This window comes from Rhinoderma darwinii, chromosome 1, assembly GCF_050947455.1.
Source record: "Rhinoderma darwinii isolate aRhiDar2 chromosome 1, aRhiDar2.hap1, whole genome shotgun sequence".
NCBI lineage: Eukaryota > Metazoa > Chordata > Amphibia > Anura > Rhinodermatidae > Rhinoderma > Rhinoderma darwinii.
Window position 1 is genome coordinate 304,521,752 of NC_134687.1, and position 242,741 is coordinate 304,764,492.

At 45.1% G+C, this 242,741-nt stretch overlaps 1 protein-coding gene and 1 long non-coding RNA gene across 2 annotated transcripts; one reads left to right on the top strand and one right to left on the bottom strand.

The window, feature by feature from the left end:
- Positions 1-32,350: 32,350 nt before the first annotated feature.
- On the top strand, positions 32,351-45,854 carry LOC142741826 (uncharacterized). The gene is made up of 4 exons (XR_012881249.1): positions 32,351-32,435; positions 40,314-40,415; positions 43,394-43,539; positions 45,207-45,854. It is a non-coding gene; the product is annotated as an uncharacterized LOC142741826 (long non-coding RNA).
- A 63,573-nt stretch (positions 45,855-109,427) lies between these two features.
- On the bottom strand, positions 109,428-209,851 carry CERS1 (ceramide synthase 1). The gene is made up of 7 exons (XM_075825464.1): positions 209,058-209,851; positions 182,678-182,837; positions 180,348-180,528; positions 169,503-169,664; positions 169,268-169,415; positions 139,746-139,894; positions 109,428-113,928 (listed from the first exon to the last, which is right to left on the bottom strand). The coding sequence occupies exons 1-7, from the start codon at positions 209,310-209,312 to the stop codon at positions 113,886-113,888; spliced, it is 1,098 nt and encodes a 365-aa protein (XP_075681579.1). The 5' UTR covers positions 209,313-209,851; the 3' UTR covers positions 109,428-113,885.
- Positions 209,852-242,741: the final 32,890 nt, after the last annotated feature.

Sequence of the window (242,741 nt, forward strand, 5' to 3'; positions counted from 1 at the left end):
GATTGCATTGTGGATGAAGCTTTGACTGATTATATAGTTTTGCCATCCACCAGGCCGTCCGATTGTATCGGGCCGGGGATCCCTCTTCAACCATGTAGCAATCTTTTTGGATTGAATATTAAGGTCATTTGCTATAAATACTAGATCTTTTGTTCAAGATACTACTGATTTCCTAAATAAGCTTAAGACCATAGAAGGCAGTGGTAAGATCATTTTAGCTTCTCTAGAAATAGCCTACCTGTATACATCGATAGAGCATGACAAGGGTCTATCAGCGGTTACCCAGGCTCTGGCCAGCTCGGACATGTCCCCGGGGCGTACACACCTGATCCTGGAACTGTTGGAGTTTGTCCTCAGGAACAACTATTTTGTTTTTGGAGGCAACTTCTATTTACAGCTCCGCGGCACAGACATGGGGTCCAATGTGGCCCCCACATATGCTAACATCTACATGGCTGCATTTGAGGACAGGTTTGTGTACGCCTCCAAATACTGTAGACATGTCCGATGCTGGCTAAGGTACATCGATGATGTGTTCCTAATATGGCAAGGCACACTGGACGAGTTAAATTTGTTCCATCAGGAATTAAATAGCAAGTACGTTGAGTTACAATTTAAACTATGTTGGTCTGAAAATAACATCCAATTTTTGGATAAAAACAATTTACAGAGAAGGAGACAGACTAAGATCAGATCTCTACGTGAAGGCAACAGACAAAAATAGTATGTTGCACTACCAAAGCAGCCACCCAAGAAAGATGGTTGATCCTCTACTAATAGTGGATGCGAGATTAGACACGATGTGTAAGAAGTTCTTGGACAGAGGATATCCCACTAGATTAGTTTCTGAACACAGACATAAAGTTAGAAATCTGAATCGGGATACACTTCTTGTTAGAAGGGATAAAGAGAAAGAGACAAACACAGACAGAATACCATTTGTTTCCACTTGTTTCCACATATGGTCCTATGAGTGGACAATTTGCACAAGTCATCAGAAAGAATTGGTCGTTGATCAGAAGAGGCTGTCCCAACATATCGTCTTTTGATCAACCGCCAATAATGTCTTATCGACATTAGAAAAAATCTTAGCGATTCCCTAGTGCGTTCAGATATAGGGGGATCTAAAGGCCTTGTACAGACATACCTTAATACGCCTAAAAAAGGTGATTTTCCCTGTTTGGGGTGCTCCTGTTTCGGTAACCTTCTTAAAGGTTCCAATTTCTCAAATACATTCACAGGTAGAAAATTCAATATACGCTGCAGGTTTACTTGTGCCACTAGTTTTGTAGTTTATATGATTACTTGCCCATGTGGGGAGAGATTGCATAAATAAAACACGAGCATACCATACGGAGAAAACAGATATACCTGTCAGCGGCTAAACATTTTATAGAATCTAAACACTCAATTAATCAATTTAGATTTAGAGTGATCGATCACGTACCGGTTTTGCGTAGAGGAGGGGAGAGACCAAGACTTTTGAAAGAAAAGGAATTAAAATGGATATACCAGTTAGACAGTTTGCAGCCCAAGGGTCTCAATATGGAATATGCCTTAGACACCTGTACTTAGATCCAATTCTTGCTGCATAAACTCTTTAGTTTCTTAATGGGTACAAAACACTCACTAATTATGCTTTTATTAATTTTTATTTGTAGACATTTCACGCATGCTTGAGGATGTCGGGATGCTGCTCCACTTTGACCCAACTGCTCAAGAAGCATATATTGACCTATCTCAACACGGACAATAGTGCTTCAACTAAAATAAAAATATTATGGACATCATATGGCGCCACTAGAATCCTTTTGATCTACTAGTCCGCTTTCAATAATAATTTTATTTATATATACATCCCAAAACAACAAAGATAGATGTCCTATATGATGACTATGGTAAGATGAGATCTATTTAAAAACATGTACGAGTGAATATTTAGTCGTTCTATAAACAATAAATTTGTATGCTGATACCAGGATGGTTCTCTTGCACATTCCACTCGATGGTGATCTATGATCGCCATCTAGTGGTTGAAAGTGTGCTACTATAAGTTGCTTGCAACATAGTTATAACTATTTCATTTCCTATTAATAAATATATTTTGATCTCTCTTTTAAGCTATCTATTTGAAACACACTAGTTTCAATAACAGTAGGGTTTGATATGTATATTCCATTTCCTTTAATGGACTAACTGACATTATAGTCTGTTTATTTCTAACTCTATGTATAAATGAAGTGCCTGTTCGCTATGGAATAGCCTACCGCAGGAGCTGGTCACAGCAGGGACAGTAGATGGCTTTAAAAAAGGCTTAGATAATTTCCTAGAACAAAAATATATTAGCTCCTATGGGTAGAAATTTTTTACTTCCCCTTTCCCATACCTTGGTTGAACTTGATGGACATGTGTCTTTTTTCAACCGTACAAACTATGTAACTATGTAACTATGTAAGCTATTAGATGACCATCACTGGATGATGTTTTTATTTTATTTTATTGCTGCGTGAGATGATCATAGTGTATAGCTCCATAAGTTTTTGGAGTCCAGCGATTGGTGGACGGGGCTGCTAGACGACCGAATGCTGATACCACGAGTCTTCCTGTTGCACAGGCGCAGTCATATAGAAAGGGCTCTAGCCAGTAGTCAAGATGGCCGCCGTACCTGCGCAATAGAGTAAAGAGAAGTCTATTGACCTCTATCGGATAGCGCATGCGCAGTAGTTAATTGTGAGCGTGAAGACAGATGGGCGGTTTGGAGTGCAGCAGCGACATCCTACAGCATGGACTATGTAAGTACACAATGTTTTGCACTTGATTTACGTTGAATATGCGATATGTATTACTCTTATTATTCACACGTGTTCTGAAGGAGTGTCTGCAATACTATCTTATGATTGGATGTACTCACCTATGGGTGGTATATTTATAGCCCACATTTTTCATATGTATTTTTGCTTGAGAAAGGCTCCTGCGGAGTCGAAACTTAGCTTTATTGATATACTTGGGATGTGTTAATAAACACAATTATATTTTTGCCATATTGATGCTGTCCTCAAGTTTTGTATACTAGTTATCTGTCTGGATGGGATTTCTGGACATGGAATTTGCATCTCTTTCTCAAAATTGAAGTGGAAAGTATCTGAACAAGTGAGTGCTGTGGAATATTTTTTACAATTGAATATGCAGTGGCCTATGTCACCCAAAGACTTCCATGTTAAAAAACCATATACCGGACACAGTATGCATTTTTTGAAGGATCTTGTTGTATGGAATAGAGTTACTTACGTATACCAGCCTGACGAAGGCCAAAAGGACATTATGAATGCCTCCGTCAGGCTAATAAGCCCTATGGACACGTTTAGCATGTTCGTCGGGAGCATTCCTGGCGTATACACTAAACGTAGGGCAAAAACATTATGTGAACAAGACCTTAGGCAGTAGTTGGCAAGTCAGGTAGATTCAGATGTGGTTCCAGTGGTAAGGCATAAATGTAGTCAGGAAGCCAAGGGTTGGGAAACAGTAGTCAAGCAGAGCTGGGTAGGCGGTATAGTAGTGGTAGTTAGGAGAGTTGTCTTATGAGCCAAGGTTCTGTAACGCTGATTTAGCAAAGGCTGGTATGCGGTACAGCAGCAGTAGTGAGGAGGATAGCCAGACAAGCCGAAGTTCAATAGCGGTGATGTAACATAGCCAGGTATTCGGTTTAGAGGGGAGAAGAAAGAGAAGTCAAATAAGCCAGGTCAAACAGAAGTCAAATCACCATAAAGGAAAACATTGGATAAAATAGCCTTTCTAGGGAAAGTAACCTTATAACTGGCAAAGAGGCCAGTGTAACTGGAGTTTAAAGAGGCTCTGTTTGGAGATATTTATTAAAACATAAATCGTTGTGAAGGATGATTTATTTGCTTATATTCTCTGTATGAAATTACATTGTGAATTATCAAGCAGGATGCCGAATTACTAAGATATGTATTATGTGAAAGTGATGATAATGTTTAAATGATTTAGTTTCGTGCAGCAGCCATCTTGTCTGGAGTTCCCATCTTGGTTCTTTTGTAGTGAATAGAAAAGTCATTGTTCCTTTAATACAAGTAATGTTGATTTCGTATGTTTTATCTTTGACCTTGGTTCCCATGCGAAGATGGACAGGGAGTAAGAAGGGAGGGTGGCAAGTATGTGTGAGGGAAGGTCTCCCCCATCTCCACGAGAATATTCTGTGCAAGAGAGAGATAAGACACTTGTAAACCTAATGTGTGAAGAATTATAATGATGTATCTGGGATGTATTTTATTGTATGCTTTTTACTGAATAACAAATATTGTTACATTGTCTCTGATTGGTTTACCTCAAGCCTACACCCCTTCTGAATTTCAGTTTAACAGTTTGAGTTTGGTAATAAATCCTTCAGAGGAGCATTTTGAACATTTCAGCGTGTCTGTGTGTTTTCTTCTCCTCTCTCGATATATATCGGTGAAATATCCTAATTAGGATACTGACTAATGGAGTCTGGCCTTGAGAGTCTGTTGGGACTCTTATAAATTTCAGTCTAATATATTTTGAGCAATGGATTTCCACGACATCGTATATACAGATCCCATTTAAATATCTCTCTTTAAAAAGTCTAGAATATCATAAATCCCACTCGAATTTCCAGTTGTGGAGCAGGTCCGGGATAGATACTATAGATTCTATTGTAATTCTATTTTTAGGTCATTTGAGGACCTAAGCTGTGAAGCCACTTTACCAAAGGTGGCATTCTATCAATACTTGCAAATTCGTCATGCTCTTCAAAAGTGTCCTCAGCAGCAGGTTGTAAGCACATCATCTCCAATTCAAAGTTTTATATTGGGCTATAAAAACCATATGAGGGGGATGTCCACTGCATATAAAGCATTGTTGAGGTTGGGGAATGTGGATGAGAAATTGCCATATAGGCACAAATGGGATCATGATTTGAATATTCTGACAGCTGTGACTCAGTGGAGAAGAGCTTGCGACTGGCTGATGCGTTCCTCTCGTTGTGTGAATCACTTAGAACAAGTAAAAAAAATACTTTTGCGTTGGCATCTTTACCCTTCTCGATTGGTTAATGTTATTCCGGGATATTCAAGTCTCTGTTGGAGACAATGTGGGCAAGTAGGTACACTGGAGCATATGTGGTGGTGCTGCCCAATAGTCAAAGTGTTCTGGGAGGCTACTTTTCAGATTATTTCCTTGGTGGCTGGTTATGAATGATGTTCCTCCAGCCTCAGATATGGCCTAATTGAATATCAGGGTAGCAGAGATGTCTCCAGACCACCGCTGGCCTGCGGTGAATATTTTAACATCAGAGCGAAAGTCTGTGGCTTCACATTGGAAATCTTAGGTTAACTCACATATGCATCACGAGTTTGCATTAGCCTCTAATCTATCACTATTGGTTGCACTTAAACGTCATTGGCACGCTTGGCTAAAAAGCTTGCTGGCTCTTCTCCCCAGAGAATATAATAGAATATGATAAAGACATGGGTGCTTCCTATTGGAAAACAGGACGACTCAAGTAGGGTTTTTACTTGACCGATTATCACTATCTGCTGTTTAAAATGTTATTACAGATTTTATGTGATGGCTGACATGTTATGTTTACTATGTTTATTATGTTTGTATGTCAGTATGTTACTGTCACTTTGTGTGTAAATGTCCTGTGCTTGTTACTTGAAAAGAATAAAAAAAATCTACATTAAAAAAGAAAGGGGCTCTGTCACCAGATTATAAATGCCTTATCTCCTACATAATCTGATCGGCGCTGTAATGTAGACAACAGCAGTGGTTTTTATTTTGAAAAACTATCAATTTTGAGCAAGTTATGCACAATTTTAGATTTATGCCAATTAGTTTCTTAATGACCAACTGGGCGTGTTTTTCCTTTTTACCAACTGGGCATTGTGAAGAGAAGTGTATGACGCTGACCAATCAGCGTCATACACTTCTCTCCATTCATTTTTAGCAGTACTCTCAACACAGTGTGATCTCGCGAGATCACGCTGTGCAGTCACATACTCCCACATTAACTTTAATTAAGTGTCTCGGAAGTGAATAGACATCACCTCCAGCCAGGATGCAATGTCTTTTCACACTCCCGACAATTCGGTAAAGTTTCTGTGAATGACAGCACGGCGTGATCTCGCGAGATCACACTGTGCTGTGTAAGTCAGTCCCCAATAAACTTTACCGAGGTGTCGGGAGTGTAAATAGACATCGCGTCCTGACTCTCAAGACACATCGGTAAAGTTTATGTGGGAGTATGTGACTGCAGAGCGTATTCTCGCGAGATCACGCTGTGTTGCGAGTACTGCTAAAAGTGAATGGAGAGAAGTGTATGACGCTGATTGGTCAGCGTCATACACTTCGCTTTACAATGCCCAGTTGGTAAAAAAGTTAAAAAAAAGCCCAGTTGTCTATTAAGAAACTAATTAGCATAAATCTAAAATTGTGCATAACTTGCTCAAAATTGATTGTTTTTCAAAATAAAAACCACTGTTGTTATCTACATTACAGCGCCGATCACATTATGTAGGAGGTAGGTCACTTATAATCTGGTTACAGAGCCTCTTTAAATATTAAGCCCTGCTTCTCTAAGGCACATAATCCATAAATACTGCGTTTTTTCCGCAACGTATTAAGTTGCGGAAAATCTGCAGCACAAGGCCACGTTCAGACGTGGCGGAATTGCTGTTGAATTCTGCTGCGGACAGTCTGCAGCCGTTTTTTACATTTGTTTCTTTACATTTTCAGGAAACTTATCTAAGACGTTGGGGAAAATAACTGCGGAAATTAGGCTGCGGTGCAGAATTTCCCCTCTGCAGCATGCACATTATGTTGCGGAGAAGCAGCGGAATTTCACTACGGATATCAGCCTTTGCAATGCAAAAACTGAAATCTGTGGCAAGTCCGCTGTGATAGCTGCAACGTCTGAACTACCTGTCAAATATGCAAATGTTGGTGCAGATTTGTTGCGTAATTGCCCCGAATCTGCACCAACATTTGCAGAGGAAACAGTGAACGTGGCCTAATACAGTAGCAGCAGAGTGTATATGTTTTGAATTCAATGGCGAGGTAAAACCCGCAACAAATAGCAGATGTTGCGATTTTTTTGCTACGATTCTGCCGCAAAAAGCGCAACTCAGGAAAAACAAACAAATCTTATACTTACCCAGTGCTTCTTCGTCCAGGCCAGCCTCCTGGGATGACGTTTCATCCCATGTGACCACTGCAGCCAATCACAGGTTACATCGTTTGCATAGGATGAAACATCATCCCAGGGCTGCAGAACGTCAGGACGTCTGAAGGGATTTTGGTGCGGTTTTTCAGCCGGAATTTTCTGTGGGCGACAGGGCGGATATACTGTGTAGCTTTGCGCAGCATATCCCCCCTGTGTGAACTTACCCTTATGGTGGCCATGTGCATCTTCCCTACCCTTGACACAACAACACACTCTATGTTCTCCCATAGCAGCACATTTCCTTATTCCCACACCAAAACTTTGTTTTTTCTGCCTGTGCCATCGCAGCTGGCAGGACAGTGATTGATTTTAAGACCTTCAGATAACTGGGATATCGGCTGTTTAACCCCTTAAATGCTGTGGTCAATAGTGACTGCGGCATCTAAGGGATGTAAACAAAAGGAGAGGACTCCCTTTTTCCTCTGATCATGGGGTTAGCAGTTAAATATGGCAGAAGGGCCTGTCAGGAATGTTGAAGTGGTCATACACATTAGATGCATGCCCGCTGAAACCGCGGATTTCGGCGGGACGGCGGTTCATCTAATGTGTATAGTGGGGTCCCAACTGTCCCCTGACGGCATATGTCAGGGGCGAGAAGGGTCAGACTTGTTGGATTCCAACATGCCCGAACCTATTGTTTGCAAGGAGATAAGCAGCGGCTTTACTGTTTCTTCCTATTGAAAATGCCAAGAATGCATGTGTATGGGCGCGAGGAAAAGCTGTCAGTCAAACGAGCATTCAAAATGGACGGCCAGCTTTATATGCAGATCAGGGCCAGTGTTAGGGGGGGCAAACTCGGCAATTGCCCAGGGCCCCCATCCTCTCAGGGCCCCCTGCCCGTGTCTGCTATGGGGCCCGCGCTGCACGGCCCATAACATTTACGGGCCGGGCGGCACGGCCCCCTGAGGCCCCGGTGCTAGCAACAGCCACATTCACTTGTATCTGCGTCCTCAGGATGCAGATACAAATGAATATTATAGGCTGCAGGCCACATTAGGCATGCAGCCTATAAGGCGCTGGGAAGAATCCCTGCGCAAGCTGGCGTGATGTCATCACTGCATCTCGCTGGTCTGCGCATGCGTCCCCCCGGAGGTAGTTTAGCGCTCCATCCATCACGAGAACGGGACAAGGTAAGTACAACATTTTTAATTTTTTGGGGTGGGGCTGTGTGGCAATTTACAGGGGGAGCGCTGTGTAGCACTATATACAAAGGGGGATTGCTGTGTAGCACTATATACAAGGGGGGGAGCTGTGTAGCACTATATACAAGGAGGGGTTCTGTGTGGCCCTATATACAAGGGAGAGGGGGCTGTGTAGCACTATATACAAGGGGGGGTTCCATGTGGCACTAAATACAAGGGGGTGCTGTGTGGCACTAAATAGAAGGGGGGGTGCTGTGTGGCACTATATACAGGGGGGCTGTGTAGCACTATATACAAGGGGGTTCTGTGTGGCATTATTTACAAGGGAGGGGGGCTGTGTAGCACTATATGCAAGGGGGACGCTGTGTAGCACTATATACAAGGGGGAGTTCTGTGTGGCACTGTATACAAGGGGGGGTTCTGTGTGGCACTGTATACAAGGGGGGGTTCTGTGTGGCACTATTTACAAGGGAGGGGGGCTGTGTAGCACTATATACAAGGGAGGGTGGCTGTGTAGCACTATATACAAGGGAGGGGGGCTGTGTAGCACTATATACAAGGGAGGGGGCTGTGTAGCACTATATACAAGAGAGGGGGCTGAGTAGCACTATATACAAGGAAGGGGCGCTTTGTGGCATTATATACAAGGGAGGGGCACTGTGTGGCACTATATACAATGGGGGGGGGTCAGTATGGAATAGTCATAATTCCTATAGTATGGAATAGTCATAATATGTGGCGAACATGTTATAAGAAAACCGATAATTTGGAATCATCAAAATACCTAGTTACAAACAAAAGTCTTTTCAAAGGACAAACAAAACAGCAACATAAAAAGGGGGTGGGGGGGGGGGGGAGGAAAATCCATGTCTATGTGCCTAAGCAGTTAAAGGCTATTGAGCCAAGGGGTAGATGATCCCTTGAAGTGTTAGAACTCTTGTTAATAATCCAAGGACTCTGTACTCTGAGGAATTGTTTGACCTTGTTCTGGTCCTGGGAAATGAGCTCTTCCATTCTGCAGGTGTCTACGAAAGTATCCGACCATTCTGTTAATGTCAGGGTTTGGAAAGTTTTCTAGTGACGTGGAATAAATAGGCGAGCAGCTTGTTGAAAGAACTGTAGCAGTCCCATCTTCCGTCATTAGAGGATAAATGATAGAATAGATAGAAGAGCCATTGCTGAGGACCAGTTGAGGTCAGAAGAGTACACTTTATTAAACAGATTGTTGATGGCCGACCAGAAAAGGGCAATTTTTTCACAGTTCCGCCTGATGTGTGTATGCTAACCTCTCATTTTCCCACACCTCCAGTTTAGGGCGGAACACTGAGGGTAAAAGTCGTCGAGTAAGGACGGTGTACTATACCATCTTGTGAAAATGTTGTCATTTTTCTACTGTAATTTACAAGAGATGGAAGACTTGTGAACTAGGACAAATGCCTTAGTCCAGTCCTCAGGAGAGAAGGTTTGCTGCAATTCGGCTTCCCAAGCGGACACAAATGGGCACGTCCCACACTCGTCTGCAGTAGCAGTCCATACAGCAATGACACCAGATGAGTTGGTGGAGAAGTTTGTGTTAATCTACTCTCAAGGAGTGTTAGGTCCCTAAAAAAGGATGAACGCGGAGATAGGATGGTCAGGAAATTGGACAGCTGGGCATGCATGAGACATGCACCCTTGGGCAGGTCACTCATGAACAAGGTCAAAGGGCGTATAACACCAGACTAAACAAAGTTCCTATTGTGAGGAGCATCTCCATCAGAGAGGCCAAAAATGTTTGAGTGCTTCATTTCCTCTGGGGAATAAGTGAGCCTAGTCTGGAAGATAATCCCAAGGGAAATAATTTTCTGTCCAAAAACCTCAGGATCATAGAATTAACTGGAAAATAAAATAACACTGAAGGTCTATGAATGGGATTAAGCCATAAGAGTGAGGTCTGGCTTTATTGTAGGGCTACTCTCTCTAGGCCCACCCACTGTATGTTAGCGCCATGGTGAAACCAGTTTAGTATATAGGAGAGTAAGGCCACCTTAAAGTATGAGAAAATGCCATGTAAGATATAGCCTGAAAAGTCCACTTGAAGGTAAAGGAGCCATTCAAATGTGACACTGTTGCAGAGGGAATATTTATATTGAGCAGCTCAGATTTATGTAAATTTATCTTATAATTACTGAAATTGCCAAAAGTTGTAATTCGGAAAAGATGCATGGGAAACTTATTTCTGAGTTGGATATGTATTTTTAAAGATCGTCGGAATAAACGGCTAACTTATGTGACGACTTACCCACTGTCACCCCATTCAATGCAATAGCTCAAGGATGTCTGGCCAGACATTCCACCACAAAGATTTAAAGAGGCTCTGTCACCAGATTTTGCAACCCCTATCTGCTATTGCAGCAGATAGGCGCTGCAATGTAGATTACAGTAACGTTTTTATTTTAAAAAAACGAGCATTTTTGGCCAAGTTATGACCATTTTTGTATTTATGCAAATGAGGCTTGCAAAAGTCCAAGTGGGCGTGTATTATGTGCGTACATCGGGGTGTTTTTACTACTTTTACTAGCTGGGCGTTCTGACGAGAAGTATCATCCACTTCTCTTCAGAACGCTCCCAGCTTCTGGCAGTGTAGACACAGAGCGTGTTCTCGAGAGATCACGCTGTGACGTCACTCACAGGTCCTGCATCGTGTCGGACGAGCGAGGACACATCGGCACCAGAGGCTACAGTTGATTCTGCAGCAGCATCGGCGTTTGCAGGTAAGTCGATGTAGCTACTTACCTGCAAACGCTGATGCTGCTGCAGAATCAACTGTAGCTTCTGGTGCCGATGTGGCCGACACGATGCAGGACATGGGGCAGGAAGTGAGTGACATCACAGCGTGATCTCTCGAGAACACGGCTGTGTCTGCACTGCCAGAAGCTGGGCGTTCTGATGAGAAGTGGATGATACTTCTCGTCAGAACGCCCAGCTAGTAAAAGTAGTAAAAACGCCCCGATGTACGCACATAATACACGCCCACTTGGACTTTTACTTTAAACACGCCCACTTGGACTTTTGCAAGCCTCATTTTCATTCATAACTTGGCCAAAAATGCTAGTTTTTTAAAAATAAAAACGTTACTGTAATCTACATTGCAGCGCCTATCTGCTGCAATAGCAGATAGGGGTTGCAAAATCTGGTGACAGAGCCTCTTTAATGTAAGGGAGACAGTGGGCAACCTTGCCTAGCACCGTTTTTAATTGCCAGGGGAAATGTGTAAGGTGCCAGTATGCAGGCAATCAAGATTTTTCTGAAACCTGCATTCTCCAAAACTAGTAGCAGGAAGTCCCACTGCACCCTATGAAACAATTTTTCAACGTCCAGCGAGAGGAATGTACCAAAAAATATATATATATAAACCCACAAAGATTACACCCTGGAAAGTAAAAAGCAAAATATCACGCAGCAACATCCGCAAAAAAAAACAAAAACTTTATTGTTCTCAGAATGTGGCAAGGCAAAAATGGAAAAATACACTGCGTCCTTAAGAATAACATAAGGCGTGTCCTTAAGGGGTTAAATAAAGTTTAATACAGTTATCTAAAACAAAAACACTCTAGTAAAAGAAATAAAATGTATTTTTTCTCCATTGAAATTGCTTTTATTGAACAAAAGTTCTGAAACATAAAAAAACTCTACATTTTTACTATCACAGTAAAAGTTACGACCCGTAGAATAAAGTTAAAATATTACTCATTCGGATTGGTATATGACTCGATTATCTGGTGGGTGTGACTAATGGCCGTGACTAGTGGACGTGACTTTCTTTCAAGAAATTCTACATACAAATAAACGAACAAAAACTTCTGCACTAGTTTGGCTGACAGCTACTATGGTGGCCAGTATCTCTCTTTGGTTATCCGGTTCTTTACGGGCAGCTGATGTCTCACTTTATCCCTAGGACTAGGCAATATGTGCTGACCACTACTGGTAGCGTAAAAACCAGCGTAGATCGTGCCACACTCAGTGCCCCTTGTAGATGGTGCTCCACACTGCCCCCAATAGATAGTGCCACACACTGCTCCCTGTATATATTGCCAGACACTGCTCCATGTAGAAATTGCCACACACTGCTTCCTGTAGATTATGCTACAGTGCCCCCTGTAGATAATACCACAGTGCCCCCTGTAGATAATACCACAGTGCCCCCTGTAGATAATACCACAGTGCCCCCTGTAGATAATACCACAGTGCCCCCTGTAGATAATACCACAGTGCCCCCTGTAGATAGTGCCACGCAGCCCCCTGTAGATAGTGCCATGCAGCCCCCTGTATATAGTGCCACGCAGCCCCCCTGCAGATAGTGCCATGCAGCCCCCCTGTACATGATGCCACACAGCCCCCCTGTAGATGATGCCACACAGCCCCCCTGTGGATGATGCCACACAGCCCTCCTGTAGATGATGCCACACACACCTCCCTGTAGATAGTACCACCCCACCCCCCTACCCTGTAGATAGAGCCACTGTGGCTCCCTCTAGGAGGGGAATCCCCAGCCAGACCATTACCGTTGCTCTGGTCGGAGATTCCGCTGCAGTGAACAGTGAAGTCAGGGGCTCCGTCTATGAGCGGAATCCCCGGCCAGGCCTTCAGCAACGCTTTGGCCGGGAATTCTGGCGCTCCAGGAGGAGCCCCTGAAATCACTGTCCATATATGGACAGTGACATCAGGGGATCCCTCTAGAAGCGGAATCCCTGGCCAGAGCGCCAGCAATGCTCTGGCCTGGAATTCCGCTGCAGGAGGTGCCCCTGACATCACTGCCCTTATATGGACAGTGAAGTCAGGTGCTCTGTCTATGAGTAGAATCCCCAGCCAGGCCGTCAGCAACGCTTTGACCGGGGATACCAGCGCTCCATTCGGAGTGAATGGCAGAGCAGGAAGCGGATAGTTTCCTACTCTGCCATAGTATTCAATTGAATTCATAGATACAATTGAATGTAGCACTTGCCTGGACTGTCTCTGTAAATTCGTGACAGTCCTCGCAAATTCGGGACTGCGGCAAGTATGATTTCACTGAAACTCACAATGTAGTAAATAGTTTTCAGTAAGTGGTAAAAGGGACTCAGCGTGCAGCAGGGCCCCAAAGCTCCAACAGACCCAATGATGATTGAGCTCTGGTCGCAGTAGTATCCCCTCCATGCCCCAGTAATCACAGATTGACAGAAATCCAGCCCTGATGGCAGATTTATAAATGTCATATGTATGTCTTATGATAGGCAGGCAGCAGGGGCATGGATTTCTGCAAGTTTCATTCAGATGAATTTCTGCAACAAAATCTGCCACATTTGAATCCATCCTTAAGCCATGGAACATAACCTGAAGAAAGATTGTCCTGGAAGGAGTGTGGGTCCTCATAGCAGCTCAGCATGGTTTGGGAGCACTGAGGACAGCCCGTCCTGACTCCTGAGTAACAGCCAGGGCCGCACCTACCATGAGGCGAGTTGAGCCTCTGGCTTCAGGCGGCACACTGCAGGGTCTCAGAGGGGACGGCATTACATAGCTGCTGGCCGACGTTTCCACCACTTATTAGCAGCTGCAAGATGTGCTGCCTCCTTAAGAGAACATCCCTCCTGTGCCACCTTAATAACGCCCCCCTGACTTCCCCCGCTTCTCTCCACTCTCCTGTCCCTATTGTAATATGATCCTGCTCAGTGTCGGGAGGCAGAGGGCGGCGAGCAGCACGTGTCTGCACTGCACTGCTGCCGGCATGGAGAGGCTGAGGGGAAATCCTGCCATGGACTCACCACCTCTTCCTGATTTTCTCTGGCGTCTCCCTGCACATTGAGAGAAGATCCAGCAGCCTGCACAAAAGGTAAGAGTAATGTGTAGTGTGTACTGTATGTGTAATGTATGTGTATATATATATATATATATATATATATATATATATATATATGTGAGGATGTCATGTCTGTACTGTGTGTAGCGTGTACTGTATGTGTAATGTATGTGTGTATATATATATATGTGAGGATGTCATGTCTGTACTGTATGTGTAGCGTGTACTGTATGTGTAATGTATGTGTGTGTGTATATATATATATATATATATATATATATATATGTGAGGATGTAATGTCTGTACTGTATGTGTAGCGTGTACTGTATGTGTAATGTATGTGTGTGTATATATATATATATATATGTGAGGATGTAATGTCTGTACTGTATGTGTAGCGGTACTGTATGTGTAATGTATGTACTGTATGTGTGTCTAGTGTATATATATATATATATATATATATATATATATATATATATATATATATATATATATATACACGAGTATGTAATGTACGTACTGAATGTGTGTGTGTGTGTGTGTATATATATATATATATATTTGTGTATGTATCAGTGTGTATGTACGTACGTACGTACGTACGTACGTGCGTACAGTATGACCTCATGCACATGACCTTTTTTTCTCAGCTGTAATTTATCCGCATATTTGCGGATAAATTGCGGATCCATTAATTTCTATGGCCCTATGCACACGACCGTGGTTTACACTGATCCGTATGGGGGCTGCAAATCCGGACCGCAAAAACTCAAGACAAGTAATTTTACGGTCCGGATTTGCCAATAATGGTGAATTGTTGTGGATCCGTGAATCCTAATGACACACCAATGCACAACTAACCAGTGCGGTCGTGTGCATGAGGCCATAGTGTGTGTGTGTGTGTGTGTGTGTGTGTGTGTGTGTAACATATGTATGTATGTATGTACGTACGTATATGTGCGTGTGTGCGCTATATATATATATATATATACACATACACACACACACACACACACACACACATATACGTAGATACATACATACATACGTTACACACACACACACACACACACACGAAAGCCAATAAGAAACGAAGCGGCACAATGCTCACCTGAGCACTTTTGTGATTTAGTTTTAGCGATCGGGGAGTGCTAAGTGCTCAGACCCCCAATGATCAAAACTTCTGAAATATTACTATGACATGTCAAAGGTTTTATTTAAAGTTTAATTACACTTTAAGGGTCAGTTCACAAAGTTTTTTTTTGACGCGGAAACCGCGTCGAAAAACGCGCCAAAAAACGGTCGAAATTGATTTCAATGGGAGGCGGAGGCGTATTTCGCAGCGTTTTTGCCCGTTGCTCTCAATAGGCACGAGCGAAAAGTGCGGCAAACGGCGTGCAGGCAGATCAAAATCTGCCTCAAAATTCCAAACGGAATTTTGAGGTAGAATTTTCTGCCTGCAAAAAACTCCCTAAGGAAAGTTTTTTTTAGTTTTTTTGTGTTTTAAGTTATGAGTCTATTTTTTCTAACTATTTTAATGTTCCCTAATGTAACTGTATTTATTCATATATTTGTACTAATAAAGATGGGGCAGCCATCTTTATTAGCACCTGTGTACGTGTTTCTACATGACACATACACAGGTGCTATATGGTGCACCCAGGGCATAGGGTCGGCTCCCATCCTTACTTTCCTATCTCCTACTGGAGCCATTTTAGCTTTGAACTGTGCTCTGTGGCATGTACGGTTCACAGGGACCCACAGCGACCCTCGCTTCTAGGGGGAAGACGGGCGCCATTTTATCTAAGAGCGACAGCCACTGCAGTCATCGAAGGAGTTGTCTGTCAATTGAAATTAATTGCCAGGCCCTGCCTGCTGTGAATGCAGGACCGCCCGTCAATTCATTTGAATTGCCACCTCCTCCTGCCCCACACCCTTACCTAACACTTCACTGTGACTGCTAGTAACCCCGGTCACGTAGCTAATACAGGGACTCTTCTGTCACTTTAGGAGTCCATGCATTAGCATTTTCTGGTGCACGGGACCTCTCAGATGCGTCAGAATTATTAATAACGATTAATATTTCTACCGGATCTCTAGTTCCTGTGCGCCACAATAGGAAGTACAGTTCATTGACCTCTAGTTTCTATTGCAGCGCAGGGGAGGAGACAGAAGACTGCAGTAGGTGAGTAGAAGTATTATTATTTTTCATACTGGTTATGTTTTGTTTTGCAGGTTCCACTGGACCATTTGGACAACGTCGTAGATTCGTTGGATTACTTTGATGATCTACATTTTTTTTAATAAAATGGTGAGAGGGTTATGTGAGGGAGTTTTTATTTCAATTAAAAAAATAGTATGTCTTTTTTTTAATACTTTATTACTGTCTTTGTAATAGCCGCTGTATGACAGCATCCATTACTAAGGCTGGGGCTTAGTGTTAACCAGAAAAAGGCTAGCACCTACCTCCCATTATGACCCCAGTACCCACTGCTATCAGGGGTACCAGGAAGAGCCAGGTACGATCCAGGACCCAACCATCTGAAGGGATGACAGTGCCCGGCCGTCGCTTCATATGTTCAGGTATTGGATAGTACCCGGCTCTTCCCGGTACCCCTGGCGGCGTTGGGTACCGGGGTAATAATGGGAGGTTGGTGCTAGCCTTTTTACTGGTTAACAGTAAGCCCCAGTGTTAAGGATCTGCCAGGCACAGCTTCTGTAGCCACGCCCATAGGTAATCAGTCTGCACCTGCTTCTATGTCTGTTGGACTGACTCCATCTTCCACCACTCAGGATGGCAGGCTTAGGAGTGGGAGAGCCTATCACAGCCTGGCCAGACGGAGCTAGCTCCCACCCTCTGTCTATTTATACCTGCCTTTCCTGTTCCTCCTTGCTTGTGACTCTTCTCGTTTTGTTTCCTGGCCCTGCTGCAGCTTACTGACTACTCTCCTGCTCTGCGTTTGGTACCTCGTACACTCCTGGTTTGACTCGGCTTGTTCACTACTCTCCTGCTCTGCGTTTGGTACCTCGTACACTCCTGGATTGACTCGGCTCGTTCAACACTCTTGTTGCTCACAGTGTTGCCGTGGACAACTGCCCCTTTTCCCTTGCTTCTGTGTACCCTTGTCTGTTTGTCTGTCGTGCACTTATTGAGCGTAGGGACCGTCGCCCAGTTGTACCCCGTCGCCTAGGGCGTGTCGTTGCAAGAAGGCAGGGACTGAGTGGCGGGTAGATTAGGGCTCACTTGTCTGTTTCCTTACCCCCATCATTACATAATCACAAGCCCATATACCTACTCTACCCTGGTCCCTCACACTACTATGGACCCCCTTGAGACCCTGGTTCAGCAAATGCAGGGTCTCTCCCTACAGGTCTAGGCCCTGGCTCAGAGGGTCAACCAGCCTGATGCTACCATGGTAGTGCCCCTCACCTCACCTCTTGAACCCCACCTCAAGTTGCCTGACCGGTTCTCTGGGTACCGGAAGACTTTTTTCTCCTTTCGGGAGAGTTGTAGGCTCTATTTTCGTTTAAAGCCCCACTCCTCAGGTTCTGAGAGCCAGCGGGTGGGTATAATTATGTCCCAGCTCCAGGAAGGGCCCCAAGAATGGGCCTTCTCCTTGGCTCCTGACGCCCCTGAACTTTCCTCCGTTGATCTTTTCTTTTCTGCTCTCGGACTCATTTATGACGAGACTGACAGGACTGCCTTTGCCGAGAGTCAGCTGGTGACCTTACGTCAGGGTAAGAGATCTGTTGAGGAGTATTGCTCTGACATTAGGAAGTGGTGCGTAGCTTCTCGGTGGAATGACCCTGCCTTAAGGTGCCAGTTTAGGTTGGGTCTGTCGAACGCCCTGAAAGACCTGCTAGTTAGCTATCCCTCTTCTGACTCCCTAGACCAGGTTATGGCTTTAGCGGTACGACTTGACCGACGTCTCAGGGAACGACAACGTGAACGTTTTTGTGTTTTCTCCTCTGACTCCCCCATGATGCCTCCCGAGGTTCCGTTGCTTCGTTCTTCCACGGAAGACTCGGAGGTACCTATGCAACTCAGGGCCTCCGTGTCCCCCCAACAACATAGAGAGTTCCGCAGGAAGAATGGTCTCTGCTTCTATTGTGGGGATGACAAGCATCAAGTGAACACCTGTCCTAGGCGTAAGAATAAGCAGCCGGAAAACTTCCGCACCTAAGTGATCATCAGGGAGGTCACTTGGGCGCACAGGTATTTCCCGTAAATATGAAACGTAATAAAATCTTGCTTCCCTTTCAGGTCTATTTTGGTGGTAGGTCTGCCTTTGTGGATTCAGGGTCGTCTGCTAATATCATGTCTGTGGAATTTGCTATGTCTCTAGCTATGCCTTTGATTGATTTGCCTAAACCTGTCCCGGTAGTGGCTATCGACTCCACTCCTCTTGCTAATGGTTATTTTACACAGCATACCCCTGTTTTTGAACTCCTTGTTGGCTCCATGCATTTGGAGCAGTGCTCAGTACTGTTGATGCAGGGATTATCGTCCGATTTGGTTTTAGGCCTTCCCTGGTTGCAGTTGCATAATCCCACGTTTGACTGGAATACTGGGGATCTTACCAAATGGGGTAATGAATGCTTGACGTCATGTTTTTCTGTTAATTCTATTTCTCCCCCTGAGGAGGTGAACACGCTACCTGAGTTTGTTCAGGACTTCGCTGATGTTTTCTCTAAGGAGGCCTCCGAAGTGTTACCTCCTCATAGAGAATACGATTGCGCTATCGATTTGGTACCAGGAGCTAAGCTCCCTAAGGGTAGGATATTTAATCTTTCTTGTCCCGAACGTGAAGCCCTGAGAGAGTATATCCAGGAATGCCTACATTCACCCCTCTACTTCTCCGGTAGGTGCTGGCTTCTTCTTCGTAGGGAAGAAGGATGGTGGTCTTAGGCCATGCATTGACTACCGTAACTTGAATAAGGTCACTGTAAGAAAACAGTATCCCCTTCCTTTGATTCCTGATCTCTTTAATCAGGTTCAGGGGGCCCAATGGTTCTCTAAGTTTGATCTACGGGGGAAGTATAACCTTATCCGCATCAAAGAGGGGGATGAGTGGAAGACTGCGTTTAACACGCCCGAAGGTCATTTCGAATACCTCGTCATGCCCTTTGGGTTGTGTAATGCTCCCGCGGTCTTCCAGAATTTCATAAATGAGATTTTAAGAGATTACCTGGGGGTATTTCTTGTAGTGTACCTTGATAACATACTTGTGTTTTCCAAGGACTGGTCCTCCCACATTGAGCATGTCAGCAAGGTGCTCCCAGGTCCTTCGGGAAAACAAACTTTTTGCGAAGACCGAAAAATGTGTGTTTGGGGTGCAGGAGATACCATTTTTGGGTCAAATCCTCACTCCTCATGAATTCCGCATGGAGCCCGCCAAGGTCCAGGCTGTGGCGGAATGGGTCCAACCTGCCTCCCTGAAGGCGTTACAGTGCTTCTTGGGGTTCGCTAATTATTATAGGAGATTTATTGCTAACTTCTCGGTCATCGCTAAGCCTCTTACGGACCTCACTCGCAAGGGTGCTGATCTCCTCCGCTGGCCTCCTGAGGCTGTCCAGGCTTTTGAGGTCCTTAAGAAGTGCTTTATCTCGGCCCCGGTGTTGGTTCAGCCCAACCAAATGGAGCCATTTATCGTGGAGGTTGACGCATCCGAGGTGGGAGTGGGGGCTGTCTTGTCCCAGGGTACCAGGTCCCTCACCCATCTCCGTCCCTGTGCCTACTTCTCCAGGAAGTTTTCGCCCACTGAGAGTAACTATGATATTGGCAACCGCAAACTCTTAGCCACTAAATGGGCATTTGAAGAATGGCGCCACTTCCTGGAGGGGGCTAGGCACCAGGTAACAGTCCTTACCGACCACAAGAATCTGGTTTTCCTAGAATCTGCCCGGAGGCTAAACCCTAGACAAGCTCGATGGGCGTTATTTTTTACCAGATTCAATTTTTTGGTTACCTATAGGGCCGGGTCTAAAAATATTAAGGCTGATGCACTGTCGCGTAGCTTCATGGCCAGCCCTCCTTCGGAGGAAGATCCTGCTTGTATTTTGCCTCCAGGTATAATCATTTCCCTTATTGATTCTGATTTAGTCTCTGAAATTGCTGCTGATCAAGGTTCAGATCCCGGGAACCTTCCTGAGAACAAGCTGTTTGTTCCCCTGCAATTCCGGCTAAGGGTACTTAGGGAAAATCATGACTCCGCACTATCTGGTCATCCAGGCATCCTGGGTACCAAGCACCTCATTGCCAGAAACTATTGGTAGCGTGGGTTGCCTAAAGACGTTAAGGCCTACGTCGCCGCTTGTGAGGTTTGTGCTAGGTCCAAGACTCCCAGGTCCCGACCAGCGGGCTTACTACGTTCTTTGCCCATTCCCCAGAGACCTTGGACCCATATCTCCATGGATTTTATCACCGATTTGCCTCCATCTCAAGGCAAGTCGGTGGTGTGGGTTGTAGTAGACCGCTTCAGTAAGAGGTGCCACTTTGTGCCCCTCAAAAAACTACCCAATGCTAAGACGTTAGCTACCTTGTTTGTCAAACACATCCTGCGTCTCCATGGGGTCCCTGTCAATATTGTTTCTGATAGAGGGGTACAATTTGTTTCTTTGTTTTGGAGAGCCTTCTGTAATAAGTTGGAGATTGATCTGTCCTTCTCCTCTGCCTTCCATCCTGAAACTAATGGCCAAACCGAGAGGACTGTCTCTAGAACAATATTTAAGGTGTTTTATCTCTGACTGTCAATATGATTGGGTCTCATTCATTCCCCTCGCCGAATTTTCCCTGAATAACCGGGTCAGTACCTCGTCAGGGGTCTCCCCCTTTTTCTGTAATTTTGGGTTTAATCCACGGTTCTCCTCCGTTTCACCTGGTAGTTCCAACAATCCCGAGGTAGAGGTCGTTCATCGGAAACTGTGCACAGTTTGGGCCCAGGTTCAGAAGAACCTAGAGGCGTCCCAGAGCATACAAAAAACTCAGGCAGATAGAAGACGTTCTGCTAACCCCTTGTTTATGGTCGGGGATCTGGTGTGGCTATCGTCAAAGAACTTGCGCCTTAAAGTCCCGTCCAAGAAGTTTGCTCCCCGGTTTATAGGGCCGTACAAGATCATTGAAGTCCTCAATCCTGTCTCCTTCCGACTGGAGTTGCCCCCATCTTTTCGAGTACACGACGTGTTTCATGCCTCCCTCCTTAAACGCTGCTCCCCGTCCTTGGCTCCCTTGAGGAAACCTCCTGTCCCCGTTCGCACCCCTGAGGGGGTAGAATTCGAGGTGGCCAAGATTATGGACAGCAAGATGGTCCAAGGCTCCCTCCAGTACCTGGTCCATTGGAGAGGATACGGGCCTGAGGAGAGGACTTGGGTACCCGCCCGGGATGTTCATGCTGGGGTATTGGTCAGGAGGTTCCACCTTCGTTTCACCCATAAACCAGGTCCATCTAGAAAGGGTCCGGTGGCCCCTCATAAAAGGGGGGTACTGTGAAGGATCTGCCAGGCACAGCTTCTGTATCCACGCCCATAGGTAATCAGTCTGCACCTGCTTCTATGTCTGTGAGACTGACTCCATCTTCCACCACTCAGGATGGCAGGCTTAGGAGTGGGAGAGCCTATCACAGCCTGGCCAGACGGAGCTAGCTCCCGCCCTCTGTCTATTTATACCTGTGTTTCCTGTTCCTCCTTGCTTGTGACTCTTCTCGTTTTGTTTCCTGGTCCTGCTGCAGCTTCTTGAACCATTTGACCCTGCTTCATATTAACCCTGGCTTACTGACTACTCTCCTGCTCTGCGTTTGGTACCTCGTACACTCCTGGTTTGACTCGGCTTGTTCACTACTCTCCTGCTCTGCGTTTGGTATCTCGTACACTCCTGGATTGACTCGGCTCGTTCACCACTCTTGTTGCTCACAGTGTTGCCGTGGACAACTGCCCCTTTTCCCTTGCTTCTGTGTACCCTTGTCTGTTTGTCTGTCGTGCACTTATTGAGCGTAGGGACCGTCGCACAGTTGTACCCTGTCGCCTAGGGTAGGTCGTTGCAAGTAGGCAGGGACTGAGTGGCGGGTAGATTAGGGCTCACTTGTCTGTTTCCTTACCCCCATCATTACACCCAGCCTTAGTAATGGATGCTGTCAATCACATAGCGTCCATTACACTGGCGGTAATAATGTATTAAAAAAACACATAGACATAGACATAAACATTTTTTAATTGAAATAAAATCTCCCTCACACAACCCGATTTCACCATTTTATTTAAAAAAACAAAAAAACAAAAACATAGATCATCAAAGTAGTCAAATAAATCTACGGCGTAGTCCAAACGGTCCATTGGAACCAACTGGGAAAAAAAAAAAAAAGTATGCACTTTCCTTCTCCCCTGCAATGCACTAGAATCTAGAGGTAAAAAAAATAAAATCATTCAGACTCTGCTACCTGTCAACTGAAAAGTTTTTCGCCAGAGGGAATTTTTTTTCCACATGGCAGAATACCAGGTCCCAGGCTCGGGTGAAGCTTTCTTTTACTCCACCATTGGGAAACATGTTTTTCCTCTGGTGGAAGATTTTTCCATTGACATGTAGCAGTTCTATAGCGGTGGTGTTAGGGAGGACAAACTCAGCAATTGCACAATGCCCCCAAAATGGGCCGCTACTCTTGGGAAAGTGCTGTGTGCTTGCCTCCAGGCTAAAATGTGACAGACAGCCCTGGACCATTGGCTCCCTGCCCCACCGTTTTCTCTCGTAGACCACAGCCTGGTTTAAGCCTGCGGTCTAAAACAGCCCAAGAGCACGCTATTGACATCAGCGCCCTAGCGCGATTACGTCACTGCATCATGCCATCCGTGCTGAACTCAGCAGAAAGTCAGAACGTCCGGCTGTGATTACTTGGATAGATTTGTGGGGGGGGGGGGCGCCTTTCTATAGTTCGCCTCAGGCAGCAAAGGGGCTAGGTTCACCCCTGGTAACAGCTATGCCATTCTAGTGATTGGTGGGGTTCTCAAAACCCAGAGGTCACCAATATTATTATCCCCTTTCACACCTCCCAGCTTAAAAGAATGCGTAAAGATTAAAATTTCCATCCTAAAATCTAACACTTTGTGCAGTTTAAATTCATAATTTATCTTGATCAGGCTCCAAATCCCTTGCTTCTCTTCACACAGCAATTCTGGATGCCTGAAGCAACTACTAGGGTGAATTTATGAGATTTGAATCAATATAACTTCTATAGAACTCAAAGGGAACTTTATTAATCATTATGAAGTGAATTGCCCTTGGTGGTGTCTATTGGTAGACAAAATTAAATTTTTTACTCTTCTTCCCATCTGCTTCTAACCCTATTTGTCTGGGCCTCACTACCCCTTGTAACATAGTTGCCAACATTTGAAATTTTTTTTACTTAGGGTGTTGCTTATCTGGTAGGTGTGTCTTATGGGTTCGTGGTTTATCTGGTGTGTGTGGCTAATGGGGCGTGGCTTTCTTCCCAGAATTTCTCCATACAAATAAACAAATGAAAATTTCTAACAAGTTGTTGTTTGGCTGACAACTACTATGGTGGCCAGTATATCTCTCTGGTTAGCTGGTTATATACAGGCAGATGAGGTCTCACTTTATGACTAGGGTAAGGCGATATGCGCTGACCATTACTGGTAGGTTAAAAACCAGCTGTAATGACAGGATAGGGAGACAGACAGGTGAGCCCTAATCTACCCGCCACTCAGTCCCTGCCTACTTGCACAGCCCATCCTAGGCGACGGCGTACAACTGGGCGACGGTCCCTACGCTCAATAAGTGCACGACAGACAAACAAGACAAGAGAACACAAAAGCAAAGGAAAGTGGGGCAGTTGCTTACGGCAACACCGTGAGCAACAGAGTAATGGACGAGCCGAGTCAAACCAGGAGAATACGTGGTAACAAATGCAGAGCAGGAGAATAGTAAGTCAAATCAGGGTCAATATGAAGCAGAGGTCAATAGTAACAGCAGGAACAGCAGAGCCAGGAAACAGGAGAATCACAGGCAAAGGACAAGCAGCAAATGAAGGTATAAGTGGACCAAGGGCGGGAGCTAGAACCGTCTGGCCAGGCTGCGATAGGCGCTCCCTCTCCTCAGCCTACCAGCCTGAGTGGTAGCAGATCGAGTCACTCTAGCAGACCTAGGAACAGATGCAGGCTGATTAACCACGGGTGTCGACACAGAAGCTGTGTCAGGCAAATCCTTCACAGTACCCCCTTTTATGAGGGGCCACTGGACCCTTCCTAGGTGGACCTGGCTTGTTGGGGAACCGAAGATGGAACTTCCTGAGTAATAACCCGGCGTGAACATCCCGGCCGGGTACCCAAGTCCACTCCTCAGGCCCGTATCCTCTCCAATGGACCAGGTACTGGAGAGAGCCTTGGACCATCCTGCTGTCCGCAAACTTGGCCACCTCGAATTCTACCCCTTCAGGGGTAAGAACAGGGACCGGAGGTTTCCTCGAGGTAGCCAAGGACGGGGAGCAGCGTTTCAGGAGGGAGGCATGGAACACGTTGTGTATTTGAAAAGACGAGGGTAACTCCAGCCGGAAGGAGACAGGGTTAATGACCTCAATGACCTTGTACGGCCCTGTATACCGGGGAGCACATTTTTTGGACGGAACCTTAAGGCGCAAATTTTTTGAAGACAGCCACACCCGATCCCCGACCACAAACAAGGGGTTAGCAGAACGCCTTTTATCTGCCTGAGTCTTTTGTATGCTCTGGGGTGCCTCAAGGTTCTTCTGAACCTGGGCCCAGACTGTGCACAGTTCCCGATGAACGACATCTACCTCGGGATTGTTGGAACACCAGGTGAAATGGAGGAGAACCGTGGATTAAATCCAAAATTACAGAAAAAGGGGGAGACTCCTGACGAGTTACTAACCCGGTTATTGAGGGAAAATTCGGCGAGGGGAATAAAGGAGACCCAATCATCTTGGCAGTCAGAGATAAAACACGCTTGTTCTAGAGACTGATTAGTCCTCTCGGTTTGGCCATTAGTTTCAGGATGGAAGGCCGAGGAGAAGGACAGATCAATCTCCCATTCAGCCACAGCCTGAACCTTGGCAGGGTCCATGCGGAATGCATGAGGAGTGAGGATTTGACCCAAAAATGGTATCGGGACAAGAGAGATTAAATATCCTACCTTTAGGGAGCTTAGCTCCTGGTACCAAATCGATAGTGCAATCGTACTCTCTATGAGGAGGTAACTCTTCGGAAGCTTTTTTAGAAAAAACATCAGCGAAATCCTGAATAAACTCAGGTAGAGTGTTCACCTCCTCAGCGAGAGAAACCAAATTAATGGAAAAACAGGACGTCATGCATTCATTACCCCATTTAGTAAGATCCCTGGTATTCCAGTTAAATGTGGGATTATGCATCTGCAACCAAGGAAGGCCTAAAACCAAATCGGATGATAATCCCTGCATCACCAACATCGAACACTGCTCCGAATGAATGGAGCCCACAATGAGTTAAAAAACTGGGGTATGCTGCGTAAAATAACCATTAGCAAGTGGGGTGGAGTCGATACCCACTACCGGGACAGGTTTAGGCAACTCAATCAAAGGCATGGCTAGAGACATAGCAAATTCCACAGACATAATATTAGCAGAAGACCCTGAATCCACGAAGGCACTGCCGGTGGCAGACCTACCGTAAAAGGAGACCTGAAAGGGAAGCAAGATCTTATTAGGTTTCATGTATACGGGAAATACCTGTGCGCCCAAGCGACCTCCCCGATGGTCACTTAGGCGTGGAAGTTTTCCGGCTGCTTATTCTTACGTCTAGGACAGTCGTTCACTTGATGCTTGCCATCCCCACAGTAGAAGCAGAGACCATTCTTCCTGTGGAACTCTCTACGTTGTTGGGGAGACATGGAGGCCCCGAGTTGCATTGGTTCATCGGAGTTTTCCGTGGAAGAACGAGGCAACGGAGCCTCGGGGCCCATCATAGGGGAGCCAGAGGAGAATGCACCAAAACTTTCAAGTCGTCGTTCCCTGAGATGTCGGTGAAGACGTACCGCTAAAGCCATAACCTGATCTAGAGAGTCAGAAGAGGGATAACTAACTAACAGGTCTTTCAGAGCGTTCGACAGACCCAATCTAAACTGGCACCTCAAGGCAGGGTCATTCCACCGAGAAGCTACACACCACTTCCTAAAGTCAGAACAGTACTCCTCAACGGGTCTCTTACCCTTACCTCAATCCTGTTAGATATCAGGGGTCACATGATGTATGGATAGGGGTCACATCAGGGCCGGCCTGAGGTTGGATGGACTCTCTAATGCTGCCCCCTACACAAACCAAAAATGAACCACATATATAGACACGCTGGAACATACTGTTGTCACGAAGGGTCTGTCGACCCACAGGGCCGTACCGCTTTGGAGGTAAGGCAGCTGGCCAACAGGGCGCAGGTGAAAGTCTATAGTTTGCATAGGTACCTGTAGCAGCTCAGACAGCAGCAGAGCAGGCTCAGCTAGGACTAGGCAGTAGGTAGACGTCAGGCGAGGTGAAGCAGGTCAGACGTGGAATACAGCACGACACGACTTTGGCACAGCACAGTGCTCGACCAGGATGCTATGGAATGCAAGGAACAGGAACAGGAACTGGAACAGGTACAGGTACAGAAAACACACTAGGAGGCCATCACATAGAAAACTAGGAAACATCAAAAAGGCTCAGGCATAGAAGCAGGGGGCTGGACCCCTCTTATAGTCCAGGGTACTCATGGGTCAAAGTTCATCAAGAAGTCCGGTGAACGCACGCTCATGCCCGCTCTTAAAGGGACAGTGCACCCTACGGGATCCGGCTGAGGTGAGTGGAAGCGAGTGCTGGCGTGTCCTGAGGAGGAGGCTGGGGCCAGCGCTTGCCGACTCGTGGCTGCGGCTGTCAGGAGGGGATTGGAGCTGACAGCCCGCAGCCACGGACATTACAACTGTACATACTTAAAGACAGGTATTTAGACATACAGGCAAATATACATACACACATCTGGTATATATACATACAGGTAAATATATATAAAGATGTACAGATACATATACACACGCATCGGGAGATAAATACACAGACAGGGACATATATAAATACATAAAAGGCACATATATACCCACACAGGCACATATATATACCCGGTACAGATAATGTCGTAGATTTCATGTGCAGCCCTATGTAACACCACAGATAACCCACAGTAATAACTGAGTACAGATAATGTAGTAGATGTTGCCTGCAAACCTATGTAACACCACAGATAACACAGTGATAACTCTCCGAGTACAGATAATTTCATAGATGATAACTATATACACAGGCACACATAAACACACACACACACACACACACACACACACACACACACAGGCATATATATAAGGGCTGCAGTGTATATAAGGGGCAGCAGGGTATATAGGGGGCAGCAGGGTATATAAGGGGCAGCAGGGTATATAGGGGGCAGCAGGATAGATAGGGGGCAGCAGGATATATAGGGGTCAGCAGGGTATATAAGGGCAGCAGGGTATATAGGGGCAGCAGGGTATATAGGAGGCAGCACAGATATCTTTGTTTTATCTGTTCTACTTTAATATTGAACACACTTTTACAAAGAGACACACACACACACACACTAACATATACACATACAAACACAGAGACACATACTGTATACACAGACACAGACTGTATACACACACACACACACACACATATACACAAAATGCTACATATACACACACACAGAAATACACAGAGACACACAGACACTCACCATCTCTCCACAGGATCACAGGCTTCGTGCAGGATGGGCTACAGGCGGAGCTTCCTCCTCTGCTCCTCGGCTCTTATTTACTCCGTGTGTGTAAACAAGAACAGAGCACAGAGTAGAAGCAGAGCCCAGTGGCGCCCCCAACATGCTTGAAGGAGGCAGCGCCCTTTGCACTCGCAGTACTCGCACACCCCTATGGCCGGCCCTGGGTCACATGATGTATGGGTGGGGATCAATTGATGTATTGGTGGGGGTCACATGTTTATCCCTATTTAGTCAGCCCATGGATGCATTACACAGGACAAATCTGTGGGGTATGCTAGTGAGACTACTGCACTAATATAAGAACGGTATGTGAGCAGAATTTTAAATACATGTATATTAGAAAACTGTATGAATTTTTATTCTATGAAAAAAAACAGCCGACACAACAGAATACTCATTTACTTCTTAGAAAACTAAATGGGCCTAAATGCCATTTTTGAAAGTAATACTACTATTTATATGTACTAGATTTCTGGAGATGGGTTTTAATCCAACATTGCAAGAGAATAAGTTTAAAAAAGCAAATAAAGCGCAAAATCATTATAATATCTTTTATTTGCCTAAATGCAAATGCACTGGAAATACTACACATTCAATTCCAAATCAAAACAATAACCAAATGTATCCAGTTTGTGTTAATCCTTTACGGAAAGTAAATAAAAAGGAATATTCGTCTGCTCAAAAAAATAGCAGTGCCAGCATTTTTCTTTAAAAACTCAAAAATGTTATGTATAAACTGAAAAAATGTTTCAGATTTCACTTTACTGAACTAATATTTAGTGGCATAACCATTGTTTCTGAGAACCGCTTGACATCTATGTTGCATGGAGTTGACCAACTTCTGGCACCTCTGAACAGGTATTCCAGTCCAGGAAGATTGGACGACATTCCACAGTTCTCTATGGGATTGAGGTCAGGGGATTGGACAGGACACTCTATTACCTCAATCCTGTTTGTCTGTAACAAAGATGATGTTCGCTTACTGGTTTGTTTTGGGTCATTGTCATGTTGAAACACCCATTTCAAGGGAATTTCTTCTTTGGCATAGGGCAACATGATCTCCTCAAGTATTTTAATATATTCAAACTGATTCCTCGTATGCGATAAATAGGCCCAACACCATAGTATGAGAAACATCCCCATATCTTGATTTTGCAGCACCACGCCTTACTGTCTTCACATTGTACTGTGGCTTGAAATCAGTGCTCGGGGGCAATGGCGGATTATAATATGGGCGAACCGCACACAATCTTAAAAAACTATGCAGCGCTGCTAGCTTCCAACTGAAGCAGGACGCAGATTCAGTTGGGTTGAATGCTGGAGCCTCGCTCCAGCATTCACTCTGCCGTGAGCGGCTCGGTGCAGGCTGGCGCGATGTAGTGACATCATCGCGCCTGTCTGCACGGAGTCACTCACGGGACAGTGCAGAGGAGGAAAAGCATCCCCCACCGTCGTGGGAACCGGGATAGGTAAGTAATTATGTTTTTTTTATTTATTAGGTACGCACATATGGAGGCATTATACTGTGTCACATCTATGGGGCATTATACTGCGTCACATCTATGGGACATTATACTGTGTCACAGCTATGGGGCATTATACTGTGTCACATCTATGGGGCATTATACTGTGTCACATCTATGGGGCATTATACTGCGTCACAGCTATGGGGCATTATACTGTGTCACAGCTATGGAGGCATTATACTGTGTCACAGCTATGGAGGCATTATACTGTGTCACAGCTATGGGGACATTATACTGTGTCACATCTATGGGGCATTATACTGTGTCACATCTATGGGGCATTATACTGTGTCACATCTATGGGGGCATTATACTGTGTTGCGGCTATGGAGGCATTATACTGTGTGGAGGCAGCTATGAGGGACATTATACTGTGTTGCGGCTATGGAGGCATTATACTGTGTAGAGGCAGTTATGGAGGCATTATACTGTGTAGAGGCAGCAGTGGCGGATTATCATATAGGCGTTTCGGGCGGCCGCCCGGGGCCCGAGGCTCCCAGGGGGCCCATGGCAGCCCGAACCGCACATAATCTCCTAAATCTATTCAGCGCGCTAGCGCTGCTAACTGCCGAAGATGAGGAGGAGCAGGGAATTGGCCGGGAAAGGGGTAGGACACGCCTCCCTGACAAGTGCGGGCCGCCGCCATTGAGTAACAGAACAGCGACGGACGGCTGTTCTGTTACTCCAAAGCAGCAAGAGAAGAGCCGGGCGGGCGGTCACCGGCGCTGAGGTCAGTACAGGCTTATCCTCCTGCCCAATTGGTTCCCGACCGCTGGCTGTATTTTTACCGCCAGCGGTCAGGGACGGGTCCTTAAAACCCGAGCCATAGACTTTCTACGGCTCGGGTTTTAACTTGCTGCCCGCGCGATCGGGCAGCTGAATGTCGGGTCTCCGGCTGTGAGTGACTGCCGGGGACCCTGAGGAGAGGATAGAAGCAGCTTTCGCTGTTTCCAATTGAAACAAACTATCTCTTGCAATATTTTGAATCTTGTTCTTGTGTGTCAACAATAGTGATTTGGGGTAACCCCTTTGTAAAAAATTCCTAGTCATGATATCTAAGGATATGTCCAAATCTTCTTGTTTGTCAGTATTTCGCTTAGCCCTGATCATTTGGCTATATGGTAAAGATTTGACCATATTCTTTGGATGACAACTGTCAAACCTTAATAAAGTATTACGATCAGTCTAATTACAGTACGGGACAATTGTCCTGCAGCGAGGCAGGGACTCCTAGCATCGTACATAAGTATGATGCTAGGAGCCCGGCTCCCTGCACTGTGTTCGGTCCGGTACTTGCGGCCGAAATACGTCCGTCAAATACGGACGTAATTAGTGTGTGTGCACATACCCTGAGAGGGCTGATTTCCCCTGTAACTGGGGCTGCTGTGCAGCTCCAGTTACAGTGGAAAAACATGGTGTAAAACAAAGAAAAAAAATATATAAAGTTCCCCAAAGGTCTTTTTTGACCTTTGAGGGACAGACCATAGTAATAAAAAATAGTAAAGTGCAAAAAAAAATTAAATAATAAATACACATAAAATACCCACCCCAAAAAAAAAACGTTCCCCCCCCGCCAATGATTGTTGTAACGCTAGCGCTGACCCAATTACCCTAATATAGACATGTAATATATTAAAATTTACGGTAGACAATGACGATTACAAATAAAAGGTCTATTTTAGGGTAAAACGATGTTATTACCAAAAAAAAATAGCTGAAACGTAAAAAAGCTTATTTTTTTACTATTATTTTCAAACTTTATGAATACAAATTCTAAAATAGCAAAAAAGGTGTGTATAAAAACGCTAAAAAAACGAAACCTGCATTGTCTACGGAAAAAACGTCGCAAAAATCACGTCGGTTTTATTTTTTTTAAATAAAAATGTGTGGGGCAACTTTGTAATTACGTTTTATTAAAAAATATTTTCACTTTTTGAGATATAGCTGCTTTGTATCCTGTATCCGTCAGGTCAGCAGGACTGACGGGATCAGTGAAACGGGCCCTGCGCTAAATTATAATCTTAGATGTGGTAGATTTAAGGTGGATCCTGCGTGTCACTGATACGTCTTCTTTGGTCCTGAGATATATTAATAAAGTACTTGTATATAAATATTATCTTAAATGAATTATTTCTAGTCTCCTTTCTAGTTTTAGGTGATGTTGAGATATTACTGCATTATTTATATTATGAAGATATAATGTCGTTTAATATGGTACTATTGGTCCGTTACACGTGAGTGGTTATCGGGATATCCTGTGCACGTGAAAACGCTGCCAGTGGGTTCTGAAATGCTTGGGAATAAGGTCGCTCTGAACACGTAACTGTGGACAGGGGTCTTTGTACCCACGTGTGGATCTACAAACTGCCACCATAAAGATGAAAAATGTTTTAAACGCTACTCTTTATTACCTTATGATATCTCCATTACCACTAGTAGGAGCACTTAGTTGCATATTACTTATATGCTTTTTTTGTATCTTGGACCTTTTTAGGCTGTATCTAGCTTTGTTGTTTAAATATAGTTATATACGATAATGCTACTTGTCTCTGTGATCAAGGATCTGTGCATTGGTTGCTCGGCAACCTAAGATACTGCCGTTCACGATAATGCCACTTGTCTCTGTGATCAAGGATTTGTGCATTGGTTGCTCGGCAACCTAAGATACTGCCGTTCACATGACCTTAGCAGTGGAACGCACTGGAACGCAATACATCATCATTGCGCTCCTTATGCGTCCTGCTGCTTAGCAACTACTTACTTCCGTCTCTGGGCAGTACATCCTGATTGCCACGAGTGATACAGCTGAATAATACGCTGTATTTCCAAGGTTCTATATACCAATGATACTCCTGAAGTTTTGATTGGTGAGTGGACATATGACGATATATTTCAACACTTCTGTTTGCATAAATGATTATGGCTTAATCAGTTGTTTTTAACGAGGGTTATATTAATTATTTTGATTCACGTCACTGTATATGCACTAGTACACTTTATGTATCATTTTACTGTTTATTTTTGATACCTTAAACTATTTATTATACATGTTTTCATACACTTAGCACTGTAACTCATGATAATGAGATCAATTAAGTTAAATGGGTTCTACCCTATATATGTTTTGAGTATTAGATGTGTCACTAGGCTTGAGAAAGATCCTATTGTAGGATTGAAACGTTGCTGTTACATTTGGATTGAATAAACCACCATTTTTTCAACTTGGAGTGCCGCAAAGTTTCTCTTTTTTCTATATCTGACATTACGTCCGAGGATCGGGACGTTTTTTGCTGGCACCCGATTCATACTTATTCTGTGAGTGCTGCTGTTTTCTCTTTTTTATATATATATATATATATATATATATATATATATAATTATAATATAAAGTTTTTAAATGTGTACATAACCTTGTGGCACTATATACAAGGGGGAGCGCTGTGAGGCACTATATACAAGGGGGAGCGCTGTGAGGCACTATATACAAGGGGGAGCGCTGTGAGGCACTATATACAAGAGTGAGCGCTGTGAGGTACTATATACAAGGGGGAGCGCTGTGAGGCACTATATACAAGGGGGAGCGCTGTGAGGCGCTATATACAAGGGGGAGCGCTGTGTGGCACTATATACAAGGGGGAGCGCTGTGTGGCACTATATACAAGGGGGAGCGCTGTGTGGCACTATATACAAGGGGGAGCGCTGTGAGGCACTATATACAAGGGGGAGCGCTGTGTGGCACTATATACAAGGGGGAGCGCTGTGTGGCACTATATATAAGGGGGGCTGTGTAGTGCTATCCACAGTGGTATGTGTGTGGCGCTCTTTATAGGGGGGGCTTTTTGGTGCTATTTACAAGAGGGGGAGGGCTGTGGGGCGCTCTCTACAGGGGGGCTGTATGGCACTATAGGGGGCTGTGTGTAACGCTCTCTACGAGGGGGATGTGTGATATATAGAGGGGGCTGTGTATGGCGATATCTATGGGGGTGTGTAATATCTACAGGGGCTGTGTGTGGCACTATGTACAGGGGGCTGTGTGTATGTGGTGTTTTACAGTGTGTGGTATTATATTCAGGCACGCAGTGTTTGGTGCTATTATATTTAGGGGTACGGTATTTGGCACCATGATAACTTTATTTTAGTTTATAGGTGTGGAAATGTTGGAAAAGTGAGGAGACGTCTGAGTGGCAAATTCTGCAGAAATGAGTCATGGCCGGGAGAAGTCGTCATGAGCGCTGGACCGGATGGAGAAGAAAAGAGGAAAAAAACTACTAGAATCTGAGACGTCGTCACCTGTGAGTCACTAGATTTATAGAGAATCTGTCACCTTTCCTGACATGTTTATTATAGGAAATCCTTGTATTTCACAAAAAGTCTTTCTGCAGTCCAGGACTGATAGACAATTCCCCTTGTCAGGAGGTTGTGTCCCTGCACAGTGTGATACTGTCAGTATGTAGGGACACCACGCTGTGACAAGGGAAATTGTAACACTGTTAATGCTTGCCCAAAAAGGTAGTGTTAAAAATAGTTACTGCGCGGCAGGGCGGCGGTGAGGAAGGGGGGCCCAAGTTTGGGTAACAGCCCAGGGCCCATGGTCTACTTAATCCGCCACTGAGAGGCAGTTATGGAGGCATTATACTGTGTAGAGGCAGCTATGGAGGCATTATACTGTTTCGCAGCTATGGAGGCATTATACTGTGTCGCAGCTATGAGGGACATTATACTGTGTGGAGGCAGTTATGGAGGCATTATATTGTGTAGAGGCAGCTATGGGGGCATTATACTGTGTTGCGGCTATGGAGACATTATACTGTGTCGCAGCTATGGAGGCATTATGCTGTGTGGAGACAGCTATGGAGGCAGTATACTGTGTCTCAGCTATGGGGATATTATACTGTGCCGCAGCTATGGAGGCATTATACTGTGTAGCAGCTATTGGCGCATTATACTGTGTCGAAGCTATGGGGCATTATACTGTGTCGCAGCTATGGGGATATTATACTGTGTCGCAGCTATGGAGGCATTATACTGTGTAGCAGCTATTGCCGCATTATACTGTGTCGCAGCTATGGGGATATTATACTGTGTAGCAGCTATAGAGGCATTATACTGTGTCGCAGCTATGGAGGCATTATACTGTGTCACATCTATGGGGCATTATACTGTGTCGCAGCTATGGAGGGCATTATACTGTGTCGCAGCTATGGAGGCATTATACTGTGTAGAGGCAGCTATGAAGGGCATTATACTGTGGGGGCAGCTATGGGTGGCAATATACTGTGGGGGCAGCTACGGGGGACATTATACTGAACAATTACAAGAGCTGCAGCTCCAAGGGGGGAGACGCTGTGTAGCACAATATACAAGGGGGGATTGTTGTATAGCACTATATAGAAGGGAGCGCTGTGTATCACTATATCTAAGGGGGATTGCTGTGTAGCACTATATACAAGAGGGGGAGGGCTATGTGATGCTATTTACAGAGGGGGAGGACTGTGTAGCGCTATTTACAGGGGGCCGTGTTTTGTTTGACACAATTATATTCAGGGGCGCAGTCTATGGTGCTATAATATTTAGGGGCACAGTGTTTGTACTATTTTAGTCAGGGGCGCAGTGTTTGGTGCTATTATATTTAGGGGCAAAGTGTGTGGCACCATGATAATATCTTTGTTTATAGGTGTGGAAATGTTGGAAAAGTGAGGAGCCAAAGACATCTGAGTGGCAAATTCTGCAGAAATGGGTCATGTCCGGGAAAAGTCGTCATGAAGTCTGGACTGGATGGAGAAGAGGAAAAAAACTACGTCGTCACCTGTGAGTCACTAGATTTATAGACAATCTGTCATCTCTACTGACATGTTTATTATAGGAAATCCTTGTATTTCACAAAGTCTTTGTGCAGTCCAAGACTGATAGACAAATAAGTGTTACTATTCCCCTTGTCAGGAGAATGTGTCCCTACACGGTGCGATACGGTCAGCGATGGTTGGAGACTGTCAGTATGTGGGGACACAGCCTTTTGGCAAGGGGAGTAGTAACACCCATTTGTTAATGTCTGGACAAAAAGGAAGTGTTAACAATAGTTACAGGGCGGCGGTGGAGAAGGGGGGCCCAACTATGGGTAACAGCCCAGGGCCTATGGTCTACTTAATCCGCCACTGCTCGGGGGTCGTCTGATATACTGTCTGCGACTACTGGACCCAAAAAGAACAATTGTGCTTTCATCAGTCCACAAAAATGTTGTGCCATTTCTCTTTGGGCCAGTCAATGTGTTCCTTGGCAAATTTTAACCTATTCAGGACATGTCTTTTTTTTAACAACGGGGCTTTGCGGGGACTTCTTGCTTGTAACTTGGCTTCACGTAATCGTCTTCTGATTGTCGCAGTACTCACTGGTAAATTCAGATCTTCTGTGATCTTTCTGGAGGTGATCAATGGCTGAGCCTTTGCCATTTTGGCTATTCTTCGATCCATTCGAACAGTAGTTCCTCGCTTCCTTCCATGTCTTTAAGGTTTTGGTTGCCACTTCAAGGCATTTGAGAGAATTTTAGCTGAGCGGCCCATAATTTGCTTCTTTTCTCTATGTTTTTCCCTCTCCAATCAAATTTTTAAGCAAAGTACATTTTTCATCAGAACAATGTCTGGAACGACCCATTTTCCACAGTATTTCAGGAGGAAATGCACTATAACCAACATGTGGAACATTTGCCACCCTCCTACCTTAAATAAGGGCCAAATTTAGACCGGTTATTCCACAGAATGAATGACTTCACCAATTTAACTCCTCAATGCTATTATTTTGAACAAGCCCCTTTAAATTAATGATTCAGTTACTCAGAATGAGCGGCATGCAGGTACTAATTCTTGGCTCTGTTTTTTTACTACACCTACAAATAAATTATTTGCTATTTAGAAATATCACTTCTACCAACAACATTGAGTTATCAGGTTAATGATGATGGACTGCTATTTTTGTTGACACTACTGTACAGGGCTGCCATTAGGGCAGTACTGGCAGTATTGCCGTCAGGGCCCAGCCATAAATTTGAAAAAAGTGTGGCCCGCTTTCCACTGGTTGAATTCATTTGGTCACAGCAGTGGGGCCCTTATGATTTCACTTTGGTGAAAGGAACAGGTCCCATCACAGAGCAGGGGCCACTCTTTACACCAAAGTAAAACCTTAAGGGCCCGCTATTCACATAGTGCCCGCCCCTTCTCCTCCTCCATAGCGGCGTGACCGCGTGTGGGGAGGAGACGAGGGGAGACTTTATGAGGGCAGCAGGAAGTTTGAGTCCAGTGGAGGCGTCATGCAGCAGAAGACTTCTGACACAGTGAGTATGTGATGTCTGTGTCAGGCTGCTGCTGCCCGGAGCCTCCTCACATTATATCCCCCCAATAAAAAGCATTGTCTGTACTATATCCTCTCAGCACTGCTTCATAGTCTTGCATCACTAGTAGCAGTTATTACGTTGGCTCTTATCTCCTGTTTTGTGCAACCAGAGGGAGAAGACAGGTTTATTGTCCTGTTACACAGCACAGGAGATAAGAGCCTACGTTGCTAGTGATACAATGCGGTGCTTCAGTGTCCAGAAGATATCATACAGACCTGGGTAAGATGTTTGCTTTCTGTGGGGTGGGTATTGGGGTTAGATGACAATGAAGGCAGGGAGATGTTATTGGATGCGTAGGAAAAAGATGGTGTAGTGGGATGGAGAAAATAATGGGGGGTGGATGACACTGAAGGAGGCATTATACTAAGGGGTGATAACTGGGGGAAAAGAGAGGATATCTGAAGGGAGGGGAGAAATTATACATGGGGAGGGGTAGAGGAAGGAGAGAGGATACCTGGGGGAGGGGGAGAGATCTTGAAGGGGTTGTCCACTTTCTGAAAATCAATGACCTATCCCCCGGATAGGTCATCAGTATATGATCGGTGCGTGTCCGACATCCGGACCCCACATTGATCCACAACTCCGGCTGCCTCCCTGCACCGGATGTTTGGAACGGGATTCAGTAGTTGGAGCCTGAAGCAGATGGCTCCGAACACTGCATAGCGGGCTTTCGGCAGAACTGCAGCTCTGCTCCTATTCACTTGAATAGGAGCAGAGCTGCTATACTGCAGCTCGGCCGCTATTCATTAACTGGAGCCATCTGCTTCCGGCAACATCGTCCGTCGCCCGGAGGCAGCCGGAGTGCCGGATAGGTGCGGGGTCCGGGTGTCAGACACGTACCGATCATATACTGATGACCTATACGGTGGATAGGTCATCAGTTTTCAGAAAGTGGAAAACCCCTTTAAATGCTATGTACACATCTGAAAAGGTTTTTGCTTTTTTATTTTAATAAAAATTTATTAGTGTGTGTTATGAGACTTTGTAAATACTTTTTATGAAAAATTATTTTAACTTTTTGAGATACAGCTGCTTTGTATCCTGTAGACAGAACAGCTGTATCTTTTGCTAAGACCTGAATACGTCAGTCCCGCGGACCTGACTGGTTCAGTGTCGGCTGGTTTTGTGTGTCTCTGAGATCAACCTGTTATCGATCATATCTAAGTTATGAACAGAGACATGCAAGACCCGCTGAGACTGAACCCGTCAGGTCCGCGGGACTGATGGATTCAGGTCTCAGCAAAAGATACAGTTGTTCTGTATACAGGATACAAAGCAGCTGTATCTCAAGAAGTAAAAATAATTTTTAATAAAAAGTGTTTACAAAGTAGCACCAAACAAAAACCACATTCAAAGGTTTACATAGCCTTTAAACCTGAGGTGGGTAGTGCGATAATACCTAAGGGGGTGGAGAAAATATGATCCATATAATTTTTGTACTGTAAACTTATATTTTATGACCCGGCCTCCCTCCCCACACAGCCCAGGCAAGTTCTTTTACCTTAACAAAGCCCCTGTCACCTACTGTGTGCCACCTGCCCCCCCCCACAAAGCCCCTGTCACCTACTGTGTGCCACCTGCCCCCCACAAAGCCCCTGTCACCTACTGTGTGTCACCTGCCCCCCCTTACAAAGCCCCTGCTAAGGTGACTCCTCAATGCCCTCTCACCTACAGAGCCCCTTAATCTGTGTGCCCCCTGCTCATGCCACATAGTGTCTACTTGTCTACTCCCTGCCACATGGCATCTCTCTCTTGCTACAGCCTTCTTCCCCTTACAGAGGCCATGTTACCTCGCACCTCCCTGCCTCCACCACATAGGCACCTACTGTCACTCCTCGCTTACCATAGAGACCTAATCCCATGTAGTTATAAAGAGGCACCCATAGAAAATTGGACATCTCCCACACAGAGCCTCAGCAGATAATCCCCACCAATATATGTCTTGTTATCAAATCCCATATCCACTAGATCAGGGGCCGCATGCGCTAGTATCGGCTCTGTTCCGAGACTCTGGAATTCCCTGACATCGCTGTCCACATATGAACAGCTATGTCTGGGGCTTCCCCAGAGCCGGAGTCCCGTGCATAGCGCTAGTACAGGCTCTGCTCCGGGACTCTGTGGAATTCCCTAATATCGCTGTCCATATATGGACCGTGTGTCAGAGTCTTCCCCAGAGCGGAGTCCCGGGCAGAGCGCTAGTATCGGCTCTGCTCCGGGACTCTGTGGAATTCCCTGACATCGCTGTCCATGTTTGGACACACGATGTCTGGAGCTTCCCCAGAGCCGGAGTCCCGGGCAGAGCGCTAGGATAGGTTCTGCTCCGGGACTCTGGAATTCCCTGACATCGCTGTCCATATATAAACAGTGTGTCAGGGTCTTCCCCAGAGCAGGAGTTCCAGGCAGAGCGCTAGTATGGGCTCTGCTCCGGGACTCTGGAATTCCCTGACATCGCTGTCCATATATGGACAGTGTGTCAGGGTCTTCCCCAGAGCGGAGACCCGGGCAGAGCGCTAGTATCGGCTCTGCTCCGGGACTCTGTGGAATTCCCTGACATCGGTGTCCATGTTTGGACACACGATGTCTGGGGCTTCCCCAGAGCCGGAGTCCCGGGCAGAGCGCTAGTATAGGCTCTGCTCTGGGACTCTGGGGCAGCCTCTGACATCGCTGTCCATACATCAACAATGATGTCAGGGGCTTCCCCAGAGCAGGAGTCCCAGTGATGTCAGGAGCACAGCTGGAGTCTCAGGAAGAGCCTACTAGCGCTCTGCCTGGGACTCCAGCTCTGATGTTGCCTCTGACATCTCTGTGCATAAATGGACAGTGATGTCAAGAGCAGAGCTGGAATCCCAGGGAGAGTGCTAGAAGTGGCTCTGCTCCGGGACCCCAGCTCTGGGCAAGCCCCTGACATCACTGTGGCAGCATCCACAGAGGGCACTGCGGCAGCATCCACAGAGGGCACTGCGGCAGCATCCACAGAGGGCACTGCGGCAGCATCCACAGAGGGCACTGCGGCAGCATCCACCGAGGGCACTGCGGCGCTATTATTATAGTAATATAGTGTTATAATAGTTCAAATAACTAATTGATTAACAATCATTTTGTATTGTATCAAATTTGAAAGTAATGCGGCCCGACCACTTCACATTTTTTCTATATGTGGGCCACTTACCCGGCCGAGTTTGAGACCCCTGCACTAGATAGACCATAAAAGCCTGAATGCTAAAATGTGGTGGCAGGTAGGGCTCTGGTGGAAAGGTGTCTGAATTACTTAAGAGGTCTGAATTTTTTTTTCTTGTTTGGGGTCTGCAATTATTTAGAGGTCTGGTGTCTGAATTAATTTTGCCGTGTGGTGTCTACACAGATGACGTGTGTGCTGTATGAGAAGGGAAGGTGAAAAACTTCATCCAGGCATGCTGCGGCAGTGGGAGATCTTGGGGACTGCAGCAGCCTGAACTACATTTTGGTGAGTGACTGTGTTGTGTACAGGCAGCATCTTCAGTGCAATAATTTTTGTTTATGTTGCCCCCCTGCAACCAGATTTTCTGCACACACTGCTTCCATTTTTGCCCTCCACAGAGTCCTTGTCTCTCCCCTGTCCCTCCACAGAGTCCCTGTCTCTTCCCTGTCCCTCCACAGAGTCCCTATCAGGTTGTGTCTCCCCCCTTGCTACTTTCACACCCATGCCACTTTCTGTTTTCCCAGAAATCCCCACCACCTTCCCCCACCGAGCCACATAGTTTTACCACCTTGCCCCCTGATACTCACCAGCTGTCTTTGCCCTGCCCCTCCAAAGTGACCCTACTAGTTACACTGCTGCCCTCCCACCCCTTTACTTTGCACCTGCCCCAATAGTGAGGGGGGGGCCAAGACTCCTTGGCTGTATGGGGCCCATACATTTCTGAAGGCGGCCCTGCTCAGTGGCGGATTATCATATGGGCGATTCGGGCGGCCGCCCGGTGCCCGAGGCTCCCAGGGGGCCCATGGCAGCCCGAACCGCACATCATCTTGCTAACTAACGAAGATGAGGAGGGGAGGAGCAGGGAATTGGCCGGGAAAGGGTTAGGACACGCCTCCCTGACAAGTGCGGGCCGCCGCCATTGAGTAACAGAACAGCGACGGACGGCTGTTCTGTTACTCCGAATCTGCAAGACAAGAGCCGGGCGATCGGTCACCGCGCTGAGGTCAGTACAGCAGGCTTATCCTCCTGCCCAACTGGTTCCTGACCGCTGGCTGTATTTTTACGGCCAGCGGTCAGGGACGGGTCCTTAAAACCCGAGCCATAGACTTTCTACGGCTCGGGTTTTAACTTGCTGCCCGCGTGATCGGGCAGCTGAATGTCGGGTCTCCGGCTGTCAGTGACTGCCGGGGACCCTGAGGAGAAGACAGAAGCAGCTTTCGCCGCTTCTGTCTTCTCCGATGTCTTCTTACACAGCGTTCAATGAACGCTGTGTATAGGAATAGAGACAGCAGCAGCGGCGCTGTCTCTATTCCTCCCGGTGATCATGTGACTGGTCACATGATCGCCGGGTGCCGTTACTGACAGGCTGCTGCTGGGTCTAACTAGACCCAGCACAGCCCTATTAGTGACAATCGTCACTATGAGAGGGCTGATTTCCCCTGTAACTGGGGCTGCTGTGCAGCTCCAGTTACAGTGGAAAAACATGGTGTAAAAGAAAGAAAAAATATATATAAAGTTCCCCAAAGGTCTTTTTTGACCTTTGAGGAACAGACCACAGTAATAAAGAAATAGGAAAGTAAAGTGCAAAAAAAAATGAAATAATAAATACACATAAAATACCCACCCCAATAAAAACCGTTCCCCCCCGCCAATCATTGTTGTAACGCTAGCGCTGACCCAATTACCCTAATATAGACATGTAATATATTAAAATTTACGGTAAACAATGACGATTACAAATAAAAGGTCTATTTTAGGGTAAAACTATGTTATTACCAAAAAAAATAGCTGAAACGTAAAAAAGCTTATTTTTTTACTATTATTTTCAAACTTTATGAATACAAATTCTAAAATAGCAAAAAAAGTGTATATAAAAAAGATAAAAAAAAAGAAACCTGCATTGTCTACGGAAAAAACGTTGCAAAAATCACGTCGTTTTTTTTTATTTTTTATAAAAATGTGTGTTTGGTGCAACTTTGTAATTACGTTTTATTAAAAAATATTTTGACTTTTTGAGATACAGCTGCTTTGTATCCTGTATCCGTCAGGTCAGCAGGACTGACGGGATCAGTGAAACGGGCCCTGCGCTAAATTATAATCTTAGATGTGATAGATTTGAGGTGGATCCTGCGTGTCACTGATCCTGTCAGTCCTGCTGACCTGACGGATACAGGATACAAAGCAGCTGTATCTCAAAAAGTCAAAATATTTTTTAATAAAACGTAATTACAAAGTTGCACCAAACACACATTTTTATAAAAAATAAATAAAAACGACGTGATTTTTGCGACGTTTTTTCCGTAGACAATGCAGGTTTCGTTTTTTATCGTTTTTATACACACCTTTTTTTCTATTTTACAATTTTTATTCATAAAGTTTGAAAATAATAGTAAAAAAATAAGCTTTTTTACGTTTCAGCTATTTTTTTTGGTAATAACATAGTTTTACCCTAAAATAGACCTTTATTTGTAATCGTCATTGTTTACCGTAAATTTTAATATATTACATGTTTATATTAGGGTAATTGGGTAATATATATATATATATATATATATATATATATATATATATAAAATTATGATATAAAGTTTTTAAATGTGTACATAACCTTGTGGCACTATATACAAGGGGGAGCGCTGTGTGCCACTATATACAAGGGGGAGCGCTGTGTGCCACTATATACAAGGGGGAGCGCTGTGTGCCACTATATACAAGGGGGAGCGCTGTGTGCCACTATATACAAGGGGGAGCGCTGTGTGGCACTATATACAAGGGGGAGCGCTGTGTGCCACTATATACAAGGGGGAGCGCTGTGTGGCACTATATACAAGGGGAGAGCTGTGTGGCACTATATACAAGGGGGAGCGCTGTGTTGCACTATATACAAGGGGGGGCTGTGTAGTGCTATCCACAGTGGTATGTGTGTGGCGCTCTTTATAGGGGGGGCTTTTTGGTGCTATTTACAAGAGGGGGAGGGCTGTGTGGCGCTCTCTACAGGGGGCTGTATGGCACTATCTATATGGGGCTGTGTGTAACGCTCTCTACGGGGAGGATGTGTGATATATAGAGGGGGCTGTGTATGGCGATATCTATGGGGGTGTGTAATATCTACAGGGGCTGTGTGTGGCACTATGTACAGGGGGCTGTGTGTATGTGGTGTTTTACAGTGTGTGGTATTATTATATTCAGGCACGCAGTGTTTGGTGCTATTATATTTAGGGGCACAGTATTTGGCACCATGATAACTTTATTTTCGTTTATAGGTGTGGAAATGTTGGAAAAGTGAGGAGACGTCTGAGTGGCAAATTCTGCAGAAATGAGTCATGGCCGGGAGAAGTCGTCATGAGCGCTGGACCGGATGGAGAAGAAAAGAGGAAAAAAACTACTAGAATCTGAGACGTCGTCACCTGTGAGTCACTAGATTTATAGAGAATCTGTCACCTCTCCTGACATGTTTATTATAGGAATCCTTGTATTTCACAAAAAGTCTTTCTGCAGTCCAGGACTGATAGACAATTCCCCTTGTCGGGAGGTTGTGTCCCTGCACAGTGTGATACTCTCAGTATGTAGGGACACAGCCCTGTGACAAGGGAAATCGTAACACTGTTAATGCTTGCCCAAAAAAGTAGTGTTAAAAATAGTTACGGCGCGGCAGGGCGGCGGTGAGGAAGGGGGGCCCAAGTTTGGGTAACAGCCCAGGGCCCATGGTCTACTTAATCCGCCACTGGCCCTGCTACTGTAGTATGTGATAACGTAACTCTCAAATCTGCTATTGCAGTTAGATAGTATTCCTCAACATACATTTACAGCTATTGTTTCTCTGGAGTGTTACTAATAGATACATGCATTATTAAATATGACACAATTAATACTTAATATCCTTATTGCATAATCTGCCATGCAAGTCATGTTTTATGCTACTCTTGACTCATAAGCCTTTACTGGAATTGCTGAATTCCACTGTTAAATTAAGTATTATTTGTTTTCTGTCCTGTGTACTGTGACATGAGCCTAAAATGAGATGGTCTATATCAGTACATTTCAACACATCAAACGATTAAAAATAAAATCACCAAACACAAGAAATTATCTTGGATGAAGAAATGATCCAAAGGTCAAATATTTAGCCTACAAAATGATATTGGTTGAAGTATTGGGAAGTATACAAAGGTCAAATATTTAGCCTACAAAAATAATAAGCAATTTACCACAAAACCGTAAAAGGATGCTCTTCTTTTGTGTTATTGCTGATGGTGGAGTTCAAGAGGTAGACTTTACAGATAATGTTGGATGGGATCAGCCGAATTGATTGTCAATTTAATGTCTATGTGGACTATGGGACTGCCTCTCAACATTCCTTGTTGGAGGATAGAAGGAGCAGGAATATTGTACAGTATGTTAATAAGCCTTTGTTCCCCAGGGAAATAAGCGATTCCAGTAGTGTCTGGGAGCATGGTATACCCCTCTTCCTGTTCACATAAAGATACATGCTCTGCTGATAGAAAATGCATGTATAAGGGGGAGTTGGGGGACACAGCTGTAAAAGTTATCTTATGTGTATGGCCAACATTATCATCCTCTTTTTCTTTAAACGCTAAACACATACTACCATTTCCTGAGAACCTCTTTCTATTTTTAAAGACGCACTCCGGTTTGTTTTTTTCTATCATCAAGTTCCTATCATATATATATATATATATATATGTGTATATAGAGATATATATATATATGTGTGTATATAGAGATATATATATATATATATATGTATGTATATAGAAATATATATGTATATAGAGATATATATGTATGTATGTATATGTGTATATATATATATATATATATATATATATATTTGGGCTCTGCCTGCCACCACATTGGATTTGAAATGAAAAAACTGAGATGCAATTGAAGTGTAGACTTTCAGGTTTAATTCAAGGGGTTGAACAAAAATATCCTGTGAAATGTTTAGGATTTGCAACCATTTTTCTGCAATGCCTCCTCATTTCAGAGGCTCAAAAGTAATTAGACAAATTAATATTACCATAAATAAAATGTTTTTTTTTTATTACTTTGTAGAGAATCCTTTGCAGGCAATGACTGCCTGAAGTCTGGAACCCATGGACATCACCAATCCATGCATGCCCATGCCATCACACTGCCTCCACAATGTTTTACAGAGGATTTGGTGTGCTATGGATCATGAACCGTTCCAAGCCTTCTCCATGCTTTCTTCCTCCTATCATTCTGTAACGTCCGTGGTCGCAGACGCCTATCATCCTGCAGACATCTTCCACCCCAGAGATGCCAGCACATGCGGCCGTCCTGTCCTGCAGTGACCACTAGGGTGCGCGCTCGAGCTCATTCCCGGTCTACATGGGCCAGAGCACGCACATGTTTTAGATTGACTGATTGCTCCCATGATCACCCTGGACTATAAGAAGGGCCCTGCCCCTTCCTTCATTGCCTGTGCATTGTTGTGTTACCCGTGTTAGTCTTTGCAAACGCTTCCTTAGTGTCTTCCAGTTCCCAGTGATCCTGTACCTGTATCCTGTATCTCGTGCTACCTTGTTCCTGTGCCTTAAAGAGTTGGAGTCGTGTTGCACCACCGGTCTGTCTGCTGTGTTACACCACGCCTGGTGTCTGCTGCCAAGGTCCCATCTGAGCCTAGTAATCGCTACTGTCTGAACCACCACAGCTGCCCTTGCTTGAACTATAGACTTTACTTGGTACTCTGTATTGGCCAACTGCTATACCACTACGGCGGTACGGCCCAGTGGGTCCACATACCCACAGATCGTGACACATTCTGGTACAGGTTGATCTTAGTTTAATCTGTCCAACGAATGCTGTTCCAGAACTGGTCTGGCTTCTTTAGATGTTGTTTGGCAAAGTCTAATCTGGCCTTACTATTTTTGAGGCGGATTAATGGTTTACACCTTGGGGTGAACCCTCTGTATTTGCTCTCATGAAGTCTCTGTACTGTAGACTTAGATACTGATACACCTACTTCCAGGAGAGTGTTCTTCACTTGGGTATATAAAAAAGTGCGCATATATATATATATATATATATATATATATATTTTTTTTTTTATTTTTTTTTAATTTATTTATACTCAATGAGTATTACCTTATTTAGTTATTCCTTCCTATCTGAATACTTATCTTTAGGCCTCACTCTAACCTGATAAAATCTACAGCAGTTAAAGGTGTTTTCCAGCCACTACAAATTGATGGCCTATCCACAGGATAGGCCATCAACAGCTGATAGGTCGGGGTCCCAAAAATTTTTGGGACCCCGCCGATCAGCTGTTTTGAAGGGGCTGCTGCGCTCATACGAGCTCTGCTTCCCCTTAATTTCTTCTTGCTCACTGTGAGTTGTCGAAAACGCATTTACAGGCATTGCAGTGTTTTCTCCCATTCACTTTCAATGGGAGAAAAGGCTGCAATACCAGTGAATCGCCGCTACATGCATACCTCCCAACCGTCCCTGATTCAGCGGGACAGTCCCGGATTCTGGGCGGTGTCCCGCTGTCCCTGGCGGCCGGGGGTATGTCCTGCTGTCAAACTAATTCTGAAACAGGGAACCCTCAGCTCCCTGATTTAGAATTTGTTCATAGCGGAGGAGCAGAGGGAGCTCCTCCCCTCGCCGAGTACTCCCCGGGCACATTGCTACTTTAAGCGCTGTGCTTGGGGAAGCCCTTGACAGTACAGTCCACTACTACTGTTTGGCAGGTGTTGGTTATGATAGCTTCTATAGTGTAGTGGTTAGCTTGATTTCCTTACAGCTGGAAAGTCACTGGTTCAAAACCCAACTGGGTTTATTTTTTTTAAATATTATTAATATCTTAATTGTATTAGGTTAAGTTCACACTAGCATTAATATACATTTACCTCTCTTCCGTCAGAGGAAGAGAGGATTGATACATTAAACGGAAAGCAATGGTTAGATTAGAATTACCATTGAATTTAATGGTAATTCATTTGTATCAGTTGCTTTCCGTTTGTCTCCGTTAGCTAGGTTTCCGTTCTTTTGAACGGAAATAAAAGTACTGCAGACTGCACTTTTGTTTCCTTTAAAAAAACGGAAATCTAGTGAACGGAGACAAACGGAAAGCAACTGATACAAAGGAATTACTATTGAAATCAATGGTAATTCTAACGGAACCGTTGCATTCCGTTTAATGTATCGATCCTCTCTTCCTCTGATGGAAGAGAGCTAAACGTATAGAAACGCTAGTGTGAAAAAAGACTTACTTTAATCGTTTTTTTATTCAACTTCAGTTGTGCCCAGGGGCGTAACTAGGAAAGACTGGGCCCCGTAGCAAACTTTTGACTGGGGCCCTCCCTCCCCTGGGTGTCACACAACCCCCCCCCTTGTAGATAGTGCCTTTTTTACAGCCCCCCCTGTAGAAAACGCCATACAGTCCCCCCTGTAGATAACGCCATACAGCCCCCCCTGTAGACTGTATGGCGTTATCTACAGAGGGGGACTGTATGGCATTATCTACAGGGGGGGCTGTATTGCGTTATCTACAGAGGGGGACTGTATGGCGTTATCTACAGGGGGGACTGTATGGCATTATCTACAGGGGGGGACTGTATGGTGCTAACGCCATACAGCCCCCACTGTAGAGAACGCCATACAGCCCCCCCTGTAGGGAACGCCATACAGCCCCCCCTGTAGGGAACACCATACAGCGCCCCCCCCCGGCAGGGAATGCCATACAGCGCCCCCCCCCCCGGCAGGGAACGCCATACAGTGCCCCCCCTGTAGGGAACGCCATACAGCCCCCCCCCCCAAAAAAATGCGACCTATAGTTTGACCTACAAATAACATGCATCCCCTATCCACAGGACAGGGGATACATGTGTGATCGCTGGCAGAAATAGGGAGAACGGGGGACCGAAAGTCCCCTGAAGTTCTCCATGACTAACCTCTGACTTCCGGCGTCTGTGTCGGCAGCTCAATAAAAATGAAAGGAGCACTGGTCACGCATGCGCACAAGCGCGACCGGCGCTTCATTCATTTCTACGGAGCTGCCGGCACAGAACCCGGAAGTCTGAGGTTTGTGATGGAGAACTTCAGGGGACTTTCAGTCCCCCGTTCTCCCTATCAATGCCAGCGATCACACATGTATCCACTGTCCTGTGGATAGGGGATACATGTCTTTTGTTTAATTGCAGAGCGGGGAGATACCTCCCTGCTCTGCCATAATGTTCAGGGGGGTCTGTAGGGAACGCCATACAGCCCCCCTGTAGGGAACGCCATACAGCCCCCCCTGTAGGGAACGCTATACAGCCCCCCCTGTAGGGAATGCCATTCAGCGTCCCCAAATCCCCCAAAAAATGCGACCTACAGTGTGAAAAGACATGCATCCCCTATCCACAGTATAGGGGATACATATGTGATCGCTGGCAGCGATAGGGAGAACGGGGGACCGAAAGTCCCCCGAAGTTCTCCATGACTAACCTCTGACTTCCGGCGTCTGTGCAGCTCAATGAAAATGAAAGGAGCGCTAGTCACGCATGCGCACAAGCGTGACCGGCGCTCCATTCATTTCTACGGAGCTGCCGGCACAGAACCCGGAAGTCTGAGGTTTGTGATGGAGAACTTCAGGGGACTTTCAGTCCCCCGTTCTCCCTATCAATGCCAGCGATCACACATGTATCCACTGTCCTGTGGATAGGGGATACATGTCTTTTGTTTAATTGCAGAGCGGGGAGATACCTCCCTGCTCTGCCATAGTGTTCAGTGGCGTCGCGCTGTAGCAGCCATAGCGGCTGTGAGCGGAGCCTCCGGCCATGGTGTGGGCCCGTTCCGGCGGGCGACACGGGCCCCCTCATGCCGCGGGCCCCGTAGCAGTCGCTACCGCTGCTGCGGCGGTAGTTACGCTACTGGTTGTGACCGTACTCTTCTATTTACTATCCCACTCGTGTGATCACTTATAAAAGGTGTTAGTTATGCTCTTTATTATAACTGAGGCCCCATGCACACGTTCGTGCCCGTAATCACAATCTGTGATTAAGGGCACGGCCGGCCACGGACGGATGCGGACAGTCATCCGCATTTGCGGACCGTGTTCCCATTATAAAGTATAGGACCATGGCCCATAAAATAAAATAATAGGACATGTCCTATTTTTTTACGGAAGGTTTCTACGGCCATAGAAATGAATGGGTCAGTAAATACGGACGAAATCTACGGTCGTGTGCATGGGGCCTTACTCTTGATTTTGTAATGTGTCCGTAAAACTTTTGGTCTGTCCGTGATTTTTAGCTCAGTTGTCCAGAAAGAGTCTCTGCTCTGAGCTAATTCTGAAGCAGGGAGCTGATAGTTTTCAGAATTAGTGGCTACTCCTTGAGTGGAATCCCCGTTGCCGATGATCTTGTCAGGTCCGTATTTCAGGGTATCTTCCTTTCCCCTGTTATTTCACACCGAATAACCACCTCTGTAAATTGAAAGCTGAAATCATGCCTGGAAAGAAGTACACCACACAGACAAATGTTGGTAGACATATTTCCCTCCATCAGACAAGAGGAGTACTGCCCTTTATTCAGGACAAAGAAACACACAGAGAAAAGACACATGCCCCTCCCTAGAGATGTGGGACTTGCTTAAGTCCCATTGGCTCCTCAGCTGTAAGTTCTACTGTACATTCTTCTGCACACTCCTCTTTGCATTCCAGGGGGCGGTGTCTTCCCTAGGCGTGTTATGCTTGCTCTTTGTGCTCCATGAATCCAATCTCTTTGTGTAATATACTGAATATATATATATATATATATATATATGTAAGGATAATATTTTTCAAACAATATACATGGTAATGATCCCTGACAGTCCCCCCTAAAAATATTATTACTCTATCCCTGAGTCTTGCCTATCAACCTACCACTGACCACTCGAACCAGGCGGGTAGGGGTTTTGGATTTCTTCACCAGCTTGAGACAAGCTACTCCTTATAAGTAACCCCCCTTTGTACCTGGACTTCCAAGGTTTCGGAGTGGTCCTAACTTTCCCTATTCTCCTTAGGATACAGGATGGTTGTCTTGGTATAATCTACAAGCCGCTGCTGGTTGTAATATATATATATATAATTAATCCAGTCTACATTTTTGTTAATGGTAATAATTGTCGCACTGTCACTGTCCTAATGGGACTTCTACCCCTGCAGATATGACAGGTCATGGGCAGCACAGTGACCTTCACCTCACACCTTCACAAACTCCTCAGATTGTAATTTGCAGCACCGTGGCATATTTACACACATTATAATTATAAACCTCAGACATTATAAACAATAGGGCCTCAACTAATAACATAATGCTATCACCAATCTCATGCTATCACCCTCAGGGTTTTCGGGTCCCATCAGTTCATTGCCAGTCCTGTACATCATCGTCCCCTTCTTCTCCTGTCTTCTGCTCTTCACTGACTGTCACCCTCAGGGTAACCCACACAATTGTGGAGTCAGACTACGTTGGTGTCCAGTGGGGGAGTTATTATTACCCCCTCCTAGCCACTTACTTATCAAAACACTTGATACTGCTGACTGATTCACTAAGGTCTTTGGTCTTTACTTTGATCTTTGCTGATGTCATCAGGACTTGGTTTGGTCCTTCTCATCTGTCCGACACCATCTCCTTTAGTTTACGTCACCAAGCTGTACATAGCACCTCATGCTGTGAGCTTGGGGTGAGATCCCACGTAGGCGGATTAGTGGAGTTGTATTGTGACTATCACAAACCCTCCGCATCTGTACTCTTCCTCTGGCAAGTTACTTGTCTGGGCGGCTGCTTAGAATTGTGACACTGCCGTCAGTTCATGATAAACGCGTTATACTGGCTCAGGCTGCACCTGCCGCATCTCAGTGATGGAGTTCATCGTGTTAAAAGTCTTTTAGTTCATATTTACTGGCACTTGCTGGGGACCCCCAACCCTTGTCAATTGTTAAAATAAATACTAATCTGGTGATAACATCATCCGCATACACTATAAACGTTGTTCTAAGTACATACAATAATGTCAGGCCCTTAAATTACATCCAACACATTTATATAAGGAAAAAACTTCTCTGTTACAATGGACAGGGCACCTAGAATATGTGTGATTACTGGGTACATTTCATTTGCACTTGGTGATACTCTTTCAGCAGGATTTGTACCTTGATCTCAGCTGATTGCCTAGAACATCTCCACCTCACAGAAATATACACAGATTCCACATGTTTATCTGACAAGTATCTTAAACCAATTTTTCTTACTCTAATCTGGTTCGTTCTACCTGGGAAGGCCTCTCAAGGTCGGTTCTCTTCGTGGGAGGCGGGTATGATAAGGTTGGCACCGGTTTGCAGGGACTGTTCTGTAGGCAAATCAAACAGCTCTAACAGAATTTAGCAGCAACAGCTGTAAAACCTGGGATATACCAATTAGATCTTACCACGTCGATCCTTGCAGTCTTGGGGCATATGTGAGGTCATACACCATCAATACAAGTGCTATCAAGAATGCATTGGGCGCTACCGGTTTACCTTCCTTTATCCGTCCACATTCTGTCAGAATATGGTTCTCACGCCTTCCGCTCCCAGTTGGACTCTTCCTGTGAAGAACAAGCTTTTCATCACATAATCAGTAATTGATCTTAATCAGATAATTAACTTGAAGAAAAACATTAACAATAACAGATTTATGTTAAACGTTCACACTGGTCAGTAACTAAAACTGATACCTACAAACTGATTCCTCTTTTCTTTATATATATCTATACATACACATATACACTGCACAGAATTCTCTGCTCTAAAATTTCCCTTTCACAACAAAAACAAAAATAAACAAATAAAAATGTTTTCGAATGGGAATATTCCGCTTTTGTACCTTTTATCTGACACATCCAATAGTCCAATGCTGAGGCTGGTCTAGAACTCTACATAAAACTTAACCTCAGTATTTAATATTCCCACAACACTTCTTAAATACAGTTATTAAACAAACTAACTTTGGGATAACACTGTTCCCCTGTCACTTACACACAACGTCTGCAGTGAGGAAGATACCGGCCGGGCTTCAGGCCTCCCTGAGAACAGGTCTACCACACACGAGCACATTGTCATACACTTCTACCTCGGGTAGTTGTATGTTCTGCAGTCACTGGGACGGGTAATCTGGCCGGGCTGCACTTTTCACAGGTACCTTTGCAGTTTTACCTATGTCATGCCGTGCGCACATCATGCCGGCTGCTACAAACCTAGTGGTGGCATTATTGTATCCAGGGACAAGCCAATTTACTGACACCTGGCCACACATACTGTTGTTGTCAGTTCTGTCTTCTCTCGCTCTCTCAATTGGCTTACCCGATGATCCAATAAAGTTCCTAATACCAATGGGTCCATAATTGTGGGCGATGCCAAAACGTACCTAGAGTCAGTGTAAATGTCGGCCGTCTTACCTTTTGCCAGGTTACAGCCTCAGCGAGCACCTCCAGCTCTGCTCCTTGACGTCGGTTAATTCTCTTCTGCACGCCTCGTCATCACACCCATATTCCACAGTGAAGGCTGTCCCAGTTGGTCAGTTCCTGAGGATGAAGCGGATCTGCTCATCCGATGAGAAATTTGAAGATCAGTCACGAGACCTTAAAGATAGATTCCGCGAAAGGGGCTATAGCCAGAGAATCATCAAACAAGGATATAACCGGGCGAAAAAAACGGAACGTAGGCAACTTTTACATTCGGCAGAAAGAAATAAGAACAGTGTGGCCAATAATAAAATTAGATTTATCTCAACTTATAACAATCAGTGGCAGGTTATGAGATCAATATTAGAAAAACATTGGCCTATCTTAAATACAGAACCTGCCCTAGCGACTGCCTTACCAGTCAAACCCCAGATGACCGCTCGAAGGAGCAAAAACCTTAAAGACATTTTGGTAAAAAGTCATTATGTACCGATAAAACCTAATCCCTTCTCGACACGAGGCCCTATTCAGGGGTGTTATCCATGTGGCGACTGCGTTGCTTGTGCCAATATATCACGTACAACAACTTTTGATTCTGTCAACGGACGTCGGTTTAAAATTTTGCATTACATTTCATGTAGCTCTACTCATGTCATTTATTATGCAAAATGCGGATGCTCCAAGATCTATGTTGGGCTCACTTCTAGGCAACTCAGAATTCGGATCCGAGAACATGTTAGGGACATAATGGCCACCAAAGAAATTGACGATATGTCTCTATTAAAGACCATCCCCAAACATTTTAAAATACACCATGGATGCGACCCTAAAACTTTCTTGGCCTGTGGGATAGACATTGTACATTGTGGTGTCAGAGGGGGTAACGCAAAGAAGATCCTAGAACAAAAAGAGTGCAGATGGATCACCACGTTGGGCACTTTGACTCCGTCTGGGCTCAATGAACAACTGAGTTTTTCTGCCTTTTTATAATATCTCATTTTCCCATTGCATTTTTTAAGTAATTTTTTATTTAGAGAGGCCCTAAAAGGTGTGTTCTGTCCGTTGTATGATAATAACTTTTGCTATTTGCTGTTTTGAATTTAGTAATTGAATGATGCCTGCAGGATCTAATGTTCTGGATGTCCTGGAACCATGATATTCTGATGAATATTTGTTTAACCAACTACTTTGGAGATCGAAGAAGGGAGATTTTTCAGTAGTCATGTTTTCGTCATGTCTTTAGATAATACTTTGATTTTTTTGTGTATTGTATACAGGTTCTTCTATATAAATAAATGTATTCCTCATGTGTCCAAATGTACTGTGACCATCTATCAAAGTAGCAACACTTTTATGTTAACACTTATTTACGTCATTATTTCTGATATGTATTATTGAATACTTTTCAATACTGAGTAATTTACTATTGTGTATCTATTACTTTTTTGTTATTATTATTTCTGTTCTATTCAGTCACTTTTTAATATTATTGTTAATTTCAATAATTCTTATACACCGTATATCCAATCACTTATATATATTGAATTTAATGTATAATGTATAAATTTCACTCATCACTGTGTATTCAGTTATTTATTTACTGATTTATGCACTTATTTACGCTTCTCACATTTATTTATTTATTTATTTATGAATTTAGTATTATTTTTCTTTTTTCACCTTTTAACATAGGGATGCTTTTTTCTCCCCATCCCTTCATACTTCAGACTGTTTATCATTTTTTTGTTCATTTTTTATTTTTATAACATGCTTTATTTATGTGACATATAATTCCTATTCAACTCTTGGTTGATTATGTTATATTATTTTCTTAATTTTCTTTGTAGACACACCTGATGGTCTCTGATAGAAGACAGGGGAAACTATATCGATACACATACAAAGACACTTACACTCAGATCACTCCTTTCCTTGGGGTAGCGCCTGCCATGTGAATGCCGAGTGTCCGTCTCTGTCTCCCTTCGTCTGTTCACTGGCGCGGCGCATGCGCTGTTTCCATGGAGACGCGTCTTTGGCGACGCGCAGGCGCGGCGCCAGTGTGACGACGGGGGATGGAGGTCTCGTGACCTCGAGCACTTCCTGACATGCGCCGGAGACCTAGGAAACGGACGCACCAGAACATACTTGCGGGCATCAGCTGGGACTATTTATACGGACTAGACAGACAACATTTTACACCCCCTGAGGAAGCGACACAAGCGAAACGCGCGTCGGGGTGCCTCAAACGTTAGGTGGATCAGTCTATTCCCATAAACTTCATGGGTAAGCGATTATTTACTCATTTCCCTGGTATTTGCCAGGTGGACTGTTTACATACCGGGTTTTTTTCAGGTTATACCTTTTTCTTGTCTTCTACCCGGGACCAGGCAATAGGTGGGGTTAAATACAACTCCTTGTGGCATATATTTGTATGCTGCTAACCTGATACACATTTGCTAGTTCATTGTTGGAATTAGGAAGTGCCGTTTCAGGGTACCAGCACTGTCTGTATGAAACATTACTTTGCCTTTTTTCCTTCATTGTACAGTTAGTAGAATTCTCTGCCTGTAGTATTTATAGCATACCTGTGTAGAAGGTCTAGATTTCGATCTATCCATTTACCTTTCAATTTTTAATACCTCGTTGTGTATTTGTGTTTTTATAATGGAATTTTTGATGTAACAATAAAGGTATATTTATTTCTCTGTACATTTATGGCTTAAGACTCCTGTTTCTCATAGTTTTCAAGGTTATTCTTGGAGTTTCGCTATTTATAGTGACGTTTTTTGGAGGTGTTGTGACTACCACGTTGTGGGTGACACCTAGCCAAAGCACCATACCTGCGAGACATTTTGGTTGTTAGTTGTATGTTCTGCAGTCACTGGGACGGGTAATCTGGCCGGGCTGCACTTTTCACAGGTACCTTTGCAGTTTTACCTATGTCATGCCGTGCGCACATCATGCCGGCTGCTACAAACCTAGTGGTGGCATTATTGTATCCAGGGACAAGCCAATTTACTGACACCTGGCCACACATACTGTTGTTGTCAGTTCTGTCTTCTCTCGCTCTCTCAATTGGCTTACCCGATGATCCAATAAAGTTCCTACTACCAATGGGTCCATAATTGTGGGCGATGCCAAAACGTACCTAGAGTCAGTGTAAATGTCGGCCGTCTTACCTTTTGCCAGGTTACAGCCTCAGCGAGCACCTCCAGCTCTGCTCCTTGAGATGAACAAGAAGGTGAGAATGGTTTCTGGGTAATTTACCTGGTGTCTCGTATCCTGTCTTGTACATACTGTATGAAGTATTTCTACATTACAAATTTACATTAAAAACCCATGTTACATATAGATAGAACATTTCAAAGGGGTGGCGTCTTCATCTTCTAAAATAAAACCAAATGTTATACACTTCTCCACACTCATCTGATAATCCAGAACACTTTGAGAATCTCACTTTTATCAGGTTCTGCAAATACTTGATTAATACAAAAACAAATAAAAATAAAAAATTCCTAAAAACTTTACATCAAATTAACAATGTCCAGACAATTTTTTTGTTTTGCCTTCTCCCCCCTCTAAATCTGTAAAGACTCATCTGTGAGTGACGTCACCTCCTGTGTAAATTTGCTGGAGGGGGATGGTCTCTTACACAATACCTCATATTGGGTGGAGACTACAGCACAGCATACCCAGTGCCATATTTACTGTTCTGGAAAGATCTGGAACCATCTACACAGAAAAACCTCAAAATTTAGGTTACTCTCATACACATTTAATCTGGATTACTCATTGGGGTCTCATACACATTTTTTAGATCTCCTGAAACCAAATTAATTAATTCAAAACAAACCAAAATTGTACCTGATCAGTTCCTTCACCATTCCCCCCTTTGTGGACTCTGCGAAAGTAATGTAGCAGAGTTCAAAACGACATCTCAACATAACAAAGTCGGGCGCTAGTTTAACCCCCTGTAATGTACAACAGCCTGAAACAAAAATGACTTTTTCCTGACAAATACATTTTATATTTACAATGACATAACTCATGTGTGAAATCAAAAACAAAACAATTGTAATTAGTTATTCAATAAAACAGAAATTATTATATCTGATAACATTAATTACTGCAAACCAATAAACTATACATAAAAATAGGGAACGGTGGGGGCACATACATTTTCAAAACCCCGTGTCTCACAGTATCTATAGTTTAATACATCTGAATTAACATCAAAACACATGAATTCTGATCACATCATAACACATCAATATCGTAACTTTTATAAACAACAGCGCATGCGCAAAGTTAAGAAATTTATTTCGGTTCCTAGACATTATTGATATATATATTTCTCTATAAGCAGTGCATATTGAAATCCTTTGTCTGCAGACTGCACCCAGTCAGCCCCTCCTCCTCCTCCGAAACACAGCATACTACAGGGGGGAGGGGGGGGGGGTCACACACTCACTTCTCACAGCTTCTAGCCTCACAATCTTAACACTTTCAATGCCGGCAAAACAACGTACGTATCTGCAATCATTCATCATTGTATAGGAATCCCCGGCCAGAGTCGGCAACAGGGATTCGCTCGAGGAGTATCCACTGACGTCACTGTCCATATATGGACAGTAACACCAGGGCTCAATCTCAATGGCACTGTCTACAGGGTGCGGCTAACGCTATCTACAGGGGGTGGCACTATCAACATGGGAACTGTGGCACTATGTAGGGGCACTATCTACATGGGCACTGTGGCACTATCGAGAAGGCACTGGCACTTTATATATGGGCACTGGCATTAGGGGCAGCTTTGGAGGTATTATACTGTATAAGGGCAGCTAGGGGCGCATTATACTGTATGGAACAGCTCTGGAGGCATTTACTGTATGGGGAGGCTATTGGGGCATTATACTGTAGGGGGGCTTTAAGCTGTATTGGGCAGCTATAGGGCTTTATACTGTATGGGGCAGTTATGGGGCATTATACTGTATGGGGCAGCTATGGGGGCATTATACTGTATGGGGGCATATGTATGGGCATTTTACTGTATGGTGCAGCTATGGGGTCATTATGCTGCATGGGGCAGCTATGGGGCATTATGCTGTATGGTGGAATTTGTTTGGGCATTATACTGCATGGAGGCTTCTGTGTGGGCATTATACAGCATGGGAGAATCTATGCGGGCATTATGCTGTATGGGGGCATTTGTTTTGGCCTTTTACTGTATGGGGGCATTATACTGTATGGTGGCAGCAAGAGGGAAATATACTGTGGCACTACCTACATGGGCACTGTGTCACTATCTACAAGGGCACTGGAACTAGGGGCAGCTAAGGGGACATTATACTGTATGGGGCAGCTATGGGGGCATTATGCTGTATGGGGAAGCTATGGGGGCATTATGCTGTATGGGGAAATTTGTTTGGCCATTATACTGCATGGGGGCATCTGTATGGGCTTTATACTGCATGGGAGAATATGTGAGGGCATTATACTGTATGGAGCCATCTGTGTTGGCTTTATACTGTATGGGTGCATCTATGGGGCATTATACTGTATGGTGGCAGCTATTGGGGCATTATACTGTATGGTGGCAGCTAAAGGGCATTATACTGTGTAGGGGCAGCTATTTTGTATTATACTGTGTGGGAGGCACTATGGGAGCATGATACTGTGTGAGCTGAATCGGGTGTGTGTATGGGCGGGGATTGGGTGGGATTAGAGGCATGGCTTAAAAAAAAAAATTGTCCTTCTTTTTGATACTTGAAAGTTGGGAGGTATGTAAATGTGTGTCGACGACGACAGTGAGCAAGGAGAAGAAATGAAGGGGACGTACGAGTGCTGCGGCCCCTACAAAACAGCTGATCGACCGGATCCCGAAAGTCGGACCCCGACCCATCAGCTATTGATGGCCTATCAATTTTTACTGGCTGCAAAACCCCTTTAATGTAGATAAGCGTCAGCCTCTTCACTTCCTAATTTATGTACTGTACCAAGCAGGTTCTCGACAGAGGTGATACTGAAACTTATGTCACTAACTACTGATGTGCAGGCACATAACTATCATGCAGTTATAATGAAGGTGGCTGTCATGTTGCGGGGTGTCGACCCACTGGGCCGTACCGCGTAGCGGGATGGCAGCTGGCCAAACAGGTAAGTACAGAGTTCAAATCAGTGGCGTAACTACCGCTGTAGCAGCCGTAGCGGCTGCTACGGGGCCCGCGGCATAAGGGGGCCCGTGTCGCCCGCCAGCATGGCCGGAGGCTCCGCTAGCAGCCGCTATGGCTGCTACAGCGCGACGCCACTGAACACTACGACAGAGCAGGGAGGTATCTCCCCGCTCTGCCATTAAACAAAAGACATGTATCCCCTATCCACAGGATATGCACAGGACAGGGGATACATGTGTGATCGCTGGCATTGATAGGGAGAACGGGGGACTGAAAGTCCCCTGAAGTTCTCCATCACAAACCTCAGACTTCCGGGTTCTGTGCCGGCAGCTCCGTAGAAATGAATTGAGCGCCGGTCACGCTTGTGCGCATGCGTGACCAGCGCTCCTTTCATTTTCATTGAGCTGCACAGACGCCGGAAGTCAGAGGTTAGTCATGGAGAACTTCGGGGGACTTTCGGTCCCCCGTTCTCCCTATCGCTGCCAGCGATCACATATGTATCCCCTATACTGTGGATAGGGGATGCATGTCTTTTCACACTGTAGGTCGCATTTTTTGGGGGGTTTGGGGACCCTGAATGGCATTCCCTACAGGGGGGGCTGTATAGCGTTCCCTACAGGGGGGGCTGTATGGCGTTCCCTACAGGGGGGCTGTATGGCGTTCCCTACAGACCCCCCTGTAGGGAACGCCATACAGACCCCCTGTAGATAACACCATACAGACCCCCTGTAGATAACGCCATACAGACCCCTGTAGATAACGCCATACAGACCCCTCTGTACATAACGCCATACAGAACACCCCCCTGTAGGTAACGCCATACAGTCCCCCCTGTAGATAACGCCATACAGCCCCCTCTGTAGATAACGCCATACAGCCCCCTCTGTAGATAGCGCCATACAGCCCCCCCTGTAGATAACGCCATACAGCCCCCTTTGTAGATATCTACAGGGGAGGGGGGCCCCAGTCAAAAGTTTGCTATGGGGCCCAGTCTTTCCTAGTTACGCCCCTGGTTCAAATAGTTCAGCGAGGGTACCTGAGGCAATCGTAGGCAGTAACGAGGTAGGCATGTCCAGTACCAGGCGGCGGGAAGACGTCAGGTGAGGCGTAGCAAATCAAGCGTAGACACAGCACAGCACGGCAACAGCACAGCACGGCACTAGAACTGGGTAGCACGGAAACAGGATACGGGATACAGGAACAAGGTACACTGGGAAACTGGAAGACACTGGGGGACCCTAAGCACGACAAACTTTGGGTAACAAACAATGCTCTGGCAAAGAGCAAGAGGGCAGAGCCCTTTTTATAGCCCAGGGCATCCTGGGCTAGATTGCAGACTTCCTGCAAAAATGCACGCACTGGCCCTTTAAGACCGTGCACGCGTGGACGCTCGCGCCCGCCGCAGACACTCAAAGTCCGGAAATGAGTGCCGGCGCCTCACAGGAGGATGAGGTAAGATGTCCATGGCCACGGCCGTCGGGGATTAAGGCAGAACGACGGACCGTGGCCATAGACGTTACAGTATCCCCCCTCCTACGCCCACCTCTTCTTGGGACCAGAGCGGGAGAGAAACTTCCTCACGAGGACAGGAGCATCAATGTTCTCCTCTGGCTCCCAAGACCTCTCTTCTGTGCCGAACCCCTTCCAATCCACCAAATAAAATGTCCTTCCTCCCACCTTCTTGGTAGCCAGAATCTCTTTTACTTTGAAAGTCCCCGATGAGTTGCCAGGGACCACTGTAGAACTAGGAGTCCTGGAGTAGCGGTTCAGGACCACGAGTTTCAGCAGGGAGACGTGGAAGGAGTTAGGAATCCTGAGGGTAGGGGGGAGCCGCAGCTTGTAGGATACCGGGTTGATCCGTAGCAGGATTTCGAAGGGTCCGAGGAACCTAGGAGCAAATTTGCACGACGGCACCTTCAGCCGGATATTCCTAGAAGACAACCAGACCTTAGTCCCTGGAAGGAACTGCGGAGGCGCCTGTCTTCTTGTATCTGGATTTTTCTTCATGCGGTCCACCGCCAACAGGATAGAAGATTGGGTCTGTTGCCAAATCTGTAGAAAGTCCCTGAAGGTCGAGTCGACTGCAGGAACCTGGGACATAGTACAAACAGGAAGAGGTATATGAGGATGCTGACCGTAGACCACGAAGAATGGACTGGAAGTGGTCGACTCACTGGTGTGGTTGTTATAGGAGAACTCTGCCCACGGGAGCAACTGCACCCAATCATCATGGCGCCTGGAAACATGACGTAGATAGTTCTCCATGATCTGGTTAACTCTCTCGACTTGCCCATTGGACTGGGGATGATAGGCCGAAGAGAAGTCCAATCTTACACCGAGGAGGCCGCAGAGTGCTCTCCAAAACTTTGAGGTGAACTGGACCCCTCGGTCCGAGACAATATGCAGGGGCAAGCCGTGCAGACGGAAGATGTGCTGTATGAAGAGGTCAGCCAATCGCATAGCAGACGGCAGACCGATCAAGGGAATGAAGTGAGCCATCTTGGAAAATCGATCCACCACCACCCAGATCACACTGCAACTCGCAGAAGAAGGAAGATCCGTGACAAAGTCCATAGCGACATGTTGCCAGGGGGCAACGTGCACAGGCAGTGGTTGGAGCAAACCAGCAGGTCTGGAGTGAGCAACTTTATTTGCTGCGTATACCGTGCATGAAGAGACAAAGTCCATAATGTCTTTGGGTAGCGTGGGCCACCAGAACTGACGGGTGATTAGATCTTGGGTCTTACGAGCACCCGCGTGACCTGCCAGCTTAGAACTGTGACCCCAGCGAAGAATTCTTCCTCGGTCCGCCAGACGCACAAAAGTCCTACCCGGAGGAATGTCTCTAACTTGCAGGGGATTCACAGAGAAGATGCAGGATGGGTCAATAATATTCTGTGGAGATTCCATGGCGTCCTCGGTTTCAATAGATCTAGACAAGGCGTCGGCCCTCACATTCTTGTCGGTAGTGGAGTTCGCACCGGAACCGAGCAAAGAACAACGACCACCTGGCTTGACGAGGATTCAACCGCTGGGCTGTCTGTAGGTAGGTCAAATTCTTGTGATCCGTGAACATCAGGATAGGATGAACCGCGCCCTCCAGTACATGTCTCCACTCCTGCAGAGCCAGCTTGATGGCCAGTAAGTCCCGGTCCCCAATCAAGTAGTTGCACTCTGCGGAAGAAAACAACTTAGAGTAGTAACCACGTACCACAGCCTTGCTTTTCGATCTTCTCTGGAACAACAGTGCACCAGAACCAACCAAGGAAGCGTCCACCTCTAACGAAAACTGTAGGGATACATCAGGATTTTGCAGAATGGAGGCAGACGTGAAGGCTTTTTTTAAGGATTCAAATGCGGCTTCAGCCTCCGGAGTCCACATCTTGGGATTCATACCCTTCTTAGTGAGGGTGGAGATAGGAGCAGTCAGTGATGAGAAGTTGGGGATGAACAGTCGGTAGAAGTTGGCGAATCCTAGGAAGCGTTCTATGGCCCTTAAGCCTTGGGGGCGTGGCCACTCCAGGACAGCCTTTATCTTCTGGGGGTCCATCTTGAGGCCCTGATCGGAGATAATATAGCCCAGGAAGGATAGAGACTTCTTCTCAAATACACACTTCTCCAACTTTGCATAAAGGTGATTCTCTCTTAGACGGAGCAACACCTTGCGGACATGACTTTGATGAGTTCCTGGATCTGGGTAAAAAATCAAAATGTCATCGAGATACACCACAGCACAAACATAAAGGAGATCACGAAAAATGTCATTGACAAATTCTTGAAATACTGCGGGGGCGTTACACAAGCCGAAGGGCATAACTAAGTATTCGTAGTGCCCATCACGAGTATTAAAGGCAGTCTTCCATTCGTCACCTCGATGAATACGAATCAGATTGTAGGCCCCTCGCAGGTCCAGTTTAGAAAAAATGTTCGCCCCCGTAAGCGATCAAACAGTTCAGAAATCAAAGGCAGAGGGTACCTGTTCTTCACTGTGATCTGGTTTAGGCCCCGGTAGTCAATGCAAAGTCGTAGCGATCCATCTTTCTTTTTAACAAAGAAGAACCCCGCTCCGGCCGGGGATGAGGATTCACGAATGAAACCCCTCTCCAAGTTCTCCTTAATGTTGGCTGACATGGATTGGGTCTCTGGCAAGGAGAGAGGGTACACCACGAGGAGGAGACGATTCAGGAACCAGGTCGATAGGACAGTCATATGCCCGGTGTGGCGGCAAGGTCTCAGCCTCCTTTTTGTTGAAGATATCGCAGAACATGGAGAAACAAGAAGGCAACCCTGTCAAAGACTGAAGAGGAGCAGACTGTGGCGACTGGATATGGCCCAGACAGCGGTCAAGACACTTCGGACCCCACTGGAGGACCTCTCCAGAGTTCCAATCCAGGACAGGGGTGTGCAAACGAAGCCAAGGCAAACCTAGCAACACGGGGTTGACGGCCTTCGACAGGACAAACAGGGAGATGAGTTCAGCATGAAGGGCTCCCACTTGGAGTCTCAACAGCTTGGTTATGGACACAACTGGGTCAGGCAATGGCAGTCCATCCACCGAGGCAACGATCAACGGCCTTTCAAGCGGGATAGTAGGCAACTGAAGGAGATCCACAAGGTCCTGGCAGATGTAGTTGGCTGCAGAGCCGGAGTCCAGATAGGCAGAGACCTGATGGGACCTCTCGCCAGCAATGATGGTTACAGGAATGAATAGTTTGGAAGAGAGTTCTTGATTCAATGTGTTGACACCCAGGGTTGTCTCTCCAACAAAAACTAGGCGCTGGGGTTTTTTGGCCTGTGAGGACACAGACGCACAACATGGCCAGCGAGGCCGCAATATAAGCAAAGTCCAGAGGTACGCCTGCGCTGTTTCTCCTGGACCGATAATTTTAGTCTGTCTACTTGCATCAGGACCTCGGGCAAAGCAATAGAAGCAGGCAAGAGGGGTTGCTGGAAGTTGGGCGCCAGTCTAGGGCGCCGACGCTCCTGACGAACCTCGTGAGATCTCTCCCTCAGCCTTATGTCTACCCGAGTGGCAAGCAGAATCAAGTCGTCCAAGGCAGAAGGCAGATCTCGAGCAGCCAGTTCATCCTTGATCTCGTGCGACAGGCCATGCCAATAGGCTGCCACGAAGGCCTCATTGTTCCAGGATAGCTCTCCTGCCAGAGTCTGGAACTGGATCGTATACTCACCCACAGAGGTGTCCTCTTGGGGAAGGTTGAAGATGGCAGTGGCTAACGATGAGACTCGCCCAGGCTCTCAAAAACAATTCTGAATATTCGCACGAACTCCTGGAAATCTTGGGTCTCGGGTCCCTGACGTTCCCAGATAGGATTAGCCCATGCCAGGGCCTTGCCAGTCAGGAGGGATATGATGAATGCGATCTTGGCTCCGTCCAACGAAAATGCTCGAGAGTGCAAGGTAAAATGAATGTGACATTGGTTCAGAAACCCCCGACAAGCACTGGCGTCTCCATCGAACCGAGAGGGCAATGGCAGCGAGAACCAAGGATCTGGACAGGAACTGCCAAGAGGAGTAACAGGAGGATTGGCTTGAAGCACTTGCATAGAAGCAGGAAGAGAAGCAACTAGCGTCCCTAGCTGCTGCGCCAAAGAGTGCTCTGCCACAAGGAGCTGATCCTGCCTAGCTCGGAGATCCAGCAGGTCCGCCTGCATGGCTTGGAAGGGTACCAAGCCCTTGAATTGACCAGCGGAGTCCATGGCCAGAGCGTACTGTCACGATGCAGGGTGTTGACCCACTGGGCCGTACCGCGTAGCGGGATGGCAGCTGGCCAAACAGGTAATTACAGAGTTCAAATAGTTCAGCGAGGGTACCTGAGGCAATCGTAGGCAGTAACGAGGCAGGCATGTCCAGGACCAGGCGGCGGGAAGATTTCAGGTGAGGCGTAGCAAATCAAGCGTAGACTGTAGCACAGCACGGCAACAGCACAGCACGGCACTAGAACTGGGTAGCACGGAAACAGGATACGGGATACAGGAACAAGGTACACTGGGAAACTGGAAGACCCTGGGAGACCATAAGCACGACAAACTTTGGGTAACATACAACGCACTGGCAAAGAGCAAGAGGGCAGAGCCCTTTTTATAGCCCAGGGCATCCTTGGCTATATTGCAGACTTCCTGCAAAAATGCGCGCACTGGCCCTTTAAGACCGTGCACGCGCAGGCGCTCGCACCCGCCGGAGACACTCGAAGTCTGGAAGTGAGTGCCGGCGCCTTACATGAGGACGACGCTGCAAGCAGGTAAGATGTAAATGGCCACGGCCGTCGGGGATTAAGGCAAAACGACGGACCGTGGCCACAGAATTTACAGTGGCAGCTCAGCCTCCCGACTTATAACTTTGTGATAGTTATGTATCTGCTCATCAGTAGTTGGTAACATAAGTTTCTGTACCACTTCTGTGGAGAATTTGTTTGGTACAGTCCATAAATCAGGAAGTGAAGAGGCTGACTCTCAATTACATTAAGGCTATGTTCACACGGAGTATTTTGGGGGAGGAATATCTGCCTCAAAATTCCGTTTGGAACTTTGAGGCAGATATTCCTCTCCCTGCACGCCGATTTTCGCGGCAATTATCGCGCCGTTTTCCGCCCGCGGCCATTGAGCGCCGCGGGCATAAAACAGCGAGAAATACGCTTTCTCCTGCCTCCCATTGAAGTCAATGGGAGGTCAGAGGCGGAAGCGCCCGAAGATAGGGCATGTCGCTTCTTTTTCCCGCGAGGCAGTTTTACTGCTCGCGGGAAAAAGACGCCGACGCCTCCCATTGAAATCAATGGGAGGCGTTCTCGGGCCGTTTCTGCCGAGTTTTGCGACGCGGTTTCCACGTCAAAAAACTCGGCAAAATACCCCGTGTGAACATAGCCTAACTTCTGTCGTGTTTTATCAGGTCAGAATGAGGTCACATGACACAACTAAAGAGATGAATTCAGATAGAAAGGAAAACTAAATAAGGTAATACTAGCTGAGTATATTGGGAAGTAAAAAAAGCTGGAGTGCTTTTTTAAAGGTTAGGCCCCCTGGAGCGACAATGTAATCGCTCAATTTGGGTAAGGTCTCATGGAGAGGCATTGATGCGACCACGATGCAGCAAACCCTGTTTGGTACCGCGGTCAAATTTTGCGTTAATGAATTGTTAAAACATCTGTTTACCTGCAAAATCGTGCAGCGATAATGGGTTTAATCCTTAACCCCTTCCCGACATGCGCCATATATATACGGCGCTGTCGGGAGGTGCTTCCCGAATAGGTAGTGTGCAACGGGAAACGGTCATCGGTGCTAATTGCACCATGACAAAGTAAAGATGGATGCTGTCCCTAACAGCAGGCCATCTCTACTAGTCGCCCAGGGTGCCGTTTCGGCCCTCCCGCATCGGCGATCGCTGCTATTGGTCAGTCAATTTTGACCGCCCAATAACAGCCATTTTTTGTTAAAACTGTGCCCTGGAGTCACAGGGCACAGTTAGACAGTGGTGATTGGTGCTGTCTAAGACAACACCCATCACCACCAACGTCACCTAGGGAGGTGGCAGTGATGCCACCTCTAGGAGTGCTCTGATTTGTCGGTCTGTAATGATCAACCAATCAGAGCACCGGCGGGTGTTTTGAACACCGAGACTGCTGTCCATGCCGCCATTCCAGTTTGAGGCAGCGTGTAGAGCGGTTGAGATACTATCTGTGCGGTCTTGATGGGATTTGTAGTGCCGATCACTACAGTGTCTAAAAACTGAGATTTTGCAGCTTCTGTCTGATCACCATCTGTCTTATTTTTTTTCTTCTTGTGATCAGACTTTATTTGGCCCTTTCCCTGTCCTTGGGCCTGTCCTTTTCCCTGTCCCAATCCACCCTCTCCCTTTCTCACCCCACCCCCTCCCTGTCCGAGTCCTGTGCCCACTGAGCACTGATCAGTGACCACCATCACTGATCAGCATCTGTGCTCAATTTTTGGCGCAGGATTTTTAAAAAAAAATTTGCACCGACTCCCTGTGTGCGCCCTGCGGCCACGAAGTGCTGGTTTGTGGCTGCCATCACTGATCAGCTTCCATGGGGTTTTTTTTTCGCAGGTTCTTTCTTTGTACCTTTTTTCACCCACACCAATTACCTGTGTGTCCTACGACCGCTGAGCGCTGATCAGTGACCGCCATCACTGATCGGCATTTGTGCTCAACTTTTGGTCCAGGAATTTTTTATTTTTTTCATTTTTTTCCATCTACCTGTGTACACCATGCGGCCACAGACTGCTGATTAGTTATCAGCATCTGTAGTAATTTGTTGACGCAGGGGTTTTTTCGGTCCTTTTTTTACCCGCACCTTTCCATAGTGGGCGTTTTGCGCTGCGTGCTGATCAGTGACGCACATCACTGATCAGCATATTTTCTGGCGCATGTTTTTTTTTTCTACACTATAAAATGTAAAATATAATAGTAGTTCGGTGTAGCTAGTAGGTAGGGAGTTAGGGTAGCATACGCCACCGTTAGAAACGTTAATTTAGTTTTAGATCTGGATAGATATATCCAGCTATTTTTTTCCGCATTTTTAGTAGATATTTACCGTGGTTCAGTTAGACTACAGGTTTTTTTTAGTAATAGATTCTTATCTTCTAATTTCTGTTCACTATACACGTGTAAAAACACTACACAATGTCACGGAGCGGGTTAGTGGACCCACTAGGCCGTACCGCCGCAGCGGTGAGGCAGCTGGCCAAACAACAGGACACCCCAGAAATACAATGTCCCGCACAAGGGTACCTGAATAGTCCAGATGGTGGCCGAAGCTCTGGCACAGATGAGATGGGTGCAGCAGATGGCGCCAAACGTGGCGGATGACACAGGAGCCGCAAGTTGCGCCAGACGTGGCGGATTCCTCCGGACGTGGCAGTTAACACAGGACGTGGCGGATTCCTCCGAACGTGGCAGATGACACAGGACGTGGCGGATTCCTCCAGACGTGGCAGCTGACACAGGACGTGGCGGATTCCTCCGGACGTGGCAGATGACACAGGACGTGGCAGATTCCTCTGGACGTGGCAGATGACACAGGATGTGGCACGACTTGATACTAGGGCAAAGCACGGGAAACAGGAACGGGGAACAAGGTACGGGTAACAACAGGAACGGGAAACACTAAGGGACCATTTGCAAGACAGACTGGGAAAACTAACAACGCTCAGGCATCGAACTAGGGGGCTGGACCCCTCTTATAGCCCAGGGTACTCACGGGTCAATGGTCGTTCAAGATGTAAATCAAAATGTCTCAATCGTCCAGAAGGATGTTCTCAGTCGAGGAGGCATACGCCATCATTGCCTCTGACACGGATTCGGCCAGCGAGGGAGACGAGGAATATGCCCCACTCCTTTTAGTTCCCTCCTCTTCCTCCTCCTCCAGTGATGAGGAACCCCCCCCCCAAAGGCGATCCAGGATAGCAGCTGAGGCAACCCCAATGATTGATCCCGTGTGGACTCCACTCCCCGAAAATTATGACCCTCAAATTCCTGATTTTATAGGCAGCTCAGGAATTCTGTTTGAGTGTAAAGGATCTGCCAGACATAGCTTCTGTGTCGACGCCCGTGGTTAATCAGTCTGCACCTGCTCCTAGGTCTGATGGAGTGACTCGATCTGCTACCACTCAGGCTGGTAGGCTCAGGAGTGGGAGAACCTATCACAGCCTGGCCAAATGGAGTTAGCTCCCGCCCTCGGTCTATTTATACCTTCATTTCCTGCTTGTCTGTGCCTGTGATTCTTTCCTGTTTCCTAGCTCTGCTGCTCCTGCTATTATTATTAACCTTGCTTCATTTTGACCCTGGCTTTACTGACTACGCTCATGCTCTACGTTTGGTACCTCGTACACTCCTGGTTTGACTCGGCTCGTTCACTACTCCTGTTGCTCACGGTGTTGCCGTGGGCAACTGCCCCATTTCCCTTAGCTTCTGTGTACCCTTGTCTGTTTGTCTGTCGTACACATATTGAGCATGGGGACCGTCGCCCAGTTGTACGCCGTCGTCTAGGACGGGCCGTGCAAGTAGGCAGGGACTGAGTGGCGGGTAGATTAGAGCTCACCCGTCTGTCTCCCTACCCCGTCATTACATAATCACAGGCCCATATACCTTTTCTACCCTGGTCCCTGACACTACTATGGACCCCCTTGAGACCCTGGCTCAGCAAATGCAGGGCCTCTCCCTACAGGTCCAAGCCCTGGCTCAGAGGGGCAACCAGAGTGATGCTACCCTGGTAGTGCCCCCCACCTCACCTCTTGAACCCCACCTCAAGTTGCCTGACCGGTTCTCAGGGGACCGGAAGACTTTTTTCTCCTTTCGGGAGAGTTGTAGGCTCTATTTCCGTCTAAGGCCCCACTCCTCAGGTTCTGAGAGCCAGCGATTGGTTATAATTATGTATGGCTCCAGGACGGGCCCCAAGAATGGGCCTTCTCCTTGGCTCCTGATGCCCCTGAACTTTCCTCTGTTGATCTTTTTTTTCTGCTCTCGGGCTCATATATGACAAGACTGACAAGACTGCCTTTGCCGAGAGTCAGCTGGTGACCTTACGTCAGGATAAGAGACCCGTTGAGGAGTACTGTTCTGACTTTAGGAAGTGGTGTGTAGCTTCTCGGTGGAATGACCCTGCCTTGAGGTGCCAATTTAGAGTGGGTCTGTCGAACGCCCTGAAAGACCTGTTTGTTAGCTATCCCTCTTCAGACTCTCTAGATCAGGTTATGGCTTTAGCGGTACGTCTTGACCGACCTCTCAGGTAACGACAACTTGAACATTTTTGTGCTTTCTGCTCTGGCTCCCCATGATGGCTCCCGAGGTTCCGTTGCTTCGTTCTTCCACGGAAAACTCGGATGAACCAATGCAACTCGTGGCCTCCATGTCTTCCCAACAATGTAGAGAGCTCCGCAGGAAGAATGGTCTCTGCTTCTACTGTGGGGATGACAAGCATCAAGTGAACAACTATCCTAGGCATAAGAATAAGCAGCCGGAAGAACTTCCGCGCCTAAGTGACCATCGGGGAGGTCACTTGGGCGCACAGGTATTTCCCGTAAATATGAAACCTAATAATCTGGCTTCCCTTTCAGGTCTCTTTTGAGGGTAGGTCTGCTACCGGCAGTGCCTTCGTGGATTCAGGGTCTTCTGCTAATATTATGTCTGTGGAATTTGCTATGTCTCTAGCTATGCCATTGATTGATTTGCCTAAACCTGTCCCGGTAGTGGTTATTGACTCAACTCCACTTGCTAATGGTTATTTTACGCCGCATACCCCTGTATTTGAACTCATTGTTGGCTCCATGCATTTGGTGCAGTGCTCTGTACTGGTGATGCAGGGATTATCGTCCGATTTGGTTTTAGGCCTTCCCTGGTTGCAGATGCATAATCCCATGTTTAACTGGAGTACTGGGGATCTTACTAAATGGGGTAATGAATGCATGACGTCCTGTTTTTCTGTTAATTTAATTTCTCTCCCTGAGGAGGTGAACACTCTACCTGTGTTTATTCAGGATTTCGCTGATGTTTTTTCTAAAAAGGCCTCCGAAGTGTTACCTCTTCATAGAGAATACGATTGCGCTATCGATTTGGTACCAGGAGCTAAGCTCCCTAAGGGTAGGATATTTAATCTCTCTTGTCCCGAACGTGAAGCCATGAGAGAGTATATCCAGGAATGCCTGGCCAAGGGTTACATTCGCCCCTCTACTTCTCCGGTAGGTGCTGGCTTCTTCTTCGTAGGGAAGAAGGATGGTGGTCTTAGGCCATGCATCGATTACCGAAACTTGAATAAGGTCACTGTAAGGCACCAGTATCCCCTTCCTTTGATTCCTGATCTCTTCAATCAGGTTCAGGAGGCCCAATGGTTCTCTAAGTTTGATCTTCGGGGGGCTTATAACCTTATCCGCATCAGAGAGGGGGATGAGTGGAAGACTGCGTTTAACACGCCCGAAGGTCATTTCGAATACCTCGTCATGCCCTTTGGGTTGTGTAATGCTCCCGCGGTCTTCCAGAATTTCATAAATGAGATTTTAAGAGACTACCTGGGGGTATTTCTTGTAGTGTACCTTGATGACATACTTGTGTTTTCCAAGGACTGGTCCTCCCACATTGAGCATGTCAGGAAGGTGCTCCAGGCCCTTCGGGAAAACATTCTCTTTGCTAAAACCGAAAAATGTGTTTGGGGTGCAGGAGATACCATTTTTGGGTCAAATCCTCACTCCTAATGAATTCCGCATGGACCCTGCCAAGGTTCAGGCTGTGGCTGAATGGGTCCAACCTGCCTCCCTGAAGGCATTACAGTGCTTCCTGGGGTTTGCTAATTATTACAGGAGATTTATTGCTAACTTCTCGGTCATCGCTAAGCCTCTTACGGATCTTACTCGCAAAGGTGCTGATCTCCTCCACTGGCCTCCGGAGGCGGTCCAGGCTTTTGAGATCCTTAAGAAGTGCTTTATCTCTGCCCCAGTGCTGATTCAGCCTAACCAAATGGAGCCATTCATCGTGGAGGTTGACGCCTCCGAGGTGGGAGTGGGTGCGGTCTTGTCCCAGGGTACCAGGTCCCTCACCCATCTCCGCCCCTATGCCTAATTCTCCAGGAAGTTCTCGCCCACTGAGAGTAACTATGACATTGGCAACCGCAAACTCTTAGCCATTAAATGGGCATTTGAAGAATGGCGCCACTTCCTGGAGGGGGCTAGGCACCAGGTAACGGTCCTTACCGACCACAAGAATCTGGTTTTCCTAGAATCTGCCCGGAGGCTAAACCCGAGACAAGCTTGATGGGCGTTGTTTTTTTACTAGATTCAACTTTTTGGTCACCTATAGGGCTGGGTCTAAAAATATTGAAGCTGATGCACTGTCGCGTAGCTTCATGGCCAGCCCTCCTTCGGAGGAAGATCCTGCTTGTGTTTTGCCCCCAGGTATAATAATTTCCTCTGTTGATTCTGACTTAGTCTCCGAAATTGCGGCTGATCAAGGTTCAGCTCCCGGGAACCTTCCTGAGAACAAGCTGTTTGTTCCCCTGCAATTCCGGCTAAGGGTACTCAGGGAAAATCATGACTCTGCACTATCTGGCCGCCCCGGCATCCTGGGTACCAAGCACCTCATTGCCAGAAACTATTGGTGGCCTGGGTTGCCTAAAGACGTTAAGGCCTATGTCGCCGCTTGTGAAATTTGTGCTAGGTCCAAGACTCCCAGGTCCCGACCAGTGGGCTTACTATGTTCTTTGCCCATTCCCCAGAGACCTTGGACCCATATCCTCATGGATTTTATCACCGATCTGCCTCCATCTCAAGGCAAGTCAGTGGTGTGGGTTGTAGTAGACCGCTTCCGTAAGATGTGCCACTTTGTGCCCCTCAAGAAACTACCCAATGCCAAGACGTTAGCTACCTTGTTTGTCAAACACATCCTGCATCTCCATGGGGTTCCTGTCAATATTGTTTCTGACAGAGGGGTACAATTTGTTTCATTGTTTTGGAAGAGATTGATCTGTCCTTCTCCTCGGCCTTCCATCCTGAAACTAATGGCCAAACCGAGAGGACTAATCTGTCTCTAGAACAATATTTAAGGTGTTTTATGTCTGACTGTCAATATGATTGGGTCTCCTTCATTTCCCTCGCCGAATTTTCCCTTAATAACCGGGTCAGTAACTCGTCAGGGGTCTCCCCCTTTTTCTGTAATTTTGGGTTTAATCCACGGTTCTCTTCCGTTTCACCTGGTGGTTCCAACAATCCCAAGGTAGATGTCGTTCATCGGAAACTGTGCACAGTCTGGGCCCAGGTTCAGAAGAACCGAGAGGCGTCCCAGAGCATACAAAAGACTCAGGCAGATAGAAGACGTTCTGCTAACCCCTTGTTTGTGGTCGGGGATCTAGTGTGGCTGTCTCCAAAAAATTTGCTCCCCGGTATATAGGGCCGTACAAGGTCATTGAGGTCCTTAACCCTGTCTCCTTCCGACTGGAGTTACCCCCGTCTTTTTGAATACTCGACGTGTTTCATGCCTCCCTTCTGAAACACTGCTCCCCGTCCTTGGCTACCTCGAGGAAACCTCCGGTCCCTGTTCTTACCCCTGAAGGGGTAGAATTCGAGGTGGCCAAAATTGTGGACAGCAGGATGGTACAAGGCTCCCTCCAGTACCTGGTCCATTGGAGCGGATACGGGCCCGAGGAGAGGACTTGTGTACCCGCCCGGGATGTTCACGCTGGGGTATTGCTCAGAAGGTTCCATCTTCGGTTCCCCAATAAGCCAGGTCCACCTAGAAAGGGTCGAGTGGCCCCTCATAAAAGGGGCGGTACTGTAAAGGATCTGCCAGACACAGCTTCTGTGTCGACGCCCGTGGTTAATCAGTCTGCACCTGCTCCTAGGTCTGATAGAGTGACTCGATCTGCTACCACTCAGGCTGGTAGGCTCAGGAGTGGGAGAACCTATCACAGCCTGGCCAGACGGAGCTATCTCCCGCCCTCGGTCTATTTATACCTTCATTTCCTGCTTGTCTGTGCCTGTGATTCTTTCCTGTTTCCTGGCTCTGCTGCTCCTGCTATTATTATTGACCTTGCTTCATTTTGACCCTGGCTTTACTGACTACGCTCCTGCTCTGCGTTTGGTACCTCGTACACTCCTGGTTTGACTCGGCTCGTTCACTACTCCTGTTGCTCACAGTGTTGCCGTGGGCAACTGCCCCATTTCCTTTAGCTTCTGTGTACCCTTGTCTGTTTGTCTGTTGTACACATATTGAGCGTAGGGACCGTCGCCCAGTTGTACGCCGTCGCCTAGGACGGGCCGTGCAAGTAGGCAGGGACTGAGTGGCGGGTAGATTAGGGCTCACCTGTCTGTCTCCCTACCCCGTCATTACATTGAGACTGAAGGCTTCACAGAAATTGACTTTTTCAAAGACTTTTTCTCTAAGGAGTTTGTTAATTTAATGGTGGCCCAGACGAATCTGTACTCCCAACAATTTTTAACCCAAAGCCCCACTTCATTATTTGTTAGGTGGACCCCAGAAGATGCAGCGGAGATGATGACATTTTGGTTCCTTGTGCTGCATATGGGACGAGTGAGGAAGCCAGAGATTAGGCAATACTGGAGTGCGGATATGTTTACAACAGCCCAATTTACCGCATGGCCATGACCCGGTCTCGCTTTGAAGCGATTTTAAAATTCTTGAATTATAGTGATAATGCACAGTGCTCGCCCCAGGACGACCCCACATTTGACCATCTATTTAAAATCAGGCAACTCATTGATCATTTCTGCACCAAATTTTCACAAGTGTACACCCCCGATAAACATATTTCCATAGACGAGTCCCTTGTTCATTTTAAGGGGAGGCTTAATTTCCGCCAATACCTGCCCAGTAAGAGGGCAAGGTATGGAATGAAATTGTACAAACTGTGTGAGAGTACATCTGGGTATACACACAGGTTTAGGGTTTACTCAGGGAAGGACTATTATTGAACCCCAAGAATGCCCCCCCCCCATCCTGGGAGTTAGTGTGAAAATAGTGTGAGATTTAATACACCCATTGCTGGACAAGGGTTATCACCTTTACGTAGATAACTTCTATACCAGCATCCCAGTATTTAGGTGCCTTTCTGCCAGAAGTACTGTAGCATGCGGTACTGTGCGTAAAAATCAGAGAGGCCTCCCTAAAACACTGCTTAGCCAAAGCCTCAGAAGGGCTGAGAGCAGGGAACTATGCAGCGAGAACATGCTGTTCGTCAAATATAAGGACAAGAGGGATGTCCTTATATTGACCACAATTGATGGCAGCGGCAGCACACCTGTCCCTGAACGAGGTACCACCACAGTGACCCAGAAGCCAAATTGCATCCTGGGCTACAATAAGTATATGGTTGATCTCTCTGATCAAGTACTGAAGCCTTAGGCTGAGTTCACACGACCTATTTTCTTTTCAACAAGTTTTATTGAGTTTTACAACAAAGTAAGGAAATATATTGCATGAACACAAAAAAAAAAAAAGGAGGGGAGATACACAATATATAATATAGCGCAACTGATACAGCAATGCACTAGACAGTATGTCAAACAGTCAGGGCGGTAATGATAAGAGCATGTAAAAAGAGGCAACAAAATTGAGAAGTGGAAAGAGGGAATGGAGAGAGGGGAACAGAAAGACAGGGAAAGGTAAAGGTGTGGTCGGCCAGAGATCTAGAGAAAAATAATTAGCAAATTGTCAAAAGGAGGTGATCATGGCACCAGGTAGGTGAGAGTAGACGTAATTGATCCAGGGCTGCCAAAGCAACTCGAATCTGGCAATCCTAACCAATAAAATACTTGTGAGTTTTTCGTTTACAAATATTTGGTCCATTCTAGTTTTGACACCTGCAAAAATTACAGACTGCTTTTTCCAGGAGTGGGCAATAGTCATTTTGGCAGCCAATAGGATGTAAGAGAACAATTGAAATTGTGCATGCGTTAGTTCAGAGGGTTTGAGGTGTAGGAGAGCTAACTTAGGGTCTTTATGTAAAATTATACCAAACAGACTCTGAGCGAGACCAAAGACTCTGCTCCAGAATCTAACGAGTTTAGGACAGGACCACCATATGTCGAGCATGTCACCAGGCGTGGGGCATCCCCTAAAGCATGAAGCAGGGTAAGAGGGAAATGCATGTGCAATTCGGCTGGGGACCAAGTACCACCGCATCATGACTTTATATGCGGATTCTAAGATATTCGTATTGATAGAGCAATGTGAAACTGTGCTCCAGATACTACGCCACTCAGCCAGTTCCAGCGTCATCCCCAAGTCCCGGTGCCATCGGTCCACATATGTATGAGGGGTAGGGGATGGATTGTTGAGGAGCCATTTGTATAAGAGGGATATAATCCCTCTCGAGGTTGGACAGGTGCTGCAGATTCTCTCGAACTGTGAGCAAGAGTCAGATGTATCCCTGTTGTTAAGAAGAGAAGTAATCCAGTTTTTAAGTTGTAGATATCTGAATATCTCGCCACTGGGGATCTGCTTAGAGGTCTGGAGTTCACAGAACGAGAGAATCCGAGAGTGAGTGGGCGTGAGGAGTTGGTGAACTCTAAGTATGTCATTCGACCACCAACATTTAAAGGCATAATAGTTGTCTGCGCCAGGAGAGAACAAAGGGTTGTGCCATATAGAAATAAGGGGAAGATGTGGAGAAATCAATCTACTGGAATATTTGATAGAGTCCCAGACCGTTAAAATGTGTGTAAGAGAAGGGGAGAGATGGGTAGGACGTAAGGATGGGGGCATCCAGGGCAGAGATTGTATCGGGGTGGGCGACACCTCCAGAACATCCAGGTACACCCATAGAGGCATATTTACCGAAACGTGTAATTTAGGCAAGGATGCTATCATGGCTGCTTGATAATATTTAGAGATATTAGGAACACCCAATCCCCCGTCTGTTTTCAGCGAGCAGAGAGTGGACCTGGATATTCTAGGACGTGCGCCACGCCAGATAAACGAGGATATACGGTTCTGAAGGAGACGTAACATGTGCGGTGGGACTTTTATCGGCAGGGTTTGAAATAGGTAAAGAAGCCTGGGAAGGATGGTCATTTTAACCGCAGAAATCCGTCCAACCCAAGAGAGATAAGTGTGTTGCCATGATGTCAGAGAAGAGGTGAGGGAGCGGATCAGGGAGGGATAATTGGCAGAATATAGCTGAGCATATGAGGGGGTCAGGTGAATACCCAGATAATTTAATGAGTGTCTGGCCCATTGAAAAGGAAAATGGCTACGTATGGAGTGCAGGACTTGTTGGGAGAGATTAATATTTAATGCGATTGATTTTGTAGGGTTAATTGCTAGCCCAGAAATTGAGGCAAAATCGGATAAAGTTTTCATTAGGTTGGGAAGGGAAACCGTAGGTTGGGAGAGCATTAGTAGCATGTCATCAGCAAAAAGGGACATTTTATGTTGCATGCCCGCCACTTCCAACCCTTTGATGTTCTGATTTTGGCGTATCATCATAGCCAAGGGCTCAAGAGCCCAAATAAATAGAATGGGAGATAGCGGACATCCTTGTCTAGTGCCCCGTTCAATAGGAAAAGGAGCAGACTGATAACCAGAATAGCAAACTTTGGCTGTAGGGTTGGAATAGAGGGCATGCACCCAGGACATAAAGTGACGCTGGAAGCCCCACTTTCCCCAGGTCAAAATCCATGTACGACCAGGATATTGTGTCGAAGGCTTTTTGAATATCGAGCGAGAGAAGCATTGAGGCCACATTTCTCCTACGAGCTACATGAATCAGAGATATAACTCTCTTGGTACAATCACTTGTCTGTCTGCCTGGGACAAAGCCAGCCTGGTCCCCATGGATAATAACGTCAAGGAAGCAGTTAATCCTAGTCGCCATAATCTTGGCCAGGATTTTAATATCTGTGTTCAAGAGTGATATTGGTCTGTAGTTGGTAATTTGGAGAGAGTCTTTTTGCGGTTTGGGGATCATAGCGATATGAGCATGAAGGGTCGATGGGAGAGGGGTTGTACCAGTTCTGAGGGCATTAAAGAGTTGGGTTAAATACAGGACCAGTAGTGGGGAGAGTTTTTTATAATATAAAGGAGAAAAACCGTCAGGTTTCAACTCCTTGATAGCCGCCTGAACCTCTGCTTCGGATATCTCAGCCTCCAAGGCTTCAAGGTTGGAAGGAGTGATATCCGGAAAAGTCAGGTCTGCAAATAAGCCTTCAGCCCTCAAGGAGTCAAATAATGGGGGGGGGAGGAGTATAAGTTGGAGAGGAAATTTTGAAATAGGGAAGTGATTTTATTGGGGTCCGCTGTAACATTACCTGTGGAAGTTCGTAATCTAATAGGCTCCCTTGGCGACACAGGGACCCTCAATTGACGGGCCAGGAGTTTACCCGGTTTATTACTTTGCGAGTAATATCGCTGTTTGGACCATCTGAGTTTGCGTTCTACCTGCTCCGTCAATAGAAGGTCCAGTTCCAACCTAGTAGCATCTACCGAGGTTTTATTAGCGATCGAGGGGTTCTGTTTCCAAGTATGTTCCTTTTGTTCTATATAAATCCGCGATTTTTCGTTCTCTATTTTTCTTTTTAAATGAGCCTAGTCGAATGAGGGCTCCCCGCAATGTGGCTTTATGCGCCTCCCACAATATAATCGGGGAGGACGTGGAACCCACTTTCAGGTCAAAATAGTCCTTTACCGCCGCTTCCACTTGCGCGAAAGTATCTTTAGAGGACAAAAGGGAGTCATTCAGACGCCAGTTAAAGGAGAGCCCCCGTGGGACTAGGGAAGAAAAGGAAACTTCCACTGGGTTATGATCAGACCAAGGTGTGCTTAATATCTTAGCTGAGGAGCATATTGGTAAAGATCTTTGAGATGTAAATATGTGGTCAATACGGCTAAACGAGGAATGAGGGCAGGAATAGAAAGTAAAGTCTTTTGTGGTGGGGTGGAGTTCACGCCAGAGATCTTGAAGGTCATATAGGTGCAACATATCCCTGAACTCAGAGGAAGATGTGTGGGATGTGGATGGATTGGGGGTCGGGGATTTATCCACTGAAGGATTGATTACCAGATTCGAGTCACCCATAACCACCAGAAGACCCCGTCGGTTAGCGTCGACCAGCTTAAATAGGTGGGAAAAAAACCCTGTTTGAAAGTCATTAGGACCATAATAACCTACTAAGGTCACTTCTCCATCAAATAGTGTGCCAACTAAAATCACATAGCGTCCAGTGGGATCAATAATTTCCGTGTTGCAAATAAAAGGGAGATTCTTTCTGAAGGCAATAACTACTCCTCGCCGTTTTTCGTGAGCGTATGCGCCATAAAAAATGGGGAAGTGCGCGCTTAGATATTGTGGTTTAGACGTGGCAGAAAATCTAGTTTCCTGGAGGCAAACTATATCGGCATGGCTAGCTTTGTAGAAATGAAAAGCCTTCGAGCGTTTATGTGGGGAGTTGAAACCCTGGGCATTGTGAGAGATTATTTTCAAAGCAGGAGGGGCCATGAGAGTGGTTTAATGATCCGACGAAGAGTTCTGACCGACAGGGGGAGAAGGAGAGAGGGGAAGGTAAGAAAGGGGAGGGAGAGACAGACTAAATAAAAAGGGATATAGAAAAAACTATGCACATAGACATCGAGAAGTGGAAAATGCCCAAAACACGGCATAGAGAATTGGATAGCAGTACGGGTAATACTACTTGTAGAACCAGGGGGTCGCCAGCACCTGGGCACAAAGGTGTGGTAACAACATTTTGTTGGGGTGAACTCAAAAATGTAGCAGAGGTAAAGTAAGGGGAATAAAACGTAAGTATATTGACAGCAAATGTAAAGCAGAGTTAACCGATCCTACACAAAATGGAACGGCGGCAGGCTTGGTGTGCCCCATTACTTGTATACAAAAAACAAAGACAGTGTTGTGAAGCGGCATATTAAAGCACAGTGTATAAAACAACATCTCGAGCCGGGAAACAGCACGCCCGACACCCGCCACCCCCAATGAGAGGCAGGGGGCACCCGGCAGGCCGGTCCACGGCCCGAGAGAAGTATGCCGCAACACCCGGCTGCAATACAGAATAGGAGGCAGTTGAAATGTATGTCCAGCAGGCCATGCATGCAGTGCCGCCATGAGGTAAGGCAAAACATGCATAGCAGGCTAGACCAAAAATCCATAAATGTGTAAGTGGAAAATGAGTGCGGGCAATGCCAGAAATACTTTGTATGTAGTGAACAGCATAGAAATCAAACACAACAAGACAAAACGTTCAATGAGTTTAACTGCCCGTTGCAGAGATCAGACCCCATCATAGGCAGACCATTGCAAGTGAGGCAGAGTAACAATCCAAGGTTAATGGAAACAAAAAGGTGGTCGGTCAGACCACTACACAGGAGGATTCCAAGCAAAAAGTACTCATCCATCAGGCGGGGTCGTCACGAACATCGGGTATGGCACCAGATCTCCCAGGTGGTCTGCGTGGAGGAACTTTCTCCCAGATGGGGCGAAGGGGAGGTCTGTCGCGGCGCACCTGAGACAGTTGACTCGGTCTGTCAGCCTCCACAGGTAAAAGTTGCAGGGTGACCAAAAGTTGCTTGAGGTCGTCGGCTGAGTTGGCGGCGTAGAACTTATTATCCACAGAAAATTGGAGTTTGAAAGGGTATCCCCAGTGGTATCTAATCTGACGATGTTGTAAGACGGCCAGCAGGGGTTTCATGTTCCGCCGCTTTTGGATGGTGATCGGGGAAAGATCGGCGAAGATTTGGTATTTGTGACCCTGGAACAGCAGGGATGAAGCAGCTCTGGCTTTTTGAGACAGGGTTTCTTTAGTAGCATAATAGGTAAGTTTCACCACTAAATCACGTGGCCTACCATCTTGACGTTTGGGACCGAGCGATCTGTGGACACGATCCATCTCCAATCTGTCTATAGGGAGGCCTGGCACCAATTCCTGGAACAGGGCAGTAACCGAGGAGTTAAGATCTTTGTAGGTTTCAGGTAAACCTCTAATTCGAAGATTTCCCCGCCGCGCACGGTTTTCAAAATCCTCTAGTCGGAGCATAGTGGAATCCAATTCTGCCCTCAGGGAATCGAATTCAGCATCGTGCGCATTTAAGACTTCTATGGTGTCATCCATTTTAGTCTCCAGGACATTTGTCCGGGCTCCCAGCTCCCGTATCTCCCGAGTAAGATCCCTGGACAGCTTAGAAGCTGTAAGTTGTAGTTCCTGCTGTAGAAGCTGCTTAAATTTTAGAAGCAGGGAGGCATCTCTGGTAGTGAATTGTGGATCGGGTTGCTGGGACCCGTCCTCTTGCGAGTCTGCAATGAGCTCGGGTGAGGCCCGTATCTCATCCTCGGAGACTGCCGACATGGCGGGAGAAGTTGCGCTCTCAGGCGTGGGGGCAGGGACGGAGGACTCCGGCGGTTTTAAGTCCTTTCGCCCCACTAAATTCTTCCGGACCATGAACAAACTGAGCAGGGGGTCGTCTGGGGGAGAAAGTGGGGTGTGATAGCGAGATAGTTCACCTCAAAAGTTAGCGTCTGATAGCTGTTGTGCCCAGGAGTCGCGGAGCTACCTCAGCATGCGGCCATCTTGGTTAGCAGCTCGCGAGCGCCCCCCACACGACCTATTTTCAGCCATAATGGAGGCGTTTTATGCCACGAATTACGCCTGAAAACACGGCTCCAATACGTCGGCAAATATCTGCCCATTCATTTCAATGGGTTTGCCGATGTACCGTGCCGACGACATGTCATTTTACGCGTCGCTGTCAAAAGACAGCGCGTAAAATAACAGCCTCGTCAAAGAAGTGCAGGACACTTCTTGGGACGTAATTGGAGCCGTTTTTCATTGAATCCAATGAAGAACAGCTCCAAATTACGTCCGTAATGGACGCCCCGCCAAACGCGAGTACGAGCAATTACGTCTGAAATTCAGGAGCTGTTTTCTCCTGAAAACAGCTCCGTAATTTCAGACGTAAATGCAGTTATCGTGTGCACATACCCTAATAGTGCCCTACGGAAAACAAGGACATGGTACAAAAAGCTGGCCGTGCATATTATACAGGTGGCATTGTATAATGTTTATGTAATGGCGGAAGGAGGTGAAGGGAACAAGTGAGCCCTAATCTACCCACCGCCCTGTCCCTGCCTACTTGCAACGACCCGCCCTAGGCGACGGGGTACAACTGGGCGGCGGTCCCTACGCTGTCTAAGTGCAAGGGGGTACAAACAGGGAACACGCAAGGGAATACAGTAGCCCACGGAACGCCGCGAGGAAACGGAGAGGGAAAGAGCCAGTCAGGATCAGGAAGTAGTGGAGTATACAAACGGGAGCACGGAGCAGAAGCAAGCCAGGGGCAGAGCAACGCAGGATAAACGGAACTGAAGCAAGGCAGAAGCACGGCAGAAGCAGGCTGGAGCAAGGCAGCAGTGGGGCCAGGAATCCAAGAGAATAACAAGCAAGGAGGAAGAGAAAACGGCAGGTATAAATGGACAGGGGGCGGAGCTAACTCTGACTGACCAGGCCGCGATAGGCTCTCCCACTCCTGAGCCTGCCACCCTGATTGGTGGGAGCAGGTGTCAGTCTCAGAGGTCTGGCCTCAGGTGTCGACTGATTAATCCTGGGAGTATACCCAGACATAGTGCCTGGCAGATCCTTTACAGTACTCCCCCCTTTATGAGGGGCCACCGGACCCTTACTAAGAGGACCCGGTTTAGTGGGGAAGAGAAGGTGGAACCTCCTGATCAATACCCCAGCGTGAACATCTCGAGCAGGAACCCAAGTCCTCTCCTCCGGCCCGTATCCTCTCCAATGGACCAGGTACTGGAGGGAGCCCTGGATCATCCTACTGTCCACAATCTTGGCCACCTCGAATTCCACCCCCTCAGGGGTGAGAACGGGAACAGGAGGTTTCCTCGAGGGGGACCAGGACAGGGAGCAGCGTTTCAGGAGGGAGGCATGGAAGACGTCGTGTATACGAAAGGATGGGGGCAGCTCCAGACGGAAGGATACAGGGTTGAGGACTTCAATGACCTTATAAGGTCCAATAAATCGGGGAGCAAACTTCCTGGACGGGACCTTAAGGCGCAAGTTCCTCGACGACAACCACACAAGATCCCCGACGACAAACCGGGGGTTAGCAGAACGTCTACAATCAGCCTGAATCTTTTGTACGCTCTGGGACGCCTCTAGGTTCTTCTGAACCTGGGCCCAGACTGTGCACAGTTCCCGATGAACGTCCTCTACCTCGGGATTATTGGAACCACCAGGGGAAACGGAGGAGAACCTAGGATTAAACCCGAAATTACAGAAAAACGGGGAGACCCCTGACGAGTTACTGACCCGGTTATTCAGGGAAAATTCGGCGAGGGGAAGGAATGAGACCCAATCAAATTGACAGTCAGAAATGAAACACCTTAAATATTGTTCTAGGGATTGGTTAGTCCTTTCCGTTTGGCCATTAGTTTCGGGATGGAAGGCGGAGGAGAAGGACAGATCAATCTCCAATTTTTTACAAAAAGCTCTCCAAAATAAGGAAACAAATTGTACCCCTCTGTCCGAAACGATATTGACTGGGGCCCCATGGAGACGCAAAATGTGTTTCACAAACAAAGAAGCTAACGTCTTGGCGTTAGGTAGTTTCTTAAGGGGCACAAAGTGGCACATCTTGCTGAAGCGGTCTACTACCACCCACACCACCGACTTGCCCTGAGATGGAGGCAAATCGGTGATAAAATCCATGGAGATATGGGTCCAAGGTCTCTGGGGAATGGGCAAGGAACGTAGTAAGCCCGCAGGTCGGGACCTAGGGGTCTTGGACCTAGCACAGACCTCACAAGCGGCGACGTAAGCCCTAACGTCTTTAGGCAACCCAGGCCACCAATAGTTTCTGGTAATGAGGAGTTTGGTACCCAAGATGCCAGGATGACCAGATAGAGCGGAGTCATGGTTTTCCCTGAGCACCCTTAGCCGGTATTGCAGGGGGACAAACAGTTTGTCCCCAGGGAGGTTCCCGGGAGCTGAACCTTGATCAGCCGCGATGTCAGAGGCTAAGTCAGAATCAGTGGCAGAAACAATTATACCAGGGGGTAAAATACAAGCAGGATCCTTCTCAGAAGGAGGATTAGCCATGAAACTACGTGACAGTGCATCAGCCTTAATATTTTTGGACCCAGCCCTATAGGTAACCAAGAAATTAAATCTGGTAAAGAATAGTGCCCAACGAGCTTGTCTAGGATTAAGCCTCCGGGCAGATTCTAGGAAAACCAGATTCTTGTGGTCAGTAAGGACCGTTACCTGGTGTCTGGCCCCCTCCAAGAAGTGACGCCACTCTTCAAAAGCCCATTTAATGGCTAAAAGTTCGCGGTTGCCAATATCATAGTTACACTCCGTGGACGAAAACTTCCTAGAGAAGTAAGCACAGGGGCGGAGATGGGTGAGGGAGCTGGTACCCTGGGACAAGACGGCACCCACTCCCACCTCGGACGCGTCAACCTCCACAATAAATGGCTCCCTTTGGTTGGGCTGAACCAGCACGGGGGCCGAGATAAAGCACTTCTTGAGGGTCTCAAAAGCCTGGACGGCCTCAGGGGGCCAATGGAGGACATCAGCACCCTTGCGAGTGAGGTCCGTAAGAGGCTTAGCGACGACCGAGAAGTTGGCAATAAATCTCCTGTAATAGTTAGCGAATCCCAAAAAACACTGTAGCGCCTTCAGGGAGGCAGGTTGGACCCATTCCGCCACAGCCTGAACCTTGGCAGGGTCCATGCGGAATTCATGAGGAGTGAGGATTTGACCTAAAAATTGTATTTCCTGTACCCCAAACACACATTTTTCGGTCTTCGCAAACAGATTATTTTCCCGAAGGACCTGGAGGACCTTCCTGACATGCTCCACGTGCGAGGACCAGTCCTTGGAAAACACCAGTATGTCATCAAGGTACACTACAAGAAAATTACCCAGGTAATCTCTCAGGATTTCATTAATAAAATTCTGGAAGACGGCAGGGGCATTACACAACCCAAAGGGCATGACTAGGTATTCGAAATGACCTTCGGGCGTGTTGAACGCAGTTTTCCACTCATCCCCCTCTTTGATGCGGATAAGGTTATACGCCCCCCGTAGATCGAACTTAGAGAACCATTGGGCCCCCTGAACCTGATTAAAAAGATCCGGAATCAAAGGCAGGGGATACTGGTTCCTTACTGTGACCTTATTCAAGTTCCGATAATCAATGCACGGCCTAAGACCACCATCCTTCTTCCCCACGAAGAAGAAGCCAGCACCTACAGGAGAAGTCGAGGGGCGAATGAAACCCTTGGCCAGGCATTCTTGGATATACTCCCTCATAGCTTTACGTTCAGGACATGAAAGATTAAATATCCTCCCCTTAGGAAGCTTGGCATCAGGCACCAAATCGATGGCGCAATCGTAATCTCTATGAGGGGGCAACACCTCGGAGGCCTCCTTAGAAAACACATCAGCGAAGTCCTGAACAAACTCAGGAAGCGTGTTTACCTCCTCCCGGGGAGAAATAGAGTTAACCGAAAGACATGACATCAGGCATTCACTACCCCATTTGGTGAGATCCCCAGTATTCCAATCAAACGTGGGATTATGCAGCTGCAACCAGGGAAGACCTAATACCAGATCGGACGATAATCCCTGCATCACCAGTACAGAGCACTGCTCCAAATGCATGGAGCCAACACGGAGTTCAAAAACAGGAGTATGCTGAGTAAAATAACCATTAGCAAGAGGAGTGGAGTCGATACCCACTACGGGGATAGGATAAGGTAAATCAATAAAAGGCATCTCTAGAGACATAGCAAATTCCACAGACATGATATTAGCAGATGAGCCCGAATCCACGAAGGCACTGCCAGTGGCAGACCGGCCAGCAAACGAGACCTGAAAGGGAAGCAAAATCTTATTGCGTTTAGTATTAACGGGAAATACCTGTGCGCCCAAGTGACCTCCCCGATGATCACTTAGGCGCGGAAGTTTTCCGGCTGCTTATTCTTGCGCCTGGGACAGGTGTTCAGTAGATGCTTGTCGTCCCCACAATAGAAGCAGAGACCATTCTTCCTGCAAAACTCTCTACGTTGTCGAGGGGACATGGAAGCCCCGAGTTGCATAGGTACCTCCGAGTCCTCCGTGGAAGAGCGAGGAGACGGGACCTCGGGGGGAATCGCAGGGCAGTCAGAGGGGAAAACATTGAAACGTTCAAGCTGACGTTCCCTGAGACGTCGGTCAAGTCGTACTGCTAGGGCCATAATCTGGTCTAGGGAGTCAGAAGAGGGGTAGCTAACCAGCAGATCCTTCAGGGCGTCAGATAATCCTAACCTAAACTGGCACTTTAGGGCCGGGTCGTTCCACCGGGAAGCTACGCACCACTTTCTAAAATCAGCACAGTATTCCTCAACAGGTCTCCTACCCTGACGTAAGGTCACCAGCTGACTCTCGGCTAAGGCAGTCCTGTCAGTCTCGTCGTAAATGAGACCGAGGGCAGAGAAAAACCGATCAACGGAGGAAAGTTCAGGGGCGTCAGGAGCCAAGGAGAAGGCCCACTCTTGGGGCCCTTCCTGGAGTCGGGATATAATGATACCCACCCGCTGGTTCTCGGAACCTGAGGAGTGAGGTCTTAGGCGGAAATAAAGTCTGCAACTCTCCCGGAAGGAGAGAAAAGTCTTACGGTCCCCTGAGAACCGGTCAGGTAACTGGAGGTTGGGTTCTAAAGGTGAGGTGAGGGGTACTACAAAGGCAGCGTCAGACTGATTGACCCTCTGAGCCAGGGCCTGGACCTGTAGGGAGAGGCCCTGCATCTGCTGGGTTAGGGTCTCAAGGGGGTCCATTATAGCGTCAGCGTAGAAGAAATGGTAGACTAGGTAAGGGCTTGTTATTATGTAATGGCGGAAGGAGGTGAAGGGAACAAGTGAGCCCTAATCTACCCACCGCCCTGTCCCTGCCTACTTGCAACGACCCGCCCTAGGCGACGGGGTACAACTGGGCGGCGGTCCCTACGCTGTCTAAGTGCAAGGGGGTACAAACAGGGAACACGCAAGGGAATACAGTAGCCCACGGAACGCCGCGAGGAAACGGAGAGGGAAAGAGCCAGTCAGGATCAGGAAGTAGTGGAGTATACAAACGGGAGCACGGAGCAGAAGCAAGCCAGGGGCAGAGCAACGCAGGATAAACGGAACTGAAGCAAGGCAGAAGCACGGCAGAAGCAGGCTGGAGCAAGGCAGCAGTGGGGCCAGGAATCCAAGAGAATAACAAGCAAGGAGGAAGAGAAAACGGCAGGTATAAATGGACAGGGGGCGGAGCTAACTCTGACTGACCAGGCCGCGATAGGCTCTCCCACTCCTGAGCCTGCCACCCTGATTGGTGGGAGCAGGTGTCAGTCTCAGAGGTCTGGCCTCAGGTGTCGACTGATTAATCCTGGGAGTATACCCAGACATAGTGCCTGGCAGATCCTTTACAGTTTACGTGCTAACTCGATGTGCAGGCCGGACAGGGACATTCCTTAACTTTCAAGAGGTGGTGATCAAGGCACTTCTATTTGGGAACCAGGCAGGGGAGGGCCCAAGCACATCAGCCGGTAGCGATAGTCCACGTATTATACCAGGGCAACAATTCCCCAATGAAGTGCCACAAATTGCAAAGACGGGAAGGACACAAAAAAGGTGCAGAATGTGTTCCAAAAGGGGAATTAGAAAAGACAATGTTTACCACTGTGAAACCTGCCCCGAAAAACCAGGCCTGTGTATCATGGATTGCTTCAAAGAGTACCATACATCCATAAATAAGTAATTTCATGCTTCATTAACCCCTTTATTATTCCAAAAGCAACATTGCGTCCACACACATATCCAGCTAAATCCTAGTTCCAAAAGTCAAATAGCGCTTCTGAGCCCTGTCGTGCGTCCAAACAGCCGTTTATGACCACATGTGGGGTATTGTTTTACTCGGGAGAAATTGCTTTACAAATGTTGTGGAGCTTTTTCTCCTTTAGTCCTCGTGGAAATGAGAAAAAAATAAGCTAAACCTACATTTTCTTTGAAAAAATGTAGATTTTCATTTTCACGGCCTATTTCCAATAATTTCTGCAAAAAACCTGTGGGGTCAAAATGCTCACTATACCCCTAGATAATTTCCTCAAGGGGTGTAGTTTCCAAAATTAGGTCACATGTGGGGGGTTTCCACTGTTTTGGTCCCTCAGGGCTTTGCAAATGCGATATGGCCTCCGCAAACTATTCCTGCTAAATTTGTGCTCCAAAAGCCAAATGGCGCTCTTTCCCTTGTAAGCCCTGCCGTGTGTCCAAACAGTTGTTTATGACCACATGTGGGGTATTGTTTTACTTGGGAGAAATTGCTTTACAAATGTTGTGGAGCTTATTCTCCTTTAGTCCTCGTGGAAATGAGAAAAAATAAGCTAAACCTACATTTTCTTTGAAAAAATTTAGATTTTCATTTTCACTGCCTAATTCCAATAATTTCTGCAAAAAACCTGTGGGGTCAAAATGCTTACTATACCCCTAGATAATTTCCTCAAGGGGTGTAGTTTCCAAAATAGGGTCACTTGTGGGGGATTTCCACTGTTTTGGCACCGCAAGAGCCCTGCAAACCTGGCAAGGTGCCTAAAATATTTTCTAATAAAAACGTAGGCCCCAAAATCCACTAGGTGCACCTTTGCTTCTGAGGCCTGTGCTTCAGTCCATAAGCACACTAGGGCCACATGTGGGATATTTCCTAAAACTGCAGAATCCATGCAATAAAAAGTTGCATTTATCTGGTAAAACCTTCTGTGTTACAAAAAAAAAAATGGATTAAATGAATTTCAGCAAAAAAAAAATGACATTTGTAACTTTCACCTCTACTTTGCTTTAATTCCTGTGAAACGTCTAAAGGGTTAATAAACTTTCTGAATGCTGTTTTGAATACTTTAAGGGGTGCAGTTTTTAAAATTGGATGACTTGTAGGGGTTTGTATTGTGTAGGCCCCTCACAACCACTTCAAAACTGTACTGGTCCCTGTAAAAATAGCCTTTTGAAATTTTCTTAAAAATGTGAGAAATTGCTGCTAAAGTTCTAAGCCTTGTAACGTCCTAGAAAAATAAAAGGATGTTCAAAAAATGATGCCAATCTAAAGTAGACATATGGGGGATGTTAATTACCAACAATTTTGTGTGATATAACTGCCTGTCTTACAAGCAGATGCATTAAAATTTATAAAAATGCTAATTTTTGCAATTTTTCACTAAATTTTGGTGTTTTTCACAATTAAATACTGAATGTATCGACCAAATTTTACCACTATCTTAAAGTCCAATGTGTCATGAGAAAATATTCTCAGAATCGGTTGGATAGGTAAAAGTATTCCCACGTTATTACCACATAAAGTGAAACATGACAGATTTGAAAAATGAGGCTCTGTCAGGAAGGTCAAAAGTGGCCAAAGAGGGAAGGGGTTAATGACTGCACGATTAAACAGCAGTTTTATCCAAAACAATGTGCAGCCTTCAATAAGCAACTTAACAGCCGTGCCAAACAGCATGCCGGCGTCGCTGTCGACTGCATCGTGGCCCCGCCAGTATACAGCTCCATGGGATCTTACCCAAAGAGAGAGTTTACATTTGGTGAGCATCTACTTACATTTTCAGGAGTTGCATTTAAAGCAATATCTATATATTTGGGAATTGTATGTACAGCATTGCTTAAGATTTACCTTTTAGCCAAATTGCTCATTTTACAATCAATTGACTTGATAGGGGAAAACAGGCAAAAAAAGAAAAGGTTGTGACTTCTGGTTCATGTTTTACCGCCCTCTTAATTTGGTGTGTACACAAAAGAATGCATGAAAACCTAATGGAAACCACAAAAGTCTGGATTTGACAGCAATGAACCGAGGTTATATCAAGGACTTTTTTTTAAATAGGGTACTTCCTGGAAGTGATGGAGGACAAAGATGAAATGTGTTTCCTGCATGCTAGCGTGGATAATTTTTGGGCATTTACTACTCTATGACATTATGAATAGAACCTTATTGTATTAATAGTACAAGTGGTCATCACTGATTTAACAATAGTATGGAATGAATCAAGCAGTTGCAACAACGCAGGCAGCAGACAAATAATAGATTGTTAAGGGGGTTTTATATACAGCTAAGGGCGTGTTCACATTTTTGTTGGAGGTTCAGAGTCTCCGTTACACCTTCCGTCAGATATGATGGACACCAAAATTTAACTTAAATCCATGTTTCCATCAGACAATTGTGGCATCCGACATATGACAAATCCGCCGTGGTTTCCATTATAAAAATATATATAGAATGTAGGGAAGGGACAGTGGGAAAGTCATGTGGTTGAATAAAATATAAAAGAAATAAAAAAGTTTTATTGATAATTATATAATAATTTAAAAAAGCAATGTTAGATGAATGATTATCAGTGCCGATGTCCGCTCACTCAGCACTGGAGACAGATTAATGTCTTATAATAATCATACTCTGTATATGTAAATAAATATTGGATGCCTGTAACTGATGTGTGACAAATTCTTAATGTCCTCGGTAGGTAAATCCTGACCACCTCTGATTGTACTAGACAATGAGGTCAGGTAAAAATTGTTGCATAACCCGTCAAAGATAGCAAACACGGCGTGATCGTGAGTAACGTCGTGTAGAATCAAATGTGCATAGGGAGTAACAACTTAGTGAGCTGTAACTGACTGAGTGTATTCTCAGTGCAGCTCAGTACGGCTCCTATTGCTCTTCTACCGTTGATCACATCCCGCTGTGCGATGAACAGAGAATGAATGGCCACTCAGGCCATGTGCAGCTCTAATAAGGAAAGTGATGGTATGTGCTGGACTCTATCAGATATTCTGCCACTAACTGATATTATAGTGAATACATGCTGAATAGCCAATATACAGAGTATGAATTAGAACGTTAACATTGCTTAAAATATTATTAGAAACCCGACACGCTTCGCCGGCATTTCCGGCTCCTTCTATAGCGTTTACGCAGCGGAAATGCAGTAAAAACCCCTGGAAATCCGCAGGTGCACATATACTTTGCTATAACCAATGTTTAACACTACATACGCATGTAAAACCGCAGCGGAAAAACGCAGCGTTTCCACAGCATTATGAGCAGAAAAAAACGCACTATTTTGTGCAGATTTTTGTCACAATTTTACCAGTGTTTTTCTAGAGATTCTGCTGCAGATATTCTGTTGCTTCCTATTACTACTGCCTTAGCAATGGCGACTGTCTGATAGTGTCCATTACTAAGGCGGGGCTTAGTGTTAGCCAGTGAAGATGATACTAACCCTCTATTATTACCCGGATACCCACCGCCACCAGGGGTGCTGGGTACAATCCAGTACCCGACCATCTGAAGTGATGGTCAGGCTCTGGGGCGGCTGCAGGCTGATATTATTAGCTTGGGAACGCCCCAAAAACAGTGGCCCTTCCCACCCTGATAATGTTAGGCGCAGTCTAGCATTACCAGGATGGGAAGGCCCGTTGTTTTTGGGCTTTCCCGGCCTAATAGTACCAGCCTGTGGCCGCCCCAGTGCCCGACCATCACTTCAGATGGTCCGGTACTGGATTGTACCAGGCTCTTCCCGGCACCCCTGTTGGTGGTGGGTACCGGGGTAATACTGGAGGGGTTAATGTTAGCCTAGTCATCGGCTAACACTATGCTCCGCCTTAGCAATGGACGCTGTCCATCAGACTGCCACCATTACAAAGGCAGTAGGAATGAAGTTAAAAAAAGACACCAACACAGAAAAAATATTTTATTGAAATAAAAACCCCCACACAACCCTTGTTAACCATTTTATTGAAAATAAAAATGCTATCATCGAAGTAGTCCTCGAATTCGAAGTAGTCCAATGACTGAACCAGTAAAAAAAAAACACAAAAAAACATTAGTATCACTAATAACTAAAAAAGCAAAACCATTATTATACTTACCTTCCTGGGTATGTGACAGTAAACTAAACAGTGACAGCTCTAAGCTATAATTGATTATTTTACATCACGTGGCCCACCTTTAAAAGTAGGACAATGTGCTTGTCACGTTGGGTACGTGGACCCACTGGTCCATACCGCTTTAACGGTATGGCAGCTGGCCAACACGACATAGGTCACGGTCTATAGTTCGTATAGGTGTACCTGTCTTAGCTCAGACAGTAGCAAACCAGGCTCGGCTGGGACTAGACAGCAGGCAGGCACCAGGCGTGGTGTAGCAGGACAGGCGTGGTACTCAGCGCAGCACAACTCCAAATCAATACGGCACTTGGACCAGGATAGCACGGGATACAGGTTACAGGTAGCAGGAACGGGAAGCACTGGAAACTGGAAAACCCTTAGGAGACCATTTGCAAAGACAGACTAGGGGAACAACAAACAAAGCTCAGGCAATGCAGGGAGGGGAAGAGCCCTTCTTATAGTCCAGGGTGATCTGGGAGCAATCAGCTCAATCTCACACATGTGTGCACTCTGGCTCCTTAAGGCTGGACTGACCTCGCAAGCGCACCCTAGTGGTGGCTGCGAAACAGGACGGCCGCATGTGCAGACATCTCTGGAGGGTAGGGCGTCAACAGGATGGAAGGAGTTGGTGGTCAGCGACCTTGGCCGTTACAGTACTACTGTGACCGGCGGGGGATAATTTGCTCCGGTCGGGAAGGGGGGCCGCTGACAGAGTATGTTTTTTTCCAAAAAATAATAAACTGTGACCTAATCAATAATAGGGGAAATGGGCTCCAGTGTTCATGTGGGGGCAGGGGAGGAAATGTTAACAGCGTAGCACTGAGCATTTCTTTTAGGGTCAGTTCACACATTGCGTAAACACTGCAGATTTTCCACAACGGATTTAATTGCAAAAAATCGACAGCATAATACAGTAGCAGCAAAGTGGATGAGATTTGAACAAATCTCATCCAAATTCTGCATAAAAACAACCACTGAAAAAAACTTTCAAAAATTGACCTGCGGTGTGTTTTTTTAATCCGCAAGCATATCAATTTATGCTGCAGGATCGCTGGTTTTCTGTTGCAGGTTTTTTCCATTGAATTCATTGGGGTGGTAAAACAGCACATCAATCTGCCTTATCGGGGGCATCAGCACTTAAAGTGCCTATGGCAGCACCAAATACGGCCCTGGGCGCAACAACATCAAAGTAAGGGGAATCCCTAAAGATGTACTGTCTTCAGAACTACCTACCTTTCTGAAGCGCTTATTTCTGGCTTTAGTCCCATCTCTCTCGGAGCTTGATCTAACCATAGACCGTGCTCACAGACTTCCAAAATCTAGATTGACTCTGGAAAAAGGCTCCAAGAGATACTCTAACTAGAGTACATTTTTACCATGTGATTGACCTCATAATGTTTGAAGCTCGTAAAAAGGGAACTCTTCCGTCACCATTTGACTTGATCTCCCTGTTTCCAGATTTATCAGCGGCCACTCTGCAGGCACGCAGAGACTTCCTTTCAGTGACAAGATCATTACGAGATCATAACATTAAATACAAATGGGTTTTCCCCACTCAATCTCTCATCATGGCTCTTCATCTATCACCTTATCTGTGGAAGAAGGTCTGGAACTTCTTAAACGATGGAACATCTCGCCTGCTGATGGCCCTCTTCCTCCGAGTAAACCCAGACACCCTATGCCCATTTCAGAGGAATAGAAGACAGTGGCCCTCTCAGGCTCTACTACTTAAGGACTTTTATTACAATAATTCATGTTAGATTCACTCATTCTCAAATATGTTTTATAGAGCTCCTAAAGGAACTTATTTTTCCTTCCTCCCCTGGAGACTATGGTGCGAAATATGCACCATGTGTTACTAGATACTTTATTGTTTACAGTTGTTCTACTGTTTAATATGTTCTTACTCATGTATTATATTTGCTTCTCTATACTAATTCACGATGGTACTAATAGTTGCTTCATGCTTCATTGAATGTTAGAGGGCTTAACAGCCCCTTTAAACACAGCATGCTTTGGGGGAAGGCTAAGGCACTAAAATGTGATGTTTTATTAATCCAAGAAACATACTTCCATAAACACAAAACTCCTTTATTCAACAATAAGGTTTTTCCCCATATTTATATGGCTTCTTGTACGGTTAAACGTACGGGTGTTTTAATCGCTGTAAGGAACTCCGTAGCCTTCGGATTTCCTGAACTTATAGAGGACCCTCATGGCAAATATGTGGGATTGGTATGTGATATTAATAATATTACATATACTTTTTTCAATGTATACTTCCCGAATAAACGCCACTGTAAAATCCATTTTACCCAAGATCACATGGAAAAGCAAAGGTCTTCTAATTATTGGAGGGGACTTCAATACAATACTTGACCCAGAACTTGACTCCTCTACTCTAAGAAGACATACTGGTGCTTTGGCGTCCTCTATAGCTGATGAGAGTTTCTATGATATATGGAGATGCCAAAACGGTAGTGAAAGGGACTACACATTTTTTTCCTCCCCTTGTAATTCTTACTCAAGTATCTGTTTTTTCCTCCTAAACAAATTAGCCCTATTACAATCTAGTACCTCGTATATAGGCACTATCATTTGGTCTGACCATGCCCCCATACTTATTACGTTACACAAACAATTCTCCTCCACATCCCCCTCTCAGTGGAAATTAAATGACACTATTCTCAGCCACCCCGATCACACCACTAAAATACGTACTGAACGCACTTCATATTTTTCTGATAATAAACTCTCTGTTGATAGCCCCCCATGTATTCTGGAATGCTCATAAATCTTATATGCGTGCCATTCTAATTCAATCCTGTGCTCAGGTGAAGGAAAAACGTACTAAAGAGACTCAAGACTTGCCTTCAACTATCCATATTTTGGAAAAACGGAACATAATGGCCCCTTTATTATCTTGTTTTACGTGCTGTTAGATTAAAACTACAAGCATTACTTGCCTCACAACATGATTTTCACTATAAACGTTTTCAAATGCAATTTTATGTTAACAATAATAAAGCAGGGCTTTTCTAGCTAAGCAAATTAAGCACTCTTCTCCTAACTCACGCATAGCATTTGTATAGGACAATCGGGGTAACAAGATAACTGATCCATGTCTTATAGCTGATCAATTTAGAGCTTACCGTAGCTCCTTGTATAATCTTCAAGATGACTCAACTATACGTAAACCTTCAGTAGGGGACATTGCCCGTTTTTTAGAAGAAATTAATCTCCCGAGTATCTGTCCTTCTCAACTACATTCCATCTCTGCCCCTATAAACAAACAAGAAGTAGAGAAAGCCATTGCTACCTTAAAATCGTATAAATCATTGGGACCTGACGGTTTCACAAATCTGTACTTGAAACATTTTTCTGATATTATTTCCCCATAATTAATGGAATATTTTAATAAAGCTGCTGTGGATGGCAATTTCCCACCTGAAATGGTATCGGCCACTATAGTTACCCCTCCGGAACCTGGAAAAGATTCCACGTCCCCAGCAAATTTCAGGCCAATTTCACTTCTCAACGCAGACCTTAAAATCTAACCATTTTACCAAAACTAGTTAATCCCGATCAAGTGGTCATTTGTGTCTGGTCGGCAATCCTCCGATGGTACACGTTGATTTATTAATTTAATTCAGTCAGTGGAGCTCTCTCGAACGCCTTCTTTGCTTTTAGCCTTGATTCTAGCCTTGGTTTGACAGGGTAAACTTGGGGTACTTATCCGCAATCTTAGACAAATATGGATTCCACGGCATGATAAAATCTGCTATACTTGCACTATATTCAAATCCTTCTGCTGGGGTATTAACGTCTTGGTTCTTTTCTGACAAATTTCAAATAACCAATGCTACCCGTCAGTGTTGTCCCCTCTCACCCATTATGTTTGCTTTGGTTATGGAACCTTTTGCAGAACATATTAGATCTAGTCGTAACATACATGCCATTCTGATTGGTAGCTCATCGCATGTCATAGGTCTGTACGCTGATGATGTGATTCTTTCTATAACAAATCCAGTTACTTCCCTGCAAGAGGTGCAACACACTATTGATAGTTTTGACAGTGTTTCCTATAATATATATATACATTAATTTGTTTTTCTCTAAGCACCAGAGAATTTTAACAGACTTCATATGGGCGGGACGTAAACCCAGAATTCGCTTCTCTACTATGATCCGTGGACCAGAGGTGGTATGGGGATACCTGATTTTAAGAAATACTACATGGCAGCTATTTTGAACCAGACTAAAGCTTAGTGGAGTTTGACTTAGGATGTTCCCTGATTTCACTATTAAGCCCAACTAAACCTCCATTACATAACCGCTGCCACAAATTACTTCGCTTAGCAGCCACCACTAAAGTTTGGCCGCTTCTCCATACTTGCAGTCCCACTCTTGAATTAACTAAATTAGGTAAATTACCTACGGAACTGGGTACCTTCAGGTTTAAATAAAGTTGGGCAGCTATTTTCAGATTCTTCATTACCCACATATGAATTTATTTCCCATACATACCCACTCCATGCGAAGGATTTTTATAAATTCTTGCAGATCCGACATGCCTTCCACCCTTCCTCGAGAGATTTAAAGATTTTTTCGACCTAACATTTTACAGTTTTACTCATCATTAATTCCCTCTTTACGAGTTATCTCTTTATTTTATAAAAAGTTCATTTATCCATGCACGGTATCCAAACCTTCTTACGTTCTTAAATGGGAACATGATTTGCAAATATCTATATCCTTGGAAGATTGGTATCGTGCCATTAGAGAAGTAAAGAAAATATCGAAGGAAACCGCTTTCAAACTTATCCTCTGTTGGTATCTAACTCCCGCTCATATAGTAAAACTAAACCCGAGTTACCCTACGCCAATTTTGGAGAGGCTGCAGTTCTATTGGTACTTATATGCATGTCTGGTGGGATTGTCCATTGGTTAGTTCCTTTTGGCAGGCCATAACCGATTTATTTAAAGAGACTCTGTCACCACATTATAAGTGCCCTATCTACTATATAAGGAGATGGGCGCTGTAATGTAGGTGACAGTAATGCTTTTTATTTAAAAAAACGATCTTTTTTCACAAAGTTAGGAGCGATTTAAGTTTATGCTAATGAGCTTTCTTAATGCCCAAGTGGGCGTACTTTTACTTTCGACCAAGTGGGCATTGTACAGAGGAGTGCATGACGCTGACCAATCGGCATCATGCACTCCTCTCCATTCATTTACACTGCACTAGCGATATAGATATATCGCTATGTGCAGCCTCATACACAAACCCTAACATTACTACAGTGTCCTGATAATGAATACACATGAAATCCAGCCTGGACGTCATGTGTACTCAGAATCCTGACGCTTCTGACTCTTTTTTGTGAGATTCCAGCAACGGATACGAAATCTCGCGAGATCACGGAGCTAAACGAGATTTGGTTTCACTTGCCGGAATCTCACAAAAAAAGATTCAGAAGTGTCAGGATTCTGAGTACACATGACGTCCAGGCTGGATGGTCATGTGTATTCATTATCAGGACACTGTAGTAATGTTAGGGCTTGTGTATGAGGCTGCACATAGCGATATATCTATATCGCTAGTGCAGTGTAAATGAATGGAGAGGAGTGCATGATGCTGATTGGTCAGCGTCATACACTCCTCTGTACAACGCCCACTTGGTCGAAAGTAAAAGTACGCCCACTTGGGCATTAAGAAAGCTCATTAGCATAAACTTAAATCGCTCCTAACTTTGTGAAAAAATATCGTTTTTTTAAATAAAAAGCATTACTGTCACCTACATTACAGCGCCCATCTCCTTATGTAGGAGATAGGGCACTTATAATGTGGTGACAGAGTCTCTTTAAAGAAGTTACTGTCACAGCGCGGGGTGGGGACCCACTGGACTGTACTGCGTAGCGGGATAGCAGCTGGCCAAACAGGTACAATACAAAGTCTATAGTCCAGGAAGGGTACCTGAGGCAATGTAGACAGTAGCGGTGATTCAGGCTGAAGATGAGGCTCCGGCAGTAGATAGACACCCGGCGGGGTGTGACACAGCAGATGCAGCGGAAGACACAACTCGACTTCAAATCTAGATGGCACAGAGGCATGGTAGCACGGGATACAGGGTACAGGCAGCAGGAACGGATAACACTGGGAACTGGAAAACACTAGGAGACCATTTGCAAGACAAACTTTAGGTACACAACAACGCTCAGGCAATAATCAAGAGGGCAGAGCCCTTTTTATAGTCCAGCAGCATTCTGGACTGATTGCAGATTTCCTTTAAGGCCGTGCACGCGCGGGGGAAGTGAGTGCCGGCGTCTCTCAGGAGAGAGATGCCGCCGAGAACTCACATGTCCATCGCCGCGGCCGTCAGAGGGTCAGTCAGAACGACGGGCCGCAGCCATAGATGTTACAGTATCCCCCCTCTTACACACCCTCTTATTGGGGCCAGAGCGGGAGAGAAACTTCTTCACGAGGACAGGAGCATCGATGTTCTCCTCTGGCTCCCAAGACCTCTCTTCTGGACCAAATACCCTCCAATCCACCAAATAAAACGTCCTTCCTCCCACTTTCTTGGTGGCCAGGATCTCCCTTACTTTGAAAGTCCCTGACGAGCCGCCAGGAGCCACTGCGGAACTAGGAGTCCTGGAGTAGCGGTTCAGGACCACAGGCTTCAGCAGGGAGACATGGAAGGAGTTAGGGATCTTGAGGGTAGGAGGCAGCCAAAGCTTGTAAGACACAGGGTTAATTTGCAGCAGAATCTCGAAGGGTCCGAGGAACCTGGGAGCAAATTTGCAGGACGACACCCTCAGCCGGATATTCCTGGAAGACAGCCAGACCTTCATACCTGGAAGAAACTGAGGAGGCTCTCGTCGGAGATGGTCGGAGGGATCCATCTTTTTTCTTGACAAAGAAAAACCCGGCTTCGGCCGGGGATGAGGATTTACAGATGAAGCCCCTTTCCAAATTCTCCTTAATGTAGGCCGACATAGACTGGGTTTCAGGTAAGGAGAGAGGGTATACTCTACCGCAAGGAGGTGATGAATCAGAAACCAAGTCGAGAGGACAATCATATGCTCGATGTGGTGGCAACGTCTCTGCTCCTTCTTGTCGAAGACATCTGAGAACAGAGAGTAACAAGGAGGCAACCCTGCCAATGACTGATGCAAAGGAGACTGGGGCAGATGGATATGCCCCATACAGCGGTTGAGACACTTAGGACCTCACTGGAGAACTTCTCCGGAGTTCCAATCCAGGAGTGGGGCGTGTAGACGGAGCCAAGGCAAACCCAGCAACACGGCATTGGGCAGGACAAACAGCGAGATGAGCTCAGAGTTAAGGGCTCCCACTTGAAGCCTCAGAGGCTTGGTCACGGACAAGATTGGATCAGGCAGCGGCAGTCCATCTACCGAGGCAATGATCAAAGGCCTTTCCAGCCGAACAGTAGGCAAATGAAGCAGGTCTACAAGGTCTTGGCAGATGAAACTGGCTGCAGAGCCAGAGTCCAGATAGGCAGAGACCGGATGGGGCCTCTCGCCTGCGACGATGGTCACAGGAATGAACAGTTTGGAGGAGAGACCTCTATTAAATGCTGTATCGCCCAGGGTTGTCTCCCCAACCAATCCTAGGCGTTGTTTTTTTTTAGCTTCTGGGGACACAGACGCACGACATGGCCAGCGAGGCCGCAATATAGGCAGAGTCTAGAGGTGCGCCTGCGCTTCTTCTCCTGGACTGACAGTTTAAGCCGGTCCACCTGCATAGGGATCTCGGGTGGAGCAGTAGAAGAAGGCAAGAGGGGTTGCTGGAAGTTGGGCGCCAGTCTAGGAGGCCGTCTCTCTTGTCGAACTTCTTGAGATCTTTCCTTGAGCCTTATGTCCACTCGAGTAGCAAGTAGAATCAGGTTGTCCAAGGTAGATGGTAGATCCCGGGCAGCAAGTTCGCCCTTGATCTCGGGTGATAGGCCATGCCAGAAGGAAGCTACCAATGCCTCGTTGTTGCAGGACAATTCTCCTGCCAGGGTCTGGAACTGGATGGTGTACTCGCCCACTGAGGCGTCCCCCTGGCGAAGGTTCAGCAGAGCAGTGGCTGCCAACGAGACACGTCCAGCCTCCTCGAACATTGTACGAAATAACTGCACGAACCCCTGGAAGTCTTGGGTCTCAGGTCCCTGTCTTTCCCAGATTGGGTTCGCCCACGCCAGGGTCTTGCCGGCAAGTAAGGAGATAATGAAGGCAATCCTGGCTCCGTCTGAAGGAAATGCTCTGGCGTGCAGGGTGAAGTGGATATGACACTGGTTAAGAAATCCCCTGCACGCGCTTGCATCTCCATGGAAACGAGGTGGCAGTGGCAGCGAGAACCGAGGATCAGAACTGGAGCTGCCAGGAGGTGTAGCAAGAGGTTCAATCGCAGGAACTTGAACAGGAGCAGAGAAAGAAGCAGCTAGCGCCCCAAGCTGCTGTGCCATGGAATCTACTGCCACAAGAAGTTGATCCTGTCGTGCTTGCAGATCCTGCAGGTCAGCCTGCATGGCTTGAGAAGGTGACAGGCCCTAGAATTGAGCAGCACGGTCCATGGCCTGAGCGTACTGTCACGGCGCGGTCCAATCCAGTCAAGTTTCTCCCTGGGGCTTCACCTCCTCCCTCGAGGACAGATATATCCTCTCTCTCTCTGCCTTAGACCCAAGCCATGTCGGCACATGTCAAGAAGAACCTTGAGAGGGGGTTCATTAGAAAGTCAACTTCTCCTGCTGGAGCCGTTTTCTTTTTTGTCGAGAAAAAAAGATGGATTCCTTCAGCCTTGTGATCGATTATTGTGGTTTGATCCAAATCACTGTCAAGAACAAGTACCCCTTACCGCTGATCTCTAAACTATTCGACAGAATATGTGGGGCCAAGATTTTTACAAAGCTGGATCTACGCGGGGCTTATAACTTGATTCGTAGGTGACAAGTGGAAAACCACATTCAACGCCAGAGATGGTCACTACAAATATCTTGTGATGCCCTTTGTACTGAGTAATGCTCCAGCTGTTTCAGGAATTTGTGAAAAACATATTCCAGGATCTACTGTATGTCTGTGTGGTGGTGTATCTCGACGATATCTTGATCTATTTACCAGATCTGACTACTCACCGGAAGCATGTTCGCCAAGTCCTGTCGCAGTTAAGGGGAAATGATCTCTACGCCAAATTAGAAAAGTGTGCACTCGAAAATAAATCCTTGCCCTTTCTGAGGTATATCGTTTTTGATCATGGACTCCAGATCGATCCGGAAAAACTAAAACCCATCTTAGATTGGCCTTGTCCTCAAGGTCTTCATGCCATACAAAGATTTTTGGGCTTTGCAAATTTCTATCGCCCGTTCATCCCAAACTTCTCATTACTTACCGTTCCTATCTCTGCTCTTTCCAAAAAGGGGTGCTAAAGATTGAACCCCTGAAGTAGAATCTGCATTCACTAATCTCAAGTGGGCCTTCACTTCTGCCTCTGTTCTTCACCATTCTGATGTTTCTCGAAAGTTCTCGTTGGAGGTTGACGCCTCTTCCATTGGTGCCGGAGGACTTCTGTTTTAAAAAAAAAAACTCCAAGGGTAAAGCTGTCTCTTGTGGCTTCTTCTCAAAACTCTTCTCCGCAGCAGAAAGGAACTATTCCATTGGAGACCCTGAGCTACGTGCCATCGAATTGGCCTTAGAAGTGTGGAGGCATTTGCTAGAGGATTGTGCTCACCCAATTGTTACCTACACTGATCACTAGAATCTCACTTATTTACAGTATGCACAACGTCTGAATCCACGTGAAGCTAGATGGTCACTTCTTTTTGTCAGATTCAAATTCCAACTCCATTTCCGTCCTGCTGACAAAAATGTCAAGGCTCATGCACTGTCTTGTTAGTTTGAGACAGATGACCTAGAAGAGGATCCTTAACATATTAATGACTCTTCGTATATTATTCCTGTTAACCCTCTACAGATCAAAGACATTTGCCCTGGGAAAAATTTTTGGTCACCCAATTTACAGGAAGGAAATTCTTGTCTGGGGTCATAACTCCAAGTTGGCAGGCCATTCGTAAGACTCGGGACTTCATCTCTCGCTACTATTGGTGGCCCACGTTGCCCAAAGATGTTATGGACTATATCACCGCTTGTACCAAGTGTGCTCAAAATAAAATTTTGATGCAGGGGGGTACTGTAATGCTGGCAGCGGGCACCGCATCGGACAGCGGTCCCCGCCACCGGGTTTCGTACCTTCCTCAGCGGCCTCTGCCACCACAAGCCTGTCGACGTACTGTCATCGGCGGTTTATGGCCGCCGGATTCCTAGTGCGCGTGCCTCATAAAGTGCCAGTGCGCGCAAAATTAAAAATTTACCCAACCATCCCAGCTGCTTCCAGGGACTACTTAAGGCACCTTCAGCATCTTTCAAGTGCCTGAGCAATGTTGTACTAACTTTTAGCCTGTGAAGGTTCCTGTATCCGGAGTCCTGTGTCCGTGACCAGTCCTGTATCCTGCATCCTGTATCCGTGACCAGTCTGGTATCCTGTGCTCTGTGGCCTGCTTCCAGTAACCCGGCACCAGCCTGCTTCCAGTAATCCGGCACCAGCCTGCTTCCAGTAATCCGGCACTAGCCTGTATCCACTACCTGCTATCTGACTGTGCCCAGCTGCCACCAAGGTACCATCTACCAGTGACTTTATTACACCTGTCTGGCCAGCAGCTAATCCTTTGTGGTGGAGTAGCCCTGTGGTTACACAACCCCATTGGACGTTACATAAATGTACCATGAAACAAGAATCATACAGCTACGTCGAGCAAAAAACGTAAAAAGTTATGAGTGCAGAATGCAAAGTGGAAAAAAATAATTGTTCTGTCCTTAAGGTCAAAATTGGCTGTGTCCCTAATGGGTTAAGCCCAATGTCGCCATTATGTGAGGGAAATGATGGGGTCACTTATTAATGTGAGGCACATGGTGTTATGAATTTTGAACCTCCATGTACCTCACATTAATAGTAATTAACCCCATCATGTACCTCACACGTTCACCCTATTATGACTGAGGTACATGATTGGGTTTATTACTATTAATATGATACATATAGAGGTTCAAAATTCATAACACCATGTGCCTCACAACAGAAAATGGAAGGACTTTTTTTGTGCGTTTTTTTCTTTATTGTTGGCAAAGTATCGTTTTGGTATAGAAATTCACAATACTACAGGAAGTATCGGTATCGAAGTTCAAATTCTGGTATCCTAACAACCCTACATACTCTATACTTGTCAACCAAAGGTGGGGTAGACAGCTGGCCCAGGGCCAAGATGAGGGGTATGGAGAGTAGGCAACCACATGGGGTGCCATTAAAGGGGGGTGACATTTAAAGATTGAAAAAAAACAACGCTCTGCCTTTCAATTTATTTGTACAGCCAAATGGATACTGTCACCGAGTGGCTAATAATGCTCTAGGTGTAATGATCCAGACATAAAATTTGCTTAGCTTAGTCATATGTGCAAATTACTGGCTGAATCAGTGCAGATAGTTGTCAGCTAAATGATTGTCTACCATGGTGAACTTCAGGGACCGAGAGTAGAGAAATTCTGAAACCCCAGCCTGTCCCTCTCCTGCTTTCACACATGGACCTACATACATATAACAAAAAAATTGATCATCCAGAAACTCGGCTTACGCATTTCAAACACCAAACACATTTTCAATCATAGTCTCCCTACATATACCTTGAACTGTCCCTAAATAGAGTGTCAAAGTCATTTTAGAAATTAGTGAATTATATACCTTTTTAATTGCTTAATATATATTTTACATTGGTAAACTAGCTGTGTCGATGAGGCTGGTTAAAAAGTAACTACCATTCTAATGCACCAGTAGTATTCTGGCAATGTGGTTATGACATGTTGCGTAGTACCTGGGTATTTTTTAATTTTTGCATCAATTTGTAGCTATTTGGAGCTAATATGTTGTTATTGTATCAAGTATATACATTTAATAAATAAATGAATAGAAGCATTAAATAAAGGAGCGTGTGGTGTATTGCAATACATTTACAGAGCATTTCCTCCAAGTCTCTACACTGTTTTTTCTCAGTCAAGGTTGGTCCTATCCTCTTTGCTATTGGGTGTTGAAGTCATAGGCACTGCAATATTAGCAAACAAGGTGGGGGAAAACCGGCACAAGTGTTATGAAAAGGGGATGTGGAGAGAAAGCAAATGTTGGCATTACCCAGCACTATAATTACCCAGCTCTGCCATTTACTCCTCCTGGAGCGGAATCCCTGACCAGAGCGTTGCCGACACTCTGGCCGGGGATTCTGTTCATAGAGGGAGACCCTGACATTACTGTCCATATATGGACAGTGAAGTCAGGGGTTCTCCAGCCGAATAACCGGCCACAGCGCTGATGATGCTCTAGCCGGGGATTTCGCACCTAGAGGTAAAGGGATTCTGCACCTCCAGGAGAGGAATCCCCAGCTAGTGCGTCGGCAACTCTCTATGTACAAAGGGGGTGTGTGGCACTATCTACAGGGAGGTGAGTTTGGCACTAGCTACAAGGGGGTGTGTGGCACTAGCTACAAGGGTGTATGTGGCACTATCTACAAGAGGGTGTATGGCAGTATCTATCTATCCATCTATAACTATATTGTAAAAAATGTAGAAATGTAAAAAAACAATTACACCTCATTGATTGGAAGAGAAAGCAAACATGGCGAGGGAGAAGGAGATGTCGGGAAAGAAGTTGGGGGGACAAACTGGATCTTTGCCCCGGGTGCAGGAGAACCTATCGTCGCCTCTGTCTTACCTGTCCCTGGAGTTCAGGTGCACGATGTCCATTGAATGTTCCTACTGTATAACAAACACAATTCTTGAAAACCGTGAGGAATTAATACAGAAAGTATACTGGAATATTATTTTACTTTTAATTATACAAAAAAATAACATTAATTTTCTGCACCTGGACAACCCCTTTAATTACTCTGAGGAAATCTGTATGGGATGAAACTCATCAGCCAATTAGCAACCAACTATACAAACGGACAAGAGTGACGTAAGAGTGTTGTCTACCCTAGTAAAATGCTTGCCGCTTAGACCCAGCAACAAACTAAAGCAGGGTAGCAACTCCTCTACAACCCCCTAAATGGAATACTAAACTAGATGAGCCAAACGGGGCCCGAGAGAAAACTTTGAATATAAAAAGATAAGTTGCAATATATTTGCTATAAAGTGGTCATTGATACACACTGTATACAAAATGGTGTATTGCCATATTCACCATCCGGAAATTGTTCTTGCTTTATCTGAGGTGGACTCATCACGTCTAATAAATAATGGCAGCAACCATTTTATTATGCAAACCTTAGTTTGATGCAATTGCTCCTAGGAGAACTACTTATGACCTAGTGTCGGGCCTCTTGAGATCATCCAACCTTGTAAAAGAGGATAAGACTCTAGAGATGGACTTTTTCCTATAGGAGTTTATTGCTATCATTATTACAAAAAAGCAACCATAACTTTTTGCATCTTATGAATTGATAATGTATATTTATGTTTGCGCAGAGTTGTCCAGATAGGAAATGCTAGTTTTGCATTTTGCTATATTCTAAGAGATAACCTGTGTTACGTCTATGGCCGTAGCCCTTCGTTCTGACTTACCCTCCGAAGGACGCGGCCATGGTCACGTGAGCTCTCTGCGGCGTCTCCCTCCTGTGAGACGCCGGCATTCACTTCCTGGATCTGAGACCGTCTCTCGAAGGGCGCGCGTGCACGGCCTTAAAGGGCCAGTGCACGCATAATTGCAGGAAGTCTGCAATCCGTCCAGAATGCTGCTGGACTATAAAACGGACTCTGCCCTCTTGATCTTCATCTGAGCGTTGTTGTGTACCTACAGTTTGTCTTGCAAATGGTCTCCTAGTGTTTTCCAGTTCCCAGTTTTACCCGTTCCTGCTGCTTGTACCCTGTATCCCGTGCTACTGTGCCGTCTAGAGTTGAAGTTGAGTTGTGTCTTCCGCTGCATCTACTGTGTCACACCCCACCGGGTGCCCGTCTACTGCCGGAGCCTTATCCTCAGCCTGAATCACCACTACTGTCTACATTGCCTCAGGTACCCTTTCTGGACTATAGACTTTGTACTGTACCTGTTTGGCCAGCTGCTATCCCGCTACGCGGTACGGCCCAGTGGGTCCACACCACGCGCCGTGACAACCTGGTCATGGAAATTAGATGTCTTTTAGTGTAATTATGAACTATTGTTCTATTGTGACATAAGAGGGCAATTGCATTGGAATTAATGTTGTTTTGTTTTTTTATAGATTAACTAATACATTTGTATACATTTTCTAACTCTGAGTGCTGAGTATATCCTAGAAATCCTTTCTTTTTTCTATTTTTGCTTTTGGAAATGTTCTATTTGTGTATATTCCTGGATAGGAGTTTTCAGATTTCAGCAACTTAAAATCAGTTCTATTCATCTGAATTAAGTTGTTTCTGAATGAGGCATATGGATTTCTGCACGCCCCATACAGAATAGTTTAGTCGCTCAAATTTCTGTAAAAAATCTTGACACAAGATCTTGACACAACAACAAAAAGTTGACGCAGCGTAAATACTGCTGAATTTCCGTCTGGTATGTCAGTTCAGAAATTCTGCAGCATTTTCGCACGACATGAAAACGAGAATTGTCAATTGCATTGACATGAAAAGGAGAATTCGCACCACTGGTCAGTTTTCGCAAGTCTTTTCTGCTAAATTTTTCACAGTGTGTGGATAAGATTTGTTCAAATATCACTTGCTTTGTTGCTACTGAAATAACCTGCCAAATTTCTGCAGGGAGATTCCGCAGTATTTTTCACTACATGTTCACTTAACCTATGTGTTCCCTTCCAATGGTTTTACATGAGGTTACACCCATTAGTATCTATAATGGGTGTCCACTTTAGGGCATGACCACACGTGGCGGATTTCCTCCGCAACTGTCCGCATCAATGCCGCACAGAATCTGCGTTGCAGATTCTGCTGCGGATCTGCACAAAATGTGCAGTAAATTGATGCGGACTAGCTGCTGCGGACTGCGGTAAAAGTACTTCCCTTCTCCCTATCAGTGCAGGATAGAGAGAAGGGACAGCACTTTCCCTTGTGAAATTCAAAGAAATTCATAATTACCGGCCGTTGTCTTGGTGACGCGTCCCTCCCTCGGCATCCAGCCCGACCTCCCTGGATGACGCGGCAGTCCATGTGACCGCTGCAGCCTGTTATTAGCCTGTTATTGGCCTGTGATTGGCTGCAGCCGTCACTTAGACTGAAACGTCATCCTGGGAGGCCGGACTGGAGACAGAAGCAGGGAGTTCTCGGTAAATATGAACTTCTATTTTTTTAAAGGTTGCTGTATATTGGGATCGGTAGTCACTGTCCCGGGTGCAGAAACAGTTACTGCCGATCGCTTAACTCTTTCAGCACCCTGGACAGTGACTATTTACTGACGTCTCCTAGCAACGCTCCCGTCATTACGGGAGCCCCATTGACTTCCTCAGTCTGGCTGTAGACCTAGAAATACATAGGTCCAGCCAGAATGAAGAAATGTCAAGTTAAAAAAGCAAAACGCATCCGCAGCACACATAACATGTGCATGACAGCTGCGGACTTCATTGCGGAAATTAGAATCTCCATTGAAGTCAATGGAGAAATTCCGCCATGAGTCCGCCACTGCTCCGCAACAGACAGAGCATGCTGCGGACACCAAATACCGCTCCGCAGCCTACGCTCCGCAGCGGAATTTTACGCATCGTCTAAACGAACACTGCTAAATTAAAGTGGAAGTCAATGGACAAAAGGCTCCGCTGCGGATTAACGCTGCGGAGTGTCCGCAGCGGAATTTAAGTGAAATTCCGCCACGTGTGAACCCAGCCTTATAGTGAAACTCAATTTTTCATTTTAAAAGATATCTGGACAGACAGCTTTATAATGCAAGAATGCCATGAATATGATGTCTAAATAGTCAAGCTTTTTACACACAATTTATTTAGCGTTTTTAAACACTCAAGCGCTTTTCATGTTTTTTTTCTGTTGCGTTCTAAAAGTAAAAGGCCAGTGAGCCCTAAAATGCTGCAATCCAAAATGCAGTGTATGTAGGCTCTCTCATATTTTACTATAGGCATTAACCCCTTCCCGCTCCTTGACGTAATATTCCGTCATGCTGAGCGTGTTGTTCACGCTCAGTGAGGTAATATTATGTCATGGGGAAAATACAGCACAAGTTTCCCTCCAACGTGTTCATGAGCTGTGATAACTGCTGTTTCTGACAGCAGACTATCACAGCTCAATGTGACCGATCTAGGTGGACCCCGCCGATTAACCCTTTAGAAGCCGCGTTCTATAGCAATCGTGGCTTCTAAGGAGTTAGAACACCATCGACGGCCCCGCAATGTGATCGTGGGCTGCCGATGGTTACTATGGCAACCGGAGGCCTAACAATGGCCCCCGGGTCTGCCATCTAAGGAAGCCTAGTAGGTACTATGCATGTAGTGCAGTGTATTAGAATAGCGATCATGGCTTCATGCCTTCAAGTCCCCTAGTGGGACAAAAAAAAGTAGTAGAAAAATAACATTTTCAAAGTAATAAAAGTAAAAATCGCCCTTTTTCCCTTATCAAGTACCTTATTATTAAAAAATGTTTTAAATAAATAAACTATATATAATTAGTATCGCCATGTCCGTAACGGCCTGAACTATAAAAGTGTTTTGTTATTTATTTATGTAGTTTGTTATTTATTACAGTGAACGCCGTAATTTTTTTAGATAAAAAACCACCAGTCTGGAAAGGGTCACTTCACCTCCCAAAAAATTGAATGAAAAGAGATCAAAAAGTTGAATGTACCCAAAAATGGTACTAATCAAAGCTACAGTTTGTTCCGCATAAAACAAGCCCTCACACAGTTTTCTTTATGGAAGAATAAAAACGTTATGGCTCTTAGAGTATGGCATCATAAAAAGTAAATGATTAAAAAATATATATATACATATTTTATTGTGCAAACGCCATAAATCATAAAAAAAGATATACATTTTTTATCGCGGTAATCGTATCGACCCGCACAATAAAGTACATAGGTCATTTATAGGGCACGGTGAACGCTGTAAAAAAAATGAATAAAAACCTGTAGTAGAATTGCTGTTTTCTAGTCAAAACGCTTTTTAAAAAACTTTAATAAAAACTGATCAAAAAGTCGCATGTACCCCAAATTGGTACCATTGAAAACTAAAGATTGTCTCACAAAAAACAAGCCCTCACACATCTCAGGTGGAAAAAATATGGCAACGCAAAAGGTGCACAATGTGTTCCAAAACAGGATAAGATCTGGCACCATTTATCAGTGCGACACTGGCCACATATCTGCGGATTATTATTTATTTACCGATTTATGTTATCCTCTTAATATTCCCTGATGTACTCCGCACAGCTTTCATATACCCTGATGTACTCCCCCCAGCTTACATGTACCCTGATGTACTCCACACAGCTTACATATACCCTAATGTACTCCGCACAGCTTACATATGCCCCCACAGTATAAACTGAAACACCAGTAAAACCCCAAACAAAACTACTACCAAGCAAAATCTGCGCTCCAAAAGCCAAGTGGTGCTCCCTCCCTTCTGAGCGCTACAGCATGCCCAAACAGCAGTTTACGTTCACGTATATGACATTGCCATACCAGGGACAACCCGTTTAACAGTTTATGAGATATTTGTCTTTAGTGGCACAAGCTGCGCACAACATATTGTGCACTAAAATGGCATATCAGTGGAAAATCCACTGGCAATTATTTTCTATTAAAAAATACCTTTTGGGTCAAACTACACACTGCACCCCTTAATAAATGCATTAAGTGGTGTAGTTTCAAAAATGGGGTCACTTCTGGTGGTTTTCCATTTTTCTGATACCTCTAGGGCTTTGAAAATGCAAGGTTACACCCGAAAATGAATCAAGCAAAATTTGGACTCCAGAGAACACATAGCGCTCCTTCCCTTCTGAGCCCTCTCAAGGGCCCAAACTCAAGTTTATCACCACAAATGGGGTATTGCCTCACTCAGGAGAAATTGTGCAACTAAATAGGGTATTTTATTCCTTTGGAAAATAAAAAAATGTAAGCAAAAACTACATAAAAAAACATATTTTTTTTATTTCACAGCCTAATTAAAACAAGTTCTGTGAAAAAACTGTGGGGTTAAAATGGTCACAACACACATAAATGAATTCCTTGAGGGGTGCAGTTTGCAAAATGGGTTCTTTTTGGGGTTGTTTTCTATGCTTTGGCACTTCTTTAAACCTTGCATGGTTCCTAAAATTTATTCTAATATAAAAAAGGCCCCAAAATCCACTAGGTGCTCCATTGTTTCTGAGGCCTGTGTTTTAGCCCAGTAGAACTCTTGGGCCACATGTGGGACATTTCTAAAAACTGCAGAATCTGGGCAATAAATATTGAGTTGTGTTTATCCGGTAAAACCTTCTGTGTTGCAGAAAAAAAAATTGATTAAAATTGAATTTCTGCGAGAAAAATGAGATTTGAAAATTTAATTTGTACTTTGCTTTAATTCCTGTAAAACGCCTAAAGGGTTAAGAAACTTTCTAAGTGCTGTTTTGAATACTTTGGGGGGTCCAGTTTTTGAAATGGTATTTTATGGGGGTTACTAATATATAGGCCCCTCAAAGTCCCACTTCAGAACTTAAATTTGTACCTAAAAAAAACTTGTGAAATTTACTTGAAAATATGAGAAATTGCTGCTTATGTTCTAAGCCTTGTAACATCCTAGAAAAATAAAAGAATGTTCAAAAAACTATACCAACTTAAAGTAGAAATAATTTTTTCACATTTTCGGTAAATTTTCCTATTTTTCACAAATTTTTTACAGCTTGCCTTGCTGGAATCTCACAGAAAAGATTCAGAAGTGTCAGGATTCTGAATAAACATCACGTCCAGGCTGGTAGTGATGTATATTCATTATCAGGACACTGCAGTAATGTTAGTGTTTGTGTATGTAGCTGCACATAACGATATAACTATATCGCTAGTGTAGTGTAAATGAATGGAGAGAAGTGCATGACGCTGATTGGTCAGCGTCATACACTCTGTACAATGCCCACTTGGTCTAAAGTAAAAACACGCCCACTTGGGCATTAAGAAACTCATTAGCATAAAGCTAAAAATCGCTCATAAAGTGGTTTCAAATAGATCGTTTTTCTAAATAAAAAGCATTACTGTCACCTACATTATAGTGCCGATCTCCTTATATAGGAGATATGACACTTATAATGTGGTGACAGAGCCTCTTTAAGGGGTTAAAGTAACATCTGGCTGTAGTGTCTTTGGGCCTACGGAAAAACACTCCACAAAAAAAGCCACAAAAGGTGCCACCAGCTTTATTATTAAATTAATGTTTTATGCTTCTGGCACGGCCTAATGGGCATACAATCATGGAAGTCCTTTGTTAGGCCACCACCTGCCATGGAAACCAATCTGTGGCCATCATGTTGGGTGGCAGGGGTAGCCCTCTCCCTCTGCCAAACCACTTAAATGCCACCGCCGCTATTAACCGTGGCACTGCCATCAGTGCTCCTGCGGTGACCACACGGGTACAGCTTCTGTGCCCCCTTGATTATGTTGGAATGCGGGAAAGGGACCCTGTACCATGTACGTGAATATACATTAAGGGGGAGATTAGATGAAGCAGAGAGAGACAGTGCTAAAAAAACAAAACAGTCTTGTTACATTTACGTCTCAAGATAAGCGGGTTTCGTTTATTTTGCTCTCAGGATAATATTGGTATTTTTTATATTGCAATTTTCTGTTTGGTTCTTTTCTTAAGGCTGGATTCACACACAGCGTTTTGCTGCGTTTCTCAGAGTTTTGGTGTGTTTTAAACAGCGTTTTTTTTTTTGGGTGCTCAGATATTACATTAAAGTCCATACAGTGATGTGAAAAAGTTTTTGCCCTTTCCCAATTTCTACTATTTTGGCATATTTTTCATACTTGAATGGTTTAGATCACCAAACTACTTTTATTATTAGACAAAGATAACCCAAGTAAACACAAAATGCTGTTTTTAAATGATGATTTCAGTATTAAAAAAAACAAACAAATGCTGTTCAGCCCTAGCTGGCCCTATGTGAAAAAGTAATTGCCACTTTAGCTACTAAATCAACCAGTTAACAAAATGCAATTGACAATTGGGCTTAATTTCACTAGCCACACCCAGGCAATATTACTGCCAGACCAGTTGAATCTAACCACCACTTAAATTGAACCTGTCTGGTAATGTAAAGCAGGCTAGGAGGTATCAAAAAGCAGCACATGATGCCACATTCTAAAGAGATTTAAATACTGATGCCAAACAACGTCATTAAAATCTACCAGTCTGGAAAGGATTACAAAGCCATTTCTAATGCTCTGGGACTCCAGTGAACCACAAATGGAGAAAACTTGAAACAGCAGTGAAATTTCCCAGGTGTGGCTGGCATGCCAAAATTTCACCAAGAGCACATCGACTACTCATTCAAGAGGTCACAAAAGAAACCAGATGAACATCTAAAGAACCTCAGGCCTCATTTGCCTCAGTTAAGGTATATGTACATGATTCCACAATAAGAACGACACTGGGAATTAAACATCATCAATGGGAGAGTTGCAAGGCACAAACCACTGCTGACCAAAAGGAACATAAAGGCTTGTCTCGAATTCCCCAAAAACATCTAGATGACCCCCAAGACTCTTGGGATAAAACTCTGTGGACTGATAAGTCAAAGGTGGAACTTTTTAGAAGACATGGGTCTCCTTACATTTAGTTTAAAGCTAACAACGTATTCTACCATGAGAACGTCATACTAACAGTCAAGCATGGTGGTGGTAGTGTGATGGTCTGGGGCTGCTTTATTTCTGCAGGACCTGGAGGACTTGTCATAATTGATGGAACCTCAAATTCCTGAAGGATGATGTCTACCCGACAGTTTGTGACCTAAAGCTCAAGCGCAGTTGGGTTATGCAGCAGGACAATAAACCAGAGCACACAAGCAAGTCCATCTCGAAATGTCTCAAAAGAAACAAAATTATGGTCTTGGAGAGTCCTGACTTAATTCTTGTGAAAAGACCTTAAATGGGCACTTCATGCTCGAAAACCATCCAATGTAGCCGAAATAAAACAATTCTGTAAAGAAGAGTGGGCCAGAATGCCTCCACAGCGATGTAAAAGACTCATCACAAGTTATCGCAAACATTTAATTGTAGTTGCTACTGCCAAGGGTGCCACAACCAGTTATTGGGTTTAGGTGGGCAAATACTTTTTTTTACAAGGGTTATATCGTTTTTGAATAAATCTTTATCCTCCAAAAAGGGGATGATCATTTGAATACTGCATGTTGGATAATCTGAAACATTTAAATGTGACAAATTAGAAAAATTGGAGAAATTGGGTACGGGGCAAATACTTTTTCATAGCATAAAATGCACTGCACACACTGCATTTTGCTTTGTAGCGTTTTGTGGCATTTTTGTGGTCAGTGGGTTTTTTCAAAGTGCAGTATACTCTGGGTGTAGCCTTTTTCCTGGCATTTTTGGCCCATAGGCTTCTCTTTAGGACTTGAAAAACGCCAGGAAAAAAAAAGCATGTACAAAATTACACAAAACAAAAAACCGCACCAAAAAACTATACAAAAAAAACTCCAGAAAAAAAAATGCTGTTACATTTTAATAAATGCTGGCGTTTTGGAGGAAGCCTAATATTAACTGGATGTAAATTGTAAATATGTTTAATATTTTCCCCATGGTATTTAAAAGTATATTTGATTTGATATGTTTATATTTTTGACGGTATGTTCACACGCAGTGTTTTCAGGTGTATTTCGGGGCGTTTACGCCTCGAAAACCGCCTGAAAAAACGGAAGCTGAACGCCTACAAAAATCTGCCCATTGAAATCAAGGATAAAAACAGCATTTAGTTCATATGGGGCGTCTTTTTACACCGCTGTTTTAAAAAAACGGAGCATAAAAAGACACTCCGTAGAAAGAAGTAGCCTGTCACTTCTTGAGGGTTTTTTTTGGAGCTGATTTTCCATTGAACACTATGAAAAAGCCTCAAAAAACTCCTCAAAAACGCCTGAAAATCAGAGGCTGCTCTCTCTGAAAAAAAGCTCCGTATTTTCAGAAGTTTTTTGCTAAGCGTGTGAACATACCCTTACACTCAAGATGGCTCAATCCCTATTGTATGTGAACGTGGCCCACAAACTAAAAACATACTTATTTGTTACTGAGTAGATGTCATGCCACATTGTCAGACCTTATATAACATACATAAAAATGGTCATAGTCACGGGTATAAAATTCACAGAACACTTGTTCTTTTAGCTTTTGTTATATTTAAGAAATGTTTGAACATTGTTAGATTCAGCATCAACGGTACCTTTTAAAACAATAAGTAGGTGTTAATCATCAATAATACATTAAATACTTGAGGTTTTGAGGTGAGTTATGTTGAGGCTCTGATAATACAGTAGTTAAATTAAAAAAGAAACAAAAAAAAATCAGTTTATTATAACACATTGCTGACAATACAAGGCAGGGTGACCCTTCCCTGGACGGAAAAAGACCACAGCACATGGGACGGAACTGCACCGACGTTATACTCTCTTTTCCTTTACATATCCGTTTGACATGTATTGCCTGGATAAAAGAGGATAAAACAGCGTGTTACTATGTTAGACATAAAAGACCAAGGATTCTAAGACATGTAAAAATATTACTCGAAAGTCACCAAGAATTTATCAGATGGAAGCTCAGATAACTATATATATATATATATATATATATATATATATATATATATATTTTTTTTTTTATTGCATACCTAACTTTCTGTTCTGTTGCTGACAGCTCTGACCATGTACAGTCATGTCTGCTGTGGTTAATATTTGTTTTATATAATAAAGATGAAATCATACATGTCTGGGTTTTAGGCAGCAAACTGTGCAGTCATTCACAGCGTGATCTCGTGAGATCACGCTGTGCTGTGATTAAGTCCCACAGAAACTTTACCGAAGTGTCGGGAGTGTGAATAGACATCGCATCCTGGCTGAAAGCGATGTCTATTCACTCTCAAGACACTTCGATAAAGTTAATGTGGGTTTATGTGACAGCACAGCGTGCTCTTGAGAAAAATTACAGCTAAAAATTAATGGAGAGAAGTGTATGACGCTGATTGGTCAGCGTCATACACTTCTCTTTACAACGCCCACTTGGTAAAAAGGTAAAAAATGCACAGTTGTCTATTAAGAAACTAATTAGCATAAATCTAAAATGATCGTTTTTCAAAATAAAAACCACTGTTGTTATCTACATTACAGCGCCGATCAGATTATGTAAGAAATCGGGCACTTATAATCTGGTGACAGAGCCTATTTAATGCCCCAAGCGAGGTGTAAAGCCTCCCCCCCCCCCCGCATTGTACTGAGTTCATGACATGCATGGGGCTCTTGATACAGCCTTTTGATGATTCTAAGGGCTTATTCAGACGACCTGGAAAGATGGCCGTGTGATGGCCGTTTTTTTAACAACCGTCACACGGCGGCATGTATTTCTATGGGGCTACTCACACAGCCGTTTTTTTAACAGACGGTGTGAACGACCCGGGATAGAATAGGACATGTCCTATTTTTGTCAGTTTTCCCAGATCCCTCAATAGACTCAAGTTTATGAGGGATCCGTGAAAACGGGCTCCGCATGGGTACAAATCATCCGTGAAAAACTGAAATTTCTCACGGCCAATTTGACACTTGGTCGTGTGTATATAGCCTAATACAGTCTATTGAGTTGTATTATTAATAAGATAAGTTCTATCAGGTCATTATAATTTCCTTTACCATTTTCTTTGACATGGCTTACCCCTATTGAAAACAAAATAGCTCACATAAGGCAGTTGCAATGCAATTTGGACATACATATTTTTTTAACCAAAATCGTAGGATCCACAAAAAAGTGAAACGTTTTCTATCGATATAGCCATATGAGGGCTTGTCTTTTGCGGGCAAGTTGTAGCTTTTTACGGTACCGTTTATTGTACCATATAATGTAGTGCGAAACTGGAAAAAATTTCTTTGTGGAGTGGAATGGGAAAAAAACTGATTCCACCATGTTTTTTGGGTTTCGTTTTTACGGTGATCACCGTGCGGTAAAAATGACATGTTAACCTTATTCTGCGGGTCAATACAATTACGGCGATACTAAGTTTATATCCTTTTTTTTAGGTTTACTACTATTACAGGGAAAAAAATGTAAAATAAAATTTGTGTTTTGTCGCCATATTCTGAGAGCCATAACTTTTTCAGTCGAGAGGTATGAGGGCTTATTTTTTTGCGGGGCGAGCTGTAGTTTATACTGGTACCATTTTAGTGTGCATGAGACTTTTTGATCAATTTTTATTCCATTTTTTGTAGGAGATGAAGTGACCAAAAAAAGTGATTCTGGCGCTTTAATAGTTTTTTTTTACGGCGTTCACCATGCGGGTTAAATAATGTTATATTGTAATAGTTCAGAATTTTACAGATGCGACGATACCAATTATGTTAATTTTTTTTTCTTTACATTTTGCTTGGGGGAAAATGGATAAAGGTTGTTTTTTTTAACTTTTAATATATATATATTTTTATATATTAAATTAACTTTATTTAACTGTATTTAACTTTTTTTTACTAGTCCCTCAAGGGGACTTGAACCAGGGATCTTTTGGATTGATTGCATGATATACTGCGATATTAATGCATTGCAGTATATCGTCACAGGAGTACACAGATGCAAGACCTGAGGGCCTTCATCAGGCCCACAGGCTGCTATGCCACCGGCATGTCACAGGGGGCTGTTTATAACCACTTAGATGCCACGGTCGCTTTTGACCACAGCATCTAATTGGTTAAACGGGTGGTATCCCGCTCGTTACACCGAAGTGTCGGCTGTTACACACAGCCGAAACGCTTGTTTTATGGAGTGGGCTCAGCCCGTGAGCCCGCTAAATACTCCCCCACCCGACCTGCGCCGTGTATATATATATATGTATATATCTAATGGATGTAGGGAAGCGGTTAAACTACTCCACTTGCATGGGGGAAATACTCCACAACAGAAAAATATTGCATTAGTCAAAATTGGCGCGGAGACATACATACTGGGACAGATTTACTAATATTGTCTTTTAGGCCTCATTTACACGAGCGTGTGCGTTTTGCGCGCGCAAAAAAACGCTGCGTTTTGCGTGCGCAAAAGGCAATTGACAGCTCCGTGTGTCATCCGTGTATGATGCGCGGCTGCGTGATTTTCGCGCAGCCGCCATCATAGAGATGAGGTAGTCGACGCCCGTCACTGTCCAAGGTGCTGAAAGAGCTAACTGATCGGCAGTAACTCTTTCAGCACCCTCGACAGTGAATGCCGATCACAATATACACCAACCTGTGAATAAAAAAAGACGTTCACACTTACCATGAACTGCCTGCTTCCTCCAGTCCGGTCTCCCGGCCGTTGCCTTGGTGACGCGTCCCTCTCTTGTCATCCGGCCCCACCTCCCAGGATGACGCGGCAGGCCATGAGACCGCTGCAGCCTGTGATTGGCTGCAGCCTGTGCTTGGCCTGTGATTGGCTGCAGCTGTCACTTGGCCTGAATTGTCATCCCGGGAGGTCGGACTGGAGGAAGGAGCCGGGACTTATCGGTAAGTCAGAACTTCTGTTTTTTTTTACACGTATATGTATATTGTGATCGAAAGTCACTGTCCATGGTGCTGAAACAGTTTAAGTCTTTGAGCACCGTGGGCAATGACTGTCTCCTGACGTCGCGTACCCGAACATTTTTTGCCGGGTTCGGTTAAAACGAGTTCGGCCGAACCCGGTGAAGTTCGGTGCGCTCATCTCTAATTTGACACTCCGTTTGGATGTTTGTAACCAGAAAAGCACGTGGTGCTTTTCTGTTTACATTCATCCTTTTGACAGCTCTTGCGTGATTTTCGCGCATGCAACGCAGGACCGTCAGTGTGGCATGCGTTGTTTTCACGCACCCATTGAAGTCAATGGGTGCGTGTTGCGTGAAAAACGCAAGAATATAGAACATGTCGTGAGTTTTACGCAACGCACTCACGCAGCGCAAAATTCACGCATCGTCTAAACAGCCCCATAGACTATTATAGGTGCGTACGACACGCGTGAAAAGCACGCGCGTCGCACGCGCGTATAATACGCTCGTGTAAATGAGGCCTTAGACAGAGTAAACTTAGTCAAGGCAGTCAGAAAATGCACCAAATTGATCAAAGTGGTGCATGCTGCATGATAAATTTGACGCATCTTGCTAGATACTTTTTTCTTCCTTATACCACCTATTGGTTGGCTTAGTTTACGCCATGTTTTTTTTGGTGCACAGAGTCACATTTTAGGACATGGCACATTTTGAATAGTAAATCTGCCCCAACTTGTTTCATGTACTCTATATTGGCAATCAAACAACAAAATCATTCACTGAGATACAGGACATAGATGGCAGCAGTACCATACAAGGGTATCATATCAATATGACAGGTAGGCAGTGGCGTAACTACCGCCGTAGCAGCAGTAGCGGCTGCTACGGGGCCCGCGGCATGAGGGGGCCCGTGTCGCCCGCCGGCACGGGCCCCCACCATGGCCGGAGGCTCCGCTAGCAGCCGCTAAGGCTGCTACAGCGGGACGCCACTGAACACTACAGCAGAGCAGGGAGGTATCTCCCCGCTCTGCCATTAACTGGTTCCCAACCGCTGGCTGTATTTTTACGGCCAGCGGTCAGGGTCCTTAAAACCCGAGCCATAGACTTTCTACGGCTCGGGTTTTAACTTGCTGCCCGCGCGATCGGGCAGCTGAATGTCGGGTCTCCGGCTGTCAGTGACTGCCGGGGACCCTGAGGAGAAGATAGAAGCAGCTTTCGCTGCTTCTGTCTTCTCTGATCACTTGTACACAGCACTGAATGCGCGCTGTGTACAGGAATAGAGACAGCAGCAGCGGCGCTGTCTCTATTCCTCCCGGTGATCATGTGACTGGTCACATGATCGCCGGGTGCCGTTAGTGGCAGATGGCTGCTGTCTTACTAGACCCAGCACAGCCCTATTAGTGACAATCGTCACTATGAGAGGGCTGATTTCCCCTGTAACTGGGGCTGCTGTGCAGCTCCAGTTACAGTGGAAAAACATGGTGTAAAAGAAAGAAAAAAAATATATAAAGTTCCCCAAAGGTCTTCTTTGACCTTTGAGGGACAGACCATAGTAAAAAAAAACTAATAAAGTAATGTGCAAAAAAAATGTAAATAATAAATACACATAAAATACCCACCCCAAAAAAACGTTCCCCCCCGCCAATCATTGTTGTAACGCTAGCGCTGACCCAATTACCCTAATATAGACATGTAATATATAAAAATTTACGGTAGACAATGGCGATCACAAATAAAAGGTATATTTTAGGGTAAAACTATGTTATTACCAAAAAAAAAATAGCTGAAATGTAAAAAAGCTTATTTTTTTTATATTATTTTCAAACTTTATGAATAAAAATTCTAAAATAGCAAAAAAGGTGTGTATAAAAACGATAAAAAAAGAAACCGGCATTGTCTACGGAAAAAACGTCGCAAAAATCACGTCGTTAGCCCAACAAATAAAAAAGTTAGAGCCATTTAACTAACACGTGCTAAAAAGGGCTAAACGGTGTCTGGTCCTGAAGGCACAAAATAGAGCAAAAGACATGTATCCCCCCCCCCCCCCTCTCCACAGGACATGTATCCCCTATCCACAGGACATGTATCCCCTATCCACAGGACATGTATCCCCTCTCCACAGGACATGTATCCCCTATCCACAGGACATGTATCCCCTCTCCACAGGACATGTATCCCCTCTCAACAGGACATGTATCCCCTCTCCACAGGACATGTATCCCCTCTCCACAGGATCTCCACAGGACAGGGGATACATGTGTGATCGTTGGCAGCGATAGGGAGAACGGGGGCTGAAAGTCCCCTGAAGTTCTCCATCACAAACCTCGGACTTCCGGGGTCTGTGTCGGCAGCTCCGTAGAAATGAATGGAGCGCCGGTCGTGCTTGTACGCATGCGTGACCAGCGCTCCTTTCATTTTTATTGAGCTGCGCAGACGCCGGAAGTCAGAGGTTTGTCATGGAGAAGTTCAGGGGACTTTCAGTCCCCCGTTCTCCTTATCGCTGCCAGCGATCACTCATGTATCCCCTATCCTGTGGAGATCCTGTGGAGAGGGGATACATGTATTTTGTAGGACACACTGTAGGTCGCATTTTTTTGGGAGGGGGGACGCTGTATGGCGTTCCCTACAGGGGGAGGTGGCTGCATGGCGTTCCCTACAGGGGGGGGGAGCTGTATGGCGTTCCCTACAGGGGGGGGGGCTGAATGGCATTATCTACAGGGGGGCTGTATGGCGTTATCTACAGGGGGCTGTATGGCGTTATCTACAGGGGGCTGTATGGCGTTATCTACAGGGGGGCTGTATGGCGTTATCTACAGGGGGGCTGTATGGCGTTATCTACAGGGGGGCTGTATGGTGTTCTCTACAGGGGGATGTATGGCGCTATCTACAGAGGGGGGCTGTATGGCGATATCTACAGGGGGGGGCTGTAAAAAATGCACTATCTAAAAGGGGGGGGGTTGTGTGACACCCAGGGGAGGGGGGGCCCCAGTCAAAAGTTTGCTATGGGGCCCAGTCTTTCCTAGTTACGCCCCTGCAGGTAGGTATTGGATCACTTTGTCCACACAAATCTGGAAGCAAAACAAAAACCTGGTATACTTATTTGCAGAGTACCAGCAATAAGAAATATATTGGCCAAGTGTAGAAAAGAGAACAAACTAACATCAAGAAGTTATATAAGTATGGTGTTCTATTTGTGCGCCCCATATTAATATCGGCACCAATTTTTTAAGGAAATGTCTTTGTTTTATTTTTTAAATCTTCCCTGGGGCTGGGCATATTGGAGACACACACTTTCTTTGTGTATTGCCAGTATATACAGTAAAGCACGGTGTGTGTGCTTTATGGCAGCTGAAATTAATGGAAGTGAATTGACAGAAATGTCATAAATTATTACAGTCTCCGGGAAGTGATGGAATACATCGCGAGATCATGCTGTGACGTCACTTCCTCCCGTAGGTCGTTCACCGGAGTGACGGAAGAGTGAACAGACATCGCTTCCAGCCGTGCCATGACGTTTATCCGAATCTGCAGAGAAGTGTATGACGCTGATTGGTCAGCGTCATACACTTTTCTCTACAACGCCCACTTGGTGAAAAGTAAAAAAACCGCCAATTTGGGCATTATCAATACATTTGCATAAATCTTAAAATGTTCATAACAAAAAAAACAGTAGTTATCTACTTTAACCCCTTAATGACCGGGCATGTTTGTACCTTAATGACCAAGCCAGATATGTCTGACTTTATCAGAGAATAACTCTGTGAAAGTTTTGAATATCCAAGTAATTCTGAAATTGTTTTTTCGTCACATGTTGTACTTTATTTTAGTGGTAAAAGTAGACTGATACAATTTGCGGAAATTAATTAAAAAATAGAAAAATGGAAGAAATTTTGTAAAAATTAAAATTTTTCCCTGTTTTTAACTGCAATATGTCACATATGTACACACATACTGTACAATTTTTAAAATTAAATATATATTTCTATCTCTTTACTCTATTTTGGCAGCACTTTTGAAAAAATAAAATAAATTTTCAGCAATTTAGAGCACTTACAAATTTTGAAGTACATTTTGTTTTCCTGCGCCAAGCCAGGTTTTCAGAGGCTCATAGGTCTCAGAGTGATGGAAACCCCCACAAATGACCCCATTTAGAAAGCTAGACCCCTTAAGGTATTTACCTAGGGGTATAGTAAGTATTTTGACCCCCCTGTTTTTTGTTAAATTTAAAGAGGCTCTGTCACCAGATTTTGCAACCCCTATCTGCTATTGCAGCAGATAGGCGCTGCAATGTAGATTACAGTAACGTTTTTATTTTTAAAAAACGAACATTTTTGGCCAAGTTATGACCATATTTGTATTTATGCAAATGAGGCTTGCAAAAGTCCAAGTGGGCGTGTATTATGTGCGTACATCGGGGCGTTTTTACTACTTTTACTAGCTGGGCGTTCTGACGAGAAGTATCATCCACTTCTCTTCAGAACGCCCAGCTTCTGGCAGTGCAGATCTGTGACGTCACTCACAGGTCTTGCATCGTGTCGGCCACATCGCCACAAGAGGCTACAGTTGATTCTGCAGCAGCATCGGCGTTTGCAGGTAAGTCGATGTAGCTACTTACCTGCAAACGCTGATGCTGCTGCAGAATCAACTGTAGCCTCTGGTGCCGATGTGGCCGACACGATGCAGGACCTGTGAGTGACGTCACAGATCTGCACTGCCAGAAGCTGGGCGTTCTGAAGAGAAGTGGATGATACTTCTCGTCAGAACGCCCAGCTAGTAAAAGTAGTAAAAACGCCCCGATGTACGCACATAATACACGCCCACTTGGACTTTTACTTTAAACACGCCCACTTGGACTTTTGCAAGCCTCATTTGCATAAATACAAAAATGGTCATAACTTGGCCAAAAATGCTCGTTTTTTTAAAATAAAAACGTTACTGTAATCTACATTCTAGCGCCTATCTGCTGCAATAGCAGATAGGGGTTGCAAAATCTGGTGACAGAGCCTCTTTAATACATAGCAGGTGAAAAAAAAATAATTTCACTTTTTTTCATAAAGGTATCAGTTTGAAGACCAATTTCTTTGTAAAGCGACCATGAGAATGAAGAAACACACCACAAAATCTATCACCCTCTTTCTCCTGTTTTCAAAAATACCCACATTGTGGCCCTAATGCGCTGCCTGGACACACAGCAGGACCCAAAAGGAAGGGAGCACCCGGAGGCTTTCAGGACTCCTATTTTGCTTGAAAATCTTTTAGGCCCCACTGTACATTTGGAGAGGCTTTGAGCTGCCAGAACGATAGAAACTCCCCATAAATGACCCCATTTAGAAAACTAGACCCCATAAGGTATTTATTTAGGGGTATAGTAAGTATTTTGACCCCCCAGTTCTTTGCTAAATTTAATGCATATCAGGTGAAAAAAAAAATAATTTCACTTTTTTCATAAAAGTATTAGTTTGAAGACCGATTTCTTTGTAAAGCAAACATGAAAATGAAGAAACACACCACAAAATCTATCACCCTCTTTCTCCTGTTTTCAAAAATACGCACATTGTGGCCCTAATGCATTGTTTGGACACACGGCAGGGCCCCAAAGGAAGGGAGCACCCGGAGGCTTTCAGGACTCATATTTTGCTTGAAAATGTTTTAGGCCCTACTGTACATTTGGAGAAGCTTTGAGCTGCCAGAACGATAGAAACTCCCCATAAACGACCCCATTTCGAAAACTAGACCCCTTAAGGTATTTATCTAGGGGTATAGTTAGCATTTTGACCACACAGGTTATTCGCTAAATATATTGGAATTAGTCTGTAAAAATTAAAATGTACTGTTTTTCAGAAAAAACATAGAAATTTTTATTATTTATAAGGAATAACGAAGAAAATGCAACCCAACATTTGTAAAGCAATGTCTCCCGATTACGACAATACCCCATATTTGGTAATAAACTGCTGTTTGGACTCACAGCAGGGCTCAGAAGGGAAGGAGCGCCATTTGGATTTATGATTTTGCTGGAATGGTTTTCGGTGCCATGTCGCATTTGCAATGCACTGGAGGGACCAAAACAGTGGAAACCCACGAAAAGTGACCCCATTTTGGAAAAACCTTCAAGGAATTTTTCTAGGGGTATAGTGAGCATTTACACCGCACGGGTCTTTTGCAGAGTTTATTAGAATTAGGGCGAGAAAATTAATATCAAAATTTTTCCCACTAAAATGTTGCATTTTATTATTTTCACAAGGGATTAAGGAGGAAAAAAACAACCATTTTTTATAAAGCAATTTCTCCCGAGTACGGAAATACCCCACATGTGGTCATACGTTTTTTCATTAGTAATGAATTAACCCTTTCAGGACTGATCCATTTTTTGCTTTCATATTTTAGATTTTCACTCCCCGCTTTCCAAGAGCCATAACTTTTTTATTTTTCCATCAATAGAGTGGTGTGAGGGCTTATTTCTTGCGGGAGGAGCTGCAGTTTTTATTGGTACCATTTTTTGGAACATAAAAAGTGATTCAAAAGTTGTATTACATTTTTTTTTTAGAGCGAAGGTGACAAAAAAAAAACTGCGATTTTGGCGGTTTCAATTATTACATTTTTTTAAGGTGTGCACTGTGCAAATTAAATAATGGTATATTGTAATAGTTTGGACTTTTACGGACGTAGCGATACCAATTTTGTTCATTTTTTTTACATTACTTTAGAAGAAAAATGCGAAAAGGTGTTGTTTTTTTTAACTTTAAAAAAAATAAATTCTCACTACTAATAACTATAATTTTTCTACACATTTTATTAATCAATCCCCTTAGGGGACTTGATCCAGCGATCATTGGATCACTGGTACAATACACTGAAATACTAATGTATTGCAGTATATTGTTATTCTTATAGGCTTCTGTAACAGAGCGATCGCTGTACCTGTCCGTTAGTCCCGGTTGTCAGCTGTAATACACAGCCGACACCCGCAGCGTATGGAGCGGGCTCAGCACGTGAGCCGGCTCCATACATCAACCGCCGCACCATGACGGGCAATTAAGTCATAGTGCGCAAAGGGGTTAGTGCACAGCGCTATTGCAATTTTCCACTGATATGCCATTTTAGTGCATAATATGTTGTGCCCAGTTTGTGCCACAGAAGACAAATACCTCATAAAACCTTAAGCAGGTTCTTTCGGGTATGGCGACGCCATATATGTGGGCGCAAACTGCTGCTTGGGCACACTGTAGGGATCAGAAGGGAGGGACGCCATTTTGCTTTTGGAGCGCAGATTTTGCTTGGCAGTAGTTTTGTTTGGGGTTTTGCTGGTATTTCAGTTTATAATTTGGGGGTATGTGTAATCTGTGCGGAGTACATCAGGGCATAATAAGAGGGTACAATAATGCGGTAAATAAATAATATTTCATAGATGTGTGGCTGGTGTCGCACTGATAAATGGCGCCCGATCTTATCCGCTTTTGGACACTCTGCACATTTTGCATCGCTATATTCTGAAAGCCAGAAATTTTTTATGTGAGGGCTTGTTTGTTGCGAGACAATCTGTAGTTTTCATTGGTACCATTTTGGGGTACGTGCGATTTTTTTTGATCACTTTTTATTACATTTTTTTGCAATCCTAAGCAAAAAACAGGAATTCTGACACCGTTTTTTACGTTTTCTTTTTGCGGCGTTCACCATGCACTATAAATGATATTTTTACTTTATTCTGCGGGTTGGTACGATTACGGCGATACCATATGTATATAGGTTTGGTCCTTTTTTTTAGCGTTTGCACAATAAAATGACTTATTTATAAAAATAAAAAAAAATCTGTGTCACCGTATTCTGAGAGCCATAATTTTTTTATTTTTTAGTCAAATAAGCTATGTAAGGGCTTGTTTTTTGCGGGACGGATAGAAGTTTTTATTGGTACTATTTTTGGGTACATGCGACTTTTTGATCACTTTTTATTCTTTATTTAGGGAGCGGTGGTGACCAAAAAAATTGTGATTCTGTCGTAGTTTTTTATTGATTTTTTTTGGGGTGTTCATCGTGCGGGAAAAATAACATTATAGTTTTATAGTTGGGGTCGTTACGAACGCAATGATACAAAATATGTGTACTTTTTTAACGTGTTCATTTTTTTTCTATAATAAAAGTCTTATTATAGGAGAAAAAAGCATTTTGTGTTTATATCACTTCTAACTTTTATTTTTACACTTTTTAAAAAAAAAATGTATTACTTTTTTTTTACTTTTTTCACTTGTCCCACTAGGGGACACTTAGTCTTGCAGCTTTGATCGCTGCTAGAGTACATTACACTACACACGTAGTGTAATTTACTCCAACTGTCACTCTGATAGGAAGGCTTGGAGGACCGGCCGGAGGCTGCTCCTCCGAGGCTTCCGTACATGGCAACCCGGAGGTCATTATCTGACCTCCGATTGCCACGACAAGCATCGGTAGCCCCCACGATCACTTCGTGGGGGCTGCCTATGTGCTTCAAACCACTTAAATGCGGCGACGGCAATCCGTCGCCGCACTTAAGGGGTTATTTGCCGAAAGCAGCGGCGATGGTCCGTTGTCCGGCGAGACTGATATGTCAGCTGTCTAGGACAGCTGTCAGTGCGCGCCTGTCACTCTGTGTTTACACAGAGTGACTGTTTTAAATACTGACGAAAATGAACGTCCTGGGGCAGGAACTAGCAGCCAACCAGGACGTTCATTTTCGTCCTTGGTCGTGAAAGGGTTAAAGCGCCTATTAGATTAGGTAGGAGATAAGGCAGTTATAAACAGGTGACAGTGTCACTTTAAGGTCCTTTTACACCGGCCGATAATCAATGATCGGCGCTCGTTTGCGCCTGTCACACGGAGCTATGGATGGGAACGAGCGGTCGTTACTATCGCTCGTCCCCATACATTATTATAATGTCGGCAGCGCGTCTCCCTGTTTACACAGGGAGATAATGCTACACAGTGGGGCTGTGTGGCATTATCTACAGGAGGGCTGTGTGGCATCATCTACAGGAGGGCTGTGTGGCATCATCTACAGGGGGGATGTGTGGCATCATCTACAGGAGGAATGTGTGCCATCTACAGGGGGCTGTGTGGCACGATCTACAGAGGGGTGTGTGACACTATCTACAGGGAGCTGTGTGGCATCATCTACAGTGGGGCTGTGTGACATTATCTACAGGGGGGCTGTGTGGCACTACCTACAGGGGGCTGTGCGGCACTATCTAAAAAGCGGATGTGTGACACAATCTACAGAGGCAGGGGTGAACCTAGCCCCTCTGCTGCATGAGGCGAACTATAAAAAGACGCCCCCCCAAATCTATCCGAGTTTTTGTCACTACTAGCTTTACACAACAAACGCGCAATACATACATTTTTTTAAATAGGAAAAAATTTATACATATTTGTTAAAGTGCTGTTTAATGTATAGAAAAGATTTAAAGAATTCTACTTACTGTATTACTTTAGTATCATAGATCAGCAACGCAGCATTATCACTGAAAATGGTTTAACACATCTTCTATGCCCCCTTTTTATTACCTAATTGACTTATGATTTTTAACTGAGTTCAGTGGCCCGGCGTGGACGGCATGATGCAGTGACGTCATCGTGCCGGGCAGATCACGTCATTAGCGTGCTCCCAATCTCTTGTAGGCCTCAGGCCTAAACCAGGCTGTGGCCTACAAGAGCAAACGGCGGAGCAGGGAGCCAATGGCCAGAGGTTGGCTGGCAAATTTTAGTCTGGGGGCAAGCACGCAGCCCTGTCCCAAGAGTAGCGGCCCATTCTGGGGGCACGGGGCAATTGGCGAGTTTGTCCCTCTAACACCGCTACGGAAGAACTCTGCTGTCAACAGAAAAATCATCCGTCAGGAGGAAAATTGATGGCGGAGTGCAAGAAAGCCTCACCTGGGAATTAGACTTTCTTGTACTCCGCCAGGGGGATACATTTTTCCCTCTGGCGGATGACTTTTCAGTTGATAGGTAGCAGAGTTACATGAAGGGGAATTATTTTTCCTTGACCTCTAGTTTCTATTGTGGCAAATGTAAGTTTTTTTAAATTTTTATACTGTTAACTTTTTTTTTGGTAGGTTCCGCTGGACCGTTTGGACTATGTTGTAGATTCATTGGACTACTTCGATGATTTACTTTTAAAAAAAACAAAAAAAAATGGTGAAAGAGGGTTGCATGGGGGAGTTTTGATTTCAATATTTTTTTCTTTTATTATGTCTATTTTTTTTAATACTTTATTATGGCCTTAGTAATGGCTGCTGTCTGATTGACAGCGTTCAATTACTAAGGCTGGGGCTTAGCATTAGCCAGTAACAAGGCTATCACTAACCCCTATTATTGCCCCGGTTCCAACTGCCGCCAGGGATACCAGGAATAGCCGAGTACGATCAAGTTCCTGACCATCTGAAACGACGGTTAGGCAGCGGGGCGGCTGCAGGCTGGTATTATCAGGCTGGGAAGGGCCAAAAACCATGGCCCTTCCCACCCTGGTAATGCTAAGCTGCTGCTGCTTTATTGTATCTGGCTAGTTATGAAAAATAGGGGGAACCCATGTCATTTTTAAAAAAATAAATAATTGAAAAAAAATTGCGTGAGATCCCCTCCATTTTTCATAACCAGCCAGATACAATAAAGCAGCAGCAGCCTAGCATTACCAGGGTGGGAAGAGCCACGGTTTTTGGCCCTTCCTAGGCTGATAGTACCAGCCTGCGGCCACCCCAGTACCCTTCACTTCAGATGGTCGGGTACTGGATCGTACCCGACTCTTCCTGGTACTCCTTGTGGCGGTTGGTACCGGGGTAATAATAGGGAGTTAGTGCTAGCCTTTTTACTGGCTAACACTAAGCCCCTTATTTAAAAACAGAGACATAAAAAATTTATTTTATTGAAATAACTCTTCCACACAATACACTTTAACCATTTTATTAAAAAAAAAAGAAAAAAAGCTTAAATCAGCGAAGTAGTCCAACGAATCTACGACGTAGTCCAAATGGTCCAGCGTAACCTGCAAAGCAAGAAATTAGCAGCATGAAAAATAAAAATAAAGATGGCTGTCCCCACAGAAGTACAAACATATGAATAAATAGTTACTTTAGGGAACATATTAAAATAATTAGAAAAAATAGGCCCATAAAGTAAAACATATAAAATAAAAAAATGAAACAATTATAACACCTTTCCTTTAGGCCCCATGCACACGACAGTAAAAACGCCCGTAATTATGGGCCCATAGACTTCTATTGGCCACAGGTACCTTCCCGTTTGCTTACAGGAAGGTGCCCGGGCCATTGAAAAATATAGATCATATCCTATTTCAGGCCGTAATTACGGCACGGGCAGGCCCATAGAAGTCTATGGGGCTCCTGTAATTACGGGTGGCTACGTGTATGCACCCGTAATTACGGGAGCGTTGCTAGGTGACGTCAGGGGATCGTCACTGTCCAGGGTGCTGAAAGAGTTAAACGATTAGTGCAGGATAGAGAGAAGGGGCTGCACTGATCGGCAGTAACTGTTTCAGCAGCCTCGACAATGACTACCGCTGGACAGTGAGTAAAAACCTGCAACAAATAAAAGATCATACTTATCCAGAACTCCCTGCTTCTTCCTCCAGTCCGGCCTCCTGGGATAACGTTTCATCCCATGTGACCGCTGCAGCCAATCACAGGCTGCTGCGGTCATATTGACTGTTGCGTCATCCAGGAAGGTCGGACTGGATGTCAAAAGAGGTATGCATCACCAAGACAACGGCCGGGGTACGTATGAACTTCTTTTTCTTTCTATCGCTGCGTTCCACTGCGGAAACTCTGCCCAAAAGGGCTGCCCCTTCTCTCTATCCAGCACTGGTAGAAAGAAGAGGCTGCCGATAAGAGCAGGATAGAGAGAAGAGGCTGGCGATCAGTGCTGGATAGAGAGAAGGGGCTGCCCCTTCTCTCTATCCAGCACTGATCAGCAGCCTCTTCTCTCTATTAGTGCTAGATAGAGATAAGGGGCAGCACCTTCTCTCTACCCAGCACTGATCAGCAGCCTCTTCTCTCTATCAGTGCTGGATAGAGAGAAGGGGCTGCCGATTAGTGCAGTGCAATATAGCAGAGAAAACGGGTCCGTAAATACGGGTGGAATATGGGTGGAATACGGGTGACAAAGGACCCGTATTTACGCCAGTATTTACGGGAGGGAAAAAATACGGTCGTGTGCATGGGGCCTTAAAGAGAACCTTTCACCTGCCCATACGTGTGCAGCATTTAATAGGCAGGGCTGTACAAACTCTGGGGCACTTTAAATTTTTTTCCTATCCTCCTTAGTTATTTAGATATCGGTGCCGGAATATTTGGCGACCGATATTTAAATAACCCCCTGAACTGTCAATGAGGAGGTAATTGGCCAGGGGGCGTGTTACTATGGCTGTGACACTGTCCAATCAGCTATGGACAGTGTCACAGCAAGAGCTGGAGAGAGGTGAGCGTGTGCACAGCTCCGCCACCACTACAAAACAGAAGAGGAGAGGAAAAGTGTGAATTCTTCTTCTGTTCCATGGCATCGGAGCTGTGCGCGCACGCACGCTCTCACTCTCTACAGACAAGGACGACAAGACTGATCTCTCGCGAGAGATCACACAGTCTTGTACTTGCCTGCCGAGAGCTGAAGAGTCAGAGCGTGCGCGCGCACATGCTCTCCCCTCTCCAGCTCTTCCTGTTGACACTGTCCGTAGCTGATTGGACAGTGTCACCGCGATGTTACACCCCCCCTTGCCAATTACCACCCCATTGACAGTTCATGGGGTTATTTAAATATCGGGCGCCAAATATTACGGCACCGATATGTAAATAAGGAAAGAGGGTAGGATTTTTTTTTTAAAGTGCCCCAGAGTTTCTGCAGCCCTGACAATTACACGCTGCACTCAAATGCGCATCTATGGGCAGGTGAAAGGTTCTCTTTGAAGTGTATCAACTTTTTTTAAAACTTTTGACATGTCAGAAGTTTTGATCAGTGGGGTCCGAATACTTGGGACCCCACACTAGTCAGTCGCTAAAACGAAGCAGCAGAAGTGCTCGGGTGAGCGGTGTGCCGCTTCAATTCTGTTTGGCTTTCCTTGGAGCAGTGTACAGGCTCAATAGAAAGTCTATTAGTCTGTACACTTCTCACTCGGCTGAAAGTCTATCATAAATGAAGCGGCACAGCGATCACCTGAGCACTACTGCAGCTTAGTTTCAGAGATCGGTGGGGGTCTCAGTGCTCGGTCCCCCACCGATGAAAACTTCTGACATGTCATTATGACATGATAAAAGTTTAGTTATAGTTGAAAGGCTATTTACACCTTTAAAAACGTATTATGTATATATATATATATATATATATATATATATATATATATAGATATCTATCAATGCGATTGGTGCAAGTTTTAATTACTTTTTATTGAAAATTATTGTTACTTTTTGAGATACAGCTTTGTGTCCTGTATACAGAGAAGCTGTATATAGCGCTGAGACCTGAATCCATTATGTCGCCTATTATCGATCACATCTAAGTTATGAACTTAGATGTGATCGGTAACAGCTCGATCCTGCAGGACCCGCTGACACTGAATCAGTCCATCCCGCTGACCTGACGGATACAGGATTCAGCGCTATATACAGCTGCTTTGTATACAGCATGCAAAGCAGCTGTATCTCAAAAAGTAAAAATAATTTTTCATAAAAAGTTATTAGAAAGTTGCACCAATCACACTGAAACCCCCCCTTGCAGTATAAGAACTACTGAGGGTGCTATTGGGGGATTATACTGCAAGGAGGGTGCTGAATAATCCCCCCATAGAGCCCTTACTAATTACTATACTGAAAGGTGGGGGCCTGGACATCTAACTGACTGCTAAGGGCTCTAAGGGGGCGGATTCCCCTTAGAGTCCTCAGCAGTCAGTCAGACGCTCAGACCCCGCTAACCTTGCAGTATGGTAGCTACTGAAGACTCTATGGGGAAGATCATTCCCCCCTATAGAGCCGTCGCCTGTCAGTAAGATGCTCAGACCGCCCCTTGTAGAATCCCCCGCCCTTCAGCGTCGTCCAATCACTTTTGAATTAGCGGGGGCAGGTTTATGGGAAAGGATTATACTGCGCTCAGCTTCCTGCCCCTACTAATTTAAAAGGGGTCGGCCAACACTGGGGGTCGGGAGTATACTGCAAGGGGGGGTCTGGGCGTTTTACTGACCGCAGAGGGCTCTATAGGGGGGAATTATACTCACTAGTTACTATACTGCAAGGTTAGGGGGTCTGAGCATCTGACTGACTGCTCTAAAGGGGGGACAGAATCCCCCCCTATAGAGCCCTCTGCAGTAAGTCAGACGCTCAGACCACCCCCCCCATCCTTCCATTATAGCGATGTGAAGGCTCTATGGGGTGGATTATTCCACCCCCATAGAGCCCTTGGCTGACAGTAAAGTTTCCAGACCCCCCTTGCAGTATACTCCTGGTTCCCAGGCCCAGCAGCTTCGGCCGACCGGGTTAAGGCAGAAACATACCTCGTACGTCTCGTCACTTCTCCTCTTCGCTCGACCGCTCCTCCTGCAGACCTGCTCCTCTCTGGCAGCGTGTGCTGCGTACAGAGTCAGAGAGGAGGAGGAGGAGTGTTACAGACGTGCCCATCATGCGGCACGTCTACTAAATCTGCATGCCCCCTCCCCCCGGTCCAGTCCGTCCCTGACTGAAAATGCCGCCCCTCATTTTCGGGTAGGTGGCGCTGCCTGAGGCTGTCGGCTTACCTCGCCTCATGGCAGGTGCGGCACTGTACAGAGGGCACAGTGGCACTATCTACAGGGGGGACATGTGGCATTATCTACAGGGGGCCATGTGGCACTGTCTACAGGGGGGCCATGTGGCACACTATCTACAAGGGCCACTGTGGCATTATCTACAGGAAGACGTGCGTGGCAATATCTACAAGGAGCAGCGTGTGGTACTATCTACTGGGGGCAGTGTGGAAAACCATCTACAAGGGGCACTGAGTGTAGAACTAGCTACTCTAGTTTTTACTCTACCAGTAGTGGTCAATACATATTGCCTTACCCTAGTGATAAAGTGAGACAACACCTGCCTGTAAACAACCAGATAACCAGAGAGAGATACTGGCCACCATAGTAATTGTCAGCCAAACTAGTGCAGACATTTTTGTTCATTATTTGTATGCAGAAATTCTGTAAAGCCACGCCCAACTAGCCACCAGATAAGCCACACCCACCAGATAAGCTCTGTTCCCCATAACACACACCCACCAAAGACGCCACACCCTAAGTGTCCCTGGAAATAAATTTCAAATGTTGGCAACTATGATAGGGTATATTGTTACTCTACTGCCCTATATTTACCTCCAGTAATACACTAAAGCTGTTATTAACTCGCCCACCCTCTAATGATAATGAGAAAATGGTACAGCCCACAGATTATTCCATAGAAATGCATCCATAGGATAACTGAATGGACTAAAGATGGCAGCAGTCATGTGACCACTGGCTTTCAGGTAACCCTGTCCAGGTATGTAATAGATTATTGAGGAGCAGAAGTTATAAATTATTTCTACCTCCACCAGCATCTCATCATGTCTGTCAGTGTCTGTGAGGAGCAGCTCCTACATTCTTCTCCCTGTGTCCTCTGTGTGTTGTGTTTTTTTTATTTATTTAACTTTATTAACAATATGACATTACCCAGCGACAGGCAGCCATTTTAAAAATCATCTAGAGACCGTAAATGCAGGCAACGGTAAAGTAGTTGTTCATCATTAGTCCGCCATTAGTCCCATTGACTCAGCCCATGGATGTGTCCTCTATTTTGCCCTAACTCATATATGCCAAGTAACCCTGTTGCTGACTGAATGTTAGGGGTGACATGATATGTATGTGTGTGTTTGTGAGGGGGGGGGGGAGCCACATGATTGACGCCACGTTTAGTCATATTCAGTTAGCCTGTGGATGCATTACATAGGACTAATCTGTGGCCTATACCATTGCACTGTGACAGGGGCCTCATGCATTATAAGAAAGGTATGTGAGCAGAATTTCTAATACATATACTGTATATTAGAAAACTGTAAGATTTCCTATCTTACAAATAAATATATTTTTTTATAAAAACTGGACAACCCCTTTAATTATTTTAATATATACATTTTGCTTTATGTTTTTTTTAGATGCACAAACACACACATAAACAAAGTGGCCTATCTGTCCATTGACTCTATACTATGGCCTCATGCACACGTCCGCAATTCACAGACCGTGCACACATTGATTTCAATGAGCCCAGACCGCAAATCCGGACCGTATAATGACTTGTCCCGGCCAATGCACGGACTGTGGAAACCACGGTCGTGTGCATGGGCCCAAAGAAGTGAATGGGTCCGCAATTCATCCGCATTTTTGCAGACGCAAAAACACGTTCATGTGCATGAGGCCTACGCTGTCAATTCTGCCTAGATGAAATTAGGGTTTATGGAATATCTGCAGGGTGAAGTGCTCTTGCTCAATATTGGGCAAGACTGTACAAGCCCTGTGCATGGAGCCTGTACAGTAGTGTACGGAGCTTTAGCACAGAGTTATACAGCTTCTGGGAACTGCTTTACAGGCTGTAACATCTATGGCCGCGGACCGTCGTTCTGACTTACCCTCTGACGGCCGCGGCCATGGACGAGTGAGTTCTCGGTGGCATCTCCCTCCTGAGAGACGCTGACACTCACTTCCTGGTTCGTATACGGTCTCCTGCAGGGCACACGCGCCCGCGCGTGCACGGCCTTACAAGGGCCAGTGCGCGAACAGTTGCTGGACTATAAAAGGGGCTCTGCCCTCTTGATCATTGCCTGAGCATTGTTGTTACCTAAAGTTTGTCATTGCAAATGGTCTTCTAGTGTTTTCCAGTTCCCACTGTTACCCGTTCCTGCCCCCTGTACCCTGTATCCCGTGCCTCTGTGCCGTCAAGAGTTGGAGTCGTGTTGTGTCTTCCGTTGAATCTATTGTGTCGCACCACGCCGGGTGTCTATCTACTGTCGGAGCCTCATCTTAGCCTGAATCCACCGCTACTGTCTACATTGCCTCAGGTAACCTTTCTGGACTATAGACATTGCATTGTACCTGTTTGGCCAGCTGCTATCCCGCTACACGGTACGGCCCAGTGGGTCCACACCCCGAGCCGCGACAGTACGCTCAGGCCAATTCACCCCGCTGGCCAATTCAAGGGCCTGTCACCCTTCCAAGCCATGCAGGCAGACCTGCGAGCACGGCAGGATCAACTTCTTGTGGCAGTAGACTCTATCGCACAGCAGCTAGGGGCGCTAGCTGCTTCCGTCTCTGTTCTTGTTCCAGCCTCTCCGACTGATCCTCCTGCTACACCTCCTGGCAGTTCCGGTTCTGAACCTCAGTTCTCGCTGCCACTGCCACCTCATTTCCATGGAGACGCTAGCATGTGCAGGGGATTTCTTAACCAGTGTCATATCCACTGCACCCTGCACACCAGACCATTTCCTTCAGATGGAGCCAGGATCGCCTTCATTATTTTGTTACTTGCCGGCAAGGCCCTGGCATGGGGGAACCCAATCTGGGGACAGGGACCCGAGACTTCCAGGTGTTCGTGCGGTTATTCCGCACTGTGTTCGAGGAGCCTGGATGAGTCTCGTCAGCAGCTACTGCTATGCTGAACCACCGCCAGGACGCCTCCGTGGGCAAGTACACCATCCAGTTCCTGGCAGGAGAGTTGTCCTGGAACAACGAGGCGTTAGTAGCTTCCTTGTGGCATGGCCTATCATCCGAGATCAAAGACGAACTTGCTGCCCGGGATCTACCACCTACCTTGGACGACCTAATTCTACTTGCCACCCTAGTGGACATGAGGCTCACAGAAAGATCCCAGGAGGAGGTTGGACAAGAGAGAAGGCTTCCTAGACTGGCCCCCAACTTCCAGCAACCCCTCTTGCCTTCATCTACTGCTCCACCCGAGGTCCCGATGCAAATGGATCGGCTTAAACTGACTGTCCTGGAGAAATAGCGCAGGTGCACTTCTGGACTCTGTCTATATTGCGGCCTTGCTGGCCATGTCGTGCGTTTGTGTCCCCAGAAGCCAAAAAACTCCAACGCCTAGGATTGGTTGGAGAAACAACCCTGGGCGACACAGCATTTGATAGAGAACTCTCCTCCAAGCTGTTCATCCCTGTGACTTTGCCTACCTGGACTCTGGCTATGCAGCCAATTTCATACACCAAGACCTTGTGGATCTTCTTCACTTGCCCACTACCCTTCTGTAGAAGCCATTGACCGTTGCCCTGGTAGATGGACTGCCGCTGCCCGACCCAATATTGTCTGTGACCAAACCGCTGAGGCTTCAAGTGGGAGCCCTTCACTCTGAGCTCATCTCCCTGTTTGTCCTGTCCAAGGCCGTCAACCCCATGCTGCTGGGTTTGCCTTGGCTCCGTCTACACGCCCCAGCCCTGGATAGGAACTCCAGAGAGGTTCTCCAGTGGGGCCCCAAGTGTCTCAACCGCTGTCTGGGGCATATCCATCTGCCTCAGTCTCCTCTGCATCAGTCATTGGCTGGGTTGCCTCCTTGTTACTCTCAGTTCTCAGATGTCTTCGACAAGAAGGAGGCAGCAACGTTGCCACCACATCGAGCGTATGATTGTTCTATTGACTTGGTTCCTGATTCGTCCCCTCCTCGCGTTTCTCCTTACCTGAAACCCAGTCACTGTCTGCCTATATTAAGGAGAATCTAGAGAGGAGCTTCATACATACACGGCCGGAGCGGGTCTTTCTTTGGCGAGAAAAAAGACGGATCCCTCCGACCCTGCATTAACTATCGGGGCCTCAACCAGATCACGGTGAAGAACAGGTACCCATTGCCTTTGATTTCGGAACTGTTTAATCGCATATGGGGGGGGGGCAAATTTTTTTTCTAAGCTAGACCTGCAGGGGGCCTGTAATCTAATCCGGATTCATCAGGGTGACAAGTGGAAGACTGCATTTAATACACGTGATGAGCACTACGAATACCTGGTTATGCCCTTCGGCCTGTGTAATGCCCCCATGGTTTTTCAAGAATTCGTCAATGACATTTTTCATGATCTCCTCTATGTCTCTGTTGTGGTGTATCTCGATGACATTTTGATTTTTTCCCCAGATCCAGTAACTCATCAGAGACATGTCTGCCAGGTTTTGCTTAGATTAAGGGAGAATCACCTATATGCCAAGCTGGAGAAGTGAAAGTCTCTACCCTTCCTGGGCTATATCATCTCCGATCAGGGCCTCAAAATGAATCCTGAGAAGATAAAGGCTGTCCTGGAATGGCCACGCCCTCAAGGCTTAAGGGCCATAAAGCGCTTCCTGGGATTCGCCAACTTCTACCGGCTGTTCATTCTCATCTTCTACTCATTGACAGCTCCCATCTCTACCCTCACCAAAAAGGGCATAAATGCCAAGGTGTGGTCTCCAGAAGCAGAGGCTGCGTTCAAGAGCTTAAAGAAGGCCTTCACGTCAGCCTCAATTCTTCATCATCCTGATGTGTCCCTACAGTTTTCTTTGGAGGTGGACTGCTGGTGCTGGCCCACTTTTGTTCCAGAGAGGATCCAAAGGCAAGACTGTGGTATGTGGCTACTACTCTAAGTCTTTTTGTCCCGCAGAGCGCAACTACTCGATTGGGGATCGGGCGTTACTGGCCATCAAGCTGAACCTGCAGGAGTGGAGACACCTACTAGAAGGCACAGCTCATCCTATCGTGGTCTTCACGGACCACAAGAACCTGACCTATCTTCAGACGCTTCAACAGCTGAATCCTCGTCAAGCCAGGTGGTCGCTGTTCTTCACTCGGTTCCAGTTTGAGCTCCACTACCGACAAAAATGTGAGGTCCGATGCCTTGTCTAGGTCGTTTGAGACAGAGGACACTGTGGAGTCCCCACAGAATATTATTGACCCTTCCTGCATCTTCTCTGTCAACCCTCTGCAAGTGAAAGATATTCCTCCGGGAAGGACTTTTGTACGTCTAGCAGACAGAGGAAGAATCCTTCGCTGGGGACACAGTTCCAAGCTGGCAGGACACGCGGGTGCCCGTAAGACCCGAGACCTAATTGCCGTTAGTTCTGGTGGCCCACACTGCCCAAAGAAGTCATGGACTTTGTCTCCTCCTGTACAGTGTGCGCAGCAAATAAAGTTGCCCACTCCAAACAAGCTGGTCTGCTCCAACCACTGCCTGTGCCTGATGCCCCCTGGCGACATATTGCAATGGACTTTGTCACAGATCTGCCTCTCTCTGCTGGATGCAGTGTGGTGTGGGTGGTGGTAGATCGATTTTCCAAGACGGCTCATTTTGTTCCACTGACTGGTCTGCCTTCTACTTCCCGACTGGCCAATCTCTTCATTCAACACATCTTCCGTCTGCACGGCTTGCCTCTGCACATTGACTCGGATAGAGGGGTCCAGTTCACATCAAAGTTCTGGAGAGCACTCTGCGGTCTCCTCGGCCTACCATCCCCAGTCCAATGGTCAAGTCGAGAGGGTTAACCAGCTTATGGAGAACTATCTGCGGCACTTTAACTCTGGGCAGCATGATGACTGGGTGCAGCTGCTTCCTTGGGCTGAGTTCTCTTATAATAACCATACTAGTGAGTCCACCACCTCCAGTCCGTTCTTCATTGTTTACGACCAACATCCACGAGTACCTCTTCCTGTCTCCACTATGTCCCAGGTGCCTGCAGCTGACTCTACTTTCAGGGACTTTCTGAAGATAAGGCAGCAGACCCGATCTTCTATTCTGCTGGCGGTTGACCGCATGAAGAAAAAGGCAGTCACTAGAAGACGAGAACCTCCCCAATTTCTTCCAGGTACTAAGGTCTGGCTGTCTTCCAGGAATATTCGGCTGAGGGTGCCATCTTGCAAGTTAGTTTGCCCCCAGGTTCCTCGGACCCTTCGAGATTCTGCTGCAAATTAATCCCGTCTCTTACAAGCTTCGGCTGCCTCCTATCCTCAAGATCCCAAACTCCTTCCATGTCTTCTTGCTGAAGCCTGTGGTCCTGAACCGCTACTCTAGGACTCCTAGTTCAGCAGTGGCTCCTGGCGAATCGTCAGGTATTTTCGAGGTGAGGGAGATCCTGGCCACCAAGAAAGTAGGAGGAAAGACGTTTCATTTGATGGATTGGAGGGGATTTTGTCCAGAGGAGAGGTCTTGGGAGCCAGAGGAGAACATCGATGCTCCTGTCCTCGTGAAGAAGTTTCTCTCCCGCTCTGGCCCCAAGAAGAGGGGGCGTAAGAGGGGAGATACTGGCCTATGGCCGCGGACCGTCGTTCTGACTTACCCTCTGACGGCCGCGGCCATGGATGAGTAAGTTCTCGGCGGCATCTCCCTCCTGAGAGACACCGGCATTCACTTCCTGGTTCGGACACTGTCTCCCGCAGGGCAGGCCTTAAAGGCCCAGTGCACGCACAGTTGCAGAATATCTGAAATTAGGCCAGAATGCTGCTGGACTATAAAAGAGGCTCTGCCCTCTTGATCATTGCCTGAGCGTTGTTGTGTTACCTAAAGTTTGTCATTGCAAATGTTCTCCTAGTGTTTTCCAGTTCCCAGTGTTACCCGTTCCTGCTGCCTGTACCCTGTATCCCGTGCCTCTGTGCCGTCAAGAGTTGGAGTCGTGTTGTGTCTTCCATTGCATCTGTTGTGTCACACCCCGCCGGGTGTCTGTCTGCTGTCGGAGCCTCATCTTAGCCTGAATCCAGCGCTACTGTCTACATTGCCTCAGGTACCCTTTCTGGACTATAGACATTGCATTGTACCTGTTTGGCTAGCTGCTATCCCACTACGCGGTACGGCCCGGTGGGTCCACACCCCACGCCGGGACCCCGGCTCTGTCTGACTCCATGTGTACAGATATATTCTTACCTAGAAGCAATGCTTCTGGGTAAGAATACCTCTGTATATACAGAGTCCAATGGAGCATGCCACGATTTTTGTTTCTGTCGGATTCGGAAAGAAAAATGCATCTGTATGAAACAAATCTTCACTTGGTAAATCAAGACACAATGGTGAAGCTGATTACTCATAATCAGGCCTGTATTTCTGCGGTCCGATCCCTTCCCCCCCGTTTTCAGCTCTCCAAGTTAGCCGCCATCGTCTCAGTCTTCACCATGGAGAGCTTCTCCGGAAGTCTGAGACACACCTCAACCCCCTCCGCTTGACCAGCGCCGATTATGCCGGCCCCTTTGTTCGGTGCTGTGTTCAGCAGTGCCAACGTCATCAGCGCTCATCCATCGGAGGGAGTGTATCTCAGAATTCCAGAGAAGCTCTCTATAGTGAAGTCTACCAGACCGCAGGAACAATGGCCTGATCATTCAGGATCGGGCCAGCATGTAAATTCACTATACATTTCCAATGTATAGTAGCAAAACATTTCTGGGACTGAAGGGTCGCTTTAATCGTCTGCAGTTTATTATTGGTCTACTGAACTTGCTCTACCTCTTGTAAAGTTTGTTTATAATGGGGGCTTCAATTAAAAGGTGTTGTCTGCCTTAAATAGATTCACAAAGAAGTGATATACAGACATTGATATACAGACATTGCTATACAATCTTCAGTTTACCTAGATCAATAAATATTAAAATTGAAAGGCCTCTGTATTGTATAGTCAACACAAGATGTACAATGTGAGACAAATACAAAAATTGATAATATTGTTTTTTCTTTTTTGTAAAAAGAATATAGCTCCATCATCATATTTGCCAGCCTATCGGGGAATGTCCTTTGTTCTTACGTGTTATTCATGGTATCCTTGTGCCTTGTAGATGTTTTGCTGTGATCCTGGACGCCCATTTTCTGATCTTCAGAAATATCATATTCTCGGACATCATTAACTTCTTTAACCTGACCCGTTAGCACTTTTACAACGAACATTACAATGTACTGAGAGAAAAGAACAGAAATACCGATAAGTGGAAAGCAATATTTATTCTAGTAGGCTGCAAGCAAAGCCGGTTTAAGACACATACATAATTAATCTCGTTCGATTTATAATCTGAAGTTGCTGATAAACATAATGGGCATGCTTAACCCTTTCCAGCCATTTTTCGAATTTTCACTTAAGTTTTTTCCTCCCCACATTCCTAAAGCCATAACTTTTTTATTTTTCCATCAATATTGGCGCTTCTTTTTTGCAGGACGAGTTGTAGATTTTCACTGCACCATTTGTTGTACCATATAACGTAGTGGGAAACTGGGAAAAAATATTTGTGGGGTGAAATAGGAAAAAAACTGTTATTCCTCAATCTTTTGGGGGGTTTTGTTTTCACTGCGTTCACCGTGCGGTAAGAACGGCATGTTAACTTTATCCTGCGGGTCATACAATTATGGTGATACCAAATTATTATAGTTTTTTTAATGTTTCACAAATTTTACAAGGAAAAAACTGGTTGTTAAAAATAAAATGTTAGTTTTGTCGCCATATTCTGAGAGCCATAACTTTTTTATTTTTCTGTTGATTGAGCGGTATGAGGGCTTATTTTTTTGCGGGGCAAGCTGTTGTTTCTAGTGGTACCGTTTTGTGGTACATGAGACTTTTTTTTATTCCATATATTTTTATTGAGAATATGCAAAGAAATATAAACAAGTCAGGCAATTTATACATTTCGGCTCGCAGGCCTGCTGTAAATTTACTCATATACACTACCGTTCAAAAGTTTGGGGTCACCCAGACAACTTTGTGTTTTCCATGAAAACTCACACTTATATTTATCAAATGAGTTGCAAAATGACTAGAAAATATAGTCAAGACATTGACAAGGTTAGAAATAATGATTTTTATTTGAATTAATAATTTTCTCCTTCAAACTTTGTTTTTGTCAAAGAATGCTCCATTTGCAGCAATTACAGCATTGCAGACCTTTGGCATTCTAGCTGTTAATTTGCTGAGGTAATCGGGAGAAATTTCACCCCATGCTTCCAGAAGGCCCTCCCACAAGTTGGATTGGCTTGATGGGCACTTCTTGCGTACCATACGGTCAAGCTGCTCCCACAACAGCTCTATGGGGTTGAGATCTGGTGACTGCGCTGGCCACTCCATTACAGATAGAATACCAGCTGCCTGCTTCTTCCCTAAATATTTCTTGCATAATTTGGAGGTGTGCTTTGGGTCATTGTCCTGTTGTAGGATGAAATTGGCTCCAATCAAGCGTTGTCCACAGGGTATGGCATGGCGTTGCAAAATGGAGTGATAGGCTTTCTTAGTCAAAATCCCTTTTACCTTGTACAAATCTCCCACTTTACCAGCACCAAAGCAACCCCAGACCATCACATTACCTCCACCATGCTTGACAGATGGCATCAGGCACTCTTCCAGCATCTTTTCAGTTGTTCTGCGTCTCACAAATGTTCTTCTGTGTGATCCAAACACCTCAAACTTCGAATCGTCTGTCCATAACACTTTTTTCCAATCTTCCTCTTTCCAATGTCTGTGTGCTTTTGCCCATATTAATATTTTCCTTTAATTAGCCAGTCTCAGATATGGCTTTTTCTTTGCCACTCTGCCCTGAAGGCCAGCATCCCGGAGTCGCCTCTTCACTGTAGACGTTGACACTGGCGTTTTGCGGGTACTATTTAATGAAGCTGCCAGTTCAGGACCTGTGAGGCGTCTATTTCTCAAACTAGAGACTCTAATGTACTTGTCTTGTTGCTCAGTTGTGTAGCGGGGCCTCCCACTTCTCTTTCTACTCTGGTTAGAGCCTGTGTGTGCTGTCCTCTGAAGGGAGTAGTACACACCATTGTAGGAAATCTTCAGTTTCTTGGCAATTTCTTGCATGGAATAGCCTACATTTCTAAGAACAAGAATAGACTGTCGAGTTTCACATGAAAGCTCTCTTTTTCTAGCCATTTTGAGAGTTTAATCGAACCCACAAATGTAATGCTCCAGATTCTCAACTAGCTCAAAGGAAAGTCAGTTTTATAGCTCCTCTAAACAGCAAAACTGTTAACAGCGGTGCTAACATAATTGCACAAGGGTTTTCAAGTGTTTTCTAATCATCCATTAGCCTTCTAACACAGTTAGCAAACACAATGTACCATTAGAACACTGGAGTGATGGTTGCTGGAAATGGGCCTCTATACACCTATGTAGATATTGCATTAAAAACCAGACGTTTGCAGCTAGAATAGTCATTTAGCACATTAACAATGTATAGAGTGTATTTCTGATTAATTTAATATTATCTTCATTGAAAAAAACTGTGCTTTTCTTTCAAAAAAAAGGAAATTTCTAAGTGACCCTAAACTTTTGAACGGTAGTGTATATAGGTAAAGCAATTATATCAGACCTAGCCAAGTAGCACAATAAACAAATGTAACAGTCTGAACAGGCTACGAGTTTATGTAAAAAAAGGCACCCGCTTGGTTATGTCTTTCTTCCGTTAATCCTCAGACACATTCCCCAAAAGCATTGAAGAAACATCAACAACAACAATAACAAAAACAGGTGACTGTCTCTAGACTCTTAGAAAAGTAGTTGGAAGTACAAGGTTGCTCTGCAGTGGTATGTGAGGTATTAATATTAGCTCTACCTTAAAGGGGGGGGGGAGAGCAAGGGATGACCGTATAATGAGCTTTTGGCAAAGTCTATCCAATTCTGCCACGTTTTTAATAATTTAACATGAGTTCCACTCTCCCAGCCAGCCAACTCCTCCATTCTAAAAATCTGTCTAATCTTATCCAACCATTGAGATATGGAAGGCGGGGTCGTCGATTTCCAGTTCAGAGGAATGAGTAGTTTAGCTGCTGTCAGCAGATGGGTTACTAATGAATGTTTAGCTGGCCGAACTGAGGAATTATGTATCACTCTTGAGCTGGTGGTGTTGTGGCTACCTAATTCCATCTTACATATTACATTTATATGTCTCGTGACCTCAGACCAAAATGTCTTTAGGACTGAACAGTGATACCATATATGTGAGATAGTCCCTACCTCCGATCTACATCTCCAGCATAGCTCATCCACGGTAAACCGCCATTTATAGAGTAGTTGGGGGGGTCTTATACTATCTCGTAAGGATCTTGTAGGAGTTCTCTTGTATCTTAACACATCGAGAGAATCCGTGTGAGTTGGACAAAATACTAGAAACTTCCGCAGGGGTAAAAGTGGTGGAAAGCTCCTTTTCCCATGCCAACAAATATCTAGGCTTGAGCAGAGCAGCTAACTACAGGATAGTGTAGATTTTAGAGATAAGGCCCTTGGGAAGTTTAGGAAATAACAAATAATGTTCTAGCCAATTAATATCCCGCAGGGGTTGTGTATATTTCGTACAAAATTTTTTACACACCAAATTAAATGCAAGTTCATGTATGAATGAGAGGGAGGTAGACTCTAGCGGAGTCAATAAGCCAGCCAGCTTCGGCAGGTCCGAGACATTTCTTAAAGTAGGATAAAGCGTTGTATGCAAAAAGGCTGGGAGAACACTAAGTGGCATAAGTGGAGATGGCCCCCTATCAGCTATTGGTTTGTGGAACAAGTTCTGCCACACCTCCACAGTGCCTTTTATTGTATGACTGGAATGGACGCCCTTAAGTAGTACATCAGACCAAAGGTGTATAACCCCCTCATCTCCAAGAATGTGTCGCTCAATGTGTACATGTGGCCACTTAGTCTACTGTATATGTACCAAGTTCAACCATCTTGCTAAATGATTAGCTCTATAATATGCCTGAACATCTGGCAATCCGCATCCCCCCTGCAATCTACCTATTTCGTAATTGAGCATATGCAATTTTAGGGTGAGCAGAGTTCCATATAAACTTCGAAAATAAGCGGTGAATTTGGACGAAATATGATTGCGGAATCCATATAGGAATGGTCTGCATCACATATAAAATTTGTGGCATTATATAACATTTTAGTATATTTTTCCTCCCCATCCAAGAGACATACAGGATTTTTAAACCTGAGAGATGCAAGCTAATTTTCTTGATTAACGTTTTATAGTTATATTCGAACAGCTTAGTAGGGTCTGGGCAGATGCGGACACCCAGGTACGTTATGTCAGTAGAGTTCCAGACAAAAGGTGCAGACAATTTAAGTTTGTGAATTACTGGTTTTGGCATCGTGATATTTAAAGCCACCGATTTGGCTAGATTGATCTTAAAGTTTGAAACTTTTCCAAAATCATCAAGTATCGCGAGAATCTCCGGAAAAGCTTGAAGGGGGTTTGATATAAATAAAAGTAAATCATCGGCAAATGCAGCCGTTGAGTGAGTAACCTCCCCTATCTTAAGGCCATGAATCTCTTTGGATTGTATACATTTCTGAATTAGGGGTTCTATTGTGAGCACAAAGAGAGATGGAGATAACGGGCAGCCCTGTCTCGTACCATTTTGAATATTAAAAGATGGGGAAAGGGTGCCATTTATTCTAATCCTAGCAGATGGCTTATTATAAAGCGTGAAGATGGCTTTAATAAAGGCGGGAGGAAAACCATATCTAACCAGGGCCGCTGCCATAAAGTCCCACGCCACCCGATCGAATGCCTTCTCTGCGTCAGTGCTGAGCAGCACTAGCGGAAGTCTTTTTCTTTTGGCCCAAGATATGACAATAATCACTCTAGTCGTGTTAAACTTCCCTTCTCTGTGAGGGACAAATCCTGTCTGTTCCGGATTTATCAGTTTGGGAAGCAATAAATTTATACGATGTGCCAGTAGATTTGCCCACCATTTAACATCTGTATTCAGAAGGGAGATGGGCCTATAACTCACACACACCATAGGGTCCTTGCCATCCTTTGGGATGACTGTTATATGGGCGTCAAGCATTTGTTTGGAAAGGGTGTCTCCCGCTAAAAGTGAATTGCTAAGTTTCACAAAATGTGGCAACAAAGTTGCGGCAATTTTTTTGTAGTAGAGTATAGGGAACCCATCCGGGCCAGGGCTTTTGCCACTAGGTATGGAGGACAATACTTCCTTCATCTCTTGTTCCGTAAAAGGGGACATTAATTCCGCCAAATCATCTTCTTCTAACTTGGGTAAGGAAATGGAATCAAGGAAAGCGGCGATAGGACCCACACGACCCTCTAGTATGGAAGATGGATCATTAAACCGTATATTATAGAGAGAGGAATAAAATCTATGGAATTCCATTGCAATATTCTCTGTGGAGGAGACCACTTCTCCCTTATCTGTTTTCATTTTGGCAATAAAGGATTTTTCTTTTTGTTTTTTGATAAGGCTCGACATAATTTTGGACCCCTTATCTCCATGGGCATAGTATTTAAATTTGCATCGCTGGAGTGCCCTAGCAGCTTTAACATTCAGGAGATCCTTAAAGAGGTTCTGTCACCAGATTCTCAAATCCCTATCGCCTATTGCATGTGATCGGCGCTGCAATGTAGATAACAGTAACGTTCATTTTTGGCCAAGTTATGAGCTATTTTATATATATATATGCAAATGAGCTTTGAAATGGACAACTGGGCGTGTTTTTTTTCGTATGTCCAACTGGGCGTGTATTGTGTTTTTAACTGCGCGTGTTTACGTGTATGACGCTGACCAATCAGTGACCAGTCAGAGTCAGACACTCCTCTCCATTCATTTACACAGCAGCATCGTTCTTACTAGAACGATGTGCAGCCACATACACAAGTGTCCTGATAATGAATACACATGAAATCCAGCCTGGACGTCATGTGTATTCAGAATCCTGACACTTCTGAATCTTTTCTGTGTGATTTCCAGCAAGGGAAACGAAATCTCGTTTACCTCGTAATCTCGCGAGATTACGCGTGGCTTGCTGTAATCTCACAGAAAAGATTCAGAAGTGTCAAGATTCTGAATACACATGACGTCCAGGCTGGATTTCATGTGTATTTATTATCAGGACACTTGTGTATGTGGCTGCACATCGTTCTAGTAAGAACACTATGTGCTTTGTAAATGAATGTAGAGGAGTGTCTGACGCTGACTGGTCACTGATTGGTCAGCGTCATACACGTAAACACGCCCAGTTAAAAATACAATACACACCCCGTTGGACATACGAAAAAAAAACACGCCCAGTTGTCCATTTCAAAGCTCATTTGCACATATATAAAATAGCTCATAACTTGGCCAAAAATGAACGTTTTTAAAAAAAAAAACACGTTACTATTATCAACATTGCAGCGCCGATCACATGCAATAGGAGATAGGGATTTGAGAATCTGGTGACAGAGCCTCTTTAAGATCATTTCTCAATTTCGCAAGTTCAATTTGAGAATGCGGTATAGAAGATTGCTTTCTGATAGTTTCTAAAGCTGAAATTTTATTCAAAAGGGAATTCACTCGGGCCTCTCTATCTTTTTTGACCCTAGAGCCCAAAGCAATAAACTCGCCTCTGATGCAGGCCTTATGGGCCTCCCATATTATTGGCAAAGGGGTCTCCGGAATGTCATTGAAGCGAAAATACCCCTGGAGTTTGCTCTGGATTGTCTAAATATGTTCTGGGGAACCCAGTAGTGTCTCATTTAGTGACCAGGATGGTGTTTTTCTGGGGAGAGAGGAAATGGCTAAGGACATGGAAATCAGCACGTGATCAGATATCAAGATAGCCCCTATGTCAGAAGCATTGACTTCGCCTAGGTGTCTGCCAGATATATAGATGCGATCTAATCTGTGCTATGTCTTGTGTACTGGAGAATAATATGTGAAGTCCTTTGTGTCAGGATGGGCTGCTCTCCATACGTCAACCAGCGAAAGATCTCCTAGCGCCCTCTTTATTATCCTAATCGCCCTGTTAGACATAGCCCGTGTTTTAGAAGTAGTGTCAAGGTTACGCTCTAATATACAATTAAAATCTCCTCCAAGCACTAGCACTCCATCCTGAAAGGTTTGTAGTTTATGCAAAGTACGAGTCAACCATTTATCTTGGTTTCTATTAGGTGCATAAATGTTAGCTAGAGTAACTATTGTGTTTCCTATTGTCCCTTTAACAAATACATATGTAGCAGCAGGATCAATTTGTTGAGCTAACAAAGTAAAGGGAACAGATCTACCAATAGCTATACTAACACCTCTCGAGGCAGAAGAGTGCGTGCTATGAAACCACTTTAAGAAGGAAGTGTGCGATAATGAGGGAGTGTGTGAGCGTCTAAAATGGGTTTCCTGCAGGAAAAGTATATCCGAGCGGGCTTTCCTAGCAATAGCGAACATTTGGCTGCGTTTTTAAGGAGTGTTAAGTCCTCTCGCATTCATCGATACAATATGTACCTCAGCCATAGTTACCGGTGTACACTGGGTTAGGGATAAGGGGAAGTTACTCAAGAGTCGTCACCACAACCTCTAACTTATAACCAATTGCATAATAAATATAAACATTGCAACAATTGCAGTACTTATCGCATTGAAATCGGACTACAAGGTCTGAGAGTACCTTAATCCAAACTCCCATCTGGGGTAGTAAAATAGCCCTTAAAACAAATAGATACAGCAGAATGTACATATACATTAGAGAAAAACACATCCAACTCATACTTAAGGAAGGAGAAGAAACGCACTTTATGTTAATAGCAAAATAACTGGTAGTACCATTATGATTTATCTCACAAAAGGATACATAGACTTCCAGCTGAAAATCTGTAACAATCAATCAGAGGCCCTTCACTACTAAAAAGAATTTCGGCAAGCCATTTCACCTCATATAAGCCTCTCTTAAATATCCAGAGAAGCCACAAATGTCACGTCTCCATGTTTCAGATGGGATCTCTTCTTGGAGACTTAGCCTTGGTTTGTAGAGACCAGACATCTGGAGGCGGTAGATCCGGATACAGAGTTTGAAGATGAACAGGTAGCCACGAGGGGATATCCATTGGAGGAATACGGAGCACAGTCCAGAGCTTATGCAAATCCGCAGGTTGTCTAACCACAAAAGGTTTACCGTTATTTACCATCGATATTCCAAAAGGGTACAACCATCTGTAGGGAATGCGACGATCTCTAAGAAAATCTGTGAGAGGATTTAAGATGCGTCGTTTGGTTAGTGTACTAGCTGCCACGTCTTGAAAAAACAGGACCTTACAACTATCGTAGTAAACTCCCTGCGAATCCCTGGCCTTTTGCAGAACTGCAGCCGTGTCCACAAAGCTAAGGAGCCCACGGACCACATCTCTGGGCGGCTCCTCTGGAGCAGGTTTAGGTCTGAGCGCTCTATGTATACGTTCGATAACAATCTGAGAGGCCCGATCCGCCCCCAGAAGATCCGAAAAAATCTGAATGGCCGCTTCCCTCAATGCCTCCGGTGCAACTGTCTTCGGCACTCCTCTAAGCCGAATGTTCTTCCTCCTGTTGCGATTCTCTTGATCCTCCAACTGAAGAACTGCTTGATTTAAGTGTTCTTGTTGGGAGATAACATTCTGCTGTGCCACTGTGCTGTGAGACAATAAAGCAGTTTGAACGTTTTCCAGCTCATCCACTCAGAGTTTTTTACATGGCGTTTTTACGTGGCAGTTTTGAAAAACGTCCGCAGAAAAATACAGCGACGAAAAAGAAGTGCATGTCACTTCTTAAGCCGTTTTTGGGGCCGTTTTTCATAGACTCTATAGAAAGACAGCTCCAAAAACGGCTGGTAAAAACGCAGCGAAAAACACGACTTTGAATAAAAAACGGCTGAAAATCAGGAGCTGTTTTCCCTTGAAAACAGCTCCGTATTTTGAGACGTTTTTTATTTTGTGCGTGCACATACCCTTAAAAACACTAGTGTTTTTGTAAAGTTCTTTTTAAACTACAGGCGCTTTTGACGCGTTTTCGTCATTTTTTTGCACGCCCTTGGCGTGTTTTTTTGCCGCGCAATCAGAACGCCCATTGACTATAGAAATTAGGTGCGATTTTGGCGCATTTTCTGCGCATTTTACGTGCAAAATAACTTTTTTTACGCGACACATCTTTAACCCCTTCCCGAAATTTGCCGTATGGGTACGCCATGGAAAGCTAGTGCTTCCTGCAATTTGCCGTATCCATACGCCAAATGCTTGGCACCAGCTTAGAAGCGGAGCCGGTGCCATCATCGCCGGATCTCAGCGGTATCTTACTGCTGACATCCGGCTGTAATGGCGGGGACAGAAATTTGCTTAGATCCCCGCCATTAACCCCTTCAATGCAGTGTTCAAACGCGATCGCTACATTTAAGGTGTTAAATGAAATTGCCGGTGTTCTGGTGGCTGCAATGGCAACCGGAGGCCTAATACTGGCCTCCCGGTCTTCTTAGCACGGAAGCCGGTCAAGTTCCGCCCGGTGGCGGAGCCTGATCGGCTTCCGTAGCCACCGGCAAGATGGCGCCGGCTCAGGAGCTGATCCGGCGTCATCAGCGGTGGAAGTCAGCTGTATGTTACAGCTGACATCCACCTGTAACGGATGGAAACTGAGCTAGCTCCGATCCCTGCCATTAACCCCTTCGATGCAGCAATCGAAAGCGATCACTGCATCTCAGCGGTTGCTAGCAGATCGCCAGCCCTGACAGGCAATCAGGACTGGCGACTGCCGCTATGGCAACAAGAGACACAATGGCTCAAAAAAAAAGTTAACAAAAAAAAAGTTTGAAAAAAATAAAAGTTTCAAGTAATAAAATAAAACACAATCGCCCTTTTTCTCTTATCAAGTCGTTTATTATTGAAAAATAATAATAAACCATACGTATTTGGTATCGCCGCGACCGTAACGACCTGAGGTATCAAAATATTATATTATTTATAACACGCGGTGAATAGCGTAAAAAAAAACTTTAAAAATGATACCAGAGTTTCTGTTTTTTGGTCACTTTGCCCTACAAATATTGGAATAAAAAGTGATCAAAAAGTCGCACGTATCCAAAAATGGTACCTATAAAAACTATAGCTCGTCTCGCAAAAAACAAGCCCTCATTCAGCTCCATCGACAAAAAAGTTAAAAAGTTATGGTTCTCACAACTTGGCGACAGAAAAAATACATTCTTTTTACAAAAGTAATTTTATTCTGCAAAAAGTTGTAAAACATAAAAAAGTGCTATAAAATATGTATCGCCGGAATCGTACTGACCCGCAGAATAAAGTTAACATGTGATTTATAACGTGTGATGAACGCTGTATAAAAAAACTAAGATAAAATGTGACCTAAAAAAACTAAAAAATCTATGCCAGAATTGCGTTTTTTTTGTTTACCTGGCCTCCCAAAAAATAGGATAAAAGGTCACATGTACCCCAAAATGGTACCAATAATAACTACAGCTCGTCCCGCAAAAAAACAGCCCTCATACCACTTCGTCTATGAAAAAATAAAATTAGTTATGGCTCCAATAAGTCAGGAAGTAAAAAATATGCAGTTGTGCAGCCCGAGGGGAACATTTCTTCTGTTTCAAGAGGCGATTTATCAAGGACCTAAAATTAGGGAACCAGGAAGGGGAGGGCCCAAACATATCTGCTGGAAGCGACGGTGCCCGTATTATACAGGACAACAGTTTCCCAGCAAAATTACCCAAACTGCAAAGGTGCGGAGTGTGGACCAAAAGGGGCATAAGAAAGAACGCCATATATCAGTGCAACACCGGCCTGTGCAGAAGGGATTGCTTCACAGCGTAACACACATCTATGGATCATTTTATAGCTTTTTTACCCCATTATTATACCACCTGACTATGCCCCTGATGTACTCTGCCCAGCTTACATATGCCCCCACATTATAAACTGAAACACCAGCAATACTCAAACAAATCTACTACCAAGCAAAATCCGCTCTCCAAAAGCCAAATGGCGCTCCCTCTGCTCTGAACCCTACTCTGTGCCCAAACAGCAGTTTCCTTCCACATATATGGCATCGTCATACCCGGGAGAACCCTTTTGACAATTTTTGGGGGTGTCTCCAGTGGCATAAGCTGGGCATGACATATTTGCCATTGAAATGGCATATCTAGAGAAAAGTATAATTTGCACCATCCGCAGCGCATTCATTTATGGAAAAGACCTGTGGGGTGACAATGCTCACTCTACCCCTTAATAAATGCCTTGAGGGGTGTAGTTTCCAAATGGGGTCACTTCTCAGGGGTTTCTTTTTATTATTTCACATCAGAGCCCTCCAATTGTGAACCAATACTTTGTAAATCGCCAAATTAGGCCTCGATTTTACATGGTACGCTTTCACTCCTGAGCCTAGTCGAATGTCCAGGCAAAGGATTAGGGCCACATGTAGGGTGATTCTAAAACCGGGAAACACAGCATAATTATAAGAGAGCGGTCTTGTTATGGTGGCACAAGCTGGGCACCACATATTGGCATATCTATGGAAAAAAATCAAATTTTCACTCTGCAACATCGAGTGCACACTAATTTCTACAAAACACCTGCAGGGTTAACATGCTTACTACACCCCTAGGTAAATGCATTGAGGGGTGTAGTTTCCAAAATGGGGTCACTTCTGGGGGGTTTCCACTGTTTTGATCCCACAGGCGCCCAGAAACCAATCCAGCAAAATCTGCACTCCAAATGGCACTCCTTCCCTTCTGAGCCCTGCCGTGTGCCCAAACAGCAGTTTATGACCACATATGGGGTATTGCCGTACTCGGGAGAAATTGCTTTACAAATGTTGGGGTGTTTTTATTTTCACTGCCCAATTCTGATTCTATAAAACATCTGTGGGGTCAAAATGCTTACTACACCCCTAGATGAATTCCTCAATTGGTGTAGTTTCCTAAATGGAAACACTTTTGGGCGTTTTCATTGTTTTGTCCCCTCAGGGGCTTTGCAAATGCGACATGGCCTCCACAAACCATTCCTGCTAAATGTGATCTCCAAAAGCCAAATAGCGCTCTTTCCCTTCTAAGCCCTGCCTTGTGTCCAAACAGCTGTTTATTACAACATGTGGGTTATTGTTTTAATCGGGAGAAATTGCTTTACAAATTTTGCAGTGCTTTTTCTCCTTCAGTCCTTGTGGAAATGAGAAAAAAATTACCTAAACCTACATTTTCTTTAAAAAAATTTAGATTGTAATTTTCAGGGCCTACTTCCAATAATTTCTGAAAAAAACGCTCTCTATACCCCTAGATAATTTCCTCAATGGGTGTCATTTCCAAAATGGGGTCACTTGTGGGGGGGTTTCCGCTGTTTTCTCCCCTCAGGGGCTGTGCAAATGTGACATGGCCTCTGCAAACCATTCCTGCTAAATGTGAACTCCAAAAGCCAAATGGCGCTCCATCCCTTTTAAGCCCTGCTGTATGACCAAACAGCCGTTTATGACTACATGTGGGGTATTCTTTTTACTCGGGAGAAATTGCTTTACAAATTTTGCAGTGCTTTTTCTCCTTTAGTTCTTGTGGAAATGAGAAAAAAAATCGCTAAACCTACATTTTCTTTGAAAAAATGTAGATTTTAATTTTCACGGCCTACTTCCAATAATTTCTTTAAAAAACCTACAGAACCTGGGCAATTAATATTGAGTTGCATTTCTCTGGTAAAACCTTCTGTGTTATAAAAAAAATTGGATTAAAAATTTATTTCTGCAAAAAAATATGACATTTGTAAATTTCACCTCTACATTGCTTTAATTCCTGTGAAACGTCTAAAGGGTTAAGAAATTTTCTAAACGCTGTTTTAAATACTTTGAGGGGTGAAGTTTTAAAAATGGGGTGACTTTTTGGGGGTTTCTAATATATAAGGCCCTCAAATCCACTTCACAACTGAAATTTCGTTAAATTTTGCTGTTTTTCACAATTAAATATTGAACATATCGAGCAAATTTTGCCAGTAACATAAAGTCCAATGTGTCACGAGAACACAGTCTCAGAATCGCTTGGATAGGTAAAAGCATTCCGAAGTTATTACCACATAAAGTAAAACATGTCAGATTTGAAAAATTAGGCTCTGTCAGGAAGGTCAAAAGTGGCCAAAGAGGGAAGGGGTTAAACAAAATGGGTCGTATGCACTAACGGCGTGCTATACCATTGATGTCAATGGGATGCTTAAACCAAGCATTTTTTATGCTTTTTTCAGTGTGACAAATGCACAAACAAAAGCACCAAATGCCGACAATACTTAACAATGATAAATGAAGTGGGGGGCACCAAAGGGCAATTCTGCACAGGGCACCCTGAAGCCTAAGGCCGGCCCTGAATATAGTTACCCCTGGCAGTCACTATTTATATGAGTAGCGTGTACACTGCTCACATGTCTGAACCCCACTTGTCAGGAAAATTGGAGTCCCTTGATCCTATCCAGCCGAGAAGAGATATAGAGGTGCCACACATTAATGTGATTCTCTCCGTTGAAGTCTAAGGGAGTCCCTGGCCTCATTGTACTTGTGTTTCCTATAGACTTTAGTGTAGAGGGGCTACAAGCATATAAAGCTTCAGCTATACAGTGATGTGAAACCGCTTTTGCCCCTCCCCAATTTCTATTTATCCATAGTTATCACACTTCAATGTTTCAGATATACTTTTGATATTAGACAAAGATAACCCAAGTAAACAAAATGCTGTTTTTAAATGAAGATTTCATTTTTTTGAAGGGAAGGAAAAATGCTTTTCAGTCCTACCTGGCCCTATGTGAAAAAGTAATTGCCCCCTTAGCTACTAAATAAGGTCCCATGCACACGACCGTAGATAATCACGGTCCGTAATTATGGACCCATTAACTTCTATGGCCGACGGACACCTTCCCGTAAATTTACGGGAAGGTGTCCAGGCCGTAGGAACCTTCCGTACAAAATTAGGACATGTCCTATTTTTTTTATTTTACGGACCATGCTCCCATACTTTATAATGGAAGCACAGCCCGCAAATGCGGACGGATGTTTGCGGCCGCCCATGCCCGTAATCATGGACCGTGATTATGGGCACGGTCTTGTGCATGGGGCCTCAACTAGTTAACCAAATTCAATTAACAATTGGGTTCAATTTTACTAGCCACACCCAGGCAATATTACTGCCAGACCTGTTGAATCTAAACATCACTAAAATAGAACCTGTCTGGCAATGTGAAACAGACTAGAAGGTCGGAAAAAGCAGATGATGCCATGTTCTAAAGAGATTCATATATAGCTGCAAACAAAGTCATTGAAATCTACCAGTCTGGAAAGGGTTACAAAGCCATTGCTAAGGCTCTGGAAATCCAGTGAATCACAGTGAAGGTCATTATCCACAAATGGAGAAAACTTGGAACAGTGCTGAACTATTCCAGGAGTGGCATGACTACCAAAATTTCATTAAAAGACTAATCCAGGAGATGAGAAAAGAATCAAGACAAACATCTAAAGAACCTCAGGCCTCACTTGCCTCAGTTAAGGTTAATGTACTCCATTCTGCAATTTGAAAGACACCTGGCAAAAATGGCATCCATTGGGGAGATGCAAGGCGCAAACCACTGCTGACCAAACAGAACACAAAGGCTCGTCTCATATTTGCCAAAAAACATCAAGATGACCCCCAAGACTTTTGGGATAATAATATGTGGACTGATGAGTCAAAGGTGGAACTTTTTAGAAGACATGGGTCTCATTACATCTGGTGTAAAGCTAACACCATATTCTACCATGAGAACGTCATACTAACAGTCAAATATGGAGGTGGTAGTGTGATGGTCTGATGCTGCTTTGTTTCTGCAGGACCTGGAGGACTTGTCATAATTGATGGAACCATGAATTCTGCTCCCTACCAGAAAATCCTGAAGGAGAATGTCCGCCTGCCAGTTCGTGACCTAAAGCTCAAGCGCAGTTGGATTATGCAGCAGGACAATGATCCGAAGCACCTAAGCAAGTCCACCTCTAAATGGCTCAGAAGACCCAAAATTAAGGTTTTGGAGTGGCCGAGTCAAAGTCCTGACTTGAAACCCATTGAGATGCTGAGTGGACAGTTAATGCTAGCAAAACACTACAATGTAGTTGTGACACCCATGGCCACGGACCGTCTGGATTACTCACCCCTCGATGGACGCAGCCATGGATCAGTGAGAGCTGGCCCGCATCTCCTCCTCAGGAGACGCCAGTGCTCACTTCCGCTTCACTTTGCTTTGTCCCGTAGGAATTTAATTATATGTCTAATTAGCCCATAATCACCCGGGACTATAAGAAGGGCCCTGCCTCTTTCTTCATTGCCTGAGTATTGTGTTTACCCGTGTTAGTCTTTGCAAATCGTCCCTTAGTGTTTTCCAGTTCCCAGTGTTCCCGTACCTGCTACCTGTATCCCGCGGTACCTTGTTTCTATGCCATAGATAGTTGGAGTCTGGTGTCTGCCTGCTGCCAAGGTCCCATCCGAGCCTACCATCGCTACTGTCTGTATTACCACAGGTACCTTTATTCGAACTGTAGACATTGACTTGGTATCCTGTTGGCCAGCTGCTATCCCGCTATGGCGGTACGGCCCAGTGGGTCCACATACCCACAGATCGTGACAGTAGTCAAGTTAAAACAATTCTGCAAAATTCCTCCATTGCGATGTAAAAGACTCATCGTAAGTTATTGCAAACATTTGAGTACAGTTGTTACTGCCAAGGGTGCCACAACCAGTTATTAGATTTGGGAGGCAATTGCTTTTTCACATGGGCGATATAGGTTTTAAATAAATGTTCATCCTCACAAAATGTAATGATCATTTAAAAACTTCATTTTGTGTTTACTCGTGTTGTCTTATATAAAAATGAGTTGGATCATCTGAAACATTTAAATGTGACAAATTAAAAAAACTATAAGAAATCGTGTGAAGGGCAAATTCTTTTCACAGCTTTGTACATAGTTGAAATAGGAAGTCAGGTGGGACCCGTCTGCGTCCTGATGGGAACGGGTTTTCACCCACCCACCTACCTAGTAAGTATGGCCTTTTTTGTGGTTTTGATGATATCTATGTCCCATTTTTTCTGTTTGTGTTTTTAAATTAGGAACGAAAAGTTCTGGTTAGGGACTCGCAAGGCACTGGGGACCCTTGACGTTGGGTTGCGAGCTTTGCGTATTTTGGCCAAAATAACAACTAATACCCCATGTTTCATGGATATTTCTTACTACGTATACTACACTTTTTTTTCAGGACGCAGCCGGGTCTTATATGCTGGGAGGGCATGATGTGCTGGCGTTTGGTTTGGAATGCAGAGCAGCCCGCTTTAGCTAACACTAGTGGCGTTACAAATAGGCTGTTATTCGGCAAGATACGCCATGCCTGACGACCAGCACATTATCCCTCCACGTATTACACATAGTACTGACACCCCATGTACTATTCACAGCACTGACCCCTATTCATCACATTTATTTATTTATTTATTTATTTTTATTACATTATTACACAGTTCTGACACTTTCATACATACATATTTATTTTTTACCATCCATTCACACCCTAGCACTACACTGACACTCATTTATCGCACACCTTTGAGCACTTAGTTCGCCACTCCCCTCAAGACCAGTGGGAGGGGCTATCACTATTTAATGCACACACCTTCTGCAGCATTTTTTGACCCGTCTGCGTCCTGATGGGAACGGGTTTTCACCCACCCACCTACCTAGTAAGTATGGCCTTTTTTGTGGTTTTGATGATATCTATGTCCCATTTTTTCTGTTTGTGTTATATAAAAATGAGTTGGATCATCTGAAACATTTAAATGTGACAAATTAAAAAAACTATAAGAAATCGTGTGAAGGGCAAATTCTTTTCACAGCTTTGTACATAGTTGAAATAGGAAGTCAGGTGGGGTCTGGGTCCCAGAGGTGGCAAAGCCTCCACCAACTTTAATTTGGCCCTGCACTTATGGAAGATTATGCATTTACATTAAACATATTTATGATCATTTCTATCATTTGATTTGCTATACTGCTGTAAAAATCAATTAAAAAATATATATAGTATAACTGTGTCTATATAGCTGCTGTTCAGTATTCATAGGTATCCAAAAGGTAGCCAAGTTTAGCAAATTTGTTACCTTAACACCTTCCCGACCGCCCACTGTCTTTTGACGTCAGGCGGTGCGGATGCTTAATCTACAGAGACGTCTTTTGGCGTCGCTGCAGTTCAGGCTGATGAGCGCTCGTGTGAGCACTCATCCTCTAAGCAGGAGCTGTTACTAACAGCTCCTGATCTTAGAGCAGCCTCCTGAACACAGCTGGGGTCGGCAAACATTCGGACCCCAGCTGTGTAACCCTTTGATTACCGCGGTCCGTGACCGCGGCATGATCAAAGGGAATTTCCCTCTTTGATCGCATCACCGGGATTCCAGTGATGCGATCAAACAATGGGGAATCCCTCTGTAGTCAGCCCTGGGGATCTACAAAGGACCCCAGGGCTGTCTGTTCCGTGTGCCTGCTGTTCGGGCACACTATGTGCTGCCCGATCAGCAGCCTGTGTCATAGTGACACAGTGTAATGTATTAGCGTACAGAAGTATGCTAATACATTACAAGTAAAAAATAAAGTTACAAATAAAGTTATCCCTTGATGGGATTAAAAAAAAAAAAAAGTAACAAAACAAATAAATAAATAAAAAAAGTGCCAAAAAGAGTCTTTATTTTGCATTAAATACATTTTATTGCCCCTACACTAAATAAAAACAAAAAACCTACGCATATTAGGTATCTACACGACCGTAATAACCTGAAGAATTAATCTAATGGGTTATTTAGCGTGAAACGTGAACGGGATAAAAAATAAACAAAAAAAACGCTTTTTCCTATATTCACGCCGTAAAAATTTTTTTTTTACCCCCAAACTGTGGGAAAAATAAAATACTATTTCTCTCGCATAAAACAAGGCCTTATACAGCCACGTCAATGAAAAAATAAAAAAGTTATGGCTGCTGAAACGCAGAGAGGCAAAAACAGAAAAATTTAGCTGGTCATTAAGGTCTTTTCAGGCCCGGTCATTAAGGGGTTAAACTGTTCAGGATAAAAACTTTGCAAATACGCAAAGCAAAATTTGGTACTATAAGAGCTTAGAAAGTACCAGTTTATCAGAAAATATTCATCTTACAGTTCAGACGTCTGTGCACTACCATAAGGCCACATACCAGATTCAGAATTCAATGCTTGCAGCCAAATAACAGACTGGGCATTGTTTATGTAGGATGTACAGAAAAAACCACTATGAATCACAGTATTGTTGCAAGTATTTTCAGTTCCAGTGAGTTCATGTAACATCTGCATTCTTATTCATATGCATTCTTGTGTTTTGTTAATGGTCTACTAAAGCAGCGTGGATGTGGGGTTACTGGTGCTTAAGGATTTGTCTTACGTTGTGGCTAGATGTTATCTCCTGCAAGTCGCACAATCATCATATTCCATAAAAATGTTACATTTGTGAGAAATCAACAGAATTGTGCACAACAAGCATTTTAATTCTGCTGACTATTTGTAGATAAAAAAAGTTGTGTGGATAAAATTGCACGAAAGCTGCTGCCAAGTGACTAGAGTCAAACTCCTCAGGAGACGCCAGCGCTCGCTTCCACTCACCGCAGCCAGATCCCGTAGGGTGCGAGCGCACCGGACTTTGATGAAACATAAGGCCGTGAGTACACTGGACTATAAGAGGGGTCCAGCCCCCTGCTTCGATGCCTGAGCGTTGTTGTTGTTTCCCTAGTTTGTCTATGCAATGGTCTCCTAGTGTGTTCCTGTTCCCTGCATTCCGTACTATCCTGGTCGAGTACTGTGCTGAGCCACGAGTGGTGCCGTGCTGTATTCCATGCCTGACCTGCTTCACCACGCCTGACGTCTACCTGCTGCCTAGTCCCAGCCGAGCTTGCCTTGCTACTGTCCGAGCTGCCACAGGTACCCTATACAAACTATAGACATTGCCCTGCGCCCTGTTGGCCAGCTGCCATACCGCCAAGGCGTTACGGCCCAGTGGGTCCACAGACCCTACGTGACAGTACGCTCAGGCCATGGACCCCGCTGGTCGATTCAAGACCATGACGACGTCAAAAGAGATGCAGGCAGATATGCTAGACCTCCGGTCTCGACAGGACCAACTCCTCCAGGCGTTGAACATTCTTGCACGTCGGCAGGAGGCACAAGCTGCCATTCCTCCTACTACACCTCCTGGCAGTGTTGATCCTCAGACTACACCTCTTGGCAGTGTTGACCCGCGTTTTTCTTTTACCACTTCCTGACCGCTATGATGGAGACGCAAGTACATGTCGTGGATGTTTGAATCAGTATCATTTTCGTCTGATGGCGCAAGGGTCGCTTTCATCATCTCTCTCCTCACTGGCAAGGCTCTTGCATGGGCGAACCCTATCTAGGAGAGATAAGGACCTGAGACCCGTGACTTCCAAGGCTTCCTCTGGACTTTTCATATGGTGTTTGAGGAGCCTGGACGGGTCTCATCTGCAGCGGCTTCTTTGATTAACCTACGCCAAGGAGACACCTCCGTGAGTGAGTACGCCATTCACTTCCTCACCCTGGCGGGAGAGCTGTTATGGAACAATGAGGCCCTGGTGGCTGCATTCTGGCATGGACTGGCTCCTAAAATTAAGGACGAACTTGCCGCTCGAGAACTACCTACGTAGATCCAAATTGAACAAGACACGTACCTCGTGACTGCTGACATAGAATCCCTATATACCAGCATTAAACATCATGATGGTCTGGGGGCGGTCCGCTTCTTCCTGAGGACCAGTAACTGGGATGGCCAAATATGTGACCTGATTATGGATTTGTTACAGTTTATTCTGAGCCACAACTTTTTTGTGTTTAAAGATCATTTTTATTTACAGAAACAGGGTACAGCGATGGGGGCGGCGTGTGCTCCGTCCTATGCGAACCTGTTTCTCGGATTTTGGGAGAGGCAGGTTTTTCATGGGGACGGAGCTTGCGCCGCTGACCATGTGCTCCTCTGGACACGTTACATCGACGACATTTTCTTTATTTGGCAAGGATTGGAGTCTGGGCTGGTGAATTTCATGCAGCATTTGAACGACAATCCGTTTAATATTAAGCTAACGTATAAGCCTCATTCACATCGAGTGGAATTTCTAGACATACAAATATTCACCGACACTCTGGGCTTCCTACATACAGACGTGTTTCGTAAGACCACATCGGTTAATGCCCTGCTGCATGCTTCATCAGCCCACACTCCTTCCACCATTAAAGCCATCCCAGTCGGTCAGTTCCTCAGGATGAAGCGGATCTGTTCCTCAGATACTCTGTTTGAGCAACAGTCAATTGATCTCAGTAATAGATTTAGAGAAAGAGGATATAGCAAAAGTTAAAAAAACTAGGCTACAGGAGAGCAAGATCTACTCCCCGTATTGACCTCTTCAAATCAAAATCACGAGCTGCTGGCAATCCAAATGTACGGTTTATATCAACCTTTAATGGGCAATGGGATGCAATGAGGACCATCCTGACTAGACATTGGCCCATTTTAAAATCTGAACCACAGTTGGCACAGGGTTTATCAGCCAGACCTTTAATGACAGCAAGAAGATCAAGAAACCTCAAGGATCTTCTTGTTTCTAGTCACTATATACCCCAACAATCTAGTCCATTTGGGTCGCGAGGACCTAGGAAAGGGTGCTTCCCATGTGGAGACTGCAAATCCTGTGCTAACATTTGCCGTGCAACTCATTTCTCTACGGTTGACGGAAAAAGACAGTTTCAAATTAGGGAATATATCTCGTGTAGCACCACTTATGTGGTGTACTACGCGACGTGCGGATGTCCCAAAGTCTATGTGGGACTTACCTCCAGAGAACTGCGGGTTCGCACGGGGGAACACGTACGTGACATCATGGGGGCAAGAGAAATTGTTGACATCACACAATTAAAAACACTGCCGAGACACTTTAACCCCTTCAGGACTGAGCCTGTTTTGGCCTTCAGGACGAAGCCGATTTTTCAAATCTGACATGTGTCACTTTATGTGGTAATAACTCCGGAATGCTTTTACCTATCCAAGCGATTCTGAGATTGTTTTCTCGTGACATATTGTACTTTATGTTAGTGAAAAAATTTGGTTGGTAAATTCAATATTTATTTGTAAAAAACACCAAGATTTGGAGAAAATTTGCAAAAATTAGCATTTTTCTCAATTTAAATGTATCTGCTTGTAAAACAGATAGTAATACCACACAAAATAGTTACTAGTTAACATCACCCATATGTCTACTTTATGTTGGCGTCGTTTTTTGAACATTCTTTTTTTTTTTTAGGACGTTACAAGGCTTAGATCTTTAGCAGCGATTTCTCATATTTTCAAGAAAATTTCAAAAGGCGATTTTTACAAGGACCAATTCAGTTCTGAAGTGGCATTGAGGGCCTTATATATTAGAAAGTCCCCATAAATCACCCCATTTTGAAAACTGCACCCCTCAAAGTATTCAAAACAGCATTCAGAAAGTGTATTAACCCTTTAGGCGTTTCACAGGAATTAAAGCAAAGTAGAGGTGAAAGTTACAAATTTCATTTTTTTTTTACAAAATTCATTTGTAATACATTTTTTTCTATACCACAGGAGGTTTTACCCGAGAAATGTAACTTATTATTTATTGCCCAGTTTCTGCAGTTTTTAGAAATACCCCACATGTGGCCCTAGTGCGGTCATGAACTGAAACACCGGCCTCAGAAGCAAAGGAGCACCTAGTGGATTTTGGGGCCTCCTTTTTTTTAGCATATATTTTAGGTACCATGTCAGGTTTGAAGAGGTCTTGTGGGGCCAAAACAATAAAGACCCCCAAAAGTGACCTCATTTTGGAAACTACACCCCTCAGGGAATTTATCTAGGGGTATAATTAGCATTTTGAACCCACAGTTTTTTTGCTAAATTTATTTGAATTAGTTTGTGAAGGTGAAAATCTACTTTTTTTCTGAAAAAACGTAGAAATTTGTAATTTTTTCAAGGAATAAAAGAGAAAAAACACCCCAACATATGTAAAGCAATTTCTCCTGATTATAGCAATACCCCATATGTGGTAATAAACTGCTGTTTGGACCCACAGCAGGACTCAGAAGGGAAGGAGCACCATTTGGATTTTGAAATTCTGATTTTGCTGGTATAGTTTTCAGTGCCATGTCGCGTTTGAATTGCACTGGAGGGAACAAAATAGTGGAAACCCCCGGAAAGTGACCCCATTTTGGAAACTACACTCATCAAGGAATTTTTCTAGGGGTAAAGTTAGCATTTTGACCCCACGGTTGTTTTGCTGAATTCATTGGAATTATTCTGTAAAGGTAAAAATCTACTTTTTTTCTGAAAAAAGGTAGCCATTTTTAATTTTTACAAGTAATAAAGGCGAAAAAGCACCCCAACATTTGTAAAACCATTTCTCCCGATTACGTAAATACGCCATATGTGGTAATAAAGTGCTGTTTGGACCCACAGCGGGGCTTAGAAGGCAAGGAGCGCTATTTGGCTTTTGGAGCTCAAATTTAGCTGAAATGGTTTTTGGGTGCCATGTCGCATTTGCAAAGCCCCTGAGAGGCCAAAACAGTGGAAACCCCCCAAAAGTGGAAATTACACCACTTAAAGAATCTATCTAGGGATATAGTGGGAATTTAGACCCCACAAGTCTTTTGCAGGATTTATTAGAATTGGGCCATGAAAAATTAATATCAACATTTCTTCCACTAAAATGTTGCATTTTTTTCAATTTTACAAAGGATAAAGGGGGTAAAAGCTGCCCAACATTTGTAAAGCAATTTCTCCCGAGTACGGCAATACCGCACATGTGGTCATAAATGGTTTTTCATTAGAAAGTAATTAACCCTTTCTGGACTGATCCATTTTTTTCTTTTCCTTTTTAGTTTTTTCCTCCCCGCGTTCCAAGAGCCACAACTTTTTTATTTTTCAGTCAATAGAGCGGTATGAGGGCTTATTTATTGAGGGACAAGCGGTCGTTTTTATTGGTACCATTTTTTGGTACATACAACTTTTTGAGCACTTTTTATTACATTTTTAGCTAGAGCCAAGGTGACCAAAAAAACAGCGATTTTGCAGTTTTAAATTCTTTATTTTTCACGTGAGACGCTCCATACATCACCCCCCACACTACGACATGCTATGTCGTGGTGCGCGAAGGGGTTAATGCGCAGCGCATGGTGCGGAGTGAAAATTACAATTTTCCACTTATATGCCATTTTAGTGCACTACATGTTATGCCCAGTTTGTGCCACTGAAGACAAATACCTCATAAAATATTAACCGGGTTCTCCCGGGTATGGCGATGCCATATCTGTGGACGTAAACTGGTGTTTGGGCACGCTGCAGGGCTCAGAAGGGAGGGACGCCATTTGGCTTTTGGGGCGCAGATGTAGCTTGGTAGTTGTTCTGTTTGGGGTTTTACTGGTGTTTCAGTTTGTAATGTGGGGGCATATGTTATCTGTGCGGGGTACATCAGGGTACATGTTATCTGTGCGGAGTACATCAGGGTATATGTTATCTGTGCGGGGTACATCAGGGTATAATAAGAGGGTATAATAATGCAGTAAATAAATAATAATCCGCAGATATGTGGCCGGTGTCGCACTGATAAATGGCGCCCGATCTTATCTGCTTTTGGACACTCTGCACATTTTGCATCGCCATATTCTGGGAGCCAGAACTTTTTTATTTTTTCTCCACCGGAGCTGTGTGAGGGTTTATTCTTTGCGGGACAATCTGTAGGTTTTCATTGGTACCATTTTGGGGTACCAGAAATTTTTTGGATCACGTTTTATTCCATTTTTTGGCAAGCAAGGTGACCAAAAACCATCAATTCTGACAATGTTTTTTATTCTTTTTTTTATGGCCTTCACCCTGGGCTATAAATGACCATTTTACTTTATTCTGCGGGTCGGTACGATTACGGCGATACCAGATGTATATAATTTTTTTATGTTTTGCAGCGTTTGTGTAATAAAATCCCTTATTTATAAAATAAATAAATTTTTGTGTCACCGTATTCTGAGAGCGATAACGTTTTTAGTTTTCAGTCAAAAAAGCGCTGTAAGGGCTTGTTTTTTGCGGGACGGGATGTAGTTTGTATTGGTACCATTTTGGCGTACGTGCGACTTTTTGATCACTTTTTATTGTATATTTTGGGAGGGTTGGTAACCAAAAAATTGTGATTCGGGCACTGTTTTTTGTTTATTTTTTTTGCGGTGTTCACCGTGCGGAAAAAATTATATTACAGTTTTATAGTTGGGGTCGTTACGAACGCGGCGATACCAAATATGTGTACTTTTTTTAACGTGTTAATTTTTTTCCTATAATAAAAGACTTATTATAGGAAAAAAAGCATTCTTTGTTTATGTCACTTCTAACTTTTATTTTTACACTTTTTAAAAACATTTTTATTATCTTTTTTTTACTTTTTTTACTTGTCCCACTAGGGGACAGTTAGACTTGCAGCTCTGATCGCTGCTGGAACACATTACACTACACACGTAGTGTAATGTGTTCTAACTGTCATTGTGACGTAACCGTCACACTGACAGGAAGCAGAGGAGGAACGGCCGGAGGCTGATCCTCCGAGGCTTCCGTACATGGCAACCCGGAGGTCATTGTCTGGCCTCTGGTTGCCATGATAAGGATCGCCAGCCCCCGCAAATACATGTGGGGGGCTGCCGATCCGCTGTAAACCTCTTCGATGTGGTGATCGCAATCGACCACCGCATCGAAGGGGTTAATTGCCGATTTCAGCGGCGACAGGCCGCTGATCGGCAACGGGGAGAGCAGGGCTGACACCCTGCACAGTTAACCGCCGCTGCGGTGTAGCGCCGCGCGGCGGTTAACTGTTAAAGCTCGGACGTAACTGTACGCCCAGGTGCGCGAAGTTACTGCTCACCTGGACGTACAGTTACGTCCAGGTGCGGGAAGGGGTTAAAACATACCACGATTGTAACCCCAGAACATTATCAATACGGGGAATTGAGAAGGTCCATTGTGGCATCAGAGGGGGCAACATGAAGAAGACACTTGCACAGAAAGAGTGCAAGTGGATCGTCCTACTGGGGTCAATGAAACCCGAGGGACTGAACGAAACATTAAGTTTTGCCCCGTTCCTGTAAAATCTACTGCTGAGTCTGTTTATTTGTTATTAATTATGTTTTTTGTATTATAGATATGATGTTTTAGATATCCTTCTACTTGTCCCATATGTCTGGTTCTCGTGTGTGGTGCAAATATGATGCGATTCATCTGAACTTCCAGGAGAAGACAAGATTAAGAAAACGAGGATGTCTTTTGATTTCTCTGTTTTTAAGTATTGCTATGTAATGATGTGATATTATATGCAGATGGCGCTATTGTGCCGTAATACTTCGGTATAATATAGCCCTCCTCTGAGTGGGTTACTATGACAACTACCCTTAATATAGTAGAGTGAGGATGTAGCATATTCCCCGACTAATGTATTCGGGAACAATGCCGACCTAGTGCATCTGTGGATGTATATTTAATTATTTATTTTAGTATTCATATATTATCAATTGGGGGGATAGAATCCCGTAACTTTCCATATTATAGTAGATTTCTTGATAGAGAGTACTATATCTTTGTTTATGACCTTGATATCGAATCAGGGCTTATTTATAATATTATTATTTGCTTGTGTTCTTTATGATACCACCATATGTACACATTTTTATGTACCTTAATGGTTTATCCCTAATTTATGTCCAACGCAATACTTAGTATGTGCGTTAGCATATCATACACATATTATTTTTCACTTTTTATTTATTTATTTAGTATTTATTATCTATTTTTTGTGTTCACTTAATGCTTGCTTTATTGTATAAATACACTTGTGTATCACGTATACTTTGTATTCATGTATCAGTTGTCCAGTTTTACTGTGTATATTCACATATGCCATCGATGCCTATTTTTTGAAATGACCCTATAATTACATCATTGCGTTAATAGAATTTTCAAAATATGATGAATATCTTATGCTCTAATCTTGGGATCTAAATTTCCTCATCTTTTGAATCCACTTACCTCCGCGATGACGTGCGCTTGCTCGGTGATGCGGCCTGCGGCGACGCCTGCCCCCTTCAGCCTCGATACATGCACTGCGCATGTCCGGAACTCCCGTAACGCGTCGGGAATCCGGATGTGCGCTCCAGCATGCGGGGCTGGATGTGGGGCATGCCTCGCTTCCGGTCGCGTCATCGGACGAGCGCCGATTCCCGTCTCGGCGCTAATGTGGATTCACATCATTCCACACACACACACACACTATAAAAGGACCACACACATTATGGGCTTGATGTACCCCCTGAGGAAGCGACTGAAAACAGCGAAACGCGCGTTGGGGTCTTTCTGTGGACCATCCAGCACGGACGTATTTTGATACTCTCATTTTGAATGGGTAAGACTGCATTTTATAACTGCTCACCGTTTATTTACTGATTCTCCCTATGTGACTCCCTTGTGACCTGGTAATATCCACTGTATTTATATATAACTGAGAGGACGCTGTGGATCATCAGTATATAATCCACTTTGAGATATTTTACATATTTAACTGTGTGGGTAGCATATATGGTTTTGCCCTATATACCATTTCATCACGTAATACTGTCCTGTGCTGTATGATGTACCACGGTATTAGTACTAGAGTCTTCTTATGAAGTGTTTTTAATTGTATGTTATTTTCTAAAAATAAAAATTGATATATTCTTATATACTTAGACGTTATGCTCTAGCTTCTTTCTTCGGTATGGTTCAATAATCATGGAGCAGTCTATCTGATACATTATGGGGGGAAGTTGGTCTCTTAAACTTTACCTAGACTGTAACCAATATACGCTTGGAGTCTATGTATCTATCTCCAAGCAGCATGATGACTGGGTGCAGCTGCTTCCGTGGGCTGAGTTCTCATATAATAATCACACCAGCGAGTCCACAAGGAATACACCGTTCTTCATTGTCTATGGCCAACACCCACAAATTCCTCTTCCGATGCCCGATACTTCCGAGGTACCAGCGGCTGACTCCGCTTTTAGAGACTTCCTGCAGATCTGGCAGCAGACTTGATCCTCCATCCTAATGGCAGTCGACCGCATGAAACGGAAGGCTGACACAAGGAGAAGAGAACGTTCTCCCTGGCACGAAGATCTGGCAGTCTTCTAGGAATATCTGTCTAAGGGTGCCATCATGCAAATTTGCTCCCAGGTTCCTCGGACCCTTCAGCAGATCAACCCTGTCGCCTACAAGCTTTGGCTGCCTCCTACCCTCAAGATCCCCAACTCCTTCCATGTCTCCCTCTAGAAGCCGGTGGTTCTGAACCGCTATACCAAGACTCCTAGCCCTGCGGTTGCCTCCAGCGGTCCTTCAGACACCTTTGAGGTTAAGGAGATCTTGGACACCAAAAAAGTGGGAGGAAATACTTTTTATTTGGTGGATTGGAGTGGGTTTGGTCCTGAAGAGAGGTCCAGGGAGCCAGAGGAGAACCTCAATGCTCCTACTCTTCTGAATTAGTTTCTCTCTCGCTCTGGCCCCAAGAAGAGGGGGCGTAAGAGGGGGGATACTGTCATGTCCGTGGCTGCGGGCCATCAGCGCCACTCTCCCCATGACAGCCGCAGTCATGAGTCGGCGAACGCTGACCCCAGTCTCCTCCTCAGGAGACGCCAACGCTCGCTTCCACTCACCTCAGCCGGGTCCCGTAGGGTGCGCGCGCACGCTCGTGCCCACTCTTAAAGGGGCAGCGCGCGCACAAGACTTTGATGAAGCATAGAGCCGTGAGTACCTTGGACCATAAGAGGGTTCCAGCCCCCTGCTTCGATGCCTAAGCGTTGTTGTTGTTTCCCTAGTTTGTCTATGCAATGGTCTCCTAGTGTGTTCCTGTTCCTTGCATTCCGTATTATCCTGGTCGATTACTGTGCTGAGCCACGAGTCATGCTTCACCACGCCTGACGTCTACCTGCTGCCTAGTCCCAGCCGAGCCTGCCTTGCTACTGTCCGAGCTGCCACAGGTACCCTATACAAACTATAGACATTGACCTGCGCCCTGTTGGCCAGCTGCCATACCGCCAAGGCGGTACGGCCCAGTGGATCCACAGACCCAACGTGACACTTTCTCAAGCATAACAATACAGTGTGAATGTGCTTATATATACCAAATTATGACATCATCAAAACGTGACCAGTGCCAGAAGGTGACAGTAGAATAATAGATGCAGTAATCCCCTCCGTCTGATTCATTGTCACAATGTACTTTGAAATAATGAGCTTTATAGTACTCCATCTATTATTGTACTCTGACCTCTTGACTATGGTCACATTTTGATTATGTCATACTTTGGTATAGATTTGGGCACATTCACACTGTATTGTTATACTTGAGAAAGGCTTGTTTTAAACTGAAAAATTGCTTTATATTGGAGAAGAGAAAACCTACTCACTACCTAGTCTGGTTGTTTCGTGTGCTGTCGCCAATCTTGTTTGAGGAATTTGGATAGTGTGATCCTGTCAGACCTAACCAAAAAGGTCACGAGCACTGATTATATTACATACGCGGTGCTGCTGGAACAAAAATGTATGTGTAGAGTCAAACAACATGTATCTGACCAGTCGTTGTTGCGGCCCAGTCTTAAAGCTGCGCTGCTTAGCCAAATATTTTTATGGTCTTTATCAAATAAATATGTGTGTCATTTACTATCGTTAGAAACTGCAGTGTATATAGGTAGTAGATAGATAAAATAAATAAAGTATTTCTAGAACAAAGGTCTTGATAAGCAGCTATTTTTTCTCTTGGAATACATCAATGACAATATATTTTCCTAAATGGATTCTAAGCCAGTTTACCAACAAGACAAAGCAGACATTTGACAAGCATATGTAATTATATAGCTATTTTTCCTTATACCAAGGCAGATCATAAGTCTGTTTTGGGGCCCGTGGAGACTAGTGGTCCAGCCCTGGTTAGTTTCATCCTCTTTGTTACTGGGTGGCGAGAAGCTGTCCAAGACTCCCCTCTCTAGATGAACTGCACTGTTAGCAAACAAGGGCTGGGGATTTGTCCCTATGGTCATGAAAAGGGGGTTGGAGAAGATGGACATACTTGGTACTTCTATTCTGGGTGGCAAAACCAGGCACCATAATAAAGGGCCCATTTTCATCTTTGCTATGTGCCCCCTCTCTTCTATGTATGTCACTGCCCATGAGAAAATATTTCATATATAAGACTAAGATACCCTGTTAAACACTTTTTGCTAGAAATACTATTTTCTACAAGCCTTTTTGTGATTGTTTAAAACCACCTCCAAGTGGAAGTGAAACAAACTTATCAGGTGGGAGAGATAACTAAGCCCAAAAGCCCACTCGAATACATCTTTGAAACATATAGTTTAGGGTGTAGATTACATATTGAACATAGGATGTGACACTAACTAAAACTCACATACTTACCAAAAACCAATAAATATTCATAAGTGTCAATAAGAACAGTAGGACGTTGAAGAAGAAATAAAACGGGATATTTGGATTAGATTCAAGGCTTGAACAGCATGTGACATAAAGGACCTTTATAGGAAACCAGAAGAGTCTGAACCAGAACCTGCAGGAAGAGTAACATAAGAAGTTATAGACGTCTGTGCATACAATTACAGTCTAGAGTAGATTATATGCCAGAGGAATTACGTACCAGCTTACACTGAATAGGACAGATCCGATATCTGTAATTATTGCATTGATTTTGTGGTATGTTCCTCCTCGTATTTTAAAGTAGATGTTGAGTTTGGTGAATTCCAGCAAAATATCATTGAAATCATGAAGGAAAAGTACTAGAATTCCAATGTTGTGATATCTGAAATAAAGAAATATAGGATCAGATAGTTTTACCATTAGAATTTGTAAGGTGATTCTCACACGTGCAACTGATGTTGTGCCGACATCTTGTTAGTGGTAGAAAATCTAATTCTGGTTTCATGATGACTCTCCAAAAAGCTTGTCTGCTAGACTTGTCATTTAGTTCCCCGAGCTTAAGTATACAGAAGAATTAAATAACTGATGTTTAACCCCTACCCCTGCTTGCAGGGCCGGCGTCAGCACCCGGCAAACCCGGGCAAGTGCCTGGGCCCACTCCACTTGGGGGGGCCCACTCGGCTGCCGGGTGCTGACGCTGCCGTCGTTAAGGCATCACTGTCCATATATGGACAGTGATGTAAGGAGAGGATTCCCAGGCAGAGCGCTAGAAGCGGCTCTGCTCCGGGACTCCGTCTCTGGGAAAGTGAATATGGACAGCGATGCCAGGACCAGAGCGGTGTCCCAGCCTGGCCGCGCTGGTCCCGCCTCGCCTCGCTCCAGCATTCACTGTGCCGTGAGCAGATCGGCACAGGCAGGCGCGATGTAGTGACGTCACTACCTATCGCCCGTCTGCGACGAGTCACTCACAGGACAGTGCAGAGGAGGAGAGGGATCCTCCCCACGTCAGTAGGTAATTATGTTGTTTTTTTCTATTAGGTACATATGTGGACATTATACTGGGTATGGGAGGGGGGTCCTATTGTAGCTGCTGAGGGGGCATTATACTGTATGGGACAGCTGTGGGGGGCATTATACTGTATGTGGCAGCTATGGAGGGCATTATACTGTATGGGGGCAATATACTGTATGGGACAGCTATGGGGGGCATTATACTGTATGGGACAGCTATGGGGGGCATTATACTGTATGGTGCAGCTATGGGGGCATTTTACTGTATGGTGCAGCTATGGGGGGCATTATACTGTATGGGACAGCTATGGGGGCATTATACTGTATGGGGCAGCTATGGGGGGCATTATACTGTATGGGACAGCTATGGGGGGCATTATACTGTATGGAGCAGCTATGGGGCATTATACTGTATGGTGCAGCTATGGGGAGCATTATACTGTATGGGACAGAAATGGTGGCATTATACTGTATGGGGCAGCTATGGGGGGCATTATACTGTATGGGACAGTAATGGGGGGCATTATACTGTATGGTGCAGCTATGGGGGCATTATACTGTATGGTGCAGCTATGGGGGGCATTATACTGTATGGTGCAGCTATGGGGGCATTATACTGTATGGTGCAGCTATGGCGGGCATTATACTGTGTGGGGCAGCTGCGGAGGGCATTATACTGCATGGGGCAGCTACAGGGAGCATTATACTGTGGTGGTCAGCTATGGGGGGCATTATACTGTGTAGGGGGGCAGCTATGGGGGCATTATACTGTGTGGTGGATTTATACTGTGGGAGCAGCTATGTAGGGCATTATACTGTGGTGGTCAGCTACTGTGGCATTATACTGTGTGGGGGGCAGCTATGGGGAGCATTATACTGTGAGGGGGCAGCTATGGGGGCTCATTATACTGTGGGGGCATTCATGAGGTCTGTCAGGCAAGGCAGCTGGGCATAGGCGCGCACAGGGGTCTGGTGGTGTTGGGTAGGGGGGCCTAAGCTGAATTCTTGCACTAGGGCCCATGAGCCTTTAGCTACGCCACTCCCAGGCAGAGTGCTAGTAGTGCTCTGCCCGGGACTATGGATCTGGGGTTGCCCCTGACAACACTGTCCATATATAGACAGTGACGTCAGGAGCTGTGTGCCACTACCTGGGTGGAGGGTGCTGTGTGGCACTATCTACAGAGGGTACTAAATTTATTGGGGTACAAACTGGGGGCCTAACTTATATATGGGGGCATAAACAGGGCCTAATATCTATATGGGGGCAGAAAGTGACGATTTTTGGCATTTTACTGCCGCCGTGAGTTTCCCCGCAGAGGGGCCCACTAAGTCTGTGTCGCCCAAGGGCCCACATAAGCCTGGAGCCGGCCCTGCCTGCTTGCATTCTGGGCCCTAATGACCAAGCAATTTTTTTAGTTTTTCCATCTTTCCATCGTCACATTCAAAGTGCTTTAACTTTTTTATTTTCACGTGGACATAGCTGTATGAGGACTTGTTTTTTGCAGAATGATTGGTGTTTTTTCAATGGCACCGTTTTGGGGTGTATATAATTTTATATATAAAAAAAACAGCAATTTAGCCATTGTTCTATGCATTTTACATTTACGCCATTTACCATACGGTGTAAATAACATGCTTCCTTTATTCCATGGGTCAGTACGATTACGACGATACCACATCTGTATATATTTTTTTATGTTATACTACTTTTGCAGAATAAAAACACTTTTGAACTAAAACAATTTTATTTTGCATGAGCCATAACTTTTTTATTTTTCAGTCAATGTCGCCATGTGAGGGCTTGTTTTTTGTGGGACTTCATTGCTACCATTTAGGGGTACATGGGACTTATTGATTAACCTTTTATTATAATATTTTTGCTGGGAATGGAAAAAAATATCAATTTTGAAGTTGTTTTTTGCATTGTTTTTTTTTTTTTACGGCGTTCACCTTGCAGTTGAAATAATATGCTAACTTTTTTGGGTCATTACTATTGCGGGATACCATATATGTGTTGTTTTTATTTTTACACTTTTACTAAATAAAACTATTTTTATAGGAAAAAATGTTGTTTTTTTTTTTTTATGTGTACGTTTTTTTAATTTATTTTTATTTCACATTACGGTAATTATTTTTTCAGTCCCACTAGGGGACTTCACTAAGCGATCTTTAAATCACAGATATAATGCTTTGGTATACTTAGTATATCAAAGCATTACTGCCTGTCAGTATAAAACTGACAGGCATCTATTAGGCCATTCCTCTGGCACGGCCTAATAGGCATATAGCCAGCAAAGGCATATAGCCCCCGGCTGCCATGGTACCCCATTAGATACCCGCAATTGGATTTGCGGGCCGCCGATGGGTGACAGAGGGAGCTCCCTCCCTCTGTAAACTAATCAAATGCAGTGGTCACTAATGACCGCGGCATTTGAGGGGTTAAATGGTCGCGATCAAAGTAAACTTCAATCGCTACCATTGGAGCCTGTCAGGAGCTGTCATCAGACACCTGTGCAGGACGTTGATTAGGCAGCCGTGAAAAGGCGGTGGCCTAGAATAAAGCCCCTTAATGACCGCCGTGAAAAGGCGTATCGGCGATCATTAAGGGGTTCAAAGCCCCAGAGTTATAAGTTAGGACTAAGCGTACATTTTGTAAGCAGGATGTTCAATAGGTGATCATTTGTAGCATTGGTGTGATCTTGGAAGGCCTATCTTAGACCACAGCATTTAGCTTCTTTCCCATGGGGAGATACGCATTGGATGATGATTATATGAAGCTGTTAAAGAGGCTCTGTCACCAGATTTTGCAACCCCTATCTGCTATTGCAGCAGATCGGCGCTGCAATGTAGATTACAGTAACGTTTTTTTTTTTTAAAAACGAGCATTTTTGGCCAAGTTATGACCATTTTTGTATTTATGCAAATGAGGCTTGCAAAAGTCCAAGTGAGCGTGTTTAAAGTAAAAGTCCAACTGAGCGTGTATTATGTGCGTACATCGGGGCGTTTTTACTACTTTTACTAGCTGGGCGTTCTGACGAGAAGTATCATCCACTTCTCTTCAGAACGCCTAGCTTCTGGCAGTGCAGACACAGCCGTGTTCTCGAGAGATCACGCTGTGACGTCACTCACTTCCTGCCCCAGGTCCTGCATCGTGTCGGCCACATCGGCACCAGAGGCTACAGTTGATTCTGCAGCAGCATCAGCGTTTGCAGCTAAGTAGCTACATCGACTTACCTGCAAACGCCGATGCTGCTGCAGAATCAACTGTAGCCTCTGGTGCCGATGTGTCCTCGCTCGTCCGACACGATGCAGGACCTGGGGCAGGAAGTGAGTGATGTCACAGCGTGATCTCTCGAGAACACGCTGTGTCTGCACTGCCAGAAGCTGGGCGTTCTGAAGAGAAGTGGATGATAGTGGATTTACTACAGCTAGTAAAAGTAGTAAAAACGCCCCGATGTACGCACATAATACACGCCCAGTTGGACTTTTACTTTAAACACGCCCACTTGGACTTTTTGCAAGCCTCATTTGCATAAATACAAAAATGGTCATAACTTGGCCAAAAATGCTCGTTTTTTAAAAATAAAAACGTTACTGTAATCTACATTGCAGCGCCGATTTGCTGCAATAGCAGATAGGGGTTGCAAAATCTGGTGACAGAGCCTCTTTAAGGTTGTATATAAAATTATGTACGATTGATGAAATCTACAGGGTGGGCCATTTATATGGATACACCTAAATAAAATGGGAATGGTTGGTGATATTAACTTCCTGTTTGTGACACATTAGTATATGGGAGGGGGGAAATTTTTCAAGCTGGGTGTTGACCATGGCGGCCATTTTGAAGTTGTCCATTTTGTATCCAACTTTAGTTTTTTCAAAGGGAAGAGGTTCATGTGACACATCAAACTTATCGAGAATTTCACAAGAAAAACAATGGTGTGCTTGGTTTTAACGTTACTTTATTCTTTCATGAGTTATTTACAAGTTTCTGACCACTTATAAAATGTGTTCAAAGTGCTGCCCATTGTGTTGGATTGTCAATGCAACCCTCTTCTCCCACTCTTCACACACTGATAGCAACACTGCAGAAGAAATGCTAGCACAGGCTTCCAGTATCCGTAGTTTCAGTTGCTGCACATCTCGTATCTTCACAGCATAGACAGCATAGCGAGATGTGCAGCAACTGAAACTACGGATATTGGAAGCCTGTGCTAGCATTTCTTCTGCGGTGTTGCTATCAGTGTGTGAAGAGTGGGAGAAGAGGGTTGCATTGACAATCCAACACAATGGGCAGCACTTTGAACACATTTTATAAGTGGTCAGAAACTTGTAAATAACTCATGAAAGAATAAAGTAACGTTAAAACCAAGCACACCATTGTTTTTCTTGTGAAATTCTCGATAAGTTTGATGTGTCACATGAACCTCTTCCCATTGAAAAAACTAAAGTTGGATACAAAATGGACAACTTCAAAATGGCCGCCATGGTCAACACCCAGCTTGAAAAATTTCCCCCCTCCCATATACTAATGTGTCACAAACAGGAAGTTAATATCACCAACCATTCCCATTTTATTTAGGTGTATCCATATAAATGGCCCACCCTGTACAAATACACAATGAAAAGTTGGAATTTTAACCACATAATCACGTTATTTTTAAAAGAATACAGATTGAAGGAAGTGAAGAGGAGTAGTCTGCAACTTTTCCTATGTATATCTGTTGCAATAAATTATCAAGCACTTTTATAATGCGCTATTTGTCATTAATTGATAACCTTATAAATTCATACATATTCAGCTGGGATGTATAAACTTATTTTCATAGAGTGGTGCAAGTTTATAGCTGACTCAGCTCATACTGTGCAGATTGTCTGGGATTTCATGCTTTGATACTTTACGTTTCTCATATCATTACATTGTCTCAATATATAGACTAAATAACATGATCATATGAGTGGACAGGTTCCTAGCTTCTAGGTGAACAACCTGACTGGCTAATAAACAGGACAGGCAGACAGATAGAACATGAAGACAGGAAAATGTGTAACATAATATGGGAAGTAAAATGGTCAGTTTGGAAAACAGACACCTTTTATTCATTTATTTAAAGAACAGTACAAATGACCAAGGGACATTCTTTACATGTGGAGAAAAGGCAACAGACATCAATATAGGAAAGGGTTCTTTACAGTTAGAGTAGTCAAGCTATGAATTGCCCTACACCAAGAGGTAGTAATGGCAGATACAATGGCAGCATTCCGAAACGGGTTAGATGCTTATCTGATGACATTGAAGTGAGGGTTATAAATGATTTAGCAATGAATGATGTATAATTAATCTTGGAAAGGTTGAACTTGAGAGACATGTGTCTCTTTCAATGCAACTATGTATATAGGTGTGAAGAGAAAATGCTTGACATGTAGGATAGAACCATAGATCCCACACCTGTAAATCTCATAAAAAAAAATCATTTTTTTTTTGTCAATAACTACCTTTCCCAACTGATGCAGGACCCTTTTGGACTTAATATTAGGGCTGATTCAGACGTGCGTGGCGTTTTTGCGCACGCAAAACACGCGGCGTTTTGCCTGCGCAAAAGCCACTTGCCTGCTCCGTGAGGCAGCATCATATGATGCGCGGCTGCGTGCTTTTCGCGCAGCCGCCATCATTATGACACGCCATTCGGATGTTTGTAAACAGAAAAGCACATGGTGCTTTTCTGTTTACATTCATCCTTTTGTCAGCTGGTGCGCGAAACAGGCAGTTCGCACGGAAGTGCTTCCGTGCGACCTGCGTGGTTTTCACGCACCCATTGACTTCAATGGGTGCGTGATGCGCGAAATACACGGCGATATTGACCATGTCGCGCTTTTTGCGCAGCGGACAAACGCTGCGGAAAAAGCACGGTCTGTCTGTACTGCCCCATAGACTTGTATTGGTCTGTGCGTGGCGCGTGAAAACCACGCGGCCCGCACGGACCCAATACACGTTCGTGTGAATCCACCCTTAAGCAATAGATCTAAAAGAAAAACATTAATAACTGAGGTGCAGGTTGTGGGGCACCTAGGAAATAGTGACCATAATGTAATAAACTTTCCCTTGACTTTCATTAGGTTATTTTGTCAAAGAGCCACAAAAACACTGAAATTCAAGAAGGTGAAATTGATCAGTTTAGAACCTCAATGTCCTCAAAGTAAGTGTACATATACTAAATGGGAAACTCTTTAAAGGCATCTTACATTTTCATTGTAAGAGGTACACACTTTTTGGGAATAAAAGGGTTAGGAACAGGAGAAAACCATTGTGGATAAATAAAATTGTAAAGGGGGCAATAAATGATAAAATGAAAGAACTTAACTACTCAAACAGGAAAGGAGTGAAAAAGAACTAAAAAGCTATAAAGTTATAAAAATTATGTTAAAAACAGGGAGAGGCAGCAAAGCTGGAGGAAGAGAGACTAAGGGTATGTTCACACGCACTAATTACGGACGTAATTCGGGCGTTTTTGCCCCGAATTACGTCCGAAAATAGCGCCTCAATAGCGCTGACAAACATCTGCCCATTGAAAGCAATGGGCAGACGTTTGTCTGTTCACACGAGGCGTAATTTACGCGCCGCTGTCAAATGACGGCGCGTAAATAGACGCCTGCGTCAAAGAAGTGACCTGTCACTTCTTTGGCCGTACTTGGAGCCGTTATTCATTGACTCCAATGAATAGCAGCGCCAATTACGTCCGTAATGGACGTGGCGTTCAAGCGCCTGCACATGCCGTTACGGCTGAAATTACGGGGATGTTTTCAAGCTGAAACATGCCCGTAATTTCAGCCGTTACGTACGCCCTCGTGTGAACATACCCTTATTGCCAAAAAAAGTAAAACTAACCGTAAAATTATCTTTAATTATATAAATAATAAAAAGGTAAAAACTGAAAGTGTTGGCCCTTTAAAAAGTAATGAAGGCGAAATTGTGGAGAGTGATGAGAAGAAAGCGAATTTACTAAACATTTTTTGTCTCCACTGTGTTCAAAGAGGAGAATGAAATGTCAGGTAAAATGCAGAGGAATAAAGAAAACTCTCTATTAAATGTTACCTGTCTAACCCAGGAAGAAGTGCAGAAAGACCTTAAATAGATTAAAATAGACAAATCACCGAGTCCAGATGGCATGCATTGCATGAATTGGTGACCATTACATATTAAACGGGAAAATACTGGGTAACACTGTCATAGAAAAAGACTTAGGAATTCTAGGTGAAATTAAACTTAAAGAGGCTCTGTCACCACATTATAAGTGGCCTATATTGTACATAATATTTTTATTTAGAAAAACTATCATTTTTGATGGAGTTATGACCTATTTTAGCTTTATGCTAATGAGTTTCTTTAATGGACAACTGGGCGTGTTTTACTGTTTGACCAAGTGGGCATTGTGGAGAGAAGTGCATGACGGTGACCAATCAGCGTCATACACTTCTCTATATTCATTTACACTGCAGATAGCGATATAGCTATATCGCTATGTGCAGCCACATACACAAACACTAACATTACTGCAGTGTCCTAACAATGAATATACATTACCTCCAGCCAGGGCGTGACGTGTATTCAGAATCCTGTCACTTCTGTAGCGTCTGTGTGAAACTACAGCACAGCACAGCACAGCGAGATCTCGCTGTAAATGACAGCTTACAGCGTAATCTCGCGAGACTACCCCTGCTATGCTGTAAATCACAGAGAAGTGCAGAGAAGAAACTCATTAGCATAAAGCTAAAATAGGTCATAACTCCATCAAAAATGACCGTTTTTCTAAATAAATAACACTGCTGTAATCTACATTACAGCGCCGATCATATTATGTACAAGATAGTGCATTTATAGTGTGGTGACAGAGCCTCTTTAACTGTAGCAACAGTGTCAGTGTCAGGCAGCTGCTGCCAAGGCAAATAAGATCATGGAAAGCATTAAAAATGTGAATGCACATTTTAAATCACAAACCATGTTAGATCGCTGCTTGTGTAATAAGGAATAATATGAAGTGGATTAGTAGTGCAGGAGTAATAGCAATGAGCTCAGCTTTTCTAATGCAACGTACTGTTCAGTTATCCACAAGGGAGGGATGATATTTAGTACAATACTCCATACATTTGGCAGATACCAGTAATAAATAGAAGCAGGCAGTACATGATCAATTTTATTTATAAACGTTACTTATAATAAATGATAAAAAATTTACATAAAAATATGTACCGTATTCTTCGGACTGTAAGACGCAGTTTTTAGCAAGATTAAATCTTGCTAAAAAGTCCCTGCACCTTCTAGACCGCAGTCACGGGACCCCTGACCGCTTCATTACTTAACCCCTTCCCGACCCATGATGTTCCCGGCACATCATGCAGCAGGCGGGGGGGGGTGTGATCGATGGAGCGGGCTCACGCGCTGAGCCTGCCCCATACACTGCAGGTGTCAGCAGCTGACATGCTGCTCTAATGGCCAGGAACAGCAATTTCGGGGTTGTGCCATAAAACACATGTATCCCCTATCACTGGGGGTCCGATAAGGAGAATGAGAACTCACCCAGAGTGCTACATGACAAGCTTTGACTTCTGTGTTCTGTGTCCAGCAGCTTCGTAGAGATGAATGGGATTCTTCTGCGCATGCGCAAGCGGCTATGTATCGATCTCTATGGAGCTGAGGAACAAATAAGCCGGACACAGAACTCGGAAGTTCAGGCTTCTCATGTAGCGCTCTGGGTGAAAAAAAATGGCTCTCAGAATGTGGTGAAACAGAATATTTTTTTTTTTAAATTTCATTTTTTATGACATTTTCAATAAAACAAAAAGAAAAGAAGCACATGTACACTCCATAATTCTTCTCAGTATTAACAATTCTAGACATTGTCATCAATTAATGAAGAATAAATTATTTTTTAAAAAATAATTATTTTCCTATTTTCTGTTGTCTAAAACCTGGGTGTGTCTTATGGTCAGGTACGTCTTATAGTCCGAAAAATACGGTCTAATAAAGGTTAATTTTTATACTCAAACTATTAGTCCTCAGTTAGTGGTGGGCTCTTTATTGGGCTGTATAATTACAGACTATTAGAAAATAAAAAGAAGATATTTATGTGCCCCTCCTTAGTAACTAGAGAGAGTTGACAAATTTGTTTGAATATGCATCAAAAGGGGCACAGATGAGAGAACATTGTTCTACCATTTTATAAATCACTAGGCAGATCACACATGGAATATTGCGTACAGTTTTGGGCACCAGTGCACAACGCGAGCTCAGGGAGGACAGAAACCTCCAGTGGAGCAGAAGGGCAGCGGGTTCAAAGGTGGGAAATTAAAGTAAAAAATGTAATGGGTGGACTACAGTTACCAGAAAGTTTGTAAAAATTAGGGCTATTTCGTTTAGAAAATAGATGACTGAAGGTTGACCTACTAACCATGTATAAATATATCAAAGGTCAATCCAGAGATCTTTCTCATGAATTTTTTATACCCAGTACTGTAACTATAACAAGGGGGCATCCTCTACATCTAGAGGAAAGACGGTTACTACAGAAATATAGAAGCGTATTCTCTACTGTAAGAGCAGTGAGACTATGTAAATTCAATGAAAGAGTTCAAAATGGGCCTAGTTGTCTTTCTTGAGCGTAATAATATTACAAGTTATGGTTACTAGATTACTGGAGATGGGTCGTTGATCCAGGGATTTATGCCGATTGCCATATTGGAGTCGGAAATAATTTTTTTTCCCTTAGATGACAAAAATTGGCTTTTGCCTCATTGGAGTTTACTTCTTACTTTGAAACAACATTGCAGTATAATAGGCTGAAGTAGATGGATGTATGGCTTTTTTTTTTTAGCCTTACAAACTACAGTATGTTGCTATGTTATTTGAACCATAAATTTCCAGGATAATCCGATTCTCTGTACATACACCCAATAGACCTGAAAATCGAATAGTCCGATATCAGTACTTTTATGTACTAAATGCACCTGGTTTTATTGTTTAGACAAATTTTAATATGACATAATACACTGGACTCACCGGAAAGCATAGGAAAAAGAAATTAGAGTGAAAGTGACCACATGATGCACTATCATTACAATAGAGTCTTTTCTCCATGCGTCCATATACAAAGTAGCATAAGTAGAGTGTGCATAGAAACTGCCTTGGATGAGATATACCAGTGCGATTTTCTTGGGAACAGCTGCTCCTGACTTCCAACCTAAACTCCACCAAATAGAAAGAAAAATTGTGTCATACTTTTTTTTATCAGCAAATGAGTTGTAAATTACAGTGGTAAAATAATATGAATAGAACACTGTCACATGCCTAAAGTGCTTAAAGGGGTTATCCTCCCATAACAACGTATCATCTATCCGCAGGATAGTGATAAGTGTTTGATCGCTGGGGTCCCATTGCTGGGACTCCCTCCGATTGTGAGGGTCCCGAATCCCCTATTTAAACAGAGAGGCGGCCACTCCATTCATTCTCTGTGGGACTCACTATGTAGTCATTTCACTCTTCTTTTTAGAAATAAACATGGATTTCCTATCTAAAAGTAGAAAAGCTATGCCCCAACAGCTAAACAAGGGCTTCCTGATGGCTGTGGATGTTGACTCTTAGTTTCTAGGCAGGGCTGAGGGGACGTAGTTTTGTACCTCCTATTTCCTCTTAAAGAGGATAAGTGAGGTTTTATACTAAAGGTGGCCATACACTTTAGAAAGCCGTCCGACAGCTATTCCTTCCGACTCTTCCGTACTCATGCATCCTCGGCTGAACATGCATGTGTTTTCAATGTAAAGAGGGGAATAAGATGCTGGCAGACACCTCTGGAAATAGCTTGTCCCCTGTGGGAATAAAGGTGCGGGTTTGTTGAAATCACACAAGATAGACGTCCAGGCCCACGAAATCAGTGGGTTAGACTAATTGTCTTCTAATGTGTATGAGTAACCCAAGTGTAACGCATTATTCAAAACAGTGGTTTACCTCATGAACCCCACAATAATGAACCCCTTAAACAAGATCATATATCTATTCAGTGTCTCTAGCAACATGAGAGCGGCTGTGCACCTTCCCCAGAAATATAGTCAAGAAAATAAAGATGGTTGTCGCAGTTGAATGATGGATGTTACTACATTGTAATTGATGTAGCAGCTCGGAGGACTTCATGAACAGTAACTGGTGAAATAGTAGAAAAATGAAGCTCTATGGATTCTGGGTAAAGTTACCCTGTGAGCTCTGTGTCAACTACCATTTGGCCTTTTTAAATGTATTTCCATAAATGTATAGTAGGCAGTTCTAAAATAGAATATCATATTGCACTAGCAAGGGCAGGTTCATTTACATACCAAACATAGCATTTATGAACATACATATATATGATATCTAGAGTAGGCTTCATAACCACATATGGTGCGCTATTCAGTAAAAAATAGCACCTGTGTATTCTGTAATTTTCACCAAGAAATAAAAGTGGATTTACACGGGCAGATATTGCCCATATTTAAGCACCTATAACGAGAACCGGAAGAGATGCTGCCGCATAAAAGATTCGATCACCTGATGAACGAGCGTTTTCCGTTCACACAGGCCAATGATCGGGTAAACGAGCGTACGAACGATCGCTTCTAATCACCGCCCTCTGTAAACAGGGCAAGATCTGATTTTTTCTGCGGCTGAATAAATGGTTACAAGTCGGCAGCACATCTCCTTACCTAAATAGAGAGATGTGCTGCTGATATGCTGCAAGTGCATGGGACCAGACAATCGCATTAACAATTGTTCGTCTGACACTTAACGATTGTTGTTCCTTGTAAATGGTGCAAACGAGCGCTGATCGACTTCCTGTATTGTCAATCAGTGCACTGCATGCTCACTGGTGAACTCTAAAAAGCGTGACCAATGATATTAGAAACGATCACAACACAACACCGTTTCTGTCAAGAGCACAGATCTGACCGCTGTCCAACCATTCACACAATGCTTTTGATGCAAGAATGCCATTCAGAATGAGTCACAGCTGACTGCTGGCATAACTTAGTGGTTTCTATCTTTCAAGTGGCAGATGTCCCCGACAGTAGACAGTGCTCCTTCGAAAAATCAGTCTTAAAATTCTGATACTATGAGAATGTCTTTCTAAAGCTCTGCATGTCTTCAATCATATAGACTGAATTATGTTACAAGCCAGTGTAAACCTTATATAAATCATCAGTGAGGTATTACAGTGTATATTCATCGGGAATCCCAGAACCTTGGTGCCTTCATGACAATGGAGGATCTACTTCTAGTACTACCTATTTATATAAAAAAGGTATTTTACTGAAACCAAAAATTTTGCATTATGTTGTTGCAGGGCGGCAATGCTTACGTACCATGGAACGTGGAAGGTGGATCATGAAAAAAGTTGTGTTCAGTGAAGAAAAGGAGGTATGAACAGTAAGACCACGAACAACTGTAGAAGAGGAGTTTCCATGCACTCTCAGGGACCTTTTCTGCTTCTCTTGGCCGCAGTTGACACCATTTACTGAATGCCTGTAGGGGAAGGCAGAAATCTTGTTAATGCGTTTATAAGGAGTGGATGGTCATGGTATGGAATATTTATGTGTCCATAAGATGTCTGTTGGTTCATTCATGAAAAAGAGCCTTGACATTAAGAATAGAACTACTCAAACTAACACACGTGATATCTGAAAGCAGTGAATAAGAGACCTCAGAATTACTGAGCTCATTTGTGTGTGCCAAATAATTCGAAGTCTGCCTTATACCCAAAGGATTAGGAGCAGAACGCAATAGATAGTTCACTGAGAGCATGATAAACGTATGATCAAGAATACCTATTTACATGTGTATTACAGGCTCTGCATATCTAAATCTGTGAGTCAAACAACATAACATGGAAATACGGTGAGGCTGAGGGTTCTGCTGTTTGCTGGCTATGTTTAGGATTGGAGGTAATCATACCTCTTGTATCCCTCAGCAGTTTCCCTGTACTGCTCTATGACCTAGGTCTAAAATTAGGATTTCGCCACTAGGAGATATAAACACCGCACTCACTGTCCACACTACAGTTCATCATGTGTTTTTGGATTTTATAAGATGTATGATATACATGTTAGACCATGTAAGTATTTGGGTGTTTTACATATATTTTTAAAAAGAAAAAAAAAACCATATCACCCATGTGAAAACCTTTCCTGGGTTTAGGGAAAAGATTTCTATGGCCATAAAAAGTAAAAATAACAAACTTTTATATATACTTACCACTGTGATTCCCACCCGTTCCCGCACCGATAGCTCTGCGGGTTCCTCTGTTCACTGCAGTATGATATACTGAAGACACATCGGTGACCTTGGTGGCTAATTGTGGCCTGCCGTGGTGACATCTCTATTGATGTCGATTTGGTGACAGGTTGTCCAGGTCCTGAGGCAACAAAACATCTCCATACCATTAAAATACTATCACCATGTTTGACACTTAATATTAAGTTTTTACTGTGCACTCCATTTCGTCTGGGGTAAAGAAAGGAGTTACACTTTTATCTCATCTGTCCATAGAGCATTATTGAGTTGTTTTTGCAAATGTGAAACGGAGATTTATGTAATTCTTGGCAGTGATTTTCACCTTGCTAGTCCCACATGAATCCTATTCTTGTTTCAAGTCTTCTCCATTTGACGGAACGGCTCACACTGTGATTCCATTGAATCTCTGAGCCTTAGAAATGGATTGTCAACCCCAAACTGATTTATTTAAAAAATGTCTTCTCATTGAATCTGACATTTTTAGTAATAATGGGATAGTGTTCCTGCAGAAAGTTTGTGGTGAACCAAGAGACGACCCAAATCGCCACAAATAGATTTCAACAGGAGGCAAAGGTGTTTTTTTTTTTTACCAGGCAGCTTTTGGCCGCTCGCGGAAGAAAAAGCAGAATGCTCTTTCTTTGAGTGGTTTTTGCCTCTGACTTCAATTGAAATCAATGGGAGGCAGAAAAAACCTGCGGCACTCGTTCGGAGCGTTTCTGACCAAAAAGCGCACACGGCTTTTGCATTAGATAAATACAGCTAAAAAAAAAACGCAGAAAAAAAGCTTTAGAAAAAACGCTGGCATTTCAACATTCTGCCTGACAAAAAAACGCTGCGTGAAATACCCCTTATTGTAAGGTTAACTATTTTAAATTATAAAAATACATTTGGCTAATTGGTTGATAACTAAATGGGCAGTTACTATTTTCACAAGAGTGATATGGGTGTTAGATAGCTGTGTTCAACAAAAAACATCACAAAAGACAAGCAAGTGGAAGATACAAAATTATATATATATATATATATATATAAGGCAAAAAATCCAAAACACAAGACAGCACTCCAAGTTCAGTGAAAAATAGGATCACTTTAATCACCCCTTGCGACGTTTCAGCCCTACTCAATGGGGCCTTTCTCAAGCAAAAGATTTTGCTTGAGAAAGGCCCCATTGAGTAGGGCTGAAACGTCGCAAGGGGTGATTAAAGTGATCCTATTTTTCACTGAACTTGGAGTGCTGTCTTGTGTTTTGGATTTTTTGCTGGCTATTTGGGACACTGGTCGTGTGTCTGAACAAGAACCTGTGCACCCGATACTGGTGATCTAATTTTAGACACAAGCTGTGGGAGAAGGGGGAAACCTGCAAGGTCATGTCACCAACATGGCGGCCATCTTAAAGGGGTTTTCCCATCAGAGACAATTATGACATATCCACAGGACCAGCATCCATCTGCGATTTATTACATAGTTACATAGTTAGTACGGCTGAAAAAAGACACATGTCCATCAAGCTCAACCAAGAGACGGGAAAAGGGAAGGAAAAATTTCTACACATGGGAGCTAATACTTTTTTGTTCTAGGAAATTATGTAACCCTTTTTTAAAGCCATCTACTGTCCCTGCTGTGACCAGCTCCTGCGGTAGGCTATTCCATAGATTCACAGTTCTCACGGTAAAGAAGGCTTGTCGCCTCTGCAGGTTGAACCTTTTTTTCTCCAGACAGAGGGAGTGCCCCCTTGTTTTTTGAGGGGGTTTTACAAGGAACAGGATTTCACCATATTTTTTGTATGTGCCATTAATATATTTATATAAGTTAATCATGTCCCCCTTAGTTGTCTTTTTTCAAGGCTAAATAGGTTTAATTCTTTTAATGTTTCCTCATAACTTAAATTCTCCATGCCCCTAATTAGCTTCGTTGGTCTTCTTTGTATTTTTTCCAACTCCAGGGCATCCTTTCTATGAACTGGAGGCCAGAACTGAACTGCATATTCTAGATGAGGCCTCACTAATGCTTTGTAAAGTGGCAATATTACATCCCTGTCCCGTGAGTCCATGCCTCTTTTAATACAAGACAATATCCTGCTGGCCTTTGAAGCAGCTGATTGACATTGCATGCTGTTATTTAGTTTATGATTTACAAGTACACCCAGATCCTTCTCAACAAGTGAATCCGCCAGTGTAGCTCCCCCTAGGACATATGATGCCTGCAGGTTGTTGGTACCCAGATGCATAACTTTACATTTATCTACATTAAACTTCATCTGCCAAGTGGACGCCCAAACACTTAGTTTGTTTAAATCCGCTTGCAATTCACGAACATCTTCCATAGACTGAACTATATTACATAGCTTGGTGTCATCTGCAAAAAGAGAAATAGTGCTATTAATCCCATCCTCTATATCATTAATAAATAAGTTGAATAATAGTGGTCCCAGCACTGAACCCTGGGGTACACCACTTATTACCGGGGACCATTCAGAGTAGGAATCATTGACCACAACTCTCTGGATACGGTCCTTGAGCCAATTCTCAATCCAATTACAAACTATATTTTCTAAACCTATAGTCCTTAATTTACCCATTAGGCGTCTATGGGGGACAGTGTCAAATGCCTTTGCAAAGTCCAAAAACACTAAATCCACAGCGGCCCCTCTGTCTAGGCTCTTCATAAAAACAGATTAGGTTAGTTTGACAACTTCTGTCCTTAGTAAAACCGTGCTGGTTGTCACTTATAATGCTATTTATTGTCACTTAATCCTGTATATAGTCCCTCAATAGCCCCTCAAACATTTTCCCCACGATGGATGTTAAGCTTACTGGTCTATAATTACCCGGGGAAGACCTAGAGCCCTTTTTGAAAATAGGCACCACATATGCGCTGCGCCAGTCCCTTGGCACTATACCAGTCACTAGAGATTCTCTGAATATTATGAAAAGGGGGACAGAAATAACTGAACTAAGCTCTTTAAGAATTCTAGGGTGTAACCCATCTGGTCCCGGGGCCTTGTGCACATTTATTTTATTTAATTTAGCTTGCACCATATCTACATTCATCCATTTCAGTATATCAACTGATATATTAACAGCACTGGCATCGGCTACATCAGCTGCTCTTTCTTCAGTTGTATATACAGAGCTAAAGAACCCATTTAGTAACTCTGCCTTCTCTTGATCCCCTGTGACCAACTCCCCATTACCATTATCTAGGGGTCCTACATGTTCAGACCTTGGCTTTTTAGCATTTATATACTTGAAGAATTTTTTGGGATTTGTTTTACTATCCTTGGCCACCTGCCTTTCATTTTGTATTTTTGCTAATTTTATTACCTTTTTACAGATTTTATTAAGCTCTTTATATTTTACAAAGGCTGCAGATGTACCCTCAGATTTGTATTTTTTAAATGCCCTTTTTTTGTCATGTATTGCCCCTTTCACAGAAGGTGTAAGCCATGTGGGATTTAATTTGAGTCGTTTATACTTGTTACCTATAGGAATAAATTTTGCACTATAATAACTCAAAGTAGATTTGAAAATCTCCCATTTATCATTTGTCCCATTATATGACATTAGTTTTTCCCAGTCTATATCCTGAATTGCAGCCCTCATCCTGGGGAATTTGGCTTTCTTAAAATTAAATGTTTTTGCCCTCCCAGCCTGTGTTTGTTTTTTACAGTATATGTAAAATATAACTATATTATGATCACTGTTACCGAGGTTTTCACGAACATTGACATTCCCAACAAGATCGGCATTATTAGAAATGACCAGATCCAACAGAGCTTCACCTCTAGTCGGGTCTTGCACAAACTGGCCCATAAAATTTTCCTGCAACAGGTTGAGGAAATGTCTCCCCTTTGCAGTTGAAGCTGAACCATGACACCAATTAATATCCTGGAAATTAAAATCTCCCATTATCACTACAGTACCCGCCTGTGCAGCCCGCTCCATCTGTTTATATAGCTGACCTTCCATCTCCTCAGTTATATTGGGGGGTCTATAGATTACACCAAAAGTAATTTTTTCAGTGTTTACCTCCCTTTCTAGTTCCACCCACAAGGTTTCAACCTCCTCACAGTATTCACCCACTATTGTCTCTTTCACACTCGCCTTCATATCATTTCTCACATACAGACATACACCACCGCCTTTCCTATTTGTCCTGTCTTTCCGAAACAGTGTAAAACCCTGTAGATTTACAGCCCAGTCATGTGAAGAGTCCAGCCATGTTTCAGCAACACCAACTATATCTATATTTTCTTCCAGTATCAAGGCCTCCAGCTCCCCCATTTTGCTTGCTAGACTTCTGGCATTTGTGAACATACACTTTAACTTGCCTGTCAGTTTTTCACTTTTATTATCAGAAATGTGATTTGACAATATATGACATATCCTTTGGATATTGAGCCAAAAATAGGAACATTTTTAAGCAGCACAAGTTCCGAGTTCCTGGTGCGGTGCACGCTGTCAAGCCAGGCAAACCTTCTCTGGCAAAATGTAATTTCCAACAAAGCAGGAGGACAACAGCACACGTCTCCAAATATTCAAAAAGGTTTTATTGTCAAAACATCTTGCGACAAACAGGCAACGTTTCGACCTGCAGTGAGTGAAGGGTCTTTCCCAAGCCTTTAAAAAGACCCTTCACTCACTGCGGGTTGGAACGTTGCCTGTTTGTCGAAAGATGTTTTGACAAAACCTTTTTGAAGATTTGGAGACGTGTGCTGTTTTCCTACTGCTTTGTTGGAGATATCCTGTGGATATGTCATAAATGTCTCTGATGTGAACAGCCCTTTAAATGCAGCCGTCTTGGATTCAACTTAAAGTGTACCTGTAAAGATAAAAAACTTTTTTATGTGTTCCTTTTAACATAATAATAAACTTTTCAATAAATTATATTTACCTTACTGCAAGCGTTAGCCTGCTATTCTGTAGTCTTCTTCTCTGTCTTGCTGCGCCTCCGTCTCTTCTACTTCGGCAGTCCCCACTCGTTGTCAATTAGAATCCGTAGCCAGCAACATCAGATGCTGGCTACAGATTCTATGCAGAACAGAGGCTGAGAGGGAGGCACCACATTGACGTGCGCACTCCCGAGCCTCCTCACTCTAGGCCCTATTCACAGCACTGCTCCCGACATCACTGTTCATATATGGATAGTGATGTCCGGAGCAGAGCTAATGTCCCGGGCAGTGCGCTAATGGAGGCTCTGCTCCGGTACACTGGCTCTGTGGAAGCCTCTAACATCACTGTCCATATATAGACAGTGATGTCAGGGGCAACCCCAGAGCCGGAGTCCCGAGTTCTGCATGGGTCTCCTGCTCTACTCCTAACATCACTGTCCATATATGGACTTTTGATATCAGGGACTTCCCCATTGCCAAGGTCCAGAAACAGAGCCGCTTATGGACAGTGATGCCATAATGAGGGTATGTCCCAGATTATTGCCGCCGTCTTGGATTCAAATTTAGTTTAGTCTGGGGGAGCTTCCATATAGTTATATAGTTTACATCGCTAAAGCTTCGTTCACATCTGCGTTGGGACTCCGTTCATGGGTCCTGTCGGAGCTTTCCGTCATGTGAACCCATGAATGGAATCCAAACTGAAATAAAGAGAAACCAAAGGTTTCCGTTTGATTCACCATTGATTTCAATGGTGACGGATCCGGTGCAAATGGTTTCCGTTTGTCACCGTTGTTTAAAGGTTCTGTCATTTTGATGGAATGCATAGCGCAGTCGACTACGGTATTGATTCCGTCAAAACCGCAGGACCCATGCACAACGGAAACCATTTGCACAAAATCCATCTCCATTAAGATCAATGGTGATGCAAACGTAAACCTATGGTTTCTGTTTGTTTGAGTTTGGATTCCGTTCATGGGTTCCCCTGATAGAAAACTCAGACGGAACCCTGGAACGGAATCCCGACGCAGATGTGAACAAATCTTTAAAAGGTCCCAGCTTCCTTCACTTCCCAGTATTCAGCGGAAATGTATTCAAAGTGAACTCCCCAAATATGTAAAGAGTTGAGATATCTACTGCTAGTGTGTGAGAAGGAAGGTTAAAAGGAATTTACAAAACAAAAAGCCCATTGTTCCAAATGAAGATTCTAAAGTGCTTAAGGAAGTTAGGTTGTTAAACATCATTCATTTTTGTTGTATGTTCTATATTGACAGCCAACGTCAGTGGTGGATATAGAACCCGATGTTCAAAGCATTTGACCATTTAAGATCTATCTATCTATCTATCTATCTATCTATCTATCTATCTATCTATCTCTGTCACGTTGGGTATGTGGACCCACTGGGCCGTACCGCCTTGACGGTATGGCAGCTGGCCAACAGGACACAGGTCACAGTCTATAGTTCGTATAGGTGTACCTGTGGTAGCTCAGACAGTAGCAAGACAGTACTTAGACAGCAGGCAGGCACCAGGCTTGGTGAAGCAAGACAGGCGTGGTATTCAGCGAAGCACGACTCCAACTCAATACGGCACTTGACCAGGATAGCACAGGATACAGGTTACAGTTAGCAGGAACACGGGAAACACTGGGAACTGGAAAACACTTAGGAGACCATTTGCATAGACAGACTAGGGTATCGACAACAAAGCTCAGGCAAGGCAGGAAGGGGCTGGGCCCTTCTTAGAGTCCAGGGTGCTCTGGGAGCAATCAGCTCAATCTCACACCTGTGTGGCTCCTTAAGGTTGGACTGAGCTCGCGAGCGCACTCTGGTAGTCACTGTGGAACAGGATGGCCGCATGTGCAGACATCTCTGCAGAGAAGGGCGTCGACAGGATGGTAAGGAGTTCGTGGTCAGCGTCCACGGACGTTACAGTATCCCCCCTCTTACGCCCCCTCCTCTTGGGACCAGAACGAGAGAGAAACTTCTTAATGAGGGTAGGAGCATTGAGATTCTCTTCTGGCTCCCAGGACCTCTACACTGGACCAAACCCCTTCCAATCCACTAAATAAAAGGTTCTTCCTCTTACTTTTTTGGTGTCCAGGATCTCCTTAACCTCAAATATCTCGGCAGAACCGCTGGGGGCAACTGCAGGGCTAAGAGTCTTAGAGTACCGGTTCAGGACCACAGGTTTCAGGAGAGAAACGTGAAAGGAGTTGGGGATCCGGAGGGTAGGAGGCAGCTGAAGCTTGTAGGAGACAGGGTTAATCTGTTGCAAGATCTCGAAAGGTCCGAGGAACCTGGGAGAAAACTTGTAAGATGGCACCCTCAGCCGGATATTTCTGGAGGACAGCCAGACCTTGGTACCCCGGAGAAAACTGGGAAGGTTCTCTTCTCCTTGTGTCTGCCTTACGTTTCATGCGGTCCAACGCCAGCAGAATGGTGAATCGGGTCTGCTGCCGAATCCGCAGGAAGTCCCTAAAAGCAGAATCAGCTGCGGGAACTTCGGACATAACGGACACCGGGAAAGGGAGTCGTGGGTGTTGGCCGTAAACTATAAAGAACGTTGTCTTTCTTGTGGACTCGCTAGTATGATTATTATACAAGAACTCAGCCCAAGGAAGAAGCTGCACCCAGTCATCATGCTGCTTGGAGATAAAGTGTCAGAGGTAGTTCTCCATGATTTGGTTGATCCTCTCGACTTGACCATTGGACTGAGGATGGTAGGCTGAGGAAAAGTCCAACTTTACATTGAGGAGTTTACAGAGGGCTCTCCAGAACTTCGAGGTGAACTGAACTCCCCGATCAGACACAATATGCCTAGGCAAGCCGTGCAGGCGGAAGATGTGTTGGATGTAGAGGGGAGCCAGTCGAGAAGCAGAATGGCGACCGTTCAGCGGAACGAAGTGAGCCATCTTCGAAAATCGGTCCACCACCACCCAGACCGCACTGCATCCCGCAGGGGGAGGCAGGTCCGTAACAAAGTCCATAACAATATGTTGCCAGGGAGCATCGGGCACAGGCAGTGGCTGGAGCAGGCCAGCCGGTTTGGAGTGGGCAACTTTATTTGCTGCGCACACCGTGGAGGAGGAGACAATGTCCATGATGTCCTTTGGCAGTGTGAGCCACCAGAACTGACGGGCAATCAGGTCTCGGGTCTTACGGGCACCCGCGTGACCTGCCAGTTTGGAACTGTGTCCCCAGCGGAGGATTCTTCTTCTGTCTGCCAGACGCACAAAAAGTCCTCCCCGGGGGAATGTCTCTAACTTGCAGAGGGTTGACAGGGATGATGCAGGATGGATCGATGATATTTTGGGGAGACTCCATAGTATCCTCTGCCTCGAACGACCTGGACAAGGCATCAGCCCTCACATTCTTGTCGGCCGGACGGTAGTGGTGCTCAAACTGGAACCGGGTAACGACTTTGGCACAGCACAGTGCTAGACCAGGAAGGTATGGATTGCTAGGAACAGGAACTGGAAACACATATAGGTACAGGGACAGGAACTGGAACAGGGACTGGAGTAGGAAAAACACTAGGAGGCCATCACATAGTCAAACTATAGGGAACACAACAACGCTCAGGCATAGAACTAGGGGGCTGGACCCCTCTTATAGTCCAGGGTACTCACGGGTCAAAGTTCGTCCATGAGGTCCGGTGCACGCGCTGCCCCTTTAAGAGCGCACCCTACGGGATCCGGCAGAGGTGAGTGGACGCGAGCGCTGGCGTCTCCTGAGGAGGAGGCTGGGGCCAGCGCTTGCTGACTCGTGGCTGCGGCTGTCAGGGGGAGGTTGGAGCTGACAGCCCGCAGCCACGGACATTACACCCAGGAAGCGCTGTATGGACCTCAAGCCTTGAGGGCGTGGCCATTCCAGGACGGCCTTTACCTTCTCAGGATCCATCTTGAGGCCTTGATCCGAGATGATATAGGCCAGGAAGGGTAGAGCATTCTTCTCAAACGCGCACTTCTCCAGTCTCTGATGAGTCATAGGATCTGGAGAAAAAAATCAAGATGTCATTAAGACAGACCACAACACAAACATAGAGGAGGTCACGTATGATGTCATTAACAAACTCTTGGAGACCGCGGGAGCATTACACAGGCCGAAGGAAATTACTAGATATTCATAGTGTCCGTCACGAGTGTTAAATGCCGTCTTCCATTCGTCACCCCGGCGAATCCGGATTAGGTTGTAAGCCCCACGCAGGTCTAGCTTAGAAAAAATCTTGGCTCCTCGTATGCGATCAAACAGTTCAAAAATCAATGGCAACGGATATCGATTCTTTTACCGTGATCTGCTTGAGACCCATGTAGTCGATGCAAGGACGCAGAGAACCATCCTTTTTCTTGAGAAAGAAGAACCCGGCTCCTGCCAGGGAAGAAGACTTCCGTATGGAGCCCCTCTCTAAGTTCTACTTAACATAGGCGGACATGGACTGAGTCTCTGGCAAGGAGAGAGGATATACCCTACCACGGGGAATGGATGCACCAGGTATCAGCTCGATAGGACAGTCATAAGCCCAGTGTGGGGGCAGGCTGCGGTTGAGACACTCGGAAACTCACTGGAGAACCTCTCCAGAATTCCAGTCCAGGACTGGGGCATGTAGTCGGAGCCAGGGCAGGCCCAGCAGCACAGGGTTGATGGCTTTAGCCAGGACAAAGAACGAGATGAGCTCGAATTGGAAGGCTCCCACTTGGAGCCTCAGCGGCTTGGTCACAGTTACAACCGGGTCTGGCAGAGGTAGTCCATTCACAGATGCAACCATCAAAGGCCTCTCCAGAGGGGTTGTGGGCAATTGGAGAAGATCCACCAGGTCTCTTCGAATGAAATTAGCAGCGGATCCAGAGTCCAGATAAGCAGAGACCCGGTGTGTTTTTTCGCCGGACACTATGCTCACGGGAATGGACAATTTAGACAAAAGTCTTTCTTCGCCCAGGGTTGTCTCTCCCACCAACCCTAGGCTCTGGGGCTTTAGGGGGCACAGATGCACAAGATGGCCTCCGAGGCCGCAATATAGACAGAGTCCCGAGGTGCGTCTGCGTTGTCACTTCTGGGTAGACAGCTTAAACTGGTCCGTCCTCACAGACTCCTTTGGAGGATCAGCAACTGAGGACAGCAGGGGTTGCTGCAAAGTAGGAACCGGGCTAGGGAGTCTTCCCTCCCGACAAGCTTCTTGGAACTTTTCTCGAATCCTTAAATCAATCCGGGTGGCCAGAAGGATGATGTCATCCAGGGTAGACGGTAGATCTCGGGCGGCAAGCTCGTCCTTAATCTCAGGAGACAGTCCCTGCCAGAATGTAGCCACCAAGTCCTCATTGTTCCACGACAATTCTCCCGCCAGGGTGCGGAAATGGATGGCGTACTCGCCCACGAAAGTGTATGTGGCCTAGGTTCAGCAAGGAGGCGGCTGCAGACGAGACTCGTCCAGGCTCCTCAAACACCATGCGAAATGTCCGTAGGAACCCCTGGAAGTCTCAGGTCCTTGTCTCTCCCAGATAGCGTTCGCCCATGCTATGGCCCTGCCAGTGAGTAAAGAGACGATGAAAGCGACCCTTGCACCATCAGTCGAAAATGACCTTGCATACAGGCTAAAGTGGATCTTGCACTGGTTCAAAAATCCACGGCAGGTCTTCGCGTTTCCAGTATAGCGGTGAGGTAGCGGCAAAGAAAATCGGGGATCAGCACTGCCAGGAAGTGTAGCCGGAGGATCTGTACTGCCAGGAGGTGTAGTAGGAGGAACAGCAGTTTGCACCTCCAGCTAATGTGCAATAATGTTCAATGCCTGGAGGAGTTGGTCCTGTCGAGACCGGAGGTCTAGCATATCCGCCCGCATCTCTTGTGACGTCATCTTGGTGTTGGATCGACCAGCGGGGTCCATGGCCTGAGCTTACTGTCACGTTGGGTACGTGGACCCATTGGGCCGTACCGCCTTGACGGTATGGCAGCTGGCCAACAGGACACAGGTCACAGTCTATAGTTCGTATAGGTGTACCTGTGGTAGCTCAGACAGTAGCAAGACAGGCTCGGCTGGGACTTAGACAGCAGGCAGGCACCAGGCGTGGTGAAGCAGGACAGGCGTGGTACTCAGCGCAGCACGACTCCAACTCAATACGACACTTGACCAGGATAGCACAGGATGCAGGTTACAGGTAGCAGGAACGGGAAACACTGGGAACTGGAAAACACTTAGGAGACCATTTGCATAGACAGACTAGGGTAACAAAACAAAGCTCAGGCAAGGCAGGAAGGGGCTTGGCCCTTCTTATAGACCAGGGTGCTCTGGTAGCAATCAGCTTAATCTCTCCAGGGATGACGCTTCATCCCACGTGACCGCCTCTGCAGCCAATCACAGGCTGCACCAGCCTCTGCAGCCAATCACAGGCTGCTGCGTCAGAAAGGAAGGTCAGACTGGAGGAAGAAGAGGGACTCGTCACCAAGACAACGACAGGGTACATATAAACTTTATTTTTAATCAGCAGCCTCTTTTTCTCTATCAGTGATTGAGAGAGACAAGTGGCTGCCGATTAGTGTAATATTGTAATGTATTTCTGCCCGCCCGGCCGTTGCTAGGCAACGGCTCCGTCACACACGGACGGCACACGGATGCCTTCCGTGTGCCTTCAGTTTTTTGGACGGCCTCATTGACTTGCATGGGCCTCACGGTCACAGAATCTCGGACCAAAGTAGGACATGCTCTACTTTGCATCGGAACGGAGCAACGGGATCGTCAAAAAAACTGAAGTGTGCATGGCTCCATTGAAATGAATGGGTCAGGGTGCTAGCCGTCAGAAAAACGGCTAGCACCCTGAAGAAAAACACTGAAGTCTGCATGAGGCCTAATGCCACCTAAGCCACTAAATATAAATAAGTATGCATTACTGCTAAATCTACTTACAATAGGGAGGTTCTAAGCGCACATTTTGATCAAATTGTGTGAGCTCACCTGCCACGGCAAGGCGGCCTCTATGAGGTGGGAACCTACGCTGCACATACACCCAGAACTGGGACTAAACCTACATATTCTTGGGTATGGTAGGAACCAACATTAAACTAATTAAAATCACCCACGGCAGAAAGGGGGGAGTACAAGATCAAAAATGGAGGCAGTCACTAACTCCACATCTATCTATCTATCTATCTATCTATCTATCTATCTATCTATCTATCTATCTATCTATCTATCTATCTATCTATCTATCTATCTATCTATCTATCTATCTATCTATCTATCTATCTATCTATCTATCTATCTCTCTATCTATCTATCTATCTGTCTATCTATCATCTATCTAAAGTCCAAATACAATGTCAGCCGCACAGCCTTGTAAATCATAGGTGGGTGCCGACCTGCCCAGGTCAGGGCTAACAGACCTGCTGTAGTAGAATCCAAAAATCAGGCAGCACTCCAAGGTATAAGCAAGGTAGAAAAAGGTGCTTTATTGGTCCATATACACACGACGTTTCAGCTCAACACAGGAGCCTTTCTCACTTGAGAAAGGCTCCTGTGTTGAGCTGAAACGTCGTGTGTATATGGACCAATAAAGCACCTTTTTCTACCTTGCTTATACCTTGGAGTGCTGCCTGATTTTTGGATTCTATCTATCTATCTATCTATCTATCTATCTATCTATCTATCTATCTATCTATCTATCTATCTATCTATCTATCTATCTATCTATCTATCTATCTATCTATCATCTGTGATTTTAATTCGTTTAATGCTGGTTCCTACCATCCCCAGATATATATGTAGGCTTAGTCCCAGTTCTGGGTGTATGTGCAGCGTAGGTCCCCACCTTACAGAGGTCACCTTGTCGTGGCAGGTGGGCAAACACTTTTTGATCAAAATGTGCACTAAGAACCTCCCTATTTGTAAGTAGATTTAGCATTAATGCATATTCAGTGCCGTAACTACCGCTATAGCAGCCGTAGCGGCTGCTACGGGGCCCGCAGCATGAGGGGGCCCGTGCCATGGCCGGAGGCTCCGCTAGCAGCTGCTATGGCTGCTACAGTGCAACGCCACTGAAGGGGTTGTTCCTACAAAACACATGCATCCCCTATCCACAGGATAGGGGATACATGTGTGATCGCTGGGACACCCAGCGATAAGGAGAACGGGGAACCGAAAGTCCCCCGAAGTTCTCCATGACAAACCTCGGACTTCCGGGGTCTGTCTGCAGCTCCATAAAAATGAATTGTGCACTTGTCGCGCTTGTGCGCATACGTGACCAGCGCACCTTTCATTTTTATTGAACTGCGCAGACGCCGGAAGTCCGAGGTTCGTCATCGAAAGTCACCGAAAGTCCCCCGTTCTCCTTATTGCTGTCAGCGATCAAACATGTATCCCCTATCCTGTGGATAGGGGATGCATGTCTTTTGTAGGACAAACTATAGGTCGTTTTTTTTGGGGGGGGGGGGGGCTATATGGCGTCATCTACAGGGGGGGTCTGTATGGCGTTATCTACAGGGAGGGTCTGTATGGCGTTATCTACAGGGGGGGTTCAGTATGGTGTTATCTACAGGGGGGGTTCAGTATGGTGTTATCTACAGGGGGGGGGTCTGTATGGCGTTATCTACAGGGCGTGGTTCTGTATGGTGTTATCTACAGGGGGGGTCTGTGTGTCATTATCTACAGTGGGGACTCTGTATGGCGATATCTACAGGGGGGTTTGTATGGCGTTATCTACAGGGGGGTCTGTATTGGGTTATCTACAGGGGGGGCTGTATGGCGTTATCAACAGGGGGGTCTGTATGGAGTTATCTACAGGGGGGACTCTGTATGGCGTTATCTACAGGGGGGATTCTGTATGGCGTTATCTACAGGGGGGACTCTGTATGGCGTTATCTACAGGGGGGACTCTGTATGGCGTTATCTACAGGGGGGACTCTGTATGGTGTTATCTACGGGGGGGGTCTGTATGGCGTTATCTACAGGGGGTCTGTAAGAGGTTATCTACAGGGGGGCTGTATGGCGTTATCTACAGGGGGGGCTGTATGGCGTTATCTACAGGGGGATTTGGGGCTGTAAGACGTTATCTACAGGGGGCCTGTAAGGCGTTATCTACAGGGGGCTGTGTATGGCGCTATCTACAGGGGGGCGCTGTGTGGTGGAATCTATAGGGAGGCACTATCTACAAGGGGGAGTTGTGTGTTACCCAGCGGAGGGGGGCCCCAGTCAAAAGTTTGCTATGGGGCCCAGTCTTTCCTAGTTACGCCCCTGTGCATATTTATTTATATTTAGTGGCTTAGATGGCATTAGTGTGCGCAGTGTGCTGTCGCCATTTCTTTGTCTGCTATTTATCTATCTATCTATCTAAAAAAAACAAAAAAAAAAACAAAAAAAAAAAACACTTCTACACTTCTCTTCATTCAGGTTCAGCTGTACTAACAGCACAGCGTGATCTCGCGAGATCATGCTGTGCTGTCACTTACTCCCACATTAACTTTACCGGAGTTTCGGAAGAATGAAAAGACATTGTGTCCTGGCTGGAGGCGATGTCTTTTCATTCTCTCAACACTCCAGTAAAGTTACTGTGGGAGTGACAGCACAGCGTGATCTCACAAGATCACGTTGTGCTGTGAGTACAGCTGAACATGAGTGAAGAGAAGTGTGTATGACGCTGATTGGTCATCGTCATACACTTCTCTTTACTACGCCCACTTGGTGAAAAGTAAAAAAATGCCCCCTGGGGCATTAAGAACAAATTTGCATAACACTTAAAATGCTCATAACTTTGTCAAAAATAAACGTTTTTTTAAAAAAACAACAAAAAACACATTACTTATCTACATTAAGGCTATATTTACACGACAGTGAAAAAAAATTGCCATTAAAAACTGATCAACTGTCAGTTTTTCATGGCCGTTTTGCATCAGTGTCTCTAAATTTTCATCCATTTCCAGTCCGTCTGTCCATTTTTAATAGCCGTTTGACATCCTTTTTGCATCAGTTTTTCATGGCCAGTAAAAAAACTGATGAATTTCATTGGTCAGGCTTTTTTTGTCCCAACCCCCTGAAAACACCCAAAGAAAGGTCACATGTTTACCTAGACACTATTTACAGCCTCCCTGTATATGATGCCACATACCTCCCTGTATATGATGCCACACACCTCCCTGTATATGCCACACAGCCTCCCTGTATATGATGCCACACAGCCTCCCTGTATATGATGCCACACACTTCCCTGTATATGCCACACAGCCTCCCTGTAAATGCCACACAGCCCTCCTGTACATGATGCCACACAGCCCTCCTGTACATGATGCCACACACCTCCCTGTATATGCCACACAGCCTCCCTGTATATGATGCCACACAGCCTCCCTGTATATGATGCCACACACCTCCCTGTATAAGATGCCACACACCTCCTTGTATATAATGCCACACACCTCCCTGTATATGATGCCACACACCTCCCTGTATTTGATGCCACACACCTCCGTTTATGATGCCACACAGCCTCCCTGTATATGATGCCACACACCTCCCTGTATATGCCACACAGCCTCCCTGTAAATGCCACACAGCCCTCCTATACATGATGCCACACAGCCCTCCTGTATATGATGCCACACAGCCCCGATGTAGATGCCACACAGCCCGTCATGAATACCCTACATACTCACCGATGCAGCGCTGTCTTCTCCAGGTAAGGTCTCTCGTCTTCACGGGATCTGCGGAGGCGGCGCGATGACGTCATCGCGTTGCCTTCGCAGAACCCGTGAAGACGAGAGACCACACCTGAAGAGGTCGGCGCTGCATCGGTGAATATGTGTAGTCGCGCCGCCGATAGCTAGCAAGGGAACTAGTAGTTCCCTTGCAAATCCCCATGTCACAGATCCATTTTTAACGGTTGTTACATGTATTGACAGCCGTTAAAAACGGATACATTGACTTCTATAGGGGCCGTCAGGCCGTTAAAACGGACAAAAATAGGCCATGTCCTATTTTTTGACAGCCATTATTCGTGGGCCATTAAAAAAACGGCCGTGTGAATACACCCATAGAACATCATTGTTCTGAAAACGGTCGTGTGAATAAGTCCTACAGCGCCTATTAGATTAGGTAGAAGATAGGGCAGTTATAAACTGGTGACAGAGCCTCTTTAATGCCACAGTTGTGGTAATCTATGCCACGTCCCAGCTAGGCCATAGCCAGCAGATGACTCATGAGCACTATGTTGAGGAGTTGTCTGGAAGTAAGATCATGAATTATCCCAAAGGAGTATTTTTTGGATAATACTGGGTGGACTGACTGAGGAGTGACATAGACCTCGCTAAGAAGGGGCCTCAGGGTAGGTAAAATCAGAGTAGTTAAGTGTCATAATTCTGGGCAACAGTTAAACATTCAGGTTTTGCCCAAATTATCCAACATTGGTTAGGTTATATTAGGTTGGTAAGGTCAAAATAGGTAAAATTATATTGTCACCAAACCTACAACGTTACATCATACAATATACTGTAGGGACGTTCCTCTGAAAGAGAGAAACAAGAAAACTCAAGCATTGATGGGTCTTCCCACTGGTCTTGAAAAACTGTAAACACTGCATATACTGTTGGTCCACAAAATATGCACACAACAATACATAATATACATAAAATCCTCAAGTTAATAAAAGTTTAGACGTATACATCCACCAAGTCTTCCTCTATGCATTTATAGCATGTGGTCAGGTTAGAAGAAGACATTACTATTTGAGTCTAGACTGAAACGTAAGGAGAGATACAGTGATGTTGCAACAGCTTAACCCCTTAGTGACCAGCCCATTTTAGGCCCTAATGACCAAGCTATTTTATTCGTTTTTCTATAGTCGCATTCAAAGAGCTATAACTTTTTGATTTTTTCGTCTACATAGCTGTATGAGGCCTTTTTTTTTGCGGGATTAGTTGTGCTTTTTAATAGCACCATTTTTGGGTATATATAATTTTTATATTAACTTTTATTAACCTTTTTGGGGGGGATTATAAAAAAAAACTGAAATTCCGCCATTGTTCTATGCGTTTTTAAATTGACGCCGTTCACTATGCGACGTAAATAACATGTTACCTTTATTCTATGGGTCGGTACGATTACGGCGATACCACATATGTAAAGATTTTTTATGTTTTACGACTTTTGCACAATAAAAACACTTTTGAACTAAAATTATTTGCTTTTGCATCATCGCTTTGCAAGAGCCGTAATTTTTTTATTTTTCCATCAATGTAGTGATTTTTTTGGGCTTGTTTTCTGCGGGACAAGACGTAGTTTTGAATGGTACTGTTTTGGGGTGCATGGGACTTATTGATTCATTTTTATTATGACTTTTTTGGGGGGCAATGGAAAAAAATTGCAATTTCGCCATGGTTTTTTGCGTTTTTTTTTTACGGTGTTCACTTTGCGGTTTAAATGACATATTAACTTTATTAATGGAGTCATTACGGTCGCGGCGATACCACATATGTGTACTTTTTTTTTTTTTTACACTTTTACTAAATAAAACCACTTTTTATGGAAAAAAATGGTTTTTGTTTTTTTTTTACTGTACTTTTTATTAATAATCTTTATTTCACTTTGACGACTTATTTTATTAGTCCCACTAGGGGACTTTACTGTGCGATATTCCGATATTCCGATCGCTGCTATAATGCTCTGGTATACTTCGTATACCAGAGAATTATTGCCTGTCAGTGTAAGGGTATGTTCACACGGCCTATTTACGGACGTAAATCGGGCGTTTTTGCCCCGAATTACGCCCGAAAATAGCGCCTCAATAGCGCTGACAAACATCTGCCCATTGAAAGCAATGGGCAGACGTTTGTCTGTTCACACGAGGCGTATATTTACGCGCCGCTGTCAAATGACGGCGCGTAAATAGACGCCCGCGTAGAAGAAGTGACCTGTCACTTCTTTGGCCGTAATTGGAGCCGCTATTCATTGACTCCAATGAATAGCAGCGCTAATTACGGCCGTAATTGACGCGGCGTTCAAGCGCCTGCACATGCCGGTACGGCTGAAATTACGGGGATGTTTTCAGGCTGAAACATCCCCGTAATTTCAGCCGTTACGGACCCCCGCCGTGTGAACATACCCTAAATCTGACAGGCAATCTGTTAGGACGTGCCTCCGGCGCGTCCTAACAGGCATATGTCCAAGGCAGACCTGGGGGCTTTTATCAGGCCCCCGGCTGCCATGACACCCTATCGGAGACCCGCGATTGCATTCGCGGGCCGCCGATGGGTGACAGAGGGAGCTCACTCCCTCTGTAAACAAAGTTAAATGCCGCGGTCGCTATTGACGGCGGCATTTAACGGGTTAAACGGCCGCGATCTAAGTAAACTTCGATCGCGGGCGTTGGAGCAGGAGCTCAGCTGTCATCAGACAGCAGAGCCCCGGCTCCTGCCTGCACGGGAGACCCGTGCAGGACTTAGACTAGGCTGACGTGAAAAGGCGTCAGCCTAGCCTAAAGCCCATTAGTGACCGACGTAAAAAGGCGTATTAGTGGTCACTAAGGGGTTAATATATTCCCCCCTATTTGTCTACAGTTGTGGCAGGCAGATAGTACTTTGCTACCCTGATCATGGAGTTTAGCTTTACCATCCACAGCACTTATATTGTGATACTGTATGTACGAAGAAGTCTGTCATTTAACACGTTAGTGACCGCCAATACGCCTTTTCACGGCGGCCACTAATGGGCTTTATTCTGATGCAATAGCCTCTTCATGGCGCTGCATCAGAATAAAGTAAACAGAGCAGGGAGCCGATAAATTTCCCTGCTCTCAGCTGCCAGAGGTAGCTGAGGGCTGGGGGCGTCCCTGCTCGAACGTGTGAGATCGATATTAGTATCGATCTCACCCTTTAACCCATCAGATGCGGCGCTCAATAGCAAACGCCGCATCTGAGTGGTTTTGGAGAGAGGGAGGGAGCTCCCTCTCATCCCACCGACACCCGGCGATAAGATCGCCGAGTGTCTGTGTCTCCCATGGCAGCCGGGTGCCTAATAAAGGCCCCCAGGTCTGCCTGTAGTGAATGTCTGCTAGGCTATAGCAGAGGCATGGCTCAGCAGATGCCTGTCCGTTTTAAACAGACAGGCAGTAGTAATACACTGCAATACAAAAGTGTTGCAGTGTATTATAAATGCGATCGGATGATCGCATATTAAAGTCCCCTAGTAGGACAAGTAAAAAAAAGTTTAATAAAGTTAATAAAATAAAAAACTCACTTTTTGCCCTTTACTATTAAAAAAACAAAATAAAGTAAAAAAGTTACGCATATTTGGTATCGCAGCGTCCGTAACAAACCCGACTATAAATCTATTACATTATTTAACCCGCAGGGTGAATGTCGTAAAAAATAAAATAAAAAACATCCCGCCTTAAAAAATTTGGATAAAAAGTGATCAAACAGCAGCATCTACTCCAAAATGGTACCAATAAAAACTTCAAGTCGTCCCGCAAAAAAAAAAAAGCCCTCATACAGCTATATCAGCGGAACAATAAAAAAGTTATGGCTCTTCAAATATGGAGACAAAAAAACAAATAAATTTGAAAAAAAAGTAAAACATACAAAATCTATACAAATTTAGTATTGTTGCGATCGAAACAACCCGCTGAATAAAGTTATTGTGTTATTTATACCACACGGTAAACGACGTAGATTTAGGATGCAAAAAAGAGTGGCAAAATTTCTGTTTGTTTTCTATTCCCCCCCAAAAAAAGTTCATAAAAGTTAATCAATAAATTATATGCACCCCAAAATGGTGCTATTAAAAAATACAACTTGTCCTGCAAAAAACAATACCTTATACACCAAAATGTGTAGACGCAAAAATAAAAAAGTTATAGCTCTTGGAATGCGACGATGGAAAAACTTGAAAAATAGCTTGTCATTAACCCCTTCCTGACATTTGACGTATCCATATGCCAAAGTCGGGTAGGGGAAGTATGGAACGGGCTCACAGGAGTGAAGCCTCTCCATACGATGCCGGCGTCGGCTGTTTGTTACAGCCGACACTTCAGAGTAACTAGCGGCATAGCGCTCGAGCGCGATCCCGCTCGTTTAACTCGTTAAATGCTGCGGTCAAAAATAGGGGGCGACCCCCTCTAACAGCTCATCGTGCCCCCCACAACGCAATCGCGGGGGGGGGGGGCAATGGTTGCTATGGCTGCCTGGGGGCCTAATGAAGGCCTCCAGGTCCGCCATCTTTGTGCACCTATTAAGGGGACTAATAAAAAAAGTAAAAATTAGTTAAAGAACAGGGTTTTTTTTATGTAAAAAAAAAATTAAAACTTCCAAAAAAAAACCCTTATCCCATTTTCCCCCTAGAGCATGTTAAAAAAATAAATGAATAAACATAATTGGTATCACCGCGTCCGTAAAAGTCTGAACTATTACAATATATCATTATTTAAGCCGCACGGTAAACACCGTAAAAAAAAAATTGTAAATGACAGAATCTGTACACCAAAATGGTATTATTAAAAACTACAGCTTATCCCGCAAAAAATAAGTCCTCATACCACTTAATCGACGGAAAAATAAAAAAGTTGTGGCTCTCAGAATTTGGCAACCCAAAATAAATGTTATTCTTTACACTTAGGTTTTTACTTGTAAAAGTAGTAAAATATAGAAAAAATTATATATATTTGGTATCGCCGTAATCGTATTGACCCACAGAATAAAGTTAACATGTTGTTTTAATTGCACAGTGAATTCCGTAAAAACGGTGCGCAAAGAACCAGGGAGGAATCGCTGTTTTTTTCATTTTCTACCCCACAAATAATTTGTTTCCCGCTTCCTAGTACATTATATGCCAAAATAAATGGTGCTACGAAAAACTACAACTCGTCCCGCAAAAATCAAGCCCTCATAGGACTATATCGACAGAAAAATAAAGACGTTATGGAAGGTGGTGAGGAAAAAAACGAAAATGAAAATCTGAAAAAGGACTGCGGCGGGAAGGGTTAAGGTTTAAAGTAGGCTGGTCATTAAAAGGTTAACCCCTTAGTGACCACTAATACGCCTTTTCACGGCAATCTCTAAGGGGCCTTAGGCTAGGCTGCCGCCGTTTCACCGCAACGTAGTCGAAGTCCTGCACGGGTGTCCCGTGCATGCTGGAGCAGGGGCTCGGTTGCTGACAGCCGTGCTCCTACTCTAACTGTAGAGATCGAAGTTTACTTTGATCTCGGCCATTTAACTTGTTTACAGAGGTTCTGACATTGAGAAGCATCAGGGCGTTCTATGCAACGCAGCATTCAAAGTCATCAGTGCTCTGTCACACACAACGTTCTGACGCTGCAACATGCTGAGGGAGCCTGAGAGGACCCAAAGGAAAGAAGAGGAGCAGTGAGGTGAAGCGAGTTTACAGTATATACTCACAGTGTGACGCCTTCCATCTTTTGTAAAGCCAGACTGCATTTCATAATCTACTATCTGTAACTGAAAGACCAAGTAAAACTGTGTTTCTTATCACTAGCTGGATTCAGTCTCAGAACACATGTGTGTGATATCAACAATTCTTACACCTAATGCACACGACTGTGTGTACTGTCCGAGTCCCGTCAGTGATCCGAGGAAAGATAGGACATGTTCTATCTTTCCTCGGATCGGAGACTCTGACTATTTTTCACGGACCTGATTCACCCGCTAAAGTGAATGGGTCCGTAAAGACTATCGGGTGTCAAAAATGGCCCGAGTGGCACAATAGTCGTGTGCATGAGGCATATAACTACTTAGGTATTAGAAAAGGATTTTATTGAGGGAAAGAACCAACGGCGCCCGACTAACCCATTGACTTTAATGGGGTCCATCAGCTCTATGTCATTATGTGTGCCGTTTTGTTCGACAAAGCTGCGCAATTTTGTCTGGAAAAAGTTATGGAATCTGCAACGAAGGCCGCTAACGGAGCCTCTGATAAAGATGTGAACAGAGCCTTAAAGAGGCTCTGTCACCACATTATAAGTGCCCTATCTCCTACATAAGGAGATGGGCACTGTAATGTAGGTGACAATAATGCTTTTTATTTAAAAAAACTATCTATTTTCACCACTTTATCAGCGATTTTAGATTTATGCTAATGAGTTGCTTAATGCCCAAGTGGGCGTGTTTTTACTTTAGATCAAGTGGGCGTTGTACAGGGGAGTGTATGACGCTGACCAATCAGCATCATGCACTTCTCTCCATTCATTTACACAGCGCATAGGGATCCTGTTAGATCCTTGTGTGCGGTCTTATACTAACACATTAACGATACTGAAGTGTTTAGACATTCCATGGGATGTCTATTCACAATCCCGGCACTTCGTTACTCTGTCTGTGGTAGTTACAGCAGAGGAAGCGTGATCTCGCGAGATTACGCGGTAAATGACAGGTTACAGCGAGATTACATTTCCTCTGGCTCGTGGGAGAAAGAAGGGACATGCCCTATCTTCACGCTGTTATGCCTCTGACCTCCCATTGACATCAATGGGAGGCAGAGAAAGCGTATTTCGCAGCGGTTTATGCCCGCGGCGCTCAATGGCCGTGGGCGAAAAATGCAGCGAAAAACGCTTTTTCTGCCTCCCATTCATTTCAATGGCAGTTCAGAGGCAGAACCACGTCAAAAAAGGCTAAAAGCGACTGGGGGAGGGACGGGGAAGGGGACGCCTCAGGTTTCCGTGTCAAAATCTGCACCACAAAAACTCTGTGTGAACTGGGCCTAAGCTGTGCATTCTGGAAATGATAAGGGCAAAGCCCCACAAGGCGGAATTGCGGAGCATAGGCTGCGGTGCGGAATTTGGTGTCCGCAGCATACAATGGATGTTGCGGACCTGTGGCGGACTGGTTGCGGACTCTTTGCGGAAGTTCTCCATTGACTTCAATGGAGATTCTAAATTCCGCAACGAAGTCCGCAGATGTCATGTACATGTTATGTGTGCTGCGGAGCATATTGGTTTTTTAACATGACATTTCTTCATTCTGGCTGGACCTATGTATTTCTAGGTCTACAGCCAGACTGAGGAAGTCAATGGGGCTCCCGTAATTACGTGTGACTACGTGTGTGCAACCTTAATTACGGGTGACTACGTGTGTGCACCCGTAATTATGGGAGCGTTGCTAGGCGACGTCAGTAAATAGTCACTGTCCAGGGTGCTGAAAGAGTTAAGCGATGGGCAGTAACTGTTTCTGCACCCTGGACAGTGACTACCGATCACAATACACAGCAACCTGTAAAAAAAATAGAAGTTCATACTTACCGAGAACTCCCTGCTTCTTCCTCCAGTCCAGCTTCCCAGGATGACGTTTCAGTCTAAGTGACGGCTGCAGCCAATCACAGGCTGCAGCGGTCACATGGACTGCCGCGTCATCCAGGGAGGTAGGGCTGGATGCCGAAAGAGGGACGCGTCACCAAGACAACGGCCGGTAAGTATGAATTTCGTTTACTTTCACTAGGGAAAGTGCTGTCCCTTCTCTCTATCATGCACTGACAGAGAGAAGGGAAGTACTTTCACCTCAATACGCAACGGCTAGTCCGCATCAATTTACTGCACATTTTGGGCAGATCCGCAACAGAATCTGCAACGCAGATTATGTGCGGCATTGATGCGGACAGTGGCGGAAGAAATACGCCACGTGGGGCCATGCCCTAAGAGTTTCACATCGTGCAGATAGGTGTAGTTGTTATTGGGAACACTCACCTTATTGGAAGGTTGTTTTAACTCTTTCCTTTGCAGAGCGCACAGCTTAGAGGGAACACTGCTGGTGACTAACACGCAGGTTGTATTTGGATGCCATTTACAGGAAAGATCCAGTGGTAGAAGGCTCTCGGCATATATTGGTAATCATTACACAACCCTCAGACAAGTCAATGTGGTACCACTGTGTGCCCCTCGGTTGCTATAGAGACTCAGAGGGATGCTAAAGTAGCGATGGGTGACTGTTCTGCAGCTGCAACCATTTAGTTCTCCTCATCTCCACCCCCTCTGATTTTGGCTGGAAGTGAAATGCTTCTGTGCGTAAAGTAGTAAGGCAGGAATTCACATTTGTCTATGTGAGGAAAAGGAAGAATAATCATGCCCTGGTTTTAACCTGTCTGAATAGAGAACAAATGACGTTATATATTTGGGCCATGTTTTTCTAATGAGTCAGGATGTAGTCAGAACAATAATCATCTAAATTGTAGGAATAAGGCTCTGTTCACATCTGCGTCGAAGGCTCCGTTTGCAGATTCAGTTTTTTTTTTACAGGAAAAATAGTGTTGCATGCAGCACTATTTTTCCAGTCAAAATGATGGACACCTTGGCGGAATATAACAGAATATAGCGCGGTTGGTGTTTTTCATGCGACAGATCCATCACAGTGCTGTGGTTTGCATTGTAAATGGAAGTCACAAAACAGATGTGAACAGAGCCTAAAAGAGATGTAGTGTAATGTCTGTGCATGAGTATATCAGAGGTGTGCTCTATTATAGAAAGAGATAATGGGGCACATACATGGCGCCAAATTTACTCACTAGGGCAGCTTCATTCATTCTGTTCAGGATAAAACTAGACCGGACAGGTAGAAACTGCGCCAAATTTATCACAGTGGCACAAGCTGTATGATAAATTTGGCACAACTCGCTAGACATGTTAAACATTTTTAATCTTTCTTACGCCATCTCTTTGCCGGTGTAACTTACACCAAAACAATGGCGCACGCTGGTAAAATATCTGGTGCATTTTGCCACGCCCCATTTTCTAGAAACTTTTCAGAACTTTTGAGAAAGGTGCAAAAAGTGCCTCAGACATATAATAAAATTGGCACACGCAACCTACTGCATTTTTGGGGCGCAATTTGTGCCAAAATTCTGGCACATTTTGCTTACTGAATCTCCCCCCCCCCCCTCAATAGCTATGCAAAAAAAAAAAAAAACAGTTAAAAAAAAAAGAGATCTCTATGCAACAGATGCGTACTGATGCCAAAATCAACATTTCCGAATCGGTCTACATCCAACAGAACTGAACGAAATCTCACAGTGGGTCTATTTCTATACACTTTCTTCAGGATACTCCAGTAAGGTTCTGTTCACACTATTGTTAGGGTCCGTTCTATCAGATTTGACACCCAGAATATCGTAGTCTTCTGCGCTTTTCCTTTCTGGAAATCTGATGGACCCACTCGAAGTCAATGGCGCCCTTCGAAATCTATTACACTACGATCTATCATCATTTTCCTGGTTCCGTAGTAGCGAAAGCCATAGCGCTAGTGTGAACAGAACCATAGTGAGATAACTCCTCCAGGCTGATTGTACTTTGTATTAGGAGTAAGTGCCAATATAGGTGAATATATATAGTATATGATATAGGTGAATGTAGGTAAGCCGTGTAGCCTTTATTTAGAGATGGAGTAGGTTGTACATTATGATAAAGTCACCTAACTCGCCCTGACCATTACTACTCCGGTATACAGGTCAGTATACATACATTTCCTTCTATATGAGGAGGGTGGTAACTTTAGATACTTGGAAGATGTTGTGCCTACTGCTCCTCTTCTCACACATGAACTCTCTGATCTAGGGCACATGGCTGTGTCCACACTTCATGGAGTGTCACTTACTTGGAAGATCCATGTAGTACTTGCCATGCGTAGAACAGTCCATGCCAGGGTGCACAAAATAACACACAATAACTCCATCCAGGTGAAATGGGCATGAGCCTGAAATGTGTCCCACGATGATACCAAGCCACAGTCTTTGCATTCTTTCAGTGCTCCGGTAAATTGTCTCCCACTTTGGATGAGCAGGTTCACATAGCCCAGAGAAGATGGTATCTCCACAGGTTGTATTTTATGTTCTTGCTCCATGACTGGCATGAGAGGGGATTTAGAATGATATTATTCTAAAATACTAGTATGCCAATTCCTACTAGGATAGACACACTAATGGATGCCACTTGAAAAACGTACATGAAGACCTACCCTTGCATGCAGGATAGGATGGCATCAGCTGCTTTGGCCACTGTGAGCCCTTCTCAGGGGGCAGTAAATGGTGATCTTGTGTGCCCCTTTCTGGTCTTATCTTCTGCACATCTATAAGAGGGGGCAGTGATGCCGATTATGGCTATATGTAATAAAGGGGAGACAGGCAGATAGGGTGATGCATATGGGAGGGTGCGCAGCAGCCCCCGAGTCTTCTTTCTCTAGCTGGGGGGAGGAGGGGGCAGCTGGTGCAGTGAATCTCCCGCTCCCTGATTGGCAGGATCCAGTGTAGCAGGGCAGGATCTAGCAGGGAGGAGCGGCTAGGATAAGTAATGAGAGCAGACAAGAGGCAGAACGTGGGCACCGGAGAAGATGGTGCACTCAGCTCCGAGGAGATCCGCGCAGCGGTCAGTGCCAGCCTACCCATGTATATATTCAGAGCACGTTTGAATGGAGGGAGGGGAGAAGAGGGACGGATTGTCCGGGCACCAATCACTGACACATGGGGACAGAGCCCACGTGATGACGGATCCCTCAGTCATGGTCAGCGACGATGTGGCGTAGTGGGCATGAGATATGTGTGTGCCCACTGTCTCCTCCCGGCTGTGCACTGCCCCCTCCTTTATACGGTTACCTTACCTAGATTTCTATGAAGGAACATGCATCAGAACGATAGACAATCTTGGGCATTGTTCACTCCTGCAGTTATGGTTTACCAGACTAGTTATAGTTAACCACTTCAGCACCCGAGTATTTCATTCCCTTCAGAGTGTATTTACACATGCCAGTTTTGCGGCATTTTTTTTCACAACGTGACAAAAAACACCTCAAAACTGGCACATGTACAGTAAAAACACAACCAGACAGGGTCTATTCATATGGCGCGGTCAAATTGCGTTTTATTGCTGCAATTATCGCAAAATAGGGTGGATTTGTCACGATTTCTCTACATATTTTTGTACATGGGGCTTTAACAATTATACGTTTTATTTCTTACCCTTTCCGAATTGTTTTTACGTGTTTGTGACAGACAGGGCGTTTTTTTTTTTATACCAGAAATATTTCTGAAAGGAGTGAAAAAAAATTGCAATTTTTCTCACAGTTACTTCTTACGTTTTAATGACACAACTTCTATACAGAGCTGCAAAATATGTTGGCGCTATATAAATAAAATGACAACTTTTTAGTGACATAATATATTACTAAAAAGATCTTAGTGTGAAGATGAGTTCCCTTTTCTGTTATATTCTCATTTTGAGATATAACGTAGGATTTTGGGCAATTGGAGTAAAAGTTTGGGTTATCGGCGATGTTTCACCAAATTCACACTTTTTTTTGTGTGACAGGAGAAATCATATAGGTCAGGATAGGCCATCAATATGTGATCAGTCGGGGTCTGACACCCGGGACCCCCGCCTATTAGCTGTTTTGAAGGGGCTGCAGTGCTCGTACGAGATGGATGTAGCGGCGGTTCACAATATTACAGCCCTCTCCCATTCACTTCCATTGGAGAAGGCTGTAATACTGTGAACCGCCGCTACTGCTGTGTCGCCGATTCACAGTGTGGGCAGTGACCAGATTGAAGGGGGAAGCAGCGCTCATACGAGCACTGCGGCCCCTTCAAAACAGCTGATCGGCTAGGGTCCCTGAAGCCGGACCCCGACCGATCCGATATTGATGGCCTATCCTGAGGATCTAATGGCCGTTTGCAGGGAAACACACACATAAGTAGCCTTGGTGCATAAAATGGTTTTACCAAAAAAGGGTCAGTGTTGCTCATAGCAACCGGATTCCAGCTTTAAAGAGGCTCTGTCACCAGATTTTGCAACCCCTATCTGCTATTGCAGCAGATAGGCGCTGCAATGTAGATTACAGTAACGTTTTTATTTTTAAAAAACGAGCATTTTTGGCCAAGTTATGACCATTTTTGTATTTATGCAATTGAGGCTTGCAAAAGTACAACTGGGCGTGTTTAAAGTAAAAGTCCAAGTGGGCGTGTATTATGTGTGTACATCGGGGCGTTTTTAATACTTTTACTAGCTGGGCGTTCTGACGAGAAGTATCATCCACTTCTCTTCAGAACGCCCAGCTTCTGCCAGATCACGCTGTGACGTCACTCACTTCCTGCCCCAGGTCCTGCATCGTGTCGGCCACATCGGCACCAGAGGCTACAGTTGATTCTGCAGCAGCATCAGCGTTTGCAGGTAAGTAGCTACATCGACTTACCTGCAAACGCCGATGCTGCTGCAGAATCAACTGTAGCCTCTGGTGCCGATGTGTCCTCGCTCGTCCGACACGATGCAGGACCTGGGGCAGGAAGTGAGTGACGACACAGCGTGATCTCTCGAGAACTCGCTGTGTGTCTGCACTGCCAGAAGCTGGGCGTTGTGTAGAGAAGTGGATGATACTTCTCGTCAGAACGCCCAGCTAGTAAAAGTAGTAAACACGCCCCGATGTACGCACATAATACACGCCCACTTGGACTTTTACTTTAAACACGCCCACTTGGACTTTTGCAAGCCTCATTTGCATAAATACAAAAATGGTCATAACTTGGCCAAAAATGCTCGTTTTTTAAAAATAAAAACGTTACTGTAATCTACATTGCAGCGCCGATCTGCTGCAATTGCAGATAGGGGTTGCAAAATCTGGTGACAGAGCCTCTTTAAAGGGGGTTGGTTCACAATCAAATATTACATTTCTCTGTTAGATCATGCAAAACATTATCATTTTAGAATTGGAATCATTTTAAAAATGCTCTAGTGTCTAGATATAGCTGTTAAATACGTGTTATAGCACCCACTGGTGTTCTTTTAATTCCTTCCCACCTAATGTGTCCAGTGCCAGTGGTCACACACGGCAAGTAGCTCAGTTCCACCACTAGTGTTGGCAACTGTCCGTAAATTTACCCCTCTGATAATTTGCACTGCGCATGCGCCAAAATTTACATGCGCAGACACAGTGCAACCAATAAGGGAAGCGGGCCCGCGGCAGCCCACAGCCGAAGTGGACTTGGAGCAGGGGAGGAGTGTATGACAGTATGTGACTGTCTCTGACTTAGGTGACCTCAGCCAGAGACAGACTGTTATTGGGTCGGTGCCGCGACCAGTGAGGCACCTGGTCCTGACATCACGAGTGGGTGTTAAATACATGGATTATGGGGGTTATATACAGAGTTGAAGGGGTAATATACAGGGATGATGGGTGCCATATACGGTGATGATGGGGGTCCCTGTATATAACCCCATCATCCCTGTATATAACTCCCATCATCCCTGTATATAACACCTTTGATTACTGTATATACTAACCAGCCATCATTCCTGTATATTACCCCCATCATCCCTGTATACAGGGTTAATGGGGGTATAATACGGGGATGATGGGGGCTACATACAGGAATGATGGGAGTTATATACAGGAATGATGGGGGTTATATACAAGGATGATGCTGGTTATATACAGGGATAATGACTGGGGGAGGGGCTGATGGTCACTTTACTGGTGGGGGGGCTGATGGTCATTTTACAGTGGGGGCTGATGGTCATTTTATTGTGGGTGGGGAACTGATGTTTATTGTACTGTGAGTGGGGGGCTTATGGTCATTCTACTGTGAGTGGGGGGCTGATGGTCATTTTATTGTGAGTGGGGGCTGATGGTCATTTTCCTGTGGGTGGGGAACTGATGTTTATTGTACTGTGAGTGGGGGGCTGATGGTCATTTTACTGTGAGTGGGGGCTGCTGGCCATTTTACTGTGGGGGCTGATGGTCATTTTTCTGTGAGTAGGGGCTGATGGTCATTTTGCTATGAGTGGGGGGCTGATGGTTATTTTCCTGTGGGTGGGGAACTGATGGTCATTTTACTGTGAGGGCTGATGATCATTTTACTGTGAGTGGGGGCTGATGGTCATTTTACTGTGAGTGGGGGCTGATGGTCATTTTACTGTGAGTGGGGGGCTGATGGTCATTTTACTGTGAGGGCTGATGGTCATTTTTCTGTGAGTAGGGGCTGATGCTCATTTTTCTGTGAGTGGTGGGCTGATGGTAATTTTGCTATGAGTGGGGGGTTGATGGTCATTTCGCTATGAGTGGGGGGCTGATGGTCATTTTACTGTGAGTGGGTGGCTGATAGTCATTTTACTGTGAGTGGGGGGCTGATGGTCATTATACTGTGAGTGGGGGGCTGATGGTCATTATACTGTGAGCGGGGGGCTGATGGCCATTATACTGTGAGCGGGGGGCTGATAGTCATTATACTGTGAGTGGGGGGCTGATGGTCATTTGGCTGTGAGTGGGGGCTGATGGTCATTTTGCTGTTAGTGGGGGTTTATGGTCATTTGGCTGTGAGTGGGGGCTGATGGTCATTTGGCTGTGAGTGGGGGCTGATGGTCATTTGGCTGTGTGTGGAAGCTGATGGTTTTCCAACGGTTTCTGCCTCTGACCTCCAATTGAAATTAATGGGAGGCAAAAAAAACCTGCGGCTCTTGTTTGGAATGATTTTTAGCCTGTGGTTTTTGCATTACCTTCAATGGCTTAAAAAAAACACGGGCAAAAAACACAGGAAGAAAAGGCGAGCAATTAAAAAAATGCTGTCAATTAAAAATCTTTTCAGATGTTTTCTGCCTTACAAAAAACGCTGTAAGGGCTTATTCACACAAACGTTGAATACGTCCTTGTGACAGCCATCAAAACAACCGCCGTCACACAGAAGCATGTATTTCAATGGGGCCGTTAACACGGCCGTTGTTTCAACGGACCGTGTGAAGGTTGCTTTGAAAAATAGAACATGTCCTATTTTCTTCTGTTTTCACGGATCCCTCCATAGACTCAAGTCTATGGAGATCCGTGAAAACGGGTCCTACATGGGTGAAACCCGTTTTTCACGTCTGAGTTTCCCCACGTTCGTGTGAATAAGCTTAGTGTCGTGCTTGAGTGTAGTGCTTGTTTTTAGCCGTTTTTTGTAAACAATTTTTGGTAGGGGTGCCCTGAGGAATTAATTTTTTTCCCAGGGGAGCCTCGAGCCTGAAAAGGTTGGGAAACTCTTCATTAGTTGGATGTTCTGAGAGGAAATGAAAAGAACACCATGGGGCGCTGTAAGAAGCATGTAACAGCAATATCAACACACAGGAGCAGCTTTTTATTTTGCTAATTATTCCACTTATATAATTGTTATGTTTTCTGGCGCAAAAATAGCCTAACAGCTAGATAATGTATTCATTATTAAACATTGTTTTACCCAAGTCCTATAGAGTGCCTCGCCGTTTAGGGACTCACTTTGGATCCTTGATTCTTCTTTTTTTACATCTTGTTTTCTTTCTTAAGTGGCCCAAGATATATTCGCTCTTTAACCCCTTTAGGACGCAGCCTTTTTTGGCCTTCAAGATGCAGGAATTTTTTTTGTTTTTCATTGTTGCATTCCAGACCCATAATATTTTCATTTTTGAATGTGTTGTATACTTTATTTTATATTCGAGGAGGTTTGTAAAGGATCTGCCAGGCACAACTTCTGTGGATACGCCCATAGGTAATCAGTCTGCACCTGAGTCTCAGTCTCTGAGACTGACTCCATCTTCCACCACTCAGGATGGCAGGCATAGGAGTGGGAGAGCCTATCGCAGCCTGGCCAGACGGAGCTAGCTCCCGCCCTCTGTCTATTTATACCTGCCTTTCCTGTTCCTCCTTTGCTTGTGATTCTTCTCGTGTGGTTTCCTGGCCCAGCTACAGCTTCTAACTATTTGATCCTGCTCCATACTGACCCTGGCTTACTGACTACTCTCCTGCTCTGCGTTTGGTACCTCGTGCACTCCTGGTTTGACTCGGCTCGTTCACCACTCTTGTTGCTCACGGTGTTGCCGTGGGCAACTGCCCCATTTCCCTTAGCTTTGTGTACCCTTGTCTGTTTGTCTCGTGCACTTACTGAGCGTAGGGACCGCCGCCCAGTTGTACCCCGTCGCCTAGGGCGGGTCGTTGCAAGTAGGCAGGGACAGAGTTGCGGGTAGATTAGGGCTCAGTTGTCCGTTTCCGTACCCCTATCATTACATAATCACAAGCCCATATACCTAGTCTACCCTGGTCCCTGACACTACTATGGACCCCCTTGAGACCCTGGCCCAGCAAATGCAGGGTCTCTCCCTACAGGTCCAGGCCCTGGCTCAGAGGGTCAACCAGCCTGACGCTATCATGGTAGTCCCCCTCACCTCACCTCTTGAACCCCACCTCAAGTTGCCTGACCGGTTCTCAGGGGACCGGAGGACTTTTCTCTCCTTTCGGGAGAGTTGTAGGCTCTACTTCCGCTTAAAGCCTCACTCCTCCGGTTCTGAGAGCCAGCGGGTGGGTATAATTATGTCCCGGCTCCAGGAAGGGCCCCAAGAGTGGGCCTTCTCCTTGGCTCCTGACGCCCCTGAACTTTCCTCCGTTGATCGTTTCTTTTCTGCTCTCGGACTCATTTATGACGAGACTGACAGGACTGCCTTTGCCAAGAGTCAGCTGGTGACCTTACGTCAGGGTAAGAGACCTGTTGAGTAGTATTGTTCTGACTTTAGGAAGTGGTGCGTAGCTTCTCGGTGGAATGACCCTGCCTTAAGGTGCCAGTTTAGGTTGGGTCTGTCGAACGCCCTGAAAGACCTGCTAGTTAGCTATCCCTCTTCTGACTCCCTAGACCAGGTTATGGCTTTAGCGGTACGACTTGACCGACGTCTCAGGGAACGACAACTTGAACATTTTTGTGTTTTCCCCTCTGACTCCCCCATGATGCCTCCCGAGGTCCCGTTGCTTCGCTCTTCCACGGAAGACTCGGAGGTACCTATGCAACTCGGGGCCTCCGTGTCCCCCCGACAACGTAGAGAGTTCCGCAGGAAGAATGGTCTCTGCTTCTATTGTGGGGATGACAAGCATCAAGTGAACACCTGTCCTAGGCGTAAGAATAAGCAGCCGGAAAACTTCCGCGCCTAAGTGATCATCGGGGAGGTCACTTGGGCGCACAGGTATTTCCCGTAAATATGAAACGTAATAGAATCTTGCTTCCCTTTCAGGTCTCTTTTGGTGGTAGGTCTGCTACCGGCAGTGCCTTCGTGGATTCAGGGTCTTCTGCTAATATCATGTCTGTGGAATTTGCTATGTCTCTAGCTATGCCTTTGATTGATTTGCCTAAACCTGTCCCGGTAGTGGGTATCGACTCCACTCCTCTTGCTAATGGTTATTTTACACAGCATACCCCTGTTTTTGAACTCCTTGTTGGCTCCATGCATTTGGAACAGTGCTCTGTACTGTTGATGCAGGGATTATCGTCCGATTTGGTTTTAGGCCTTCCCTGGTTGCAGTTGCATAATCCCACGTTTGACTGGAATACTGGGGAGCTTACCAAATGGGGTAATGAATGCTTGACGTCATGTTTTTCTGTTAATTCTATTTCTCCCCCTGAGGAGGTGAACACGCTACCTGAGTTTGTTCAGGACTTCGCTGATGTTTTCTCTAAGGAGGCCTCCGAAGTATTACCTCCTCATAGAGAATACGATTGCGCTATCTAATTGGTTACAGGAGCTAAGCTCCCTAAGGGTAGGATATTTAATCTTTCTTGTCCCGAACGTGAAGCCATGAGAGAGTATATCCAGGAATGCCTGGCCAAGGGTTACATTCGCCCCTCTACTTCTCCGGTAGGTGCTGGCTTCTTCTTCGTAGGGAAGAATGACGGTGGTCTTAGGCCATGCATTGACTACCGTAACTTGAATAAGGTCACTGTAAGGAACCAGTATCCCCTTACTTTGATTCCTGATCTCTTTAATCAGGTTCAGGGGGCCCAATGGTTCTCTAAGTTTGATCTACGGGGGGCGTATAACCTTATCCGCATCAAAGAGGGGGATGAGTGGAAGACTGCGTTTAACACTCCCGAGGTATTCATTTCGAATACCTAGTCATGCCCTTTGGGTTGTGTAATGCTCCTGCGGTCTTCCAGAATTTCATAAATGAGATTTTAAGAGATTACTTGGGGGTATTTCTTGTAGTGTACCTTGATGACATACTGGTGTTTTCCAAGGACTTGTCCTCCCACATTGAGCATGTCAGGAAGATGCTCCAGGTCCTTCGGGAAAACAAACTGTTTGCGAAAACCGAAAAATGTGTGTTTGGGGTACAGGAGATACCATTTTTGGGTCAAATCCTCACTCCTCATGAATTCCGCATGGACCCCGCCAAGGTCCAGGCTGTGGCGGAATGGGTCCAACCTGCCTCCCTGAAGGCGTTACAGTGTTTCTTGGGGTTCGCTAATTATTACAGGAGATTTATTGCTAACTTCTCGGTCATCGCTAAGCCTCTTACGGACCTCACTCGCAAAGGTGCTGATCTCCTCCACTGGCCTCCTGAGGCTGTCCAGGCTTTTGAGGTCCTTAAGAAGTGCTTTATCTCGGCCCCGGTGCTGGTTCAGCCCAACCAAATGGAGCCATTTATCGTGGAAGTTGACGCATCCGAGGTGGGAGTGGGGGCTGTCTTGTCCCAGGGTACCAGGTCCCTCACCCATCTCCGTCCCTGTGCCTACTTCTCCAGGAAGTTTTCGCCCACTGAGAGTAACTATGATATTGGCAACCGCGAACTCTTAGCCATTAAATGGGCATTTAAAGAGTGGCGCCACTTCCTGGAGGGGGCTAGGCACCAGGTAACGGTCCTTACCGACCACAAGAATCTGGTTTTCCTAGAATCTGCCCGGAGGCTAAACCCGAGACAAGCTCGATGGGCGCTATTTTTTACCAGATTCAATTCTTTGGTTACCTATAGGGCTGGGTCTAAAAATATTAAGGCTGATGCACTGTCGCGTAGCTTCATGGCCAGCCCTCCTTCGGAGGAAGATCCTGCTTGTATTTTGCCTCCTGGTATAATCATCAAGGGTACTTAGGGAAAATCATGACTCCGCACTATCTGGTCATCCAGGCGTCCTGGGTACAAAACACCTCATTGCCAGAAACTATTGGTGGCCTGGGTTGCCTAAAGACGTTAATGCCTACATCGCCGCTTGTGAGGTTTGTGCTAGGTCCAAGACTCCCAGGTCCCGACCAGCGGGCTTACTACGTTCTTTGCCCATTCCCCAGAGACCTTGGACCCATATCTCCATGGATTTTATCACTGATTTGCCTCCATCTCAAGGCAAGTCGGTGGTGTGGGTTGTAGTAGACCGCTTCAGTAAAATGTGGCACTTTGTGCCCCTCAAGAAACTACCTAATGCCAAGACGTTAGCCACCTTGTTTGTCAAACACATCCTGCGTCTCCATGGGGTCCCTGTCAATATAGTTTCGGACAGAGGGGTACAATTTGTTTCATTGTTTTGGAGAGCCTTCTGTAAAAAGTTGGAGATTGATCTGTCCTTCTCCTCTGCCTTCCATCCTGAAACTAATGGCCAAACTGAGAGGACTAATCAATCTCTAGAACAATATTTAAGGTGTTTTATCTCTGACTGTCAATATGATTGGGTCTCATTCATTCCCCTCGCCGAATTTTCCCTTAATAACCGGGTCAGTAACTCGTCAGGGGTCTCCCCCTTTTTCTGTAATTTTGGGTTTAATCCACGGTTCTCCTCCGTTTCACCTGGTAGTTCCAACAATCCCGAGGTAGAGGTCGTTCATCGGGAACTATGCACAGTCTGGGCCCAGGTTCAGAAGAACCTAGAGGCGTCCCAGAGCGTACAAAAAACTCAGGCTGATAGAAGACGTTCTGCTAACCCCTTGTTTATGGTCGGGGATCTGGTGTGGTTATCGTCTAGGAACTTGCGCCTTAAGGTCCCGTCCAAGAAGTTTGCTCCCCGGTTTATTGGGCCGTATAAGGTCATTGAAGTCCTCAATCCTGTCTCCTTCCGACTGGAGTTGCCCCCATCTTTTCGAATACACGACGTGTTTCATGCCTCCCTCCTTAAACGCTGCTCCCTGTCCTTGGCTCCCTCGAGGAAACCTCCTGTTCCTGTTCTCACCCCTGAGGGGGTGGAATGCGAGGTGGCCAAGATTGTGGACAGCAAGATGGTCCAAGGCTCCCTCCAGTACCTGGTCCATTAGAGAGGATACGGGCCTGAGGAGAGGACTTGGGTACCCGCCCGGGATGTTCACGCTGGGGTATTGGTCAGGAAGTTCCACCTTCGTTTCCCCAATAAACCAGGTCCACTTAGCAAGGGTCCGGTGGCCCCTCATAAAAGGGGGGGTACTGTAAAGGATCTGCCAGGCACAACTTCTGTGTATACGCCCATAGGTAATAAGTCTGCACCTGAGTCCATGTCTCTGGGACTGACTCCATCTTCCACCACTCAAGATGGCAGGCTTAGGAGCGGGAGAGCCTATCGCAGCCTGGCCAGACGGAGCTAGCTCCCGCCCTCTGTCTATTTATACCTGCCTTTCCTGTTCCTCCTTTGCTTGTGATTCTTCTCGTGTGGTTTCCTGGCCCAGCTACAGCTTCTGACTATTTGATCCTGCTCCATACTGACCCTGGCTTACTGACTACTCTCCTGCTCTGCGTTTGGTACCTCGTTCTCTCCTGGTTTGACTCGGCTCGTTCACCACTCTTGTTGCTCACGGTGTTGCCGTGGGCAACTGCCCCATTTCCCTTAGCTTTGTGTACCCTTGTCTGTTTGTCTCGTGCACTTACTGAAGGTAGGGACCGCCGCCCAGTTGTACCCCGTCGCCTAGGGCGGGTCGTTGCAAGTAGGCAGGGACAGAGTGGCGGGTAGATTAGGGCTCACTTGTCCGTTTCCCTACCCCCATCATTACAGTATGAACCCAGTTGCACCTCATATGAGTCACTGAAGTGGCAGGACGGCACAGTGACCAAGACTGCCAAAGTCAATGGGTTCCGTCCGAGCAGAACAACGGAACACACCGACGCAGGTGTAAACATAGCCTAATGGATACAGACAGAAGGCATATCCTTTTGTATCAGTGATCCATTTGAAAGCTCCTTTCCGTCAAGTTTCCGTAACTTTGGATGGAAAAAATAGCGCTGCAGACTACGCTACTGCTTCAGTCGAATAAACGGAAACCTGATGGGACAGAGCATAACTGAGCAAAAATCATGCTAAAACAAAACCCATTTAAATCAACGGGTAGTTTGACGGAAACGTTTCTTTCAGCTTTTCTGTTCCTCTGACAGAGTAGAACAACAGAAATACACAATGTATATGTAAACGAAGCCTTAGGCCTTGTTCACATCCACGTTGGAAACTATTTTTCCTGGTGCTGTACACCTTTCCGAGCCATAGGAATACACTAAGAAAAGACATTAGTTGGAAAAATTACCACAAATTGCTGGACTGCGACTAATGTGCAAAAAATGTCTGTATGTAGGCCCCAGCTGTAAGGATAACTTTTCCCTATTCATAACCAGTAACTTTTTAGTAGAGAAACTAAAACAACAAAAAGTCTTCAAATCTAACACAAATATAACTCACGTCATTAACCGGTTAAGGACTAGGCTGTTTTACAGCTAAATGACCAGAGCAAATGTCACAATTTTGCAATGCGCTTCTTTAGATGACTATAACTCTGCAGGCGAATAAAGTTCATCTTTGAATTTTACACTCTTTATAAAGGACAGATAGGGATTTGTTTTAGCGGCATTTGTCAATATACATCATTTTTATTTTTTTCTCTAAAGTGGGCAAAATTGGAAAAAATGCAAGAGTTTAGCAAATGTGTCAGTTTATGATAGCATTTTTCACACACAGTATAGACCACGGACAAAATGTATCTCCTTTCACATTCTTCCACTTCTCCCGTGCATGGGGATACCAAATATGTGTGCCTTATTCACTGTGCGGGCATGTGCCAGGGCTTGGCATAAAAGGAGACTTTTTGGCCTTTTCGGTCCAGGAATTCTGCATTTGATTTTATAGCAGCATGCTGTTTTCTGGGGGGCCTAATGCTGCTGAAAGATTAGAAACACCCCATAAATGACTTCATTCACATAAGTAGACCCCAAAAGGTTTTCTTCAAGAGGTTTATCATATTTTTAGATAGGCCAGTTTTCTTCTGAAAGTCTCTTGAATAAGATGGAACAAAATAAAATTAGCATTTTTTTTAGCAAATGTGTCAGTTTATGCTAGCATTTTTCACACACAGTATAGACCACGGACAAAATTAATCTCCTTTCACATTCTGCTACTTCTCCTGTGCATGGGATACCAAATATGAATGCCTATGGCCGCGGGCTGCCAGGTTTATTACCTCCTGACGGCCGCAGCCATGGATCAGTGAGCGCTGGTCCCCATCTCCTCCTCAGGAGATGCCAGCGCTCACTTACACTGCTCTCTGCTGTGTTCTGTAGGGTGCACGCACCTGATTTAAAGACCAAATTAGCCCATGAGCACTCTGGACTATAAGAGGGGCCCAGCCCCTTCCTGCATTGCCTGAGCATTGTTGTCGTTTACCTATGTTTGTCTCTGCAAATGGTCCCTTTAGTGTTTCCTAGTTCCCATTCCTACTACCTGTATCCTGTGTCCCGTGCTATCCAGAACCAAGTTCCATATAGAGTTGGAGTCGAGCTGCGCTAAGTACTAAGCCTAGTACACCACGCCTGTCTTGCTGCTGTCCGAAGTTGCCACAGGTACACCTTTTTGAACTATAGACTTTAACCTGTGTCCTGTTGGCCAGCTGCCATACCGTTAAGGCGGTATGGCCAAGTCGGTCAACGCACCCAACGTGACAGTACGCTCAGGCCATGGACCCCGCTCGTCAATCAAAGAGCATGATGACGTGACAAGTGATGTGGGCGGATATGCTAGACTTCCGGTCTCGACAGGACCAACTCCTCCATGCATTGAACGTTATTGCACATCGGCTGGATGTGCAAACTGTTGTTCCTCCTACTACACCTCCTGGCAGTACAGACCCTCCAACTACATCACCTGGCAGTACTGATCCCGGATTTTCTTTGCCGCTACCTCATTGCTATGATGGAGACGCGAAGACCTGCCGGGGATTTTTGAACCAGTGACAGATCCACTTTAGCCTGTATGCAAGGGCATTTTCGACGGATGGCGCAAGGGTCACTTTCATCGTTTCTCTCCTCACTGGCAGGGCCCTAGCGAGCTGATACCTGGTGCATCCATTCCCCGTGGTAGGGTATATCCTCTCTCCTTGCCAGAGGCTCAGTCCATGTCCGCCTATATTAAGGAGAACCTGGAGAGGGGATTCGTACGGAAGTCTTCTTCCCTGGCAGAAGCCGGGTTCTACTTTGTCAAGAAAAAGGATGGTTTTCTGCGTCCTTACATTGACTACCGGGCTCTCAACCAGATCACGGTAAAAAAATCAATATCCGTTGGTCAACCCTCTGCAAGTTAGTGACATCCCTCCGGATAGGACTTTTGTGCGCCTGGCAGACAGAGGGAGAATCCTCCGCTGGGGACACAGCTCCAGACTGGCAGGTCATGCGTTTACCCGTAAGATCCGAGACCCGATTATCCGTAATTTCTGTTGGCCCACGCTGCCCAAAGACATGGACTTTGTTTCATCCTGCTCGGTGTGCGCAGCTAACAAGGTTGCTCACTCCAAACCTGCTGGCCTGCTCCAGCCGCTGCCTGTGCCCGATGCTCCCTGGCAGCACAACACATCTTCCACCTGCACGGCTTGCCTCGGCATATCGTGTATGATCGGGGGCTTCAGTTCACATCAAAGTTCTGGAGAGCCCTCTGTGAACTCCTCAATGTAAAGTTGGACTTTTCCTCAGCCTACCATCCTCAGTCCAATGGTCAAGTCGAGAGGATCAATCAAATCATAGAGCACTACCTACGACACTTCATCTCCAAGCAGCATGATGACTGGGTGCAGCTTTTTCTTTGGGCCGAGTTCTCGTATAATAATCATTCAAGCGAGTCCACAAGAAATACACCGTTCTTCATCGTCTACGGCCAACACCCAGGAATTCCTCTCCCGGTGCCCATTATGTCCAAAGTTCCCGCAGCGGATTCTGCTTTTAGGGACTTCCTGCAGACCTGGCAGCAGACCCAATCCTCCATTCTGCTGGTGGTGGACCGCATGAAACGTAAGGCAGACATAAAGAGAAGAGAACCTCCCCAGTTTTCTCCAGGTACCAAGGTCTGGCTGTCCTCCAGAAATATCCAGCTGAGGATGCCATCATACAAGTTTGCTCCCAGGTTCCTCAGACCCTTAGAGATTTTGCAACAAATCAACCCTGTCTCCTACAAGCTTCGGCTGCCTCCTACCCTTAATATCCCCAACTCCTTCCATGTCTCCCTTCTGCAGCCTGTGGTCCTGAACCGCTACTCCAAGATTCCTAGTCCTGCAGTAGCTCCCAGCGGTTCATCAGATACATTTGAGGTTAAGAAGATCCTGGACACCAAGAGAGTGGGTGGAAGAAACTTTTATTTGGTGGATTGGAGGGGGTTTGGTCCTGAAGGGAGGTTCTGGGAGCCAGAGGAGCACCTCAATGCTCCTACCCTCCTGAAGAAGTTTCTCTCTCGCTCTGGCCCCAAGAGGAGGGGGCGTAAGAGGGGGGGTACATGAATGCCCATGGCCGCGGGCTGCCAGGTTTATTACCTCCTGACGGCCGCAGCCATGGATCAGTGAGCGCTGGTCCCCATTTCCTCCTCAGGAGATGCCAGCGCTCACTTCCGCTTCTCTCTGCTGTATTCTGTAGGGTGCGCGCACCTGAATTAAAGACCAAATTAGCCCATGAGCACTCTGGACTATAAGAGGGGCCAAGCCCCTTTCTGCATTGCCTGAGCGTTGTTGTCGTTTACCTATGTTTGTCTCTGCAAATGGTCCCTTAGTGTTTCCTAGTTTCCAGTGTTCCCGTTCCTGCTACCTGTATCCTGTGCTATCCAGAACCAAGTGCCGTATAGAGTTGGAGTCGAGCTGCGCTAAGTACTACGCCTGTCCTGTTCCTGTTAAGGCGGTACGGCCCAGTGGGTCCACGCACCCAACGTGACAGGGATACCAAATATGTGTGCTTTATTCACTTTGCGGGCATGTGCCAGGGCTTGGCATAAAAGGAGACTCTTTGGCCTTCTCGGTCCAGGAATTCTGCACTTGATTTTATAGCAGCATACTGTTTTCTGGGGGGGAAGCTGTCTGGATAATGACGGGCATCGCTGTTATGCTCTGCATTCAGAGGTGTTCGTCATGACGCTGACGGGATGACGTCGGTGGGTGTGAGCGGTGCGCGGCGCACCATTGGTTACAGGGGTTTTCCTATAGTGTATTTAAAATGAAGCTGTCAGAGTAGCTATTACACCTCCTGACGAAGATTGCAAAACGCGCGTCGAGGTGCTCGGTGTCCAGGTGCCCTACTACATACTCACCATGTCCTCCTCAGGTATGCTAAACTACAAGCATTAGTAACTCTTTAACATTAATTGTTGCCATTTGTAGTGTTATCTTTCTCAAACTGCCTCAGCATGGTCATGTTGTCTAAATAAATTTACTGCACTGTGATCTTAATTGCCATTTCAGATTGTGCTTTATATTCTGTGCCATATGAATACATATGTTATTTAGTTTTTCACTTCACCTGAGGTGTAATTGCATTTCATGAGGAGTCATTACCATTCATGATTCATGACATCATATTAGAGGTTACCTGGCTTTGTTTTATATATTTTATATGTCTATAGTATATACTTGCGAGGGGGGTTATTTTTGTATTTTTGTATTGATGTATAATAAATTGTAAAGTATTAAAATAAAATTGTATTTTGACAAATATAATTGCATGATATCAAGATCTCTCTTTTGGTTTAATATATGTGAATATTGTGGTATCTTGAGTATAATAAATTGGCAAGAAATATATTTATATAGGTGATAATACCAAATATGTGTGCCTTATTTATCACATAGAGATGTAGGAGGGCGGACGATAGAAGAAGCTTATTTCACAAATCACCTTTTTTCAAAGCTGGTTTTACAAAACTCAGCAGAGTTTCTATAAGGGTATGTTCACACGCTAGCTGTCATTTATGGCTGAAATGACAGCCTGTTTTCAGAAGAAAACAGCTGCGTCGTTTCAGCCGTAAATGCTCCTCCTCGTAATATACGAGGCGTCTGTGACGCTCGTATATCTTGAGCTGCTCTTCATTGAGTTCAATGAAGAACGGCTCAAATTACGTGGCAAAGAAGTGCCCTGCACTTCTTTGCCGAGGCAGTCAATTTACGCGTCGTCGTTTGACAGCTGTCAAACGACGACGCGAAAATTACAGGTCGTCTGCACAATACGTCGGCAAACCCATTCAAATGAATGGGCAGATGTTTGCCGACGTATTGTAGCCCTATTTTCAGGCGTAAAACGAGGCATAATACGCCTCGTTTACGCCTGAAAATAGGTCGTGTGAACCCAGCCTTACACTTCCAAAATATCTGCTCTTGAAGCAGAGATCCCAAAATATTCATCTAGGGGTGTAATGGGAATATTATTTTTTGGGGTTTCCTAAAATAAGAAACTGCATGTTTATGCAAATGGAGCTCTCCAGCAGATGAACTTCAGAAAATACGCAAACATGACATCCACCCCCCACCCATTCTCTCCCTCACCCTTGGAGTAAAATCAGGGGAAAAATAAAAATGTAATGTAGGGCAAATATATTTTAAACAAATTAACTAACATCTAATAATTCAGAACGATGTGGTATTTTTTAAAACATGGGTGAATGCACAGGCCTGGTTGTGAGGGACATGGACAGAAATATCAGGAATCTTTGCGGCGCCCGTCTTTTCTGCAGACGTGGCACTTTTTCTGTGGGTTGCTTCTAGTTGATGTTGGGGTAATGTGACTGATAAAATGTTTTTCAGTCAGTCGTTTGACATCCTCAGACTGGGGGCATTCTCTGGTGTCCTGAACATCAAATATGAGGCCTTCGATAATTTTCTCCTGGAAATCCAGATATGTGTCTCTGCCTCTGTTTGAATGGTGGATTGCCACCTGTAGAAGACAAATGGCCACTTTTTTTTCTACCAGGTTTTTGTTTTGCGTTTCACTAAATAGGGCTGTAAAACCTGGTCGCTTAAATACACCCCATGTACTTGTTATATTCGGACACGCTCACTGGTTTGTGCTTGTCCGATGTTGCCTCCCTATGGCTGGGTTCACACGACCAATTTTCAGACGTAAACGAGGCATATTATGCCTCGTTTTACGTCTGAAAATACGGCTCCAATACGTGGCAAACATCTGCCCATTCATTTGAACGGGTTTGCCGACGTACTGTGTCGACGACCTGTTATTTACGCGTCGTCGTTTGACAGCTGTCAAACGACGACGCGTAAAATGACTGCCTCGGCAAAGAAGTGCAGGACACTTCTTTGCAACGTAATTTGAGCAGTTTTTCATTGAATTCAATGAAGAATAGCTCAAGATTACGGGCGTCAATGACGCCTCGCAAAATGCGAGGAGGAGCAATTACGTCTGAAACGACGGAGCGGTTTTCTCCTGAAAGCAGTCTGTAATTTCAGACGTAAAAGCCAGTTATCGTGTGCACATACCCTTTCCCTCACTGCCACTTTTCCTGCCGTATGTATTGTGCTTATTACACAGATGCACAGATTACACAGATGCATAAGCACAGGAGTCCCCCTTTATCATGCGCTTCCCCACTAATTGATGTGACAGTCTCCTATGAAGCCCTGCCGGAGGCAGAGCTTCATAGGAGTACCAAGATGGCGGACCTGGGGGACTTAGTCAGACCCCCAGGCAGCCGTGTGAACCAACGGCTCCCCCCGATCTCGCCGCGGGGGGGCCGTTGAGACGTTACAGGGGGTCGCCCCCGTTTTTAGTAATTTAAATGCCGCGATCTCTATTGAACGCGGCATTTAACGGGTTAAACAAGCGGGATCGCGCTAAAGCGCGATCCCGCTCGTAACCCGGAAGTGTCGGCTGTAACACACAGCCGACACACTCGCTCTATGGAGCGGACTCAGCCCGTGAGCCTGCTCCATATTCCCCCACCCGGCATGCGCCGTATATACACGGTGGATGTCGGGAAGGGGTTAAGGTTGAAAGTTCTGGCAGCAAATCTTCTTCCTCTTTTCTTCTCCTCACACTCAAACAATGTGTGAGGAGAAGAAGAGACTTAGATATAAATCTATCTATCCATCTATCTATACAGAGAATGTTTTATAGTGTAACACTTTTTTTTGCCCAGGAATTCATCCACACTTACATTCTGCTCAGGGGTGTAGAGTTGCAGAAACAAATTATTGAGGGAATTTATTAGCAGTCTTATCAATCGGTATTTGGGTGGGCCTGTGCATTGTCATTGAAGTGGAGGAACCTCATTATTGTTTCATAACGAGACCTGGGCATTACTGCAGAATACACTGGGGTGGCTTGGGTGGGTCTTGTTGACCAGTAAGACCTAACGGAGGTTTTTGTTTTTACAATACGCGTATTTAGGGTGAGCCCCAAAAACTTTTCTTAATTCCTATAAATTGGTGGGCATCCAATCTCTGGGATGGGTGGATGAAGGTTTCTGCCTAATATACTGAGTGGCATATACATTTGTTTCGTGGACAATCATATTTAGGAGGTCATCTGTAATAAATGGAAGTAATCCATTTGGACAAAATTTGTATTGTCCACAATTATGCCAGGAGTGTCAGTAAATCCATGGATTCTAGGCCCAAAAGATGGAGCAGGTGCCCATACGAGAGCCTGAACTGGAGGGACCAGGCTGTCCCGTGCTACAGCGCTACTAGGCCACCGCGCTTTCATGTTCTGCTGTTTCTACTGCGTCAGGGACAACGTCTCCTGAAGATGAACCTGAAGTGACGCTATCATCGTCACTACCTAAAAGAGGTTCCATCGCTGATGCAGTCTCAGACTCTGACCACAGCATGGCGTATGCCTCCTCAGCGCTAAATAACTTCCTCACAATAATGTCACTAACTAAACAATTTTTTTTATAAATACACATATACACACACACACACACACACACACTATATATATATATATATATATATATACATAAATACACACACACACATACATACATATATATATGCATACATACACACAAACTAACTGGTACATATATCTATACTACTGCTAACAAGAAAATAAGCCGCTATTGATAGAAAATATATGTATGTATATATATATATATATATATATTATATATTCCTTACCTGTCTATTCTAATATTCTAGTAAAGATAGAAAGGTAGATAGATAGAACAAAAGATAGAGAGAATTGCTGCCAGAAGAATACTGTAAAAAAATAAAAAAAAAGTGTTACACTATAGAACATTCTCTGTATAGAAAGATGGATAGATTGTATAGATAGATATAAATCTAAGTCTCTTCTTCTCCTCACACATTGTTTCAGTGTGAGAAGAAAAGAGGCAGGAGATTTGCTGCCAGAACTTTCAAAATAAAAACAAATGTGATCGCTGTTTTCACAGTGATCACATGTCCAGAGACCATCAGATTGGTCCCTGATACTCTGACCAGTGCCCAAAGCTGTTGGTAACAGCATGGGCATAGGGCTGTGTGCACGCCATTGCATGCACACTATATTTTACATTGAAATGCATGTGATCGCTGTGATTGGTTGTCACAACGATCACATGTTCAGGGACCAAAAGATTGGCCCCTGACACTCTGCCCAAGGCTGTTAGCAACAGCCAGGGCACAGAGCTGTGTGCATGCGATCGTGCGTGCACAGTCTCTGAAGTGCCGCCATAATTAGTCTATACGGCGAACTTCAGAGACCCTGACCGCTGGCCGTAAAAATACAGCCAGCGGTCGGGAACCTGTTAAAGTAAAAGCTTTTACGTTTGTTGATGTTAGTAGATCCTAATTTCATAGCTAACATGTATGTCAGTCATTTGTATCATTTTACTTTACAACTAGCACAGAACAAATATGGTCATAGAAATTAAAAAATAAATTGCTTGGTCATTAAAGGGAACCAGCATTTCACCTATTAAACCAGCAATACCTGGTGGAAGTGGGTGAAAAGTCATTTTTATGTAACCTATAATTATCTTCTAAGTAGGCTCTGTACCTAAATCCTGCGTATCGATGTCCTAAACAGATGCATGCGCACAACGGGACACCATAGAGGCGCATGCGCAGTAACTAGACTTGAGGCCCCGACAAAGCAGGGAAGGGTGTTGTTCCATACATGACGGGCGCATGCGCACTAACTAGATTTGAGGCCCGGGGGGCGTAGCTTAGCGGCATATGTGAAAGGACGCAGGAACCGGAGCTCCCGCTGCCGATATCCTGAAAACCATCCTGGGACTTCATTCTCCTAACGGAGACATACCTGTGGTGAGAGGGGAGAAGGAGGTGATCCTGCAGACACGATTCTGGATCCATCAGAGGCTGTGATGACCCGGTCCAGGAAATCCAAGGCGGCAGAGGACGGTGAGCTGGGGCCGCAAGATGGCGCCGACATGTGCTCGTATGCAGAGAGCAGGGATGTCAGAGGGGCGGCGGCATCCAGGTTGGAGCGCTTTGCCAGGAAGGCACCTTTGAAAGCTGATGCGGGTGGAGGGATGTCGGATGGAGGGAAGGAGCAGGCTGGCCGCTCAGGGTCGAGATATGAGCCGCTGCGAGTACAGATGGAGGAGGAGAATGGAGAAGACGCTTCAGGCGGCTCAGGAGGAGGATCGGATAGAGACACGCAGAGCCTGGACAAACCTGGCGCCACGCTGGCAGATGTCTTCTCGGCGGTAAGCCTGAGTAATACCACGCTTGCTAAGCTTACCTGCCAGGTGGGGGGGGGGATTAAGGAGGATCTATCTATCATACGCCATGATTTGCAGAAGGTGTCAGAGCGCACGACAGTGGTGGAGGGCCGAGTCAGCGACTTAGAGGATAGAATGCTGCCCATGAGAAGGGATGTAAATGCGGTGGATGTTACGTATCTTTTATCTAAAACCGATGATCTGGAGAATCGTTTAAGATGAAATAATGTGAGGATGGTGGGAATACCTGAAAAAGTGGAAGGGTCCAATCCGGACTCCTTCTTTGAAAAATGGCTATTGGAGGTGTTTGGCAAAGAGTCGCTGACCCCACTGTTTGCGGTGGAAAGAGCTCATAGAGTGCCCACGCGTCCTGGCCCACCTGGACGGCCACCGCGGCCTGTGCTGGTAAAGCTGCTTCATTATAAAGATAGAGATCTAATTCTTCGACAGGCCCGGGAACGGCAAGACATACGGATGAACAGTGTGAAAGTGTCATTTTATGCGGATTTCTCTGCAGAGGTTCAGAAACGGAGGATGCAATTTCTGGACATTAAAAGACGGCTGAGGAACCATCGGGTTCAGTATTCCATGCTGTATCCTGCTAAGCTTCAGGTGGCGGCGTTGGGATCCGTACAATTCTTTGAGAATCCGAAAGATGCACTAAGATGGCTGGACAGTCATGAAGATCGCCTACGGCAGTATCGAGAGGAAGCGGCGGCGTGATCAACAGGTGGATGGCTGAAGTGGGAACTCTGCTATGGAAGGAGGAAGATGAGTCGCACAAGGGAATAAGGCATTGTTTTCTGCATTTATATGTTGGTCTACAGTTGGGCTGAAGTCTCTATGTCATTGATGGCGGGAGGAGAGGAAAGTGCTGTCAGTTCAAGGGCAGAATTGGATATATGAGTCATAAAAATGCTACTTGTTTATTGAGAAGGTGGCGGGAGGTTCTTGGTTCTTAAGGTTAAATTGTGGAAAAAGGATGTGTTTCTACAAAGTGAATGGGAAGCTGTATGGTCATAGTGGTGACGTTTTCTTCGCCAGCCCGGGCCCTCTTGGGAGGGTATGTTTATGGAAAGTTGGGTGGGATAGGGTGGTGGGAGGGGGATGGGAGATGTTTTGGAGGGAAAGGGAGTTTGAAACGCAGTACGCTCTGATTGCCACTGGGTGTAACGGAAATAGCCACTGTCAAATGCAAGAAATGTCCAGATGGGGGGTAGAGTAAATCTTTTGTCCTGGAACGTGGGAGGTATGGGGGAGGTAGCTAAAAGGCGAGCTATATTTGACTACCTGAAGGGGCAGTCTGCTGGGGTGATGGGCTTGCAGGAAACTCATCTTACTACTGATACGGTGCAACAGCTTACATTCCTTTCATTCTACCTACTCGAGGGGGGTTAGCCTCCTGGTTCATAGGGATGTACCGTTTAGCTGTTTAGATTCCTTTAAAGATAGGGAAGGTAGATATGTCGGGGTGCATTGTAAATTGTTTAACTGGGAATGTATAATTGTGGTGCTGTATGTGCCTCCCCCATACTCTGTGGTTCCGATAAGGAAGGTGTTGGAGAAATTGGCTGGATGGCCCATGATACCGACTATATTGATGGGAGACTTCAACAACATAATGGATAAAGGGTGGGATACATTTCCAAAAGGGGGGGGGGGGTGGGGGATGTCTGCCTGACGAGGTTTGGTAAATACATGACGGAAGTTGGGCTCACGGATATTTGGCGGGCAAAATGGCCCTCTACTACGCAATACTCGTGTGTATCATCTACATATGGATCATTGTCCCAAATAGACCTAATGTTTAATAATGGAATGGGGATGGAATGTGTGGAAGGGGTGGAATATCTACCACGATCACTGTCTGATCACTCCCCGATGCTATTAAAGATCCGAACAAGTTCGCAGATGGGGGGGGTTGAGAATGCACTGGAGGCTAAACCCGTTCTGGATACGCTTGGTGGGAGAGGAGACAATAAATACGAGCCTGCGAGAATACTTCGAGTTTAATAAGGGTACGGTCCCTTACGGATATTCTATGGGATGCTATGAAGGCGAATATAAGGGGGTGTATATACGGGAGATCACGCTCATAAAAACTAAGACACGACAAGTGGGTCAACATCTGACAGACAGAGTGACAACAACAGAGGAGAGTCACATCACTAATAACACTGCGGAAACGTTAGCCCAATGGAAGGTTGCTCAAAAATTGCTTAGGGAACATCAGCTGGAACAAGCAGCTAATAAAAGATTGTTTTTGCAACAAAAATACTATGAGGAGGGCGAAATGACGGGCAGACTGTTAGCAAATATTGCACGGCCGACGCGGGAGGGTGTGTTCATTCACCAGTTGCAGACAGCAAATGGGACTCTGGTTGGAGAAACAGGGGATATATTAGGTGTAACAAAAAGAAAAAATATTATCCTTTTAATAACCCAAAAAGAAATGCAATATATATTGCACGGTGCCGTCCAAAATAAATATAGCAGAAAAGAAAACGAAAAACTAATAGACCAACCAGCACACTTTGGGTAAAATAAATACAAGATAAGACTGTATTAAACAATTTATACAAAATGTATTTATTATTAAGATTTTTTTAATATATATATATATTAAAAAAAATTTGGATATAAATTACATTATCCATGCACAATGTCAGATTGGTGGAAATTCATTGTGCATAGAAATGGATTACTAACATTCATAGAAATGAATTACTAACAAAGTTGCAAGAGCTATTGCGATATACCGACAAATTATTGCATGCATATAAACATTGTTTTACAAAATGATACAATAACATTATGTGGTTTAAGGAGAAATGACATACAAGAGAATATAAGCAGGTTATTCCCTCCCAAAGCCGGCTATATGCTGTTCACATTGTGCGTTTAAACCAGAGATAAGGCAGACACTCCCAAGATCTGTACTGTGCTGTTCACATTATGCGTTTAAACAGGAGATAAGGCAGACACTCCCAAGATCTGTGCTGTTCACATTGTGCGTTTAAACAGGAGATAAGGCAGACACTCCCAAGATCTGTGCTGTTCACATTGTGCGTTTAAACAGGAGATAAGGCAGACACTCCCAAGATCTGTGCTGTTCACATTGTGCGTTTAAACAGGAGATAAGGCAGACACTCCCAAGATCTGTGCTGTTCACATTGTGCGTTTAAACAGGAGATAAGGCAGACACTCCCAAGATCTGTTTGGAGAAATTTTGTCTAGCTACCTGCTAGGGATTTTCCACTCGTGCCTTCAAATTACAGGCATCGTCCAGATTACAACATTTATGTTATGGACGGGATCCAGGTGGCAAAGGATCCGGAAGAGATTTTTTTAAGAGATGCCAAATATAACCTATATTTAAGCAGGATGTCATGAGCCGTTATTTTTTCTGGGAATATATATTCACATGACACATATCTGTATTAGGCCAAAAATTGCTTCTTTAGAGAGGATTATTTCATGACCTGCCTAAGTAGAGTCGTGTGTTAATGAACCTTCCCTTACCCATCCTATCCCTCCACCCCCACCTTTAGGAAAGACACGTGACACCGAGGTTGGATGTGAAATGGCCACAGCAGCCGTTTATTAATTTCACAGTTTTATAAAACAATTTAAATCCGAAACATTCGGATAACTAGTTAGGAATCCACCAGAGAATTCCTCCTAATAATTCACATGACCCAACATGGGTCAGAATCGTAAATAACAATTTTAACGTTAACATTAACCCGAGCAGAGGAAGTCCTTGAAGCCCTTTCAGATATTCCTTTTTTAAGAACACACCGAGTTAGTCATCTGCAAACCAGTAATTACCTCCAGCCGTAAACCAGCTCGGAAGCACCGTTCACCTCTGCAGATGGCTCCAACCACTAGAAGTCCACTTCAAAGGGATAACACCCGATGAAGCCCTCAAGTGATATACCGACCACTAGAAGTCCACTTCAAAGGGATAACACCCGATGAAGCCTTCAAGTGATATACCTTCCACCAGAAGTCCACTTCAAAGGGATAACACCCGATGAAGCCTTCAAGTGATATACCTTCCACCAGAAGACCACTTCAAAGGGATAACACCCGATGAAGTCTTCAACCATGTACCTTTTTTGGGGGACGCATACCCCCGATGCGACCCCCCCACCATTTTGTACTGACTGGCCTCAAGGACTCCCCCCGCCAGCTGCCATGACAACAGAACCTACTCCGGAAAAAAGAAAAACATGTTAAATAAGCACACAAATCAAACACAACACTCATAGACAGACGTACATAAAGACCCACAGGGGTAACAAATCAAGGGCGGGAGGGTGGGAGCTTGTCTCTCCCTGTGTTACTTCTCCCGCTGCTTCCGGCTCAATGCCGAAAAACAGCGGGAAGCCCAGCAACGGCCCCCTGACTCCTCCTTATCCCTCCTCCTCACTCTCCCTCCAACTCTCCCTTACCTATTAACCCTTTCCCTACCAGGGAGGTCATGGAGGCTTCCCCTTAAGCCCTGCAGGCTGCGTCCAGCCTCTTCTTGACCTGCCTAAGTAGAGTCGTGTGTTAATGAACCTTCCCTTACCCATCCTATCCCTCCACCCCCACCTTTAGGAAAGACACGTGACACCGAGGTTGGATGTGAAATGGCCACAGCAGCCGTTTATTAATTTCACAGTTTTATAAAACAATTTAAATCCGAAACATTCGGATAACTAGTTAGGAATCCACCAGAGAATTCCTCCTAATAATTCACATGACCCAACATGGGTCAGAATCGTAAATAACAATTTTAACGTTAACATTAACCCGAGCAGAGGAAGTCCTTGAAGCCCTTTCAGATATTCCTTTTTTAAGAACACACCGAGTTAGTCATCTGCAAACCAGTAATTACCTCCAGCCGTAAACCAGCTCGGAAGCACCGTTCACCTCTGCAGATGGCTCCAACCACTAGAAGTCCACTTCAAAGGGATAACACCCGATGAAGCCCTCAAGTGATATACCGACCACTAGAAGTCCACTTCAAAGGGATAACACCCGATGAAGCCTTCAAGTGATATACCTTCCACCAGAAGTCCACTTCAAAGGGATAACACCCGATGAAGCCTTCAAGTGATATACCTTCCACCAGAAGACCACTTCAAAGGGATAACACCCGATGAAGTCTTCAACCATGTACCTTTTTTGGGGGACGCATACCCCCGATGCGACCCCCCCACCATTTTGTACTGACTGGCCTCAAGGACTCCCCCCGCCACAGCGAAACAGGCCTTGACCACCTTAAGCCTGTGAGTTCCGCCACACCACCACCGCCCTTTCTATTCCTTCTGCTATCGCCAAGCTCCAAAGATCAATGCCAACCTCGGTCAGATGAACCCCATCACTCCTCCAGAAGTTCCCCACTCCTGACTCCAAATCCCTGTGCCGCACGCAAATGCCCCCGTTTTTTGCCACAAAACGGGACACCGCCCGATTAACTTTAATGCGAGCCTTATTGACTCTCTCCACTGACCTAGCCAACCGCCAATGTTTCCTCGGGACTATGTCCGACCACACTATCACCAACTTGGGATAAGAAACCCACAAACACAACATATCGTGTTTGATGTCCCGCACCAACTCACGCAAGGGGCGGACTCCTAAGTCATTCCCACCCACGTGCAACACTAAGACCTCCGGAACCCTATCAAGCCGGGCATATATCTGGAATTCCGCCAACACCCTGCTCCATGACATACCTCTAAATCCCAGCCAATGCACAACCGCATCCTGTCGCGGAATGCGCAATTGGCGACCGTCCGGGCGGACGTCCGCCCTCAAAGCCCCCCAGTGCACGTAAGAATGACCCAGCAACCACACCAATTACGGAGGCGAATCTGAAACAGAAAACAATTAGACACCACCATATAAAACATTTCTTTAAGCGTTAACAACAAACCTCATAACAAATGGGGGCGGACATAGGACTTAAATCTGTTGGACTCCCAACGACCAATGCGCCGAACCCCTTCATCATCCAACCCCCAGCGCCCCGCTTCAGTTGCTGCGCCAATCCTGAAGGAATGAGATGAATATGAGCCCGCCGCGACACCAACCGCCGTCAAACATTTTTTAAATACAGCTCCAAACTGAAACCTGGACAAAAACGACCCGTCCACATGACGTAACAAAGGCAAATCTGGAGGCCCCGCTCGCGGCTTAAAACCCTGCATGCACTCTACTGGGCACATAACCGACCCCGGAAGGGCGAACAAAACTATCAGCTTACCCTTCCCCAATTGGTCAGGTTTTGAGAAAAAACCCCGCCTCCCAGGCGTCCCCTAACCAGTACAAAAGTGCCACCAACCTGTCTCTATCCGTATTGACGTCACCCACTCTCTTACCCACTCCTCCCACTGCCTCCAACAAGCAGAATAAGCACTCCACGTCGTGCGCACCAAAGACCTTTTTACCAGTTGTTCCACGGGACCGAGACCAGATCCCAAATATGTTCCGGACAAGCCAAACCGAGCCGTTCCGCTCCCGGTGCCAATTGCCGAAACCGGTTTCACCGCGAGCGAGAAAGAGCATTAGCGATACAATTCCGTACTCCCGGCACATGCACCGCCACCACCCACGCGTTCAACGACAAACACACCAACACTAAATGTCGCAACAATTGAACTACCGGAGGAGAGGACGCCGTGATGTTATTAATGGCCAGCACCACCCCCATGTTGTCGCAGTAAAAACAAACCTTATCCCTGAGCCTGTCCCCCCAAATGGTCGCCGCCACCACGATGGGGAACAGCTCGAGCAGGGCCAGATTCTGCGTGAGTCCACTGGACACCCAACTAGCCGGCCATTAACCTGCGCACCACGGACCTCCGCCGTAAGCCCCCAAAACCGCCCGCCCCAGCCGCATCCGTAAAAATATACAAATCACTCGTATCCTGCGCTGGGGCCATCCACAGCGAGCGACCATTGTACTGGCACAAGAAGTCATCCCAAACCTGAAGATCAGCTCGGTGCTCCTCCTTGAGCCGCACAAAAATGATGCGGCGCACGCACTCCCGCCGTTGCCGCCGCCAACCGTCTACCAAACACCCTCCCCATTGGCATAATCCGGCAGGCGAAATTCAACTTCCCCAGCAGCGACTGAAGCTCCCGCAGCGTCAATTTCTTCGGTCTACAAGCCCGCCGTACCTCCAGCCTCAAAGCACCCAGCTTCTCCGCAGGGAGACGACACTCCATTGCCACCGAATCTATTTCAATTCCCAAAAAACAAATCGTCGCTACTGGGCCCTCCGTTTTTCCTGGCGCCAAAGGGATCCCAAAATCCCTTGCCACCTTCTGTAGTGCATAAAGCAAATTACCGCAAACCGGCGAACCCCCCGGCCCCACGCACAAGAAATCATCTAAGTAATGGATCAACGAGTCGACCCCGGATACTCCCCTCGTTACCCACTCCACGAAGCTACTAAACGCCTCGAAGTATGCACAAGAAAGGGAACACCCCATCGGAAGGCACCGATCCACTTAAAAAGCCCCATTCCCAAAAACAGCCCAACAGCCGTTGGCTTTCTGAATGAACTGGCAACAACCTGAACGCCGCCTCGATGTCGGTTTTTTGCTAGCAGCGCGCCCGGACCCACAGCCCGCACTAAACCCACCGCCTTATCGAAAGAGGTATAAACTACGGAGCACAACTCGTGATCTATCCCGTCCTTTACCGACGAACCCTTGGGATACGATAAGTGTTGAATTAAACGAAATTTTCCGGGCTCGCGCTTAGGAACAATACCCAACGGGGACACAACTAAATCTTTTACTGGCGAATCAACAAAAAGGCCCCGACATGCGACCCAACGAAACTTCTTTTAACAATTTGTCCGACACGACCTTGGCATGCAAGTAAGGCGATTTTAAATTCCTCCGCGTAACCGGCACCTCATAAGGAGGCGGAGGAATAACAAAACCCACACAAAAACCCCTCGTAAAGCAATTTAGCCGCCGCCCTATCCGGATACTCATTTAGATAAGGGGCCATCTTTTCCACCCTCACCGGTGACACCCCCTTGACCAGCCGCGGAGGACAGGTTCCCTGACCTCTTTTTACGCATACATTTTGCCGCCCCGTGTGATGCACCATTACACTCGGAACACACGTGCTTGAACTTGCACGTGGCCCCGAACTTACACTGGCCTTCATTAAATTGCCAGCAAAACCCCGCCTTTCCCCCGCCGCCTTGTCCAACCTGACTAGACTGGCCTCCTTGGCCGGCGCTCACGGGAAAAGACTGCCTAACCGGAGCCGTAACCCGTAACCAGAGAGCAATATCCTTCTGGTCCCACCGAATCGCCGGCCGAACCGCTTTCCGCTGACGGAATTGCTCATCATATCGCAGCCACGCCTGACCCCCATACGCCCTATGAGCCTCCCCAATGGCATCAAAATAACAAAACAACGCCGAACAATTTTCCGGCGCCTTTTCCCCTATCACACTGGCTAATATGGCGAACGCCTGCGACCAATTGACGAACGTCTGCGGGATAAGCCTATACCGCCGCCGTTCCTCCTCGTCCTTTTTACTCTCGTCCCGCTTGCTCTTATCTAAATTAAATTTAGCGAGCGGCAAAAGAGAAAAAATCTCAACATATTCGTCCTTCCAGATCCGCTCCCGCACCTCCTGCTTTAAATGCGCCCCCAACGGACCTTCGAAACAAACATACACCTCCCCACGAGCACGATCATCAATACGCACCCGATCGCCATCTTTTTGCGCCTCGGTCTGTACCGACACTGCGACCGCCTCTCTAACCGCCGTCCCGGGCCGCGCTTGTAACAATCCCACGTCCCTGGGACCCTCCCAAACTACCGCCGGGGACACTTCCGTGACTACCGGCGCCACCGCCCTATCTAGGCGCCCGACCAGCTCTCTCAAGCAACCCACTAAATCTCCCAGACCCGGGCCATCACGCCCGCCCGCGCCACTACCGGCCACCGATGCGACGCTAGCAACCCCCCCGCCGACACCCGACATAAAAATCGCTGGATATGACAATGATGGAGTTATACACTCACCGGGCTGCACAGGCGCTGTGTTCCCGTCAGCCGGACCATCCTGACCTCGACGATACGCGTCCAATTCACCTTCCTCCAGCTCCTCTCTCGCAGACGACTGGCCATCCCACCGACATCTTCGGAACGGAGATGATGAAGCGCTGACCGATGGGCCGGCAACCTGCCGCCCGACCGCTGGAACCCAGACTTCCGACCGGACCTGCTGCCTCGACGTCGCTGTAGATCTAGGCGTCCGTCTCGATGATCCTGAAGAAGCCTGCCCCCTGGCCGGAACATCACCAGGCGGGGCGGCCGTACCTTGTCCTCCGAATCTTCCATCCGATGGGGGAGGGGTGACAGGGAGCCCGGCCTGCGACTCCCTGCATACCGCCGGACCCCGTCGCGGCTTGGGATTCCTGCCAGGACGCAGGGCCTGGGAAGAGGCGGTCCTCCCAGCTGCCTGGCCTGCAGCGTCCGTGATCGGGCTCCCTCTGCGACGCCGTGTCCGCGGGACCGCCTCAGGACTGAGGCGCTCTGGAGGTCGAGACCGCCGGGAGGGACGAGTTGACCCGGCCTGCATCGCCGTCACCCCCGGCAACGCTCTCTGCCTGCTCCGGACAGGAGCAGTTGTTGTCGACTCCCCCCCCGCCGCCATGCTAGGAAGGGGGCCGGGGGAGGGGAGCCTGTCTCCTGCAACAGACCCCGAACGCCGTGCCTGACGTGGCAACACGGCGTCCGGGATCCTTGCTAATGCAGCCACGGTCTCCTCCAGCCATCCGGGACCGTGGTGCACAGCAGCAGCACGCAGCTGCTCTAACAACCCTGCCTCTGCCATACTGAGTGAGCGCGGCAACGGGGAGCTTGTCTCTCCCTGTGTTACTTCTCCCGCTGCTTCCGGCTCAATGCCGAAAAACAGCGGGAAGCCCAGCAACGGCCCCCTGACTCCTCCTTATCCCTCCTCCTCACTCTCCCTCCAACTCTCCCTTACCTATTAACCCTTTCCCTACCAGGGAGGTCATGGAGGCTTCCCCTTAAGCCCTGCAGGCTGCGTCCAGCCTCTTCTAACCCTTTTCTCAAGGTTCAAATTGTTTAATACAGTCTTATCTTGTATTTATTTTACCCAAAGTGTGCTGGTTGGTCGATATATTAGGTGTGTTGACATCATTTTATACGGAATTATATCGCACTAAGGTGGACTATCCGGAGGATCTTCTGTCAGAATATCTAGCAGAAATTACATGGATTACTCTAGGGGAGGAAGAGAGGGAGGGGTTGGAGGAGTCAATTACTTTAGAGGAAATACAGGAAGCGGTGAGTTCTATGGCAAATGAAAAGGCTCCAGGGATGGATGGTATACCCACTGAATTGTATAAAACATATGGAGAGACTGTTCTGCCAGAGTTACTGGAGGTGTTCCAGGATAGTTTCGCCAGGGGGCGTTTACCGCAGACGATGTACGAAGCCGCTATAGTCGTAATTCCCAAAGATGGGAAGGACCGGAAGCAACCTGATTCTTACAGACCGATATCTCTGTTGACCACGGACATTAAAATTTTAGCAAAAGTACTGGCTAACAGGTTGTCGCGAGTGGTGACTAAAGTTGTGGGGATGGATCAGTCGGGATTCATGCCATCGCGCTCTACAGCAGTTAATTTACGTAGACTTTTCTTAAATTTGCAGACAGATGCTCCGGATGCACGGTGTAGAGCAGTGCTGTCTTTGGACGCCGCCAAGGCGTTTGATAGTGTGGAATGGGGATACTTGTGGGCTGTATTGGAGCGGATCGGCTATGGAAGGAACTTTATAAAATGGGTACAATTACTATATAAGGAACCGGTAGCTAGGATCAGAGCAAATGGAAGGATGTCGGACTCTTTTAGGCTGGAGAGGGGGACGCGACAGGGATATCCACTTTCCCCGCTACTATTTGCGCTGGCAATTGAACCCCTAGCAAATATGGTAAGACAACATCCGGGGATAGAAGGGTTTCGTTGTGGGGAGCTGGAGGAGCGTATAGCACTATATGCGGATGATATCTTGTTGTTCCTGGGGGAGATAGATTATTCATTGCCAGTGATAATGAATGTATTGGAGCGGTTTGGCAGATTTTCAGGGCTAAAAATTAATTGGAACAAGTCGGTGTTGCTGCCACTCCAGCCAGTAGATACGCCGTTGATGATTGGAGGAATTGAGGTACCGTGTGTACAGAAGTTTAAGTATCTGGGAATTACGGTATCGGCAAGGGTGCAGGACTTTATTGAGTTGAATGTGATACCATTATTGAATAAAATTAACAGATAAGACTAAAGTATGGCTTTGGCTACCACTGTCAGCGCTGGGACGAGCAAATCTCATCAAAATGATTCTGATGCCCCAGGTTCTTTATGTTGTGCATAATGCCCCAGTGTGGTTGCCTAAATACTGGTTCAGGAGAATACATAATTTGTTTAGGGACTTAGTGTGGAAAAGGGGGATCCCCAGGATTAAAATGGAAAAGCTACAACTACCAGCGGAACAGGGAGGGTTAGCTATTCCAAATGCATGGATATATTATCTAGCGGCTCAAATACAACACTTTAAAGGCTGGAAGAATAGGGAGGAGTGGGATTCTAGTGGGAAACTGGTGTACTATTTGGGTCAGAGAACGGATGTACTAGAGGCCATGGAATCTCATAAATTAAGGAGGGAGGCGAGAGGGAAACAGACTTTGCTATTACTACATAGAGTTTGGTGGGAAAGTAAAAAAATATTGGGGGTTACAGGATGCTCCAATTATATGCCTTTATGGGACAATCCATACCTATGGGAATTTAATATTTTGGAAGGATTTCAGGAGTTGGAACAAGCTGGGATCAGATATGTGCACCAGTTGTATGAAGGAGTTACTCTTAAGCTCTTTGCACAATTACAGGAGGAGTTTGGACTCCCACATCGGCTGTTCTACCAATATCTTCAGTTAAGGCATGCGGCGCAGGCTCAAGAGAGGCTGGTGGACTTGAGTTGTTCCACTATGGGAGGGATGGAACAGGTATTGGGGCAAAAGACACTAAAGGGATTATTTCGGTGCTATATAGTACGCTACTCTCCAAATTCCTAGGAGATCCGCTGGTGGAGATCAGATGTAAATGGGAAGAGGATGTAGGGACTATAGCAGATGAAGAATGGGAGGAAATACTTGGATCGTCCAAAATACTCTCTATTAGTGTAGCGCACAGGTCACAACTTTTTCTATTACATAGGGTGTATAGGATGCCTAAGGTGCTATGGCAAATGCGAATTAGATCAACAAAGGAGTGTCCCAGGTGTTTGTTTGATGGGGCGGACATAAAACATATGTTTTGGAGCTGTCCGATGCTAAATGTCTATTGGAAGGAAGTTAAAGGAATGGTATCTAGAGTATATGGTAGATTTCCCACTGGAACCTAAATCTTTTTACTGGGCTGTATTGGGGAGGAAGGAGGGGATGGAGTGGAATTACTGTCTATTAAAAAGGTTCTGTATCACACTAGGAAACTAATTGCAAAATATTGGCTGCAGGCGGATCCCCCGGAGGTGTCTGAACTGGTTGGATATGTTAACCACACAGTATCACTGGAACATCGAATATATCTGAAAAGAG

What these genes read in the sequence shown, in the direction of transcription:
- CERS1 (XM_075825464.1), bottom strand. Translation starts at nt 209,312, where the DNA reads ATGCCAGTCATGGAGCAAGAACATAAAATACAACCTGTGGAGATACCA. An exon ending in TGAATATTTATTGGTTTTTG is followed by an intron (nt 139,895 to 169,267) that starts GTAAGTATGTGA and finishes CTTTTCTCTCAG; the next exon opens with TACATTGTAATGTTCGTTGT. An exon ending in AAGGATACCATGAATAACAC is followed by an intron (nt 113,929 to 139,745) that starts GTAAGAACAAAG and finishes TCTTTTATCCAG; the next exon opens with GCAATACATGTCAAACGGAT.